The sequence below is a fragment of the Symphalangus syndactylus genome, chromosome 19, assembly GCF_028878055.3.
Source record: "Symphalangus syndactylus isolate Jambi chromosome 19, NHGRI_mSymSyn1-v2.1_pri, whole genome shotgun sequence".
Taxonomy (NCBI): Eukaryota; Metazoa; Chordata; class Mammalia; order Primates; family Hylobatidae; genus Symphalangus; species Symphalangus syndactylus.
In genome coordinates, this window is record NC_072434.2 from 40,040,746 (window position 1) to 40,329,103 (window position 288,358).

The window sequence follows — 288,358 nt, forward strand, 5'->3', positions numbered from 1 at the left end:
AGAGGATTCTCATGCTCCTTAAAGTCTGAGACGCACTGCACTAAGCCACGTTCCCGGTGGTCACCTATGATGAAAATTCATTTTGCCATTTTCATCTCAGTTCTCACCCACATTAACTTCTCTGCCGTATTTGACTCTTCTCAAGAGCTCATCTTTCCTGGCTCCTGTGACACTTCATTCCTCTGGTCCTCCTACTCTCTTTCTCTCAGATGATTTTTCTCAGTATCTTTGGTTGGCTCGTCTTTCTCTGCTCCTCCTGTAAATGTAGTCACTTCTCAAAGTCCTGCCCTCAGTCCCTCTTCTCTTGCTGTCCTTGAGTGATTCCATTTACTCCCCTCATCTCTTTTCTTCAGGTGGAGAGCTCCCAACTCCTGCCTCTCTGCTAAGATCCAATGCTGTATTTCCATCTCCTCTTCCGCTTCTGCCCTGGCCTATCAACAGAGCTCAGGCAAACACACGATTAGTTTTCATCTACAGGGCAAAGTCTGCTTTTCCTCCTAGGTCCCTTAGCCTTAAAAACTAGTTCTCAAATGGGATTGTAGAGTCATTCTCAGCTCCTTCCCATCCCCAAGCCCCCCACTCTGAGCTCACCCTATCCTTCACAGGGGATCTCGTCATGCTAATTCAGTCTCCCCAAATCTCTGTACTTTGTCCTTTCCTCTCAAGCCCTTTGTCTTTTTTTGGCTCTCATCTTCTCTCACCTAGGAATCTGTAACAAGTTTTGATGGGCTTCACTTGCCTCCAATCCCTCTCCACTTAGTATCTTCTCAAAACACAGATCTGATGATAAAAAAAAATTTGATCAACACTTCTTTGTTTAAAGTTTTTACCGTGTGGTCCCAATGGACCCTTTACATTGCATTCATCACTATGGCATCCTATCACACTCTACTTTTTTCTCCTGCCTCCCTAGAAAGAACACTCACTGTTTCCCAAACATACCAGGTACCTCTAGACTCCATGCCATTGCCCAGGCTGTTCCTCAGCCTTGCGTTCTCCAGCCCAGTCGACTCTGCTTGTCGACATCCACATGTAACCTTCAGGGTGCAGGTTGTGTCCAGAGGACGCCTCCTCTGAGGGGATTTCCCTGACTTCCCAGTTGGACTTAATCCCTCTTCCTCTGTGCTCCCCCAGCATTTCCGCAGAGCTCTGTGAGTGCTTAACTCACTTCTCCGTGCATTGGAGTCAGCTATTTAAATCTCTCTCTCCTCCACTGGGTCACCTAATACATGACAAGGAGGTCTTAGTCGTCACTGCATCCCCCACAGCACATACTAGGTTCCCAAGGGTTGTCTGCTGAATTGGCCTGATTTTGTTGAAATGGTGCAGCAGTGAAATGGTGACCTGTCCCCTGAGGGGTCATCTCTTGGGTCAGTGCTTGTCAGGACCCCTGGAGTCAGGCTTGACTGAGAATGCCCAGAGTGCAGCAGGGAAGGACAGTTCACAGGAGACCTGCAGCAGTCTTGTTCTGCCCTCCCTCTGCCTCCTGTTCCCTCCCTCCAGAGAAGGCCCTTGCTTGAGATTGCTCTTCCCATCATTAGCTGTGTTTGTGGAGAGTTCCCCAGCTGCAGCTTCCTTTGGTCTTCTCTGTCTTCCATGGTTTGTTGATTTACTTCCCTGTCAGCCTCTTTCTCTGGCTGTGGTTGGAAATAGAGCTGGTGACTGTAAGCTCCGGGCCTGTGCAGTGAACCTGCCTCGTGCATGGCAGGTCCAGGAGACTGTGGGATCCATGTGAAGGGTCACCTCTCCACTCCAAAGCTGCTCTGGGCTCTGGCCCAAACTGTCCAAGAGGTTTTGTCCTGACTCTCCAAATGGACCTTTAGAGACAGAAGCGTCACATTCTCCCCATTTCTCCATGATGCTTCCTCTTGCGCCTGTTCTTGCCACCACCACCCCCTGGCCACACAATGGGCAGGTGGTCGAGGGGACAGTCAGGCTTGTTTGCAGCAGAGGGTGACAAATGACACAGAACATTTCATGCATTACACTCTTTCATGCCTAATTTTTTTTTTTTTTTTTTGCCTCTTTGAGAAAGTTGGAGCTGTGCGTGATATAAATTGCCTTAGCCATTGCTGAAATCCTAAGCAAAAGTGGCCTTGTTGGTTATGAAAGGAGAGCGACAACCTTGAAGCCAGGCTAGGAATATGGGGCTGTATCTTTCCCCCTTCACCAACTCTCATAAAGCAACCACTTTCACCCTGGAATGTCTTGAGCAAAAGCAGGTTATCCTTTCTCCCACAAACCAGTTACCCCACTTCGCCTCCTTGTGTCCCAGGTGATCTCCTCCCTCCCTCACCTCCCCCTCTGCCGTCCCCTCTGAACTCTGCCTCTCCCTGAATTCTGGAGAGCCACCAGCCCCTCGGAGGCAGCTGCCCGTGAGCGAGCTGGCAGCGGGACAGCCACACAGGCAGTGCCATCCTGCTGGAGCCTGCGGTCCTCCCCCGACTCTGCGTGGCAGTGCGCATCATCTGTCAGAGTGCCCCTCTCCCCTCCCTCTGCTTCCCCACCCGCTCCCCTGCCGCTCACTTGCTCTTTCCCTTTTCATGAGATGCAGAGCCTGGAGAAGAGCGGAGCCGGCGGGAGCAGCATGTTGCAGCCGCTATTCTAGGGGCGCTGGGTGAAGTGGGCTGCCCTCTGCCACCCTCGCCCAGGTGCCAGGAGGAGGTGGCTGACTCTGTCACTCAGGGCCTCACCGAACCATGCCCAGCTGGGGCCCACACCAGCAACACCTTCCCAGCTGTGCTGCCCACCGCCAGGCAGGTAAGAAAGAGCAGCTGCTTCTATCAGGGCCTGAGTGGGTCCCTGGGCAGGTCAGCCCAGGCTGTAAGTCTTGCTGAGAGGTGCAGGACACTGCAGGGCCTCCTGTCATTGTCCCCATTTACTCTCTGACTCCTCAGAGCTATTAAGCCCGCCAACCCTGCCAGGAGCAAAGGTGTAGAAATATGCCTGTTCTTCCCAGTTAGCAGGTGCTAAGCCTCAAATGTCCTTTTTGTTCTCCATCCTCCTTCCTCAACCCCAACTCCTCAGGTCCCCTAAAACCTGCTTTCTGTTCAAAGGTGATCCTGTTTCTTCCCTCAGCTCCCTTAGGGGGCTCTGAAAATATTGTAGGTTGATATCTGGACGATAACACTGTCTCTTTATTTTTAGTTTCATTCATGTCTTTTTCTGCTGTTGTTTTAAATGGGTTGCTTGCACAGCAGTCTGGCAGCACACAGAATCTGTTTTGTTTCCAGTACATGTGCAGGTCTTTGGTGTTGCTGGTGACTGACGTTGGTGACACATTCCGATGCAGAAGGACTCACAATCACAATGAGTTGGAGGGAGATTAAAATTGGAGGTCACCAATTTCTAAGCAGTGAGTTGAGGGCACAGTTGCCTCCTACAGGGACTGAAGAGTCCGTGGCATCAGCTAAATGGGTCCTTCTCAGCACTGTCTAGTCAGTGACTTTTTTTTTTTTTTTTTGAGCACTGGGAAAAGGGTTGCTCTTCTCTTTCTGTGATAGAATGGTGACTCAATATCAACCTATTGTTGAACTACATACTGAGAACCTGGCTTGCAAGTGTTTGTAGGTCCTGACCTTGGGGTGCTTACAGTCTAATGAAATAATGAAGGAAAGCTTACCCCATCCTGAAGTCTGGGTTAATTCTGGATTATTTGTTCCTATAGATTTGAAGAACTTTAGAGTTTTCCTGGAAAATGGAGGAGGTGCTGGCAAGTGGGAGTGAGATAACTGTATTCATGAGATCATAGTAGTGCTTGGTTACAGTTAAAAGCTCTGAACATGCAACATGGTATTACGCTGATGATGGCTGTTATTATTTTGAGAATGAGAGTCCGGTGAGCAATCACTCCAGTAAACTAGTCTTTATTAACTGTTTGCTCCACCCATTCTTAGAGCAGGTTTCCTGAAAGAAGTGTGTGTTAGACTGGAAAGTTGATGAGTGAGTGGGGAGTAGAGTGTGTAGTGTGGCCCACATCTCACCATGGCCAGGTCAAGGTAAGCCTCCCCTGGGTATCACATCCTTCTAGCTTCTTTGTTTAAAAACTTTTTCCACATAGTGTCTAACACACAAAGGGATCTGAAAACTTGCTCTTATTCTTGTCCAGGTAAATGAAACATGCCAGTTAGGTGAAGGTCTTTCTCCTGTGGGCCAGTGAACTCTGACCTGGAAAACATGGTTCCTTAGTCACAACAGCCATGCCACTACGGCTAGGGGCTCTTAGAGGACAGAGCAAGAGTGTGGATGGATAGCTGAGCCAAACCCTCATATTTCTGTTAAGAAAACCCCTCCAAGTGTGGATCTCAGCCATGGGTCAGCAGCAGCATGAGCTGAATAGGCAGAGTTGGGGTGGAAAAAGTACTGGAGGTCTTGGGTTCAAGTCTTCCTAGGGCCATTAATTGAATTACCCTGGGCCCTCCACTCAGGGCCACTGACCAGCTTCATCTGTAAAATGAGAGTGATAACAAGTGTCTGGCTCACTTTCAAAGGAGCTTGTGAGGATAAGCTGAAAGGAATGATAGTTCCCAATGGTCAAGATGTGCTGAACAACTTTGCCAGGTACTTGCCCCACATGATGCTATTTAATTCTCCCAACTTCCTAGAACAAATTGAGACTCAAGGGGGGTAAAAAAACCAATGAAGTTCAGCCAGAGAAGTGAAAGCACCTGTCCTTGTATCATCATCCCCATTTACTCTCTAACAGACTCTTCAGAACCTTTAAGCCCACCACTCTTGCCAGGAGCAAGGGTGCAGAAATATGCCTGTTCTTCCTACTTAGCAGGTGCTAAGCCTCAAATGTCCTTTTTGTTCTCCATCTTCCTTTCTCAGTCCCAACTCCAACTTGTGATTTGTGATTATAAGTAACAAAACTCACATTTGTATAGCACAACTCAACTTGTGACTGCACTATACAAATGTAAGTTTTGTTACATATAATGACTTTATGGCTTAGAACAATTTTCCTGTCCATTCTATTCCAGGCTCTCTGTTTTGTGCTTTCTGGTTTCTTCTTTGTCCAAACACCTACATTTCTAGAGATGTCAGAAATGCTTCCTTGCTTCCCCTCTGTGCCTGGGGGTATTTTTCACTGTCCAAGAAACATCAGCAGCATCATCTGAACCTTTGCTAGTGTTCTCTATACGGAATTTGTCAATGTTCTCCGTATGGAATTTCCCAAAGGCTTTTAAATTCAGCAGTAAAAGGTTCTAGAAGGAAGAGGGTCTCAGAAAAGCTGAGTGGCTTAAGGTAGGTTCCTCCCAGGGCCTTGTCTCTCAAGGAAAAGTGTCAAGGGGAATTTGCTCAGCATCTCCATGCATCAGAGTGCACCCACACAGCCCTCGTCCCTCCTCCCGCCCCCAGCACAGACATTAACGTGCATCAGCACATGCCCGCAAGCAAGGCGTCTCACTGAGTGCTCAGTTCCCAATTCTCTGTGAATTTCGGAGCAGATACCAGTGGGAGAACTGTCCCCAGAGTCCCGGGCTCCACTCCACTATTCCCTGCTACTGTTGCTGTGGCTGAACCCCACTCCTGGGTCCGATGGCTGTGGATTCTCCTTGCTGTGTGATTCTAGGTGTCTGGCTAGAATGGAGCTAGGAGGGAGGACATGAAAGCCATTGCCTGAAGTCATTAAAAATGGAGGATTAGAAAGAGCTTATTTTATATTCAGAGGAGGGGGAGAGTGCTGAAGCTGCTCTCTGCCCACAGCTGTAGACTGTGATGGAAACGGTAAAGCTTTTGTTACTATCTGAGAAGGGGAAGAGATTGATAACCAGCACCCTGGCACTGAGAGATAGGAGGGAAATCCACATTTCAGTTGTGGCAGGGTTTCATGCTTGCCTCTCAGCTCCATGGCTTTGAAAACTACATCCCTCTGCTTCTCCACCTTTGGCCCTCCTGTCCCGTCCGTGCAGCCTCCACACCTCTCCCCACTGGGTGTGGGGCTTCTGCCTTCTCGGACTCTGATGTTCTCCCTGTGACTTAATGTTTTCATAAGCCTAAGTGATGTACATCCCATGTTTACTTATATATTTCACTGAATTCTTGCAGTAACACAGGAAGTGGGCATTGCCTTAGTAATTCTGATTTCAGAGAGGAGAAGGCAAGGTCCTAAGCCAAGGAGAGCCTGCCATAAAGGGGCAGAGTTGGAGCTTGAACCCTTGTTGCTGACCCTGGAGCCTGTGCCACTCTGTGACCCCACGCTGTCTCTGTTGGCCAGCATCCTACACCAAACATAGTTTCCTCACCTACCTGCTGGGGGGCTCATGTCAGCTCAACATACATTAACTGAGCCTCTTCCTGTTGCCGGGGACTGTGCTACATTTTGGAGGTGTAGAGATGAAAAACATACCTTTTACCTAGGCAATGTACATAGGGAATGTAATGTACCCATGCCTGGGACCTTGCTTGGCACATAGGAGACACTTAAATGTTAGTCAAATGACTGAATGAATGAATGAATGAACCCATGCTCCCTGCCCTTGATGAACTTAGGGTCTGGTTAGGAGAAAAGAGTTGCAGGTACCTAGCTATGCCAGGTGCTGACATACAGACGTGTGCCTGGAAGCCATAGGAGCACAGAGGGCACTTCCTGAACTTGGGTGTTCAGGTGAGGCTTTTGGAGAAGTCGTCCTGAAGTGCAGCTTAAGGATGAGCAGGACTCAGTCAGATCAAGGACATTCTGGGCAGAGGAAATGAAATAAAGGAGGCCCAAAGCCATGGAACCCTGTGATGTGTGCTCATGATTGTCGAAAGTGTAGAGTTATTGGGGCCTGAAGGACAAGCCAGGGAAGTGGTAGGTGACTCTCAAGGTAGCCAGACCTTGGGGAGTTTGTGTATCAGGATCCTTCTTAAGCTGGAACTTTATCCCTAGAATAGAAGGGCTTAAAGGTTTTGAGGAGAAGGAAATGCAGTCATGTTTGTGACTAACCAGGTGATTATGGCTGCAGATTGGAGCTGAATTTAAGAAAATAGGCTATCTCATGGAGACCAGAGACTGTAAGGACATGAACCAGGACCATGAGGACATGAGCCAGAGCAGTGGTAGCAAGGATGGAGGGGAGGAGACAGATTTGAAAACTATGAAAGATTTAATCAGTATGATTTGGTAATTGGTTGTCGACAGGAGATGAGAGAAAGGGAGTTGCCTGTAATTACTTTCCTATTTCTGGCTTGAGTTACTCAGTAGATGGTGGTGCCAGAAACTGAGATCAGCAATTCCAGAGGAAGCCAAGGTTTATATGTGTGTGTAGGGGGTGCGGGTCGGGTGGGAGGTGGGTGTGGTGAGGGTGGCAGATAAAATGGGCCAAGAAAAGATGGGAATATGATGTGTCCATTATTTAGATATATTTGCAGTTGTTGGGCCTGTAGGACATCTGAGGGGTATGTTCAGCAACTCAAGGGCTGTCGGAGTCTACATGATTGGGAGCTATTGGGGTCTACCTGTTGGGAGAGGGGCTAGAGTTGGAGAAAAATATTTAGAAATGCTCAATATACCCAATGTAGTTAGGACTATGGGCAAGGATGAGATTGCCCAAGTAGCATGCAAGGTGAGAGAGGCAGGAAGCTAAGATTGGAGAGGAAAGAAAATACCAGTGTTTATGGGGTGGACAGAGGAGGAGGAGCCAGCAAAGGAGACCAAGGGGAAGGGCAGCCAGGGGAGTGTAATGTTTGGAAGTCGAAGGAGAGAGATGCAAGAAATGAATGGTCACCATGGCAAAGGCAGCAAAGAGGTTCATAAAGACAAGTACTGAAACATTTGCACTTGGACCTCACAGTATGGAGGCTGTGTTTCGGGGGGAATAGTGGAAATGGAAGCCAAATGGCAAAGGGGTTAGGAAGGGATAGGAAGTGAGGAAGCAGAGGAGACTCTTTCAAGCAGTTTTGCTGATAAAAGGAGAAACACCCAAGGGGAATTTTTTTTTAAATAAAAGAGATGAACATTGTTTTTGTTAAGTGCAGAATAACATATGAGAAAGAGAAAATAAAGGTAGAGTTCATAAAGGAGGGTCCATGGGAAAGGATAGGTGGAAGGCCACAGGAGGAAGAATTCACCTTAAATAGACACATCTGAGAGCAGCTGGAAGGAGGTCAGGGTGTGTGTAACATGGACAGATTAGTAGGAGTTGTTAGTAAGTGAAAACAGGTCCAGGTATTTCATACCCGAGGCCTTGATGATCTTGATGGGACAGGAGATCAGGTTGTGAGGGTGTGAAGAGTTGTGTATGTTGCATGAGCTCTCTCTCTCCACTCTACCTTCCTGCCCTTCAGCTGCCCTCACAGAAACTAGTTGGCCACTGGAAAGGTCATTTATAAAACCTGAGTTCAGTGTTTAAGGCTGTGATCATAGTAGGAACAGAGAAGGGCTGGGGAGGTGAGCAAACAGGCCATCATTTGTCTCCTTGTCCAGTGTTAACGTATGGTCCTGGATTCTGCCTGTATAGATGGGCAGCTCAGCAGTGGGAACAAAGGATGTGGCTGGATTCCACCCAGGAACTCTGAGTTGGAGTCCTGGCTATGCCTCTAAGAAATGTGACATTGGACAAAGTCTTCAAAGTTTAGTTTCTGTAGGTGATGTCTAGGAGTTATACCCATTCTAAACCTCTGTGAATTTTAGCACCTGCTCCCTAGGCATAAAATAGTAGACTTTTCTTAAAATGGATGTATTCAAGGGGAGAAAAACTTACAATGAAAAACGTACAGAAAATCAGGTTCCATTCAAATAGTCTCCTACTTCTGTATTTCAGTTTTCTTGCACTTTGTTGGTTTATTTTACTGAAGCCACACATTGTAGGCACAATTTCAAATATACACAAGTCAAGAGAACAGAAGAATGAATGAGTCCCTGTGTACCTACCACCCAGCTTCCCACCCAGCATGATGTTGAAGCAGTTCATGATAGCATATCATTTCAACTATAAACACTTCAGAGTATACCTCTAAAAGATAAGGTCTCTTAAAAAAAGCCTCGATATCAAAATTGCACTATAAATTAACAATAATATCTTAATACCATTAAATATCCAATCAGTGTTTAGATTTTCTCAATTGCACTGTATTATTTTTAAAATTTTACATTTGAATCAGGATTCAACACGAAGTCCATGTATTACATTTGGCTGAGGTGTTTCTTAAGCTTTATTTTTAACCCCGATGGCCATTGTCTGCAAGGCAGCACTATGTAATCCTCTAACATCTCCTGATTTTGTTTCATTTCCCTTGCTGTTGCTATACCATTTCATTTTAGGAGACCTAAGGAAGAATTGCAGGCTTAGATACCAAAGCCTCCAAAATTTAACTTTGAAATTTCTTTCTAGACACACTTAGAAAGGGGAGTATAAAGATAGTGAATAAAGAAAAGAGGCTGGCAAGAGGAAAACCCTGCAGTGAGCGGTGAGGAGACAAATGAATGCTCAAGAGGAACAAAAGGAAATGAGAAAGGTAACAGAGACTTACATAACCCCCAGCCACTGAGCAGCTCGAGAATCGTTACAGATGTGCTATCTTATACATTTTTGTCTCACCTCGGTGAGCAGGTGGTAAAAATATGAATCTTTAAATAATGGCATTCTATTTATATAGCACCTTTCCCCAAACAGCTTATTAAATAGCTGAACAGACATCTAAGTAATCCTCTATGTAAAATGAGGAAGTAGTAGGAAATTTAATTCCCATTTTACAGATGATAAAATATAGCTGAAAAGACTACGAATAATGATAAAAGTGGCTCACACAGGACAGCTATTTGCCGTTTGTCAAGATTTGTGATGAAGACTGTGTTACATTATCTAATTCAATCCTTATAACAAGACTATGACGTTGCTATTGTTATTATCTTCATTTTATCCATGATGAAAATGATACTCAGACAGGGCGAGTAGCTTGCCCACAGTTCTGGATCTGCTCTTAATCTGGAAAATTACGGAGTTGGGGTTGAAGCTCAGGGCTGTCAAATCCACCACTTTCTTTTCCAGTCAGTCTAATCTCCACTAAATCAGGAATTTTTTTTCATCTCCTTGCTCACTGGCAAAATTCCATTTAAAGTGAAGCCAAGATCATATTCAAATATAATAATAGGGTGTGATGTACTGGAATTTACAGGACATTTCCCCCACAGACTTTCTCATTTCTTTGCATATAATCACCCTGAAAAATAGACCGGGCAGGTGTGTTAATTTGTGTTTTACAGATGAGGAAATTGAAGTTGAAATGTCTTGGTGATGTTAGTTGGTGATCACAGAGCTAGTAGAAGCAGTTAGTGTCATGGAGCTAGTTAACTGCAGAGTTAGTACCAAAGGCCCTTTCTTCTGATTCCAAATCCTGTGCTTCTTGGTTTTCTTTGCAAACCTCATGGACACACAGCTTTAGCTGCTGACTTTTCTCCACGTCCCCTCTGGTGTTCCTTATGAGGAGTTGAGTAGCATTATTACAAATTAAATATGTGGATGCTTGAACTGATGAACAGGAAATGAGGCTGCTAATGCTCAGAGGAATGAGATAGAGGTGCATTTTTTAAAGTAGAATTTTGGGCCAAGTGGCCTCCTTCTGTCCTGCCCTTCCCTGTGTCCTTCCGGTCTCCATGGAAACCCTAAATCAATGCAGCATATGTTGATTCATGTTTCTACTGTTACTAGGAAGCTACGAAGTGGAAATTGCTTTTAAAAGATTTACGGAAGAGCTTTAGCATGTTGACCAGAATTCAAATCTAATATCCAAATGACTGTTTTATTAAAAGCTTTAAATGTGGTATTATCCTAGGTGGTATGTTGATTAGATAAACACACAGGGGCATTTGGCAATAAACCTCCTCCTCCACTCTCATAGCTTTTTAAAATATTATATTGCGGACTTAAACTCCCTTTATCTTCAATTTAATTACATTCTCATTGCCTGTGTGACAATGCCAGGTGCTCCTTTTGCTCTTGATGAATTCCACCCTGCCCTCACCAGGCTGTTGGGTTAGTTTGCAAATGCCTTATGTACCTGTGCAGCTGACCCTGAGTGTCATTAGCATTCTGTTGACTTCAGTCTTGACCAGAAGGCTGCAGAAGTCTAACATGTTTCTGCCATAAAGAATCCTCGGCGATTTTTCAGATTTTTTTTTTCATGAACTCGAAATCAAATTTAGCCGACATTTACTCAACACCTGCTCTCTGCGAGGTAATGAGAATTAATAGTAAGGAGAGTAAGTAAAAGAGTCTGTCTTTTTGGAGCACACAGTCAGTTGAGAGGCTCAGAAAAGATAAATCTCAAGAATAAACTATGCCTGTGATGTGGGCTGTCAGAGGGCCTTACAGCAAGGTGGTGCTATTGGGATCAAGGGGGTTCGTTCCTTCTGATTGGGAGAATTCTGAAAAAGGTTTGGAAAGGAGAATTTTTAGCTTGAGGTAATGGGTTCAGGTAAGAAGCTGAGAGTTAACAGGCAGATCAAGGGTGGGGACATTCCGGGTGGAAGGGACAGCAGAGGAATCATGCATGTTTGTGGGATAGAAAACCTGGATAGGCAAATGGGACAAACTCATTGTCAGGCAGGACAAGGAGCTGCAATGGAGCCCATCAAAGATGATTGCACAGATGATCCACTTTATGGTATCTGTTCAGTGGTACTCTGGTGGTAGTGTAGTGTGCAAGAAGGTTTGTGGGTGGGCAGAGAAAGAAATGCGGGCAGGGAGATCAGTTATTTAAGAGAGGGCAGGGGGTTGTGCAGGTGCTGGGGGTTGAATAACTTCTCATATGGCAGCATCAATGGATGGGAGGGAATGAAGTTGAGAAATATTTCAAAAATATGACAAGATTTAAAAACCAATTTAGGAAGGGAATGGAGAAAAAGAAGCCAGAAATGTCTGTACTTGTTGGAGTTAGGATTAGGCTTAGGGTCCCTTGTGGGACTTGGGCCAAGTAATGTCACAAGTAAGCACAGGGAGCCCAGCAGGAATGGAGGATGGGGGAGAGTGATTGTTTAGAGACAGTACAGCATGCAGGGTCTGTTTAGAGACAGTATAGCGGGCAGGGTCTGAGATGTGAGGAGCTGTCCAGCAAACCCCTGGAAAAGCAGCCTGGAGCCGAAGAGGCAAGATTGAAGCACTGATTCTAGAGAGGAGTGGTGGGTGCCTGGAGAGGGCAGGGCTTCCCAAGGGGAGTGAGTATAGACTGGAAAGTTCAGAGTGGGGCAGGACAGCCCAGAGGCAGGAGCAGGGCTTGCAATCACTGTGTTCCTGTAAGAAACGTGAGTTGTGGCCAGTTGAGATGTCCTGTGCCAACTGCAGCTAGCAAGTCAGGAGCAGTAGCTGGAAAAGAACCCAGAGCTCTACATTCCTGGGCCAGGGCTCTAAGCCTGGGGAATGCAGAGTCCAAGGTGATAAATTCCTTTCTCACGAGCACTTAACTGTGCTTGCCTTTTCTGTTTATTTGTTTCAGGAAAGAAGACAATGCTAGAATGCTTTACTTTAGGTTCAGCTTAATTCTCCTCCCTGAAATTATGCCCTGGTCTCTTTGGAAGATTATGCTGGTGTCCTCTTGTGAGAGGGGCCTGCACTAGGTCTGTGCTTCTCAAACTATGGTCCTCTGTGATTACTTTTTGGCATTTAGGAGTGTTTTGATTAGAAAAAAAAAAAGCTTGGACTAGTTTTAATGTTCCGTTTCCTTGTGTTATTCATGTCCACACACTTTTGTCCCTCTGCTCTTTATATTCCTGTTCTTTCTTCTACATTTTTCTTGTTTACTATAGCTCTTTTTAGACATTGGACTTATTGACTTCCTGTGACTATATTATTTTTCCAAAGGCTAATTGAAGATTCTGATGCCTGCTTAATATTGATTAGCTTCCACTTGCGACGCAGGCCCATTTGAAGCTCTGCTCTCTTTCCTTGGGGCCTTTACCCCCTGGATACTGGCTGGGGCAGCATGAGATTTGGGGGAGGCCTTTGTTCCGCTGTTTTACTGCTGGTAGGAAGTGTCCTATGATGGCACTACCTTTGTGTTAAAGCGAGGAGCAGAGCAGAGGCTGGAAGCATCAGGTTTGGTGCTAGATACCAGCTCTGCCACTTTTAAATGATGCATCTCTGTGTCTCCATCTGTAAAAGGGAGATGATAAAGGTGTTGGCTTTGTAAATTTTTTCTGAAAATTAAACAGATAACTCAAATGCGATGTTTGGCATAGTGTCTGGCACATACTAACTGCTCATTTAACATTAGCTATGTGGATTCACCTTATTCTATAAACATATCTTGAATTAGGGGAGTGCTTATCAATGGGCTTTTATTCACCAGTTTATCTGTGTACCAGTTTCTTATGGTGCCGTGTACCAAGAAAATGTCCAGAAATGAAGGGTTCTCTTTCTGCTTAAATTCTGAACCCCAATTAGCAACAGGGTTCAAGAAAGGGGTAATAAGAAATGAGAAACTTTTCTTTTGCGTCTCATTTTATAACACAAAGTTCCCTTTCTTTAATAGAGGGGCACTGTGGACGATATCAGAAAGAGACAATGAGTCACTGTGGAGGCAGCATCGGAATTTTTATTTCATCTTATCATCAGGCAATGAGTAGTTGCAGCAGAATCATTTCACCGAGAGAATTCAGGTTTTGCACCAATAGATCTGGCCAGAAAGACTGGGTTCTGGTATGATATAGTAGAAAGAACTCTGCTGTTAAAGTCATAAGACTCAAATTCTGGTCCTTGTGCCTCCTCTGGCACGTTGGGTTGCTTTGATAAAGGTACATCACCTTTTCTGGCCTCAGTTTTGTCATCTGTAACATGGGAATAATAATACCCTCTCTGACGATGGCATAGGATTGCTGAGTGACAATACATGAAAATGCTTTATACATTTAAAAAGGTTTAAAAAATCGAATTCATTTCCATTATTATAAAGCCATCACTTTCTGTTGAGATTTCTGCTGCCTTCTGGGTTTCAGAAATGGTTTGCAGCAAAGGCTATGTGTCTTTGGAGCTAGTTCCTAAGTGGGAGTGTAGACTCAGCCTTAGCGACCTAGAGCATAATGAGAAGACAAGCTTTCTCCCAGGGCAGCGGTTTGCAAACTTTAGCATGCATCACAGTCACCTGGAAGGCTGATTACTGTCCCCAGAGTTTCTGATTCTGTAGGTCTAGGGGTGGGGCCTGAATATTTGCATTTCTGATACTTCTCAGGTGATGCTGACACTGCTGGTCCAGGGACCATGCTTGGAGAACCACTACACTAGGGCAAGCAGGAAGAGAGTCCTCCTTCTGGAACTGAAGCAGGCAGTGTGAAGACCCATGTGGGTAAGGGGGTTTGGAAGAAGAAAGAAATGGAAAAGACAGAAAAATAGGGATCATGTGCAGATCGGGCAGAACAAAAGGAAAAGTCTCACTCCATAACAAATGCAAGTAGGGGGAAGTTGCTAGGTGATGGATGAGGGAGAGAGGTGAGTTTCTACTGTAGGAAAAACCAGGTGAGAGGCAGGAGCATACGGTTGGAAATATGCATGTTTGGGAAGGCAGAGGAGGTGGAAATTTCTCATTAAGAAGTGGGGAGTGGTGTGGTTGGCACTGGTTAGGGTGGGAGTGGAGATGAGCTGGGGGAGAAATGCCTCTGTAGAGTAAGGGGCACAGCTGAGATGTGGCAGAGAGGGCTAATTTCAGGGCTGTGTGGCTTGGCTTGGTAGTGCAGCACAATAGAAATTGGGAGAAAGGGGGTGGAATTTAGATGTGTGACCTGCCCTGTAGCTTTCTTGCTCTCTGCATTTATCACATCACATCACACCCAGCAAGACAGCCCCCCTCCTCCTGGCTCATTAGGAGATTTGATTTGGAGTGGCTCCTGCTGTCAGCAGCTGTCTGGGGCAAGATCTTTACACTCCCCACTCCCGGTGCAGCAGCCAACCTTCAGCCAGCAGCAGGGCTCATTAGAAGAGGGCCCCCTGGACACTTGATTAACAGCTCACTGGTGACTGGAAAGAGTTAATACCTATTCTTTGCTGCCCCCTGCACAGCCTCTGGTGCAGAGGGAGGCAGCTGTGGGCTGTGGGGACTTCTCGCTGAGCTGCAGCCAGAGGAGCTTCAGGTTAGTGAGGCTGAGCTCAGCTCAGGGGCACCTTCTGCATCCTGCCAATGAGGATGGGCGTGCAGACTGTGCCCGGGAGCTGAGCCGCCGCCCGCTGGGTGTAGGCTGCTTCAGTATTTACTGGATGTGACAAGCAGAGAGAAGAGCTTTCAGCGGGGCTGCTTGCTGCCTGGCTCAAGTGGTGGGAGGTGTGTTGTGCATGCCTGTGTGTGTATATGTGTGTGTGTGTGCCTATGTGTTGATGCACACATGCCCTTCACTCGCCGAGGATTTGACTGCTAAAAGAAAGATCTACTTTTTCCCCAGAGCGCCTTAACCTGCAGCCTCTCTGACCATCCAGTTGGCAAAGACCCTCAGGCCATGAGGACTGGCCAAAGACAGTGAGTATTGCCTTTGCTTTTCTCTTTCTTCTCCGGGGTGTCTGTGTGCACCGATTGCATTATCCATATTTAATTAACTTGCCTCTTCATGCATATTGATTGCTTTCTTCCCTCGGAGGCTCTAGTTTCTCTCCCCCTCTTGGTAAATCTTTGCTCTTTGCTTTTAACGTTTGTTTTTTCTTTGAGTATCCTCTCTTCCCATTATGTCTCATCCTGTCTGCCCCAGACGCACCTGCGACTTGATGCCCACCTATGAGGGCACATGCACTGTGGGGGCAATCACACCTTTGAACTTCCTGGGCTTTGGGTAACTCCTAACTCTCAGAAGTCCAGGGCCAAATGGGATAAAAGCCCTGAGGTGGTGGGATGGGTAAGGCAGCTAGGTCAGAGTGTCCTGCTGATTCTTATTTATTGGCATCTGTGGCTGAGAGCATCAGATGGGTAGTGGAGGGTCTGAGTAGCAATTTGGGCAGCGCTGGATTTGAAGGAGAGAGACAGGCATCTGAACAGCATGGGCAAGCCAGTGTGGGCTGGCAGTGGGATGGGAAAAGAGACAAGGCAGGGACAGAAGGCTGGGTGATCCCCTGCCCCAAATGACCTTGCCTGAGATATAGGTGGGTAGTCATCTCTGGTTCCACTTGGCTCTAGGATAATAAAGGTCCCTGCATGGGTTTCCCCTTCCCCTGAGGCCATATCCCACAGCAAGAGGCCTAGGTGCCCCAAACATGACTTCTAGGGACCGTCACAACTACAAAAGCTTTGATTTCATGACTTCTGGGGAAGCAGGTGTAAGCCCGGTTAGAAGAAAGATTAAGGAAATGTCCCTGCAGCCAGGGAACACAATCCGTGACAATGGACCTTCATACATAGTCTAACTAATTTTTTTTCTAGTTTTAACAAAGCAATCTTTTAATTTTATTAATTATAGTATTATTAAAGAAGCTATTTTTAAAAAGTACTTGTGAAATAGTCGCGGTAATATAAAAATAATTTAAATGGTGTAGCTCACATAGCAGTCTTATCTATCTAAATTAGGTTCCTTTTAAAATGGGTTCTATGTTTGATGTCAGAGTTCCCCAGGGGAGCCCTTTATGGATAGGCTGCTCTCCTCACGTATTTCTTCCTATCAGAGGTCTTCTGTGGGAACAAAGGGTTTGAAGCACTGAGAATGGGACCCTCAGGAGAGGAAGACTGTAAGTCAATCAGCTTTCAACCTCAACGACCCCTGTCTTCCCACACTCATGTCCTTCTTGCTTCGCGTCAAGAATAGGCCAGTCCCCAGGCTGAGGAAGGTCATGTAGGCTCCATATGGGCGAGAAAGGGTGACTTGCATATTCATTTCTTCAGCCTGCACCTGTGATCCCTGCAGAGGAGCAAGCCTGTGTGGTGATGGTGCCTGACAAGCCTCTCTTGGAGTTCCTCCAACCTCCCTCCCACTCCCACTTTCCCGAGACTCCATGCACTCCCACCTGGGACAGGTGCCCTTGGAGGGAGGCGAGAAGCAGAGCAGCATCCAATCAGATTATTTTGGAGCAAGTGCCGACCCCCTCCTTCAACCCCGCTGGCTGGTCACTTGGGCCCCACTTTAGTAAGAGAAAGAGAGCAGTAATTTTTGGTTTGCTAGGCCCACGCCTCCCCTGAGGCACACGTCCCACTTTATATTTGATGGCCAGTGGTTGGGGAATCAGGAACTCCTAACCAATAATCAACAACATGAAGCCACCAACAATTTGTTCTTGTCCATCCTTGGTTTGTCGCCCCTGCTAAGGACAAGTGGACATTTGTGGGGCTGGGGGGATGTGTGTGGGGAGGTGTTCTGCTGGCGGAAACCTGTCTGAGAGGAAATGTAGTGCAGTCAGATGAGAGAGGGTGGCCCCTCTTACAGCAGATTCTTTGATTTTAGGTAAGAGGACGTGCAAGGGTAAATTCCTGAGCCCCGCAGTCTTATTTCCTGCCCTGACGTCCCTGCATACCAGCCCAAGGGTTAACCGTAAGCGGATGCCTGTATGGCGGCCTTACTGATGCCACGCAGGTAATGAATCAATGGCCTGTTTTCTTGCCCCTGACCCTTTCCTCTTTTCTCCACCTTGTCACCCCCTCTGTTATTTGAGTCTGGCCCAAGCCTTCTGAGCCTATGCGTGGTCTACTTGCATCTGTCCCCATAGGCCTCCTGTGTGAACTGCACGGTTTTTGTCTGTATGCCTCTTGCAAAGTTGTGGCCTTGCAAGCAGGACCTGCCTTAGCTGAAGCCCTCAGATTGACTGGTGAGACAGCTTGGCAGTGACTTATGGGGTGGGATGAGGGACTGTGCATGAGCTTGTATGGAACAATTTAGGGATCTCTGTGAGTTACTGGGATAGGGGCTGTAGAAAGGAGACAGTTGAGGGAAAGCCTCGTTATTTTTAAAAAAGTATCCTTAACCTTTGACTCCTACTTCCACCCTCATTATCTCAGACCTAGCTAAGAAGATTATAATTGAGGTCTTAGCTAGAAAGATGAAAAATAAAAACCATTTTGTCCCAAAGAATATTTTGTTGAAGATTTTTGCAAACTATTTGGGAGAATCACAGTTGTCTTGGTAACAAGCAGCATCCTTTACACTGGTCCCTGCTGAACCTTGTTAAATGGCTTGCGTGGATTTGCCATTTTTTGAAAGTCTTCTTGATTGCTCTTTGAGGGCAGTGACCTGAGTGTTTTATGATTGATGATCCTGAGGCACGAGGAATGAACCAACTCACTGAAAGTTGGGCTTTGGTCTGTGGGGCAGCCTGAGCAGAACCTTAACTTGAATTCATGGAATGTGATGACTCGAGGGCCCTTAATCAGCTTCTCCCAAGGCGTGCTGTCAGACACTCTGCGATTTTCAAGCGTGAGTGGACACATAAGATGCCCGCTGTCGCAGGAGAGAGAATAGCAGTAGCCAATGTTTGGAAATGCCATGAAATGGATGGCTTCACAATGCGGCCTGGCTGAGATTCAAGGTGGGAGCAGGGGACGTGCAGGCCCCAATTTTTTGCAGGAGAGAGGATATTTCTGGGAACTTGGATGTTCCAGCCCTAGGAGGCTCTTCAGAGATGTGCTGTGGAATACAAATGCTGTCCATCCCTGCCAAATATAATACCATCCCAGCAGACATTTCTTGGATAAGATTTCTGTGAACAAAGACAATTACCAGGGATGAAAATCCATTTGAAGTAAAAGAGATTGAATTGGATGACCTCTAAGGTCTCTTCCCACCCCCAGGAAAAAGAGGAAAGAAAGCTAGGCCAGAAGGACTCCTTTCAACATGCAGAATGGCATCTTCTAGGACTATTTCTGTGGCAAATTTTTGCAAATGTGCAAGTGGCACTTCCTTTTTCTAAGTCACTCTTAAGTCCTGATTTGATTATACTAAACATATCCCACTTACCTTTGCCCTCAACACAAGGAGTTGTCATAGTTAAAGGTCAGGGGTCAGCAAACTTATTCTGTCAAGGGCTAGAGAGTAAATATTTTTGGGTTTGTGGGCCATATTGTCTGTGTTGCAACTACCCAACTCTGCCCTTGTAGTTGAAAGCAGCTTTAGACAATTTGTAAACAAATGGTGTGGTTGTGTTGCAATAAAGTTTTATTTACACAGACAGGCACCTTTTCAGGGCTATAGTTTGTCAACCTCTGATTAAAGGTTAGCAGAGGCTAGCTGGGCATGGTGGCTTGGGCCTGTAATCCCAGCTACTCAGGAGGCTGAGGCAGGAAGATCACTTGAGGCCAGGAGCTTGAGACCAGCCTGGGTAATATAGCAAGACCGTGTCTCTAAAAAAAAAAATTAAACATATTTAAAAAATGTAAAGTGGTACACGGAGACTAATGTTGGGAGTCAGAAAGAGACATTAGAGTAACTTCTCACTGGATCTGTTATAAGAGATAACTATTTAAGTACCTGATGTCATTATATGGGTCCTTTGGAAAATAAAACATATGAGAAATGTAAACAAACATGTTAAAAATTTAATTATGCTTATTGAGATAAGCTGAAATGTAAATAGGAATACAGGACCTTAGTTTGGCAAGCATAAGAACTGACAAAGGGGACATTGGTTCTTAATTGCTGATTGTACCAATTACTCTTCTCCCCCTGCAGGCATCAGTCCTATGGGTTGACTATAGCTAGATTTGTGGGATGAGTGGGGAGAACTTGAGTTGGAACCGACCTGCCTTGAGGCCCCCTACTTTGTGCTTAAGACTCTGATATGCACCCTGCACCCTGCAAACATCCCTCTGCTCCTGGTGTGGGTACCCCTTCTGGGTCTTTGCAATCAGGAGCTGCTGCTGCTGCTGTTACTTTGCCCTCCTTGTGGAAAAGCAAAATGTGGATTGTTATTTTGTTATCACTGTATTTTCTTTCCTTACAGAGAATCCTAATTTAGAAATTCTTCCAAGCTAATGACCTTCATTGACTTACCACCAACTTGCTGTGTCAGCTTTAAAAAGCATTAATCCTCTAGGGGGTCGGGTAGGGTACCTATGACTGTTCAGGTAGTTATTGATTCTCTAGGTGGTCTCTTCCTGTTCATGAAGTCTTCAGAGACCACCTGGGGAAGGGTGGGGGCAGTGCTGGCTCCCGTAGCAGCAGCTCCAGGGGCCCTGTATAGAGCTGACAGCTGTGATCATGAGAGTTTCCCCGTCCTTCTGCCCCTGTGCTTGTTGCAGGAACAAAGGGATGAGGACTCGACTGGGATGCCTGTCTCACAAGTCAGACTCGTGTAGTGATTTCACAGCTATTCTTCCAGACAAACCCAACCGCGCTCTCAAGTGAGTAGTACGGCCACGTGCCATTCCCTGGGTAATACAGCAAGTCATATAGCTCACTTCTTTAGTGAGTTGCTGACCAGATGAGCCACCGGAAAAATCCTGTCTCTTGGCAGCTCCTTTTATATCCCTGGACGTGAGTGAAAGGAATGTTTATTTTCCTTTTCAAAATGTATAGCTTAGTGATCTCAGAATGGGAATCCTCTTTTTTTTTTTCCTAAGAAAGCCATATCATCCATCACTCATAAAACTGTGGGTGGCAAAGGATACTTCTTGGTTCTACTTAGTTGTCAAACTGAGCTCTCAATTTGGAAATAAATGTTCAAACTTACTCTAAAAATATGCTTAGATTCAAGTAACCTGAATTCAGTACCTCTTCTGTGCTGGTGCTGTATTAAATGTCATAGATGTTACCTTGTGTAACCCTCATACAACTGTGTAATGGGCATCATTATCCCCATTTCAGAAGTGCAGACATTTAGCTGACAGTAAGAATGGAGTCAGGAGCTGAGTCGAACTTTTCTGACTCTAAGACTGTTTCTTTCCATTGTGTTACCTCGATACCTTTAAATCATGTACTTACTTAGCTTTGTTCTTTAGACTAAAAGCCAACAGACAAAATTCACTGAATTCCAGTCTTGAGGTTTTTTTTCATCAGTTACTTAAGAATGTACAAATTTACAGTGACAGAATTGCAGGAATCCAGGTATAGTCTTCATCTGCTACCCGCACCCCTCCCCACATTTTTCCAATTTGTTTTCTTGAGCAAATCTTAGTGGTTGTTGAGGGCAAGGAGGTTATTTCAGAAACATTCAAGACAGATGTTTCTTTTTTTCTAGGAGATTATCCACAGAAGAAGCTACGAGGTGGGCAGATTCCTTTGATGTGCTTCTCTCTCATAAGTGTAAGTAGAATTCAGGTCATATCATGACATGGCAAATCATCCATTTAGTGAGAGATGTACCATAGGCCTGTGATGATTCAGGTATGTACTAGGTGTTCCAGACCTCTGTGGGCCCTGCTCTCACAGAGCCTCCTGCCTAGAGGAGCATATAGAAAAGAAAATGAATGATTTAAATGCAGTGAGATGAGGGCCTTCTTTTCTGTTTTCTGGGTTCAAAGTATGATCCCAAGAAGCCTTTGTATTCTCAGCAGTTTTAGCAAGAGAGAGTTTAGCTTAGGGGTTTGGAATGATGGGCTCACTTGGGAATGAGAGAAGCTAGGTTCCAGCCAGATCTTGCTTGTAGAATTGAATGGCCTCCCTGCAAATTATGGGAGAGTCTTGGGCTATGCATCAGTCAAATGAATATTTTGTGCATTTTATTATTCACTTGAGTTGACAGTTTTTCAGTTTTATTGTTGCTTTTTATTTTGAGGGTTTGCTATCCCAGCTGCATTTTACCCCTCAATTTCTTACTGAGTATACATTTTACTGGAATACAACTTCTGCTATCCTTTCTTTCCCATTTTTCTCTTCCTCATCTGTAATGCCTTTTGTTTCCCACAAAGGCAGAAATAGTTGTGCATATTGTGGTGTGAAAAGGGCAATTTGATGTCAGCCAAACTTTTCGTCTCTTGCTTTTTCTCATTATGTGCAAGTTCAAATTCAATGGGCTTTGAAACTGGTGGCATTTAATACCTGGGCATGGCAGAGCAGGAGTGAGGAAGAGGGAGGGGTTTTGTGAAGAGAAAGAAGGCTTCAAATAGACATTTCCTGCTCCTTTTAAATATGTCGCAGTGATATTAGAAGCCCTAACTGATCTGGGAACAGAGGGCTGCTTTTAGTCTGGAGTAGTGTTTCCACTTAATTGGAGAAAAATGGTTTGGTACAATTAAATGAAAGGCACTGGGTGGGAGTCAGACCTGCGTTCTTGATTTTGACTCAGCATTGTTACTAAGTAGTTGGGTGGTCTTGACAGAAAATCTCAGTCTTCAGATGTCTTTAGAAGTGATTTTGCTTTCAATTTGATGAGCAGTCCCCTCCAGCTATGCTGCTGATCTGGATAAACTAATCAATAAATACGTTTGAATAGATTTTAAAATGAAATGCAAAATCTAAGAATAAGTGCATATTGTAGCAAGCAGTTTTGTGAGACAGTCACTTTAGTTTTCTGTGGATTGCACTTAGGAAGGAAAATAAGACAGCATAGATATAGCATATGTAACATATGGCTACACCCCAAACAGCAAGCTTATGTGATGAATTTGCCAAGGTAATGACAAATGTATAATAATATTTAGGATTTGCAGTAATGCTATTTTTTTTAATGAGGCTATTCTGACTTTTTTCCTGGAGTCACATTAGGCTAAACAAGTGTCACTACCAATTTACGCCTTCTTTTCTGGCTGGGATTTCATTCAAGGTCATCTTGAAGTTTGGTTTCTATTTTAGCCTCACAACTGACTCAGTTCAAGTCCCTGAGGCTGTTTCCTCATTCTAAAATGGGGATGGAGATGCTTGCTACCTGTCACTGAATATGAGAAATTTAATAAGAGGACACCTTTCATTGATTTCGGGTTCTCTAATTAAAGGTTCTCTACTTAAAGGTATTTTGTAAGGATATGGTGGGTTTTTTTTTTAAATGATACTTTTATTTGTCAAATGCAAAATAAATGTGCCTTGAGAATAAGATTACAAATTTTGCTGCCAATTATTAATATTAAGCCATTATGGTCAGAGTTTATGGTGGTGAAATTAGTGATAGGAAGCTTAGGATATATTTAGATTGCTGCAGTAGCAAGACCTAGAAATGTAAGAGGTTTAATTTTATTTGTCTGATTTGATGACTTTTAAATCTGAAGACACTTGGTTCTGCTTCTGTCAGGGATGCTTTTGGTTTTCAGGAATGCAATGACACTTTTCTGAGATGGAGACTCTGATAAGGAGTTACAAGCTGACAGGTGCAGTGGCTAAGACCTATAATTCCAGCATTTTAGAGGCTGAGGCAGGAGGATCACTTGAGGCCAGGGGTTCAAGGCCAGCCTGGGCAACATGGCAAGACCCCATCTCTAAAAAAATAATAATTCTAACAAATTATCTGGATGTGGTGGCATGTGCCTGTAGTCCCAGCTACCTAGGAGGCTGAAGTGGCAGGATCACTTGAGCTTAGGAGTTCAGGGCTAGCTTGGGAAACAGTGAGACCCTGTCTGTACTAAAATAAAAAATTAGTGGAGTGTGATGTTGAATGCCTGCAGTCCTAGCTACTCGGGAGGCTGAGGCAGGAGGATTTTGCTAAAGCCCAGGAGGTTGAGGCTGCAGTGATCTGTGGTCACACCACTGTACTCCAGCCTGGGTGACAGAGTGAGACCCTGTTTCTTAAAAAACAAAACAACAAGCTGACACTAGATTGCTTCTTTATAAAACTACTGCAGAAATAGGCTTTTTGAACTTTGAAGTTTTGTGATCCTTCTTGGAGTCCGATATTCTGTTTATGTTTCTGTTTAGTATAGAAGTAAAAAGCCAGTGGAGTGAATGTCTTTGAAAAGAAGGGGTCTTTATTCAGGAGTCACTGGTAGAATTTCAAGCTTTTAGAATTTGAACATGTACTCCCCTGTGAAGGCTATGGAGCAGTCAGCCCGGGTTATCTTGAAGGATGTTGACAACTTTTTGAAAGTCTAATTAATTTGGGTTGGTATTGTGACTCAATTAGGGCTGATTAAGCTTTTCCAAAGGGATCGCACGTGTGCTGGTCTCTTAGGAGGGGCAGTGTTGATCAGAGGTTTGTGGAGCTTGCAATTAAGAAAATAACATGTCCTAAGAAGTGAAGAGTGAAGAATCCGTGAATGACTGGGCTCCAAAAAAAATGTACACGAGTCTCGAACCCACTCCCTGGTAATTCTCTACATGTAGGCAGCTGTCCCCCTTAAGATTTCTGTTTCAGAAAATACAGATGATTATTACCCTCCACCCCATTCTCAATCTATACGACATCTTTACCATCCCTGTTCTGTTGGGTGTTTTGGGCACTCATTTATGTTTAAAAAGATGTACTGAGTGCTCATGATGTGCAAAAACTATGGTAAGCAGCTGGAGGAGGGGAAGCACAAAGATGAACAAGGCACAGTCCATCTCTGGTGGAGAATGCAGCCTCTGAGCGAACAGGCATGCATACCAATAACACAGGAAACAATGCAGTGTGCTGACTACACGCTGGGTGGCTTCAAGATTCCAAATAGAATCCTGACATCAGTGCTTCTCTTCAATTCCGTCTTGTCAATATTAGAAGACCTAACTGATCTGGGGGCAGAGGCTGCTTTGGGTTTACAGCATGGTTTCCACTTAATTGGGGAACGTGCTTTTGGACAATTAAGCAAAGAGCATTGTCTGGTAGTCAGATCTGTGCTCTCGATTTTGACCCAGCTCTATCACTGGATATCTGGATGATCGGGATGGGATCTCTCAATCTCTTAGAGATTCTGTTTCTTCACCTATACAATGAAGGATCTGGAGTAGGAGGTGGTGTCAGAAGCTGGATCCAGGATGCTCTCTGTAGCAAAGAGAGAGGCTGGGCAATAACCAATCACCTTTGGCAGGTAGTTTGACTCAGCGCTGCCCGCAGGGTTATATAAAATACTGCTTCAGAGCTGAAATGGCTCCAGCACCAGAAGAGGGGCTATGGTGCCTGTGTTAAAGAGCTTCTCCTCTCCTTGGCTGAGCACCTCATAGGCTGAAATCTCAAGCCAAAGAAAGCAACTTTGCTATTTTTTAAACCTTAGAATTTAAATATCTGGAGGGCAAATGTTTGGAGCCATTTTATTTCCAATTATATTTGTTTACAAATGCCATACAAAGTGGAAGAAGCACCCATGGGGGTCCGGGAAGTAACCACTAGCTAAGGACTCTTAAAAACAAACAAACACTAACAAACAATGAAATTGAAATTGCTGATGGCTTCATTAAATACGGAAGGATTTCTAATGTGCATTAATTTGGCATCTTTTTCCTGTTCACCAGTAACAATTAGGCTCCATGTCTGTGAGTTGTGCTTGTAGTCTGGCCCCAAGAGTGTGTGTGTGTGTGTGTGTGTGAATGTGTGTACACTCAGGAGACTTTCTGCTCTGCAGCTTATACCCAAGAGAGCAAAGGTTCCTCATTTGTGGAAGATCTTTTCTGACAGGTCGCTGGGAAACAGGCACAAAATCATGTGTATTCTTCTTTATTCCTCACGAGATTCATGCAAACGTTTTTTATTTGTTTAGCTTTTAGTGGGACATTAAGTCCTGAACTCTGAGTTGGTGCTCCCTTCCTCCACTTCATTCTCTTTCTTTCCTTCCTCCCTTCCTCCCTCCCTTCCTTCCCTTATTTCTCCCTTCCTTCTTGCCTCCGTCTGTTCTTTGATACTTTTTGGACATAAAAAGTTAGATTTATTCCAGTTTTAAGGTGAAGGTGAAGGCAAGGTTCCCTCCCCTTTCCTCTCACTTCTTATGTGTGACCACACACCTGGGTGAATGAGCACCTCACCCCAGGCATTTATTTGGTGTTTAGCCTTGTTTCGCTGTTTGCACGGAGCATGGAGGGTCTCCCTGACCTATCCCACCAGGCCCAGGGGATGCTGGGTTAATGGATAGTACAGTTAAAAGCTCTTCTGCATTTGCAGAGCTGTTATCTATCTCTGAGAACAGGATACCCACAGAGAAACTTTTAGTTTTTAAAAATTAGCCCCTTTTGAGATAATGGTTGAGATATAAAAATATAATGACTGGAGCTGGTCACACAGCAACCGAGCAGAAGACCCCAAACAATCAAATAAACAAACATTAAAATTATCAATTCATGAAATTTCTTAAACTATTCATCTAAATGGCCTGTAGCTCTAGAACATACAGTTGAACAGTCAGGCTTCCATTCACTGCACAGTCCTCCCCACATCCCTCTCCAAGCCAAAAGGTTCTAGAACAGCGTTACTCCAAGTGGTGTCCAAGGGAGGCAGCACCAATATCTGCTGGGAGCTTGTGAGAAATAAAAATCTGGGGGTCCTCTCGGACCTACTGAATCAGGATCCCTGGGGCTGGAGCCTGGGGATCTTTTTCTCACAAACCCTCCAGGAAGGTTTATGCACATCTCAGCTTGAGACGCCCTGTTCTCAAAGGCACATAAGTAAAACCAGGAATCTGGAGCATCCTGGTGGGGCAGGTGGCCTGTGCTTTCCAAGAAACATACTAAAGACTGTATCTCATATGGAAGCTTTCCAAAGTGCTCAGGCAGCACATCCCTAGCAGTACATTGTGAATCCCAGTTTCCACATATGTAGGGAGGAGGGTTCCACAGTAAATAAACAAATATGGCAGGTGTGCTTTCTGGATATATTGAGGATAAGAGCTAGAAAAAGATGTGCAAAGTAGAGATGGGTGGAAAATAAACGTCTTTGCTTCCTTGCTGTCATCTTCACATTTGTTGTAGTTTGTACTTGGACCCAGAAATGTGGGTGCATTTGGTCTTTATTGAAGGAATGCCTGGAATATATTAGGCAACTACTAAAAGCCTGTTGAGAAAGGTATGAATGAAAGCAACTGGACAGGCTTCTAACCCATTCTGTCACTTACCAGTGATGTGACTGTATTCAGATTACTTAACCTCTGTGAACCTCACTTTCCTCATCTGTGGAAGGGGAATGATGAGGCTTACCTTGTACAGTTGTGAGAGTTCAGTGTGATCACGGTTCTGAAATGCTAAGCATGATGACTTCTCCATAGAGGCACTCAATAAAAAATAACTATTGTAGTTATTTTTGCTCTAACATAATATTAAATTCATTGAGAAAACATGCATTTCATGCCTCTTATATGCCAGAGATGGTGTCAGCTTCTTGATCCCACAGGCAGCTTGAGTCTGTGGATTGGAGGTAGTATTAGAATTGCCAATAGGGCTTCTTTGAATCCCATCATACTCGTCCCCTTTGCCTCATGAGCTTTTGGCAGCCCCTCTTCAAACCTCCCCATGCATGTGAGGGAATTCTATTGAGGATGTAGTTTTTAAAAGCCCAGAAGGTAAATTTGGTATATTCCCTTTTTTTTTTTTTTTTTTTGTGAGTCCCTGCGGTATTTCTACATCAAACTAACTAGACCAATATTTCTGGATACTTGATTTTCAAAATCTTTTAGGCTATGGACTGGTGTTCATGAGGGTTTCTTTTTTCAGGGGGGTGGGGTACGGAGTCTCACTCTGTTGCCCAAGCTGGAGTGCAGTGGCAGTATTTTGGCTCACTGCAACCTCCGCCTCCAGGGTTCAAGCGATTCTCCTGCCTCAGCCTCCTGAGTAGCTGGGATTACAAGCGCCTGCCACCGTGCCCGGTAATTTTTGCATTTTTAGTAGAGACGGGGTTTCACCATGTTGGTCAGGCTGGTCTCAAACTCCTGACCTCGCGATCTGCCCGCCTCAGCCTCCTAAAGTGCCGAGATTGTAGGCGTGAGCCACCGCGCCCGGCTACATGAAGTTTTATAATACTTCTCCTGTATTAAAGGATTCCATTGTGAATGCTAAACCTTCACCCTGTTAGGGGGACACTTCTTTTGTCTACCCCTTAATGGAAATTTCTTGCTGATTTCTTTTTTTTTTTATAAATAACATTTGTTTTATTCCAATTCCTAAAATACATACTTATTGAAGTTTAAAAATTAAGATATAAAAGAAAATATTTTGACGTTGTTGTAATCACATGCATTTTGTATATTTTGCATTTTGCTATTTTTAAGTTCAGCAGTACATGTGCAGGTTTGTTATATAGGTAAATTTGGGTCATGAGGATTTGTTGTACAGATTATTTCATCACCCGGGTATTTTTTTTTCTTTTTTTAAAAATTTTATTATTATTATACTTCAAGTTTTAGGGTACATGTGCACAATGTGCAGGTTTGTTACATATGTATACATGTGCCATGTTGGTGTGCTGCACCCATTAACTCGTCATTTAGCATTAGGTATATCTCCTAATGCTATCCCTCTCCCCTCCCCCGACCCCACTGATTTCTTATAATAGTTTCAGATACAGGCTCCACCTTGATTTTCTGGTTACCTGACTCAGCTTCTCCTTGATAAAATAGGAAAGAACATTGGAATAGGAGTTGTAAACCCAGGCTCTCCTTGCTCTTCTGCTATCACATCCTAGGAATAAGAAGCCATGCCACCTCAGAGTTCACCATTTTTGTGTCCAGTGTAGGGTTTGATCATAGGCTCTCTCATGTCCTTTCTGGTGCAAAGACTTTAACAATCTTCAAGTCCTAATACAACTATAATAAATCATCTTGCTACATATATACTAATGAAGTAGAGATCATGAAGAAAATTACGTTAATCACACTACTGAAGTATAATTAGCATATCAAATGGTTGCCAATAAAATGTCACAACTGGAAATAGTTTGTTCTCCACGTAATCTCTCTACATAAATCTTACTTAATCCCAGTTATTTTTAAAATTTTTTAGAGACAGGGTCTTGCTCTGTGGCCCGGGCTAGAGTGCAGTAGCATGGTCATAGCTCACTGCAGCCCTGAACTCCTGGGCTCAAGAGATCCTCCTGCCTTGGCCTCCTGAATATTTGGAATTACAGGTGCAAACCACTGTGGCCACCTCCAGTTATTTGTTTAAAAACAATTTATTTCACAGATTTCACAAAAGAAAAGCTGTGATCCTGATGCTATTCTCATCATGAATTTCAAAGCAGTGATTTGTCTCTGGATCAAAGAAGTTTTGGCATCACTATTAGTATATGTATCCTGGATTTTAGAAATGTAATTTCCATTCTTCTCCTCTATCTGGTCTTGGAACCCATTCACCAGCTTATTTTCTCCAGTTGTTCGGGGATACAAGAGGACTCTGGTTTTTAGGACAGCATTTTCATAAATAGAGAACTTAAAATAAATTGTTTTTGTTGTTGTGCTCTTGTATTTTTCCAAGCCTGGGAACTGAGCTAGGCTCAAGCCCACCCTGATGCCAGCTACATCAGGGCTCCTGGGCCTTGAACTGTCACCTAAGCTTCACTCCCTGCTGTACCAGCTGCACTGCTCATTCATAGTGACCCAGTTTCCTTTCTTATGTAAGCATCCTCCATCAAATAACTAGAGGGAGAAAGCCAGCTGCAAGCAGCATGCACAGCTGCGGTGCGTTCTTGGAGATTCTGTGGATGCTCAGGTAGATGCCAATATTCTGCTCACTGTTCCAAGAATTCTGGACACAAGTCTTTCCCTTCCTGTCACTAGATGTGTATCAATCTCAAAAAATTATAATTTTCTTAGCACTCTTGACTTCTTGAAGGGTCATACAAAGAAAACCAAAGTGAAATAAATATGAAATGACAAAACGGCAGGTCCTTCTGTCATTTCTCTTCCCATTTTCCCAAACTGTTCATCACCTCCTTGCCTTTCAGTTACTCAGGATTGTTTTGTATTGGGTATGTTATGTTCTGTATGATGACTCCTTAAGCCACTGAAGTGCAGGAATAATAGTCACTAACCTGGATTGAGCAATCACTGTCTATGTGTCAGGCCTGCATGTTGTTTACATGTATGAACTTACCACATCCCATAACCCTATGGAGCAGATGCTGTTAGGACCTGCATCTTACAAGTGAGACAACTGAGGCACAGAGAGGTTAAGTCTCTTGCCCAAGCTCACACTTAGCTGGTGTGGGTTAGAGCCAGGACAGAATCCCAGGCAGAACAGCTTCAGGGGTCAGAGAGTAGTCACTCTTTCCAACTACCTGAGATCTGTCGGGGGAAACTGGGGCAGGGGGACTTCAGTTGCCTGGGCTTGGGAAGGGAGCAGGGTCTGGGATACGTGGGGCCTCGGCAGAGGAAACACAGCTAATGCAAAGCATGTCACCCTGAGAGATGCTAGGAGACATGAATGGGCCTTTCAGAAATAAACCAGCATCCTGTATTTGGAACCAACTACAGTTCATGGACAAGCAGGAGAGTCCTGGTAGAGGGAAAGGGGAAAGATAGAGGAAGAGGACAAAAAGGAAAGAGAACAGGAGAAAAGGGAGAGGGGCAGGGAAAGATGCTGAGGAGTCAGGGAAAGATGCTGAGGAGTCAGGGAAAGAAGCAGATGAAAAGCTTGCTGGGAGGAGGTGGGAGGTGGATGGAAGGGGAGAAGCAGTGTGGAGCTGGCTCTATTCCACGCAATAGGCTAGGATTTTACGCAGTTGTGTTTGGATTTGTTTGCTTGGTCACATAAGCAGGAAAGGTGGGCCAGGTGGGTGGGTGGGGGAACAAGTGGTCTGTCCACAGAAGCCCACTGCTGCCATCTGCTCCAGGCAAGAGGAGGGGCTCCTGCAGCAGTGCCCTCTACCACCTTCTCCCTTCCATTGTTCAGACTAAAGTATCTCTTTGTTCAGTGCAGGCTCAGGGAATATAAAAAGGGTTGGGGGAGATTGGGGCTGAGAGGGGTAGGCATACAAAGTGGGTGAGCAGAGGAGGAGGGGTGAGGGCAGGTGCAGTCTGCACAAGCCTTTGTGATCTGTGTCTGTTGGGGTGTCTTTGCCACAATCTGTTCTCTGTTGCATCTCAGGTCCAGGCCCTCCCAGGAAGGGCCCATGAGGGAGGGCCATTCTCCCCTCCTTTCCCATCTCTCAGGCACTTCCCTTGAAATTCCAGGCAACTTTCAAGTTCTTTTGGTTTTCCTCTCACTCTTTCTGAGCCTGCCCTGCAAATGCAGGCCACCACATTTTGAGCTGAGGCTGCCTGAGAGAACATGGCATCTTTACAAGGCCACTCAGCTGTTCTTCGTTACAGCGTCCCCTGGCCATGGTTGGGAAAGATGCCTTTCTGCTCACACTTCAGCTCTTTTGACATGAAAAAGCCACCCCACCGGGCCATCAGTTCTGTGGGAGAGAAGAGACTTTAGGCAGGTTCCAAGTTATTGGTGGCACCTAATGGCCTCAGTTCTTACCACAGAGAAGGCGACAGCAGGTGTCCTTTTGGTGGAGAATCCCCAGGTCTGTGAGCCAAATGGTACACTTGCTGGGCTGTGGTATGTGTGTGGTGTGTTTGCCTGATTTGGGCTTACAGGCCATCTCTCCTTTGGAGGCCTGCCAGCTGTCACGAGAGGAGAGAGGAGGGTGGCTCTGAAGTCATGCAGACGTGTATGCAAATCCACTTCTCACCTTTTACTGGCCAAGTGACTACAAACTAACTCTCCATGTCTCACTTTCCTTATTTATAAAACACACTTTGCTAAGAGCTAACATTTATTGACTGCTTATAATGAACTACTAGGCACTTTTACGTGGCTTGCCTCATTTAATCCTTATAACAGCCCAATTCAGTAAGTCCTGACATTATTCATTATTCTCATTTTAGAGATGAGAACGCTTGGGCTTGGAGATGTTAAGGCACTTTTCCAAGGTCATGCCAGGCTGTGTGACTCCAGAGCCTCTGTCTGCTTAGGAGTGTTGATGTAAGGATTGAGTTATTGTATATAAACTGGGCAGCACAGAACTCGGTGATGACATTGACATTGACATTGACGAGGAGAAGGATGGAACTGTGGAGCTGTGAAAATCAATCAGCTAAGAGCTGTGTCTGACACAGGCTAATCTAAGTTGCCATGAGGACATGGAACAGGGAGCTAACTCTACCTGGGAAAGCTCATCATATCCAACCCCCTTAGTTTACAGATGAGGATGCTGGGGCCTAGTGAAGTTGAGTGTGTTGTCCAAAGTCACACAGTTAATGATGGGGCTGATTTTGGTCAGAACTGGTGGGCCCAGCTAAGACTTGTGGAGCTTCTGCCTCAGCAGGCTGCTAGATAATGAGAGCTGGCTATGAGTTCACCACACATCTCCAACTCCAAATCTGCATCCCTGCTGAGTCAGCCTTAACTGCTTGTGGTGTAACTTGGTTGAACTCTCCTGCCCATGTGCACCCTGTTTCTATGTTGACATATGCTCAGATACCCCTCTGCCTTTTGCAGTGACTTTTCTCATTTTCTCTACACCCCACCTGGAAATGTCACCATCTATGGTGTCACTTGTGGCCTCCTTGTCTTGCCCTACAGTGGGGGTCCTCTCCCTCCACTTCAGTGGTCACTGGCACAGGCATCCCTCAGGCTACTGTCACGCAGAGCTAGAGGCTAGTCCTTCTACATGCATGAGAATGCTGGCTTTGCAGTTTAGCATCCTTGCCACTTACGGACTGCGTGACCTTGGGGAAGTTATTTGGCTTCTCTAAGCTTTGTTTTTTTCTCCCAAAAAGTGGTGAAAATATCAGGACCTAAGCTATAGATGTGCCGTGAGAAGCCAGTACCATAAGATTCATAAACCACCAGGTGTGGTGCTGGGCCCAAAGTAAGTGTGCTATCAATGCTTGCTGATGTTACTTTAAAATTCTTTCTCTGGCTTCAACTTTTTTTTTTAACTTCCTGCTTATCTTTCTCCTCTTCCTCTATTGTTCCAATTGCCACTTGCTAAATCCTTGCTATTCTCCAGATTCAAGGATCATCTGCCAGCCTGGAACTGATGGATCCTCTCTTTGAATAGTAGATGCACCATCAAATTAAAAGTTCTTGCTCCCTTTTTGGTGCATTGTCACTCCGCCAGGAATCTAAGTTTAAGCCTTTACAATTGTTGGACTGTTTTTTATCACATTTTTATTTACTTTTCCAAGGTCGCTGTTCCAAACCCTTCCCATTCTTAGAGTTCCCCACTACAGCCCACTCTGCGTTTGTAATTACTCAATTGATTATTGTAAATTATCACTTAATGTCAGTTACACTAGACTAGCCTCTAAATTCTATGAGGTGGTGACTTTATCTCATGTGTTTGTGCCATAGCCCCAAAACCTAGCACGTGGGTGCAGCCCACATTCACAATGACCTTATCCCAAATTAATAACAAAGATTAAGGCTGTCTCACTTGACATTTCTCAAATATGTCCCTTTTCTGGCTGTTTTTCTCTATCTTCCTCTACCTCTCTCTTCTTTTTCTTTGCCTTTGTCCTTAAGGAAAAGAAGTTCTTTCACTTTTTCTTGGTCCCTCTACTCTAAAATTTGCCTTCACCAAATACTATTCTTTTGCTTCTTTTAATCTCCCATTTTCAGTGCCCTTTCCCGTCTGTCTGCACACACATCTGGAGAGACCTTGCTTTGGAGTCATATGGACCTGGCTGGGAATCTTGGCCCTGCTCTTGCTGGTTGTGTAATTGGGCCATGTATTCCACTTCTCTAAGCTTTAGTTTCTTCCTGTGGAAAGTGGAGTGATATTATCTATGGATCAGCATTGTGAAAATAAATTGAGCTAATGTTTTGTAAAGTCCTGAGCAAAAAGCTTGGTGTATAGTAAATAAGTAAAATTCCTTGCCCCAGATCCGAAATAAATAAGTAAAAACAACACCTTGCCTTTCCTAGGCCCTACCATCTTCTCCAGGTAACATCAGACAGACTTTCAAGTTCCTGCCTGAAATGAGAAAATTCCCTGCATTCATACATAGCTCCTCTTTTTGCTCCTCATCATATTTCTTCTACCTTCCTGGGTGCAACATTTTGTCAGTTAGATTCTTTTCTTGAACTTCAGCTTCTGCTGCTCAACTGGTCTTTTCTGATCAGATCAACATTTACACATACCCAAGTCTATCTCTTTACTTTTGTTAAATTTTTTTATTTTTGAGACAGAGTCTCACTCTGTTGCCCAGGCTGGAGTGCAGTGGTGCGATCTTGGCTCACTGCGACCTCCACCTCCCAGGTTCAAGCAATTCTCCTGCCTCAGCCTCCTGAGTAGCTGGGATTACAGGCGTATGCCACTGCATCTGGCTAATTTTTGTATTTTTAGTAGAGATGGGGTTTTACCATGTTGGTCAGGCTGGTCTCGAACTCCTGACCTCATAATCTGCTCTCCTCGGCCTCCCAGAGTGCTGAGGTTACAGGTGTGAGCAACTGCACCCGGCTCTACCCAAGTCTATCTTAAAAAAAAAAAAATCTCTTTCCTGACTTCATGTTTCCTTCAAGCTATGCTGTCTGATTTCTCTACTTTTTTCTCTACCAAATTTGTTGCAAGCATCATCTGAATGACTGTTTCCACTTCCTTCAGTCTCATTCACCACTGTACATACCATGGGACAGCTAGAGCCCCACCACACCATGAAAACTCTTCTTGCCAACATTTGCTGAATCTAGTGACTGCTTCTCAGACTGTATCTAGCTTGACCTCTGGGCAGCACTAGACACAGTGACCACTTCCTTCCTGAAATGTTCTCTTCTTGGCCTTTTGTAGTCCCGCAAAATTCTTCTGTCTCTCTGGCTCTTTCACAGGCCTCTTGGTGTATGCTATCCTATAAGCAGGCCTAGTCATTTTCAGCTGTATTATTATTAAATGCTAGTCTTAATGAACTACTTCCAATTACTCAAGTAAACTTTCTTAATTCTAGGCCTTCATTCCTGTGGTTCCCTTTTGCTGAAATTCTCTTCTTCCTCTCCTTCCTTCCCTTGCTTAGCTCCCCTCTCCCCTACCTCCCATGTCAGCTTAGAAGCCTCTTCCTCCCACAGGTCTTCCCTTCCCTCCTCAGGGCTGGCAAAGGCACCCCTCCTGGGTCCTTCATGACCCCTCTGCTTTCTCTATCATGTAACTTATCACACTACATCATAATCATCATCATTACGTTTTCTTGGCTCAAACTTCCCCTTGATGGCAAGTTCTGTGAAGTCATGATTATATTTGCTTTTAGCACATAGCATAGCCTGAGTCACATAACAAGTGAATGAATGAATGAAGATGACATTATTGTTATGTTGGATTGAAGGTGAGTGTACCTTATATGAAGTTTTCAATGCTACATATTGTTAGCTGTGTGAAATTGGGCAAGTCACTTTTCTTAGCATCGGTTTCCTCATCTGTAAGATGAGAAGTAAAGCCAGGCTCCTGGAGTACTTTGCAGAAGTTATCTCTATTCATCCACAAAAAGACCCAACAGAGCTGAAACCTGGATTTAAGGAGGTGATGCCTGTGCCTCATCTAGCACAGGGCCAGACAGTTTCCTTAGCAAGGCTATCTTTACCAGTACCATGAAGGAAGGCAGAAAGATAATATTCTTTCCTTGTTCATAACTGCATTCACCTTGCTCATAAGCACCTGTTGCTGTTTGGTTAAAAATTAAAATCTGACACAAACAACCTTAAACTCTCCCATTAGAAAAATGTAGTCTCTTCTGGTTTAAAACCAACAACAGGCTCTTCTGAGTTGCTTTTCCAAGTCACTTTCCAGTTACTCTTTTAGATAAATTCACAGTCTTTTAGGGCCCCCTCATTCTCCTCCTCATTCACTGAATACAGTGGAAAGTGTGGTAAGATGGAGGCAGAGAGGGAACCTCTGGCCTACGGTCCCTCGGGTCCTCCCTGTGTCCATTGATAATGAAATTGTGGACTGGTCACTGCTCAGAGTCCCCCTTTGCTAAACCAGCCCTTCACTTAGTTCTCAAGGGCACTGGGTCTCCTTCAAGGAGAAAACCTCCTCCAAGAGCACTGAGGCTTCCACAGCTCCAGCTGTTTTTCCCTCCAACCTCTGCCTGTAGCCTCTGCCTCAGGGGCCCCTCCTACAAGCAGTGGGGATCTCCTGGCAGGCAGGCTGGCTCTCTAATCCGAGTTCCCTCTAGAGCCTGTGGAGACTTCTGGATCTTCTCCATGGAGAGGACAGAGTGAGGGAGGGTTGACAGAGTTTCCTTGAGAGATTTCATGGGCAAGGATTTTATGATTTTGTTCTCTGACTTACTATGGTTCAACTTATGATTTTTTGACTTTAGGATGGTGTGAAAGTGATATATATATTCAGTGGAAACCATACTTCAAATTTTGCATTTGGATCTTTTCCCAGGCTAGCAATATGTGATGTGATACTCTCTTGCAATGCTGGGCCAAATAATCTAACACAGTGTCGGTTTTATAATAAAGTGCTGAATAGCTCATGCAATTTACTAAATACTGTACCGAAAGTGTTCTGAACACAATTAGGGTAGGCTCGGCTGAGCTGTGATGTGAACATGTAATGTTTTACACACATGTTGTACACATGTTTTACACACATCACATGTAGGTTAGGTTTATTAAGCCCATTTTTGACTCTTGGTATTTTCAATCTATGATGGGTTTTTCAGGACATACCCCCATCATAAGTTGAGAAGCATCTGTACTTTGTTATATTAGTAGTTGTTTTAAAAGACATTGCTGAATTGAATGAATGATTCTCAGTCCATCTCTGCCTAAACATTGCCGTGTCATTGTTTCATTTTGATTTTCAGTTTATCTCGGGTTTCTATTCCCTTCCTCCAGAGTTTTGAATCCAATGTAGGAATGGGAGCAGGAGGTGCCCTGAGCAGACCTCTCATTTGAGCCTAAAGTACGTTACTCTTCTCTTCTTTTTTTGGTACAGGAACAATTTTATTTTCCTCCTGCTTGACAGGAAGTAACCTTACATTATATTCTTTCTCTATGCTTTGTGGTTTAGAGTTAAGGTGATCGTGTGTCCTGGGTTTTGCCTGTGGTGGTCATGGTTTATAATTATTGTCTGCATGTAATTAACAGTAATGCAGCCTTCACTCTCAAAATGACCTGACTTGGATAAGTCTCAACCTCTAGGGTTCAGGTGATCCTCCCACCTCAACTTCCCGAATAGCTGGGCACACACCACCACAGCTGGCTAATTTTTGTATTTTTTGTAGAGACAGGGTTTTGCCATGTTGCCCAGGCTGGTCTCGAACTCCTGGGCTCAAGCAGTCTGTTCACCTTAGCCTCCCAAATGTTCAGACTACAGGTATGAGCAACTGCGCTCGGCCATTCCTACTTTTTAAAATGACTTTAAGCTCAGGCTTCCAAACTCAAATCTCCTTGTGACTTAAAGCTTAATGTTGGGAGTCACCCGGAAACCTTTCTCTTAAGTTCCTGGCTCTTGCAAGTAAAGGTGTGGCTTTTTTGATACTGTTCTAGTATAGACATTAAAATATGTATTTTGAAAGACAAAGATATACAATGACTTTTTTATTCAGAGAAATGAAAACATTTCAAGAAAGTAAAAGTAAGCATTGAATATATCAACAGCATGGCACCAGCCATCCATCAAATGACCCTGGCCAGTGCACGGTCCTGGTGGATAGTGGTGGAGGTCAGATGCCCAGGTCATCCTGTCACCTAGAATTAAGAGTTGTTGGCTGGGAGCGGTGGCTCACGCCTGTAATCCCAGCACTTTGGGAGGCCAAGGCAGGCAGATCACAAGGTCAAGAGATCAAGACCATCCTGGCCAACATGGTGAAACCTCGTCTCTATTGAAAGTACAAAAATTAGCTGGGCGTCGCGGCACACGCCTGTAATCCCAGCTATTCGGGAGGCTGAGGCAGGAGAATCACTTGAACCTGGGAGGCAGAGGTTGCAGTGAGCCGGGACTGTGCCACTGCACTCCAGCCTGGCAACAGAGCAAGACTCCATCTCAAAGAAAAAAAAAAAAAAAAAAAGAGTTGTTAACATGTTGTTCTTTGGGGAATTTTAGAAAAGGAAAGATTATTGCCAGGGTCTTTTATAACCAGTAGAACACTTCTTTATTCTAGGTTGTATGTGCCCTTCCCCTGAGGACAGTTTATAGAAAACTATAGCGTTATTTGATTAGAGGGGAATGTGTTGAGGTTGAAATAACTTATAAAAAAAATTTTAAATAAAAACATTAACTGGATGCATAAGCTATCAATAAATGTGATTTCTCTTTCTAACTCGACATGGTAACCCTGCTCATCTTGTGTTGGTTGGAAACACTGCTTGACAATATGTATGAAATTGATTAATCAAAATGAAAAGGCATATTAATTTGTTAAATCACTTGGCAGAAAAATCATGATCAATCTTAATTAAAACATAATTTGATAGGCAATATCTTTTAAAATAAAGGACACATGGAATAAAAGGTCAAAATACAGCACCTCAAAGGTTTTTTTTAAAAGAGGCTTGCAACCCCGTCCAGGTAACAGAATGACACTGCTGACTGCATTTCAGCAGGTAGTTTACTTTCAGATTTTTTTTGGTAGTAGCAAAGGATGAGACATTCACACTTCCCTCTAGTTCATCTTGTAACAAGTTGTGTGTTTCCTCAGGGTGGTTGACTTGGATTAGGTTAGAGAACAAATAATTTGACCAAATTATTAAATAGCAACATAGCTCACCAGTAGACCTAGGGGATAGAGACAACTGTGCCTCAAATATATTACTACAGCTTCCTAAATGTGGCTTTGTAATATCACTATGACTCTTTTTATTTTTTTTTTTATGAGACGTACTTTTGCTCTTGTCACCCAGGCTGGAGTGTAGTGGCGTGATCTCGGCTCACTGCAACCTCTGACCCCCGGGTTCAAGCAATTCTCCCATCTCAGCCTCCCAAGTAGCTGGAATTACAAGCATGCACCACCACGCCCAGCTAATTTTTTGTATTTAGTAAAGATGACGTTTCACCATGTTGGCCAGGCTGGTCTCGAACTCCTGACCTCAGATGATCCACCTGCCCCTGCCTCCCAAACTGCTGGGATTACAGGCATGAGACACTGCATCCGGCCCTGTGGCTCTTGAATACGAAGCATGGCTTGCCTCTGAGGACACTTGTGTGTCTAAGAGAATGGGGTCTTTTTTTTTTTTTTTTTTTTTGAGATGGAGTCTCGCTCTGTCGCCCAGGCTAGAGTGCAATATCATGATCTCAGCTCACTGCAACCTCTGCCTCCTGGGTTCAAGTGATTCTCCTGCCTCCCTGCCAAGTAGCTGGGATTATAGACATGTGCCACAATGCCCAGCTAATTTTTTTTTGTATTTTTAGTAGAGATTTTGGCCAGGCTGGTCTCACACTCCTGACCTCAGGTGATCCACCCACCTCGGCCTCCCAAAGTGCTGAGATCACAGGCGTGAGCCACTGCACCCAGATGAGAATGGGGTCTTCAAGAGGGTGTAGAAGAGCAGTGAGCTTGGACAATTAGGGGCACCCTCACACTATTCCTTTCTTTTGTCTACAGTTCTTAAACTTAAGTTGCTTCCTATCTCTCTTCTTTTCTTCCTCCCACATCCGCAGATGGGGTGGCTGCATTCCGTGCCTTCTTGAAGACGGAGTTCAGTGAGGAGAACCTGGAGTTCTGGTTGGCCTGTGAGGAGTTCAAGAAGACCAGGTCAACTGCAAAACTGGTCTCTAAGGCCCATAGGATCTTTGAGGAGTTTGTGGATGTGCAGGCTCCACGGGAGGTGTGTTGGCAGCGGCGAACATCCTGTCTATCCATGGCTCCTAGCTTGCATTTCTCTCCTCAGAGACGATCTGAGCCAGGCTTGATGGGGACTTAAACTAAACTGAGCCTCATCACTCTGGTGGCCCTTGATGAAAAAAGGATCATTTTTAAGAAACAGAAACCCAGGGCTTCCATCAAAGGAGCTCCATTAAGAGTGTTTTAGTTGTCTGTCAGTTAAACATGTGCTAGCAGGAACTGTGTTGCTACAGAGATTTTGCAAGAATAAATGCTATCGAGACTATGTTCATTTTCCTGATGGAAGGCAGCATAGCTTAATGAAATGTGGATCTGCTTTGAAATCTTGTTTCAATTTTAGCTCCACCACTTACTAGCTATGAGATCTTGGTCAAGTTACTAAACCTCTCTGGGTCTCAATTTCCCCAATGTAAAAGCGTACCTACCTTTCAGAGCATGAGAGATAAGGCACCTGTTCAGCATTTGCCACTGCTCGTTAATGGGTAATTACAATTATTTATATTATTTAATTATACTTATTTATAAGAATAGAATGAATTTCTATTATACTGCTGTTGTGAGTTATAATACAGAATTTTACTTGGGAGGGGAGGGTTTAAATGAAGAAAAATGTTTGCTACAAGTTTAGGTGCATTGCATTTTTAGATTCCTTCAATTATGCTTTGACTTGGGATGCGAGAAGTCTTTACCAGTTGGCTAGGATGACACAGGCCCTTTATAATACTGGTTGGAACAGAGATGTACATTCTAACCAGGGCCTCCCTCCACAGGGCATTTGTTTCCTTAGTAGACAAGAAAGGACAGGAGAGAAAGCTTACTTCAGGGGACTTGCATTAACAACTGGCTTGGATCTATGCCTTTGCCTGCCACGGTGAAGGTCCCTGGATTAGGGATTCAAGTAATTTGGGATTTTGCCTTGGCTCTGTTACTAACTTTCCATACTACTTTAAACAAGCTTTTTAGTCTCTTCTTTTCAGTATTGTTGTCTATCAATTGGGACTGAGAATATCTGGTCTTCAGACCCCACAGGATTCTTGCTGTGATCAAAGGGATGACCTCCATGGAAGCAATTTGAAAAGCAGAAATCACCTTAAACATGTAGATGCTGTCATTAATAATTACTGCATAGTTACGGCCAGCTACCAGAAACCTTGGCCCTTGAGGGCATGTGACCTTGCTCTCTGTTTGTATCTCTAGGTAAATATTGACTTCCAGACCCGAGAAGCCACGAGGAAGAACCTGCAGGAGCCGTCCCTGACTTGCTTTGACCAAGCCCAAGGAAAAGTACACAGCCTCATGGAGAAAGACTCTTACCCCAGGTTCCTGAGGTCCAAAATGTACTTAGATCTGCTGTCCCAAAGCCAGAGGAGGCTCAGTTAGACCTCAGAAGGAGACTCCTGGAAATCACCGGCTTTCCCCTCCCCTTGCTGCCAAGATCATATTCTAATGTGAAATGTCATAGGTGTTCAAAAGCGGTAGCATTGGGGGTGGGAGGTGGGGGTGAGGAGGGAATGAAGGGCCATTCCAAAGCATGACCCAGCTGCCGGAGCTTGGACTCTATTCCATTTACCCACGTTTGTGTTTTGGTTAGTGGTAGCGCCTTGCCGCTGTCACCCTTTTCTGGGTCAGCAACTTGCCCTTCATATAATGCCTTGGGTCACCTCTGCTGAGAGGGCAGATTTGCTGTGCTAGGCTAATCTGTAAATAATGCAAATGCAATTCCCACCACCTCCACACCCTCCTCAGTTAGGATTCCTGACTCTCCACTTGTTGTAAATCCCTGGGAGGAATAGCTGAAAGACTTGGGCTCAACTCTGTGATTTGTAGTGGCCAGCTCTGCTCACTGGGACCTCACAGCTTAGGAGAGAGGTTTCTGTGGAATTCCAGGTTTCTAGTTCTGTCATTGACAGGTGACCTCTTGGAGAAGGAGTGAAATCCATGAAGTGGTTTGTTTCTTCCATTTCCATTGGACCAGTGTGAAAAACTGATTACTTCCCATCTTGGCCTAGGAAATTCACAAGACTACCCTAACCTTACATTTCCAGAGTCTTGGGAGATGTCCTTCATGACTTCTGAAGTGGAACTGCCATTAAGAAAGATACAGCTTGCAAATCTTCCTCAATTCTATGAAGAACTTTTCCAGAAGTCAAGAGACGAGGATATGTAGCACCAGTAGACTTCTATTCAAAGGGGTACCATGTAACCTGTCTGTTGCTCAGTGTCTTCTCTGCCCTCACCTCTCTGCAGCATCATACATCACCGATCTCTTAGGATGACAGCTTGGCAAAGGGAGGTGAATTTCTATAGCATGGAGTGCTCCCATGGTGCCTAATACTTTCCCTGTATCTGCACCTCCCCCCTTCCATGCCGGTCATGTAATTATGATGGGGGAGAATGGGAATTTAGGCTGAAACTCTTTCCAGCATACTTCCTGGGAACATGCTTTCTTAGAAAGATCTCTCTCTCTTGGATACCATGAAGCAGCTTCTTTCTTGATCTTTGACCTTTTGGAATTGAGCATGAAATAGGAGGTGTGGCTAAGAAGATCACTGTGAACATCTGGACGTGAAGAACCTTCCTAAAATGCTTTCATGGTACCCTGCAGCTGCTCTTGGAAATCTGTCAGGCAATTCTTCCTTGGAGGATGAGTGAGCAGCCTGGAACCTACTCTAGCTACCCAGGAAAAAGCTGACTTTGGCACAAGACTAGTGCCAAGGAGATGAACCTTTAGCAGAGAGACCAGAAAATGAAAGAGGGGCATGTAAGAGGCTGGTTTCCAGGTGGAGAGGATAACAGAGTGGAGTTACTATTGGGATAATTCACGACCAATGGATTTGGATTCATTGCAGATCTACAAAACGTTCAGCTTGACTAAGTGGAACAGCACATGATTAGGCATAAGCTCTGGAGTGCAGGCGATTGAGAACTGGGCTGAACCATTCTCCTTTTAAGGGGTGAGGGGCCTTTTAAGGTTATGCTGGTGGTGTTCTAGTGCTTGTGTTCCTCTCTGGTAACTTTGAGAATCTCTTCCTTTTTTAGCTATAGCTAGACCAGGCCAAGAAGGCCCTTGAGTCCCACTAGTGCTAGGGCCACTGCACTGCTGCAGCACATTGTTATCTGTGAGTGAGGGTGGGCGTGACTGTGTGAACCTCAAGGGGAGAGAAGAACACATGTCTCTTAGCCCTCACACCGAAAAGACCTGTGGAATTTTGTGTTTGAGAACTCCAAAGCCTGAAATGGGTGTTCCTAGTTAGATTAGGTAGCATCCTCCCAACCGTGGTTAAAAAAGCAAATCATTCTTTCTTAGATAAAGCTGCCAGAATTAATTTAATGATTAAATTCTCTAACAGGGTATTTTAAACATTGTTTACATATGAAATGTGCATCTGCTGCCAACTCTACTGTCGAATATGAGGTGCATATAAATTGGAATTGCACAGAGTTATAGAAATGTGAAACATTCTAAAAGGGGCCTTTTCACCACTTCCACTATCCCAAGGAGAAAAACCTGAACAAGAATGTCGTGCGATGGCCTCATAGAGAGGCCTAGAGTTCTTGCCAACTATTGAGGAAATGAAGGCTGCAGATGGTGGTGTCATGGCGCCCTGGTGACTTCCTCCCACAATGGGGAGGTGTGAAAGACCCAGCTTGGGGATCCTGAATTTTGCAGCTAAGCAAGGGTATGTGGGCGTGTGTCCGTGTGTAGAGGAACGTGATAGCTAAATTTATGGTACTCCTGTGGAGCGTCTCTGTGTGTTTGTGTGTGTGTGACAATTGTGAGCATTAGACTAGTACACGGCAGACATGATCTTCCTGTGGGGTGGAGCTTTCCTCATACCTTGTATGCCCTGCTTCCCACAAGAGGCGCAGAGCTCTCCACTCTGATGCCTACTTTTAGGCACTCTGGTTGTGCCAACCCAGATTTTGGTCTGTGATAAAACAAAGAGAAATGTTTACAACATCTAGAGCAATATCCAAGCATACCTCATCCCTGAGCTTCCATGTTTCCCAGTTCTGCCCTCTCTCCCATTGCCTCTTCCACAAGCCCATGTCCTTGGGTATCACTTCCATTTATTTCCTGTCTTCCTTTGCTCCTCAAGCCGGGCCTGTACTGTGGACTTGCCTTCTGGACTTCAGGCTTGCTCAGTCCTGGGCCTGTGCAGGCTCCAGGCAAGCCAGGGCAGGGCAAGTCCAGGCAAGTCTAGGCAGAGCTGTGACTTCTAGAATTGCTCTCCATCCCTGAATGACCTTGCCCCACTGGAGGGCTAACTTGTTTGGGAGCTGGTGTGAGATTCGTCATTGCCCTTGGCAAACTAAATAGAATACTGTCAGTATCAACCATTCATGGCCTTGGGCACCTCTGGGGTGAGGAAGAATCCTCTGAGGCAGTCCTTCTCATTAAACTTGAGCATGCACAGGAACCACCTGGAAAGCCTGTGACAAATGCTAATTCCCAGGTGCACACCCAGAGATGCTGATCTGATAGACCTGAGATGGGGCCCAGAAATCTATATTTTTAATAAGTTCCTAGGTGGCTAGTGGCCTGTGGACTTGGAAAAAAGATGGTCTTAGACAGAGGCTCACGACCTTGGCTGCTCCTTAGAATCACCTAGGGAGTTCTTAAAACCCAGATGTCCAGGTCCCAACCCAGAAGAGCCAAATCAGAAGCTTCTGGTAGAGACCCAGGCATCAGTCATTTTTAATGCTCCACGGGTGATTCCAATGTGCAGCTGAACTTAGGAAGCATTGGTCTAAGGAGTGAGGAGGAACACAGCAGGGGGCTGGGGGAGGGGGGAGACACAGATGTGCGGGCCAAGGGGGCTGGCGCATCTCCACATGCAAGCACATAGATACCGAGGAACCTGGCCAGCCCTGCAGCCGGACTCGGGATGGCTGCCTCTATGCCCTCTGGGTCTGACTTGCTCCTTTGAGATAAAGGTGCGTGCATTGCTGGGCAGTGGCCATGCTGAAGGTGGTAGCTGAAGGGACCCTTGATTGAAAGACGCTCTGCCATACTTTCTGAGTCCTGTCTCCTCCAAGCTTGTCTCCTAGGCTGTTTCCCCTGTCTGTTTTCCTGTGCCCTTGTGTTTGGCCATTTTTGCATTAGGCTGTGTCTCTGTACCCAAGGCCACGTGACAAGGTAGCTGGAATCCCCACTCAAGTGGTGAGTGAAGAGGGTCATGGTAATAATAATAGTAGTAACACAACTTACAAATTTCTCAGTGGAGAGTGTCACATCCTGGGGATATCAAGATCTGTGAGGCCTTTCCAAGCCCTCACCATTCCCTCTTTGGTCCCAGGTTGGGTGGGCAGCTGGGAAGGTCCTAGTTGATTTTAATCTCCGGTGCTCTCCCCAGAACTGCTGCTCTGAATAAACCAAAGCTGTGAAAGAGCGTTCTGCGCAGGCTGTGGGCCCAGCCTCTGGGTGCAGGCCCTGGGCACTTGAGCTGAGCAGTTCAGCTGGCTCTGCTGTGAGGGAAAGCTGTGAACTTAACTGTGCTGAGAGCTGGATGAGGGTAGAATGTGGAAGACTGAAGAAGAAGGAGCAGGTGGGAGAGACCAGCCGCTAACATGGTGTCTACTTCTTCGTGGATCATAGGAGAAGGGTCGAGTAGCAAATGCGGAAGCAGGGCGGTCTCCCAGCAACAAGAGTGTCCAGAGTTCTCCTGACCCTGTCTGCGCCCACTTCCACGCAAGGCAGAGGCATCACAGTTTTCCATCGCAGGCCACCCTTCACTCTGCCAAGTGTCAGACCTCTTTAAATCTGCATCCCTCTGGGTTAGAAGCAAGAGAGGTGGCAAAGTCTCCCGGGCACTGAGAGCCTGTCCCACCATGCCACTCGGCATGAGATGATGGAGGAAGAAGCCAAGAGCAGAGATGCCTTCCTGTCCCCATGGCCTCTCAGGACTCCACAAGATGCTGTGGACCAAGATGAGAGATTTCAGGATGGGGCCACTGGCCTTCCTAGATTGGGCTCTGGGTCCTTTCAATAAACGGTTCCTTTCCTGATTCTTACTCCCTTTTAGGTCCTTCCACTCCCTTCCCTCTGCCAGGTATGGAAAAGGTGGCTGGGCTCGGTGTGCGCTCCAACCCCGGTAGCATTAGCTGAGTCACGCGGCGAGCACACAACAGATTTGTAGCAGCTCATCTGCCATATAAACCGCTCGGCTGATGGAGTCCTCATTGAGTTGTTTCATTACCGTGTGAAGTGGAATCATGTCATTCACCTTTACTATAAACAAGGCTGTGAGAACATAATAAACAGAACCTGAACAAGCTGCTCTCTGCTCTCTGCCCACATTTCTGCCCAGCTGACTCTTTCTGAGGAAACTGTCCACATCACACGTGGACTCGCTGGAGGGAGGGCACGTGGCCCCACCTGGCAGTGGCTGGCACAGGGCTGGCCATCAGGAGAAGCAGGGGTGTGGGTGGAAATGGATGGGCCTGGCTTGGGGATGAGCGTGGGGTGGAGAGTGACTATGGGTTAGGAAAGTGGCTTTGAAACTGTAAAGTGCTGGCCCAATTCGAGGTGGTGTTTTTATTACCACCACCTACTGCTTGAAAATGCAGAGAGAAAAAAAGGGTGGGGATGGTTTGTGTATTTGTTCAGTTGGAGCAATCTGGAAATGCAGTGGGTTGGTCCTGCTTAGGGCTGTACCTCACTTTATACAATCAGTGTGTCCCCGAAAATTGTGTATTAGTCATCAGATCTTTAAGTGCCTCTGGTGATCAGGTCCTGTGGAGGGGACAGAAGGAGAATAAGGCACTGTATCTGCTCACAAAAGCTCATTCTTAAAGTGGGGTGATAAGACAGAGATATGCAAAACCTTAACCATCCAAATAATTGAAAATGCTCTGGAAAAGGTCTGTCTTTAAAGGAAAGCTGATATTTCTTCAAAGGTGAATCCTTTGGGTTAAAAGTCCTTTTGTAAAGCAAATGATCACCCTCAATTCCAATTTTGTAGACTGGGCAAGGAGTAGTGGCAGGTTGGGCTGCTGCAGACAGGGGTCCACCACTGGGGAGGGAGTGTGGCTGGTTTCTGTCTTTCTGGCTTTGCTTTTCTACTCCTTCTACCCCTATTCCCACATGGGGCTCCTGACCCCTCCAGGAGAGAGTGGAAGGGGAAAGATAAGAGGTCAGGGATGAGGGGTGTGGGTGGGGGGTCAGGACTGATGTAGATGCCATCTGAGATAGGCTGTGGGCTCTCCAGCCTTGGAGGACTCTGTGGAGGGAAAGGGGAGTCCTTCCTGGTTCATTGGAGACTCTGTGTCTTGGGAATCTGCTCCCTGCAAATCTGCCAGTGAGGGTGAAGGATTCCCTCTGGCGGGTGGACTGGTCCTTCCTGACAGTGCCCCAGCTTCTCTCTGCTGCAGTCCGCTTGCCCAGTTGGACAGGTCCTAGGTTGAACTCATGCTAGTCTTCTCTCCAGAGGCCCACAGTGGGCCCATTGGCACCATTTGGATCTTATTTTTCTCTAGAATTAGAAGAAAGCAGCTGCTCTTCTTGCTCTGTAGCCAGAGCCACCAGCCAACCCGCTGCTAACATTTTTTATTTTCCCGGCTGGAATAGACACCTGTCGACTGGGTCCTCAAGCATCAGGGGGCACATGTCAGGCTCCAAGGACCCACAGAACCCACACTACCTTGGAGTGAGGTGAGACGTAGGCACCCTGCCCATCCTTCCAGGGGGCTGGGGCTCACAGCACACAAATAGTTCTCTCCAAAAACTTTCACAAGTTCTCTCCAGCCCCTGATCTTTTGCTAAGGGATGGGTTCTCAGTGCCACTCACTGGTTCTCCACTCCCTCCCTGGAGTGTTGGTTTGGTCTGCAACCAGCTTTGGTATCTGAGATCACTCTCCTAGGCCTTGACAGAGGCTCTTACACCTGTAAGACACTTAGCACTATGCCTGGCATCTCACTAACATGCAGCACATGTAGAACAACACAAGCCAAGTCCCTTCTGGTCCTAGGATCTACAAACAAAGCCATGGAGGGAGAGACAGACAGAAGAGGTCACTGAGATAGCTTCCTCTGGAGGATATGCTTCTTAGTTGGGGCCTGTCTTAATCTGTTTGGACTGCTGTAACAAAGTGCTGTAGGCTGGTGGTTTATAAGCAACGGATATTGTTCCTCACAGTTCTGGAGCCTGGAAGTCCGAGATCAGAGTGCCAGCATGGTCGGGCTCTGGGGAGGGCTCTCTTCCAGGTTGTGGACTGTCAAATTCTTGTTATATCTCCACATGGTGGAAGGAACGCTACCTAGCTCTCTGGTTTCTTATGAAAGTCGCTAATCCCATTCACAAGGGCTCCACCTTCATGGCCTAATCACCTCCCACAGGCTCCACTTTTAAATACCATCCCACTGGGCTCATGGTTTCAGTATATAAGTGTTGGGGTCTGGGCACAAATATTCAGTCCTTTTTAGAATCTGTCCTTGTCCCCTATCCAGAAAGGGGAGTAAAGCTGGAGGAGAAAAGTGGGGACATGCTACGCATGCTGCCTCCCATGTTCATGCCTCATTCCACAGCACAGAGGGACATCCCAGTCCACACCCCGGGTCACTGGCTGGATGCTCAGCCATGGAAACAGAAAAGCCACAAGCCTGAGAGCCTTTGACTAGGGTTACGTGAGCACGCTCTTCCTGATAGTTTGGGCTGTGATGCCAGATTAGGTTTCAATCTCAGCTTTAACTCTTACAAGTTGTGTGATCCTAGGGAATTTACTTCCCTGTGCCTCAGTTTTCCCATCTGTAAAACTAAAATAATAACAGAGTCAACTGCTTGGGGTCATTATGAACATTAAGCTAGGAAGAACGTGACACCTAGCAGGCGCACAGTGTGTGCTAAGTGGCATCATTCTCTCATATTGGAATCACTAGGGAGTCAAGCCAGCACCTTATTCATAGCTCACTTGCTTCTCAGATAAATCTAAAAGAAAAACACTCAAAGCAAATGATATTACAGAATCAACATCACATCCCTTCCCTACTAAACTCTAAAATTCCTGAAGGTAGAGAGAGATTGTAATTCCAGACCCAGACTCCCTGGGTCTCTTTGGTTTACTGCCCTAGTTCCTAAATATTTATTGAAAGAACATTACATCTACACATGTTTTTTGAGCACCTCTTTCTTTTCTTTTTTTTTTTTTTTTTTTGTGAGATGGAGTCTTGCTCTGTCGCCCAGGCTGGAGTGCAGCGGCACGATCTCGGCTCACTGCAAGCTCCGCCTCCCAGGTTCACACCATTCTCCTACCTCAGCCTCCCGAGTAGCTGGGACTACAGGTGCCCGCCACCATGCCCTGCTATTTTTTGTATTTTTAGTAGAGATGGGGTTTCACCGTGTTAGCCAGGGTGGTCTCGATCTCCTGACCTTGTGAGCCACCTGCCTCAGCCTCCCAAAGAACTGGGATTACAGGCATGAACCACCGCGCCCGGCCGAGCACCTCTTATAGATTAGTCACTTGGGTAGATTGGGGGTGGAGGCAAGAAATCTAAAACCTAGACCCTCATAGAACTTACTTGATTCTTAGAAAGACTTAACGCTTTGTAAGCCTTGGCACTTACCAAATGAGTGGTATAGAAAGTAACTGGCTGCATAATGAGAAGCTGCTTTGCTGATAGGAAACATTTAGGGGCCAGGTACTTTACCAGCAATTTAGATGGTTCATCTAGTTGAGTCCCTGCAACAGTTTATTATTACCATTATTATTATTTTAGAGATGGGTGTCATCTGTCACCTAGGCTGGAGTACAGTGGTGCTATCATAGCTCACTGCAGCCTCAAACTCCTGGACGCCACAATCCTTCCACCTCTGCCTCCTAAGTAGCTGGGATTGCAGGTGTGCACCACTATACCCAGCTAACTTAAAAAATTGTTTTGTAGAGACAGTGTCTCACTATGTTGCCCAGGCTGGTCTTGAATTGGGCTCAAGCATTCCTTCCACCTCAGACACCTGAGTAGCTGGAATTACAGGGACGAGCCACCAAGCCCAGCTGCTGCAACAACTATATGAGGCAATATATGAGTTTGCTCGGGCTACCAAAACAAAGTATCACACACAGAGTGGCTTAAACAAGAGTTTTATTGTCTCACAGTTCTGGAAGCTAGAAGTGCAAGATTAAGGTGATGGCAGGGTTGGTTTCTTCTGAGGTCTCTCCTCTTGGCTTGTAGATGGCTGCCTTCTTGCTGTGTCCTCACAATCTTTCTTCTGTATTCTAACCCCTGGTGTCTCTTCCTTTTCTTATAAGAACACCAGTCATATTAAAGCCCCATCCTAATTGCCTCATTTAACTTAATCACCTCGTACAAGCCCTATCCCTAAATACAGACATATTTTGAAGTACTAGGGTTAGGCTTCATCATAGGAATTTGGCGGACTCAGTTCAGCCCATCACAGATAGACACTATTATTAATCCCCACGTACAGGTGAGGAAACCGAAGCACAGAGAGGTACTTCAGTGATCTACCCAAGGCCGTACAGTGTGTGCGTGGCAGAAGTGGGATTTAAAGGCCTGGATTTAGAAATCCAGAGCTGGTGCTCTGAACCTCTACTGTGCTGTGGACTAGATGGAAATACGGGGAAGGGGTGGGAGTGGGGCAGGTGCCTAGGTGCCGGGGGGGCAAGGAAATGCGGGTGGCGGGGTGTTGTCAGCGGTGCTGGAGCTAAACTGCTCATAGGATGTCATGGATGAGTCCACACCAATGCTGGTCGGCTAGAGATGAAAGTAGGAGGAGAAATGGGAGGGTCAGTTCTCTCTGTCTTTTTCTCGCTCCGAAATCTGAGCTCCTGGAGAAGCTGGAGGCCTGGTGGGAAATGGTGGTGGCTAAAAGACATGCTGCAAAGCCCGCTGGAAATTGGACCAGCCAATTATCCGCCCAAGCTGTTCGTTTCCAGGCAGTGGGTACAGGCGCAGCCATGTGAGTTTGTCCCACATCCTCGGAGCATGTCATTCTTCCTGGGGAGGCGGAGTCCTAGTCCTGCCCACAACTCCGAAGACAAGTGTTGCTCCGTCCCCTGAATCTGCCGAAAGGAGAACACACCAGTGGGGTGCAGGCTGCAGGCATGCCCTTCTCAAGGAGAGAGAAGTAGCCCCCATCTCCTCTCACACTAATACCAGCTCACAGGCACCACGAGTGGCAGGGGGCTCTCCTCAGAGCCATGGGATGTGGGAATAGAGGTGAGATTTGGATGCAGACAGGCCTGAGTTCAAATCCTGATGCTGTTGCTTACTCAGTGTGTGTGAGATGCCGGGGATGGTACTTGGCCACTCATAGCCTCAGTTTTCTTATTAGAAAAAGGGGGATCACAAAACCCACATTTCCAGGCAGGTTGCTGCAAGGATGAGAGATGATGTGCAAAGCATCTGGAGCAGGACCTGGTATTGAGTAGTTGCTCAAAAATTAGAAGCTATGAGTATTGGAGATATCCTGGCTTATTGACATCTCAGCAGTAGGTCTCTAAATCTTTATTTTATTTATTTATTTTTTTATGAGGCGGAGTCTCACTCTGTCGCGAGGCTGGAGTGCAGTAGCATGATCTCGGCTCACTGCAACCTCTGCCTCCCAGGTTCAAGCGATTCTCCTGCCTCTGCCCAGGAGCGCACCACCACACCCAGCTAATTTTTGTATTTTTAGTAGAGACAGGGTTTCACCATGTTGGCCAGGATTGTTTCAATCTCTTGACCCCGTGATCCGCCTGCCTCTCCCTCCCAAAGTGCTGGGATTACAGGCGTGAGCCACCGCACCCGGCTAGTCTCTAAATCTTGTCTGGGGGACAGCGCATGTTGTGGAGCAGTTAGCAGCAGAGAGTCAATGGAGTTGGGTTGAATGTAAGTGTGCTTGCAGAAAAGGAGGTCCTCTGTCAGCTAGAAACAAAACAAAATGCCTTTCATTCAGAATTGTGCTCTGCCCCAACTAGGGTATTAGCAGTCCTCCTTAGGTGCCCTATGAGCTAAATATAACAGGGATGATGCACTAGTCACACAGGCTTTTCACTGCAACCCCCAAAATACAAGCAGATTAACTGGATATTTGAGTTGGCAGAGTTAAAAAAAAAACAAACAAACACAAAATCCCTGAGCCAAATCAACTGATCACGTACTTTCGATATGCTCTTATCTCATTTATCCTGGGATGAACAGAATTGTACTTTTTACTTAACTTTTGGGAAACACTGGAAACATAACTGATGTGGATATTCTCATTCAAGGTGTAGAGTTTGTAAGCGGCTCTGGAATAGATTAAAATGGAACCCATCTTGATAACAGAATAGCTGTGTGTAGGTTTGCTGGGGGGGTTATCTATTTATTTATTTATTTATTTATTTATTTATTTTTGAGACAGAGTCTCGCTCTGTCACCCAGGCTGGAGTGCAGTGGCATGATCTTGGCTCACTGCAACCTCCGCCTCCCAGGTTCAAGCAATTCTCCTGCCCCAGCCTCCTGAGTAGCTGGGATTACAGGCATGTGCTACCACATCTCAAACTCCTGACCTTGTGATCCACCCGCCTCGGCCTTCCAAAGTGCTGGGATTACAGGAGTGAGCCAACGTGCCCAGCCGGTTTGTTGGATATTAAAGGAAATGGTTTTAATTGTATGTTCTAAAAATGAAATTGTCAGGATTTTCCAGTAAGTGCTTTATTAGGTCAGTTTTTACCAATAAGCAAGATTGATTGAAACCTGCAACCCCTCAGAGCCTAGATCGGCAGCATCTCCCAGGAAATAGTGAGGAGGGGGTGAGGAGCTGGGAAGGGGTTGTGGGACCGTGTGTATCATAATCACATGCAAATCACAGCAGCCTAGGAGACAGTGGCATGCTGGGTCAGGGCAATCTTCCTCTCTCGTCTCCCTGCAACATGGGGAGAAGGAGAGTTGGCTTCTGGGGGATGAATATAGAGCAAGTGCTCATAAATAGTCTTGGCTTTCATTTTGGCCATGGCCTGGTTGAAATGGGGCAGGCCCGGTGAGGACTGATCCAAGACCAGAGGGAAAATAGGCTTGCATTCCAGACTCAGGGGCTGCGGTTGCTGTGATAAAGTGACTTGCAGAAGAAAAGGGAGCTATGGGACCCTCGCTCATCCCGCTGGCTAATGGTCCTTTGCAGGTGACTCTGTGGAGAGACTTGTTTCAGCTAAGAGGACACATCCTCATGCAGAGGGGCAGCATCTGGGCCTGCTCTGCAGCCATGGAGACAAACTTGCTCTGTCAAGGGAGCAGCTGCTGGCCACCTGCTCACAAGCCCAGGCTAAGCCCTTTTCTGAGCAGGAGTGTAGGAGCCTGATCCCTAGAATACAGGGCTAGAGGTACAGTGGTGAGCGAGCATGGTGTGTTTTTGCTAGCCTGGGCCATTAGTTTTCCAAGGTGGCCCGGGTGCCCACCGCACCTAAGATCCCATACACAGGGAGCCCTCAGCATGCTGAGGTTCCATGCATAGGAACCACTTAGCTGTCCTTGCCTGCTGACCTTTTTGTCTCAGTAACACCTAGACCTGCTCCCACTTCCTTGCACCAGAAGCAGCATCTGTTGCAGAGCTGGACTAGCTAGCAGGAGGCTGGGCAGAGGTTAGTAAAGCCAGGCCACTTTGGAGGAATTCTGGGGCTTCAGCCTACTCTCCTTTCTCCTCCACAAGGACACATGCAGCCTACCCTGCGGGCCCGATCAGAGCCAACAGTTGCCACACTGCCTCTCTAATGTTCATTCTCTCCCTTTTTACCCAGACTATAAACTCTCAGAGGGCAAGACTCAAATCTGATACCTCCTGGCCGGGACACTCATGGGATACATGATTAACATCTACATGCTCTGCGATGCATCAAGGTAACATGGGGCTGTCCTGTGCAAAGATGATATCCTGACCCTCTATATGTAGGGCTTTTTAGGTCATTTTTCCAGCTAGGATCCACATTCTCCCCTTATCTCCCTTAAAATCTTTAGCAAATTCCACCAGAAGAAGGCCAGGCTGAAGGAAGATCTGTAGTCTTGGGAAAGAGTGACACTCCTGTCCCTGAGCCTGAAGGGACTCCGAAGAGGAGTTTTATAGGCCCTACCACGACATAAATAGACACAGATCGGTGAACCCTGTAAGCCTGAGGGCAGCGAACAGCTGGTGTGCCAAGGGCATATTTGCCTGGTAATTTTAATTTTTATTTGAATGCCCATCTGCCCCATCGCTGACATCATAGTGCAGCTGCAGGTCTTGTTTTTCCTTCCTGTTTCATGCGCCTGCGGCATGGCCTTGCACTCAGGGATAATTAAATGGCTCTGTAGGTGGCCTCACCCTGGTTAGTGGATGTATGGGTTGGGGTTGGGGGCAGCCCAGGCCAGAGGGCCAGAAGTCTCCAACAAGGGAGCCTCAGGCTTTGTGTCAGTGTACTGTGGGGGAGGGTGGGGCCCGACTGGGGCAGAGCCTGGGAATACCTTATTTGATGCGAGAGAGTAAGTGTCTTGGGAACAGGTTTGTCCTGAAGCCCGGAAAGATTTGCCCCTTCCATAACAAATCCCTCAGTCCTGGAGATTAAAGGATTCTTGTTCAGAACCAGGGCCAGAAGTTTCCTAACTTCTGGGGCTTCCCAGCATAGGCCGAGGCACGCGAAAACAGGTATACAAGTGCCCAGAACCTTCAGTAAATAGAAATTCTTGTCTCAAGCTTGTATAGTTTCCTTATCGCTCTGATTTCCCCCTACATCCCCCATCTCCAATTTTTTCCTCAACTTCTGTTCTTTAGAGCAGTCCTGGATTCAAATCCTGATTCTGGTTATTTACTAGCTGTGTGATTTTGAACAGTCTCATTAACTTCTCTCAACCTCAGTTTCCTCATCTGTAAAATGGACCCAGCAACTCCACTCCTAAATATGTAAATCTCAGAAACATTTTTTATGTGAACACCAGAAAACATGTACAAGAATGCTCTTAGCAGCACTGTTAGCAATAGCAAAAGACTGGAGACCATACAAAGGGCTCTCATAGAAGAATGAGAAGGACAAACTGTGGTACATGTGCACAGTGGAATATCATAAAGCTGTGAAAATGAATGAACTCTAGGGACACTATAGTAACCATATAGATGAATCTTAGCAAAATAATATTAGAAAAAGGCAAGTTATTTTATTACAATTTAAAGATAATCAAAATAAGCAATCTATTTTAAGGTTTCCATATACATGGAATAAATCTAAAAGAGAGCAAGGAAATGACTGGGGATGGGGTTGGCTTGGGTAAGGGAAGGTGTAGCAGGAGGAGCCGCAGACAAAACTTCTCAGACACTGAGTTAAAGAAGGAAGTGGTTTATTCGGCAGGGAGCATCGGGCAAGACTCCTGTCTCAAGAGCTGAGCTCCCCGAGTGAGCAATTCCTGTCCCTTTTAAGGGCTCACAACTCTAAGGGGGTCCACGTGACAGGGTCATGATCGATTGAGCAAGCAGAGGGTACGTGACAGGGGTTGCATGCACTGGTGGTCAGAGTGAAACAGAACAGACCGGGAAGTTTCACAATGTCTTTTCTATACAATATCTGGAATCTATAGATAACATAACCAGTTAGGTTAGGGGTCGATCTTTAACTACCAGGCTTAGGTCAGGCAGGCCCAAGCCTGGTTTCGGGTCTGGTTCCTAGGCTTCGGGCTACCTGCCTTTAGTTTCGCTTTTCTTTTTTTTTATGCGTATAAAACAATATAAAACAATATGAAAAGGTCTGTCTCTCTTCTCTCATTTCCCCCCTAGTAAATAGAAATTCTTTTCTCAAGCTTGTATAGTTTCCTCATCACTCTAATTTCCCCCTACATCCCCTATCTCCAACTTCTTCCTCAACTTCTGTTCTTTAGAGCAGTCCTGGATTCAAATCCTGATTCTGGTTATTTACTAGCTGTGTGATTTTGAACAGTCTCATTAACTTCTCTCAGCCTCAGTTTCCTCATCTGTAAAATGGACCCAGCAACTCCACTCCTAAATATGTAAATCTCAGAAACATTTTTTATGTGAACACCAGAAAACATGTACAAGAATGCTCTTAGCAGCACTGTTCGCAATAGCAAAAGACTGGAGACCATACAAAGGGCTCTCATAGAAGAATGAGAAGGACAAACTGTGGTACATGTGCACAGTGGAATATCATAAAGCTGTGAAAATGAATGAACTCTAGGGACACTATAGTAACCATATAGATGAATCTTAGCAAAATAATATTAGAAAAAGGCAAGTTATTTTATTACAATTTAAAGATAATCAAAATAAGCAATCTATTTTAAGGTTTCCATATACATGGAAAAAATCTAAGAGAGAGCAAGGAAATGATTGGGGATGGGGTTGGCTTGGGGAAGGGAAGGGAGGGGAACAAGCAGATGAATAGATGTAAATTACCATCAGTGTAATTCCTGGGTTGGGTATAGGTTCAAGGCTATTCACCAAATCAATAAAATAAATGATTGAAAGAGAGAACAAATAAATATTTAAGACCCAAGCATGCACCAATAATTATAGCACGAAATGAATCAAGGATTATAAAGATTAATTCAATTTTGTGCACTGAAGTCTATTAACAAATATGATTGCAGGGATTGCAAGATCGTATTAAACGAGATAATGTACATCATGACCTACCAATGCACTAGCTGTCATCCAGTAGGTGTTCAAAAATAAAGTTGATCTCTCTATTCTCCTAGCCAAGCAGGGACCTTATCATGCTTCCAATAATTCAGGATTCTTAGTGCTTTGATCCTTTAGGGATGAATCCTAAATTGCCCACTAACTTCCTTCCATCTCTTCCCTCCCTTCCTCTACCCTCCTGCTTCACCCCAGAGTAAATAAATCCTCTCTGTCCTATGTTACAGAGTTGTGGGAACAGGATATATGAGAAGGCTTTGAGACTATTCGGTGCCCCCAGTACACTCTTGTTTTCCTGTGTGCCCTGCATCCCATCAGTGGATGAAAGAAGAAGACACAACTCTTGAGCCTAGGTAGCTTCCAGTCCTTTGTGAGGCTCACTTAGAGGTGGAAAGGACACATGGCCATGCTCTTCGTGTTCAGAGGGGAGAGAGGCTTGGCTGGAGAAAGTTACCTCTTTTTACCAAAAACGTGACTTAGCCCAAGTCCAGCAGCATGATTCAGTCTGTGAGACAGACAGGAAGCCTGGAGTGAATTCTGCCATTTATTTTCAAAACAGAGATATACTGAACACCCATTATGTGCTGGCCAGGGTGCTTAGCTTTTTATATACTTAAAAAAAGAAAATCTTCACAGTATCTAACCATTGAATATCTCCAAATATTCATTTTCTAGGTAAGAAAAAGACTTGCCACAGTTTCTTAGGTCAGATGGGGTTACCCAGAGATAAACAGTGAAAATGTGGGTGCAGACACCAGGAGTAGGGGTGGAGGTGACTGATGGTGGTGGGCGTTGCCCACTGCCACAGACAGGAAGTGAGGGCATCCTGTATCTTAGGTCACCCCTGCCTGTCTAACTCAGAGGCGGGGGTGGTGTCTGCGGATTTTGACCAGGGCACAGTTATGAGACTTCAGGGGGGAAGGTGGCTCTGGAGGTCCCCAGCTCAGTTAGAAATATCCCTCCCATTCATTACTGACCTTTCCACAGAGCCAATCCTGCCACACTATGTGGTAAATGGGGGGTGACTAATGTGTGCCCATCACAACAGCCACATTTGCATTTAGCTGAGACAAAAGCCTCAGTTACACCAAGCTGGGGATAACAGTTGGTGAGATTTTGAGCATCAGTCAGAATTTGGAGAGAAGGAAGAGTTTAATCACAAGGCCCTTTGGGTGCCCTGCTCACCATGCAAGAGGAGCTGAGTTTTGTCTTAGTTGAAAATGCAGCTTGCCTTCTCTCCCCTACCCTCCCATATATTTGAAACTCTGGGATATTTGCTTGTTTTTGTGTCTTTGTGAGTAGGGAAGATATTTGGGAGCTCTTTTTTGAGTTAAGGTATATGAAAGTGTTTTATAAATAGTAAAAGGTTACATAAGAGCAAGGCGATGCTTTTATTACTGCTTCCTATGGAGCCAGCTGCAGGAGAAGGCCTCTGATCTCACTCCCAATGGGAGCCTTTTTCCATTCACCGGAGCCCGACCCAGATTGGACACTCAGGAATATATCTTATGTAAGATTTGGCTAAATTGAACAGAGCCCATTTTTCCAGTCCACATTTGGGTTGATTTATTTCAATTAAAAGTTTCTATTGAGTGTTCACAATGTGCGCAGGCACTGTATATAGCTAAAGATATAAAGGAGAATAAAATATACATGATTCCTATCTTCAAGGAATTTACAGCTGAGTGGAGAGATTTTTAAAAATGTGGAAATCCTTTTGTTAAAGAAAACTTTAGTTAAAACTCCAGTACCTAAAATGAAAAGGGAGCTGCTTTGATTAAGGTGGAGGTAGAAGAAAGGAGAGGCAGAGAAGGTAGGGGAGGAGGAGGGAGGCCAGGGTGCTGTTGGCTGGACTTCACCATTGCCCCCAGAGGCCCTTCAAGGGTTTCTCAGAGGCCAGTTCAAGCAGCCACAATTTCCATAAGGCTTCTAGAAGAAAACAGGAGAATATTGTAATGGCTTGAGGAGAGGCAAAAATTTCTTAGGACATAAAAAACTCTAAGCATGAAAGGAAAAAAACTGATAAATTGGTTGGGTGCAGTGGCTCACGCCTGTAATCCCAGCACTTTGGGAGGCTGAGGCAGGTGGATCACCTGAGGTCAGGAGTTCAAGACTAGCCTGGCCAACATGGTGAAACCCTGTCTCTATTAAAAATACAAAAACTAGCCGGGTGTGGTGGTGAGCTCCTGTAATCCCAGCTACTCAGGAGGCTGAGGCAGGAGAATTGCTTGAACCCGGGAGGCAGAGGTTGCAATGAGCCAAGATCGCGCCACTGTACTCCAACCTGGGTGACAGAGCGAACTCCATCAAAAACAAAAACAAACAAACAAAAACTGATAAATTACACTACATCAAAAGTGAAAAATTCCACTTATCACATAATACTGTTCAAATAAATAGGGAAGCGAGATTGGGAGAAGATATTTGCAATACATATATCTGACAATAGACGTATGTCAAGAATATGTAAAGAATTCCTACAACTCAATATAAAACAAACAAAATACAATTTTCAAATTAATCAAAAGACTTAAACAGACACTTCACAAAATAATATACATGAATGCCAATAAACCAAATCAAAACCTGGTGAACACCATCACTTGTTAGGAGAATGCAAATCAGATAATTTGCCAACAGTTTGCTTTGTAAACAGTGGTGCCAGAATTGGAAACAGCCTGTGCCCTTCTCTGTTCCATGGATCTCCAAGTACATTTTCCTATTTTAGTTATAGAGTTTTTCATATCCCTTCTCTGCCTCCAAATTATTTTTATCTACAGTACTAAAGCCATGAGGAGACAGCTAGATTTCCATAGATGTCAATGGTTATGTAATTCTTCACTTACTGCCCTGGAGGCCTCTTTTCTAAGTTCGCAAATGACATATTAATATTTCTCTTTGCTAGGGAGCAATCTCCCAGTGAGCTGCAGTTACTGCCCTCTGTAAACATGAAACGCACATTACTATTAGTGTATTACCATAATGGCTCTCTCCTGCCCATAAAGAGCTGCACATGTGAAATATAAATGACAACCAAAAAGAGTACTAAGAGGCTCCTGCTCAGAGCTGTAAGAGGGTCTTCCAGGGACTAGGGACCATTAGGAAAAATAATGCCAAAACCCACAGTGAAGTTCCACTATGTATCCACTAGAATGTGTAAAATGAAAATCCAGATAACAAAAAGGGGTTGGTAAGGCTGTAGCATGACTGCAATTCTTATATAGTGCTGGTGTAAATGTAAAATGGTACAAAGCACTTTAGAAGGCAGCTTGATAGTTTCTTATAAAGCTAAGTATATACCTTCCATATGGCCCAGCTACTCCACTCACAGGTCTAAAAACGTATGTCTACAAAAAGACATATCTGCAAATATTCATCACAGCTTTATTCACAATAGGCAAAAACTTGAAACAACCCAAACAAGCAAGACAATGAATAAGAAATTGTGGTGTAGTCATACTGTGGAATTCTACTCAGCAATGGAAAAAGGCACACTACTGATAAATGCACCAACTCAGATGAATCTCAAAAACATGCAGCGTGCAAGCAGCCAGATGCAGAAAGACTACATTCTGTATCAAAGTCTAGAACAGGCAAACTAATCTATGTTTTAAAAAAATCAGGAAAGTAGATGCCTGGTTGGGGACAGAGTGGCAGTGGGAAATTGGAAGAGGGTACAAGGGAACTATCTGGGGTGATGGGAATGTTCCATGTATCAATATTGAGGTGGGTTACATGAATGAATGCATTTGTCAGAACTTCTTGAATTAAAACTGTTAAGATCCCAGCATTTTGCTTTCTGTAAATTACATCTCAATATGAAATGTTAGGCAATGACATTCAGGAAAATAAAACTGTAGATGGTAAAAAGATCAGTGATTGCCAGAGGCTTTGGAAGGCAGAATAGGCAGAGCACAGAGGATTTTTAGGGCAGAGAGATGACTCTGTGTGATACTGTGATGTGGATGCATGTCATTATATATTGTCCAAACTTGTAGAATGCAGGGCACCAAGAGTGAACTCTAACATAAACTGTGGACTCTGGGTGATAACGATGTGCCAATGCAGCTTCCTCCGTTGTAACAAATGTACCCCTCTGCTGGGGGATACTGATAACGAGGGATGCTGTGCATGCATAGAGGCTAGGAATCTATGGGAATCTCTGTACCTTCTCCTCAATTTTGCTGTGAACCTAAAACTGCTCTAAAAAATAAAGCCTAATTTTAAAGCATAATTAAGCAAATAAATCACTAGTTTCCTATTTCAAGAAGGCAGAGTTGAGTCCTTTCTGTGCCCTTCTTTCTTAAAAACAATGGGCAAACAATTAGAATAAGAAACGGCAAAATAAACTTTAGCCCAGTGAAACTAGAATAACATCTGTAACCCACATGAAGACAGACAGCAGAGGGAGGAATGACAAATGACTCACCAGAGACGATGGAAGCCAAACCTGAGCCCAGAGGGTGAGCAGGGAAGGGTGGGGTGGGGGTTAACTGACAAGGGGCAAGTTCTTCGCCTCAAGACACCCTGAAAGGCTCAGGTACTAGAGAAATCAGCAGGAAGGTGGGCAGCTGATGGAAGCAGGACTGTTTCAGAACCTGCTGAGAAGTGTTCACTTTACCCTTCCCTCCACTTCCCTAAGATACCATCTGTATAAACCCACAAATTCCTTCTCCTTTTCCTTTTCTGTAAACCTGAACCCTTCTAAAGGCTTTAGGTCTGGGAAATCCAAAGCCAGCAAGATGTGCACGCTACTTTTGTTTTTCTACTCTGTACAATACTTGCCTGACAAAATAAGGTGCAGAGTCAGCTATTTGCTTGAGTGAAGGGAAATAGGAAATTTTAGGTAGAAAAAACACACAGACACAGACAGGCGCACACACATTAATATTGCCAAATATCATCTAGCTACTGACACATAAATATTTTATGGCTTGTGCATTATCCATTTTTTAGTATAATACCTTATGCAGTATTTCCACCTTAAATAAATCTGGGGGGTAGGGCAGACACAATTATTCCCTACCATAGTGCAGAGAAGGGGAACTGAGGCACACAAAGGTTATATGACCTGTCCAAGGTCAAACAACATGTTGCTGTCTAACCAGAACCACAGTCCTGGACTCTGGGCTTCAAGATCAGTATTTCAGCATTCAGTGATGAGTGCTTATTGCTCTTCAAAAATATGGGCAGACAGACAAAAAAAAAAAAGAGAGAGAATATACTATATGATTCCATTTATATACAACTCTAAAAAGTGCAAACTAATCCATAGTGACAGAAAGCAGATCAGTGGTTGCCTGGGGCTAGGAGGGTGGGGAGGAGGGCAGCAGGGATTACACAGAGGCATGAGAGACTTTCGGGATAGTGGATGTGCCCACTCTTCTGACTGTGATGATTTCACTAGATGTTTGCCTATGTCAAAACTTGTCAAGTTGTCCACTTCAACTATGTTTACTGTATGTTGATTATCCTCACTGAAGCTATTTTAAAAAATATGGGCATAAATGACTCACTTGCTGGGCCTTCCTGCAATAATCATTTCCACCTTTTTAACATTTAGAGAACATCCAAGTACATGCTAGACATACAGAGGGGATATATGCAGAGGGGTACAATATCCCCCTGCCTTCATGGGCAAAATGCTTAAAAGAGAGGGTTTCAAACAGGGAAATAAAGAGAACAAACATTTACTGAACATCAAATATATTATCTTTTTCGATCTTCACTAAACTCTGCATGACGGATATTATCATCATTTCCATTTTCCTGGTAAGGAAATTCTCAAGCCAGTAATAGCTGGGGTTTGAGGGAGCCAATAACTAACACCTCTGCTTTTCACTCACTTCCTGAGTTCAGAACCCTTTGACACAGGAGTCAGACACCTGATGATGAAACGTCAGCTTTATTACAGAAAAAGCTGGTTTTGAGGGCTTGGCTAAGAGCCACATGCTGCCAGATAGGTCTGCCAATAGATTCTCCTGAATTGAACTTAATTCTCAAATTGCAGACTTCCTCTCAGGCTCCACTAAACTTTCCATAGAGTAGGAATTGCTGGTCTCCTGGGGACAGGCCACTCCTGAAGAGAAGTGGGTGTGTCTGGTTCCTTTTTCTAAATTCACCAAGCAATGAGTTGCTATTTCTATGGGTAGGGCTTACTAGATTTAGGGGGAAAGTTGGGGAGACAGGCCACAATTATAACTTTAGGGCAACCCCTTCTCATGAAAACACAGAATCAAAAAGAAGTGTTGCCCTGAAAGGCTAAGTGGGATTCAGACCCAGATTCATGTGCCAAAGTGTTTATTACATCCATGGTTTTCATTCTAAAAATTTTGTGCAAGCTAATTTATGTGCACCGAATCTTAAATTAAATGGACCAGGGGACATTGGATTTGAAGGAACACAGTGGTGAACTTTTTGCTAATGGGTAACTTTTTATATTCTTTCATTCATTTAAATAGTTTTTGTGCACCTATCCTGCAATAGGCCCTGAGCTCATCCCTAGGCAGGCCAGGATAAATGTCCTGACCTCTCCCTGTCCTCAGGGAGCTGGAGGACTCATCAGCCATCTCCAAGTTTCAGCTCTGGCCTCAGCTTTCTTTTTCAGCATATCTTCTGTTGACTGACTCCTTTTGTGCCTGCTATAACCAACAAACAGGATTTCTCCTTGAGGCCTCAACACATACACCCCATCCCTTTCTCATCCCTTGACTTTACTTATACTGTTTCCTATACCTGGAATCCAATTCAGTTAAGCAAACATTTTTGAGCATCTGCTGTGTTAGAACTGTGAGAGGTAGAGCTACAAAAAGGAATAATATCTAGCCACAGTATCCTGTAAAGCTTGGCCTTTAAATGTCTAAATCCTATCCATCCTTCAAGGTCCACGTCCTCCATGAAGTCTTCTTAGGTTCCTCAATCAGCTGTAATCACTGGTATTTGCCCCAATTGTAGCTTTGAACGATGCTTTCACCTGCTGACCAAGGACTCCTCAGCCACCTGTACCTAAGGGAGCACAATGGAAATACCCCATAGCTCCATGACTCACCTCTATAGCTGGGTCCCTGAAAATCGAATCTTTCATTCCTATGCCTAAAATGTTGCTGCCCAGCATACAATGGGCAGGAAAGGACACAATCAATGGATGGCAAAGACCACCACTTGGCCTCTCCCTATACCTTGCTTGGCTATCTCCCCTCGAGTTCACCTTTGCCTCAGTGGCAAAGGAAGACCCTCCTGTTGCCATGGCTATTGGTCCTCTCCCCATACCACTCTCCTGACCTCCCACCGCAGCCCCTGCACTTCAAGCTTGAATGCGCCTCAGCTGCAGATGCTCTCACCTCCCCCTCCAGTCCAGAACCTCAGCCTTTCCGGTCCTTCCTTTCATCCCTTCCCACAGTCCTAACCCTTCGCTAGGAAGCCAGAGCTGCTCTGTCCTGGGCCCAGAGCCAGGTTATATTTTGATGCAACCCTAGGGACTCTTTGGGGTTTTTTCCAGGTTTAGACTTATCAAACATCTTGCCAGACCAGGGAATATAATCAGATTTCTTTTTCTGCTGCCTATACAGGAGGGAGAAGTGGGGGAGTCCCCTTCTATTATTAGAGAATTTTGGTTTGCAACAGAAATTCAACTCAAACCAGCATGAATAAAAGGGAGTTTTGGTGAGAATACTGGAACACCCCATGGAATCTGTGAGCAAAAACAGTGAGCAGAACCCTAAGGAATGCAGAGGTCCTAACTTTCCTCCTCTTTTCAGTTTCTCTCTGTGCACTACCTTTCTCTTTTCTTGCAGACTGTTCTCTGTTTACCAGTTCACATGGCAAAAAATGGTCAATAGTTCCCACATTTACATCATCAGTCTTAACACAAAGACACAGCCGGGCACGGTGGCTCATGCCTGTAATACCAGCACTTTGGGAGGCCAAGGCAGGGCAGATCACGAGGTTAGGAGTTCGAGACCAGCCTGGCCAACATGATGAAACCCCGTCTCTACTAAAAACACAAAAAAATTAGCTGGGCGTGGTGGCGGGTGCCTGTAGTCCCAGCTACTTGGGAGGCTGAGGCAGGAGAATCACTTGAATCCGGGAGGTGGAGGTTGCAGTGAGCCGAGATCGCACCATTGCACTCCAGTCTGGGGGACAAGAGCCAGACTCTGTCTCAAAAAAAAAAAAAAAAAAAAAAAAGACACTGAGAGGGAATCCAATGTATCCTTCAGCCTGGGGTCCAAAATTCCCAGGTAAGAGATGGATTGGCCCAGGTTAATTTAAACATACTCACTCTGGTCAAGGAGGCAAGATCACATTATTAGAGCACAGCATTTCTGCTGCAACCACCTGGATGCAAGAGGGGAAGGGAAACTTTCTACAGAGGGGTACTGGGGCCAAAATCCAAAAGGTGTCTCCCAGACCCTCTCATGGAGCAAATTTTAACAGCCACCTCTCTAAGAAACTGGTCCGCCTCATTCTACATCTAGCCACCTAGATGATATTGCTGATAATATGCTATTTACAGTTGTATCTTCTGCACCACTCCCCACCCCTCCTTAATCTCCTGGAGGACAGGGGCATGCTTAGGGTTGTTTGTGCCCTCCAGTGCTTATCCAGTGCCTGCACTCAGCAGGTTCATCTCATGTCTGCTGAGAGAACATGATGTTTACATGTACAAAGAATTGTTCTGGGCCCTTGACACATTAACTCATCTAATCCTTGAAATAACCTTATGAGGTAGGAACATGTGAGGAGGGCACGGAGGGTATATAACTTGTCCAAAATCACACAGTTAGTCGGTGGCAGAGCCAGGATTCAAACCCAGGTGGTCTGGCACTCTGCTGTTAGTTCCTGGCCAGTAGACTTCACCGCCTCTCCATCCGTGTTTGGTGAGTTTCTACCTTGATCCTCAGGTTTTCTCAAGAGAGCCAAATCTGTAGATGCACATAGGCAGAGGTGTTTCTGCATAAGAAGGGAAAGTAGGAGTCAGGAGGTACTTGGCCCTTCCAAGATGGAATTGGCTACTCTCTCTTTCATGCCCATACCTTACCTGTGCACAGGTAGCACCTGGAACTTTTTCCTTCACTGATTTGTTTATGTGTCTGTATTACATACATGACCAGTAGTGTTTGTTTTTAAAATTTATTTAATATAGTTTTATTTGAAATAAAAGTATTGCTGGGCAAGTGGTTTTAAGTTGTATATGTAGAAAAAAATAATAAAATTAACTATCTCTTATTCACCTCTCCTCTGCCCCACCTCCCTTTCCCCAGTGAAAACCACTTTCAACTTTAAGGTATTCATCTGGTACTTCCCCTATATTTCTAACTCACAGAGTACGTGGCTGTCTCTTGAGTCATTAATTTCAGACATTAGTTATAGATTTCCTATTATGGTAATGAAGATATTAAAATCACATATATTTTCCTCTTTTCTGCTAGCTCCCTAGTCCTCCAATTTCTGGTTAACAAAGCTTTTGTTATTGTGATTGTATAAATATTGTTTACTATTAAGCCAAGTAATATATCTTAATTACCTGTACATTCTTGCATATTGTTTTTCTTTTTTCCTGGAGTTAGTAATTACCTCTAATTTTTATTTGTTTAGTTTTCTATCAGCACCCGACTAAGCCCTCCCATGTGCTCCTACAGCTCTGTGAAACATGGCTCAATAACATTTCCACATTGTCAAGTCTATCAGATTTTTTTTTTTTTTTTGCCTCTGAGACATCTTTCCTGGGCTCTTTGATGTCTTATTCAGGGTTGGCTGCTCTCATAGCCTGCTGTTGTCCTACCCTTCCTTTGCCTACTTCCTGAGAACTCCTTCCACCTTCCTTTTATCTCTTGAGTTCTGTCTTCCACTTCATCCTTTCTTGTTTTATGGACTTATATATTTTCTAGTGTAGCTTTCTACGGGTACATGGGAGATAATTTTTTTGAGAGTTTTCTGACTGAAAATCTTCATTCTCTGCTCACTCTGCTTGGCTATCTCCTTTGCCACTGAGGCAAAGGTGAACTCGGGGGGAGATAGCCAAGCAGAGTGAGCAGAGACATAGAATTTGACATAGAATTCCAGGTTGAAAATAATTTTCACCAGACGTGGTGGCATTCACCTGTAATCCCAGCTACTCAAGAGGCTGAGGCAGGAGAAACACTTGAACCTGATAGGCAAAGGTTGCAGTGAGCTGAGATCGTGCCACTGCACTCCAGCTCGGGCGACAGAGCAAGACTCTGTCTAAAAAAAAAAATTATTATTATATTATTAAAATATAATAATAATAATTATTAAAATATAATAATAATAATTATATTATTAAAATATAATAATAATTATTATATTATTAAAATATAATAATATAATAATTATATTATTAAAATATAATAATAATTATTATATTATTAAAATATAATAATATAATAATTATATTATTAAAACATAATAATAATAATTATTATATTATTAAAATATAATAATAATTATTATTATATTATTAAAATATAATAATAATAATAATATTAAAATATAATAATAATTATTATTCTATTATTATTACATAATAATAATTATTATTATATTATTAAAACATAATAATAATTATTATTATATATTAAAATATAATAATAATTATTATTATATTATTAAAATATAATAATAATTATTATTATATTATTAAAATATAATAATAATTATTATTATATTATTAAAACATAATAATTATTATTATTAAAACATAATAATAATTATTATATTATTAAAACATAATAATAATTATTATATTATTTAAAACATAATAATAATTATTATATTATTAAAAAAATAATAATTATTAAGCCGGGCGCGGTGGCTCACGCCTGTAATCCCAGCACTTTGGGAGGCTGAGGCGGGTGGATCACGAGGTCAGGAGATCCAGACCACGGTGAAACCCCGTCTCTACTAAAAATACAAAAAAAAAATTAGCCGGGCGTGGTGGCGGGCGCCTGTAGTCCCAGCTACTCGGAGAGGCTGAGGCAGGAGAATGGCGTGAACCCGGGAGGCGGAGCTTGCAGTGAGCCGAGATTGAGCCACTGCACTCCAGCCTGGGTGACAGAGCAAGACTCTGTCTCAAAAAAAATATATATATATAATAATTATTATATTATTAAAAATATAATTATTATTATATTATTAAAAATATAATAATAATTATTATATTATTAAAAATATAATAATAATTATTATATTTTTAATAATATTATTATTATAATAATAAAATATAATAATTATTATTTTATATTATAATATATAATAATTATTATATTATTAAAAATATAATACTCATTATATTATTAAAAATATAATAATGAGTATTATTTAAAATATAACTATTATTATATTATTTCAAATATAATGATAATTATTATTATATTATTTCAAATATAATGATAATTATTATATTATTTCAAATATAATGATAATTATTATATTATTTCAAATATAATGATAATTATTATATTATTTAAAATATAATGATAATTATTATATTATTTAAAATATAATGATAATTATTATATTATTTAAAATATAATAATTATTATATTATTTAAAATATAATGATAATTATTATATTATTTAAAATATAATGATAATTATTATATTATTTAAAATATAATGATAATTATTATATTATTTAAAATATAATAATTATATTATATTATTTAAAATATAATAATTATATTATTATATTATTCAAAATATAATAATAATTATTATATTATTCAAAATATAATAATTATTATATTATTCAAAATATAATAATTATTATATTATTCAAAATATAATAATTATTATATTATTCAAAATATAATAATTATTATATTATTCAAAATATAATTATTATATTATTCAAAATGTAATAATATATTATTTAAAATATAATAATATTATATTATTTAAAATATAAAATTCTTAATAATATAATAATTATATTATAAATAATATAATAATTATATTATATTATTAAAATATAATATAATTGTTATTATATTATTATATATTATATTATTAAAAATATAATAATTATTATTATTTTCACTTAGAACCTTGGAAGTGTTCAATGTTACTGTTAAGAAGACTGATGTTATTTCAATTCCTGTGTATTGTTTGTGGTCTGTTCCCCAATCCCCCTCAATCCCCCGGTCTCTAAGTTCTTAAGACCTCCTTTGTATCCTAGGGTTCTGAATTTATAATGATGTCTGAGTTTTTATATTCTATATGAGCTGTGCGCTTGGTAGCCTGGTCAGTGTGGACACTCACACTTTGGGGATTGTTTGCTTATAGCATTTCTTTGATAATTTCCTCGCCACTGTTTTTTTCTTGCATTCCTATTAGTTATAAATGAAATGTCTTGGCTTTATCCTTTAATTTTCTTTCTTTCTTTTTTTTTGTTTTTTGAGACGGAGTTTCACTCTTGTTGCCCAGGCTGGAGTGCAATGGTGCGATCTCGGCTCACTGCAACCTCCACCTCCCAGGTTCAAGTGATACTCCTGCCTCAGCCTTCTGAGTAGCTGGGATTAGAGGCATGAGCCACTGTGCCCAGCTAATTTTATACTTTTTAGTAGAGACGGGGTTTCTCCATGTTGGTCAGGCTGGTCTCGAACTCCGGACCTCAAGTGATCCACCCACTTCGGCCTCCCAAAATGCTGGGATTACAGGCATGAGCCACTGCGCCCACCTTTATCCTTTAATTTTCTAATTTATTATTTCCAATGTCCCTTTTTTTTCTGACTTTCTGAAAGATTTCCCCAACATTGTTTTTGAACACTTCTGTTGATTTTTTTGGTATCATATTTTTAATTCCCAAGAGGTTATAATTTTTCTCTGTTTCTTAGAAAACAAAATTCTGTTCTTGTTTTATAGATGCAATATTTTCTCTTATTTCCCTGAAGCTATGAATGATGGGTTTTGTTTTTTCCCTTCTATTCTGTTTCCTGAATTGTTTCTGCTTCTCTTGGGTTCCCTTTTATTGTTTAGTCTCTTTCTTTCAAGTTGAGGGCTTTGCTCTAAGGTCTGGTGATCCTTGATTGTTCACTCATATTTAAAACCAAGGCAATAAGAGTGTGACTGAGAGCTCTGTGTGTATGAGCAGGACTTTTACAGCAACTCACTGGTTTTTTCCATGGGGAAGCCCAAAGGTCAGCATCTGGTCTCTTCTCTGGAGTGGTTTGCTCTCTCCATTGGAAAGAGATTCTGCTGGGACTGGGACATGAAGGAATAAATAGCTTCTGGATTATTAAAGCAGAAGTGGCCTGGGTCTGTTTTCCAGGGCATCCCTGGGGACTCAGCGAGAAGCTAGAGAGGAATGGCTGAGAGGGCAAGGGGTCCATAAACAGCACTGCAAGAGGTTCATACAGACGAAGAGAAATAACGGAGCAGCAGAGAGCCATCAGACTCAAGCAACATGTAGATAGGGATTGGCTATCTCAGCAGAAACCTGAGTGGACATAAGACGTAACACCAGAGGATCACTCACACCCACTATTTGGTACCTTGGCATTGTATAAAGCCTCATAATCTTGGTACCACTCATGGAGAGGTACTTTGGGAAGGTCTGATTTCTTGTTTGTTTGTTTTGTTGCCTAACAGTCTGCATAAGGAAAACTCTGAGAAATAAAGTTAAGCTATAGGAAATAGAAAAAATAGTTTGTGGGCTGAGATTCATAACTGGTATGCACTATTTGCATATAAACAAATGCCAAGTGTATAAAATAACAATGACATTAAATAAATTCCTAGGCTCCAAATGCAGGAGTTCTGAATAGGCTTCTTAGGCTCCCTGGCTGCCCTCAGCCTCTGCATTCTGAGTCTATGTTGTATCTCTCATTGGAGGTGGCTGAAGAATGCTTCTACCTGCATCTCTGTAGTCATATATCATCTGGGAATCACCAACTCTACAATGGGAAAGCTAAATAAATGCAGCTGAAACTGTTGACATTTCTGGAGACAATTTCAATCTTTTAGTTTAGGAATCACACATGTGATATACATAGGCACGCACACATGAACTGGGTTCTTAACTCTAGCCATCACGGGAAAGATGGGGGAATCAAGCTCACTTTCTTCCCAATCCCTGCCCAGGGGTCTCTAGGCAGGGCCCCACTGCCTCTGGAGATGCAACCACAGTCCTAAACAGGAATCTAGGGCAGGAGTCTGACAGTTCCAGAAAGGCAGGGTGAAAAAGAGAGATGAATTCAGAGCACTGAGGCACACAGGAAGATGCTGAAAGGGACTGGACTCTCTCCTGAGCGCTGGTGAGCAGCAGCCCTCGCTCCCCTCCTCCATCTCCCTGAAAGCCCCAGCGCTGAGACAGTGTGTCACCATATTTTCAGCAATTCTGCTAAGTTGTGTTTCAGAGAAGGGAAAGAAAAATCTCCAGAGGTTTGCATGTTTGATTCACACCTAACACAGCAGCTGTCTGCTGCCAGGGGAAACACTTCTGTGTAGATTTCCAGCAGCTGCCGGAGACAATCCTAAACCTTATTGCCAGTTTGCCTGTCGTGTTTTCTCAGGTCTTGGGGAAAAGTGTGAATGATGTAATGCCACCCCCCACTACTTGCTAGAAATGACTCAGGCACTGGCACTTTGGGGAAAAATAGAAACCTGACCCAGGGGAGGGCACATAGCAAGAGGGGGCAGCAACCTCTCCACCACACCCAGAGGTGATATGTTTCTCTCTTCATAGGTGCACACAGATTGCAGTTCAATAATACTTTATGCTTATCTCAAAGGGGCTTAAACAGTGCCTCATTAAAATCTCATGGCAGCCTCATGATGTATACTAAAGACTCTGCTCCGGCCGGGCGCGGTGGCTCACGCTTGTAATCCCAGCACTTTGGGAGGCCGAGGTGGGCGGATCACGAGGTCAGGAGATCGAGACCACGGTGAAACCCCGTCTCTACTAAAAATACAAAAAATTAGCCGGGCGTGGTGGCGGGTGCCTGTAGTCCCAGCTACTCGGAGAGGCTGAGGCAGGAGAATGGCGTGAACCCGGGAGGCGGAGCTTGCAGTGAGCCGAGATTGCGCCACTGCACTCCAACCTGGGTGACAGAGCAAGACTCTGTCTCAAAAAAAAGACTCTGCTCCATATTGCAATGAGAGAAACCTAGTCCTGAAAGGTTGGCTGGGGTAGCCCACATTTAACCAGTAATAGAAAGGTCCAGAAATCCATATTTGTTTTTACTGCCTCTCTCCTCTTTTTCCTCATTCTTTTTGACCAGATTACCCCTTTTAAAGGATTGATTTATTACTACACCACTAAGTATATGCATGCAACCTAATTAATAAAAGCCAAGAAAAAAATCATATTCACAATACAAATGTCTTGGGGATGATCTTTCTTATCAAGCAGTAATTTTTTCACTTTATAAGATGATTCACCTGGGAATCCATTAATGGTGAACTTCCTTGGTATATTTAAATATTGATTTATAGATTGCTGCTTGCTAAGAAAAGTAAGGAAGTGGGGGCAATAAAACTTTAAGCTAAAGTGCCTGATTGTCAATGAGAGCTGAAGAGCAGGTGGAGATTAACAATGGTTTTTGAAATGATGATGTAATCCAATCAGTATAGAATCAATTCACAAACATTCAACTCACATATGTGTTTGTGTAAAATGAGCTCTACCTGTAGCAGTATAAACCCATAGGTGTAGAACCTCAGAGGACCTTTATGGAAGCTATGAGGGCTAAAGGTCAGCGGGGTGGAGGAGTCTGCCTTGACACAGGAGGAACCAAGTGGCCTCACAGAGCTCATCTACCTGGGAGGTTGGGACGGCTGCAGTGGTCAGGGTGTCAGGAGGGTCTGTAGGTGGTGGGCAGGGTCAGGGGCTGTAGAGCCCGTGGTCATAAATTCAGTTGGAGTGTCCCCTCTCCCCATGTGTCATGGCTGGGATTTTGGAGCAGGGATCACTTCTGTGCTGATAATTTTTTTGCCTTTCCCCTTAGGAGGCAGTGTGTGTTCCCCAGAGCATTACAAACCTGAGTTCAAATTTGGGATCCACCCCTTCTTACACCGGAGAACCTGGACAAGATTCCTAACCTCTCTAAGCCTTTAGATTATGCATTTGAAAATGGGGAGTAATTAACTACCTTGCAAGGGGTAGCCTCAGAAATGAAGGCTTATTTCTGTGGTAGATTTGCATATAAACAGGCACTCAAAATTAGTAGCTACTATTTTTTATTGGAAGAGAGGCTGAAATGCTATCAGGATGGGAGAGAAAAGGCTGCACCAGCCAAACTGGGTCGTGTGTGTTTGAGGGGCCTTCAATAGAGTGGATGAATTGTAAGTCCCCCTCCCCATCAAGCCCTCCCCCTCCGCTGTGCTCAGGTCTGCATGCTCAGCAGCACTGGGAGTGGTGCCAGAGGCTGCGCATTTGCCCAGTACAGCTTGGAATTTTGCATCAGAAGCAGCGGGGTGCCGATTAGGCACACTCAGGAGGTGGTGATGCAATGCAAAGAAATGGGGTGGTGGAGAATCCGCTGTGGGGTCAGCGGTGGCTGCCGCATCCGGTTTAGGGGCGGCAGAGCCAGCGGGGTGTCTGGGGAGTTCCAGCGTTGGTTGTGGAGTAGGATGTGGTGTCTAGCTTTCAGCAGTATCACCCGTTTGGTCCTCATCAAAGTGGTTTAGCGGAGGGACTTTTGGCTGCCGAGCCTCCCTTTGTTCTTGTCTGTATTCTGAGACATCCTGATAATTCTGTGGGTTACCCCAAACTCTTAACAAAGTTTTTTCTCTTTAAGTCAGAGAGAGTCCATTTCTGCCCTTATGAACAGAAACTCCATCCCAAACCATCTTACTGAAAGTAGTTCTTCCTTTTACTCACTTCCTTTATGGCATGCATCTCCACTGACAATTATTTTACCAATTTGAAATTTGTTCATGACCTTTCTTCGCTTCCAGAATGCAAGCTACTTGAGGGACCTCGTCTGCTGTCCTCACCATGCCTCGCCCTGCGAGGCTCCTAGGAGCTGCTTGGCGGCGGGTAGTAGTTAAGCCCACAGAGGCTGGAGCCAGACTGCCTGGCTTTGAATGGTGGCTCTGCCACTGTGAGATTAACAGCCCCTACTTACGGTTGTGGGAATTAAACCAGTTAATACACGTGAAGAGCGCCAGGCACGTAGTGTTTATGAATGAATGCACTTAGCAGAAATTCAGTTGAGAATAACGATTGTTTTTCAGGATTTTAAGATCTTTGTCCCATCACCTCCACCCCACACTCTGGGAGCGATCCTTTCCCGAAGGTCAGGCTGAAAGTTTGCCAGATTGGAATTTCGGGTCTGCTGGGTCACAGAGCCAAGGGCCCAGTCTTCAAGGTGATCTCCACTTCGGAGCACTTTATGCCGCCCACGTTTTGTTCTATAAGAATCCCAAACTGGCCCTCCGAGCCTGGGAAGTCGAGTTTCTCTGAAACCACTGAGTCCTGGTGAGCCCCGCGGCCTCCCGCCCTTTCTCCGCAGCCTGAGAGGGCCCGTGGGGCCGCCGCTGCTTCCTGGAAGAGCTTCGCCTTCCGGAGCCGCAGGCCGCGGAGCTCACAAGAGCTTCGGAGCAAAGCATCTCGCGCGGACAGGGCTGGCGATGGGCAGCCGACCAAAACGCCGCATTCCTGGTGACTGTTTTTCCCCGGCAGGCACGCGTTCGCTGCTCCGCAGCCGCGGCTCTTCCGGGGCCGAGGGCTGCGGCTAGTGAGCCGACGTGTGTGTCCTGCGCAAGCTGCTGATGGCGCCACAGAGCCCGGGGCGGCGAGCCGTGGATATTTGCTGCTCTATTTTAAGATTCTTTGTCCTGTCTGTTTCCGAGCAGTTGTCACTTGGTCAGAGGAAAGGGAAAGCGGGGGTGGAGACAGTGAGGCCCCAGGCTCGGGCGCTTATTACTTCCAGCTGGGTGGAAATTCCCATTCCCTCGGAGAAGACAAGCGTGGCCCCTCTCCTCCCACTCCTCCGCCCCCTCCCCCAAAACTGAGTGAGTCAATTCGTCGCCGGTCAGGGCAAAGTCTCGCTCATTTTAATAACAAAAATAAGGATAATGCCGCACTATTTGCATAGCATCTCAGACTTTTCAGAGCACTTAAGCACTTTTCAAACACTTTCCTTTTTTTTTTTTTTTTTTTGGAGACGGAGTCTCCGCTCTGTCGCCCAGGCTGGAGTGCGGTGGCGCGATCTCGGCTCACTGCAACTTCCGCCTCCCGGGTTCAAGCGATTCTCCTGCCTCAGCCTCCCGGGTAGCTGGGATTACAGGCGCACGCCACCACGCCCGGCTTTTTTTTTTTTTTTTTTTTTTGTATTTTACTAGAGACAGGGTTTCACCGTGTTGCCCAGGCTGGTGTTGAACTCTGGAGCTCAGGCAGTCCGCCCGCCTTGGCCTCCCAAAGTGCTAAGTTTACAGGCGTGAGCCACCGCGCCCGGCCTCAAAACACTTTTCTCCACTTACTGGCCAAGACACATTATTACTCCCTGTTTGCAAGTGAGAAAACAGAGGCACAGAGAGGTTAGTGTTTGGACATGGTCACACAGCCAGTTAATCCTAGGACCAATCAGAGGCTGGATCTCCTGAGTTTTAAACTGAGCTGTCATTCAGTCCCTAGCCATTTATTGTCTTTCCTCCCAGCCACGGCGCCTTTCCTGTGCTCATGAGCTTCTGTGTTATGAAGAATGAAGCATCAAAGGGTAGTGTATGGTTAACTCTGGCGTCTTCCCACTCCAGTGGCTTATTAATTCTCAAGGACAGCCTCATACGAGAGGACATTCAGGCATGCAAGCAGTTATTGCGCGCCTACGGTGTGCAGCTACTGTACTTTCACACAGTCTATGGGAGAAAGTTTCTTAGCACATAATTACAATGAAATGTGATAAAGTTGTTGATAAATGCACAATGTGAGGGAAATAGAGAAAGAGGTAATCCATATTGTCGCGGGGCAGCCTTTAAAGCTTTTCCCCCAACTTTTTATTATACAGATTTTCAGGCATGCAGAATAGTTGAAAGATTGTTATAATGACTACCACTTCGATTCAACCAGTATGGATATGTAGATAGATAGAGAGATAGATATAGGTACTGCCCCAGAGGCAAAAGTTTTTCTCTGACCTTCTCTTGCCCTCCTGTCTCAGTCTCATTCTCCCACAAGGCAAGCCACAGGAACTAGGAACTAGAATTCCCCTTCTCCAAGGCAGCCATATAAACCAGAACCCCTTTCCCCAAAGTCAGCCATGAAACCTAAAATCATTACTCTAATTTTCTCTTCATCTTTCTGTGTAAAAACTGACCACAAAGAAATGATCTGATCTATGTTGTTCCAGAGAGGGTCCTGCCCCACATCCAGAAGGAAGGTGTGAAAAGAAAATATCTTGGGCCCCTTCAAGCTGGGAACTGCTCAGGGCCTCCCATTCTATTCAGAGTCATCCCTCTGCTCACAGAGATAACAAAGATAGATGCATATTCTGATAGTCTCCTTTGGAAAGACTTATCAGAAACTCAAAAGAATGCAGCCATCTGTCTGTCACCTACCTGTGACCTGGAAGGTGGGAGGCTTGGTTTGAGTTGTCTCCATCTTTCTGGATAGAGCTAATGTACTTCATCTATTGATTGGTGTCTTATGTCTCCCTGAAATGTATAAAACCAAGCTGTGCCCCGGCCACCTTGGGCACATGTCATCAGGACTTCCTGAGGTTGTGTCACAGGCTCGCCCTCAAACTTGGCAAAATAAACTTTCTGGACTGAGAGCTGTCTCAGATTTTCTGGGTTCACAGAGGAATGCATGCTCAGAGAGGCCAAGAAGAATCCAGACAGGCAGGCCTTGCTTGGTTTCCCCACTCAGTCTATTAGCACTAGATCATAGCCTTTTTGTCCAATCATATTTCTACATGGCTGTCCATACTTTGTTGTACCCAACCATAAAAATGGACAATTTCCCGTGTCTTTGGGTCTTCATTCTGAAGGCTCACGTGTACTCACATTAAATAAATTTGTGTGACTTTTATCCTATTAATCAATCTGCCTTATGTCAGTGATTTTCAGTGAACCTCCAGGGAACCAAAGGCCTTGTCCTCCATAAGATGAAGAGAGTGGCCCCAAGGGTCAAAGGCTGCTGAGAGCCACAGTACCTAGACCCTCTTTAAACTGCACCCAGGCAGCTAAAGGTCCTTTCCTATAACCCCTCCCAAGATGTGAAGACTAGACTGAACTGTAAGAGAAGGTAAACGTTCATTTTATGAATCCTCTTGGAGCTGGGAATGTGAGCATTTCAGAACTCAAAGCGGGAAAGAACTTTTTGTAACTGTGGGAGCTGGGGATGGAGGAAGTCTGCAGAATGCATAGCTAACTGCATGGACATTGCAGTCAGATGACCCAGTACCAAATCATGGCACCATCCTTCTATCTCTTCCTCCATTAACCTCTCTATGCTTCAGTTTCCCCATCTGTAAACAATGGTCAGAGGACCTTCTTCAGAGGTTAATGTGAGGATTAAATGAGACGAGGACTATAAGAGCAATAAATGTAGAGCACAGTGGAAGTGTGCACACTGATTGTTAGTGACTGTCATTGTGTTTACTGCAGCCAGGGTGTTTGGGACGCCTGGGGGCTTGGATCCAGAAAGTTCCCCTGTGGTCACACTTGGAGCAGCACTACAACTAGATGGCTGGTGGAGAAGGCGTGACTCACCCAGGCTCAGTCACACAGCTCACCGCGTGTGCCCCCCTGCTCAAATGTGTGGGGCCTATTAGAGAGAGCTCATTTCTATCTCTGCAAAAACATCATGCACCCCCTGCTGTGCTCTTCCCTCTGTCCACCTGGGCCTGTTTCTAGGACAGCTGCTGTGTCAGCGGCCGAGGGCTTTGGAGCTTGTGAAAGGACCACCTGTTCCCATTGCTTTCTCCGGCCCTCCTCCCCCGCCGCCACTCTGCCAGCCCAGCCTCCCAGCTGCTCACACATCACACCACGTTTCTCCCTCTGCTCAGGTGTTGTGAGCACATTGTGAGAGGCACGATCCCTTCCAACTTGTCGCCGCATTACAGCTAGTGTTGGTGCTTTTGTTGAGTCTCCCCTGCTTTCCTATAAAATGGCTTTTCTTCTGTGCCCCTGCACCAGACTGCCCCACCCCCACCCCCTACTCTCCCTGTTGACATGGGGACTCGTGGAAGGTGACTCAAAGGAGGAGGAGGGACCCCACAGAAAGTAGGTCCTTAACTCCCAGGAGATGACAAAGCCTCTCCCATGCCTCTGACGTGACATCTCTGCACGTGTGTGTGGTATTCACATGTTGGGGCTTGCTGTTCCTGGGGTCCTTATGTCTCATCTGTGGCCTAGGTAAGCACCTAGAAATCTCTGACTAGAACAAGGAGGAGAAATGGCCTGAAGTAGCAGCCAAGGTACAGAGGGAGAGATGCTCAGAGGCTAGGGAACATGGAGACAAGGCATTGAATAGCCCTGGGGTTGGACCTTGTGGATAGAACTGGGTTTCCAGCCTGGCACTCCCATTTACTAGGTGTGGCACTATGGGGAGATTACTTACGCACCGATGTCTGTTTCCCCTTCTGTACAGGTGGTGTTTGTAAGGCCCTAAGTCCAGTGTTGGATCATGGAGGGCCCTAAAATTGGTAGTTTCCTTTTCTCTAAGACAGGGCCTGGAGGAAGACCAGACATCAACCTCCCAAGCTGGCTGAAATCGTCCTACTATCTGACACAGAGCTGGGTTCTCCCTAGTACATGCTGCTCTGGAATACCTAGGAGAGGAAGAGGAAGGAGGCAAGGTAAACAGGGGGCTTTTCACACTAGAGGCCTACAGAGGGATAGGTGGAGTCAGCATAGGTGCCATGTGTGTTTGGTGTCTTGCTTCCGACTCTAGCTGGGCTCTGGAGGCACTGATGTCTGCTTGAGCCTTCCCTGATTTTGCTCCAGTTTGCTCTGCACTGGGAGACTGCAAGCCACAGGGGGAGGGGAGCCTAAGAGGGCTGCAGAGTAGTAAGTTTCACTGCATAATTCAGCTCTCCTGGGACCCATTTCCAGAAAGTTGACTGGCTGAAGTTTAGCTGAGAATGCCTGCAATCTGGAGGATATGGGGCAGGCAGGGTTGATAGTTAATCTCCAAGGATATTCACCATGTTTGGAGTGGGATTCATTCACTCATTATTTAATGAGTGCTTCTATTGTGTTAGACATTGCACTAGGCACCGAGATTTGGGCTCCAGACCTCCCTGAGGCCATTTGAGACCTGTCCAAGTAAGCACCCACGTCTCAAAGGTAGCTTTGGAACGGAGGAGAGAACACCGAATGTCTCTGGAAACAGAGGTAGTCTGATATGTTGAGTTTTCCAAGAAATGAGGGTGGGTGGCCACTCATAGAGGTTTTCCTCTGCGAAGGTCTTTCAGTTCCCCACGCCTACACACACACACACACACACACACACACACACACACACACACTATTTGAGAGTAAAACAATGTTCTCTCCTCACCTGTTCTATATCCCTGTTCTTCTCCTGACACAACAGTTAGGCCAAAGAGCAGAATGCTTTCCTCTTGCCCACGATGTTACACATCAGCACTGGCTGTTGCCTTGGTTAGAGAATATGGTGTGGGAAGCGATGGTCAGAATCCCTCCTCTACTCCCAGATTAGAGGTGGCACCCGTTAGATTTCTTCTGATGCTTATTTCCTTCTAGAGATAGAGGCACCATCTGGGGTGCTGTGCCTGTCTGACTTTCCAGTTCTAAAATAAAAAAGTACTCCATCCTCAGTTTGCAAAGGACTAGGGGACAGGAAATATAAACATCACCTTTCAGTCATTTGCAAATCCCAGGCCTCACGTTTCCCCCCTCTAATCTTTCATTCTGACTGGCTTCGCAGGGCCTTGGAAAATTATTAGAGTAAAATGCAGATTCTAATAAGCCTTGTTTCTAAGTCTTAGTGAATGGAAATGAGATGCTGTCAGAAAAATGACTTTTGTGACAAAGGTGAAGAAGGCAAGGAGGAGGTATGGTGGGAAAAAGGAAGACATTTAGAAACTCAGGCTTCTTAGGTAACTCTCTTACTTCGGAAATGGAAGTGTTAAGGTGAGATGAGCCCATTTATTACTGATGACTTACTTGGTACTTTAGGGAATGCAGCAAGGTGATGGCAGGGGTGGGCAGGGGTTTGCAGAGTGGAGACAGCATGGGCTGGCAAGCACAGGGAGAGGTAGAGGAAGTTGGGTGCTGGCAGGCAGGGAGAGGTTGGGAGCCTGGAGGGAGGTAGACTATCCGGTTATGGGGTGGGGTGAAGTGGACCTTACAGTCAGGCAGATAAGCTCACGGGTTTCAGACCACAAAACACTAAGATCTGGGCCTGGGAAGGGCCAAGCCAGCATGTGAGAACCAAGAAAGCATAAACCTCAGAGGGCCAGGCACCATCCCCCAGCTCTCAGGTTCCCAGGAGGATGGAGAGGAACAAAGGTCTTGGGTTCTGACACATCCCAAAGACTTTGGGAGCTGCCCCTGGGCTGCCTCCCAGGTGGAAACCAGGCTTTTCCATGAGCAAAGGAAGATGGGACAGCATGGGCTAGAAAGTGTGGCAGGGGAACACAGAGCTGAATTCTGAGTTTTCCTGAAAAAGAGATATAAAAACCCACATGCTAACTGAGGGACTTAAGCAGAGAAAGGGACTCTCCACAGCCATACTCGGGAACTGTATACACAAGGGACTGGGAAGTGAAGCAGCAGAAAAATCCAGAGCCTGTGATGACATCACAGCTAAGGGCAAAGACAGGAAGTGGAAAATGTGAATGGGGAGGGAGGAATGGAGTGAGCAAAAAAGAGAGGATACAAGGAAACAAAAGCAGAAGACAGAAGGATGACCTGGAACATTGTGCCATGATTCCCCAAGGATGTGCTTCATTCTTCTCATAGCAAGCCAATTCTGAGTTCTAGAAAACACCACACGGCAAGCTGACGTAGTGTTTGCTTAGGAACCCAGGTCCTGGAGTTGGACTATCTGAAATCAAAACCCAACTCGACCACTTAATAGCTTTGTGGCCATAGGCAAGTTACTTAACCAATCTCTGTTTACTCAATGTAAACAGAGTTTACTCAAATGTAAAATGGGGAGAATATATTACTCATCTTAGGAGTGTAATTGTGAGCATTGAAAGAGATACTTCAAGTCAAAGCACGCGGAACAGAGCCTGGCACATAGTAAGTGTTCGATAAATGTTAGCTTTTATTATTTGTGTTGAAACAGAAGCCATCTACCCAGTCAACATTTATGGAACATATGCAGAACTGAGCCTGGTGATAGGGGCTGAAGATAAAAAAAGATGACCAAGGCAATAGTCCCTGCCCTTCAGGAGTGCACAGAGGAAACAGACTGTACATTGATTCTCTGAGCACAGGGCAACAGGGATGGCTCAGAGGAGGCCTGGCCAACTCTGCTTGCAAATGGGGGGAGGAGGGGGAATTAGGGATGGTATGAGAGAATAGAAGGCAGTTGAGCTACGTCTCAAAAATAGGTGGAAAAGTCAAGAAAAGTCAACACCAATGTATGGTTCTGGGACTTAGACTAGTGGTCACCTCTGTTTGGGGGAGAAATTTGCTGGAGCAGGCATGAGGAGTGATATAAGCCGTAGCTTGATTACATTATTGGTTACATGGGTGTATACATTTGTCAAAACTCATTGAATTGTACTCTTAAGATTTGTGCATTTTATTATATGTAAACTGTATCTCAATATATAAGTAAAATCAGTTTATTGAAAAATTTTTTTTAACTGAGTAGTACAGGAAGGCAAAGGACCTTCAGGCCAAGAGAATTTAATGCTCAAGGGTTTGTGGGTATAAGGCAGCATGATGCCCAGGGTAATGTGCCAATTGCTGAGTTTGGCTGGAATTTAGGGTGTATAAAGGATGTGAGACCAAGTGGTTAGAGCCTTAGATGCCTTACAGAGGAGTCTAGACATCATCTTCCAAGTCTAGGTTTGGGAGAAGTGGGGAGGGAGGGAAAAGAAGAAACCAGAGAGAACTAATATAGCAGCAAAGCAAGCTGCACTCAATACCCTAAACAGTAATCATTAATCATAGTAAAAGTCATTTCCTACAACCAGGCTGAACTTGGTCAACTTCTCCTAACCAGGAGGAGAGGGTGCCCAAAGTTTTTGTCATGAACCAGCAGGGAAATGTCCCCAAAGATTGCCTATTTCACTTCTGCTGGAGATGATCACCGCCTCCTCATTCAGCTGCCTCAGGATATGCTCTTAAATCTAAAAGTGGCATCCAATTGTGTCCCACAACCCTAAGTGCTTCTGCAGCATTTAATAAATTCCTTAGTCTTTCTGCACCTTTGCTGTACCTGCAAATGGTAAGAGCTTTTCCTGTTTCTTTCACTTTCATGCCTCCTCCTACTTCTTCTGCTTGTCACTGGCTACCATGGCTCCATCACTTCTTTTTCAATACTGTCAACCCTCTCTGATCAGCCTCTTCCCTTGACATCTGTTTCTGTGACAAACAATAGTTTCCTTTCACTTTCCCTGCTCCCCACCATGCAGTTCTATTTCCTTAGCTACATTATAAGGTCCTTGAATTCAGAGAAGAGCCTTAAAAGCTATTGTTTTCCCACCAACTTGGGAATATAGTAAATTCATAAGAAATATGTATTTGTAGATTGATGATTGAATTTGGAGGACCTAAACCACTGTGGGGATCATCTGAGCTGAATCAGAAAAATGGAGGAAGAGTTCTCATTTTCCCTTACCATTATCAGTAGACAAAGATCCCCACCTAGACTTCTGCCTCCATGGAAAGGGTAGTGCTGGGGGCTGGGAGCTGAAGGAGATGAAAGGCAATATGGCTGGGATGCTGTGGGACATTTAATCTTGACTACAGCTTTGCCCAGACCGCTGACCCCAGATGACCCAGGGTGCAGAGCCGTGCCCCCATGCAGCCATCCATTAAAGAGATCACAGCTGCTCTGGGAGTGCTGGGCAAAAATGAGGTCAGGTTTTGTCCAAGCCAGTGCAATTCATAAGCGAGCTCAACTTGCTGGATTTACAGCAACTGTCGAGTCATCCTGCATTACTGAAACTGCGGATATGAACCGACCTGCTGGGAAGAGAATTTGGGATAAATTGTGAACTTCAAAAAGTTTCTGCCTAGAAACTGAAGAGGTAACCATGGCAACAAAGAGGCAGGTTGAACTCGGAGAGGGCCGTTCATCTAGAGTAGGGAGCTTTGTGCTGTCAGATTTGCTGGTCTGTGCACCGTGCATCAATTCCTTTGCTTCTTTTGCAATGGCGTGATCTCGGCTTACTGCAACCTCTACCTTCTGGGTTGAAGAGATTCTCCTGCCTCAGCTTCCCAAGTAGCTGAGATTACAGGCACCCACCACCACGCCTGGGTATGTTTTTGTATTTTTAGTAGCGACTGGGTTTCGCCATGTTGGCCAGGCTGGTCTCGAACTCCTGACCTCAGGTGATCTGCCCGCCTCAGCCTCCCAATGTTCTGGGATTACAGGCGTGAGCCACTGCTCCTGGCACCGTTTATTTTGCTTTCTTTATCAGAGCGGGAGAAAGTACTAGCTCAGGAATTGGGAGACAGTGTCCAATTTCCAGCTATTTCCAGTTCCAGTACACTTAATTAAGAGTGCCTCAGGTATACTTAACTAAGAGTGCCTCAGTATACACTGCCTATACTGTATTCCAAGAGGCACAAAAAACTCATTTTTTATTTTTCCTTATTGCTAGCAATCCCAGTATCCCTATTAAGTAAAACTGAAAGCTATTATAACATTTATTGAGTGCTGACTGCATGTTGAGCACTGTCATATAAGCACCTTATATGTTGTCACGGATGCTCTGCTGTGCCACCCAGATCCCGTCTTGGGGACTGTGATCGTCATTTCCCAGGGTGTTAGTCTCTCTCCAGGAATTGCTCTTGACAAAGGGCACTGCCTTAAGATTAGGCTGTCTTCTTGGGCAGCTGTATGCAATGAATGGTATTTATGGGTTTACCAGGGCCTTGTCCTCTTGCTTCAGTGGACAGTTCCAAAGGGCCAGCTGAGCTTCAGGGCATTCCCTGGAACCAGCTGGGGTCTCTGTTGAAATGGCATGGCCTTCAACTCCTCCCTCTGCCCAGACCTGCTTCCTTCACTCCCTCTTAATTCTGATAACTCTCCCCAGTAAAGCTCCTGCATGCAAGCGTCTACCCGAGTCTAGTTCCTAGGAACTCAAACTAAGAATTAATTTATTCAGTTCTCACAACCACCTTATGAAATAAGTTGTTCTCTTCGTAGAGACAAGGAAATGGAAGCATAGAAAGGTTAAGCAGTTTGCCTAGTCTCCCATCAGTAGCCAGTTAACAGTCAATGTGGCCTTCCTGCAGCTGGGTCTTCAGCAGGTCACCTGGCAGGGCCATGACTTGAAACCTGAAAATCTAACTCTAGACCCTGTACTCTTAACCTCACATACAGCCTCTTAATAGCAATCCCAATGCCTTTATGGGAAGGTGAGGCGAGAGGCAGGGCATTTATTACCTTTATCTCAGAGATGGAGACAATAAGGTAGCAACTGCTTAAACCCAGGATCGTCCACAGGTATAGCCATGACCGGATACTAACCTTTGCGCGCTTGTGTGTGTGTGTGGAGGGGGGTAGGGGTGTGTGTGTGTGTGTGTGCAATGGAAAAAGAATGGTAAATTCACATTTGAATTTTGGAGCCAACACCTACTAGCTGCACGTCTTTGAGCAAATTATTTAATATGAGTCTTAGTTATGTGCCTAGCACATAGTAGGTGTTCAATAAACTACTCATCCCTATCCTACTTGTCTGTCATCTCCAACTGTGCTCTTGGGCAAGTTTATTTAGCTTTCTGATTCTCGGTTTCTTCAACTATAAAATGGAGATGATGATGATGAAGAAGAGCTTACTTAGCCCCGTGTCCATCAGGGTAGGAGCCTCGTAAAGGGTACTTATCAGTATAATCAGATGCTGTTTTGCCCAGGTTTGCACCCTGTGCGCCTGTCCTTCAGGACCCAGCAGGCTCAGACTTGCCTGCGATCAAAGCCCTGTGTGCCTCCCAGACCCACCGCCTCCGTGCAAACTCTCCCAACACGACACCGCTGCGTGAGTTTCTTGCTGTTACTAGAGGTCGGCAGGTATTTTTCCCTAGGAAACTGGGTGTGCACGTCTCATCCCCGTGCCAATTCTCTTGCCGCTTTTCCTACCACACGCGGCGTCCTACGGGCGGAGGGTGCAGCTCCGCGTGCTCCAGCTGCGGCGAAAGTTGCACCCGGCCCAGTCTGGCTGCGGGCCCCGCCTCCGCCTTCTCAGCGCCCAGCCCCGCCCTCCGATTGGTCAGCAGTGCCCAGCCCCGCCCCGCTCCTCCGAGGGGATTAAAGCAGCGGAGTCTGGGCGCTTGCAGGCTGCTAAACCCAACCCCGGTTGACTAGCACCTGCTACCGCGCATTTGCTTCCTGGAGCTCGCAGAGCCTCCTGGAGCCTGCCACCATCCTGCCCACTACGTGCTGCCCTGCGCTCGCAGCCATGTGCCGCACCCTGGCCGCCTTCCCCACCACCTGCCTGGAGAGGTAAGGGAAGCTTGTCCAACTGCTTGGGGGAAGTCCCACCAACTCATAGGAAGTGGAGCGGCAGGCCTGGGGACCTGAGTGGGCGCGGGGATGGGGCGCTAGAGGCTTGAGTAGAGAGATAGAGGCGAACTTGATGCCACGTGCTCAGATTCCAGGAGCAGGGAGAAAGCAAGGGGAAGGGAAGCAAGGGCCGGCTGCTTGCAGCCATCCCCATCCTCTGACAAACTGCAGTGGTGCTCAGGTGACCTCCTGAAGACCCGGCTCAGGAAGGCCACGTTGACATTTCCAGGCAGAACTGAGCCTGCCCATTTCTTAAGCATTTGTTTTTCATTCCTCAGACCAGAGCTAGGGGCATTGCCTCCTCTGCCCCTGGAAGACAGGGAGATTTTTTTTGTGTATGTGGGGTGTGTGGGGTTGGAGGATCCCACTGTTGAGGGTGTGTCCATATTCCAGAGAGCTACTCAACAGCTTCCAATCGTTACTGGCTGGGAAGGAAAAAGTAAAGATGAAGGCAGGAATCAGTTTCCCACACAGTTCAGAAATACTCCTGAAAAGAATGCTGAGTTCTTTTTTGAATCAACAGGCACGAAGAGAGATCAGTGTAACTTTAGGGAAAAGCCCATATATGCCGTGTGTGTATTACCCAGAAAGTGTAAGACCTACCACGGCATAGTTCAAACATTGCTTTTGTTGCTTTGGGGTTGATGATGCTGATAAGAGAAGCACAATTTGGGCCTGGAGACAGCCAAGAGTTTCCAGGAACTCTTTTTTTTTTTTTTTTTTTCTTTTTTTTTTTGAGACAGAGTCTCGCTCTGTCGCCCAGGCTGGAGTGCAGTGGCGCAATCTCGGCTCACTGCAAGCTCCGCCTCCCGGGTTCATGCCATTCTCCTGCCTCAGCCTCTCCGAGTAGCTGGGACTACAGGCGCCCGCCACCACGCCCGGCTAATTTTTTTTGTATTTTTAGTAGAGACGGGGTTTCACCGTGGTCTCGATCTCCTGACCTCGTGATCCACCCGCCTCGGCCTCCCAAAGTGCTGGGATTACTAGCGTGAGCCACCGCGCCCGGCATCCTTGAGGCTAAAGTTTGGGTGGCGCCACCCAGAGCTCTTCTGGGACCCATAAACCTCTCCACACTGGCTGAGCAAATGAGAGAATGCTTTCATGTTCCTGATTTGTTTTTCAGAGCCAAAGAGTTCAAGACACGTCTGGGGATCTTTCTTCACAAATCAGAGCTGGGCTGCGATACTGGGAGTACTGGCAAGTTTGAGTGGGGCAGTAAACACAGCAAAGAGAAGTAAGTGTTGCTGACCAGCTCAGGGCTCCGAGAAGGGAGGGAGCGGGAAGGGAGTCATGAGGAGGGAAATATAGGGAGAAGCCAGCACACGCTAGGTGGACCTTGGCAACACCTCCCTAGAGATTTTAGTGGGACTTGTTGCTGGTCTGTTATGACTACTTGGCTCATGCGTGAATGGGTAGGTGGCTCCAGGGCTCCAAGTCCATCCACAGATGAGGGCACACAGGGCATGAATGTCTAGTTACCAGACTCTCCCACCTGGGGATTCATTGCACATGCATCCAGGGCTAGGTCAGAATCCAAGACCACTTGAAGTTTTTATTAATGACTCTAGCATGCACCTTGCCTAGAAACTCTTTCATATTGGCTATCGACTGTACCAAACTCTGCAGTTATGTGTAGATGTAATCTCTATTTATGAGGCCCTTATTTCCTTGGGAAGGTGTACAAAACAAATCTTTGAGAGTCAGGGGAATTGAAATAATTTTTGGACAGAGAAGAGACAGGCTTAGAGATACTGACTGAGGACTGAAGGGTCCCTGGCTTTGATTTCTGGTTGCTGAATTGTCCTCTAGAAAACACTACTGCTTACTCTAAGTCCAACTAAGAGTTTGAGCGTCAGCTTCAACAATTACCAAGCAAGCCTTTCTGTGAATTTTACGCAATTTTCCATCAGAGTTCTGGCTAGAATTTGTACTATGCTTTGGTTTGTTGATTTTTTTTCTTACTTTTTTTTCTTTTTGTCTTTTAGTAGAAACTTCTCAGAAGATGTGCTGGGGTGGAGAGAGTCGTTCGACCTGCTGCTGAGCAGTAAAAGTGAGTAGGAGCCTTTTGTGTCTGTCTCTGGGTGGCACGTGTGTACTCATGTGCTTTGGAGCCAGCCCCGGGACTGCTGAGAGCCTGGGCAGAATAATAGTAGTAGTAGTAATAATAATGATCCCCTAGTGTGCCAGCCTCTGTTCAGCATACAAAGGCAGGTCCTTGTTCAAGAAGATTATGTTCTAAAAATAGAGCCATTAAGTGCAATTGCTTTCCTTTCTTCTTGTATTCCCTGCTGTCCCTCCGGCTGACCTGTTTCCTCCTCTTTCCTGCAACCCCAGATGGAGTGGCTGCCTTCCACGCTTTCCTGAAGACAGAGTTCAGTGAGGAGAACCTGGAGTTCTGGCTGGCCTGTGAAGAGTTCAAAAAGATCCGATCAGCTACCAAGCTGGCCTCCAGGGCACACCGGATCTTTGAGGAGTTCATTTGCAGTGAGGCCCCTAAAGAGGTTAGAGCCCCCGTATGCCCAGTGAATCCTCACGACCCTGCCTGCTCCTTCCCCTCTGCGAGTCAGGGCTAGTGGGGAGGAAGGGCTAGGTGTAGAAGTAGAAGGGCCTTACTTGGCACAGGGGTGAGTGGGCTTCTGTGACCAGAGACTAGGAAAGCCAGGCTCAGTGCCACTCCTGGGTGCTTAACCCTATGACTCACGATGGGGCAGGATGGGTTGGCAGGTTTTTCGGCTTCTGTCCATACCCACCTTTATAAACCCATCCGTTTTTAGAGGCTCAAAACACTTACCAACTGGGGAGACAAGGTCAGCACAGGGACCTTATATAACCTGGCTCAGTCCCCAGGCTGACCTGCCTGAGGCCTGCAGGTCTGTGGTCTGTGATTTTTTTGTCTACCTTTCCTCCTGGCCACTACGCGTGGCAGCTGCATTTGCTAAAGAGCACAGCGCCACCTGGTGGAGAGATAGGAGTAATGCCTTACTTTTGTACCTTATTTTTGTTTTCTGACCGCTGATTGATTCCACATAATTCTGTAAAGGTGTATTGAGCCCCAATTGTATTCAAGACACTGTTACAGTCACTGTGTATGTCACAGTGAACCAAACAAAGTCCTTTACCTGGTGAAACTTATAATTTGAGTGGGGGAAGATGCCAATAACCAACTAGACAAATATATGCCAGGTGATGAGCTATGCACTCATAAAAATACAGCAGGAAATGAGAGACAGGGAGTACCAGAGGTAGGGCCTGGGAGGAGATACGGTTTTCCATTCTATAAAGGGAAGTGAGGACATATGAACAGAGATATGAAAGAATTCAGGGAGGGAAGAATATTCCAACACAGGAAGCAGCAAATGCGATGGCCAGAGCCTTCCTGTCACAGTTGCGGATGAGCAAATAGACCTGTGTAGAGCAGGGCAAGAGCAGGAGATGAGGTCAGACATGAGGCGGATGGCCAGGTGTGGGCTCGGGGAGCCCCGTGGGCCCAGCAAGCCCTTTGGCTCTTCCTCTGAAAGACATGAGGAGACAACAGAGGTGCTACCGAACTGAGTTGGGTTTTTAAAGGCTCACTGTAGCAGCTGGGTAGAGAACAAACGGCAGGGATGGGGGGTGAGGTAGCAGAGAGACCAGGTAGGAGGCCTTGGTGCAAATCCCAGGAGAGCTGATAGTGACTTGAAGCAGGGTTGCCGTAGAAGAAAGGGTGAAAGGGGATTGCGTTTGTATACATTCCTGATAGATCCTCATGTTAATTCTGAGAGATTGGAGGACAGACACTGGATCAGATGTGGGTACAAGCCCAGAGCTGAAAAGCTAGTGATCAACTCAGGAGCCCCCACTTCCTGATGCAGCATCTGGTGCTCTTTCCAATGCCCAGCCTGCCGTTGGCCCTCCCTCAGCCATGCCCACCCTCTTCCCCAACTCACCCTGTGTGTGTCCTCCTTCCCACAGGTCAACATTGACCATGAGACCCGCGAGTTGACGAGGATGAACCTGCAGACCGCCACAGCCACATGCTTTGATGCGGCTCAGGGGAAGACACGTACCCTGATGGAGAAGGACTCCTACCCACGCTTCCTGAAGTCGCCCGCTTACCGGGACCTGGCTGCCCAAGCCTCAGCCGCCTCTGCCACTCCGTCCAGCTGCAGCCTGGCCGAGCCCTCACACACCTGAGTCTCCGCGGCAGTAAGGAAGCCAGCCGGGAAGAGAGGTGGAGTCACCCATCCCCGAGGTGGCTGTCCCTGTGTGGCAGGCAGGTTCTGCAAAGCAAGTGCAAGAGGACAAAAAAAAAAAAAAAAAAAAAAAGCGCTCCAGCAGCCTGTTTGGGAAGCAGCAGTCTCTCCTTCAGATACTGTGGGACTCATGCTGGAGAGGAGCCGCCCACTTCTAGGACCTGTGAATAAGGGCTAATGATGAGAGTTGGTGGGGCTCTCTGTGGGGGAAAAAGGTGGTACGGGGGTTAGCATGGGCTCTCGTTCTCACCGGAGAAGGAAGTGTTCTAGTGTGGTTTGGGAAACGTGGATAAAGGGAACCGTGAAAATGAGAGGAGGAAAGACATCCAGATCAGCTGTTTTGCCTGTTGCTCAGTTGATTCTGATCGCATCCTGTTTTCCTAATTCCCAGACTGTTCTGGGCATGGAAGGGACCCTAGATGTGGAGTCTTCCCCTTTGGCCCTCCTCACTGGCCTCTGGGCTAGCCCAGAGTCCCTTAGCTTGTACCTCATAACACTCCTGTGTGTCTGTCCAGCCTTGCAGTCATGTCAAGGCCAGCAAGCTGATGTGACTCTTGCCCCATGCGAGATATTTATACCTCAAACACTGGCCAAGTCAGTGGAGAGCCCTGAAAGGAGGCTCACTTGAATCCAGCTCAGTGCTCTGGGTGGCCCCCTGCAGGTGGCCCCTGACCCTGTGTTGCAGCAGGGTCCACCTGTGAGCAAGGCCCGCCCTGGGGCCTCTTCCTGGATGTGCCCTCTCTGAGTTCTATGCTGTCTCTTGGAGGCAGAGCCCAGGAGAAGAAAGTGTGGAGGCCTTGGGGAGTGGCTTTTCCAGCTCTCATGCCCCACAGTGTGGAACGAGGCAGAAAAGGATCCTAGGAAACAAATCTCTTGGCAGTCCCCGAGAGTCCTGCTGAAATCCAGCCAGTGTTTTTTGTGGTATGAGAACAGGCAAAAAGAGATGCCCGAGATAGAAGGGGAGCCTCGTGTTTCTTTCCTGTGGACATGAGATGAACCACTGGAGAGGGCAGAGGTGGCCCAGGACCATGGCGCTCTTAGAGTGCAGAAGCTAGGGGGAGAGGCTGCTTGGAAGGGCAGGACTGGGGATAATCAGAACCTGCTTGTCACCTCAGGGCATCACCAAACAAAATTTCCTGATGGGAATTCCTGCAGCAGAGCCCAGGCTGGGGAGGTGAATTACCCAGGGCAGCCCCTTTGCGGCCCAGGATAATCAACACTGTTCTCTCTGTACCATGAGCTCCTCCAGGAGATTATTTAAGTGTATTGTATCATTGGTTTTGTGTGATTGTCATAACATTGTTTTTGTTATTGTTGGTGCTGTTGTTATTTATTATTGTAATTTCAGTTTGCATCTACTGGAGAATCTCAGCAGGGGTTTCAGCCTGACTGTCTCCCTCTCTCCACCAGACTCTACCTCTGAATGTGCTGGGAACCTCTTGGAGCCTGTCAGGAACTCCTCACTGTTTAAATATTTATTTATTGTGACAAATGGAGCTGGTTTCCTAGATATGAATGATGTTTGCAATCCCCGTTTTCCTGTTTCAGCATGTTATATTCTTACAAAATAAAAGCAAAAGTCAAATATGACATCCTGTCTTCAAGTGCTGTGTGGGTCAGGGGAAAAGGGGAAGTGTTGTGGAGAGCTCTGGGGAGGAGCTGGCTTTTGGGAATTCCACAGGACAGGCGAGTAAGTTCCATGGCACAAGCAGAAGTACAGGGAGAGCTCGATGTTCACCTGGTACCTGCCATAGTCAAGAGAAGGGATAGGTTCTAACGAGGCTGCTATGATCAGTGACATTTTAAGCTCATGACAGCCACACTTGGGTTGGGCTGTTGTGTGGATTGGACTGGGCTCAGCCCACTGTCATTTCAGAGCCCATATCTTTTGCCCACCTGGCCAGGACTCAGCATGAGCCATTCCCAGTTCTGCCTATAACAGTGCAGGGGTCAGTACCCCTTGGTCAAGTAGCAAGACATCATCAGTTAGGTGGTGACTTTTGTAGGATTTTTACTTTTAAAAGTAATTTGTAATTAAATCTTTTGTAATTTATATTCAAGAAATTATTATTCTTTTTATAATTTCATAGAAGTATCTGCAATGAGGTATATGAAGCCACTCTGTACACGAGGCTGCTCCATTCCGTGGGCGGAGGGAATACGGGTTGAGCTGTGCTGGAAAGGATTTGGGGATAGGGAGACAGGCGCGGTGGCTCATGCCTGTGAGCACTGAGGGAGCGAGGCTGAGGAGGATGGATCACTTAAGCCCAGGAGCTCAAGACCAGCCTGGGCAACATGGCAAAACCCAGTTTCTACAAAAAGTCAAACATTAGCAGGGTGTGGTGGCACATGCCTGTAGTCCCAGCTACTCTGGAGACTGAGGTGGGAGGATGGCTTATGCTGGGAAGGTCGAGGCTGCCGTGAGCTGAGATCACTGTACTGCACTCCAGCCTGGGGGACACAGTGAGACCCTGGGGGTAGGTTTGCAAGGATCAAAATCTGTTCTTCCTCTGCCAATTGTCTGCTTGTTCTCCTTTTTCATCCTACTGAATCCCTCTCATTTTTTTCTGATTACCACTACTTAAAAAAATGTTTTCTTCTCTGTTGAATGATCTGTTTATACACAGATCTGGACCTTACATGGACCTTTATTTCTTCCCTATTGATAGTCTGAGTAAAGTGATCAGACTTCAGGAACATGGGGTAGAAAGCCCCATAAGCACAGATCTAAGGAGTGATTCTGTGGGTGACACCAGGGAGGATTCTGAAATTAAGGGCCTGGGAAGGAAGACGGGGACCAATACTGTGGCAGGCCCTGAGCTCCATTAGTCCTTACAACAGCTCTGTGGAGTGGGTCTGAACACTTTATCATCCAGAGAAGGAAACAAGCTCTGAGAGGGAGGGACATGCTTGGGGCAGCCAGCCAGTGAGTGGCAGAGTGGGGATCTGAACTCAGCTATGCCATGGGGGAGTCCAGTCTGTGAAAGATGGGTGGAGGAATGTGACTGATAAGGGAAGGAAGAGCGGAGGACCCAGGAAGACAGGGAGGTACTAACACTTGCCCTTTCCTACTGCTTTCCTTCCATCTTTATGCCTTTAACATGCATGTATTGTGCATCGAAATCCCTCAGACCCAAATGCGTTGGGTCCAGCTTCTCCACAGCCTCACCGAGGCTTCCTTAGAGGACTCCCTCATCCTCTCCAATCAGATACCACAATTTCCCGCTGGGTCTCCCTACCCCAGCCTCTCCCTGAGCTGGTTCATTTTCCACACTGTGCCAGTCTTCAGCTCTAAAGCACAGATCTGAGCACTTTGTGGCTATGTTAAAACCCTTCAGCAGTTCACTTTTGACTCTAAAATAAAGTCCAGCTTTAATCCTGACACACAAGGGGGTCTCTGACCTGACCCAAGTCCCTCTCCAGATGTATCTCCTGCCTGGACAGCCTTCACTCTCAGGCTTTTTCCTTCTCTCTTTTTTTTATATATTTTTTGGTGGCTACACATACTGTTCTGTCTGCTTAGAATGTCTCTTTCTTCTCTTTTTTAGAAAAAATTGGGGGTTGAGGTGTGAGGAGGAGAATGCCAACTTTCAAAATTCAGCAAAAACATCACCTCCTCAGTGAAGCCTTCCCAGATATTCCTGTACAGAGTTAATTGCTCCCAACTTGCATGATTCTAAGACACAGTGTTCTTACTTTGATTGTAGCACATATGGTATTCCTCCATAACTTCTTTCTTCATGGCTTTTGCTCTCCTATTAAACTGAGCTCTTCAAAGTCAGGGTCATATTATTCACCTTGGTGAGATGGGGCAGAACAGACTACAGCAAAGCAATTCTTTAGTTCCAGCTGTGGAGTTGGAATGTTGGGTTGGAATCCTGGCCATTCACCTTGGAAAATTGCTTTAGCCTCAGCTGTAAGACGAGGATAATAAGAGTAAGCGTCACAGGGAACACTGAATGAAATAAAAGTGTGCGGCACAGTGTTAATGCCTCACGACTATTGGCTATTATTATTATCTGATTCCCAGTACTTAGCACAGTGACTTGTATACAGTAGGCATTAGTCAAGTCAAAAAGTCTTTTGACTTCTTGAATAAAATGGCAGGATCAGAATTTGAACTCCGGATTCTAAATCTACTTTTTGTTTTAGCTGCTTCAATACCATATTTCGTCTGATGTTTACAGCATTCCAGAATTTCAGATAAAGAAATGGAAGGCTGGAGGCATTAAGTAAGCCAGGGTATTACAGGGACCATGGGATTCCTGGAAACCAGGTCAGCCAACGCTGTTTTCAAATATGTGCCCTGTGACTGTGCAAGGCTGCTTGTCTCTCACCCTCTACTGCCTCATTGTGGCCGTGCCAGGCAATGCAAGCTTTTAAAGGTTGACTTCTTCCTTTGGAATTATACATCCAATGGCTTTAATTTGTTTCACTGTAGTTTTATTTATTAATGCATTTTAATAAACGTGAAATTTTAATAGAAATGAGAATTATTAATATCGCTACTGAGACAGCACAGCAGGTATAGGAGTTAAAACGAGATTCTTTAGTTTATAGGGAGGAAATTGCCTTCAAAAATGGAAGCTGTAAGGTAGAGAGAAAAAAGGTGTCAGGGGGCCGGGCGCGGTGGCTCAGGCCTGTAATCCCAGCACTTTGGGAGGCTGAGGCAGAAAGATCACCTGAGGTCAGGAGTTCAAGACCAGACTGGCTAACATGGTGAAACCCCGTTTCTACTAAAAATACAAAAAATTAGCCGGGCTTGGTGGCGTGCACCTGTAATCCCAGCTACTCGGGAGGCTGAGGCAGGAGAATCACTCGAACCCAGGAGGCGGAGGTTGCAGTGAGCCGAGATTGCGCCATTGCACTCCAGCTTGGGCAACAAGAGCAAAACTCCAATTAAAAAGAAAAAAAAAGTGTCAGGGCCTATTGCCTTGCTGACTGCAAAGTAATTTGCTGTCATGAATCTTTCAAATTGGTCCAGTTATTCAAATTGCTTTAAGGAAGAAAAGAAAGATTTGAAATTTACATAACTGAGATGTGCTCCTAAGGGTAGGAGATATACGGTGGTTAGGTGCTGGATAATGGAGTTTGAGTCCCCATCATTTAGAAAAGATGTTTCTTGATTTACAGTGTTGGTGATTTTCAAGCTTTGATCTGTAACCTGGAGAATGATTTAATTTAATCTTTGAGAAAAGCAACAATGTGTGGATTAATCTTATATTTGTAATGGGATGACACTTAAGGGACAGTTCTGTGCTGGGGAGGAGAATTGCCTTAGCTCAGTTAATCTCACAGTTCCAAGGGGCAGCCTCACAGGCAGCGTGGTATAACCTAATCATGGAGTCAGCAGGCTTGGAAGTTAGGCAACTGAATTAAGTTCCACATCTGCTATTTATCAGCTGAGTAAACTGCAGCACATTACTCAATTTCTCAGAGCCTCACTTTTTCCTGTAAAATGTGAATAACAATAATATTGTCTTCATAGGACTTTTGTGATGACAATGAGAACATTTAGGAAAAATATTTATCATAGCACTTAAAAGTAAGTGTTCAAAAAATGGTAGCTGCTTGTATGTGGCAGGCACTGTTCTAAGTCCTTCCCATATGTTAATTTCTGTAATCCTCATGATACTCATGAGTTAGCTACTATTGTTATCATCCTCATTATATAGACACAGAAATCAAGGCCTAGAAAGTTTAAGTAAATTGCCCAAATTCAAAGAGCTAGCAAGTAACTATATCAGTTAGCCATTGCTACATAACATGAAACCATTCCAAACCATTCTCATATTACTGATGTGAGAACATCAGTGTAATCTTTCTTTCTTTCTTTTCTTTCTTTTTCTTTCTTTCTTTCTTTCTTTTTCTTTGTATCTTTTTTCTTTCTTCTTTGTTTCTTCTTTCTTTTTTCTTTTCATCTTTTTTCTTTCTTCTTTGTTTCTTCTTTCTTTCTTCTTTTTTCTTTCTTTTCTTTTCTCTCTTTCTTTCTTCTTTTTCTTTTTGAGACAGGGTCTCATTCTGTCACCCAGGCTGGAGTGCAGTGATCAATTCGACCCCATTGTCTTCTCACCAAGATCCAAGAAGGGCTTTTGGCAAGTAAAATGCAATTTATTCCTAAGCTTAGAGAAAATCTCTGCAGTCTCAGTGATCTTTCTTGTCAAAGGAAGGAAAGGTTAAGAACATTGCTTAATTCTAACATCTTGAGTGTGGGAAGGAGGGGGCCAGAGGGAAGGAGGGAGCCGGAGGGAAGGAGGGAGCCGGAGGGAAGGGGGAAGCTATCCTTACATTTCACCTTGGCCTTGGTTTCTCTCCCCAGGTTCCCAGCTTGGAATTCACATCCACTGCTGGGAGGGGTCTCTTCTGCTCTTGGTGATTCTGTCTTCAGAGTCTAGGCCTCTGAACCAGCAGCGACTGGGGTCTCTTTGTGGACAGACTGATCTCTCCTTCCGCCAGGACTGTTGTCAGACTCCACCTGTCTCTTGGGGCACCCACCTCCTTGATACTCCTGGCTCCCATGGAACAAAACAATTCTGCAGAATGCCAACAATAAGTGATGATGTTGTCCTATGACTACAGTGGAACAAGACAGAAATAAGGCCACTTCTTAATGAAGACTGAACACGAGGTGAAGAAAAGATGCCGTACCACCATAAAAGTAACCAACATCCCCTCTCCTGGGTAACATGAGCCACCTGTTTCTTGAGCAGTGACAGTGCTAGTTACACTTTGCTCCTCCTGATTCCTAGATGATCATAATGAAGGCAGCAAAGTGTTTCTGCTTCCTGACACCACCCAATTGAGAACAAACCTCTATTTCCTTAAACCCTTCCCCAAATCCCCTGACAAAAAGCTCAAACCCTAAAATGAGTATCCTGATTCCCTTTTAGAAGATATCCTGGGGCTGGGTGCAAGGGTTTACATCTATAATCTCAGTGCTTTGGGAGCACAAAGCTGGAGGATTGCTTGAAGCCAGGAGTTCAAAATCAGCCTGGGCAACACAGTGAGAACCCATCTCTACAAAAAATTTAAAAAATTAGCTGGGCATGGTGGTGCATGCCTCACAATGGGTCCTAGTTATTTGGGAGGCTGAGGCAAGAGGTTCACTTGAGCCCAGGAAGTTGAGGTTGCAATGAGCTATATGATCTATATGATTGTGCCACTGCACTCCAGCCTGGGTGGCACAGCAAGATCATGTCCTTAAAAAAAAAAAAAAAAAAAAAAAAAAAGCTGGGCGCAGTGGCTCATGCCCTTAATTCCAGCACTTTGGGAGGCTGAGGTGGGTGAATCACAAGGTCAGGAGTTCTAGACCAGCCTGGCCAACATGATGAAATCCTGTCTCTACTAAAAATACAAAAAGATTAGCTGAGTGTGGTGGCAGGCACCTGTAATCCTAGCTACTCGGGAGGCTGAGGCAGGAGAATCACTTGAACCCAGGAGGCAGCAGTTGCAGTGAGCCGAGATCACACTGCTGCACTCCAGCCCAGGTGACAGTGCAAGACTCCATCTGAAAAAAAAAAAAAAAAAAAATACTCTGCAGTTCCTGGGATGAGTCCTCCCTCGCTGTAGTTGCTAATACACTTGCCTTGGTTTCACTGCAGGTATGGTTCTGCTCACTAGACTTTAACATATGTCATTATGACCAGAAAGGTCAGCATTCTCCAGGAGTTTTTACCAAATCATCTGTTCGGGACAAACTAACATCCACTGTTACCTCTATGCTACTACCCTGCTCTAGGCCACCATTGACTGTCAGCTGAATTGTTGCAATAGTCTTCTAATGGGTTTTCCAACTTCTCCCTTTGCTTTCAATCCCCAGATTCTTCTCAGCACAGGACTGATAATGATCCTCTAAAAAAGAAGCAATGGAGATCATGTTACTCCTCTGCTCCAATACTCCAATGGCTACCATGTTGTTTAGTGTAGAAGCCAAAAGACTTACAACGGGCCCTAAGGTCACACCTGACCTGAACCTCTGCTTATCAACTCACCTCCCTCACTCTGCTCCAGCCTCACTGGCCTCCTTGCTGCTGCTTGTTCCCACCAGGCATGCTCCCGCCTCAGGACCTGTGTGCTTGCTGTTTTCTCTGTCTGCTGTGTTCTTGATGCAGACATCTGCATAGCCCGTTGCTGCATCTTCCTCAAGTCTTTGCTCATATGTCACCTTCTGAACAAGACCCTTCCCGACTACTTTGTTTAAAATCACCATCCCCATCCTGGCACTTTTAACCCTCCTTATTCTATCTTATTATTTTCTGTAGATTTGTCGCCTACAATACACTACATGATTTACTTATTTTGTTCATTATCTTGCTTCAGTAAGAATGGGGGCAGGGGCTGGGCATGGTGGGTCACACCTGTAATCCCAGAACTTTGGGAGGCCGAGGCGGGTCGATCACTTGAGGTCAGGAGTTCGAGACCAGCCTGGCCAACATGGTGAAACCCTGTTTCTACTAAAAATACAAAAATTAGCCAGGCATGGTGGCTCATGCTTGTAATTCCAGCTACTTGGGAGTCTGGGGCACGAGAATCACTTGAACCTGGGAGGTGGAGGTTGTGGTGAGCCAAGATCGCCCCACTGCACTCCAGCCTGGGTGACAGAGTAAGACTCCGTCTCAAAAAACTCACACCTATAATCCCAGCACTTTGGGAGGCTGAGGCGGGTGGATAATGAGGTCGGGAGTTCGAGACCAGCCTGATCAACATGGTGAAACCCCGTCTCTACTAAAAATACAAAAATTAGCTAGACGTGGTGGTGCGCGCCTGTCATCCCAGCTACTCAGGAGGCTGAGGCAGGAGAATCGCTTGAACCTGGAAGACAGAGGTTGCAGTGAGCCAAGATCGCCCCACTGCACTCCAGCCTGGGTGACAGAGCAAGACTCCGTCTCAAAAAAAAAAAAAAAAAGAAAAAGAAAAAAGAAAAGAATGGGGACAAGCTGTTTCTCTGTGATATTCAGTGATATAGATCAAATCCTTAGAGCAAGTTACTTAACCACTTTATGCTTCAGTTTTCTTATCTGCAAAATGGAGACAAAAATAGTACCTACATCATAAGGATAAGATTAAATAATTTAATACATATATAAAGTGTTCAGAACAGTTCCTGGACCATATTAAAGAGCTATGTAAATGTTTATCATTATTAACAGAATTATCCACATTTTCATCACTCTTACTACTATCATTAGTTCTGGTAGCAAGGCAGCATAGGCCAAGATATAGAGGTAGAAGCATATGACATAATGTGATGAGGAACTGGAGGCTAGTGCTGAGGATGCCCATGAGGAGTAGGGACAGGCAGGGACTGTATTATAACCTGAAATCATGATATGTTGAGTTTTTCAACTGTTTATGATATATTTCTGCCTGTTAAGATGCAATCTCCAAGAAGAACTCCATGAGGAACTGGTGTGGTAAATCACTCTATGCCAGACATACAGAATAGTCACTGGTAACATAATCAGTGCTCAGTTTTTTTTTTTTTTTTTGAGAGAGAGTCTTGCTCTGTCATCCAGGCTGGAGTGTAGTGGTACTATCTTGGCTCACTTCAACCTCCACCTCCCGGGTTCAAGCAATTCTCCTGCCTCAGCCTCCCGAGTAGCTGGTGCATGACACCACACCTGGCTACTTTTTGTATTTTTAGTAGAGACGCGGTTTCACTATGTTGGCCAGGCTGGTCTTGAACTCCTGAACTCAGGTGATCTGCCTGCCTCGGCCTCCCAAAGTGCTGGGATTACAGGTGTGAGCCACTGCGCCTGTCCAACAAGTATTAATTAAATGAATAATGGGTTAAGGATTTTTGAACTTTGTCCTGAAGATTATGGTGGGTCAATGGTGCAGGGTGGAGCAATGGATGAAGGGCTAGGAAGCAAGTCATCAGTTTCTTGCTATAAATGATGACAAGGACTCGACTGGTCATCTCTTTGCAGATGAAAGCAAGAGACTTGGTGTTGGGATGAGGATGAGGGGTGGCCTTCAGGTGATGGTGCCATTTGTGGAGATGGGATAAATGGGAGGAGGGGCAGATTTAGGAAAAGATGAGTATTTCCATTTGACACATATTCAAGATTTGTAGGTCTAAAGCTCAGCAGAGAGGCTGGGGTTAGAGAGTGAGGCCTGGAAATCCCTGGTGTATAAGGGGTGGTAGAGGCCCTGGGTCTGGATGGCGTGACACAGGTGGTCGTCAAGTGACCATGCACTACTTGCTGTTCACAAGTCTCAGGGCTTTGTCACCCCAGCAAGACTGGGTATTCTTTGGGGATGGAAATACTTTCCACTGCAACACTAAGTACACAGTACACAGCTCTTTGCTAGGAAGATAGTCAAGAGCAGAACTTGTAGAGCAGAAAGGAACCTTCAAAACCAAGTTATAGGAGAGAACTGAGGCCCTACACAGTTAAATCACATGCCCGAGGTCACTCAGCTAAGCAGCCACAGAGCTGGCTGTAGGATCAGGTCTCCAGACTGCCAGTCCAGTACCCTTCTGAGGAGGCCACACTGCTTCAGAGCTGTGAGTTGAGTGAGCTGAGACAGGTGACAGGGCTTGGGCTTTGGGCTTACTTAGCTTCTGTGAGCCTGAGTTTCATAATCAACAAGATTGTCAGGGGTTAACTGGGACCATGCTGCATGTAAAGCATTGTGTCTGGCACACAATAGGTGCTCAATATGTGTTTACTTTCCATTCCTTTCTTCCAAGAAGACCGGAATTTGCAATGACAAAGAAAGGATGCAAGAGTGATGGATGCAGTTGGCTGCTGCCACCTGAAATGCTGCAAGACTGAGATGTGAGTGACATGACCCGGGGCATCACATTTCTCATCAGCAGACAGAAAGTGGCCATTGCTTTCCTCCAGGAGGTGTGCAAGCAGAAGCTTGGCTCCTGGTGCCAGAGTGAGCCTGTGGCTGCTTTCCCTCCCACATTCCTCACTCCTTTCTTGGCTCCGCCCTGCTGGCTCAGTGACGCAGCAGGAGGAAACTGCTCAGGTTGCAAACAGTCTTCCAGGCTTAGCGGCTGCCAAAGGAATAACTGAGACGTCTGAGTTGAGCAGGTAAGGCAGGCAGAAGGAGGGAAGCTAGAAAACCTCTAGAAGTCGATCCTGAAGAATTCCTGGGCTTTGGAGACTGGAGAGGCCAGGGGCTGGAGGACTTGGGAAGTGGGAGGGGAGCTCCCAGCCCTTGGCTGCCTGGAGGGATCTTCCTCCAGTGCCCTTCCAGGGTTCTGTCACAGTCCACACGTCATTTATCCATGTCCTCAGTTTCTCAGGCATCTCTGGTCGCACAGAGAAAGTGAAACTGAAAGCAGGGTTGTCTGTTGCAGTGCTTCCACAGGCTCGTCTCCTCTCTGATGAGTCACTCAGGGCTTCCTTGATATTTTCTCTCCTTCTCGGCTCCTTTGTTTATACCAGCCCACCTCACATCTGATTGTAATGGGGACGGTCTACACAAACACTTTGGTTCAAAGATTTCATTGCCTGGTGATCGTGTTTGTGGTGCACAATTAATTAAACTTCTAAGAGGCTAATCAATTAACCTCTGAGGCTTTGAAACTGTCAGAGTGGTGAGATTGCTGAAAAAGGGTTGCTTCGTGAATTCTATAGCAGATGCAATTATTTAAATATTCAGGTAACAGTTTCGGGCTGTCTGATGATTGAACTGGATCTGTAATTCTCAGATCTGATTGACAGTTGGACGAAATTGATAGCTGCCAGTTGCCTGTTTGTGTAGTAGCTATATGCACATGTGCAGAGAGAATAGAATTCACTAAACAATTTATTTTTCATAAAGGGATATAATTAGCTCTAACATTCATTGAGTGGCTAATATTTGCAACACACCATACTTTAACGTACTTTACACACATGACTGTGTTTATTTTTGTCTCCATTTCAGGAAATAGAAAATTGAGATTCAACAATCCAAAGTTACAGGAAGTAATAGTAAAAAATTACACAGCCACAAGCTCAAACTTAGATCTCCCTAAGGTCAGAGTACAAGCTCTTTTCACTACTGCAGATACTCCTTGACTTATGATGGGGTTACATACAGATAAACCCATCCTAAATTGAAAATATTGTAAGTCAAAAGCACATTTAATACACCTAATCTACTGAACGTCATAGCTTATCCTAGCTTACCTTAAATGTGCTCAAAACACTTACGTTAGGCTACAATTGGGCAAAATCATCTAGCTCAAAGCTTATTTTATAATAAAGTGTTAAATATCTCATGTATTTATTGAATGCTAGGCTGAAATAAAAAACAGAATGGTTGTATGTGTACTTGAAGTGTGGTTTCTACTGAATGTTTATTGCTTTTCCATCATTGCAAAGTCAAAAAATCATAAGTTGAACCAACATAAGTCAGATATTGTCTGTACTTTAAATAGGGGCACAGGGTTGTACAAAGCGGACATGCACAGAGTCAGCAAACACAGTGATCAACCTTCCTGGTCACATAAGAAATGCAAAGGGGAAAAAAGCCAAGAAATATATTTTTCTTATTGAACGAGGGTTCTTCTTCTTTTATTGATAAATAATTGATGCGCATATTTTCAGGGTCTTTTTTTTTTTTAGGAAGCCACCTATCTCTGGTAAGAATATATTTATATGACATTGAAAGCAATTTGTTAATATAGGTTAAAAATCCTAAATACAATCATATCTTTTGAATAGTCATTAAATTCTTTGAACTGTATCATATGAAATCTATCATAAGATCTATCAAAAGAAAATAAACTAAAATAAGCTGAATTTGCTGCAACATTATTTAGAATTTTTAAATTTTTAATTTAAAAAAACCCTTTAAAACTTATTTTTGAAAATCACTCAGTAATAAAGAAATGAAACAACTGTATGATTTCATATTACATAGTCATGAAAAATGTTTTACAAGACTTTGCAATAACATAGGAAATGACTTACAGTATGGTATTAAATGAAAGGAAGTAGGATACAAAGTTACTTACAGAGTATAATTCCAAATGTCTTAAAAATATATAGAAATACACTAAAATATTAACATTGGCTGTTTCTGGGCATTGGGACTAGAGAAATAATTTTCTTATTTTGAATTTACATATATTTATAATATTCTGTAATTTAAAAGTTTTATAATAAATAAATATATATATTTAGAAAAAATGCTAATATAATTAATTTCTCTGATTCAAGTGTTTTCTCCCTATTGTAAAATTACAAAGCACCTCTCTTCATTGCCAGGTGGAATGTCAGAAGACTGAGAACATTGTTCCTTCCTCATACTGCAGCTCTGTTGCCAGAGAATCCCAATTTACCCTCAAAGCTTCTTTGATTAAGTGCAAGGAGATTCTTGCCTCAAAGCTTACCCTCAAAGCTTCTTTGATTAAGTGCAAGTTTGCATTTTCTCAAGGAAAAGGCAAAAAGTAGTAGCAGGTGGCATTTACCGTGATGGAGACCAGGGTTCATAACAACCCCCAGGAGGGACCCACGTCCTCCAGCAGTAGAAGGGCTACAGTGGAAGGCAATCACTTGCTGATTAAAGCTGTTCAAAACGAAGATGTTGACCTGGTCCAGCAATTGCTGGAAGGAGGAGCCAATGTTAATTTCCAGGAAAAGGAAGGGGGCTGGACACCTCTGCATAACGCAGTACAAATGAGCAGGGAGGACATTGTGGAAATTCTGCTTCGTCATGGTGCTGACCCTGTTCTGAGGAAGAAGAATGGGGCCACGCCCTTTATCCTCGCAGCGATTGTGGGGAACGTGAAGCTGCTGGAACTTTTCCTTTCTAAAGGAGCAGATGTCAATGAGTGTGATTTTTATGGCTTCACAGCCTTCATGGAAGCCGCTGTCTATGGTAAGGTCAAAGCCCTAAAATTCCTTTATGAGAGAGGAGCAAATGTGAATTTGAGGCGAAAGACAAAGGAGGATCAAGAGCGGCTGAGGAAAGGAGGGGCCACAGCTCTCATGGACGCTGCTGAAGAAGGACACGTAGAGGTCTTGAAGATTCTCCTTGATGAGATGGGGGCAGATGTCAATGCCTGTGACAATATGGGCAGAAATGCCTTGATCCATGCTCTCCTGAGCTCTCACAATAGGGATGTGGAGGCTATTACACATCTGCTGCTGGACCATGGGGCTGATGTCAATGTGAGGGGAGAAAGAGGGAAGACTCCCCTAATCCTGGCAGTGGAGAAGAAGCACTTGGGTTTGGTGCGGAGGCTTCTGGAGCAAGAGCACATAGAGATTAATGACACAGACAGTGACGGCAAAACAGCACTGCTGCTTGCTGTTGAACTCAAACTGAAGGAAATCGCCCAGTTGCTGTGCAATCATGGAGCCAGTACAGATTGTGGGGATCTTGTAATGATAGCGAGGCGGAATTATGACAGTTCCCTTGTGAAGTTTCTTCTCTCTCATGGAGCCAAAGAACATTTTCACCCTCCTGTCAAAGACTGGAAGCCTCAGAGCTCACACTGGGGGGCAGCCCTGAAGGATCTCCACAGAATATACCGCCCTATGATTGGCAAACTCAAGTTCTTTATTGATGAAAAATACAAAATTGCTGATACTTCGGAAGGAGGCATCTACCTGGGGTTCTATGAGAAGCAAGAAGTAGCTGTGAAGACGTTCTGTGAGGGCAGCCCACGTGCACAGCAGGAGGTCTCTTGTCTGCAAAGCAGCCGACAGAACAGTCACTTGGTGACATTCTATGGGAGTGAGAGCCACAGGGGCCACTTGTTTGTGTGTGTCACCCTCTGTGAGCAGACTCTGGAAGCATGTTTGGATGTGCACAGAGGGGAAGATGTGGAAAATGAGGAAGATGAGTTTGCCCGAAATGTCCTGTCATCTATATTTAAGGCTGTTCAAGAACTGCACTTGTCCTGTGGATACACCCACCAGGATCTGCAACCACAAAACATCTTAATAGGTGAGTCCCCAATCCCCAATTCTCTCTTAGAAATTGTGGGATCTTTGTTTACGAAACGAAAAGTTTTTCATTGCAGAGGAAAGGCCTAAGTAAATGTGGATGATTCACTTTGAGGATCATTGTTACAACAAATTCATAATTACAGTGCAGTGTCTCCTGCTACCAATTATATCTGGGTTCTGTTAGTCTACATGGAGGTTGGTAGATGCCAACAGAATACCAGGCTAGCCTTAGATTGCCATTGGCAAAATAAACAGATGAAGGCATGTCATGGATCACAGTAGCTCCAGAAATTTGAGAATCCTAGAGGTGAGTTCCTTCAGACAAGGTGGCGGTAACCATGAAACTTACTGAGAAAATTGAGGTCAAAGTTGAGGATGTCAGGACAAGATGTGACGTAGTGAAGACGCAGACTCCAAGGCAGAACAAGTCAGAATCCACTGGTCCAAGCCAAATAAAGGGAAGGAAAATAGCATTTTCTTTTAAATGTTAAAAGACAAGCAGAGCTGACCGTAAAGTCCCAGGAAGCAATATGGTGCAGGGGAGCAAGCCAGGGCTTCAGTGATGATTAGGGTGGCTTGAAGCCTAGTCTCACCAGTTTGTAGCTTTATAACCTCAGACAAGTCACTTGATACTGTGAGCCTCAGTTCCTCAGTTGAGGCTGATAATGCCTCCTGCATTAGTTTATTATGAGGTCTAAGTGCAATGATGAAGTAGTAAGTCATTTGGTACATCATAGGTACTCAGGAAAGGCTATTCTTGCCTAAAGGTCTAAGCAGACTACATACCTGATCCATAGACATGCACTGAGATTTAGGCTCAGTGTAAGGGAACAGCTCCTTTACAAATCTGTGCTTTCGGCCCCTGGAATTGCATGAACGAGGAGCTGGTTAAATTTGTCCTCATCCCTTCCTACCCCCTGGCCTGGAAAAAATAAAATGTAAGTGCTGCTCTTGGCAGATACCTAATAGATCAAATGAAACAGTGCACATGGCAGTGTTTTGAGGGGTGAATGGCAATACAGATATAAGGTTTATTATTGCCTTCCACAGAGATGATGATTTTTATAGCATGTTACATATTTATATAAATCAATTGACTCTCATTTTATGGAGAATGAGTATTTTCAATAGGCCTCTGCAAACTTTTCCTTAGATTCTAAGAAAGCTGCTCACCTGGCAGATTTTGATAAGAGCATCAAGTGGGCTGGAGATCCACAGGAAGTCAAGAGAGATCTAGAGGTAAATTCTACAATCCAGTTTACCTTTCTTCTTTCTGCTTCCTTATTCTTTCATGTAGTAGTCAGGGTTCTCTAGAGGGACAGAACTAGTAGGACGTATGTATATATGAAAGGGAGTTTATTAAGGAGAATTGACTCACACGGTCACAACATAAAGTCCCATAATAGGCCATCTGCAAGTTGAGGAACAAGGAAGCCAGTGGTGGGTCAGTCTGAGTACCAAAACCTCAAAAGTAGGGAAGCCGACAGTGCAGCCTGCAGTCTGTGGCCAAAGGCCTGAGAGCCCCTGGCAAACCACTGGTGTAAGTCCAAAACTCCATAAGCTGAAGAACTTGGATACTGATGTTTGACGGCAGGAAGCATCCAGCATGGAAGAAAGATGAAGGCCAGAAGTCTTAGCAAGTCATCTGCTCTTTCATTTTCTGCCTACTTTATTTTAGCCATGCTGGCAGCTGATTAAATGGTGCCCACCGAGACTGAAGGTGGGTCTGCCTCTCCCAGTCCACTGATTCAAATGTTGCTCTCCTTCGGCAACACCCTCACAGACACACCCAGGCACAATACTTTGCATCCTTCAACTCAATCAAGTTGACATTCAATATTAACTGTCACAGTTCATTACCTTATTTCCTATGGGCAATTGGAGGGCATTCTATTTTAACCAGGAAAAAGAGAACGTTCAAGGCTTTCCCCATCTTGCTCACTGTCCTGACTCCCCTGCAGGCCGCAGCATTTCCTTGGGCTTCTCCCACAGCAGAGCTTTCAAGATGACAACGGGAAGGTGCAACAGCTTGGGTTGGTGTGGAGTTGGCTGTCGCTGTGGCCCCTTACTGTATCTCTTTGAATCTCTCTTCCTCCACTACCTTAATAAGTAAATAAACTGAGCATGCCACATCTTCTCTCCAGGAGAGAATTTCAAATATCTCCAATATTCATTGAGGAGTTATTTTTCTACCTAAGAACAAAGTAAGTGAGGTTTCTTTCACCACAAACTCAAACTTGCGGGCTACGCTCTGCAGAAGGCCGGGTACTAAGGTTCTCTGAAAACTCCTGGGAGGAGTCAGGTCAATTCCCAGCTTGAAAGAACCTAAGCTTGGCCAAAAAGATGAAGACTCTGAAATAGCTGTTGCTCCTGAGAAGACATGGAGATTGGCCGCTGTAGACCGAAGCTCCTAGGCTGATTCTGACCCTGTCAGGGTAGGTCTTTCCTGGAGAGTTTTACAGGGTGCTGCACTTTCAACCCAATGGGCGAGACTCTCCATCCGTATGTCTGGCTTCCTGGTTTGGTGGCATCAGATTTCAGCTCCTTCCTTGACTGGTGGCTAGTGCAAAGAGTTCCTTTGGCGACCTTCTTCTTGGCCTTTCCTCCTGGTCTAATCCCTGGGGTCATCACTTTGCCTCTCCTGGCCTGGACTGAATTTTTATTTGCTGTGTGATACAGCCTCAGACCCAAAGTCCCAGTTCCCAGCCAGACTGCCAGTTCTCCCTGTGTTTAAAGCATTCTCCCTTTCCTCAGTTTATCTATATTCTGTCCATACATTTGAGGCCCAGCTCAAATCTCTCTTCCTAACAGTCTAAACTCTCGTCCTAAAGCAGTCTACCCTAACAACTGTGACTCATATGTTTCTTTTGCCCTTCATAAAACTAAGTGGTATGGGCGATATACTGCCTTGAAGAGGTCTCTATGCACAAATCTGTGTCTTCCCTCCCTAAAAAGCCTACAAATTCCTTGAGATTCCTCCCATCATCTTGTTTGCTAATAGCCTGCATCACTCCTTCCAGGGTTACCCAAATAATTAGTAAGCATCTTTGGCTTGATTTATGGCTTTTGTGCAGGACCTTGGACGGCTGGTCCTCTATGTGGTAAAGAAGGGAAGCATCTCATTTGAGGATCTGAAGGCTCAAAGTAATGTAGAGGTGGTTCAACTTTCTCCAGATGAGGAAACTAAGGACCTCATTCATCATCTTTTCCATCCTGGGGAACATGTGAGGGACTGTCTGAGTGACCTGCTGGGTCATCCCTTCTTTTGGACTTGGGAGAGGTAAGTAAAACTTTGAGCAGATGCCACAGGCCTCCAGGATGGAGAGGGTGAGGTGGTGCAGACAGAAGTCTGGGCTGCAAATCAGGAGACCCAGGCTTTTTTCTCAGCTTGGGATTTACTGGCTGTGTGTCCTTGGAGAGATGACTTAACCTCTCTGGAGTCTGCTTTTCATTTCTGAAGAATAAGGATGGGGGGGAAAGAGATGCTTGCCTCTCCCATCATGCAGAATTTTTGAAGACATTGTTGTATTACTTTTATTAAAAACCAAAATCTAGCCAAGCGCGGTGGCTCACGCCTGTAATCCCAGCACTTTGGGAGGCCGAGGCGGGCGGATCACGAGGTCAGGAGTTCCAGACCAGCCTGGTCAGGACGGTGAAACCCCATTTCTACTAAAAATACAAAAGTTAGCTGAGCATGGTGGCAGGTGCCTGTAATGCCAGCTACTTGGGAAGCTGAGGCAGGAGAATTGCTTGAACCTGGGAGGTGGAGGTTGCAGTGAGCCAAGATTGTGCTGGGGGACAGAGAAAGACTCCATCTCAAAAAAAAAAAAAAAAAAGCAAAACCAAGAAAGCACAAAAAACACCAAAATCTAACAGTTTTCTTTTTCTGGAAAAGGAAAGGGTGGGATGGGATGATCACGATCATTTAGATCATTTAGTCATCTTCAGCCGCTATAGGACGCTTCGGAATGTGGGAAATGAATCCGACATCAAAACACGAAAACCTGAAAGTGAGATCCTCAAACTACTGCAACCTGGGCCTTCTGAACATTCCAAAAGTTTTGACAAGTGGACGACTAAGGTATGAACAATTCCTATAGTGCAGGGGTTATTCCAGGAATAAGAATTTGTGTAACGTTTTATGTTAGTTTTTCTATCTTATTTTATACCAGTGGCAAACTAGAGGCTGAAAGAGGTGATTTTGCCTCCTGCCCTCCCCATCCCTATCTCCCTATGCTCCCCGCCGGGGTGTCTACTTCTACTTTCAGAAGCTGGCCCTCCCTCTCTCCCGTTCAGACCCATGCCCCTCTGATAGACTGTTATTCAGGCTCCCCCTGGATGGCCTTATCCCAGCCCATGAGCCTTTCCCTCACACTTAGCTGACAATCCTATTGCCATTATGGCAAGAGCAGCTGACTAAATAGAGCTTAATCCAAGGGAACTGCTTCACCATGAGTTGTTTCAGTCCAATTACAGCCTGGCTGCCTCCACTGCCTGTAAACAGCCCAGCTCTCAGGATCCACACACAGACCTACATTCTGCCTGAGAAAGTAGACTATGAAGAAAAGATGATCTTTCAAATTGCTCTCTTTAAGAAAAGTTCCACATAACTTGCATTAAGTATAGTGGAACTCTACAAAATTAGTCATTGTCTCAATCTAGTCAGTACTGTCAGAACTTTCATTATTAATTAACAAACATCTATATAATATCAATTATGTGCTAGGCCCATGCAAGGCCCTGAACATACAAAGCAGAATACAGTATGTCCCTGTGGGGCTGAGAAGCCCATGGAAATGATGCTGTGGGATGTGTGCTGGGCATCCCAGGGACATGTGCAAAGCACTGTGGGAGAACCCATAATCTTCAGGTCTTGGAAACCAACAGCTTCCTATCCTAGGTCTGACCTGGGACTCTGCTTCTCCTGATTCTTGTTTTGCTTTCCTTCCCTCACTGGTCTCTAGACTGCACATCACACTCATAATTACTGGCTTACCGTCCATTTTCCTTGCTAGACTGTAAGTTCCACGAAGGCAGAGACTACCCATTGTCTTGTCAGTTATTGTATCCCTGGCATGGAGTAGATGTGCCATGACTCTTTACTAAACGAATGTCTATCAAACTTTGGCTAAAGCTTTAACTTGTAGAAACAAAGAAATTTGAAAGCAGCTATGATAGTGAAAGCTAATGATTATGTAGTGCTTGATTATGTGGCAGCCATAGTTCTTGGGACTTTACATGAGTTACCACATTTAATCCTTAGCACAACTTCTGAGACAATCATCTATATTTTGCAGATGAGCAAGCTGAGGCACAGACAAATAATTTTTTCAACTACACAGAACCAGTAAGGGGTGCCCAGGATTTGAAACTGAGAAGGATGGCTGCAGAGGTCATGTGCTTAAGCCACACCACTACACAAAGCTATGATGGCATCAAGTCTACCAACTCACTCATTGAGGAAATTGAGGCTCAGAGACCACACTCAAATTACTCATGCCTGGACAGCCAGATATTGGCAGAGCTAGAAAGAGGAACTTGTTCTTTTATTTCCAATTTATTGGTTCTTTTCCCTATATTCCATGGGCTTATGTTGAATTTTGATAGCCTTCAAGTTTTAACATCAAGTTTTACCTTTTAATTCCCATTTTACACTTTGTTTTCCTGTTGACTTGCCCATTTTCATGGTCACACAATTAATTTTGTCAGCATAGGTCTGGAGCCCAAGTTTTCCAGCTTGTATGACTGTATTGGTTTTTGACTTGCCCCATCCTGCCACACATACCTGCTTGGCGTTTCTCACGGGTGTTCTGCACAGAGTGCGCCTGGCCAGTCTCAGCAGCATCCTCACTAGCATTGCTCTTTCATCAGTTACTCTTCCTAAGTGACCCACTGGATTCTTGACTGTTGCATCTTGATCTCGTAGCCCAAACTCTTTCTAAATATGACAGCCATCTATGGCTGTGTATCTATGAGGGTGACAAGCACAGAGAAAGAGGATGACATTACTATGATAGGAAAGGAGTTGCCCTGGGACACCTGCAGGTAAGGAGAAACAAGTAGCCTTGTTTAAAATATAAATTTTAGAGGGTACTAGTATAGTTTTGTTACATGGATATATTGTGTAGTGGTAAAGTTGGGCTTTTAGTGTAACCATTACCTGAATAACGTACATTGTACCCATTAAGTAATTTCTCATCCCTCTCCCTCCAACCCTCCCACCTTTCCAAGTCTCCAATTCTATTATTCCACTCTGTACATTCATGTGTATACATTATTGAGCTCCCACTTATAAGAGAGAACATGTGATATTTGACTTTCTGTTTGTGAGTCATTTCACTTAAGATAATGGCCTCCAGTTCCATCCATGTGGTCACAAAAGACATAATTTCATTCTTCTTTTTTATGGCTGAAATGGCCCAGACACATTTTCTTTATCCAATCATCTGTTGATGGACACTTAGGTGGATTCCATATCTTTGCTATTGTGAATAGTGCTGTAGTAAACATATGAGTGCAGGTATCTTTTTGATATAAGATTTCTTGGGCCGAGTACAGTGGCTCACACCTGTAATCCCAGCACTTTGGGAGGCCGAGATGGGTGGATCATTTGAGGTCAGGAGTTTGAGACCAGCCTGGCCAACATGGCGAAACCCTGCCTCTACTAAAAATACAAAACTTAGCCAAGCATTGTGGCACACGTCTGTAATCCCAGCTACTTGGGCGGCTGGGGCATGAGAATTGCTTCAGCCTGTGAAGCAGAGGTTGCAGTGAGCTGAGATGGTGCCACTGCACTCCAGCCTGGGCGATAGAGTGAGACTCTGTCTCAAAAAAAAAAAAAAAAAAAAGATTCTTTTGGCAGATACTCAGTACATTCTCTTTTCTCTGCATCCTCATCAACATCTGTTACTTTTTGACTTTTTAATAGTAGCCCTTAGTATAAGATGATATCTCATTGGTTTTAATTTGCGTTTCTCTGATGATTAGTGATGTTGAGCATTTTTTCATATGCTTTTTGGCCATTTGTATGTCTTCTTTTGAGAAATGTCTATTCATGTCATTTGCCCACTTTTTAATGGGGTTATTATTTTTTATTGTTAAGTTGTTTGAGTTCCTTGTAAATTCTGGATATCAGTCCTCCATTGGATGTATAGTTTGCAAGTATTTTTTTCCCATGCTGCAGGTTGTTTGTTCACTCTGTTTATTTATTTTGCTGTGCAGAAGTTTTTAGTTTAATTAAAGCCCATCTGTCTCTTTATTTTCGTTGCTTATGCTTTTGGGGTCTTAGTCATGAATTCTTTGCCTAGACCAATGTCCAGAAGGGTTTTTCCTAGGTTTTCTTTTAGTATTTTCATAGTTTCAGGACTTACATTTAAGTCCTTAATCCATCTTGATTTGACTTTTGTATACAGTGAGAGAGAGAGATCTAGTTTTAATCTTCTACATAGGGCAATCTAATTTTCCCAGCACCACTTACTGAATAGGGTGTCCTTTTCCCAGTGTATGTTTTTGCCGACTTTGTCAAAGATCAGTTGGTTGTAGATATGTGGCTTTATTTGTGGGTTCTCTATTCTGTTCCATTGATCTATGTATCTATTTTTATACCAGTACTGTGCTGTTTTGGTTATCTTAGCCTTGCAGAATAATTGAAGGTATATCATAATGTGATACCTCCAAGTGTTCTTTTTCCTTAAGATGCCTGTGGCTATTTGGGCTCTTTTTTGGCTTCATGTGAATTTTAGGATTGTTTTTTCTAATTCTGTGAAAAATGATGTTGGTATTTTGATAGGGATTGTGTTGAATCTGTAGATTGCTTTTGGCAGGGTGATCACTTTAACAATATTAGTTATTCCTTTTGGAAATATACCTAAAAAAACAAAAACAAACAAACAAACAAACAAACAAAACCGTTCACTTTGGCCATGGTTGCCAGGCCCAGTTTCAGTCTGAACAGCCCTTTTAAAGAAAGAAATGTAATCAAGTACGAATTTGAAAGGGAGGCCACAGGATAAAAATATTGTATAGTATAATGAACAAGTTTCCTAGTATAGTAGTCAAAGACTTTTTAACCATATTTTAACATATTTAATTTCTTATGAAAACAATTTACTTGGAAAATACAGACACACATTTGAACATACTTATAATCTCACATCCAGACACAATTATATATATAGTTTTAATTTTTAAAATTTTTTTTATTGTTTTACCAGGCATGGTGGCTCACACCTGTAATCCCAGCAGTTTGGGGGCCAAGGTGGGCGAATCACAAGGTCAGGAGTTTGAGACCAGCCTGGCCAACATGGTGAAACCCTGTCTCTACTAAAAATACAAAAAAAAAATTAGCTGGGCATAGTGGCGGGAGCCTGTAATCCCAGCTACTTGGGAGGCTGAGGCAGGAGAATTGCTTGAACCCGGGAGGCGGAGGTTGCAGTGAGCCGAGATAGCACCACTGCACTCCAGCCCTGGCGACAGAGTGAGACTCCGTCCCAAAAAAAAAAAAAAAAAATTATTTTTTTGAGATGGTGTCTTGCCCTGTTACTGAGACCGGAGTGCAGTGGTGTGATCTCAGCTCACTGCAGCCTCCACCTCCCAGGTTCAAGCGACTCTCCTGCCTCAGTCTCCCAAGTAGCTGGGATTACAGGCAGCGCCACCAAGCCAGGCTAATTTTTTAGTAGAAATTTTTAGTAGAAATGAGGTTTCACTATGTTGGCCAGGCTGGTCTCAAACTCCTGACCACAGGTGATCTGCCCATTTTGGCCTCTCAAAGTGCTGGGACTACAGATGTGAGCCACCGCGCCCAGCCCAGACACAATTATAGTTAGCATTTTGGTATACAGCATTTACTTCCATTTTTAAATTATTTTGCTTTATTAGTTGGTAATTATAGAATATATGAATATATTCAAATTTATATTTTGCCTTTTGGTATGAATATTCCATCAGGATTTATTTTGTGTTGCTGCCACATTTTTGTGTTATTTTTCGTTTTTTTAGATTAATGAATGTGTTATGAAAGAAATGAATAAGTTTTATAAAAAAAGTGGCAATTTCTATCAGAACACTGTGGGTGATCTGCTAAAGTTCATCCGGAATTTGGGAGAACACATTGATGAAGAAAAGCATAAAAAGTAAGTATTGTTTTCATTCCTACAAATTATATGTGAAATGAGAACAATTTAAGAAATCCAATTCTAAGTTCATATCTACGATGGAAAAAAGAAAATTTATTTTGATGAAAGAAAAGTAATTCCTTCCCTCTGTGTGTAAGAGGGCTATCACTGTGGCCTTACAATCAATGAGGGACATGTCCGGCAGGATTTCGTCTTCCTTGTCATTTTTTTGTTGGATAAATGGTAAAACAAATTGAACAGGAGCTAGTGACTCCCTTCTGTGAAGTAACACAGGAGACTGGACAGCTAGATAAAGTGAATGTAGAGTTATATACGTCTAAAAATAGCCCACATTAGTTAGATCAGCTTTTGCTGACAAAAATGTTAGCTGCAAACTCAGAAAAAAGCTTTGCAGTTCAGGGCTCTTCTGGATTTTGGAATTGTAGGTAGAGGATTGTGGCATTGCACTATTTCCATTTTATGAAAGAACAAATTAAAGTTCAGAAAGATTGTGGCCAAAGGTTGCACAATTAGTTGAAGAGTCAGGGGAGGAGTCTTGCTCTGTCAGATTGCAAAGTCCTTATTCATTCTGCAATAGAAATCAAGCGAGCAAAGAGATCTTCAGGGTCATATGCTGTGAAGTGGGGAATAATAATTTGGGGCAAGCATGCTGAACCATTTGTGTTTTATTTCAGGATGAAATTAAAAATTGGAGACCCTTCCCGGTATTTTCAGAAGACGTTTCCAGATCTGGTGATCTATGTCTATACAAAACTACAGAACACAGAATATAGAAAGCATTTCCCCCAAACCCACAGTCCAAACAAGCCTCAGTGTGATGGAGCTGGTGGGGCCAGTGGGTTGGCCAGCCCTGGGTGCTGATGGACTGATTTGCTGGAGTTCAGGAAACTACTTATTAGCTGTAGAGTCCTTGGCAAGTCACAATGTTCTGGGCCTTTTAACTCACCAGGTTGCTTGTGAGGGATGAGTTGCATAGCTGATACGTCAATCCCTGGCATTGTGTATTCCATATGTCTATAACAAAAGCAATATATGCCCAGACTACACTAGTCCATAAGATTTACCCACTAACTGGGAGGACATTCTCCTAAGATTCCTTTTGTCAATTGCACCAAAAGAATGAGTGCCTTGACCCCTAATGCTGCATATGTTACAATTCTCTCACTTAATTTTCCCAATGATCTTGCAAAACAGGGATTATCATCCCCATTTTAAGAACCGAGGAACCTGAGACTCAGAGAGTGTGAGCTACTGGCCCAAGATAATTCAATTTATACCTAGCACTTTATAAATTTATGTGGTGTTATTGGTACTTCTCATTTAGGCACCTTAAAACTTAACTATCCTTCCAGGGCTCTTCCAGATGAGGCCCAAAACATATATAGGGGCTCCAGGAATCTCATTCATTCATTCATTCAGTATTTATTGAGCATCTAGTATAAGTCTGGGCACGGGGTGCATGAATTCCACTCCTTCCAGAACCAACTGTATTGGTTTTCCGTAACCTTAAGGCAGTAGTTCTCAACTGGGGGGCAATTTTGCACTGAAGAGAGCATTTGGCAGTGTCTGAAGACGTTTTTGGTGTCACAGCTTTGTGGGGGGCATGCTATGGCATTTAGTGGGTAAAGACCAGGGATGCTGCCAAACCTACCTTGCATAGGACAGCCCCTGCAACAAAGAATTATCCAGACAAAAATATCAATGGTGCTGAGGTTGAGAAAACCTGCCTTAAGGGGCTGAGGTGCTTTTGAACTAGCTTAGGGCCCAGGACTGTGGAGTGTGTGGACCATCCCACAGAGGAGGGACTCAGATTTGTTTACTCTTGCTGGATCTGTAGTGATGGAGTTCCTTCCTGTGTCGGCCCCACAGGAGGCTGCTAGGCCTCCCTCACTTCCCATACCCAGTCTAGGAGCTCTTTCTGGCTCCCAAGCACCCAGAGCTTTCCTCCGCCTTTTAGTTTTGGTTCCTCCACTGGAATGTAGGCTCCTCACAGGCGATGGCTATCTTTTCTTGACTTTGTATCTTCCCTGCCAAGCAAAAAGTCTGCCAAGTGGGAATGTTCAATAAGTATTCATTGAATAATGAATGAACCATCTTCGTACAGGAATAATAATACTGTCTTACATTTTTCTGGTGCTTTATAATGTATACATGACATCTGCATATTTTATTTTATTTAATTTTCAAAACAATCCTTTAAGGTCAACATTGTTATCCTTATTTTGCTAATGAGGAAACTAAGGTTAGAAACATTTTGATTTCCTCTAGGACGTATAGCTAGGAAGTGTTACTATCTTGATTTGAACAAATTTTCTGGTGCTAAGTCTGATGTTCTTTCCATGAATCATTGTGGTGGTTGAGATGGAGCTTTGTAATGGGAATAAAACAGTACCTTAGGTTCTTTCTGAAAAGGAGGTATCTAGCAATAGATAAATAGATATCACCGAATGAAATTAAATGTTGATTAGGAACAAATTTAAGGCTTAAAAAATACTTTATGAGCAGCAAGATTGCTTTAACTTTTAAAGTGAAGCTTTGGTTGTCTGATTTGTAATGAGCACCTGGATATGTCAATTAAAATGCCCATTTGTGAAGCTTACTCAATAAAACTTTAAATTGTCTTATTTAGTCTGATTTTCTTTAAGTGACATTTCCACTTTAGGGAGTGGTTGATATCTACAATAGAAAATATTCACTAAGTAATTCCTGGGTAAGTTTTAAGAAAGGTCATCCTGCTGTCCGAAAATGGGAAAAGGAGCTGTTTTTCACTTTCTAGTAATTCTGGAACAATGTGGGCCTAGCATATAGCAAGAGAAGGGAGGAAATGATCATTTTTCCCTCTGCCTGAATTCTCTGAGAGTTTCTGTTGACATTCTGCAAACGTTTCTCGTTCAGTTGTCACCACAAACATTTCATTGAGCATGTGGTTCATATCAGGTCCTGTGTTAGGCAGGCTGATTCTGTACTCTTGCTCAGGGGTAAAAGCTCTATCCCCGTATGCTTTACTCAGCAGTTGGTGGCATTTACCTGTCTCTCCAATAGGCCTGGGAGGGCAGAGGTCATATCCCAGTTCCTCACATGGTGCCTGGTGTGTTATAAGTGTGTAGTGTGTTTAAGTTATAAGATACTCCTTGAATTCGCTGGTTGAGAATAACCTTTAACATTTGATTTTTGGTGGGTCTTTGCTGGAGCTGCAGCCTAGGAGAGAGGTAAGTCTTGGAGCTGACTCCTGGGGCAGCTCTTCCGTTCTCTACTCCATCAGCTTTAGGACACAGTGGGCTCTCAAGATGATTTGGGCAAAGAACAGCACAACCTTCCTCTGGAGGAGACCCTGGGAAATTCAGCATTCCTTTTTCTCTTCTGTGGAGATTTTCTCTCAGGCTTGCCTAAGTGCCTAGTACAGTGCCTGGCATATACTACACACCCAGTTTTACTTGTTGCTGTTCTTAATTATTGCTATAGAGTGAATTGTGTCCCTCCCAAGTTCATACATTGAAGCCCTAACCTCCCAATGTTTTAGTTTGAAGATGGGGGTCTTTGGGAAGTAATTAGTGTTGGATGAGGTCATGAGGATAGGGCCCTCATGTTGGGATTAATGACCTCAGAAGAAGACAGAAAGAGCTGTCCTTTCTCACTGCCTTATGAGCACACAGAAAGAAAGTGTCCGTCTGCAAGCCATAATGAGAGTCTTCACCAGGACCCCAGTGGACAAAAGTCACTAAGACAATCACCATAGGCTTGCAGCAAATGTTTATGCTCCTCCGGTCTTCTCCTATCACAGGAACAGAATTTTTTTTTTTTTTTTTTTTTTTTTTTTTTTTTTTTTTTTTTTTTTGAGATGGAATCTCGCTCTGTTGTCCAGGCTGGAGTGCAGTGGTGCGATCTCAGCTTACTGCAAGCTCCACCTCCCAGGTTCATGCCATTCTCCTGCCTCAGCCTCCCCAGCAGCTGGGACTACAGGTGCTTGCCACCAAGCCTGGCTAATTTTTTTGTATTTTTTAGTAGAGACAGGGTTTCATCATGTTAGCCAGGATGGTCTTGATCTCCTGACCTCGTGATCCACCCGCCTCGGCCTCCCAAAGTGCTGAGATTACAGGCATGAGCCACAGCACCCAGCCATATTTTTTTTTTAAAGGAATGTATTTTCATCACCTCCACGGTGTTTTTCATTTGTGTAAACTTTTCATTGCTTTATGGCCTATTTGCTTAGACTAAGACCAAAAGATGGGGCCAGGCGTGGTGGCTTACATCTGTAGTCCCTGCATTTTGGGAGGCTGAGGCAGGCAGATCACTTGAGGTCAGGAGTTCAAGACCAGCCTGGGCAACAAAGTGAAACCCTGTCTCCACTAAAAATGCAAAAAAAAAAAAAAAAAATTAGCCAGACCTGGCGGCATGTGCCTGTGGTCCCAGCTACTTGCGAGGCTGAGATGAGAGGATAGCTTGAACCTGGGAGGCAGAGGTTGCAGTGCGCAGAGATCAGGCCACTGCACTGCAGCCTGGGAAACAGAGCCAGACTGTCTCAAAAACAAACAAACAAAAGACCCTGCCGAGACGAGCTCGGTCGCGGAGACCCTAACCCAGTGGCACTAGAGGAATTAAAGACACACACACAGAAATATAGAGGTGTGGAGTGGGAAATTAGGGGTCTCACAGCCTGCAGAGCTGAGAGCCCTGAACAGAGATTTACCCATGTATTTATAAACAGCAAGCCAGTGATAAGCATTGTTTCTATAGATTATGGATTAACTAAAAGTATTCCTTATGGGAAATAAAGGGATGGGCTGAAATAAAGGGATGGGCTCTGGCTAGTTATCAGCAGCAGGAGCATGTCCTTAAGGCACAGATTGCTCATGGTATTGTTTGTGGTTTAAGAACACCTTTAAGCAGTTTTCCGCCCTGGGTGGGCCAGGTGTTCCTTGCCCTCATTCCGGTAAACCCACAACCTTCCAGTGTGGGCATCATGGCCACCATGAACATGTCACAGTGCTGCAGAGATTTTGTTTATGTCCAGTTTTGGGGTCAGTTCCCAACAAGACCCAAAGATGGTACTAACAAGAGGAGAGAAGTGGGTGGGGAAAAAGCAAAGGAATTAGATTTTTTGAGGCTCTAGAACACCATCAACAGGATTTTATGTTGCTAATATTTATATTTAATATTATTGATTAATAATATTTATTCAAAAATAATAACATAACATTACTATGTTAGCCACTAATATTGGCCTATAAAAACTTAGCCCACGAATCTTGAAGTGATTTGATGTCCACAGCAGGAGTGAACCCAAAGCAATGAGAAACATAAACAGAGAATTTCATTCTTTCTGCTCACTGAAAATTCTCTCTTCTTGAGAATCAAGTCTTTTAAAAAATACATTTTGTGAAACAATAATCAGCGAAGATTTTGTTTAGCTCTTTTAACAGGGACCAAATGACTGTGACTCAGACAAGGTAGAAGATTATGTGTCTTTCCTGTTAAAGCCTCAGCTGTTCAGCAGACCAGGAAGTAGGAAGTGATGCTCCATGAGTCAGTGAACAAATAAGACCAAAATCCCTGTCCTCATGAGGTGGGAGCAGGGTGGGGTGGGGAAGAAAACCAACATCCATCAGGACAGAGTATACTGGAGGGTAATAGTAAGCAGGAAGAAAGTTAAGCAAGGTAAGAGTAGTTAGGGAAAGTAGATTAAATTTAAAGACGGGGGTCAGGTGGACCGCATCAAGAGGGAGCCCACCAAGGGAAACCGCAAGGGAGCAAAAGAGCAAGCCGTGGAGGTATTTGAGGGAAAGCAAACAGAGGGAACAGATAGTTCAGAGGCCCTGGGGCCTGTTCATACCTGAGCTGTTTGAGGAGCACAAAAGCATGATTGCCACGCAGAGTGAGCAAAGACCAGCAAGAAGAAGAGAAGACAGAGGGGTCAGGGAACCAGGGAGGGAGGGCCCCAAAGCACATAGAAGGGTTTGGGTTTTTACTGAGATGGGAAGCCCTCAGTGGACTGTGGGCAGAGGAGTGGCATGATGTAGCTTAACACTTAAAAGAATCACTCTGCGTCCCCTGTGAACAGAAAGCAGAGGGCAAGAGTAAAAACAGGAAGATCAGTTAGGAGACTATTAAATAGTTTGTGCAAAGACTTTAGTAGCTGACGCTGGGTGATGGCAGTGAGGTTGACTTCAAGTGGGCAGGCAGACTGGGGATGTATTTTGTAGGTAGAGCCAACAGGATTTGCTGACAGAGTGAGATATGGTGTGAGAGAGAAGAGTCCAGGACAATTGTCAGCATTTTGGCTTGAGTGACTGGAGGAGTAGGGCTGCTATTAAATGGAGGTGGAAAGGCTTCCAGAGGAGCAGGTTTAGAGGGAAGACCAAGAGTTTCATTTGGGACATGCCAAAAGTGATGTTTCTAATAGACATTTAAGTGGAGATGTCATATAGGGTTAGATGTGCAGATCAGGAGTTCAGGGAGATTGGCTGGGGAGAAATTCATGAGTCATCTAATGATAGTATTAAAGGCCTTGCAATGAGAAATGATTATTGAGAGAATGAGTGTGGGAAGAAAATAACAGGGAGAAAGAGGAAGAGAGGTCAAATAGTTACTTCCATCACTTCTGCCTACATTCCTTTGGGTGGAATTCAGCTACATGTCTTTACCCAGCTGCAAGGGAGGTTGGGGAATGAAGTTTCTACTTGGGTAACCAGGGGCGCAGCTAAAATGTAGGGGGTTCTATTACTAAAAATAAGACGAGGAGAAGGGAAACAAGAAGAACAGTTAGCAGTGGCTTCCAACTTGGTGTTTTTATGATGCATCTAATGAAAAAAGAGAAGAGAAGGCAGAGACAACAGTGACAAGAATAGGAAGAACAAGAAGATGGGACTGGGGAGAGAAAGTTGAGGAAAAGGAGGGAAGGGGGGAATATAAAGGCGGGAATGCAGAGGAGTTTGAGTATATGAGGAAAAGAGAAGAAGTGAAGTAGGATAGAAAGAGGAGAAAAAAGGTTAGGGAGGCGTAGAGGAGGGAGAAAAAGGGGATGGAGAAGTGTGATGAAAAAATAAAAAGACAAGACATTAAAGTGGAAGCAAAGAGAAGGGGTAGCATATACATTCTAAAAAAGGGGCAACGTAGTGAAACCCCACCTAAAAAAAATAGCTGTGGTGGTGTGAGCCTGAGACTACAGTGAGCCATGATCATGCCATTGAACTCTGGCCTGGGCAACAGAGTGGGACCCTGTCTCAACAAACAAACAAACAAGCAAACAAATAAAAATTGAAAGGAGAAATTTGTCTTACAGGCATCTGCCAGTTACCCACGTCTGAGTGGAAATTGAGGCTTATGTTTTACCAGTTTTTATATTTGAATTAATCTCACTGATACGCAGTAAGTACTGGCTGTGTGCTGGGCCCTGAACACATAGAGATGAGGGAGCTTTTTTTCACTTCCCATAAAGAACAGAACAGCAAAATAGCACTTGTAGGGTGTTACTTTTTAAAAAAATTTTGGGTAAATGATGTGGGTTGAAAAAGATCAGAAGCAAAAAAAGTTGAACTTTAAGACATAAGCCAATTTAAAAATGAGTAATCAGATGTATTATAAGTTTAATAGTCGTGTCCTGTGAGAAACCCAATTATGTTATAATTCATATTATTTGATAAATAATACAATGAAAGTATCATAAATACTCACACTCTTTTTACACTAACAAGCTATTTTAATTTTTTGTATTTTATCTTGAACTCATTTACATGCATATGAGAGTTTCACATAATTGACACCCTAGTGTATTAGTTCATTCTGATGCTGCATTTTTACTTAGATAAAATTACTTATATTACAAATATAGCATCATATTGATTTATAGTAATTATTTAAATGAATATTTAAGACTCTATTAAAGTATCCAAGATTGTTTACACATTTTCCTTTTGCTGATTTCTAGTTTGCTTCCATTTTTAATATGACTAATACTCCAAAGATCTATGTCACACATATAATTTATTCCTTAAAAAATATATATGTAGTTATTTTCTTCCTTCTAAATATTGCTGTAAAAATGTATACGTAATTATTACTTGAAATATGTGAAATACTTGGGTGTGTATGTTTAATTTTAGTTCATTGTGGGAAAGTTAATTTTAGAAAAGAAGAAAGAATAAAATAAATAGCACTTTGTAATCTTGACACAGAGTAATCAGTGTTAAACTTCTGATTTTTTTTTTTTTTTTTTGAGACGGAGTTTCACTCCATCACCCAGGCTGGAGTGCAGTGGCGCAAACTGGGCTCACTGCAACTTCCACCTCCCGGGTTCAAGCAATTCTCCTGCCTCAGCCTCCCAACTTCTGGTATTTTTAATATGTATATACATTGTATTATTATGTTCCCAACAATATAGATTCATGTATCTGCATACTATTAGTCATAACTTGAGTCATAGCATAATGAAGCTTTTGTATCTGCATTGACTTCCATTCTGGATATTTTCTCATATTATTAAATATTTGTCTGCAACATGCACCATGATTTATCTAACTGCACCCCTCTTACTGGACAGTTAGCATTTTTATTTACTGCAATTAACAACAGTAAAATTAATTTGAGGTCAGCCTTTGCACACATCTCTGATTAATTCCTTAGAGTTAAATATCTAGAACTTCAATAACTGGTTTAAAAGTTTTCATATTTTTATGAGTTTGAAATATATTAGCATATTGTATTCTAGAAGGGCTGCATCAACTTACAATTTTCTTTTCTCTATATGAGAATGTCTGTTTTCCCTCACACTTAACAAGAGGCAGTCTCTTTATTTAAAAAGCAAACAAACAAAAAATAGCTCTATCAGTTTCATAGGTAAGAAATTAACTCTCCTGCTTCATTTTGGATTTTTTTGACTACTTCTGAAGCCAAATATTTACACCCTCTATTGGTAGATAATGATTTGTGTGACAACTCATGTTCTTTCTCCATTACAAAAAATTTGAGGTGTTCATTCTTTGTCATTTTTAAAGAGCTCTTTATATATTGAAATTATTCACTTTGTCAAGTATCTTCTATGTAGTCCTGTTTTTAAATTGTACTTTTAATTTTGTTTATGAGGAACTTTGAAGAATAGAAACTTTAGATCATTAAGTAGTACAATACATCAGTATTTTTCTTTCAGCTTTTTGCCTTTGTGTTATGCTTAGAAAGTCATTCCCTTTCCAAGATTATTTGCCTTCACTTTGAATTTTTAAAATTGTTCTACTTTTTCAATTTAACTGAAATACTTTTGGCATGTGGCCTTGCATCATTTTAAATTGTATGTATGGGTGGAGGGTGGCCAAGAATTTCTATGAAAATTTATTAATATTAGCTATGAAAAAGTGATTTGATATAAAAAATGGGTTTTTATTCAACTGTTAGCAAATTAAGCTGTTATCCAAAGCAAGACTTACCTGCAATGCTGATTTTAGTCTTAAGAATCTATAAGTCTCAATTTTACTATGTTAAATGGAAAGACATCCTATGTTCGTGGATTGGAAGACTTAGTACTGTTAAGATGACAATACACTCTAAGTTGAACTCCAGAGCCAATACAATCTTTATCAAATCCAGTTGACATTTGTTTATTTACCTATTTACTTATTTAGCAGAAATTAAGCTGATCCTAAAATATGGAAATACAACAGCCCCAACTTAGCCAAAACAATCTGGAAAAAGAAAAAACAGAACAAATTGGAGGACTCTCACTTCCTGATGTCAAAACTTATTACAAAGCTACAATAGTTAAACAGTGTGGTACTGGCATAGGAACAGACATGTAGATTAATGAAATAAAACTGAGAGTTCAGATATAAACCTTTATGTTGATCACAAGTTGATTCTTTGCCAGGAGTATGGAAGACAATTCTATGGGGGAAAGAATAGTCTTTTCCTCAAATGGAGGTGGGATAACTGGATATACACATGCAAAAGTATGAAATCGATACCCCTCCTCACACCATACACAAAAATTAACTCAAAATGAGTAATACACTTAAATGTAGGAGCTAAAACTATAAAACCTTCAGAAGAAAACATAGGAGTAAATTTTTGTGGTTTTCGGTTAAGCAATGGTTTTTTAGATGTAAGACCAAATGTACAACTTACAAAAGGAAAAATAAGGAAATTGACTATATCAAGGCTTGAAAGTTTATGCTGCAAATAACGCTAAGAAAGTGTAAAAACAACCTACAGAACGGGAGAAAATATTTGCAAATCACATATCTGATAAGAAACTTGTATCTAGAATATATAAAAAGCATTTACAACTTAAAAATGAAAAACTAAAAATAATCCAACTTAGAAATGGGCAAGGGATTTGAACAGACATTTGTCTAAAGAAGATGCACAAACAACCAGTATGCATACATAAAGACGTTCAACATCATTAGCCATTAAGGAAATGCAAATGACTACTACAATGAGGTTTCACATGGCACTCACTAGGATGGTTATAATAAAAAAGACAGACAATGACAAGTTTTGGTGAGGTTGTGGAGAAATTGAAACACTTGTACATTCCTGGTGGAAATGTGAAACTGTGCTTTGGAAAACATTCTGGTAGTTTCTCAAAGTGTTAAACAGACTTACCATATGACTCATCAGTTCTACCCCTAGATAGACACACAAAGAAAATAAAAACATAAATCCACACAAAAACATATACATGAATGTTTACAGCAGCACTATTCATAGTAGGCAAAAAGTGAAAAACAACTCAAATGTTCATAAACTGATAAATGGATGAATAAAGTGTGGTATATCCATATAATGGAATATTATTCAGTGATAAGAAGGAATGAGTATTTGTTATGACTTAGACGAATCTTGAAAACATTCTGTTAAGTGAAAGAAGCCAGTTAACAAAAGACTAAATGTTATATGATTCCATTTATGTAAAATGTCTAGAAAAGGCAAACCTATAGAGACAGAAAGTAGTTTAGTGGTAGCACAGAGATGGGGAGCATAGTGAGGAGAAATGGGGAGTGATGGCCAGTGGGTATGGGGTTTCATTTGGGGGCAACAAAAATGTTTTAGGATTAGATTGTATTGACTGTAAAAACCTGTGAATACATACAACCTAAAGGAGTGAATTGTATGGTGAATTGTATTTCAAAAAAGCTGTTAAATTTTTGAAAAATATATTTTTTAACTTTAGAGACAAGATCTCCCTCTGTTGCCCAGGCTGGAGTGCAGTGGTGGGATCAAAACTCACTGGAGCCTCAAAGTCCTGGGCTGAAGTGATCCTCTCACCTCCACCTCTTGAGTAGCTATGACTACAGGTGTGTGCCCCAACACCCAGCTAAAAAATCTTTTAAAAGATGCAAATAATGTGAAATTGCTGACCTATTTTAGATCCTGGAGTACCTACCTGCTACAACATTCTTTCTTTTTCTTTTTTTAAATAAAGGTTGAGGAAAGATGATGTCATAGAAAAACCTTTAAATTTGACAGTGATGCTATAATAATCCAAGTAAAATGCCACAGAGATTGGGCTAAATTGAGAGACTATGTAGGTGTGAGAAAAATTTACAAACATATTTCTTTGGGAGAAAGATATCATTATGTTTATTTTTAAGAAGTTGGTAAAGTACATTTGCTGTCACGCTCCTGGAGATAATCCCAGAGTCACTGCAGACTAAAGAGATTGAGGCAAACTGGCACTGTTCTTGAAGCCACAGAAATGTTGAGTTATCATCAGGAAGACAACTAAAGAAAAGTCTAAAGCTGTCGATGTCACGAATTCCTAGCATAAACACACAGAAATCATTGAGAATGGCAGGGCCGGGAGCAGAACAACAAATGCCACATGGATAACACTTCTTTTAGTAAGACCTACAGAACTGTAGCCAGTCCAGAGAAGGCTGACTGGACTGACCAAAGACCTTTGTCTCTGTGCCCTTTGTCCTCTGTGTCCATTCTGATTTCCTGTCTCTCATTTTTCAGCAATAAAGTGTATGTGATACAAATCAGTAGTTCTGAATTCTGGCTGCAAGTTAGAATCACTTGGGCTCAACCCTAGACCAGTTAAACCAGAACGTTGGGTGGGGCTTAGGCTCCAGCATTAAAAAATCTCGCAGGAACTTCCAGTGTCTCGTCTGGTCTGTTAGGAGCTTAGAAGTCATCACTCCATCTTAACAACAAGTAAATAGCGAAGTTACTGACAGATTTGAAGACAGTTACATACACTGTAGGATAAGAAGACACACAAAGATGTTGCTGTTCGCACAGTAGATTGTTTCTGCCAAATTTGTGGTCTTATATATGAATGCGTGCAGAATGGATTTATGAATACTCAAAGCAACATAGAAGCATTGCATAGAAGATGAGAAAATTTAATAGGAAGTACTCATGTCCATTTACATCAAATCATAGAAGAATTTCAAAATAAGTAGCGCCATATAGAAAATGAATGTGAACACATCCTCCAAGGAGAGACACACCCTAAAAGAAAAAAAAAAAAGCTATTCAAGATGCAAGACTTCAAAATATCATGATCATAAAAGTCAGTCCACTCTCACGGACTACTTCCGAGCAATTGCCCATAATACGTAATATACCTTTACATATGTTGAATTTTTTTAGTTTTTTAGTTTTGTTTTGTTCCCCTACTATTTTAAATTGTCTCCATTTTTTTTTGACAATTTGTTATGTATTCCATCTTTGCATCATTTCCAATACTGGCGGTATAAATCGTGTAAAGACTTTTAGAGAGTTCTAATTTGTTTTATGCATTTTTTGCAAATTTGACTCCTTCATTGACTTTGTCCATGTATGTAAAAACATTGAAACTTTCTCAGTAAATAAAGAGATGGTCCTTTTTGTACATCTGCTTTTATGACAGATAACATTTCTCAAGATCTCAGCTCTTTGGGCAACTGCATATGTGGTAGTAGTGGCCTAGTGTGGTTTTTGATTGATCTTGTCGAAATACGTAGGTTGTGTGTCATAATATTTCAGATGACTGCAGTTATAAAGCTGGGTGCACACAATTACCAAGCACAGTGATATGCATTATATATTTTGTTTTTGACTTACTTCCTTATGACTATGGTTCGTCTGCTCATACTGTTATGTTTGTGTGGCTGTCATTAGTATAGCTGAGTATTTACCTTACCAAAATGTTATCATTGTCTATTTTATCGTGTCAAGTGGCCTATGAAGAGTTCTGCTGTGTTTTCATGTCTTCCAAATACATCCCCTTTAAAAATGTAAATAAATGTTTTTAAAGAATTTTTAAAATTATTTTTTCCAGAATTGTGTTTTCAGGATTTTGATCTTTCAGGCTTGTGATTTTTTGAATTTTAGACTTTAGGGACTGTGAAATCTTTCAGGATTTCAGCCTTCAAGATTATAGTGTTTGGGATTGTGTCTTTCATGATTATGGCCCAACCCCCTGGCAAAGAGGTCTGATTTTCCAATTCTGTCCTTGGGTGGAGCTACCAGGTGCCCTACCCTCAGAGCCCAGGGTTGGTCCTGGAGCCCCTGTGTAACTAGCTCTGGGTACTGCACTTTCCCTCACAACCTCCCTGCACTCTCCTCTGCCTTTGTAAGTTGTCCCTTTACCAAACCACCTCAGATTACCCTAATTAGAGAGTGCCATCTCTCTTCTGCTGGGACCTTTCCTATGTTCTCCTGGGGCCTCTATCCTTCCTCACTATCCATGGCGCAACACCGGTCACTGGTCCCTAGTTCGCAGCATATGAATGGGTTTAATTTCCAAATTTCTTTGACAGACGGTAGCTGGAAGCACAATCATCATGTCTCACAGAAACAATACCATCATTGGCACTGAATTTGTCAGATGAGGCCATCAGTGCCCATTTAGACCAAGTATAATTGATGTTTTACACCCAGCCGTCTTCTCCCCTCCTGAAGGTGCCCAGAGGACTTGTGGGTCCCCTTCCCTCCCCGCTTTCTGTAGCCCTCTGGATTCTTCTCGCTCCTTCCTTCACCTGCAGGGACTCAGCACTCACAGCTCACTTTCACCCTCAGAAAGTTCAGGATGGGGCTTCGGGAGGCAGGACTGGAGAAGAGTAATTCCCCCACCAAAGCAGAAGCTCCTCTCATCCCTGCCGGGACCCTGCCCCAACCCCAGTCCCAGCCCCAGTGTTGAGTATTCAAACTCCCAGGCCCATCCCATTTTGGCTGGAGGTGGGGAACAGGGGGTGTTGCTAGATCAAACATAGGATGTTCAGTTAAATTTGAATTTTAAGTAAGCAACAGATAACTTTTTTAGTATCAGCTAAATATGTCCCATGCAATATTTGGGCATACTTAAGCTAAAAAAGTACTCATTGCTTATCTGAAATTCATATTTAACCTGGTGCCTGTATTTTTATCTGCTAAGTCTGGCAGTCCTACATCTCTTCAATCTTTTTTTTTTTGTTCTACTGTTCCCATTTCCACCTACCCAAACCCATATTTCGGCACAAATACAATTCTTGAAAAAAATGACTCGTATCGACTCTCTGATTTTCCTCTGACATTTAAGCAAATTGTCGAGTCTTTGTGTACAGAGTCTCCACGGGACACCAGGAAGCGTCACATATTTTGAAGCCACTGACAAGATGTGTAGTGCTGGCATCTTCCTGCCACCATTACTTTGCCTATAGAATGAAGCTTACAATTCCTAGCGCTGCTGTCACATAGTAAGTGTGCAATAAAGGCTCACTAATATTTTAAAAGTACATATCTGTCAGGAACTCAGCGTGTGCATGTAGAGGGCATGGAAAGAAGTCTTATTACTCCCTATTAATAATAAACATATAACACACAGATATCTTCCAAAGGACTACATATGTGTTAGGAATTAAACGGATCTTGTGGGGTTTTGTTGTTTTTTGTTTTGTTTTGTTTTGAGACAGGGTCTCACTTTGTCGCCCAGGCTGGAGTGCAGTGGTGTGATCTTGGTTCATGGCAGCTTCGACCTCCCAGGCTCAGGTGATCCTCCCACCTCAGCCTCCCATGTAGCTGGGACTTGTGATGCCCTTTTCATTCTGCCCCCAAGGACCATGTAACTTGTTGGAGAAAATATATTCAGAATTTTCCCAGGAATATTCACTATACCACTCCTGACCAACCACTTCCTTCATGTCCTGGGAAGTTTAAGGAAAAGACAGAAAGAGGGAAGGCAACTAAAGTCCCCCACCCTCCATCTGTTCCTGGCCTTATGCTGTGCTCTTGGACTACATTATATGCAGTCAGTCCTCAAACAACCCTATGAGGTAGACATAATCAGCTGCATTTCACATACAGTGTTGGGAGTCAGCGAGGGTAAGTAATTTGCTGATGATCACAAAGTTGCTAGGAGCAGAGATAGGATTTAAACAAGACTGTCTCATGGAAAACCATGAGCTCTGACAGAGGGTGCAGGGCCTTCTGGTCTGGACTCTGTTGGCTGGGGGAGGGCCCATGTGTCAAATGTGTCAAAGTCACTGGGTGGGGCTAGCTGGCTTGTGATCTTCATCCGGGAAAAGAAGTATTGTATCCACGAATCCTTTGGATTGGAAATGGCCTTGGGAGCCCTCTTGGGAGCAACTTATCATTTTCCCTGTGCCCTTTTACTTATGAAGAGGATGGCAGGCTCACAGATTGTGATTGTGGACACGCTTTATTCTGGCTAATGACCTGCAGCCCTGGAGGTGTATGCGTGAGGGCTGGCACCCTGAGGTCCTGCACACACGGGCCACCTCCTCCTCTGGATGACACTTGGATCAGTTGGAGGCTCTCAAAATGAGGGATAGATGTCTTTTCATACTTCTGTATAAAGAGGGGAGACTTCATGTCACTCTCTGACATGTATCAGAAAAGGCTTCTATGTAGATGAAGGCAAGTCTCAGTCACTCTTGCTCTTTCCGCTTTCCTCTGCCTCTTTCCATCACCCTTTAGTCTGAATGGGCTGTATGAGATTCCTAAAAAACAAAGAGTTCTTAAAGCATCAAGATTTATTGGAATATAGAAAAATTCATGAAGACAATAGCATTTGCTGTTTCTTCTTTATGGTGGTAGTCACAACTGTGATTGATAGTTGAATTGATTTTCTGTTAATAGCACAGTCTGACTATAAGGTCAGTGAAAGCATGAACTTCACATTCTGTTTTCTCCACTGCATTTCCAGCACCCAGCACAATTCATTTACTCATGCATTCAATATTTATGAGGCAACTATTATCTGCATGTCACTGTGCTCGGTAAGGTGAAAAATAGTTCTTGGTCTATTCTAGGTACAAATAAAAATAGGACTTGGTCTCTGCCCTACAAAGGCATGTAGTCTAGTAGGTGAGACACATACATGAATAAGTATCTCAAGGAGAGGAAAAAATGTGTCTCAGAAACTAAGAGGAGAGAGTTAAGAGGAGAAAGGAGAATCAGGAGGTATCACAGTGTGATGTCTGTGTGATGGAGAAGAAAGGGAAGGGGCCTTTTAGACAATCACCAAGTTGCTGGAGAATGGTGTGTATGAGACAGAGAGAGGAAAAAGATAAACCTGGAAACCTGGACTGAGGCCGTATTAGCAATGGCCTTGTACGTCCCACAAAGGAGTGAGACTTTTCCAACCAGGTGAAGGAGGGGAATAAAAGCTTTCATGCTGAGGAAATGAGCAGGTCAGATTTGTTCTCAGTGTGTGGGATGAAGCAGCGTGTGTTGGGTGTGTGTAGAGAGGGGAATGTGGTGACTTCACAGGGCCAGTGATGGGGACAAGGGCCTGAGAAAAGCAGTGCCAGTGGGATAGAGAGGAAGGTCCGGATAGCAGCGACATGCCCAAGGCAGAGTGGAAGAACTTCCCTTTCCTGCAGGTAAAATATGGTAGGGGAGGCAGAGGAATGAGTTGAGGATGATTCTGAGTTTTCTTTTTTTTTTTTTTTGAGATGGAGTCTCGCTCTGTCGCCCAGGCTAGAGTGTAGTGGCGCAATCTTGGCTCACTGCAAGCTTCGCCTCCCGGGTTCACGCCATTCTCCTGCCTCAGCCTCTCCAAGTAGCTGGGACTACAGGCGCCCGCCACCAAGCCTGGCTAATTTTTTTGTATTTTTAGTAGAGACAGGGTTTCACCGTGGTCTCGATCTCCTGACCTTGTGATCCACCCGCCTCGGCCTCCCAAAGTGCTGGGATTACAAGCCTGAGCCACCGCACCTGACCCGATTCTGAGTTTTCTAGCTTGGAAGATGGGGTTGATTGGAGAAAAGAAATAAAGGGGCCAAAATTGATTTGGGATACATTAAATTTGTGCTGTGGATCCTGTTAGAATGGATTAAATTTGCAGTGGATCCTATTAGAGGAGAAGCTAGTGGCTAGGGATCTCAAGCAAATGGGAGAGTGCATTGTAAGAAGGTAAGTTCAGCAGGAGAGCCACAGGAGGCACTGATATTTAAGGAAGAAACAGAAGAAATGTGAAGAAGAATCAGAAAGAATAGTCAGAGCTATGACAAGAGAAAGAAAAAAATGGTGTTCCCAAGTCTCTAGGAGGCAGTGATCACATCAGAGGCCCAGATTGTGAGTTCATACATTCTTTTCTAAGGAAGGTGGTCTAGAACTGTGGTCAGTAGAATTTCTGGTGACTACCCTAGGATATCTATGCTCTAATCTCTAGAATCTGTGAATGTGTGACCTTACATAGCAAAAGGAATTTGTTGGGTGGAATTAAGGCTAAGGACCTTAAAACAGAGACATTATTCTGGATTGTCTGGGTGGGCCCTTAAAAGGGAGTTGGGAGGCAGAAGAGGGAACCAGAGAGATGTGATGATAGAAGAAGAGGCAGGAGAAATTCAAAGAATGGGCAGGACTTGACCCACCATTCCTGGATTTAAAGACAGAGGAAGGAGGCCAAGAGCCAAGGGATGCAGGTGGCTTCTCAGAAACTGGGAACGGCTCTCAGCTGACAGCCAGGAAGGAAGTGAGACCTCCATCCTGTACCTACAAGGACTGAATTCTGCCAATAACCTGAATGAACCAGGAAACAGATCCTCCCCAACAGCCTCCAGAGGGGAACACAGCCTTCCTGACACCCTGATGTTAGCTTGAGTCCCAGGTCAGACTTCTGACCTACAGACTTGTAAAATAATAATTTGTGTTGTTTTAAGCCACTAAGTTTCTGGTAACTTGTTATGGTAGCAAAAGGAAACTAACACAGGAACTGAAGTGGGCCAGGTTCCTTACCTGGTTCCTCTTTCTTGGCCTTTTCCTTAGATGGTAGTGGCCCCTGGATCTAGTGTTGGGACTCCTTTTCCCCCCCTCCCATATTTTTTGTTCAAACTAGACCCAAGACCCAAATCTAATTTCAAGGGCAAAGAAAAATATTAAAGCAAGGAATGCAATTTGTTGGGCTGTGGGTCAGTGTTGTCCCTAACTAAGTTTTGTTTTAACTGTAATGTTACAGACATTTTTAATTTCTCACTTTTTTCCTTCCTTCCTTCCTTCCTTCCTTCCTTCCTTCCTTCCTTCCTTCCTTCTTTCCTTCTTTTTTTTCCTAAGTAGAAGCTCTGGCAACACTAGGTTGGCTGGCTTGAGCGGACTGTCTCTGACCCCTTGGGACACGTTCTCCAGTTCACCACAGTCTCTACCACTCCCTCTTATCTCTCATGGACTGCTTTACTCATTTATAAACCCTGCCTGTATTCTACAGGTGACTGACTTAGTGACACTAGACTAACTGGCATTAGAACATGGTAGATCTGGGATCTTTGAAGGGAGTATGTAAGAAACCAAAAGAAGCTATCAGCAAGACTTAATAAAAGAGAAGATTTTTTTTTCCAACTCAGGGGTGACCTAATAAGTATCATTAATCCTTTTAAGTAACATGTTTGTGTGTTTGCATACTTACACATGAGTATACCCATGGTGAATGTGGAGAGAAAGATAATTAAGAAATAGGAAGATGGGGCAAAGATCTAAGTTCAAATAGATTAGGAAAAGTACCTTTCTTTTCCTTAAGTGCGGCCCATCTATTGCCAACATGCAGGTTCAGCCATGTCCCACTCCAATGTGAGTGTATTTCAGTATGTGACCATGAGTTAGTATTTTGCTAGATCCTCGTCAGTCACCTTGTGGCTGGCCTAACATCCTCTCTAGTTTCATGCCTGGGGCATGTGACTTGTTCTTTTTTGATGAAGCACTTCCCTGTTACCTCAATTCCACTAACTGAGCTCTTCTTTATTCCTTACCTGGGGTCTTGCCTTAGTTTTTTGCCCGATTTTTAGGAACTGGGATTCTGTTTCATGCCCACTCTTCCTTCTATTAATTGCAGTCCTGTTCTAAAGCTCTAGCCCTGATAGGGAAGGGAAGCCTCATGCCCTTTTGTCTAGGCCTTTCTGTCTAACTGGGCCTTCTCCCGGCGGCCCAAGGGGCTCTCCACACCTGGCCTTTTTTCAGCCACCTCTAGAGTCATGCCTGCCTACAGTCTTCCTGGATCTCCTGCAATCACAGCCCCACCAAGTGACCTCAGAGTCTCAGGTGTTCATAAGCTCTGCTCCAACATCACCTTTTTCATCTTGTGAAAAGTCTGGGAAATAAAAAAACATCGGCACAGCAGGAAGCTTTGGCCAGAAATTTGAAAGGATTCTCCAAAAAGCTTTCCAGTCCTTTCCTGTTCTGTAACCCACAGAGATGACAAGCCAACCTGTCCTCAGTTACCTCAGGTAGAGGGCTTGTTCAGGAAATTCTGACTCATTTTACTTCTGATTTTTTTTCTCAAAGGAGAGAAAATATGCCTATTCATTTAAAATTATGACAATAGTTTAGGGCTTTAGGTAAAAAACCCTGAAATTTTTTTATCCACTAGTTGGCAAATGAACAGAACTCTCGGGAAGAACTATTCCTTTTGTGCATGAAAAGTTGCGTAAATGGTTGGCATAGAACAAGAACAGGACAAAAAATCAGAAATGGTGTGTTCTAGTCCAGATGCTGCCATTTACTGCCCAGTAATCTTGGGAAAGTCACTTACCTTCTCTGTGAGTCAGATTCTTTCACTGTTTAAAAATAAATGATTTCTGACCTGGGTGCTCACAGAGTTGTTGTGAGGACTTACTGAGACAATGGGTGTGAGTCATTGTCTAAATGAGAGATCCTACCATTAAAAGACACCATCTGTCCCTGCTGATTGCCTTCAGTGATCTCTACATCCATTTGTCATGGGATTCTTTAACAACCTGAGCCAGGATTTGCACACAGCCATGAAGCTGTGGAGCAAGACCTAGAGCCCAGATCTCCTGACCCAACTCACCGTGGTGGAAAGAAGCGCTTCCTCTCATGCTCTGCCCAAGACTTACCCACTGCAGTCTGGTCCTGCCACATCTGGGCTGTCAACCCATTGCCCTTCTTGATAGTTTCTGGGGAAGATGGCACCAGGGCCTTTCATTTTATTTATTTATTTATTTATTTATTTATTTATTTATTTATTTATTATTGTACTTTAAGTTTTAGGGTATATGTGCACAATGTGCAGGTTTGTTACATATGTATCCATGTGCCATGTTGGTGTGCTGCACCCATTAACTCGTCATTTAGCATTAGGTGTATCTCCTAATGCTATCCCTCCCCACTCCCCCCACCCCACAACAGTCCCCGGAGTGTGATGTTCCCCTTCCTGTGTCCATGTGTTCTCATTGTTCAAGTCCCACCTATGAGTGAGAACATGCGGTGTTTGGTTTTTTGTCCTTGTGATAGTTTACTGAGAATGATGATTTCCAGTTTCATCCATGTCCCTACAAAGGACATGAACTCATCATTTTTTATGGCTGCATAGTATTCCATGGTGTATATGTGCCACATTTTCTTAATCCAGTCTATCGTTGTTGGACATTTGGGTTGGTTCCAAGTCTTTGCTATTGTGAATAGTGCCACAATAAACATACGTGTGCATGTGTCTTTATAGCAGCATGATTTATAATCCTTTGGGTATATGCCCAGTAATAGGATGGCTGGGTCAAATGGTATTTCTAGTTCTAGATCCCTGAGGAATCGCCACACTGACTTCCACAATGGTTGAACTAGTTTACAGTCCCACCAACAGTATAAAAGTGTTCCTATTTCTCCACATCCTCTCCAGCACCTGTTGTTTCCTGACTTTTTAATGATGGCCATTCTAACTGATGTAAGATGGTATCTCACTGTGGTTTTGATTTGCATTTCTCTGATGGCCAGTGATGATGAGCATTTTTTCATGTGTTTTTTGGCTGCATAAATGTCTTCTTTTGAGAAGTGTCTGTTCATGTCCTTTGCCCACTTTTTGATGGGGTTGTTTGTTTTTTTCTTGTAAATTTGTTTGAGTTCATTGTAGATTCTAGATATTAGCCCTTTGTCAGATGAGTAGGTTGCGAAAATTTTCTCCCATTCTGTAGGTTGCCTGTTCACTCTGATGGTAGTTTCTTTTGCTGTGCAGAAGCTCTTTAGTTTAATTAGATCCCATTTGTCAATTTTGGCTTTTGTTGCCATTGCTTTTGGTGTTTTAGACATGAAGTCCTTGCCCATGCCTATGTCCTGAATGGTAATGCCTAGGTTTTCTTCTAGGGTTTTTATGGTTTTAGGTCTAACATGTAAGCCTTTAATCCATCTTGAATTAATTTTTGCATAAGGTGTAAGGAAGGGATCCAGTTTCAGCTTTCTACATATGGCTAGCCAGTTTTCCCAGCACCATGTATTAAATAGGGAATCCTTTCCCCATTTCTTGTTTTTGTCAGGTTTGTCAAAGATCAGATAGTTGTAGATATGTGGCATTATTTCTGAGGGCTCTGTTCTGTTCCATTGATCTATATCTCTGTTTTGGTACCAGTACCATGCTGTTTTGGTTACTGTAGCCTTGTAGTATAGTTTGAAGTCAGGTAGCGTGATGCCTCCAGCTTTGTTCTTTTGGCTTAGGATTGACTTGGTGATGCAGGCTCTTTTTTGGTGCCATGTGAACTTTAAAGTAGTTTTTTTCCAATTCTGTGAAGAAAGTCATTGGTAGCTTGATGGGGATGGCATTGAATCTATAAATTACCTTGCGCAGTATGGCCATTTTCATGATATTGATTCTTCCAACCCATGAGCATGGAATGTTCTTCCATTTGTTTTTATCCTCTTTTATTTCACTGAGCAATGGTTTGTAGTTCTCCTTGAAGAGGTCCTTCACGTCCCTGGTAAGTTGGATTCCTAGGTATTTTATTCTCTTTGAAGCAATTGTGAATGGGAGTTCCCTCATGATTTGGCTCTCTGTTTGTCTGTTATTGGTGTATAAGAATGCTTGTGATTTTTGTACACTGATTTTGTATCCTGAGACTTTGCTGAAGTTGCCTATCAGCTTAAGGAGATTTTGGGCTGAGACAATGGGGTTTTCTAGATATACAATCATGTCATCTGCAAACAGAGACAACTTGACTTCCTCTTTTCCTAATTGAATACCCTTTATTTCCTTCTCCTGCCTAATTACCCTGGCCAGAACTTCCAACACTATGTTGAATAGGAGCGGTGAGAGAGGGCATCCCTGTCTTGTGCCAGTTTCCAAAGGGAATGCTTCCAGTTTTTGCCCATTCAGTATGATATTGGCTGTGGGTTTGTCATAGATAGCTCTTATTATTTTGAGATACGTCCCATCAATACCTAATTTATTGAGAGTTTTTAGCATGAAGCATTGTTGAATTTTGTCAAAGGCCTTTTCTGCATCTATTGAGATAATCATGTGGTTTTTGTCTTTGGTTCTGTTTATATGCTGTATTACATTTATTGATTTGCGTATGTCGGACCAGCCTTGCATCCCAGGGATGAAGCCCACTTGATCATGGTGGATAAGCTTTTTGATGTGCTGCTGGATTTGGTTTGCCAGTATTTTATTGAGGATTTTTGCATCAATGTTCATCAAGGATATTGGTCTAAAATTCTCTTTTTTTGTTGTGTCTCTGCTCGGCTTTGGTATCAGGATGATGCTGGCCTCATAAAATGAGTTAGGGAGGATTCCCTCTTTTTCTATTGATTGGAATAGTTTCAGAAGGAATGGTACCAGTTCCTCCTTGTACCTCTGGTAGAATTTGGCTGTGAATCCATCTGGTCCTGGACTCTTTTTGGTTGGTAAGCTATTGCTTATTGCCACAATTTCAGAGCCTGTTATTGGTCTATTCAGAGATTCAACTTCTTCCTGATTTAGTCTTGGGAGGGTGTATGTGTCGAGGAATTTACCCATTTCTTCTAGATTTTCTAGTTTATTCGCATAGAGGTGTTTGTAGTATTCTCTGATGGTAGTTTGTATTTCTGTAGGATCGGTGGTGATATCCCCTTTATCATTTTTTATTGTGTCTATTTGATTCTTCTCTCTTTTCTTCTTTATTAGTCTTGCTAGCGGTCTATCAATTTTGTTGATCTTTTCAGAAAACCAGCTCCTGGATTCATTAATTTTTTGAAGGGTTTTTTGTGTCTCTATTTCCTTCAGTTCTGCTCTGATTTTAGTTATTTCTTGCCTTCTGCTAGCTTTTGAATGTGTTTGCTCTTGCTTTTCTAGTTCTTTTAATTGTGATGTTAGGGTGTCAGTTTTGGATCTTTCCTGCTTTCTCTTGTGGGCATTTAGTGCTATAAATTTCCCTCTACACACTGCTTTGAATGTGTCCCAGAGATTCTGGTATGTTGTGTCTTTGTTCTCATTGGTTTCAAAGAACATCTTTATTTCTGGCTTCATTTCATTATGTACCCAGCAGTCATTCAGGAGCAGGTTGTTCAGTTTCCATGTAGTTGAGCGGTTTTCGGTGAGTTTCTTAATCCTCAGTTCTAGTTTAATTGCACTGTGGTCTGAGAGACAGTTTGTTATAATTTCTGTTCTTTTACATTTGCCGAGGAGAGCTTTACTTCCAACTATATGGTCAATTTTGGAATAGGTGTGGTGCTGAAAAGAAGGTATATACTGTTGATTTGGGGTGGAGAGTTCTGTAGATGTCTATTAGGTCTGCTTGGTGCAGAGCTGAGTTCAATTCCTGGGTATCCTTGTTAACTTTCTGTCTCGTTGATCTGTCTAATGTTGACAGTGGGGTGTTAAAGTTGCCCATTATTATTGTGTGGGAGTCTAAGTCTCTTTGTAGGTCACTCAGGACTTGCTTTATGAATCTGGGTGCTCCTGTATTGGGTGCATATATATTTAGGATAGTTAGCTCTTCTTGGTGAATTGATCCCCTTACCATTATGTAATGGCCTTCTTTGTCTCTTTTGATCTTTGTTGGTTTAAAGTCTGTTTTATCAGAGACTAGGATTGCAACCCCTGCCTTTTTTTGTTTTCCATTTGCTTGGTAGATCTTCCTCCATCCATTTATTTTGAGCCTATGTGTTTACAATTTGGCATGATTTTGCAGTGGCTGGTACCGGTTGTTCCTTTCCATGTTTAGTGCTTCCTTCAGGAGCTCTTTTAAGGCAGGCCTGGTGGGGACAAAATCTCTCAGCATTTGCTTGTCTGTAAAGTACTTTATTTCGCCTTCACTTATGAAGCTTAGTTTGGCTGGATATGAAATTCTGGGTTGAAAATTCTTTTCTTTAAGAATGTTGAATATGGGCCCCCAATCTCTTCTGGCTTGTAGAGTTTCTGCTGAGAGATCCACTGTTAGTCTGATGGGCTTCCCTTTGTGGCTAACCCGACCTTTCTCTCTGGCTGCTCTTAACATTTTTTCCTTCATTTCAACTTTGGTGAATCTGACAATTGTGTGTCTTGGAGTTGCTCTTCTCGAGGAGTATCTTTGTGGTGTTCTCTGTATTTCCTGAATCTGAATGTTGGCCTGCCTTGCTAGATTGGGGAAGTTCTCCTGGATAATATCCTGCAGAGTGTTTTCCATCTTGGTTCCATTCTCTCCATCACTTTCAGGTACACCAATCAGATGTAGATTTGGTCTTTTCGCATAGTCCCATATTTCTTGGAGGCTTTGTTCATTTCTTTTTATTCTTTTTTCTCTAGACTTCCCTTCTCACTTCATTTCATTCATTTCATCTTCCATCGCTGATACCCTTTCTTCCAGTTGATCGCATCAGTTCCTGAGGCTTCTGCATTCTTCACGTAGTTCTCGAGCCTAGGCTTTCAGCTCCATCAGCTCCTTTAAGCACTTCTCTGTATTGGTTATTCTAGTTATACATTCGTCTAATTCTTTTTCAAAGTTTTTAAGTTCTTTGCCTTTGGCTTAAATTTCCTTCTGTAGCTCGGAGTAGTTTGATCGTCTGAAGCCTTCTTCTCTCAGCTCGTCAAAGTCATTCTCCGTCCAGCTTTGTTCCATTGCTGGTGAGGAACTGCATTCCTTTGGAGGAGGAGAGGCGCTCTGCTTTTTAGAGTTTCCAGTTTTTCTGCTCTGTTTTTTCTCCATCTTTGTGGTTTTATCTACTTTTGGTCTTTGATGATGGTGATATACAGATGGGTTTTTGGTGTGGATGTCCTTTCTGTTTGTTAGTTTTCCTTCTAACAGACAGGACCTTCAGCTGCAGGTCTGTTGGAGTTTGCTAGAGGTCCACTCCAGACTCTGTTGGCCTGGGTGTCAGCAGCGGTGGCTGCAGAACAGCCGATTTTTGTGAGCCGTGAATGTTGCTGCCTGATCGTTCCTCTGGAAGTTTTGTCTCAGAGGAGTACCTGGCCATGTGAGGTGTCAGTCTGCCCCTACTGGGGGGTGCCTCCCAGTTAGGCTGCTCGGGGGTCAGGGACCCACTTGAGGAGGCAGTCTGCCTGTTCTCACATCTCCAGCTGCGTGCTGGGAGAACCACTACTCTCTTCAAAGCTGTCAGACAGGGACATTTAAGTCTGCAAAGGTTACTGCTGTCTTTTCGTTTGTCTGTGCCCTGCCCCCAGAGGTGGGGCCTACAGAGGCAGGCAGGCCTCCTTGAGCTGTGGTGGGCTGCACCCAGTTGGAGCTTCCCAGCTGCTTTGTTTACCTAATCAAGCCTGGGCAATGGCGGGCTCCCCTCCCCCAGCCTCACTGCCACCTTGCAGTTTAATCTCAGACTGCTGTGCTAGAAATCAGCGAGACTCTGTGGGTGTAGGACCCTCCCAGCCAGATGCAGGATATAATCTCCTGGTGTGCCATTTTTTAAGCCTGTCGGAAAAGCGCAGTATTAGGGTGGGAGTGACCCGATTTTCCAGGTGCCGTCCGTCTGTCACCCCTTTCTTTGACTAGGAAAGGGAACTCCCTGACCCCTTGCACTTCCCGAGTGAGGCAATGCCTCGCAGGGCCTTTCATTTTTGACCAGAAAATGTTCTGTCAGTGTTAGGAGGCCTCTGAGAGATGATTTGCCTCTGCTGGGGGTCTGGCTTGATTACTTCTTCTCTTTTTTGGTGTAGGATAATTTTTGTCTGAAGGGAGAGAAAACAGCCAGTTATCACAACTATGATGCAGTAATTGAAGTTGCATTCTGTGTTGGTTTGTCACTGTCATTTCCTTTAGGAATGGCAATAGCCAAAAGTGAAACCTTCAGGCTTCAGAATAGGGCTTCTTACATTCTTAGTCTCACCTTCTTCCCCAAGGTCTTATAAACTCTGAAGCCATGCATTGCTTTTCCAGTGTAAAGAGGTTCAAAGTATCTGGTTTGTCTTCTGGGCACTGGAACAGGCAAATAATACCTGGGCAGCTCCAAGTCCCTGTTGGAAGGACAAGTCTGGAAACAGGCCTGAGAAATGACATGGCTGGCAAGGACACCAGGCCTGTCATTCAGAGGCTGCTGTCTACCACCTTGGCCTTCAAATAACTCTTTGGCTCTCCTCAGCTATGGTTTTCATGACCCCTGGGGATTCTCCCAGAGCCCTAACTTAGCATCAGTTTCACTTGGAAGCTTGTGCAAAAGTGAGTTAGGCTGAAGCAGATTTTAACAGACTCAAGTCCCTTCTATTCTTATTGCCAATATCCTGCCAAGCAGAAGAACAGATCTTCTTTCTTTCCCACCTTATGCACCCCGCCCTGAGCAGCCTGGAATATTTAGGAAGCTGGCAATAAAAGATCATCTGAATAAAGAGAACGTAGGATACGTATACACAATGTAATACTAATCAGTCATAAAAAGATAAAATCGTGTCTTTTGCAGCAATATGGATGGAACTGGAGACCATTATCTTAAGTGAAATAACTCAGAAATGGAAAGTCAAGTATTGCATGTTCTCAGTTACAAGTCAGAGCTAAATAATATGTACACCTGGACATAGACCGCAAAATAATAGACACTGGAGACTCGGAAGGGTGAGAGGTGGGAGGTGGGTAAGGGTGAGAAATTACCTAATGGGTACAATGTGTATTATTTGGATGATGACTACACTAAAACCCTAGACTTCACTACTTCCCAATATATCCATGTAACAAAACTGCACTTGTACTCCTTAAATCTATAAAAATTAAAAATAAAAATCAAAGATCATCTGGGACACTTCCACAGCAGTAGTGTTCTACTGAAAAGTGGGTCAGAGACTCCAACTTCTTAAAAGTTCCTGTCCTAGTTGGAGGTGAGAAAGGACTCCCACAGAGAAACACCTCCTTAACTTCTCACCAGAGGCAGCAAGCTCAGTTTCTAGGTTCTGCATGCCGAGGAAAGGCAGGGTATGAGGCTAGTCTCTGGAAAGTTTATACCAGCTCCCATTGCATGCTTGGACTTAGCAGCTCTGAACTGAAGAAGAGGATTTCCAGCTCATGCCTACCCGTGGACAGGATACAGCTGCATGGCAGATACCACGAGTCTTGGCTGAGTAAGGTTGCTTGATGAAGCTAAAGAGAAATACAGAGAAAAACTGCATCAGGACTCACGACACAGACGCAGTCACTGAAAGGCCTCCAGCCTGGAGGACCATGCCGGGTGGGCTTCCACGGACAACTCCAGGGTAGGGTTTGGAAAGTGAAGGTAAAGCAGGCCTGTTCCAGGGATATTCAGGAGACCTGGTTTCTATGCTGCAATTTGTGTGTTCGTGTGTGTCCCAGGAGACCTTTCATCCAGACATGAAGGCCATGATGTCAATCACATAGACCCAGGGAAGTAAAATAGGAGATTAGGGCAAGTGAACACTAGAATCGCAAGACTTTAGGGCTGTTTGGAGCCCATGGATCACAGGCAATGTTCCATAGCGGCCTCCCCCGTGAAGCAATGAGGAAACACGTACAAATGGGCAGGGCAGGTACGCTGGCATTTCATGCCTGTGAGAAGCAGAAAAGCAGTATTTCCAACTTCTTCCCCTAATAGAAGCTGGCAGTTGGGATAGAAAGGGAAGATTTGTTAGGAGAGACTATGTGGAAACAAAGGCAGGGTTAGTGTGTGGGAGTGGGGTTGACTCCTTGAGACTGAAGATGGGGAAGAAAAAGAATATAATATGGCCTCAGTATGTGAGGTTAGAACTGCAGGGCTTGTGACAGGAAAGACATTCGTAGCAGGAGCCTCCAGGAAGCAGGAGGTATGAAATGGTGTGTTCAAACCAGCAGTTGGTCTCAGTGTGAGGGGGAAGTAACAATTAGGACATTGTGATAGTCTCTTAATAAAGATCGTACGTCATGCCTGGAAATGAGAAGAGGAGTCAGCAGAGATATAGAGAAGCTTAAGGTACCTGCCTTCCCGGGGTTACAAAAACCAAGAAGACAGGATTATTTAGATGAGAGTCACTCACAGAGCCATGGAAGGAGGTCAGGAGACTAAATTTTCACCTCCTCTCTGCCACTCACAAGCTATGTGATCTTCATCAAGTTACTTCACATTTTGGGGATCTCAGTCTCCTTATGGTCAATAAGGGGATTGGCCAAGCTGGTTTTAAAGTCCCCCTCTGATTGAGTAGCAAACTGTCAGTGGGGATCCAATTCCAACTCACAATTTTGAACTGAACTTATTGCTTCCTGTTGAGGCTGCAACCACTCAATACCTCTGAGCAAGGTGAACCTTAAGATGGCATTGTCTCCTGGGGAAGGACAAAAACAAGCATTAAAAACACTTGCAACAACTACTGAAATAAATCTTTCTAAGTAAGCAATAAAGCTCTTGTTTAACATGCTTAGATTACAAAATGTTAATGATAAAACATTATCTAAATCTAAACCTTTGCATGTGAGATGCTATGGTTTGAATTTTGCCTCCAAAACTCATGTTGAAATTTAATTGCTACAGAGATGGTATTAAGAGGCAAGACCTTTAATAGGTGATGAGGCTGGCCGGGCACAGTGGCTCATGCCTGTAATCCCAGCACTTTGGGAGGCCGAGGCAAGTGGATCACCTGAGGTCAGGAGTTTGAGACCAGCCTGACCAACGTGGCGAAACCTCATTTCTACTAAAAATACAAAATTAGCTGGGCATGGTGGTGTGCACCTGTAATTCCAGCTACTTGAGAGGCCGAGGCAGGAGAATTGCTTGAACCCAGGAGATGGAGATTGTGGTGAGCCAAGATCATGCCATTGCACTCCATTGCCAGCCTGGGCAGCAAGAGTGAAACTGCATCTTGAAAAAAAAAAGGTGATGAAGCCACGAGGGGTCTGCCCTCATGAATGGATTATTGCCATTATCATGGGAGTGGGTTTGTTATAAAGGTGAGTTCAGCTGTCTCTTGTTCTCTCTCACACTCTCTTGCCCTTCTGCCTTCCACCATGAGGTGATCAGCATAAAGCCCTCTGCCAGATGTTAGTGTCATGCTCTTGGACTTCCCAGTCCCCTGAATCATGAGCCAAATACATTTCTTTCTTTATGAATTACCCAATATGAGGTATTTTGTTTTAGTAACACAAAATGGGCTGAGACATGAGATCAGGGATGTGAGGCTGAGAGAGAGGATCACCATGCTCAAGGTCTCTCAACTTGTACATTATGACTCTCTGATGCTGTTCCCACATTCACAGACCTGTTTTCTTTGGTTTTCAGAACTTTCCCCTGAAAGATACCTAGTCTTGTCCTCACCAGCCACTGCCCTGTTCACCAACCTCTTTCTTTTTAAAATTCCCTTTTGCACAGGGTGCAGTGGCTCACACCTGTAATCCCAGCACTTTGAGAGGCCGAGGCGGGCGGATCACGAGGTCAAGAGATCAAGACCATCCTGGCTAACATGGTGAAACCCCCATCTCTACTAAAAATACAAAAAATTAGCTGGGCTCAGTGGCAGGCGCCTGTAGTCCCAGCTACTCGGGAGGCTGAGGCAGGAGAATGGTGTGAACCCAGGAGGTGGAGCTTGCAGTGATCTGAGATCACACCCCTGCACTCCAGCCTGGGCAGCAGAGCGAGACTCCGTCTCAAAAAAAAAAAAAAATTTCCTTTTGCTCAAGTACCAATCACAGCTGTATGACAGAGATACATTCTGAGAAATGTGTCATTAGGTGATTTTGTGGCTGTGTGAATATCATAGAATGTACTTACACAAACCAAATGGCAGAGCCCACTACACATTCAGGCTTTATGGAATAGCCTATTGCTGCTAGGCTACAAACCTATACAGCATGCTACTGTACTGAATGCTCTTGCAATTATGACACCATGGTATCTGTGCATCTAAACATATCTAAACGTAGAAAAAGCGCAGTAAAAATACAGTGCTATAATTTTATGAGACTACCATTGTATATATTGTTTATTATTGACTGAAACATCATTATGTGGTGCATGGCTGTGTGTGTGTATATATATATATATGCATATTTACTTATTTTTTATGAATTTGTACATAAGTAAATATGTGTATGTTTTTATATATCTGCTTTTTTACATATATATGTCTGCTTTCCTAAAAATTATATATGCATAAAAACATATATATGCATAAAACAAATATATGCACATTTATCACATTAAAACTATATATGCAGTTTTTAATGTTGTCGCTTAATGCTATAAAATAAATGCTTTCTTAATGGGAGGGTTTAATGGAGATAGAGCAGGGGGCTTCTTAAGCAGCAGAGAAGCAGATCATCCTCTCCATGTACCCTCAACATAGACTGTGACTGGCATGCACAGAGGTGTCCTGGAGTTATTGCTGGGGAGAGGTACCCTCTGCTAGCACTGCTAGTGACAGATAATTCATGCTTTACCCTGAGTGCTCTGCCTCCCTGAGGGCCAAGTAAATGAGCTGTCCCAGCTCCAGCAAATACCCTCGAGGAAGTCTTGAATTTGGCCCCTTGGGCCCTTGCTTTCTCTTCGCAAGTCTTGGTTGCTAGAGAATGGGGCTGTGAGTTGTGGTGGAGCTTACCTCCACTCGAGAAAGGATACTTGTCCATAGATTTAGGAGGGCTTTTTCTGTCCTTGAACTTCTTCCCCTTATACTGTAAGTAAGAGCGGGTCACCTTCCAGAAACAAAACCTGTGGGAAGAATGGCTTCTGGTCATAGGAGGGAACCCCCAGTGGAGGGGGCTGGAGCACCAAGCACAGGAGAAACGGGGCCGGGCCAGTCCTCAGAGAATGTGGGTGTCCAACAGAGAAGAGGAGAGCATCCTGGCCTTGGGGTGCTACCTGCCAGTGGCCTTTGTTCTGAGGCCTCCTCTTTGTCCAGACCTGGCTCCAGCATGGGCCTGGCATGGGCAGTTTGTTGGGGCTTCTTTCTGGAACCATCAGTGAATGGAGCCTGTAAAGGGCCTGCTATCCTGAGGCCTGGGGTGAGGTTAACCTCTGGGGTGCACCTCAGCATCAGACTCTGACATCCCTATCTAACCCCACCTGGTATGGCCAGAGTGTCCGAAGGGCTTTTGCTCAGGTCCTAATCCTAGTTTCCACCCTGCCCCTTACTGACAGCCTTGACCACCTTACTCTATTCCCAGCGGGCCCTTCTCTGGAATAGACCTAGTTTCTCATGTGAACTCAGATTTATGTACTCTTTATGACCTTTATGTTCTCTAGAAGCCTGTGCAATACTCCCCATCATCTCTTCCTTCCTGGCCCCAAGCCCCTTGTTATCCCTACCTTCAACCAGTCCTTGGATTGGACCCCTTAGAGGTCAGTCTTGGCTAAGACTGAATTTATTTTCTATGGCACTTTGGATCTGGTGGTTTTGCCTGCTGCCCTCCTCCCTTCTCCTTGAGGGACAGTCTGTTCTATCCCAGTAGGCTTTTCCCATTTCACTTGCTGAACTGGGTCTCCTTCCCCTAATGGACCTCCCAGTATGCCGCACATGCATTATTTATAGTGATGAGAGACCAAGAGACCTGGTTTCTAATGCTGGTTTTACCACTTACCAAGTGATTCTAGGCAAGTCCCTCAACCACTCTGAACCTCAATCTCCTCATCTGTAAAGCAGGGATAATAATACTCCTCCCCACCTACTGCGTAGGGTTCTGGAGAGGTTCATTTAAGATAACATATGTAAACACAGTTTGCATAACATAAATTTCTTTATAAGTATGTAGGAAAGTAAGTAAAGAAACTGCAGGAGGAACAGGAATCCAAAGCCTCCCTAAAGCACGTCTCATTTTTCTAAGCACATGGGAGACAGCTAAACACTGGCCCATTCAAGAGAAGTATGTATTTCCCAGAGGTTCCTAATCCCTCCAAAAGTCTCTGGGTGAATGTCTATTTAGTCCTTGCTAGGAGAACTAGAATTAAGTTCTAGACAACATTTGATGTTCAAAAGGTTAAATTGCTTGTCTTGAACTTAGATTTTTGTACTTCTCTCGGTTCTGTATTAAATAATTTATTATCTTAAGGATTTTAAAATAAAGATTAGAGATCGGTAAGCATTTCACACTTCTATTTTAATAAAGTAACTTTTTTTTTTTTTGGTGGAAGATGGGAACTTCTAAGAGTCAAAGTCACATGATAATCTAAGTGTCCTGATTAGCTTTGTCTGGGAACATTTCAGCCAGGTGTCCTCTGGTCACTACCACCCAAGGCACTGCCATTCACCATGTGGAAGATATGAGCTGGAACTCTGGCAGACCACAGGAATAAATAATCACCTGGGAAGGCTCAGGCCAAATCTCCACAGGACAGGTTAGAAACCAGTGGGTCACAGATTGCATTTGGCCACAAAATATCTGCATATATTTTGCTTGTTTCATTTTTGGTTTTTGGCCTTCACAGTTTCTTCACTGTGTTTTAGTTTTGTTAGTTGCCATATTTGCCACTTTAACCTTGGGAGAGATGAAATACACATTTGAATGTCTAGCTCCTCTTGATAATTGGAGTATCTAGCAACTGTGCCCCCTCAGTGGTAATTATGGGGATTTGGGCATAACAGAGCAAAACACTCTGGGTTACTTTCTTCATGTAGCTTCTTAAGCACAAGCAGCTGTGTTAGTCTTGACAGAATTTCTCCCCAAGGGGCTGTGGTTCACTCTTACCTTCTTGTGAGAAACCCAGGCCTAAGAAAACCTCACATTCTTGCTCCAAGCAAGCATAGAAAGAGGAGGGGTGGGAAACTAGGCGTCTGGCTCTCAGTCTTACTCTGCTTTCCATCTGTAGATTCAGTGTTTGGTGTTCTGTGTGAGGGATGGAGTGAGGTGAATAGGATAAGAAAACAACATCTTAGTTCCCCTTAGAAACTGGAAACTATGAAACAGAGTGCTAGAGGAAGGCAGAAAACTCTCTCCAAACTAAGTGTGTTTTCCTGACCTAGCAGTCACTGAATAAGGAGAAACAGTTACCTTTTCCAGAAGTACATAACGACGGGGAAGACAGACATGATAGCCCCGTGGAAGATGCTCCGATCTAGGTAGCCGTCTGTGATGGCAGCAAGGATGGCATCCTTCTGGGACTCAGGGACATTCACCTACCCACAGAGTGGGAGCCTGTCACTGGCAGAGGCTCCACGGGAAGGCAGAAAACCTCTCCTGGCCCCCAGAACCCCATGACCACCCCCTCTCCAAAAGGCAGACGGTTTTCATGGAGTTGCTAGGTAAAGGATATTTAGTTGGCCAGGACTTATGAGGTGCCTGACAATTAGCTTTCTAATTGTCCTTGTGGGGGAAATGCTTCTTGGTGAAAGGCCAGAGTGGAGCGGGAGTCTTTCTTACCCTCAGCTTTGGAGGGATGTCAGAATTCAGGAAGAGTTTTTGGATAATGTTCATTTTGGACCGCATTAGGATCACATCATTCTCATTGTATGCCCGGTTGATCTGCAGCATGTGGGCTGAACTTACCAGATCATTAAATCTAAAAAAGAAATGTGAAGTATGAAATCAGGAGGAGAAGATGAAAACAGTGACTAACAAGGCACCCAGCCTAGACCCATTTCTGGCCCAAGAAAGGCAATGCCAGTTCTAGGCCAGGTTGTGACTTTATTCATTCAGTCATAATTCATCCATTGGCAAATACTGAGCACTTATCACAGGTCAGATAACATGTCAAGGGCCCCTTCAAGTGAATTTCTTCACCACAAACCCCCTTGTTTATCCCACCTTCCCTTCTTTACCCATTCGGACCCTGCAGCATCGCACCTCTAATGACTTCAAAGCCTAAGGACTATCTTGCTCTTCCCTCTCCTGTGCTGACCTGAGGCAAGCCCTGAGATGCAGGTCCCACTCCTGTAGAGCACTTTAGGCAATGAGAGGAGGTTTGGACTTAATTCCAGTGGTAATGGGAAGCCAGTAGAACATTTTTTTTTTTTTTGAGACGGAGTCTCACTCTGTATCCCAGGCTGGAGTGCAGTGGTGCGATATCGGCTCACTGCAAGCTCGGCCTCCCTGGTTCATGCCATTCTCCTGCCTCAGCCTCCTGAGTAGCTGGGACTACAGGCATCTGCCACCATGCTTGGCTAATTTTTCGTATTTTTAGTAGAGACGGGATTTCACTGTGTTACCCAGTATGGTCTCGATCTCTTGACCTCGTGATCCGCCCACCTCGGCCTCCCAAAGTGCTGGGACTACAGGCCTGAGCCACCGTGCCGTGCTGCCAGTAGAACATTTTAGGCAGGAGAATGATCTAGTCTGGTTTATGTTTTTATTAGGCTACGCTGGTGGCTATATAGAGAATAGTTTGTAGAGGTCAAGCGAGGAAGAAGACGTAATGTGGTGGGAATCAGAGCAGCAGCAGGTGAGGCTATTCACTCTGATTAGTATCTCCCTCTGCTCCTCCATTACCTTCCCCTACATCCTTTATTATCTGACTAACCCCTACTCTTCCTTCAAAATTTCGCTTAGATTACCCAAGAATTTTGGGTCTCCCAAGAAACCATACCTGAGGACTTACAGTTGTCTAAATACACTTCCTGTGCGTGATTCTCCCATAGCACCTATCATCCTGAGACACTTCCTAACTTTTGTTTGTGTCTTTTCTGCCATCCTTATTAGTTTGTGGGATCTTAGAAGTAGAGAGCACGTCATAGTTGTTTTTTGTATATCCAGTGTCAAACCCAGTGTTCAGTAAAGAGTGAGCAATCAACAAGCATCTGTGGAAATGAGCTAAATCCATCACTGGGGTGAGTAGAAGATCTCTAACCAACTCTTCTAACTGATGCATGAGTTATCAGGTGTCTACAGTTTTGAAAAACACACTGACTGATGCCCATGACATGCTGACTGCATAGATTAGTGGGACACCTTTAGTACACTCTCACCTTTCTCCAACTAGTAGAAGTGAATGTGTACCAGGAGTTGTGTTTCTTCCCAAGTATCTTTCCCTATTGTAAAGATAATTAGTAACTATAATTGCTATAATTAGTAACTTGTGAAAACTGATAAAATATGAACATTAAAGAAAAGTTATTATTTCTATGAAAACAAGTTAGAATGTTTTGGAAATTCTAATGAAGGCAAGTAGCTTTTTAAAAAAGTGTTGTTGGCTGGGTGCAGTGGCTCACACCTGTAATTCCAGGACTTTGAGAGGCTGAGGCAGGTGATCATGGTGTCAGGAGATCGAGACCATCCTGGCCAACATGGTGAAACCTCCATCCCTACTAAAAATACAAAAATTAGCTGGGCATGGTGGCATGCGCCTGTAGTCCCAGCTACTTGGGAGGCTGAGGCAGGAGAATCGCTTGAACCCAGGAGGTGGAGGTTGAAGTAAGCCAAGATGGTGCCACACTCCAGCCTGGCGACAGAGTGAGACTCTGTCTCATAAAAACAAAAACAAAAACAAAAACAAAATACTGTTGAGTTAGGTGTGGCCACGCAGTTTAAAACATAAAAAAAGGTATAAAAATCCAGAAGGATTAAATTGCTTCACAGTAATCTTTAAATTCTGTTCCACTTTAAAGAAATAAAAATTCAAATCAGTAGACAGACACTTTAGGTTCCAAAATGTTAGCATAGAAGCAAGTTGGCTTCATTCTCCCATATGGAAACTCAAAACAAACAAATAGTACTGAGATTATTACCAGCACTATCTCAGAACTCAAATATAATGAGACAGAGGAGAAAAAAGAATGAAAAGTAATGAAGACACCTACAAGATATACAAAATTACTTCAAAAGAGCAAATCTAAAAATTATTGGTGTTCAAGAGGGAGTTGAGCAAGAGCAAGGAAAAGAAAACTTATTCAAAACAATAACAGAAAACATCCTAAAACTTGACAAAGACATACATGTTTAGGTACAGGAAGGCCAGAGAACATTAAATAAATTCGACCCAAATAAGACTACTCCAAGTATTATAGTAATCAACTCTTAAAGGTCGAGGACAAAGAGAGAATCCTAAAAGCAGAAAAAGAAGAAAATAACATATAAAGAAGCTCCAATTCATCTGGAAACAGACTTCTCAATGGAAACCATAAAGGCCAGGAAAATTTGAGAAAACATTTTCAAAGTGAAAAAAAAAAACCCACCATCCAAGAGTACTGTATCCAGCAAAGCTATCCTTCAATCAGGAAGGACAGATAGCCTTTCCTAGACAAACAAAAGCTGAGAGAATTCATGCCCAACAGACATGTCTTACAAGAAATGCTAAAGAGAGTTCTTTATTCTGAAAGAAAATGACACTAACATGCAAGAAGGAAGCCTTTGAAGGTATAAAACTCATTGGTAAAAGTGAGTGCACAGACTAATCCAGAATATTCTAATATAGTAATTGTGGTGTGCAATTCACTCATAACTCTAGTATGAAGCCTAAAAGACAAATTTGTCAGAAGGAACAATAGCTAAAGCAATCTGATAAGAGACAAGCAATATAAAATATGCAAATTGAGAAAAAATGTCCAAATATTGAGAGGATGGAGTTAAAGTGTAGAGATTCATTTTAGTTTTTTCTTTGTTTCTATTCTTCTCTTTGTGATGTAAGATAAGCTGTCATCTCACCAAAATATTTTTGGTAAGCCTCATAGTAACCACAATGCAGAAACCTGTAATAGTTACACTAAAAATAAAAAGCAATGAATTAAAATACAGTACCAGAGAAAATTACTTAATCACAAAAGAAGACAGTAAGAAAGGAAGAGAGGAGTTCAAAAACAACCAGAAAACAAGCAACAAAATGGCAGTAGTAAGTTCTTACTTATTAATAAGAATGTTGACTGCAAATAGACTCAGTTCTCTAATTAAAAGACATATAGTGGCTGAATGGATAAAGAAACAAGACCCAACTACATGCTACCTACAAGAAACCCACTTCACCTATAAAAACACACATAGACTAAAAGTGAAGGGATGGAAAAAGATATTCTATGTGAGTAGAAACCAAAAAAAGAGTTAGGATAGCTATAGTTATATCAGATAAAATAGGCTACAAGTTGAAGACTCTAAAAAGAGACATAGTTATTATATAATGATAAAGGGGTCAATTCAGTAAGAGGATATAACAATTATAAATATCGACGCATCCAACATGAGAGCACCCAAGTATATAAAGCAAACATTAAAAGATCTAAAGGGAGAGAAAGGTTACAATACAATAATAGTAGGAAATTTCAATACCCCACTCTTAGTAATGGACAGATCATCCAGACAGAAAATCAACAACAACAAAAAATTGCAGTTAAACTACACACCACACCAAATAGGCCTAACTGACATTTACAGAATATTTCACCCAACTGCTACAGAATATACAATCTTTTCATCAGCACATGGAACATTCTTCAAAATAGACCACAAAACAAGTCTCAAAAAATTTCCAAAAGTAGAAACAAAATCATGCATCCTATCTGGCCATGATAGAAAAAAACTAGAAATCAATACCAAGCAGAACCTTGGAAACTGTTTCCTACAGTACATGGAAATTAAACAACATGCTCCTGAATGACCAATGGATCAGTGAAGAAATAAAGGAGAAAATTTAAAAATTCCTTGAAACAAATGAAGATGGAAATACAACATTCCAAAATCTATGGGATACAACAAAAGCAGTACTAAGAGGAAAATTTAGAAAATAAATACTTACATCAAAAAAGTAGAAAGACTTCAAATAAACAACCTAATGTTGCCCTCAAGGAACTAAAAAAACAAGAACAAACCAAACCCAAATTAGTAGAAAGAATAAAATATTAATAATAAATATCAGAGCAGAAATAAATGAAATTAAGACTAAAAAATACAGAAGATTAATGAAACAAAAAGTTGGTTTTTAAAAAATATAAACAAAATCATTAAGCCTTTAGCTAGACTGATAAAGGCAGAAAGAAGACCCAAATAAATAAAATCAGAAACAAAAAAGAGACGTAGTCATCAGAGATTATGATGTTCAACTATACACCAACAAATTGGAAATCCTAGAAGAAATGAATAAATTCTTGGACACATAAAAACTACGAGGTTGAATCATGAGGACATAGAAAACTCAGATGAACAGATAATGAGTAACAAGATTGAAGCCATAATAAGTTTCCAGTCAGAGAAAATGCCAGGACCTGATGGCATTAATTCTACCACAAATTTAAATAAAAACTAATATTAATTCTGCTCAAACTCTTAAAAAATTCAAAAGAGAGAATACTAAAAACTAATTCTACAAGGCAAACATTGACCCGATATCAAAACTAGAGAGGGATGCAGCAAAAAAAGAAAACTACAGGCCAATATCACTGATGAACACAGATGCAAAAAGCCTCAGCAAAATACTAGCAAACCAAATTCAACAACACATTAAAAAGATAATTCACCGTGATCTAATGGGATTCATCCCAGGAATACAAGGTTGATTCAACATATGCAAATCAATAAACGTGATATATCACATAACAGAATCAAGAATAAGAGCCATATGATCGTTTCACAGATGATGAAGCATTCAATAAAATTCAACATCTCTTTATGATAAAAACCATCAACAAATTGGGTATGGAAGAAATATACCTCAAAATAGTAAATGCAAATATATGATAAACCCACAGCTAACATGATATAGAATGGGGAAAAATTGAAAGTTTTTCCTCTAAGATCTGGAACAAGTCAAGGATGCCCACTCTCACTACTCTTATTCAATATAGAAGTGGAAATTCTAGCCAGAACAATTAGGCAAGAGAAAGAAATAAAGGACATCCAAACTGGAAAGGAAGAAGTCAAATTAGGCTTGTTCACAGCTGACATAATCTTATCTTTAGAAAAACCTAAAGACTTCACCAACAGCCTATTACAACTCAGACATTCAGTAAAGTTGCAGAATAAAAAATCAGCATGTGAAAATCAGAAGCATTTATCTACACCAACAATGAACAATCTGAAAAAGAAATCAAGAAAGCAATCTCATTGACAATAGCTACAAAAAGCATAAAATACCTAGGAATTAACTTAAACAAAGAACTTCAAAATATATACAAGGAAAATACTGATGAAAAAATTGAAGAATACACACACACACACACACACACACACAATTGAAGTATATTCTGTACTCATGGATTGGAAAACATAATATTATTAAAATGTCTACACTACCCAAAGAAATTTATAGATTCAGTGCAATCCCTATCAAAATACCAATGGCATTCTTCACAGAAATAGAAAAAAGCAATCCTAAAATTTACACGGAACCACAAAAGACCCTGAATAGTCAAAGCAATCCTGACCAAAAAGAACAAAGCTGGAGGCATCACTCTATCTGACTTCAAAATATACTACAAAGCTATAGTAATTAAATCAGCATGGTGCTGGCATAAAAGTAGACACATAGACCCGTGGAACAGAGTAGACAATTCAGATATAAATCCATGCCTTTGCAGCCAACACACTTTTGACACAGGTGCCAAGAGTGTACAGTGGGGGAAAGGACTGTCTCTGCAATAAATGGTGATAGGAAAACTGAATGTCCATACGCAGCAGAATGAAACCAGACACCTATCTCTCACCATATACAAAAATCAAATAAAAATGTACTAAAGGCTTAAATCTAAAACTCTGAAGCTACTGGAAGAAAACGTTGGAGAAACATGGCAGGACATTGGTTTGGGCAAAGGTTTTTGTGTAAGAAGCATAGGGAGCCAAAGCAGAGACACACAAATGGATCACATCAAGCTAAAAAGCTTCTGCACAGCAAAGGAAACAATCGACAAAGTAAAGAGACAACCCACAGAATGGGAGAAAATATTTGCAAACTATCCATCTGACAAGAGATTAATAACCAGAATACATATGGAGCTCAAACATCTCAATAACAAAAAACCCAAATAATCTGATTTTTTAAATGTGCAAAATATCTGAACAGACATTTCTCAAAAGAGGTACACAAATGCCCAAAAGGTATATGAAAAACTGCTAAGATCACAAATCATGAGAGAAATGCAAGTCAAAACCACAATGAGATATCATCTTACCCTAGTTAAAGTGGCTATTATCAAAAATACAGGGAATAACAGATGCTGGTGAGCATGTATAAAAAGGGGAAACCTTGTACCTGGTTGGTGGCAACGTAAATTAGCATAGCCACTGTGGAAAACAGTATGGAGCTTCCTCAAAAAGCTAAAAATAGAACTCCCATGTCATCCAGCAATCCTAATACTGGGTATATATCCAAAGGAAAGAAAATGAGTATGTTGAAGAGAGATTTGCACTCCCATGTTTATTGTAGCACTATTCACAATAGCTGGAATATGGAATCAACCTAAGTGCCCATCAGTGGATGAATGGTTAAAGAAAATGTGGTGTATACAGACACACAATAAAATAGTATTAAGCCACAGAAAAGAATGAAATCCTGTCATTTGCAGCAACATGGGTGGAGCTGTAGGTGATCATGTTAAGTGAAATAAGTCAAACACAGAAGGACAAATATCACGTTTTCACTCATATGTGGGAGCTAAAAAAGTGGATCTCAAGTCGTTACCAGAATCTGGGAAGGGTAGGGGGTAGGGGGATGAAGACAGTTTGATCAAGAGGTACAAATACACAGTTAGATAGAAGAAATAAGACCTAGTGTTCAATGGCTCAGTATGGTTTCTACAATTAATAATCATCTATCGTACATTTCAAAATATCTAGAAGAGAATAATTTGAATCTGTCTAGCATAAAGAAAAAATAAAGAAGATGATGGATATCTCAATTACTCTGATTGATCTTTACACATTATATGAGTATACCAAATATCACATACGTCTCCAAAATATGTAAATCTATTATGTACCAGTTAAAAAAATAATTAGTAGACAGCTTTCGGGGTATAGTCTATACAAGAAAAATTTACAGACCTTCCATTGTGGATTGACTTTGGCTTTACATAAAAAATTTGACAGGTAAAAAAAATTGAGAGGCGAATTAATATACACTAATATGTCTTAACTTAAAAATATCTGTTTAATGTCATACACACACACACACAATTTGTATTATTATAATTCCTGGCTTTGACTAAAGAATATTGGTCTCATGGTGTTATATAATAGGACTTTTTCACATTTGTAAATAATGGAGAAAAACATGCCCCTTTTCTGGGACTAAGTAACTGCATTTTAACAGTGGAATTTCTGGAATGCTGAAGAGCTTTTAGGACCCAAAGAAAAGAAAGATGGAAATCAATTGAGTGACAGCATTCAGTAAGATTTTCAGGAGAGACTCTTACTGGACAGGGCTGAAATCACTGTGTCTCTAACAGATCAAACTAGTTTCTGCTGGGCAGTTCTAAGGATGAAAAGTCATTTTCAGGGCACAAGAAGGAGAAGTGAAAACTTACTTCTCCATTTCAGAAAAGAAATATAGATCATTGATCGCAAAGTTGACAGTGATAATCCTGTGGCCAAATATACGACGCTTTACAAGGGTTATTTCTCCATTCTCTTGGTCTGCACTCCGGACATTTGTAGAGGGTGGAGCTGAACGTCCCGATGTGTTGTATGGTGTGGTGAAATCTGAGAGAGAAAGAAGAAGGAATTACAATCTTGTTTGATCAAGTCACTCTCACCCTCAACCTGGGCGTAACAAAAAGAAGAAAGGAGACTGTGGATCCATCCGTTTGGCCTATTGAAATAGTCACTTTCTGCCATTGGGTTCAACCTTTTACTTGGACTTGAAAAAGTCATCTACTCAGATAGTATGACAACACACATAAAACACAAGCCAACTGAGCACTGAAGGTGCTTATCTAATAGAAATAGAATCACACCACAGTTATGCTAATCCCTAAGGTTTCTGCAGAGACTGAAAATGAAACATGCGATGTGACCTTCCAAACAGAGTGTGTAGCACTGATGTGCTTATACTCAAGTTTTATCAGGAAGTAATTTAGGAGCAAATGAGGAAAGCAGCACAAAGAAAAAGTCAAAATATCAACAGTAAAGAAGTTTACTAAGGAAACCGAGGGTAGAAAGCTAGAGTACAGAAGACAGTAACGAGTAAAGGAGAGCACAAGAGCCACTAGAAGATTTGGATTGTGTGTCAGAAAAATAGAATGCTTCCTTTAGAAGTTTCTTGACTAGACTATATCCAAAGACATCTATTCATAGGGATTCAGGTATGAGAAAAGAACAGGTTTGGGCTGGATCTGACAAATAGACCCTGGTTAATTATCTGGCTGGGTTTCAAAAAAATGTCTAATCTGGCTCTAGAATTTACCATTCTGCCTGCAAATCCTTTATTCTGGAGTGCTGTTCAGGATTTATTGAAGTGGGTGTGGTGCTCCCTATGGTGTAGGTGGGGTTCCTTTTGGTTTAGTGTTGTATATAGAATGGGAGGGTAACTACGAGAGGCCATAAATACCTAGTACTTGTTATGTCTCAGACACTGTGCTTGACCCTAGGGTTACCATGCTGAGTAAGACATAAGATCCCTTTCCTACTATCTTTCAATCTTTCTCTCTTAGACTTGAGTTTGAAGGGAAAAAAAGTCTAGATAACAGTGGAAATTGATATGATGGTTAGGGATTCTAGGAAAAGAGGGTGATAAATTCACCAAATAAACCTGGAAGCCATGGGATGCTTGTAAACTGGCTCTGGTGGTAGAGGGGAAGACCTAATTTGTATTATTTGCCGATTTAGATAGTAAATATTCTCACAGCAATAGATTTTTAGCTACTGACATTTGTTGAGTAGTTCACAAAATTTCAGGATATTTAACAGCTGGCTCTTACCAACCAGTATGAGCAGCTCCAGCTCACTATTACCTGGGAATCATATCTGACTTCTTCCTCTTTCCACATCCAGTTAGTCACCAAATACTGTTGATTCTACTTTCTAAATATATTTCAAATGTATCTACTATTGGTCTTTCTTGCAGTGACATTTGTTTAAAGCATCATCATTTTTCATTTGTTCCAAAAGCCGCTTAAGTGTTCTTGGGGTCAGGACTAGGCCCTGACCTGCTAAGGTGAGGGAGGTGCCTAGGACACAGTTTAAGGAAGCATTCACTATCAACGTGTTACAAGTACGGGGTTGGCATCTACATGAGCCTGACAGTCAGTGCCTCCTTAATTTTTGTGTGTTATATGCCTCCCTTGCCTTACCCTAGTTCCAGCCCTGACTGTGCTTCCTACACTTAATTTTGCTTTTGTGTAGTATATTCCCTACATTACAGTCAGGATGATCATTCTAACTTGGCTACTGTTACTATTCTGCTGAAAAAAAATTTTTTCCTTTTTGAGAGGGAGTCTCACTCTGTTGTCCAGGCTGGAGTGCAGTGGCACAATCTCAGCTCCTTGCAAGCTCCACTTTCTGGGTTCAAGCAATTCTCCTTTCTGAGCCTCCTGAGTAGCTGGGATTGCAGGCGTGTGCTACCACACCTGGCTAATTTTTGTATTGTTAGTAGAGATGGGGTGTCACCATATTGGTCAGGCTGGTCTCGAACTCCTGACCTCTGGTGATACACCCGCCTTGGCCTCCTAAGTACTGGGATTACAGGCTTGAGCCACCACCCCCAGCCTGCTGAAACTTTTTTATTGGAACATCCACTTTTGTCCAAGATAGACTACCAAGAACTGGATTTATCTTCCCTTCCGAAATGATTTTTAAAAATCAGACAAAATATATTGAAATAGTTTTTAAGACACTGACTATCAGAGAATTAAGGACAGTGATCACTGAGACTTGGGAAAAATGAGTGAGCCCTACTCTTGCCCCACTTTACCACCTTGACATAGGATCCATTCCACAGTCAGGGAGGGAAAACCCAGGTCAAGTTCGGTGGACTCTCTGAATTAAGGAGATGGACCTGAGAGTCCAGTGAGACCAATGTGGCTAGAGTTTACAAGACAGAGTTCAAAGACGAGAGGGAGAACCTGGAAATCTGCAGAGGTTCCCTCAAGTACTCAGCAGAGTGCTGACCAGCTCAAGATATGAGGAAACTACCCAAAGCTTGAGGGTAGGGGATCTGAAAGCATTAAAGAACGGTCCTTGGTGCTCACACAGAAGCAGAAATAGTGCCTGTTTCCACTGAGAGACTAGAAAAACTCATAATTTATGAGGAATCTAGTAGAATACCAAGGAAGGTTTTACCTCAGTAGTGGAGAAGAGCCATACAAATAACATGGCTCTGGATTCACTTAACCAATCATAAAAGGAAGATCCAAAAGAATAAAACTATTTTCGAGTAACTTAACTGTATCCCAGAACAACGTTCAGGCATTTTTTATAGGAAGACAAAAATATCCAACACCTAAAAAGATAAAATTTACAACGTCTGGAAACCTATTTTAAGGTTCTTATACTATGGGTTGAATATACTTTACCTGAAATACTTGGGACCAGAAGTGTTTCAGATTTTGGATTTTTGGCATATCTGCATATACACAATGAGACATTTTGGGGATAGGCCCCAAATCTAAACACGAAATTCTTTATGTTTGTATACTCCTTATACATATAGCCTTAATTTTATTTTTTTCCTTGGGGACACTGAATAAATTTTGTATTGTGCCCCTCCCTGCATTTTGACTGCAACCTGTTACGTGAGGTTAGGTGTGAAATTTTCTATTTGTGGTGTCATATCAGTACTCAAAAAGTTTTGGATTTTGGAGGATTTCAGATTTTGGATCTTCAAAAGATACTACTTAAAAAATGAAAAAGCAAGCTGTCGACTGAGAGAATATATTTTCAAAATATGTCCATCAAAAATATATCCAGATTATATAAAGAATTCTTATAACCCAATAAAGGCCAAGACAACAAAGTTTTTTAAAAATGGGCAAGAGATACGGACAAACACTTCACTAAAAAACGCACTATATGTATCGTAAATTATATGGTTTGGCTGTGTCTTCACCCAAATCTCATCTTGAATTCCCATGTGTTGTGGGAGGAACCTGGTGGGAGATAATTGAATAATGGGGGCAGGTCTTTCCCGTGCTGTTCTCATGATAGTGAATAAGTCTCATGAGATCTGATGGTTTTAAAAAGGGCAGTTTCCCTACACAAGCTCCTCTCTGCCTGCCGCCATCCATGTAAGATGTGACTTGCTCTTCCTAGCCTTCTGCCATGATTGTGAGGCCTCCCCAGCCACATGGAACTGTGAGTCCATTAAAACCTCCTTTTCTTCCCTGTCTTGGCTATGTCTTTATTAGCAGTGTGAAAATGGACTAATATGGCAAGCAATCACATGAACACATACTCAACATCATTAGTCATCAGACAAAATAAAAATTAAACTAAAACAAGATACCATTGCATACCCTCTAGAATGGCTAAAATTAAAAAGACAGATTATACCAAAGGTTGGTGAGGATGGGGAACAATTGAAACTTTCATACATCAGTGGTGAATATGCAAAAATGGTACAATCACTTTGGAAAACAGCTTGGCAATTCCTTATAAAGTTAACATGCACTTACCACATAACCCAGCATTTCTACTTTCAGATATTTACCCAAAAGAAATAACATATATCCACGCAAATACTTGTACTTGAATATTCATAGCAGGGTAATTCATAATAGCCTCAAAATAGAATCAACCCAATATGTAACAACTGGTGAATGCATACACAAATTGTGCTATGGTACAATGGAATACCACCCAGCAATAAAAAGGAATGAGTTACTGATATATGCAATAACATAGATGAATCTCAAAAGCATCATGCTATGCAAAAGAAGCTGGTCACAAAAGACTACTGAATGCATGCATTAAGACTACTGCTTGATTCCATTTATATTAAATTCTTTAAAAGACTAAACTGTAGTAATAGAAAGCAGGTCAGTTGTTGCCAGACCAGAGAGTAGTAGTGGAAGGGGGAGGGTGTTGATTAAAAAGACACATAAAGGAATTTCTTGTGATGAAGCAAGTATTCTATATCATGACTGCAGAGATACTTACATTCATCAAATTGCACAATTAAAATTGGTGAATTTTACTGTATAAAATTGTAGCTTAAAAAGTGATTCTAAAAAGTAATTTAAAAATAAACGGGAAGAAAAGAAAACAAAGCAGCAAGAATGCATAACTCTTGAGGATTTTTGTTCAAAAGGGAAACAGACAAATGTGTCAGATAATTTGAGGGGAATGTAGAATCAGGGAGAAATTATTATTAATTTTTGGTTGAGAGGTACTATGCCATATTTGGTGCCGATCGAGTAATCCAGCAGAGAAAATAAAAATGATGCAGGAGAATAAGCAAAAATGGATGAATGCCCTTGAGTAGATGAGGGCCTGGATGCTTCCTTAGGAGAAACGACAGGCAGCCTACTCAGTGACCAGAGCCTGTGAATACAGAGGAGGCTGACCAGGTGATTCAGAGGAGGGAAGCTGTAAAACTCCTCTTTTGATTGTTTCTGTTTTCTCAGATAGCAAACACACACACACTCTGGCCTAAGAAAATCAGTAAGATTAATGGAGTGGAAGTTCCAATGCGAATCAAAGTTTGTTTTAGGCAGGAAACTATAGAAAGAGTATGAAAACACATGTACATTTTAAAAGGCAATAGTAAAATAAATGCTTGTGTTCAAGATAGGGGTTGCATCTGTGATGGGTAAAGAGGGAGTTCTATTGAAGAGGGGCACCAAGTGTCATCTGAGTTATGCCATTTTCTATTTCTTGGCTTGGGTGATGGGTATTCAGCTGCTCATATAGTCACTTATAAGTATGCTGTATTTCAAATAAAATAACTTAGACCAGTGGCAGGCTGAGTGTCACAAGCTCTTCCCTGCATCTAAGGGGAATTGGAAGTCAGGTAGACCTCCTATTGAATTGGATAAGTATAGGTCTTGGGTTCTCACATAATGTTAGGGAAGTGGGAAGTCAAAGAATGACAAAACAGGACTTCCTACCATTCTGGGGTATGAGGGCTTGAGCTGGTTTTATTTAAAAGAAGAAACAAAAGAACTAGAACTTTTTTTTTTTTTTTTCTTTTTTGAGATGGAGTCTCACTCTGTCGCCCAGGCTGGAGTGCAGTGGTGCAATCTCGGATCACTGCAACCTCTGCCTCCTGGGTTCAAGTGATTCTCCTGCCTCAGCCTCCCGAGTAGCGGGATTACAGGTGCACACCACCACGCTCAGCTAATTTTTGTATTTTAGTAGAAATGAAGTTTCACCATGTTGGTTAGGCTGGTCTCGAATTCCCGACCTCAAGTGATCCACCCGCCTCGGCCTACCAAAGTACTGAGATTACAGGCGTAAGCCACCGTGCCCAGCCTGCTAGAAATATTAGTGAAGCCAAAATATTTGATTGTGAAGCAGTTCATAAAAGATATATACAAACTTTTTTCAAATTAAAATAAATGATATTAAAATACCAATAGAAAAATAGACAAAGGGCATAAACAGTTCAAGAAAGAATACAAATGGCCAGTAAATAAAGATGCTCAACTACTAAAGAAATATAAATAAGAATAGACTATCTGGCACATGATTTTTCATTTACCAGGTTGGCAGCTTTTAAAATGTACAACACAGTGTGTTGATGAGAATGTGAGGAACCAGACACTAGTTTAGATGGTTGGCAAGAATTTAAATTAGTGCAATGTTTTTGGAGGGCCAAAATTTAACTGTTTTTAACCATTTACTCATCATTCCCATTTTAAGGAACTTGTTTCATAGAAACACACAATTGCAAAATATGTATGCTTTGTAGCATTGTTTAAGTGAAAGTTGGAACAACCCAAATATCAAGAGAGTCGTGATTTGTCACTGCCAATCCTTCCAGTCTCATCTCAAGCATTTGCCCCATCTCATTAATCTCTAGTCCAACTGGCCTGATTGCAGTTTCTGAATTGCACAGTCCTCTTTCTTATTTTATGATTCTGTGCATACCTAGAAATCACTCTCCTCCCATCCCACCTACCTAACTTGGTCATTTCTGAAAACTCAACTTTATGTCATTTTCTAGGAGACATTTTCTCTGGCCCTCCTGTCTTGACTAATAGGTTCTCCCTGCAATTATCTTTGAGAACACTCATCACAATTGTATAATAATAGCAGTAACACTAGCTAACCCTCTTATAGCATGTACTATTGCCAAGCATAGTTCTAATAACCCTGTGAAATAGAAACAATTCTCATTCCCATTCTACAGATGAGAAAACGGAGATACAAAGTAATTTTCCCAAGGTCCTTCAACTAGAAAGTGACAGATTCAAATCTAGGCACTCCAGCTCCAACATCTGTGGCTTGTATTTTCTGTTTGAAATCTGTAGGTGCCACAGGGCAGATCCTCTGCTGCAGGCTCACTACTGTTCACAACTGTATCTCCATCACCTGGCAAACTGCTTGCCACATAGTAGATTCTCAAAAAGTGTGTTAACATGGACACAGGAAGGGGAACATCACACTCCAGGGACTGTTGTGGGATGGGGGGAGGGGGGAGGGATGGCATTAGGAGATATACCTAATGCTAAATGACGAGTTAATGGGTGCAGCACACCAACATGGCACATGGATGCATATGTAACAAACCTGCACATTGTGCACATGTACCCTAAAACTTAAAGTATAATAATAAAAAAAGAAAAAAAAAGTGTGTTAAATGAATGAATGAATGAGTGAAGCTGTTGAATTAATCCATATAATGGACATTTTATGGCAGTCAAAAACAAGGCAGATATATGTGTAGTGACATAAAATGATGTCCAAGATACATTGTTGAGCAAAAAAAAAAAAAAAAAAAAAAAAGCAAGTTACGAATTAAATATGTGGCATCAATTTTGTGGGAAAAGTAAATATTAAGATACATATACAGAAAAATAATTAGGAGGTAGGTTTACAAGCATTAACAATGTTATCTCTTGAGGGACTTTCACTTCTATACTAAATATTGTATATTTCTGTAATTTTTATTCCCTCTTTATTAACAGCATGTATTAATTTATAAGCAGAAAAATTTTGAAAATAATTTTTAAAGAGTAAATTCAAAAACATAAGGAAATTATTTTGTAAAATGTGAGATTTTGCAGTGCCTTAGGTTAATTATTCCCTACCCTTGCTGGCTCCTTAAGCAGAGGCCTCTGGGCTTGCATCCTCTCTAGGAAGGCCTGGGCCTGGCTTTGCATTGCACACAGGATCTGGGGTTTTTTGCTAGACTCCAGGCTGCCACAGGCATGACACAAAGCAATAAGCTTCTTATGTGGGCTGACCCTGATGGCTAAAATATCAACAGGGTGTGGGGGTAAATACAGAAATGACTTACTTTCCTTGCTATTTTGCATTTCCTGGTGAAGATAGTCTTCAAATTCCTGGCGCTTACTAGGATTCAACATAAATCTGCGGTACTTGCAAAAACTCCTGATAAAGCTGATCATTCTCAGCCAGCCTTTCTTCTGGGGAAAGAAAGAGGAGTATAACATGTTCATTAGTATGGTCGCTGTTCACCGAGAGTCTACTGTGTGCCAAAACTTGGCATTCATTACATTTAATCCTCACCACACCTCTGTAAAGGAATAATTTTTAGCTCCAATTTAAAGATGAGGAAACTCAGGTTAGAGAGCTTGTATAATCTGCCCAAAATTAAGTAGCTGGTCGGTGAAGGATTCCAGACTGGAGCCATTTGCCCATGCTCCTTCTACCATAGGCTTTCAACAGTGAAGATGTGAGATGCCGTCATTGGGAGAGGGAGCACGAGAGCTAAAAACTGGAAGAAAAGAGGACACAAATGAAGAATCAAAGGCTCGGGCAAATTTGGAAACATTGAGGGAAGAAGGAAATGAGCAAAACCATTTCTAAGCACTTCAGAAAATATAATTATTTGCACCTACTCATACACCTACACACACACCCACACACACACACACAAACTTATTTCATAAGTTTCTTCATCTGTTTTTTAATAGGTACCCAGGAACCACTGGACATTTTATTTGTTCTTCAAGAAATTGATACTTAGAGCCAGAAAGACTCTTGTTGATTAACTAGTTCAGTTGTCTCAGTCTACAGAGAGGGAAACAACATAAGCAGGGCTTTAGACAGAAAGCAGTGAAGTACAGAAAGCACTGAATTTGGGATCAAAAAGTTTGAGTCTGGAGCTTAGCTTCTCAGAACTTAATTGTGTAATTTGGGTCAAATTACTTAACCTATGTCTCAACGTCTCCATGTGTAAGATAGAAACAATAGTCTTCAGGGTTGCAGTGAGACTTAGTGGTTATATACATAAACTTCAATGCAATGCTTGGCAAAGAGTAGGCATTAAGTACATGCTGGTTTCCTTTTATCTTATTTTCTAAGAACAACTGGAAGGTCTGAAATTAAACCAAGTGCACTGGTTCTGGGTACAGTATTCTTTTTAGTAGTCTATATGACTATTCATGGTGCCCTGACATGGAGTTTATTCATATATGGAGGAAATACAGAGGAGAAAAGGAAGAATAACACATTTTCATCCCTGAGTATTGGATCAATGGACTTAGGCATTATTTTCTGAGATATCTTAGAATGATCTTTGGAGTCAGATCGAGCTGGGCTAAAATTTTTCTGATACTGACCAACTCTAAAACACAGTGAGCAAGTGAATCTCTAAGGGGGCATGTATTTTTTTGTTATTGTTGTTCTCAAACCATATAGAGACTTTCCTGAGTAACATTCCTGTCTCCTCTTTCTTCCTTTTTTCTGTTCTCCCATAGGAGAAAGAATGAGCTAGATAGTTTGAAAGAAGGAAATGGTGTTCTCAGCCCTTTGCATTCTCTCTCTGGTTTGTTTGTCTGCAAGACACTTGTTACAAGCCCACCTTTTGTTATAGAGTAAGAGGCTCACCCTGGTAAGTGGAGGTCTAAGTTGTTCCGCGAGACCAGTGACTGGGTTTGTAAGTTTAATTTGGGTGCAGAGGACCAGCAAAACCACTTTGCTTCATTGCCAATCCATGTCCTCTACACTAACTTTCAACTAGAAGAACTCCATGTGTCCAACCCCTGTACCTATTACTCAGTTGATTCTAATCACAGGTAGAGAAGAGAGGGACTTGCTTAAATTCCTAGTATAGTAATTTATCTGAGTCTCAGATTCCTCCTTTGCAAAATGGGGATTTAAAAACCTACCCCCAAGACGATGGTTTTCTTGTCTCTAATGTCTTCTTTCACTTTCTTCTTCACTAACCTGGGATTCCTGTAGGTAAGTTGACACTATCTTTGAGGGCTTCCTAGACGACATTTGTACTTCACTTTGCACTTCCACCTCCTGAGGGCGAGGTGGGAACAGGTCTTGATAATCTTTAAACCTGCCAGAAGGACATCAGGAATATCAAACAGGGCAAAAACCTGGCACATAAAAGATAACAGTCCAGGCAAACCTACCTCAGCTTCTGGAGGAAGTCTCAGTGGTAATTGGGGAATAGTAAAATACTAAAAAATTCTCTTTTTACTCTATCAGACCTTTATTAATGTCAGTCTAACCTTCCTGATCAACACTGTATTGTTTCTTGTTAATGCAAACAAACAGAAATGTGTGTGTGTGTGTGTGTCAGGTAGATAGGTAGGAAAGTTCAAGATAAGTTTGACTTTTTATTTTGTAGAGAGGCTCTGGCAATGAGCTATGAAAATGGATTATGAAACCCTTGATGCATATGGCTTTTAGAAGCCAAGGAGAAACTCCGGGAAGAATCCTTTCCTTCATTGAGTATACTCACCACTTTTCTTCTATAGATTTCATAATATGTCCCTGGAGCGTTAACAGTGTGCTTGTGGTGACATGATGCATGGAAGCGATTTCTTTGATAATAGGGGCATCACACTGCAGTATTTCTTCTAGAAAATGCAAGAGAGAAAAGAAGCTGTAATCCTCATCTACCATTTCTGAGATAGCTGGTGTTTTTTTTTTTTTTTTTTTTACCTTAGAGTCTCACAGCCCCCATTTTCAATCTGGCTAGACTCTGATCCCACCATAGTTTGCTTGAAAATCTCCAAAGCATACTTGAAATGTTATGTACAAATGCATTTGTAAACCAAATACTTTTCTCATTTAGTTTCATTCAAATTTTGAGGACAAGTGCTTAAGGGGAAAGAAATTTTTAAAGGACTTATTTCTGCAGCTGGTTTGAAAAATTTGGATTTAGAGAGAGAGCAGAAGGGTAAGGGATTATAGTTAAATTGCTAGGCAGATGGGGAATCCAAGATTCCAGATAAGTATTGTAAGGGCAGTTTAGTTCTCCAGTTGTTCAGAAACTGCTGTGTTCATTAATGAGACTGGAAAATAATCAAAGATAGGATCTGGACACTCTTCCTCTTCTAGCTCATTCAAAATATTGTACAGATCTCAACATCCTGAGATTCAACAAATAAATATTGCTTACAAATAAAGATTTGTTAATTTGACCTATTTTTCTATATTTTCTATATTCATAAAAATTTATTTTCTTATCTTGGTTTACTACAAGCAAAAACCAAACACACAAAAATACCATCTGTGACAAAACAGGAGGCTCTATCTTCATTGCTTTGCATTACTTGCAACTTCTGCTTTTGGCTAAGATTTTATTTACCATATTTACCCTCCCACCTTAGGAAACAAAATAAGACACAACTTATGGAACAAAGATTTTCAGGCATACAGTTCTCCTTCCCAGTACAACTCTCTTCACAATTCATGGGTGGTGGATACTCCACCTTTGCAGGCAGCTAACTCTTGGTTTTTGTATCTAACTTCAGGCTAGTTGGTTTAATGGTCAAATGACTTGAATTTGAATTCAAGCTCTACCAAGTGTACAAGCTAGTTAACCTCTCTGTGTTTCCTTTTCTTCATTAGTAAAGTGAAGCTGCCTTTCCCTATATTACAGGGATTAAATAAAATTCTATTTTTAGAATTAAATAAAATTAAATGAGAGGATACATGTGAAAGTATCTTAGACTTTGCTCCTTTCACTAGTGATATAGTTTGGCTCTGTGTCCCCACCTAAATCTCACCTTGAATTGTAATAATCCCCACGTGTCAAGGGCAGGACCAGGTGGAGATAACTGAATCACGGGGGTGGTTTACCCCATGCTGTTCTTGTGATAATGGGTGAGTTCTCATGAGATCTGATGGTTTTACAAGGGCTTCCCCCTTCACTGGGCACTCATTATCTCTCTTGCCACCCTGTAGAGAGGTGCCTTCCACCATGACTGAAAGTTTCCTGAGGCCTCCCCAGCCATGTGGAACTGTGAGTCAATTAAATCTCTTTTATTCATAAATTACCCGGTCTCAGGTATTTCTTCACAGGTGTAGCAGTGTGAGGATGGACTAATACAGTAAATTGGTACTGGGAGTTGGGCTGTACCCTGTAAAGCCACAAGGGTGGAGCTTCCCAAGGCTGTGGGAGCTCACTTATTGTATCCGTGTGACCTAGATGCGAGACATGAAGTCAAAGGAAATCATTTTGGAACTTTAAGGTTTAATGACTGCCCTACTGGATTCTGGACTTGCATGGGAACTGAGCTCCTTTCTTCGGGCCAATTTCTCCCATTTGGAATGGGTGTATTAACCCAATGCCTGTATCTCCATTGTATCTAGGAAGTAACTAACTTGCTTTTGATTTTACAGGCTCATAGGCAGAAGGGACTTGCCTTATCTCAGATGAGACTTTGGACTTGGACTTAATGCTGGAATGAGTTAAGACTTTAGGGGAATGTTGGAAGGGCATGAATGTGTTTTGAAATGTGAGAGCATGAGATTTGGGAGGGGCCGGTGTGGAGTGATATGGTTTGGCTCTGTGTCCCCACCCAAATCTCACCTTGAATTGTAATAATCCCCATGTGTCATGGGCAGGACCAGGTGGAGATAATTGAATCATGGGGGTGGTTTCCCCCATGATGTTCTCATGATAGTGAGTGAGTTCTCATGAGATCTGATGATTTTACAAGGGGCTTCCCCCTTCATTTGGCACTCATTCTCTCTCTTGCTGCTCCATGAAGAGGTGCCTTCTGCTACGATTATAAGTTTCCTGAGGCCTCCCCAGCCATGTGGAACTGTAAGTCAATCAATCCTCTTTTCTTTATAAATTACCCAGTCTCAGGCATTTCTTCATAACAATGTGAGAACAGACTCATATAACTCGTATTAAGACTTTGGATTTATTCTTACTGTTCTCTGCTTTTGCCTTCCCTCTTAATCTGTCTCAATATTGCCCCATGTGGCTGCTGCTCTGTACCGCTCTCTCTGGGGGCTCACATGAGATAGGCTATTTCCCAGGCTATTCTCCTAAGACACTAAAGAGAGACAGAAAACAGGATCAGAAGAGGATACATACCAGGAGAGAGTCGGCCTTGGAAGAAAGTCTTGATTACAGTTTCTATGAGAGACTTGCAAATCTTTTCATTGGTCTCTATACTGATCTTCTGTACAGCTATGAGAAATTGCAGTGGGCTTTCAGCCTTCCGTTCCTTGAGGAACTCCCTGAAGAACTCCAAGTGCTGTGTATTTAAGAGGACTTCTATCAAGTTTCTGGAAAACAGGAAAGCATCTTTGGTAGAGAGAAAGGAATGATGATTCTGGATTCTGTTTCAATTAGGAAATGGGGAAGTGCATTGACCAGGCTATAGGGCCTTTAGCCATATGTGAAGAACATTGCGGATGGATTGGCTAAATCTGTCTATTTCTTTGGTGATTAACTTGAAATTTTATGTACTATTTCTAAGCTTGGTCCAATATCTTCCTTCCCAATGGAAGATGAAGGAAGATATTTTAATGGGGACAATTTTTTCAAGAGAATTCTCTTTTTATATTATGGGTTCAAAACAACTCCTAATTAGCAGCCATTTCTGTGAGGTGGAGCATGATTAGCAGTTTTTGATTAATGTTTCTAAATTTCCTTTGCTGATTTCTTCTTTCACTGCTCCTTGAATAAAGGTGCCCCTAATGTTTCATCCTTAACCCTCTATTCTTTTGCCTTATGGTTTTTCCTAGGTAATCTATGCCTCCTCTGTGATTTCAATTTTTATTGATATGAGGAAGTGATTTTAAATTTTATTGATATAGCAAAACTTTATCTCCAGTTCCCATGAGCTCCACTTCTACATTTCAACTGCCCACATCAGACCTCATCTTTATGTTATAGTTATTCAAACCTCTCTACACACACCCACATCTTGACCAAATTCTTCTTCCTTTATACACCTATTTCATTAAGTATAATGTTAGCCATAGATTTTTAATAGATGCCGTTTATCAGAATGAGATAGTTCCCGTCTATTCTAATTTCATTGAGAGTTTTAAAAATCACACATATGTGTTGGATTTTGTAAAAGCCTTTTTTTCTACATCAATTGAGATAATCATGTGAATTTCTCCCCCCTTATTTTATTAACATGGTGTATTAACTGGTTTTTGCATTCCTTGTATTCCTAGGATAAATTCCACTTGGTAACCCAGGCTGAAGTGCAGTGACATGAACACAGCTCACTGCAGCCTTGACCTACTAGGCTCAAGTGATCTCCCCGCTTAGCCCCCAAGTAGCTGTAACTATAGGCATGCACCACCACGCCCTGCTAATAATGTTTGTATTTTTTTTTTTTTTTGTAGAGATGGAGTTTCACCATGTTGCCCAGGCTTGTGTTAAACTCCTGAGCTCAAGCAATCTGCCTGCCTCGGCTTCCCATAGTGCTGAAATTATAGGCATGAGCCACCATGCCTGGCCACTGATCTTTTTTATATATTGCTGGATTTGATTTGCTAATATTGTATTGAAGGTTTTCATATCTAGAAACTAGAGGGAGTATTGGTCCGTGGTTTTCTTTTCTTATGATGTCTTCGGTCTGGCTTTGGGATCAGGAAAATACTGGCCTCATAGAATAAGTTGGCAAGTGTTCCTTCTTTCTCTGTTTCCTCAAAGAGTTCATGGAATATTGACATTATTTATCCTTTAAATATTTCATAGAATTCTCCAGTGAAGCTGTCTGTGCCTGAGCGTTTCTATGTGAGAAAATTTTAAGTTACCAATTCAATTTTTTTCTTATTATAGATTTATTCACGTTTTCTACTTTTCCTTGAAACGTAGCTAGCTTACTTCAATAATTTGGGTATTTCTAGAAATTTGTGTATTGCATCTAAGTTGCCTAGTTTGTTTCTTGCATTTCCTTACAATCTTATTAATTTCTGCAGGGCAGTGATTATATGCCCTCTTTAAATCCAATTTTGATTATCTGTGTCATCTTTTTTCCCCTGGTCAATATATCTTACAGTTTAACAATTTTATTAATCTCTACAAAAAACTAACTTATTTTCCTGGATTTTCTGTGTTTTTCTCTTTATTTTATGTATCTACACACTAATAGTTATTATTTATTTTCTTTGAGTTTAGTTTAAATATATAACCTCACTACCTTTGGTATCATTGTTTCTGATGTGAAATAAACTTTAATCTTGCTGTAGTTCCCTTGAATATATGTTCTTTTTCTCCTGCAGCACTCAACGTTTTTCTGTCTTTACATTTCAACAGTTTGATTGTGATGTGTCTATGCATGGATCTCTGTGATTCTTTTGTTAACTTAAATCTGTTATTGATTGCCTCTGGTAAATTTTTCATTTCAGTTATGTACTTTTCAACTCCAGATTTTTTCATCATATTTTATAATTTCTATCTCATTATTGATATTCTATATTTGGTTAATCAGTATCATCATACTTTCCTTTAATTCTTTAGACATGATTTTCTTTAGTTTGTTGAACCTATTGCTTGGAAGTCTTTAGTCTAACATCTGAATCACCCTAGAGAGAGTTTCTGTTGACTGCCTTTATTCTCCCTGTGGATGGATCATACTTTTCTGGGATTTTTGTTTGTGTGCGTGTCTTATAATTTTTTGTTTAAAGTTGAATTTGGGATAATATATTATCACAACCCTGGAGTCTGAATTTACACCCCATCCCTCATCCACCAGAGGTTGCTGCTGTTGATGGTTTTGTTTGCTTTTTATATTTTGTTTTTTGTTAAATGACTTATTGGGCTAGTTCTGTAGAGTATATCTCCCCCAAAGTGTGTGGCTACTAAAGTGTCTTCTCACTTTTTTCTCTTTTTAATTCTTATTTTTCTTTTTTATACTAGTTTTCAGGGCCTCATGATCACCCAATGATAAATAGATAACTGGGTTCCTCTTTGGTCTCTCTTGGGCGTCTGCACAGCATTTGCACAATCCCTTGGGAATATCTTGCTCCCAGATTTCCCTTTTTTACTTTTAAATGTTTTACTGCTTGCCCAACTAGTATCACTGCCTTAAGTGGCTGTGATAGTGGCCTCCCAATTTTTTGGCCACAAGGCTTACTATTGGTTTTGACAGTGCTCCTGGTCATTGGCTTTTTTGTGGAGCTTCAAACCATATCAGTGCCCTCTGCTGGCAGTAAGATGGCTGGTACTCATGGCTGTTAAGCTTGTTGGTGATGTGAGTGATTACAAATTAAAATGCCACAGATTACACTATTCTTACTGAGGTTTGGTAGTTTTCTTGGATAAGCAATTTTTTATTTGTTAAATGCCTTCAGTTAATTTACAGAGTTCTGAAATTCTTTTTGACAGCTTTTCCCAGTTTTACTTTTATGGAGAGACTACTTAGAAGGTTCTTGCTCTACCATTCCAGAAGTCTGATTTTCTCCCTTCATTGCTTTGTACATCTGTATTTTCCCTTCCACTTCCACTGTTTACCTCAGATCTTTATCATTTGCCTGAACAACTGCAAAGACCTTCCAACTATATTATCTCTGCCTTCAACCTCTGGATGTCTGACTCCTTATACTCTCATTTCTGTCAGACTAATATTTTAAAAATCCATATAGTAGATATTTCTGCCACCTAGTGCTCCAACAAACCCCAAAGAATCCCCTCATTGCCATTTAATCAATGCGAATTCCTTAATAATCTACCCAATACCTTTTTCTAATTATTTGGTCTCAATCTGGCTTTTTATGTTTTATGTCCCTTCACCGCATGCACTCTATACTTCAACATCACTGGACTATTTTTAAGTCTTTGAATATTACGTTTATATTCATGAGTTTATAGCTTTGTTTTGTATCTTCACCTTTGAGTAGGGTTTATCCCTACCTACAACGTACCGTAATTTCTTTGTAATTGAATTTGCACATGCTATTCTGAGCATCTTCTGATATTCTAACTTTTCCTGATCCTCACTCAAAATTTCTCTCTCCTTTCACTCCCATAGTAATTAGCTAATATTTTATCATAACATTTTAAGGTCAGCCTTGCATTTTCTTTAGTTACATAATTAGATTAAGGGCAAGGACTATGTCTTAGTTTTTGTAGCATTAGCACTCACAGAATGTCTAGAATACAGTATATAATCAATAGCCATTTACTTATTGAATAAGGGATAGGGAAAAGGTTTAAGAGAATTGCAGCTGTGGTATCCCTGAGCTATTCTGCTTGGTCTTAAGTCATGAAACTAGATGATATGACCCTGATATGTCTTCTAGGACTTAATGATCTTACAGATATGTGATTTAAGACTTCTGTGGTATTCATGCTTGAGTAAATTGGAAAATAAGTATTTCTATAGGCATAATGGAGACCAGTGACTAGGACAAATTGGAAAAGCAAAAGCAACAAATGATTGAACCTCAGAGAATAATTTCAGTTGCTGAAAGGGAGGAAGATCTATCTAGAGTAGTTAGAAGAGACAAAAGACTTATCACCCTCAATGAATGTCATCAATAAACAAAAATATTCTTGGCTGGGTACAAATGCCTGTAATCTCAGCACTTTGGAAGGCTGAGGTGGGAGAATCACTTGAGCCCAGGAGTTTGAGACCAACCTGGGCAACAGGGCAAGACCCAGTCTTTACAAAAAAAAAAAAAAAGCCAGGCATGGTGGCATGTGCCTCTAGTCCCACCTACTCAGGAGGCTGAAGCAGGTGGACACTTGAGCCTAGGGAGGTCGAGGCTACAGTGAGCTGTGATTGAGCCACTGCACTCCAGCTGGGACATAAAACGTGAGATTCTGTCTCAAGAAAAAAAAATTAATTAAGAAAAAGAAAATGTTTTGTGGGAGTTTTTTCTATGCAAAATATTCTGTAGGAGATTTTGACTAGCAAATGTGTATGTTCTACTATATCCTCAACATCTAGAAGAGGACCTTTTATATAGCTAGCCATTATAGACAGATAATAGATAGTAACTGAATAAAAATGAATACATGAGTAAGTGAATGCCATGGCCTACAAGAAAATTATACTCAAGTCAAGAAGTTGGAAAACATACCTAAAAAGTAAAGATCAGTAAAAAGTAGTACATATAAATGCTTGATATTGTACTTTAGATTTTTAGGGTTTCAGAAGAGAAGGAAGTTATAGCAAACATAATATTTGGAGAAATTTTTATGTATAGGTGGCACTTATGCTAAAGTACATGGAAAGAAAGGTGGGTGGGCACTCCTGAAAGAAAAGGCCACAGGGTATTTGCCTAGCTGTGGGACCTTACCGGAGTCTGATTCTCAGATTGATTATAAGTGGAGACAGACAAGAAGTAAGGAACCAGTTAGGAGGCTACTACAGCAGTACATAATCCAGAAGACACAAATAGGCAAAGAAACATGTACAAAGATGTTTATTGTGATGCCATTTATAGCAATTAAAAAATTAAAGACAATGTAAATGTCTATATAAGTTATACTGCACTCATGGAAGGAGGTAGATCTGCACATACTGACATGAGATGTCTATGATAGTTTAAGTTTGAAAAGTTATTGTATAATATATACATATATTGCATAGTGCTAATTTTAGAAAATAAATGATTTAAAATACTAAGAATGTCTGTACCGGTATGTACTGTATATGGAAAAGGGTCTGAAAACCTACACATAGAAAGATAAGTTTACCATTAGATATGTTGAGATTTTTCAAAAGCATGTACCTGAAGATGTTGCTGTAGCCAGATTCTATATCTTACCTGGGTCTCATTGATGGCTTCCTTACAAGGGTTCTTTTGAGCAAGGACATTTTCCTATTTGAGCGTGAAACTGTCTTTGGTTCCTTGATAATTTCCATTTTAAAATCTAAAAAAAAAAATCACTAAGTTGGAGAACACTATATTATAAGCAATGAAAAGGGAAAAAGTAGCAAGGACATTTTTCACACATTAAGTCCATGTGAAAAAATCACTGTCTCCACAACTGCTGCCATCTCAGGTTAAGTTCATCTAGTGTTAAGAACAGACTTAGGGATGACTGATACCCCTGACATGAACATCAGTCCAGGTTATGTTATCTAAGTATGTTGGCCTTTAGGTCTAGTGCCCACCTTCCTTACAGAGATTGCCTCTCTCTTCGTTACATTAGTTAATGCCAAATGTCAGGCCTCCTCCAATCAGCTGCTTTTACTAGACCATACTCCACATGACATTCCTTGACACTTCTATTGTCCTATCCTAAATCTTTCCACTTGTCCCCTGGAATCCCTGCTCTGTAATAAGCAAACTTTCACAGATGCTTGACTTCTTCTTTAAGAGTTCCCTCCATCTTCTTGTTTTAATAAAAACCATTTTCTTTCCCACGGACACTGCTTCCCCTGTAAGCTTCTCAAATGATATTCTAGCACACCATGCAAGTTCAGAATGGGTGTCTGTTTCCCTATTGCCATTTAGAAACCATTATTCAAACGTCATTATTGCCTGGGCACAGTCGCTCATGCCTATAATCCCAGCACTTTGGGAAGGCAAAGTGGGAGGATCGCTTGAGGCTGGGAGATTAAAATCAGTCTGGACAACACAGTGAGACCCCATCTCTACAAAAAAAATTTAAAAATTAACTGGATGTGGTGGTATGCACCTGTGGTCCTAGCTACCTGGAAGGCTGAGGCAAGAAGATCAGTTGAGCTCAGGAGTTTGAGGCTACAGTGAGCTATGATGACACCATTGCACTCCAGCCTGGTCAACAGAGTAAGACTCTGTCTATAAAAATAATTTTAAATAATAAAAACAAAACATTATTATTGAAGAACAATAGATTTCATGGATCTCAGTATTATAAGAGTCCTTTGAGGTTAATATTGCAGAAGAAAACATAGACTATGAACTCATCAAGGGCAGAGATGGTGTATTACTCATCTGACTTACAGAAATTAGAACATGACCTAGTTATATAGTCATTGTTTTAAAACAGTTTTTAAATAGAATGTACCAACCCAGGAAATTTGTGTGTAGTTTGGCAATACTTTCAGAAAGCATACAAAAAGTATTAAAAGCAATAGAAATATATGTTGGATCTAAATAAATGCAACTAAGTGAAAAAAGAAAATCTAGACTATGGAAGACCAGATATAAAATAAATAATAAATAAAACAAAACAAAACAAAAACCCTCCCAATACAAAACACCTAGAAATACTGCATAAAAATAATACACTTTCAAAATGAAAGTAAATTTATAAAAAATTAAGACAAAATCAATAAATAGAGGTTAGAAACAATGAGGATACTAAAAACCAGGAATGTCAGTTTATAACAATAGCCACCCTAAAGGCATTTGCAGTGTTAAAGTCACAATGGGACACAAGACAAAGCCATAGGTCTTTAGAAAATGGGCAAAACATTGGACATTGCTTTTATTCTTACATAATTTGACAATTATGTAAACAAATTGCTACTGCGGAATTTAGCAGAGCTTTTGGCAGATTCTCAGGGCAGAAGGGGGCAAAAGGAGAAGAGGCCCTGATAAACACCTCAAGCTTTCAGTTGGAACTCCAAAGACTAAAGAAAACAAAAAATAGCTCATCATCAAGGGAATGAGAACTAGCTTTGAAACAACTTAATCCCTGAATAAATTAAGGTTATCTGGATGCTACTAGTTTAGTGTATGTCAGATGTAAAAATCTTCTCTGGAGGAAAATAACTTCATCCAGAGGTTCAAATTGGCTCTACAAATTTTCACCAGTGATGTTCATAAACCAAGCAGAAATAACAAGATATTTTAAAAGACTTCACCAAAAACCAAGGAGGGGGGAAAATGGCACTTGAAATAAGCACAGAAAGTTCAAATATGAACTTTAAAGTGACTATTGTTAATATAGTTCAAGAAATTATAAGACAAAAAGGAAAATATCAAAATAGACAATATAAAAAAATGGAAATTCTAGAAATAAAAAGTTTAATGATTATAAGTAAGAAAAGTAATAACTAGCAGATGAGTTGAATGACAGATTATATACAACTAAAGAGAAAATTGTTGAACTAGGAGTTAGATGCAAAGGACATATCTAGACTGAAACACACAGAGAGGGAAAAATGAAATATACAGAAAAAAGTATATGAAATATACTTAAAATGTCAAAAATATGTATAATAAAATTATCAGAATAGATAGAATGGAGCAGGAAAAATACTTAAGGAGATAATAACTGAAAATTCCCTAAAACTGACAAAAGATATCTAGTCCGGAAGTTCCGAAACTACAAGCAGCATAAAACCTCAGGCATATTATAGTAAAGTTACACAAAAGCAAAGACAAAGATAAAACGTGAGTAAAAAAAACAAGGAAAAAAAAGAACTGTTTTCTTCTACTAAGCAATGTCAATGAAAACTGACAGGTGACTCCTCAAATTGAACCAAGGAAGCCAACAGACAATGGGATAACATTTTCAAAGTGTTAATAGAAAACAACTCCAAGAAGAATTTTACATCCACAAACTATATTCTTCAGAAATAAAAGCAAAATAAAGACATTTTTCAGATGAACACTAAAGGAAATATCAAAGGGCGTTCTTTAGACATAAAAAAATTTCTGGATGGCAGCTTGGCAGAACAAAAATCGATGAAAAAGAAAGAAACAGGTAAATATGTGAGTTAATCTAAATAAATATTGACTCATAAAACAATAATACATATGCAGTAGGAATACTGGTTTATATCAAACTTTAATACGTCAGGGATGCATTTGGAAATCTATATGGTAGTCACTAAAATAAGAAAACACATGACCAGAGAAAAAATATAGAAATTATTGACCTAACCCCCTCATTTTAATCTAAAAGAAAACTAAAACAAAAGAAAAAGAAGTACAGAACAGAAGGGACAAATAAAAAATAATAATATAGAGTACCAAAATGGCAGCATGGAAGGATGCTGGCTTCACTCCCCACCCACCACACCCCAGAAAAACAAAAACAAATCTACAATGCTGAGATTTTTGCCAGAAATATCCTGGAACTCAAATATAATATGAGACAGTTCCCAGAGATGCAGAGAAGTGAAAAAACTCTGAGCAGATGGTAAGAGAATTGTAATTCCACATCTGAGATACCCCTCCCCACATTATGCCCAGCAACAAGCATGGGGGAAAGTTTTCCCCCAACTTGCTATTTCTACAACAGAAAAAGTGAGATTGAGGTTTAAAAGCAGCTTCTCCACCATCTTGGGTTTTCTGGCAGGGGAAGTATCTTCACGGGAAGAATTCAGAGTGCCCGAAGGGAAATTTGTTCCTGAGGACAGGCAAAGCGGGTAGGTGGGACTACCATCCCCAGTTCTGGAAACTCTGCTCTATAAATCAGCCAAAGGAGCCATCAAATCAGAGTGACTGTTCAGCAACATCACACTGTAGGAGGTTTGTCCCACAGGTCCCGTAGGCACAAACCCCTAGCTAGCCTTCCCACACTGCCAGGATATTCCCTTTGGGATCTCCTCCATTTGGGAAGAGCAGTGCTCCAATCCTTTACTAGAACTGACGCAATTCTGAGGTTTAGGTACCTCCTAGAGCTGAAAAGGAGGCTGTGACCTAGCAGAACCAGCTTGGGCAACATGGTGAGACATCATCTCTATTAAAAAAAAAAAAATAGCTGGGTGTAGTGGTGCTTGCCTATAGTCCCAGCTACTTGGGAGGTAGAGGCAGGAGGATCACTTGAGCCCAGGAAGTTGAGACTGCAGTGAGCCATGTTTGTACCACTGCACTCCAGTCTGGGTGACAGAGCAAAACTCTGTATCAAAACAAACAAACAACAAAAAAACACCTCTAAGCAAATATATCCAATATAAAACAAAACAAGCCAGACAGAGAAGACTGGAATAAATAACCCTTTAATGCAAAGACACATATGTAGACCCACAAGAAACAAGAGCAAACAGAGAACCACAATCTTCCCAAATGGATCAAAACAAGGAACCTGAAAATAACACTAAGGAGATGGTGATATGTGAGCTCTCTGACCAAGAATTCAAAATAGTAGTTTTAAGAAAACTCAGTGATCTCCAAGATAACACAGAAAAACAATTCAGAAATCCATTGAAGAAATTTAACAAGGAAGTTGAAATAATAAAATAAATTAAACAGAAATCTTGGAACTTAGAAATACATTTGCTGAACTGAAAAATTCATTAGAGTCTCTCAACAGCAAAATGGATCAAGGAGAGGAAAGAACCAGTGAGCTTGAAGACAGTCTATTTTAAAATACACAGAGGAGAAAAAAGAAGAAAAAATATAAAAATCAACAAAGGTTGCCTACAAGATATAGAAAGTTATCTCAAAAGAGAAAATCGAATTACTGGTGTTTGAGAGGAAGTTGAGCAAGAGCAAGGGATAGAAGATTTATTAAAAAAACAATAGCAATTGAAAACTTTCCAAAACTTGAGAAAGAGATAAGTATCCAGGTACAGGAAGGTCAGAGAACACCAAACAGATTTGACCCAAATAAGACTACCCCAAGGACTATAATAATCAAACACCCAAAAGTCAAGGACAGAGAGAAAAATACAAAAAAAACAGAAATAGAAAAGAGGCAAATAGCATATAAAGGACCTCCAGTTCATCTAGTAACAGACTTCTCAATAGAAATCATACAGACCAGCAGGGAGTTGAACAACATTTTCGAAGTGCTGAAAGAAAAACACTGCCATGCAAGAATATTGTATCCAGAAAAGTTATCTTTCAAATATAAAGGAGAGATAAAGTCTTCTCTAGAGAAACAAAAGCTGAGAGAATTCACCAACACTAGACTCATTTTACAAGAAGCACTAAAGGGAATTCTTTGATCTGAAAGAAAAAATAACTTAAGCAAACAAATGAAAAAACATTCAAAGGTATGAAACCCACTGATAAAATTAAGTACACAGACAAACACAGAATACTCTAATACTATAATTATACTGTTCAACCCACTTATAACTTAGTATGAAGCCTAAAAGACAAAGCTATCAAAAATGATAATAGCTACAGAAACTGTTAAAACATTAGTAATACGTAAATTAAGATAACTGAAGTCAAACTGTGGGAGGGGTGGGGTTAAAGTGTAAAAACTTTTAAAAACTATTTTTCTTGTTTTTATTCTTTATGATCTAAGATAGATTAACTTCTTTATAAAATAACGTATCTATAAGATGTTTTTTGTAAGGCTTATGGTAACCACAATGCAAAAATCTATAATACATTCACTAAAAATGAAATGCAACAAATTAAAACATACTACAAGAGAAAACCACTTCACCACAAGGAAAGACAGTAGGAAAAAAGAAAGGAGTTATAAAACAACCAGATAATAAGCAACAAAATGGCAGTAGTAAGTCCTTACTTATCGATAACACTGAATGTAAATGAGCTCAATCCTGCAATTAAAAGGTGTAGGGTGGCTAAATGGATAAAGAAACAAGACCCAACTATATGCTACCTGCAAGAAATTCACTTCACCCATACAGATGATATGGACAGGTGATAGAGACAGGAAATACTGGGTAGAAGAGGGCAGTTCCCTGGCAAAGGGCCTACTCCCAAGCCTGGAAACCCACGACCCTAAATGGGAACAGGCATTTCTGCTTTTGTGCCTGAATGTTGCCTTCTGGCCTGCCACCTCTCTCTTTCCTGTGGGTAAAGGAATATCGGCTGTTTCCCTTCACGGAGGTCTACCCATCACATAGGACCGGAGTAAAGCCCTGGGGCAACGAAGGCATCATTTGTTGCTGGAAGACCCCAAGACTGAACTCCATCAGCCAAGATACCTGCACTTTGCTGTGCTATCTCTTTCACGCTTTGAAATGGCTCCTATCTCTTCTTTTATAATGTTAAGGATTTTGCTACAGACTGCGGCAATGACATTAAATAGAATGAGCATTTGGCCCAGCCATCAGAGGTGCAATTCAAGAACGATGTGGTTTCCGTTTGGTGCGACCCTGAATCCCACCCCATGGCCACAGGGGCTCCTCTCGTTATCCCCTCCCCTTCGGGCTAGGGCACCTGGGCGAGTCTGCAGCACGTACGAGCTGTGCCCAATGGCCACGCGGGGGTGGGAAAAAACCACGGCTGCTGCTGGCACCCTGCGTAGCCAGCTGGCCAGTGCCTCCCTTTTGCTGTGCCAGCGGAGCCATTCCCCCCATGGCTGAAGGATCCTCACTGGTCTAAACTGGTGGAAAGATACAATAATTAAAGGAATCCATTTGCTCAAAGCAAGAAGTTCTTCCCCCACCCCCCTCCTTTTTTTTTTTTTGTACTTTAGACTGTTTTCTTTTCTTTTCTTTCCTTCCCCCATGCACTCTGCTTATGATAGGGAGGAGAAACCCCTGCTGGCTGATAACTGCAAATTCGCCAGGGCCCATTTGAGACTTAATCTAAACAGATCCGTGCAGCCTCTGAAATACCTTTTTTGTCCCAAACTCGATTCCAGGCTCCAGGTTGCAGCCCTAGAAAGGAAAATCAGATCTGAAGGATTCAAAGCCAGGCAACAGGCACAATGTAAATGCGCAGGACTAATTCCTGTCGACTAAATCCCTGCTTCATGAAAGGAGGCCATGCTCCATGGCATAGATAATGCCCAGGGAACGCAAAGTTGCCAACAGTAGCGGGATGGAGGCATAGGTGAGTGCGAACAATTCCTATTCTCTAGGCCCTCCCTGCTTCACGGGTGTGGGCTGCAGTGACACCCGTGGGTGGCACCTGCCACGGTTGCTGGGACTCGGGGATGAAAAGATGGAAGAGAAAGGAGGACTGCCTGTTTTCTCTCTCCCTCACACCCTGAGTTTTCACTGAAAGAAGGAAGGCAAATGAGGGACACTTCTACTTTCCTGTCTTTCAAAATGGGCAACCAGCTCTCTTCACCACCCCCAGCTTATACTCCTCTGGAGTGTATCCTGAACCCTTGGGACGCTTTGACCCTCAGAATCTGGAGAAAAAAAAATGCCTCATATCCCTCTGCACAAAGGTTTCACCAAATTATGAAGGATTGGCTTGGCCTCAGGAAGGAATCATTCATTTCAATACCATCTGGCAGTTGTACCTTTTCTGTAGAAAAGGTCCTATCCAGCTTCAGTCTCATGCTTGCCCCCTCCTAGAAGTCCTCCCTGTAGACAAGCCCCAGTCTCACTCTTGCCTTCCAACAGATGCCTGGTGAATTTGGTTTTAGTAAGGTCCAGGTCCCCTTCTCTCTACAGGACTTGAAGCAAATTAACGGGGATCTTAGCAGGTTTCCAGATGACCCCGACAGATATATAGGGGTTTTCCAGAATTTAACCCAAGTATTTGCACTCTCCTGGACAGATGTGATGTTACTTTTGAATGGGACCCTGATGAACACTGAGAAGCAGTCCACTCTGCAAGCGGCAGAGAGATTTGGGGATGAGCTTTGTATCACATATGGCATCAGGGAAGGGGGCAAAATTTATCCAACTGGAATAGAAGCAGTACCAGTGAATGACCCTAAATGGGATCCCAATGATGAGATGGGAGACTGGAAGAGGGGACACTTTCAGGTATGCATAATGGAAGGCTTATGTAGGACGAGGACCAAGCCTCTCAATTACAGCAAGCTATCCATGATAGACCAGGGATTTAATGAAAATCCCACCGCAGGCTGGGCACCGTAGCTCACGCCTGTAATCCCAGCACTTTGAGAGGCTGAGGTTGGTGGATCACCTTAGGTCAGGAGTTCAAGACAAGCCTGGCTAACGTGGTGAAACCCCATCTCTACAAAAATACAAAAGTTAGCCAGGCATGATGGCAGGTGCCTGTAATCCCAGCTACTCAAGAGGCTGTGACAGGAGACTCGCTTGAACCCAGAAGATGGAGGTTGCAGTGAGCCAAGATCGCACCATTGCGCTCTCATCTGAGCAACAGAGCGAGACTCTGTCTCAAAAAGAGAGAGAGAGAGAGAGAAAAGAAAATCTCATTGCCTTCTTGGAGAGGTGAAGAGGGGCCTTGGTAAAGTACACCTATCTCCTGATTCTGTCAAGTGACAGCTAACCCCAAAGGATAAATTTATTATTCAGGCAGCCCCTGATATAAGGAAGAAGTTGCAGAAATAGGCCCTGGGACCAGATAGTACTTTGGATAACCTCCTGAAAGTGGCTGCCTTGATCTTTTACAATAAAGATAGGGAGACACAAGAAAGAGGCAGAAGCTTTAAGGGCCACCATGCAAGTCCACAAACCGCAGAATTCCCAGAATGCATCTGTTAACTGCTACAGATGTGGCAAAAACAGTTATCTCTCTTCTAAAGTTTAACTGCTCCCATACAAGGTTTAATTTCTTTCACTAGGGTAAAACAGCTTGGGGTGCAAGTTGTTAGTATATTTCACTTCTTGTTTCTGTAATCTTTGGCACTAGATTCTTTCCTTGTATAATACACGTTTAACCCATGCACACTTAACCTTATAAAACTTGTTTTTTTCTCTCTCACCTAGGCCATCAAACTCCAAATGGTCAGGCAACCAAAGCCTCGGGTGATGGCTTCGTTTTGCCAGAGACCCTTACATAGATCGGGGAGGAATCTGACTTCTGTTTTCCCTAAAACAATGCCCCCTGTCAGCAGGAGGTAACTAACATTGGTCATCGTCCATATTCTAATGGCAGTTAGATGTGCTTCTTCAGAGGGGGAAAATGATGTCAACAGAAGACAGAGAAATACTGGGTAGACAAGGACAGTTCCCTGGCAAAGGTCCCACCCCTAGGCCTGGAAACCCACAACCCTAAATGGGAACAGGCATTCCTGTTTTCGTGCCCAAATGTTGCCTTTTGGCCTGCCATGCCCCACCCCCGTCCTGTGCCCATATAAACCCCAAACCCCAGACTCCATGGACAGACAAACAGAAGAGCAGAGGAGCAGAAGAGTGGCATGGCAGAGAAGGAGAGGAGAGGAGGAGCATCAGAACGTTGAGAGGAGTTCAGCTGGGACAATCAGAAAGAAGATCAGCCATGGGGTAGCCAAACTCCAGGGGAAGATCATCTCCCCACTCCATCCCTTTTTCAGCTCCGCATCCATTCTGCTGAGAGCCACCTCCATCATCCAATAAAATCTCTGCATTCACCATCCTTCAAATCTGTATGTGATCTGATTCTTGCTGGACACCAGACAAGAACCCAGGTACAAAGAGGGCACTGAGCTGGTTAACACTTAAGCTGTCTGTGGATGGTAGAGCTAAACAGCACTGTGGCACACACACTGGGGCTTTGAGAATTGCAGGCACCCACCTGTAGAAGCTACCGTGGGGCCGGAGCCCAAAAGCGCTCGCCCTGGCTCCTGCACCTGCCTGTCTGCATGCACTTCCTCCTGTAAGGGGTTTGAGCACGCAGCAGCCGAACAGATGAGCCACACCCCTGTTGCACCTTCTGCATTGGAGGGGGGGGGGGTCAGAGAACTCTCCCATTTCACATATACAGACTGAAAGTGGTGGGATGGAAAAAGATATTCCATACAAGCAGAAATAAAGAGGCAAGAGTAGCTATACTTACATCAGATAAAATAGACAACATATCAAAGACGGTAAAATGAGACAAAGAGAGTCACTATATAGTAATAAAGAGGCCAACTTAGCAAGAGGATAAAACAATTATAAATATCTATGTGCCTAACACCACAGCATCAAAGTACATAAAACAAACATTAATAGATATAAAAGGAGACAAAGACCGCAATACAATAATAGCAGTGTTAGAACTGATAAATCCAGTAAGGTTTCAGGATAGAAAATCAATATACAAAAATTAGTAGCATTTATATACACCAATAGTGAACAACCTGGAAAATAAAAAGGAATCCCATTTATAATAGCTACAAAAATATAAAATATATAGGAATCAATTTAACCAAAGAAGTGAAAGATCTATACAAGAAAAATTACAAAACGCTGATGAAAGAAACAAAAAAGAAGATATACACAAATGAAAGCTTACTCCATGCTCACGACTGGAAGAATTAATACTGTTGAAATGACAATACTATCCAGAGTAATTTATAAATTCATCCTATTGAAACACCAGTGACATTCTTCAGAGAAATTTTTTTAATCCTGCAATTTATATGAAATCACAAAAGACCCCCAAATAGCCAAAGCAATCCTAAGCAAAAAGGACAAAGCTAGAAGCATCATACTACCTGGTTTCAAAAGTTACTACAAAGCTACAGTAACCAAACCAGCACCATGGAAACAGATACATAGACCAATGGGACAGAACATAGAGCCCAGATATAAATCCATGCCTTTACAGCCAACTCATCTTCAACAAATGTGCAAAGAAGACACAATGGGGAAATAACAGTCTCTTCAATAAATGGTGCTAAGAAAGCTGGATAACTGGACAGGCGCCGTGGCACACACCTGTAAACCTGTAATCCCAGCTCTTAGGGAGGCCGAGGCGGGCAGATCACCTGAGGTCAGAAGTTTGAGACCAGCCTGACCAACATAGAGAAACCCCGTCTCTACTAAAAATACAAAATTAGCCGGGCATGGTGGTGCATGCCTGTAATCCCAGCTACTTGGGAGGCTGAGGCAGGAGAATCTCTTGAACCTGGGAGGCAGAGATTGCGGTGAGCTGAGATTGCACCATTGCACTCCAGCCTGGGCAACAAAAGCGCATCTCTGTCTCAAACAAATAAAGAAAGCAAGCTGGATAACTATATGGAGGAGCATGAAACTAGACCTCTATCTCTTATCATATACAAAAATCAAATAAAAATGTATTAAAGACAAAAATCTAAGACCTGAAACTATAAAACTATTAGATGAAAGCATTGGGGAAATGCTCCAGGACATTGGTCTGGGCAAAGACGTTTCGTATAAGACCTCAAAAAAAAAAAAGCACCAGCAACCAAAATAAAAATATACAAATAGGATTACATCCTAAAATTTATTCACAGTAACAAAAACAATTATCAAAATAAACAGGCAACCCATAGACTGGGAGAAAATATTTGCAGACTATCCATCTGAAAAGGGATTCATAACCAGAATATATAAGAAGCTCAAACAACTCAATAGCAAACCAAATAATCCAATTTAAAAATGGGCAAAAGATCTGAATAGACGTTTCTCAAAAGAAAACATACAAGTAGTCAACAGGTATATGAAAAAAATGCTCAGCATCACTAATCATCAGAGAAATGCAAATCAAAACTATGAGAGCCAGGCGCAGTGGCTCACGCCTGCAATCCCAGCACTTTGGGAGGCTGAGGCAGGTGGATCACCAGAGGTCAGGAGTTCAAGACCAGCCTGACCAACATGGTGAAACCTCATCTCTACCAAAAATACAAAATTAGCTGGGTGTGGTGGCAGGCACCTATAATCCCAGCTACTCAGGAGGCTGAGGCAGGAGAATCACTTGAACCCGGGAGGCAGAGGTTGCAGTGGGCCGAAATCACGCTATTGCACTCCAGCCTGGGCAACAAGAGTGAAACTCCACCTCAAAAAAAAAAAAAAAACACCACCACCAACCACCACCACCAACAACAACAAAACTACAATGAGATATGATCTTGTCCTAGTTAAAATGGCTTTTTATCAAAAAGACGGAATAACAGATGCTGGTGAGGTTGTGTAAAAAGGAAAACACCCGCACATTGTTGGTTGGAATGTAAATTAGTACAGCCAGTATGAAAAATAGTATGGAGGTTTCTCGGAAAATTAAAAATAGAACTACCATACAACACAGCAATTCTATTACTGGGTATATAGTGTAAAGAAAGAAAATCAACATATCAAAAAAATATCTGGGCCGGGCCTGGCGGCTCACACTATCAGCACATTGAGAGGCTGAAGTGGGCGGATTGTTTGAGCCCGGGAGTTCGAGATCAGCCTGAGCAACATGCCAAAACCCCATCTCTAAAACAATAAAATAATTAGCTGGGTGTGGTGGCATGTGCCTGTGGTCCCAACTACTCGGGGAGGCTGAGGTGGGAGGATTGCTTGAGTCCAAGAGGTCAAGGCTACAGTGAGCCATGATTGCACCACTGAATTCCAACCTGAGGACAGAGACAGACCCTGTCCCAAAAAAGAAAAAAAAAAAATCTGCACTCCCATGTTCATTGTAGTACTATTCACAATAGCCAAGATATGAGATCAACCTAAGTAATCATCAAAAGATGAATGGATAAAGAAAACATGGTACATATACACAATGGAATATTATCCAGCCATAAAAAAGAATGAAATCTTGTCTTTTGCAGCAACATGAATGAAACTGGAGGTCATTATGTTATGTGAAATAAGCCAAGCACAGAAAGACAAACATCACATGTTCTTACTCATATGTGGGGGCTTAAAAAGGGATTTCATGAAGACAAGGAGTATGATTGGTGGTCACCAAAGGCTGCAAAGGTTAGGGGGAAGGAGGGAAGAAAGAAATTGATTAATGAGTATAAATATATGGTTTGATAGAAGAAATAAGACCTAGCGTTAGAAAGATGAGCAGGGTGAGGCCAGGCACGGTGGCTCATACCTGTAATCCCAGCACTTTGGGAGGCCGAGGCAGTCAGATCACCTGAGGTCGGGAGTTCGAGACCAGCCTGACCAACATGGAGAAACCCTGTCTCTACTAAAAATACAAAACTAGCCGGGCATGGTGGCACATGCTGTAATCTCAGCTACTTGGGAGGCTGAGGCAGGAGAATTGCTTGAACCCGGGAGGTGGAGTTTGCAGTGAGCCAAGATTGTGCCATTGCACTCCAGCCTGGGCAATAAAAGTGAAACTCGGTCTCAAAAAAAAAAAAAAAAAAAAAAGTGAGCAGGGTGAATATAGCAATATAGCTTACAACAATCTATTGTATATTTCAAGCTAGCTAGAAGAGAAGAATGTTAATGGTTCCAGTGCAAGCAAAAACAAATATTTAGGGTGATGGATATCCCAAGTATACTAATTTTATCTTTACAAATTATGTGAATGTGTTTGTCACATGTACCCTGAAACTATGTACATCTATTACAGCAGCAGTTAAAAAAAAAACTTAAAATGGTAAGGTAGCATTTTAAACCCAAGGTATAAGTAATCATATCAAATGTAAGTGGACTAAATATGCTTACTAAAAGGCAATTGTCAGATTGGATTTAAATGGAAACAAAAATATAAGAAATAAGATTAGGCTTAAAAGGGGCTTAGCTTAAATATAAGAACAAAGGGATATTAAAGAAAAAAGATGGGATAAAAGGTAATGACTATCAAAATGGAGACAAAGACTATAAAGCAGGAAGTGTTATTAGAGAAAAATAATTATTCTAGCAGGAATCTATAATTCCAAATTTGCTTGCATCTAACAATGTAGACTCAAATAAAGCAAAAATTGAAAGTGCTAAAAAGATAAATGAAAAAATCCAGAGCGGGAGATTAGTAATGTCTCTTCTAACTGATAGCAATGAAAACCAAAGTTATCAGTAAAAATACAGAAAGTGTGAATGTGCTTAGCCAAATACACCTAACTAACATATACAGAATACTGCACTCAACATTACATGTCTTATAGACATTTAAATATAATGAGAGTATCACAAACAACTTCATGTCAGTATATTTGAAATGTCAAATGAAATTGCCAAATTCATAAAATATACAACATACTAAAATGGCATAAAAAGAAATAGAAAATCTAAACAGTCCTATATATTTTGAAGCGATTAAATCTGTGATTAATTTGAGATTGAGATTGAGGCAAGGGTGTCTCAATGTAATGCCACATCCATCTAAAAAGGTAATGGAAGACCTAGTAAGAGCAATAAGGTAATAAAGGAAAATCAAATATATAAAAATCTTAAAAAATGAAACTCTTTATTCACAGAGGACATAATTGTGTGTATCAAAGGAATTTGCAAATAAACTTGTAGAATTAGCTACTTCAGTAAAGTTTTGAAATACTGGTCTATTACATAAAAATCAATTATATTTCTATATGCTAGACAAAGTTAAAAATAAAACTTTAAAAATTTACAAGTACATCAGAAAACATTTATAAGTGCATCAGAAAACATCAAAGGTCTAGAAATAAATATAATGGAGGTATATAATAATGTTAAGTGGAAAACTATAAAAATTATTAGTTTTAAATACAAATTAATGAATACATGAATAAATGGAGGAATATGCCAAATCCATCGATTAAAAGATATAATAGGAAATGATGTCACAGAAAATAGCAACGGAGGGAGCTCTCAGACTTCATCCTTTCACAAAAGCAACTAAGGGTACGACAAAAATGGTGAGAATCAGAGCTTTGGAGAATTCTTGAATCTAGTCAAGAACTTATGACAACCAGGGAAAGTCTTGGTGAAGAAAGATGAGGATGCATTGTGGTAAAGAAAGTGTGGCATTTTAAATTGTCCACATACCCCCCACCCCCAATCTCCACATCAGTGGTGGCCATGATGACAGCAGCCCATATTGTAATGCAGGTTGCTAGTGCCAGAAGGCGAAATATGAATCTTATTTTCAAAAAATTGTGGTTGTTTGTTTTGACCTAAAGTTATCTGGCTCCCTGAACAACTGACACAAGGACTAGCCTTTATTTTGCCATACTTGGAGTGTTTCCAAGGCTGGGGAGGCTTCCCAAGTGAAATTACTAAAAGAATTTAAGGGCACAAGTATTGACCACCATAGCTTGGGCCTAGGGACAACAGTTGGGATAGCATTTGACAGACCAAGAAGCTGGGAAAAGATGAAGTTGGGGAAGGGTACATATGGGGTAATAAGGGTTTTCAAAGCTTGTATGTATACCAGAGAATCAGGAAGTCCATATATATACCTAGAACTGGATGTATGCTCAGAAAAGGCATTAGAAGACCCAAAACTTTCACCTCTGGCTGAAATTTAGTTTCCAAGCAAGCGAGGAGTGAAGGCTAAAGAAGAGTTATATAAGTGGTCTAGCTAGCTAAGTGTTGAAAGAGCATCCCAACACAGAGCCAATCTACGAAGACCGGTAATTTATTTTTTTCTTCTTTTGTTTTCTTTTTTGGCTCCAAGAATTTAAGGAAATTCTCAAAACACTATATGACCATAGGCTAACAGAACTAAGACTTCAGTGGCCACGTATGACAAAGAATACAGACTTTACAAAAATAGTTGAGAAAAGTCACTAAATAAACAACACCAACCCCAAAGGCAGAACAACAAATCCTGGGGAGTTTCTAATTTCCTTGGGAGACTCTAATTTCCATAGCTGTTACATTATAATATTAAAAAGTCCAGTCTTCTACAAAAAAACTATGAGGTATGCAAAAAAAAGTATGGCCCATTCACAGGAAAAAAGGACCAATGGAAATTGTCCATGAGAAGTCCAGCCATTGTACTTATTAGTCTTTCAATCAATTGTCTCAGATACGCTCAAAGAACTAAAGGAAACCATGAGCAAAGTAAGTTACAAAAACCCGGGAGAATTATGTCTAACCAAAAGAGAGTACTAATAAAAAGAAACTGGCCGGGCGTGGTGACTCACACTTGTAATCCCAGCACTTTGGGAGGATGTAGGCTAGCGGATCACCTGAGGTCAGGAGTTTGAGACCATTCTGGCCAACATGGTGAAACCCCGTCTCTACTAAAAATACAAAAATTAGCTGCCCATGGTGGTGTGTACCTGTAGTCCCAGCTACTCAGGAGGCTGAGGCAGGGGAATCGCTTGAACCCGGGAGGCAGAGGTTGCAGTGAGCCAAGATTCCACCACTGCATTCCAGCCTGGGTGACAGAGTGAGGCTCTGTCTCAAAAAAAAAAAAAAAAAAAAAAAAAAAAAGAAAAGAAAAAAGAGAGAGAGAGAAATTACAAAAGGGACCAAATAAAAATTTGGGGGCTGAAAAGCATGATAACTTTGTTTTTTTAAAAAACTTTTAAGTTTTGTAGGTACTTAGGTGTGTATATTTATGGGATACATAAGATGTTTTGATACAGGCATGCAATATATAATTATTACATCATGAAAGATGGAGTATTCATCCACTCAAGCATTTATCCTTTGTGTTACAAACAATCCAATTATGTTCTTTTAGTTATTTAAAAATGTACAATTAAATTATTATTGACAATAGCCACTCCGCTGTGCTATCAAATACTAGGCTTTATTCATTCAAACTACTTTTTTGTACCCATTAACTATCCTTATCTCCTCCTCACCACCCTACACAACCCCCCCTCCCCCAACCCCACAACTACCCTTCCTAGCTGCTGGTAACCATCCTTCTACTCTCTATCTCCAGGGGTTCAATTGTTTTGATTTTTAGATCCCACAAATATATGAGAACATGCAATGTTTGTCTTTCTGTGCCTGGCTTATTTCACTTAACATAATGACCTCCAGTTCCATCCATGTTGTTGCACATGAATGAATCTCATTCTTTTTATGGCTGAATAGTATTCCATTGTGTATAGGAGCACATTTTCTTTATCAATTCATCTGGATCCATTTCTTTTTCTATGTCCATCTTGATGATGTTCATGATAGCCAAGATTTGGAAGCAACCTACACGTCCATCTTGATGGACGTGTAGGTTGCTTCCAAATCTTGGCTATCATGAACAGTGCTGCAACAAACATGGGAGTGCAGATAACTCTTTGATAATTGATTTCCTTTCTTTTGGGTATACCTAGCAGTGGGGTTGCTGGATCATATGATAGCTCTATTTTTAGTTTTTTGAAGAATCTCCAAATTGTTCTCCATAGTGGTTGTACTAATTTACATTCCCACCAACAGTGTGCAAGGGTTTCCTTTTCTCCACATCCTTGCCAGCATTTGTTATTGCCTGTCTTTTGGATATAAGCCATTTTCACTGGGGTGAGATGACATCACATTGTAGTTTCAATCTGCATTTCTCTGATCAATGATGTTGGGCACCTTGAAAAGTACATTAATTTTGAGCTAAAGGAAAATAAAAACATCACATGCCAAAACCTATGGGATGCAGTGAAAACACTGTTCAAAAAGGAACTTACAAATGCAGATATTAAAACATTAATTTCCTTTAGCTCAAAACATTAATTTTGAGCTAAAGGAAAATAAAAACATCACATGCCAAAACCTATGGGATGCAGTGAAAACACTGCTCAAAAAGAAACTTATAAATGCAGATATTAAAAAAGAGGATACCAAGTAAATAATCTAGCCTTGCAGGTTCAGGAACTTGATAAAGAAGAGCATGCTAAATCTGTTTTTGTTGTTGTTTTTTAGAGGTCTTACTCTGTTGCCTAGGCTGGAGCACTGTGGCGTGATCATAGCTCACTGCAACCTCAGCTTCCTAAGCTCAAGCAATCCTCCCACCCCAGCCTCACAAGTAGCTGGGACTACAGGCATGTGCCACTATGCCTGGTTAATTTTTTAATTTTTTGTAGAGACAGGGTGTCATTATGTGCTCAGACTGTTCTCAAACTCCTAGGTTCAAGGTATCCTTCTGCCTCGGCTTCCAAGTGCTGGGATTGCAGGTATGAGCCACTGCATCCGGCCAAGCTAAATCTAAAACCAGCAGAAGAAAGGAATAATAAAGACTAGAGTGGAAGTAGACAAAATAGAGAGTAGAAGCATCTACTCCCTGAGAGCAATAGAGACCATCAAAAAAAACAATAGCTTTTTCTTTTGAAAAAATAACAAAATTGACATTTAGCTAGACTTATCAAGAAAAAAAGGGAAAAGAATTAAATTACTAACATCAGAAATAAAAGTGAAGACATTACTACCAAACTTACAGAAATAAAAAGGATTACAAGAGACTGCTATAAACAATTTTATGGCAACAAATTAGGTAATCTAGATAAACAAAGTTCAAAAAAATGCACAAACGTCTAAAACTGACTCAAGAAAAAATAACTGTTTGAATGGGAGATTGAACCAATAATCAAGAACCACCCAACCAAGAAAAGCTCAGGACCTGATGACTTCACTGGTAAATTCTACATAACATTTCAAGAAGAATTAACATCAATTCTTCTTAAACTCTGCTAAAATATTGAAGAGGAGGAGATGCTTCCTAACTCATTCTGAGGTCAGCATGATCCTAATAATAAATCAGACAAAGACAATCCACAAAAGCTATGGACCAACATTCCTTATGGATATACATGCAAAAATCCTCAATACAAAGTGAACATATCAAATCCAGTAGAATATTAAGGAGGTTACACATCAAGGCTGGGTGTAGCGGCTCACGTCTGTAATCCCAGCACTCTGGGAAGCAGAGGAGGATCACTTGAGGCCAGGAGTTCAAGACCATCCTAGACAACATGGTGAAACCCCATCTCTACTAAAAATTCGAAAATTAGCCAGGTGTAATGGTACACACCTGTAATCCCAGCTACTCGGGAGGCTGAGGCAGGAGAATCACTTGAACCTGGGAGATGGAGGTTGCAGTGAGCCGAGATGCGCCACTGCATCCTGGGCGACAGAGCACTCCAGAAAGGGCAACAGAGCAAGACTCCAGCTCAAAAAAAGAAAAAAAAGAAAGAAAGAGAGAAAGAGAGAAAGGAAGGAAGGAAGAAAATCATCTCAATTGATGGAGAAAAAGCATTTGACAAAATCCAACAGTCTTTCATCATAAAAATCATCTAACAAACTAGAAATAGAAGAGAACATCCTCAACATGATAAAGGGCAAAGTCACAGGAAACATTATAGTAAATGGTGAAAGACTGAAATCTTTGCCCTTCAGCTCAGGAAGAAGATAAGCATGCCTTCTTTCACTGTTCTTATTTAGCATTATACTGGAAGTTCTAGACAGAGCACTTATGCAAGAAAATAAAATAAAAATGTCCACATTGGGAAGGAACAAGCAAAGCTATTTTATTCAGAGGTGACACGTGACACGATCCAATGTATAGAAAATTCTAAAGAATCCACAAAATACTATTAAACCTAGGAAACAAATTCAGCAAAATTTTAGCATACAAGTTCAATATGCAATAATCAGTTGTATTTCTATATACTCACAATGAACAATCTGAAATGAAATAAAAATAGTTCCACTTACAATAGCATCAGAATTAAATACTTATAAATGTAATCATGAAAATGTAAAACTTGTAAACTAAAAATTACAGAGTATTGCTGAAAGAAATTAAAGAAGACTTAGAGAAAAATATATCCTGTGTTCATAAATTGGAAGATTGAATATGGCAATGCTAGCCAAAATGATCTACAGATTCAGTACAATCTCAATCCAAACCCCAATGATTATTTTTTGAAAAAATGGAAAAGTTCATCCAAAAACTCACATAGAATTGCAGGCTATCCCAAATAGCAAAAACGACCTTGAAAAAATAAAATTGAAGGACTCACATCTCCTGATTTTAAAACTTACTATAAAACACAGTTATCAAAATAGCGTGGTACTAGCATAAAAATAAACTCAGAGATCAATGGAATTGAATTTTGATTCCAAAAATAAAAACATACATGTACAGTCAATTTATTTTTGACTAGCATGTCTACACCATTCAATGGGGGAAAAAAGAGTCTCTTCAACAAATGGTGCTGGATCAATTGGCTATTCATACACAAAAGAATGAAGTTAAACTCCTTCCTCACACCACACACAAAAAAATAACTCAAAATGAATAACAAACTTAAGTGTAGATGCTAATACTTTAAAGCTTTTGGATAAAACAAAGAGATAAATCTTCAAGACTGCAGATTTGGCAAAAGTTTTTAAATATGACACTAAAAGCACAAGCAAAAAAATGAAAGAAAACACAAATTGGACTTCACCAAAATTGAAAACTTTTGTGCATCAAAGAACATTATCAAGATAGTGAAAATACAGCCCACAGAATGGAAGTAAATATTTGCAAATCATATATCTGGTAAGAATCTAGTATTTAACTTTTCAGACAAGCAAATGCTAAGGGAATTTGTTGCCACCAGACCTGCCTTACAAGAGGTCCTTAAGGGAGTGCTAAATATGGAAATGAAAGACTGTTATTGACTACCACAAAAGCACACTTAAGTACATAGACCAGTGACACTATAAGCCAACTACAAAATCAAGTCTGCATAATAACCAGCTAATGAGGACAGAATCAAATCCACACCTATCAATATTAACCTTGAATGTAAATGGGCTAAATGTCCCAATTAAAAGGCACAGAGTGGCAGGCTGGTAAACAAGCAAGACCCAACTGTTTACTATCTTCAAGAGAATCATCTCACATGCAATGACACCCACAGGCTCAAAGTAAAGAGATGGAGAAAAATCTACCAAGCAAATGGAAAACAAACAAAAAAGGCAGAGGTTGCTATTCTAATTTCAGACAAAACAGTCTTTAAGTCAACAACAATCAAAAAAGAAAAATAAAGGCATTACATAATGGTAAAAGGAACTATCCTAAATATATAAGTATGCACCCAATACAGGAGCTCCCAGGATCATAAAACAAGTTCTTAGAGACCTGCAAAGAGACTTAGACAATCACACAATAACAGTGGGAGACTTCAACACCCCACTGATGGTATTAGATCTTTGAGGCAGAAAGCTAACAAAGGTATTCCAGACCTGAACACAACACTTGACCCAAATGGACCTAACTGGCATCTACAGAAATTTTCACCCCAAAACAACAGAACATACATTCTTCTCATCTGCACATGGCATGTACTCTAAAATTGGCCACATGAGAGCCAGGTGCCATGGCTCAAGCCTGTAATCCCAGCACTTTGGGAGGTGGAGGCAGGAAGATCACCTGAAGTCAGGAGTTCGAGACCAGCTGGGCCAACATGGTGAAACCCCATCTCTACTAAAAATACAAAAATTAGCCAAGTGTGATGGTGGGCGCCTGTAATCCCGGTTCTTCAGGAGGCTGAGGCATGAGAATTGCTTGAACCTAGGAGGTGGAGGTTGCAGTGAGCCAAGATGGTGCCATTGCACTCCAGGCTGGGCAACAAGAGCAAGACTCTGTCTCAAAAAACAAAAACCAACCACACTGTTGGCCCATGGCACAATAAAAATAGAAATCACTAAGAAAATCACTAAAAAGACCACTCAAAACCATACAATTACATGGAAACTAAACAATCTGCTCCTGAATGACTTCTGAGTAAACAATAAAACTGAGGCAGAAATCAAGAAATTCTTTGAAATCCATAAGAACAAAGATACAACATATCAGAATCTCTGGGACACACACATTCTTTAGCTGGATCCACTAAAAAGATCTGATTGCAGTGACAACTCCAATAGCAATGAGTTAATCTAGTTTCTTGATTTTGGCTTTTAAGCATCATTCTCTAAGAAAAGGAATGAGGCTCTTCAAATAAACGACTGATTCTAGAGCTGGAGCAGGGAAAGTAGAAAATGCACCTGGGAGGCATATACAAAAAAGCAAGAGCATGCTCAAGAGACATTTCTAAACGAGACATAAGCCAGCTTGAAATGGGTGCCACTTACCAAACTGGGGAAAATTTGAGCACCAAAATAATCACAGTAATGAATTATAACCCATTGAATAAAAAAAAAAAAGAGTTCATACAGATATAAATTAATGAATTAAGAGTGTAAGAATGAGATATTTACATAATTTTAAAGTACACCCCCCACAATACTTATTAACCATGAAAGGAAAAATAATAAATTTATAACAAAGAATCCTGGCAGGTACCACATTAACCAAATGATCAAAGGGAAGATCAATGCCTATAATCTCAGTGCTCTGGGAGGTCAAGGCAAGATCTCTTGAGGCCAGGAGTTCAAAAACAGCCAGGAGAATATAGTGAGACTCCATTTCTACAAAAAGAGGAGTGGGAACATCATCAGTAATGGAACAAAGCAAAATCGTGCAACACTTGCTGCAATGAAAAGAACTGCAATATTTCTGAATAACCTGAATGCATAACCTGAATCTAATCATGAGAAAACATCAAACAAAAATGAAGGGACCTCTGAAAAATAGACTTGGAATCTTCAAAAGTGTCAAAGATATAAAAGTCAAAGAAAATCTGAGTAAGATGACATTCAATAAATACTGAATTTGGTCTGAAAATTAAGTGGTAGTAATGCATCAGTGTTAATTTCCCTATTCTGATCATTGTATTGTGGATTTGTGGGAGAATGTCCTTGTTTGTGGAAAGTATACACTGAATTATTTGAGGACGATGGGGCATTAGGTTGACAGCTACTGTCAAGTGGTTCAATAAAGGATTTTTTTCCTGTACTTTTTTTTCTATAAGTTAATTGTTATTTTCAAGAGAAAATAGCAACTTTTTTCAGATATATATATTTATCTGTCTCCTGAAAAAAAATACATATCTCCTGACACGTATATATATATATATTTTTATATCAGGAGATATAAAAAAATATATATATAAATATGTATCTCCTGAAAAAGATACACAGACACACACACACGCACACACACACACATACACATACACACAGTCTATTATCTTTCTATCTATCTCTTTTTCATTCCTATCATAAAGAAGGACAAGAAGCAGTTCACATTGATGTAGGATGGACAGCATATATATTTACTGTCTTGCCATTATTATATTAACTTTTCTATCCTCTGACATAATGTAATTCAATGGGCAGCACTGGTCTAGACCTACAGAACCTAAAGGTATAAAGATGACAAATTTCTCTAAGTAAGTCTCTGATACTGATGGTAAATGGAACCCTTCTTTCATTCCTTGGTACCTGGGCCCATTTATTCTACTACTGAAGACACACCTTAAAATGGTCTTTGAATTATCCTGGAAGATGATGCCTCATTTTCCCAAGGTATCGTCATTCTCCCCCAACATTCTGGTAGCTCCAAGCTGCTTTCACAGCTGTGCCTTCAAAAAGTGGATCCATCACTCTATCAAGCCAGCAGCTCTCAAAGGAAATAGAACTAGTAGATCTCATCTTCATGAGACCCATTGGCCATTGCCACACCTTCTTTGCTATGAAGTGTATCCCTTGGTCAGAGGCAATGTTATGTGAGATCCCATTGAGGGATCAATCACTTATAAGCCCCGAGGTGGTGATGCTGTCTGAGACCTTGCAGCTAAGATACATATCAGTTCCTGTCAAAATGAATTGCTGCTCTTTCCAGAATAGAACGTGTTCAGTGTAATCAGTTTGTCACTAAGTGGCTGGTTTTTATTAGGGATGTTACTATACTGTGGGCTCTGCATTTGTTTCTGTTGCCAGCAACTTGAGTGTTTGGCACTCAAACATGGGGCACATGCTGTTGGTCTGTACATAGCCTCCATCCCTGCCACCTAGAACTCTGTCCATGAGCTCACTGTGCCAGCACTAGAGTGGCTTATGACAGAGACTTGCTGGCATCAACTGGCAGAGTGTCATTCTGTCTGCTTGGTTGTTTAGTGCCTCTTTCATGGTAGTTGTTTTTTGGTGGGCTTTAAGATACAATACAAAGACCTCCACATGTCATGTTTATTCTCATAGATCCATCCACATGTGTATATTCTCAGACCATTTTATCTCCAGTATTCTAATCTTTCTCCTTCTAAGCCCCTGGCTTACCAGCCAAGCCATTCATCACTGCCCATGAGTATGTATATATTCTTATCCTGGGCTACTTCTCTTTCCACACAAACGAATGCACAGGTTCACTGCCAAAGTTCTGCTCATGGGGTTGCAGGGGATTTTTCTCTACCCATCATCTTTCAGGATCACCACTGATAGGAGCTTCAGCTGTTTATTTTCACCAATATATTGAGATGATCCATTCATGAAACAGGTTCAGCTTTTTTCCTCTTCTGTCAGCTGGTCATCAATGTGACCAGCCATAGATGTGATGACAGTGAAGTGGCAGTGCCACAGTGGTAATGACATGGGTGTCTGGGTCACCTGCTTAGGTAGTTTCTTGTACCTTCTGACCTGCCTCATACCTGATTCCAGATGTACCATTTCCATTTTGTGATGAATTACTGTTGAGCCACCTATGACTGGGTGATCTTGAGTAACCCAGTTTGTGACGGTATAGTAATCTATTCTCACACTGCTATAAAGAAATACCTGAGGTTGAGTAATTTGTCATCTTTATACCTTTAGGTTCTGTAGGCCTAGACCAGTGCTGTCCAAATAAAAACATAATGTGAGCCATGTATATAATTTAAAATTTTCTAGTAGTCACATTGAAAAAGCTAAAAAGAAAAGGGTGAAATTAATTTTAACAATGTATTTTATTTACCCACACGTACCAGTCACATTTCAAGTGCTCAATGGCCACATGGGGCTAGTGGCTCCTATAATGGACAGTGTGAGTCTAGAGATCTTAGTTCCTGGAGGCAGAATGCTTCTACTAGAGGAAATAGTAGGCGTTCAATTGCATTAACCTCCTTATGCCAAGAAGTCAGCAGGCAAGCAAAGGAGTCACTGTACTGATAGGGTAATTGATCCTAATCATTAAGATCATGTTACATAGCAGATACTGGACAATTCACTTGCCACTCTTGGTATTCCCTGGCCCAATTTGTATGATAGGTTGACAAGTGAATCAGCCACAGCCTGAGAAGTCGTGATGACCAGGGGCTCAGGTACCCCAGAGATGAGAGTCTAGTAAGACCCCAAGACCAGCAGAGGTGCTAGCTGAGCATGAGAGGAATCTAGGATGGGGAGCAGGAGAGGAAGAAGAGGAATATTAGCAATGGTCTTCAGATAAGGTAGAGTAATATGAGCCTGCCTTTCTCAAATACATTTCCCAGGACAAGAAACTATCAGATTCCTGGAGGAGCTACTCCAAGATGAGGTGAAATTTCTATACAAAGCAAATGGACAGTAGTGGGTGGTATTGGGTACTACCTAGAACCTCCCTTCAGGGCCAAAACGCTCATTCCCCTAGATGCCTGAGTGTTGGCTGCTGATGGCCCAGAGAGGAGGCCCCTTCTGGAAGTTGCTTCAGCCAAAGGAAACTGCCTGGCTATAAACCCTAGGTTATATCCTCCCCAGGGGCATTCACATATCCAGTGGATCAAAGTGGAAGAACTAAAGCCCAAATTAAACTTCTTACCTCATTGAGGGACAACTCTGAAGGGCCACCCTGGCATCAGAGTTTCTTATGGCATCTGCTGAGGCCTGTTGTGATTGCTTCACAGTTGAGCATCTACCTCTCCCCAATCCTGCCTTCCTCACTCTCTTACAGGTATTATTCCCAAGAGCACTCCTTAACAAACATCCCCTCACAAATCTCAGCCTCCAGGTAACTTGACAGAAGAAGAATTCACATTAATTAAAACCCCAGAGTGATAACTAGATAAGAAAGTAGAAATGAACAATCTTAACCATCATCACTTCATTCATTTATGATTACATCTGATTTTCATGATGTGTTTCTATGGTTTCGTAGGAGAAAAAAGACATAGTCATTACCCCCTAACCACCTCTCCATTTCCGACAAAACATGGTTCCTCTTTTGGCTTATGTTCCTTAAGGAACATAAGATTACAGATTTTCTCTTAGATTTGAAAAAACCTAGTTGCCTCGTCTATCCCTGATTTTAAACACTTGCCTATTTTAGGTGCTTTCTCACAGTATATTTTGTAGTCATCACTGATCTTCTGTATGGCCATCTTTGGATTCTTGTAGCAAAGCTCCTCAAAGGACATTTTAGTTATGTCTGTGAAGTAAGGAAAAACAGAGATAGAGTTTAGTTGTCCAAAGTCTGGGTTCAAAGATTCATATACTTTTGTTGAAGGTATTGCCTTTAAAATGCTGGGAGTGGTGGCTCATGTCTGTAATCCCAGCACTTTGAGAGGCTTAGATGGGCGGATCACGAGGTCAGGAGATCGAGACCATCCTGACTAACATGGTGAAACCCTGTCTCTACTAAAAATACAAAAAAATTAACCAGGTGTGGTGGCGGGCACCTGTGGTCCCAGCTACTTGGGAGGCTGAGGCAGGAGAATGGTGTGAACCCGGGAGGCGGAGCTTGTAGTGAGCCGAGATTGGGCCACTGCACTCCATCCAGTCTGGGCCACAGAGGGAGACTCCATCTCAAAAAAAAAAAAAGTTATTTAAAGAGGCCAATAGTGTTTTCATGGGATGTTTACAGAAATAATACAAGTTCCCTAAGCTAAATTATAAGCAAGGAAATAAGCCTCCTCTCCCCTCCAGAATGAGAAGATCCTCTCCTTCTTAGGGAAAACTGACCAATGGAGATTATTTGCCTGAGGGATGCTAGGGTAACCAATATATGACTTGAAAGAGCACTATTTTTTAATCCATATATGAGAAGTAACTCATACAAATGAATGGCAACTCCTTCAAAGCATCCACCTGTTGAAGGATTGAGTAGCAAATGTATTTGTTCTTTTGCAGAGACAGGTTTTCGCCATGTTGCCCAGGCTGGTCTTGAACTCCTGGGTTCTAGCGATACTCCCCCCTTGGCCTCCCGAAGTGCGGGGATGAGACCACAACTACAAATGCATTTCAAACATTCTACTATTGCTTAAAAAAAAGTTGAAGCCCCTAAGAATAACAAATGGCAATGAACATGCTATGCTATGTTTTCCCTTTCTCAGCTCTGACTTTGGGAATTACTTTCAGAATTAACTTACATATCTGAATATTATCAATAGTTGCAAATCATTGTCCTTTGGAATGGATTTTTTTTTTCTAGAAAGAGCCATATATCATCTTAAGTTATGCATGATGAATTGAGAGGGAATACCTTTTTGTATCCAAAATGTGGTGAGACAATGAAGCTGAGATAGTAAGAGACGTTTTAACAATGATCTGGGTAACAGAAGCAGAATAGTAGCACCTTACTTCCTACTGATGAGAAATATTCATTTCGATTGTGAGTTCTGGGATTTAGAGTATATCTAAATGCACAGAGTTCTCCTGGAACTCTCTAGGCAGTTCAGTACTTTCTGAAGCTATACTATTTGAGTCTATAAACAGCACTGGGGTGTGGACCCGTGAATGTGAGCCATCATCATCATCATGATGTGTAATCAAGGAGCATCTTGACCATAAGTGTTAAAAGCAGTGGATTATTTCCGCAGTGGATCCAGGTTTCTAGTCCTGTATCAATTCCTTCTTTGCTGAGCAACCTTGGGCAAGTCTTTTCACCATTCTGGAAGTCATGTTTCCCTGTATAAAAGATGATAGTGGTCAGGTGTGGTGGCTCACACCTGTAATCCCAGCACTTTGGGAGGCTGAGACAGGCGAATCACTTGAGGTCAGGAGTTCGAAACCAGCCTGGCCAAGATAGTGAAACCCTGTCTCTACTAAAATACAAAAATTAGCAGGGCATGGTGGTGGGTGCCTGTAATCCCAGCTACTTTGGAGGCTGAGGCAGGAGAATCGCATGAACCTGGGAGGTGGAGGCTGCAGTGAGGCAAGATAGTGCCACAGCACTCCAGCCTGGGAGACAAAGGGAGATTCCATCTCAAATAATAGTAATAATAATAATTTTTTAAAAGTACCATACATAGGCTAGGCGTGGTCGCTCACACCTTTAATCCCAGCATTTTGGGAAGCCAAGACAGGAGGATGGCTTCAGCCCACGAGTTCAAGCCTAGACTGGGCAACATGGCAAGCCCCCGTCTCTACAAAAAATAAAAAATTAGCTGGGTGTGGTGGTGTATGCCTGTAGTCCCACCAACTTAGGAGGCTGAGGTGGGAGCTTTGCTTGAGTCTGGGAAGTCATGGCTGCAGTGAGCTGTGATTGTTCCACCACACTCCATCTCAAAAAAAAAAAAAAAAAGATAATATTCTAGCTCTGGTACTCTGTGAGTTTAGGGTACAGCTTGAGACACCAACCTACCTGAGATTCAAGACTCTGACTCGGCCAAATGCAAAGAAGGCCCTTTATTAGGCCAGACTTGTGCTCCAAAAAAGCAGTGATAGAGGAAGTAATGATATGTGCTTTGGAGAGGGACAAAGAGCTTCCATGGAGGGTGGTTCACATTCTTACTGGCTATCCCTGGTGTCCCATAGCCACCAAAGTAATGCCCATTGCCCAACATATGTGTGGTGAAACTTACCAGCCATCTTTTCTTCTACTTTGGTCTTGATTCCTGGGAAAGAATCTAAGATCCTTGGTATTTAGAGAGAGAGTGGAATCTCTATGGTTAAAAAAGAGGGCCTATTCATGCTAGATTTAAATAATTTATGCCCAAGCATGGCTCTGAGGGGCAGGCATCCAGGGCATCTTGGTTTGTATATAGAGTGCATATTAAAGTTTTAAAAAAGAGCCGATGTTACATTCTTTTGGTAATCTAACAAGTACCATTTGCTTAGCACCTGCTTGCTATGTAAATACATCACCTCTAATCCTAAACAAATTAGGAGCCATTATCTCCACTGCATAGAAGAAGAAATTAGGTTCAGAGAGATGGAGTAACTTGCCCAGGCTCACAGAGCATATGAATGGTACAACTGAATTTTCAAAGCTTTTGCTTACTCTTTATCCATGTTTTTCAAAGTATAGGTCATGACTCACTAGTATGCCAAAAATTAAATGGTGACATTGTTAGCTTTCATATGACATGAAACATAATAGAATAAAGAGTGTTGGAGTACAGCATCTTATGTAATAAGGGCAAGTATTGCTTTGGAAAGTTTTCTTCATATATATGTGCACATGTATACACAGGTATGTTTAAGGAATTATGAAGTCAAACATTTATTGTGGATCAAAGTTTGAGAAATATGCAGTATTCCAGCTGCCTCAACATAGATAATTAAAGCAGTATGCTCAATTTGAATAATAATGAATAACATTTACAGTATTGAACTCTTAAGTGATTGTGAAACATTGTACTAATAGCTTTCATAGATGATCTCAGGTCACCTGCACAGTAAGTTTGTTATTATTCCCATTTTACAGATGAGAAAACTGGGGCTCAAAGAGAGGTTAAATACATTGCTCAAGCATACAAGTGAATAGGAGAGCACGGGTGTAACCCCAGACTTCTGGGACAGCAAAGCCTTTTGCTCCTAACGACGTCTCTCCACTGCCTGGGTGGGCTGGTGTGTTATGTTAGGGAAGTGGGTAACTGTAAAATATGTACACAGAAATGCACTTGGACCCTATTCTGGAGGAAATGTGGTGAGGTGGAACATGCTTATCAGATGCATGAAATGAAGTATTCAGCATCAACTGTGGTGATGCTTTCGTGGGCAAGAGTCTAGCTACACTTGAGCACTCTGGCTCCCTCAGATCCAGCAGGGAGCTCTACGGTCAGTCTGTCTGGATTCAAATCCTGACTGCAACTTACTCTGACCCTGGGGAGGTCACATCATCTCTGTGCCTCAGTTACTTAGTACTTACCTCATAGGCTGTTTTGATGACCAAATTAGGTAATCTCTGCATTGCATAGTGCTGATGCTTAGTAAATAATTAGTAAATGTTAAATATTATTTTCCAGTTGCCCATATGTAAAGGTCAAAAAAATTACAGTGACTGCTCTGACCTGTTAGAAACACTGGAGATGTCAGCTCTACCTGGAGAGAGCCTCCTTGTTTCAGGTCCTCAGTAGCTATCTTTCGCCACTGCATATAGTCCATTTCCTTCATGTCAGCCAAAGCCTGGCTTAACTCTAGAGACTGCTGAATCCTCTTATAAAGAAGAATATTCTCTTCTTTGCCTATAAATTCTCTTGTACGCTGTCTGGAGCTGATGAACCTGTTCTGTGTCTAAGAGAAGAGGGTGAGGGGAAGACTGCATTTGTTACAGGAACTAAACCAGAAGCAATAATTTTATAATAGCTCAGTGCTCCATGCCTCCCTGTCACATGGTCTTACGCAGGCTGTTTTCAATTGTTAAGAACCATTGCTCCTTTACATGCCAACCCCCACCCTTTTCTAATCAAACTCATTTTCTATAAGGGAGAAATTTTCTGTGGTTGTGAATTTTTCAAGTCATCTTATGCACTGAGTCCTTTTCCTTGAGAGGTTTAGCTTTAGAACAACAGGGACCATGCCAATCTTTGGTTGACTCTAGGAAAAATAACAATTTCATTTATTTTAACACATAACCCTTTTAAAACAGTAATTACTCTCTCTTCTTCCCTCATCCTCATGATTCCTTCCTAACCCAAAGTCCTCCCTACCGTAAAAAGGAGAAACCAGTAGTCCTCTTCATCCAGAAACTCATCATACCAGGGACTGAGCATCTGAAAACCAAACACAGCATATGAATTATGAGGTGGATGGTCAGCTTGCTGCATCTTTCCTGCATATGTTCACCTGGGAGCAGAGTTGGCTGAAGATTCTGGGTTCTGTAATTTGGAGATCTAATGGAACAGCAAACATTAGCTATGACCAACTAGGAGGCATTCTTTTATCTCTGAATAGAGCAGCTAACACAGCCTCTCTCTAAGTCTCAGAGAAGAGTACTAAATATTTACTTAAGAAGAGAGATGACAAATAATTTACAGAAACATTACTTAACATCTGCATATTATTTCATTCTGTTCCAAAGTAATATCTCATTTTTTCTCAAAATGGCCCTGAAAACCAAGTGTCTTTCTTTGGTGTATCTACTCATATCTCCCACTTGAAGACCTTACCCTTTTGTGAAGAACATTTTATTACATTAAAACAAACAAACACACAACAACAAAACCTATGAGTTAGCGCTTAGCTAGATATGTTAACCCATACTCTCAGTTTCATTCATTCATTCATTTGAGAAATGCTTTATGAATGCCTCCTATGTGTCAGGCACTTTACAAATTGCTGGGAATATAGAGATCAACATGCTGCAAGTGTCACTACAAGGAGGTCAACTTCCAGCGTGAACAGCAGCATAACACATGCTCTAACAGAGGTATTAACAAAACTTCTGATTCAGTCAGGGAAATCCAGGAAGAATTCATAAAGGTAAGGAGGTTTAATCTAATGTGCACCTTGCAGGATAAGTAGGGCTCACCACAGGGAAGTTGAGTAAAGATCATGCCAGGCAGTAGAAAGAGCTTAAGCAAAGGCATGGGGATAGGAAAGAACATGTTTGGGAATCATGAGTACTCCAGTGTGGGCTGAAACGTAGCATTCATGTGAAGAGCCCAGGGATGGGAAAGTGGCAAGAGAGGAAGCAGGGATGCATTGGAATTATATATGAGGGACTTGAATGCCTTGCTGAGTAATCTGGGGATTATCTTGTAGGCAATGAATTGTTGATAGTAATTTTTAAGAATGTAAGATTATCTCCGCCAACTGCCTCAATCATGCAGTGAAAAGGTGAGTTTAGGGATATAAATTTTAGTAGCTTTAACAACTCTCCTTGGCCCTGGGAAACTTGAGTGAAGTATATTCCTGAGACAATTCAGTTCAGTGATTGAATCCGAGCAATATGTAATGTGATATAATGTTACTCATTAATAAATAAACTGTAAATATATATTAAATATGAATAATAAAAAAGCATGTGTGAAATGAGCACCCTATTAACATCCCTTTTGGTTTAAAAGGTTTATGACTAGGCCGGGCGCGGTGGCTCACGCCTGTAATCCTAGCACTTTGGAAAGCCGAGGCGGGCGGATCACCTGAGGTTGGGAGTTCAAGACCAGCCTGACCAACATGGAGAAACCCCGTCTCTACTAAAGATACAAAATTAGCTCATCATGGTGGCACATGCCTGTAATCACAGCTACTTGGGAGGCTGAGGCAGGAGAATTGCTTGAACCCGGGAGGCAGAGGTTGCAGTGAGCCAAGATCACGCCATTGCACTCCAGCCTGGGCAACAAGAAAGAAACTCCGTCTCAAAAAATAAATAATTAAGTAAAAAAGATTTATGACTCAGGCTGGGTACAGTGGCTCACGCCTCACGCCTGTAATCCTAGCACTTTTGGAGACCAAGGTGGGCAGATCACTTGAGACAAGGAGTTTGAGACCAGCCTGGGCAACATGGTGAAACCTCAGCTCTACCAAAAAATAAAAAATAAGAAAATAACTGGGCATGGTGGTGTGCACCTATGGGAGGCGCATGCCACCCAAAAGGAGTACCACAAATTAGCTACTGGGGAGTTCAGGTGGAAGAATCACCTGAACCTGGGAGGTGGAGGTTGCAGTGAACCAAGATCATGCTACTGCATTTCAGCCTGGGCAACAGAGGGAGATTTTGTCTCAAAAAAAAAAAAAAATTATGACTCTACCTAATAATTAATAGATAAATAAATTTATTTCTTAAGAAACAATGCTTAATAGAGCATTTTTGATTAAAAGAAACAACCAGATATACATTAAAATAATAGTCATAAATAATAAATATGATAAAACATCATCAAAAACCCTATAATAGTTTTTTGTTAGAATGTATTAGGATTTTCTTTAGAATTGAGCTTGTCCATCACTTGATAAACCCTCCCGGCCCCTTCTCAGAGCAGTGTGTGATGCAATAGATCAAGGTTCTGCAAACATTTTTTTTTTTTTTTTAAATGATAATAACTCAATCCTCTATTTGACAAAGAAGAAGGAGAAGGGAGAGGAAGAAAAAGAAAGTGGGATAAAGGATCAGAAAGGGAGGTAAATAGAAAAAATTAGAGTATGACTCCAGGGTAGACCTGTTTTGTTGTCGCTGGGTTGGTTGGTTGGTTGGTTGGTTTGTCTGTTGTATTTTTCATATGTTTTGCCATGTTGGCCAGGCTGGTCTTGAACTCCTAGCCTCAAGTGATCAACCCGCCTCGGCCTCCCAGAGTCCTGGGACTACAGGCGTAAGCCACCACGTCCAGCCCCCACATTGCTTCTGGCCTCCGTGGTAGACCTCCCAGACGGGGCAGCCAGGCAAAGGCGCTCCCCACATCCCAGACGGGGTGGCCGGGCAGAGGCGCTCCTCACTTCCCAGATGGGGTGGCCGGGCAGAGACGCTCCTCACTTCCTAGGCAGGGTGGCGGCCGGGCAGAGGGGCTCCTCACTTCCCGGACGGGGCGGCCGGGCAGAAGCGCTCCTCACATCTCAGGCGATGGGTGGCCGGGCAGAGGCGCTCCTCACTTCTTCCCAGACTGGGCTGCCGGGCAAAGGCGCTCCTCACTTCCCAGACGGGGCGGCCGGGCAGAGGCACTCCTCACATCCCAGACGATGGGCGGCCTGGCAGAGACGCTCCTCACTTCTTCCCAGATGGGGCGGCCGGGCAGAGGCGCTCCTCACTTCCTAGACTGGGTGGCGGCTGGGCAGAGGCGCTCCTCACCTCCCAGACGGGGAGGCCGGGCAGAGGCGCTCCTCACATCCCAGACGATGGGCGGCCAGGCAGAGACGCTCCCCATCTCGCAGACGGGGCGGTGGCCGGGCAGAGGCTGCAATCCCAGCACCCTGGGAAGCCAAGGCAGGCGGCTGGGAGGCGGAGGCTGCAGCGAGCCAAGACCACGCCACCGCACTCCAGCCCGGGCAACACCGAGCACCGAGTGAGCGAGACTCCGTCTGCAGTCCCAGCACCTGGGGAGGCCAAGGCGGGCAGACCACTCGAGGTCAGGAGCTGGAGACCAGCCTGGCCAGCTTGGCGAAACCGCGCCTCCAGCCAAAGGAGAAAAAGCAGGCAGGGGTGGTGGCGCGCGCCGGCAATCCCAGGCAGCCCGCAGGCCGGGGCAGGAGAATCACGGGAGCCGGAGGGAGGGAGTCTGCAGCGAGCCGACTGTACTCCGGCCTAGGCCACAGAGGGAAGAAAAAGAAACGAACGAAAAGAAGGAAGGAAGGAAGGAAGGAAGGAAGGAAGGAAGGAAGGAAGGAAGGAAGGAAGGAAGGAGAGAGAGAGAGAAAGAAAGAAAAGAAAGAAAGAAAGAAAGAAAGAAAGAAAGAAAGAAAGAAAGAAAGAAAGAAAGAAAAAGAAAGAAAGAAAGAAAGAAAGAAAGAAAAAGAAAGAAAGAAAGAAAGAAAGAAGAAAGAAAGAAAAGGAAGGAAGGGAAGGAAGGGAAGGGAAGGGAAGGGAAGGAAGGAAGGAAGGAAGGAAGGAAGGAAGGAAGGAAGGAAGGAAAGGAAAGGAAGGAAGGGAGGAAGGCAGGCTCTGCAAACGTTTTCTATAAAGTGCCAGATGGTTAATATTTTATGATATATGGCCTACATAGTCTATTGCAAGTACTCAACTATGTAGTTGTAGGACGTGATAGCACGTAAACAAAAGAGCACAGTTTTGTTGCAATAAAATTTCATTTATGGACACTAAAATTTGAATTGCATGTATTATCCATGTGCCCTAATATGTTCTTCTTTTGATTTTTTTTCCTACTATAAAGAAATGTTAAATCATCCCTAGCTTGGTGGCCACACAAATACATGTGGGAAGCTGAATTTGGTTCCCAGACTGTAGTTTGCTAACCTTGCAATAGACTGAGCAGGAATCTGGACACTGGCTCTGCACTTGTCATTAAATAGCAGTGAGACCTGAGAATTTGGCCCATCAGCTGTACAATGAGAGAAGGGATGACAGAATCTCTAATGACCTATTCTAAGGTTATATGTGTCTGATAAAAGGTCAGAAGAGGATGAACACGTATTTACCTACTCACTACCAGGCGCTGCATATAGAGTGTCTTTGAGGTAGCCATTATGATCCCCAATGTACTGATGAGAAAACCAAGGATCAAGATAAGTGATGTCAGGAAGATGGCTGACTAGAAGCCCCTAGCACTTGCCCCTGCCTCCATAAACACAGCTGAAACAATACATGAATAACTACATTCTAATAAAAGTTAAAATAACAAAAGGAAAGTGTACATTGAAGGAGTAACAGAAACCCTGATGAACACAGAAACTCAGGATAGCCACAGAGAGAATGAAAGGAAACATTAGGCCTCCACCACCCACCCCCCGAGCCTGGATCAGCTGGGGACCGGGAGGAACTTCTTCCTATTGTGAAAAGCTAGGCTAGAAGATCTCAGCAGCCCTCATTGAAACATTAGACACCTACAGTCCTCACCACTGGGGTCCCCTGCAGTCCTCACAGGCACTAAGCCCAGCTGAGGGAGCGGCCTAAGGGCCAGACAGCTATGCTCCCGCCAGAGAAGGAGTTGACACTGTGCCCTGCCTCTTGTGGCCTGCAAGACTACTGTGCTGTACCATCTTGGAACTGATATTACTGCTGGAATGTGTCTTGCTCCAGGGGCAAGCAGCCACAGCTTCCCTTCATCCCTGAGGGTAAACTGCTGCCAAACCACCCCCACCCGATGGCCTGACATCCCCAACCCAAGATGCAGGCAGCTGTCACACTCTTCCCCTTGGGGCCAACCACAAGTGGAACTGCTCTGCCCACTTCTCCCTAACCCCTTCAGGCTGAACATTAAGCTCTACACTCCCTCTTGGGGAAATAGCACTTTGGTAGAATTGCTTCATCTACCACTCTCAGCTGCAGCTGTACCCTGCCCCTAGGGGCCTGAACTGAAATGGCACACTGCCTCCTGAGGAAACCGTGCCTTGTTGGAGCTGCCCCATATTTCTCTCCCAGTCACTGCTGAGCCCTGAACCTGTGAACTGAAGCCAAAGCTTCACACACCCTCCTGGGAAAATGATGCGTTGGTGGAACTGCTCCATCTATCCCACCCAGTTGCTGCTGTACCCTGGCCCCTGGGAAAACAGAACCTTGGCTGTTCAGAGCAGTCACATCTTCTCAGTGCCTGATTTAAAGCAGTGTCCTGCCTCCCAGAAGAGTGGTCATGTACACCAATACCTAAGCTGAGTGGCATCTTACATCCCAGGGAAATAGTGCCTGGGCTACCTGGAATAGTCACACCCCTGGGCCTAAGCTGAAGTGGCACTGAGCAGCTGTGCATTCCAGGACTAAGACGACATAGTACCCCGGGTCCCAGGGAAACAGAACAGTGGCTGAGCTGAGGCACCCCACACTAGAGGCCAAAAGAATTATAGTACCCTGCTTCCCTGGAGCTGAACTAGCCCTCTAGAGTCCTAGCTGCTAAGACATCCCTTTCCCTGTATCCCAAGTATTCTAGGATACTTGGTGCCACTGCACCTGGCTTCAGAGTCTGGGATACTTCTGAGCCCCACCGTCCCACGGTCTAGAGTCACCACTACTTGGTGCCTCATCCCTAGGGACCTGAGTTGCCACTGAGCCCTATTGGCTCAAGTTCCCAAACCCACTCTGTGGGCCCAAACCTCCAGAGTACCCCTTCTTCCCCAAAGCTGGACCAGAGCTGTGCTCTGTCCCTCAGGGTAGAATTACAGTTACAATCGAACCCCTGGGCTTGAGCTACCAGGGGCTGCTGCAGAGTCACATATCCTGGCTCTGTGGGTAGCCTACATCCAACCATTCCACATAAAGTGAACGTGCACCCCAAGACCCAAGTGCTACTAATATGTACAACAAACTCCTGTGAGACAAGTTTACCTATATAACAAACCTGCACATGTACCCCCGAATCTAAAATGAAAGTTAAAAAAAGAAAATAAGCAAAATAATAGAAATATATGTCTATAAATATTACATATACATATTATGTCTCATTTTAAATATAATACAAGTATATTTTATGTGTACATAATAGATGTACATTATATGCACATATGTATTCATATACATTATGAGAATTATATATTTATTATATATACACACAGATATTATGTATGTATTTTAAAAATTATTTTTAAGCCCTTTATTAAGTGTGATTGACATACAAAAACCTGTAGAAATTTAATGTATACAACTTGATGTCTTTGGAGATAAGTATACACTCATTAAACTGTCATCACAATCAATACTACAAACCTATCCTCCAAAAGTTTCCTCCTGTTCCCTTTGGTTTTGTTTGCTTTTTTTTTCTTTTGTGGTAAAAACACTTAACACAAGACCTATTCTCTCAGTGAATTTTAAGTATACAATATAGAATTGTTAAATGATATTTCATATGTTGTACAGTAAGTTTATCTCTCATGACTGAAACATGGTACACTTTGATCAACACCTCCGTGAAGCCTCTGGCAACTGCCATTCTATTTTCTGCTTCTGAGTTTATCTGATTTAGACTCAACACATAAGTGAGATTATGCAGTATTTATCTTTCTGTGTCTCACTTATTTTAATTAGCATGATGTCCTCTGGGTCTCATCTATGTTGTTGCAAATGGCGGGACTTCCTTCTTTTTAAAGACTGAATAATACTGCATCATATATGCCACATTTTCTTTATCCATTCATCTTTGGATGCTCATTTCAGTTGTTTTCATATCTTGGCTATTGTAAATAATTCTGCAATGAACACGGTAGTGCAGATATCTCTTCAAGATCCATATTTTAATTCCTTTGCATATATCCCCAGAAGTGGGATTGCTGGATCAAAAGGTGATCCTATTTTTCATTTTTTGAGAAACCTACATACTGTTTTCCATACTGGTCACACCAATTTACACTCCCACAAACAGGAATGTAAATTTGGGCATCCAGTGTGAAAAATAGTATGCAGGTTTAGTGTCAGTGTATAGAATCATAACAATTTTTGAATATTGATTTTATCCTGCAACTTTACTGAATTTACTTATTAGTTTTAATAGTTTTTTGTGGTAATTTTAGGGTTATATACATATAAGATCATGTCATCTGCAAACAGAGGCATGATAGTTTTACTTTTTCTATATAGTTTCACTTCTTCCTTTTCTGTTTGGATGCCTTTTATTTTTTATTTTTTGTTTTTCTTGTCTACTTGCTCTGGCTAGGACTTCCAGTATTTTGTTGACCAGGAGGGGCAAGGATGAGGATCCTTAGCTTGTTCTGGATGTTAGAGGAAATGATTTCAGCTTTTTGCCATTGAGTATGATGTTGCAGCAAGCTTTTCATAAATGGCCTTTATTGTGTGGGAGTACCTTCCTTCTATGTGTAATTTTTGAGAGTTTTTGTCATGAAAATATTTTGAATTTTGTCAAGTAATTTTTCTGCATCTATTGAGCTGATCATGTGATTTTTACCTTTAATCTGTTAATGTATTGCATCACAGTGATTGATTTGCATAGGTCAAGCCATCCTTATAACCCAGGGATAAATCTTACCTGGTAATTGTGTATAATTCTTTTAATAGGCTGTTGTATCTGGTTTGCTAGTATTTTTTTCTTTTCTTTTTAAAGACAGCATCTTGCCTGTCACCAGGCTGGCATGCAGTGTCATGAACATGGCTCACTGCAGCTTCAAATTCTTCCAGAAATCCTCCCTTCTCAGCATCCCAAGTAGCTAGGACCACAGGCACATATCACCATGCCCAGATAATATTTTTATCTTTTATAAAGACAGGGTTTTGTCATGTTGCCCAGGCTGGTCTCGAACTCCTGGGCTCAAGCAGTCCTCCCACTTCAGCCTCCCAAAGTGCTGGGGTCACAGGCATGAACCACTGCACCTGGCCATGCTAGTATTTTCTTGTGAATATTTGCATCTGTTTTTCTCAGGGATATTGACCCATGGTTTACTTTTCTTCTTGTGTCTTTGTCTGGCTTTGGTGTCAGAGTTCTAGCCTCATAAATTACTTTGAAAGTGTTCTCTCTCCTTAAATTTTTGGTAAGAGTTTAAGAAGGATTGGTATTAATTATTAAAATATTTGATAGAATTCACCAGTGATGCCATCTTGTCCCTGGTTTTTCTTTTTTGGGAAGTTTATTATTAATTCTTCAGTCTCTTTAACTGTTATTGGTCTGTTCAGGCTTTCAATTTCTTCTCAACTTAGTCATGGTAAGTTGTATGTTTCTAGAAATTTGTTTCTTGTAGGTTGTCCAATTTGTTGGTGTATAAATATTAATAATAGTCTCTTATTATCCTTTTTATTTCTGTGAGAATAAATTGTAACAGCTCTTCTTTCATTTATAAATTTTATTTATTTGAAACTTCTCTCTCTCTTTTTAGGCCTAGCTAACGATTTGTTGGCTTCATTTATTGCTTAAGAAAACAAACTTAGTTTTATGTTTTTAAAAATTGATTTTCTATTCTCCATTTCATTTATTTCTTCTCTAATCTTTATCTTCTTCCTTCTGATAAGTTTAGGTTTAGTTCTTCTTTTTCTGGTTCTGTGAGGTGTAAAGTTATGTGGTTTATTTGAGATTTTTCTTTTTTAATGTAGGCATTTATTGCTATAAACATCCATCTTAGTACTGCTTTTGCTGCATCCCATAAGTTTTGGTATGTTGTTTTTATTTTCATTTGTCTCAAGTATTTTCAAATGCCCTTTTTGACTTTTTTTTTTGAGCTACTAGTTGTTTAAAAGTGTGTTGTTTAATTCTGTGTATTTATAAATTTTCCCATTTTCTATTCTTGATTTCTAGTTTCACTCCATTGCACTTGATAAGAAAAAAACTCGTGGCTAAGTGTGGTGGCTCATGCCTGTAATCCCAGCACTTTGGGAGGCTGAGGGGGTGGATCGCCTGAAGTCAGGAGTTTGAGACCAGCTTGGCCAATGTGGTGAAACCCCGTCTCTAAGAAAAATGCAAAAATTAGGTGGGCATGGTGGCGGGTGCCTGTAATTCCAGCTACTCGGGAGGCTGAGGTAGGAGAATTGCTAGAACCCAGGAGACGGAGGTTGCAGTGAGCCAAGATTGTGCCACTGCAGTCCAGCCTGGGTGACAGAGCGTGACTCTGTCAAAAAAAAAACAAACAAAACACAAACTTGTAATGTTATTTCATTTTATTATTTTAGAGACAGGGTTTCATTCTTTCACCCAGGCTGGAGTGAAGTGGTGTGATCACAGGTCACTGTAACCTTGAATTCCTGGGCTTAAGTGATCCTCCCACCTCAGCCTCCCAAGCAGTTAGGACTACAAACATGTGCCACCACATCTGGCTATGGAATATTTTTAATCTTAAATTTGTTAAGACCTTTTTGTGACTTAGCACATGATCTATTCTGAAGAATATTCATGTGCACCTGGGAAAAATAATTATTCTGTCGCTGTTGAGTAGAAAGTTGTGTATATGACTGTTAGGTCCAGTTGGTTTATGAGGTTGTTCAGTTCTGCTCTTTCTTTGTTCATTTTCTGTCTGTATAATGTATCCATTATGAAAAGTGGGGTGTTGAAGTCTTCTATTAAAGCAACACAATAATAATAGAATATTAAGTTCTTCCTTCTGATCTGTCAATGTTTGCTTTATATATTTAGGTGATGATGTTGGGTGCATATGTATTTATAATTGTTACATCTTCCTATTAAATTGACCCTTTTATCATTATATAATTACCTCCATTGGCTTTTGTGACAGCTTTTGACTTAAATTCTATCTTATCTGATTTAGTATAGCCAAATATGCTTTTTGGGTTACCACTTGCATAAAATATCTTTCTTCAACCTTTCACTTTCAGCCTATCTGTGTTCTTAAATCTATCATGAGTCTTTTGTATCTTTGGATCTTGTGTTTTTATACATTCATCTACTCAATGTCTTTTGATTGCAGAATTAAGATGATTTACATTTAAAGTAATTATTGTTGGGTAAAGACTTACTGTTGCCATTCTGTTAATTGTTTTCTGTTTTGTAGTTCTCCTCTTCCCTCTCTTTCTCTATTACTGTCCTTCCTTTGTGATTTGATTTTTTTTTTGTACTGATATACTTTATTTTCTTTTCATCTGTTAGGTATCTACTATACATTTTTTGTGGTTACCATGAACCTTGCATTAAACATTTTATAGTCATAAATCTGTTTTAAGCTGATAACAACTTAACTTCAATTTCTTTAAGCTGATAACTTCAATTGCATACAAAATTCTACACTTTTCTCCCTACTTGCCATAGTTTACATATTTGATGTCAGCTTTTATTTTTTCTATATTGTGTTTTCATTAACTAATTTCTGTGGTTATAATTATTCTTATGACTTTGTCTTAATTTACATACTAGTGTTCAAAGTGATTTATATACCTTCATCACAATATTACAATATTATGTGTTTGTCCTTATATTTACCTTTAGCAGTGAGATTTATACTTTCATATGATTTTGTATTGTTATTTAGCACCTTTTCATTTCACCTTATTCTTGAAGTTCCTTTAGCACTTTTTGTAAGGCAGGTCTAGTGGTGACAAACTCCTATTTTGTTTGGGAAAGATTTTTTTTAAACACTTCTTCACTCTCAAAGGATAATTTTTCTGGGTAAAGAATTCTTAATTGCCAGTTTTCCTTTTCTTTCTTTCAGCATATTGAATATATCATCCCACTCTCTCCTGGACTACAGGGTTTCTGTTGAGAAATCTGCTGATAGTCTTTTCAAGGCTCCCTTGTATATTACAAGTCACTTTTCCCATTCTTCTTTCAAAATTCTTTGTCTTTGACTTTTAATAATGTATTTATCATATGTCTGAGTATGAACTCTTTAGGTTCAGCTTACTTGGAGATCTTTGAGTTTCAGAAATCTAGGTATCCATTTGCCTCCCTAGATTTGTGAAGTTTCCAGCCATTACTTCTTTAAATAAGCTTTCTTTCCCTTTCTCTCTTGCTTCTCCTTCTGAGACTTCTATGTGTATAATATACACGTAGGTTCACTTGATGGTGTCCCGTAAGTCCTTTAGGTTTTCTTTGCTCTTTTTCATCTTTTTATTTCTGAAATGATCTGTCTTTGATTCATTTCTTTCTTCTGCTTAAAATATAAATCTGTTTTAAGCTGATAACAACTTCAATTACTTTAAGCCTTTGAAGCCTAATCAAGCCTGCTGTTGAAGCTCTTTATTGAATTTTTCAGTTTAGTCATTATATTTGTCAGCTCCAGGATTTCTGTTTGGCTCTTTTATTATGCTTTTTATTTTTTATTAAACTTCTAATTTTATTGATGCATTTTTTTCTGATTTTGTTCATGTTTATCTGTGTTTTCTTAGCACTCATTGAGCTTCTTTAAGATGATTATTTTGGCTGGGCATGGTGGCTCACCCCTGTAATCCCAGCACTTTGGGAAGCCAAGGTGGGAGAATGGCTTAGGACCAGGAGTTGGAGGCTACAGTGAGCTATGATCATGCCATTCCATTTCACTTCAGCCTGGGTGACAGAGTGAGACCCTGTCTCTTAAAAAAAAGGATTATTTTGTTAAACAGTTTAGAAATTCTTTATAAAAAGTACAAGAAAAAAATTTTTAGGATGTTATTTTGAATTATTTGGTCAAGCAGTTTATGGATCTCCATTTCTTTAGGGTCAGGTAGTGAAATGTTATTAATTTCCTTTGGTAACATTACATGTACCTGATTTTTCATGACCCTTGTATCCTTGCACTGGTGTGTGTATACTTGATGGAGCAGTCACCTCTTCTGGTCGTCACAGACTGGTTTTGCCACACACATAAAGGCCTTTGCAATTAGCCAGTTGGAGATTCTGGGCTGGTTAGCTGGCAATGTTTATAGGCAGGCCTACTGTTGGGTTCCGTGAGTAAGGTCATTATGTCTATGGGTGGGTGAAGCTGGAGCTGTACCTGCGGGCAGATGGAGTTAGAGCCTGGTTCAAAGGCAGTTGGGGCAGTCTCAAGGTCTGCAGGTGGTTTGGGTTACAGCTGAGTCCACAGGTGGTCAGGGATAAAGCTGAGGATGCTAGCAGTCTGGAAAAGCCATTGAATGTGGCTGTCTCTCGGTCCGTGGGTGGACAGGGCTGCCTCAGCGTCTTTCATCAGGACTGGGGTTCACAAGCCTGTTATCAGGGTGTGGTTCCTGCTGGATCTCAGGGCAGATGATATTTCCTCTGTGACTGCAGTTGAGTAATGTGGAGCTGGGTCACAGGGCTGCTTCCATGTCTAATGAGATGCAAAGGCATTGGGCCGTTAACAGGGTGTTAGGCAGGCATAGTTTCTGCTAAGACCATGGGAGGGTGAGTCTGGTGGCAAAATTATGGACAAATGATGCTGGAGCTGAGTCCACAGGAGATGAGGCTGATTCTGGATCTGCAGCCAGGATCCTGATTGACAGGCCTGCTACTGGAGGCATGAGACTGCCTTTTCAAAGCAGCTTTCCTTGGTCTTGAACTCCACTGGGGTGGTGGAACCTCTGACATGGGTCCCGAAGCTCATCAAGAGGCACTTTTGTCTGTGGATTGTTGGAAAGTCCATGTTTCTATGGGTGAACAAAAGCTGGGGACCTCCTATTTCACCATATTGCTGATGTCACTCTGAGTATGTATGTATTTAGTGATACGTGCTAAGGAGAAAAATAAAATGGGGATCTGGTTGAAATTTTATATCAAATGGCCAAGGAAGTCCTCACTGAAAAGGTGACTCTTTAATGGAGACCTGAGAGAGTGAGAGACTAAGCCATACAGGTATCTGTATGTTACAGAGCACAGCCAAGCTGGTAGTGTGCCTGGCACAGTTGATGATGAACATGGGGTGGGGGTGGAATAGTAGATAAAGCCAGAGAGGAGAGGTGCCATGCAGATCATGTAGGGCCTTGCTAGATTTATTAGGGACTTTGGATTTTACTGAAAGTAAAATTTTTACTGAAAGTAAAAATCTTCATTGAGACAGCCATCTGTTTTCAAGGTCCTCACTCATTTCCTTTTATTTATTTTCAGTTAAATTACACTATGTTTTGACAGAATCACTGTGGTTGGCATGTAAATGCGTTGATGAGGGGCAAGGGTAGACACCGAGGCATCAGTTAGAAGACAATGGCAATATTATAGGTAAGAGGACAGGGCTTGGGTGAGAGTGGTTGTAACAACGGTGGAAAGGAGTGGTCACTTCTGGATTTCTTAAGGTAGTGCCAACAGGGTTTGCCAATAGACTAGACATGGGTGTAAGACAAAGAGGTGAGTCAAGAATTATATAAAAATGTTTAGTCTGAGTAACTGTGATAGGCCAGTCTTCTCCACATACAAATATCTTCAGTATCTTTGCACCAAGCCCCAAGCAGAAGTATTTGCTGTGAGAATCTGCTGATCCAGAAAGCACAGTCCCAGTCTGAATCTCTGTCCTAAAATGCCTCCACAAAATGCAGAAAGACCACTGTGCTTTAATTAATCAAAAATTGAGCAAAGGAGCACTTTGGCTGTGGATCCATTAGACTGATCTATTCTGAAATTACCTCACTGTACAACCCTGGATAATTATGATATACTGGAAATCATGCCAGACTTAGAGCCAAAAACTCCAGGATTCTGATCCTGGATTATCTACTAGCTAGCTGCATGGCTTTGGGCTAATTCACTTACTCTCTGTGTGACTCACTTCCCTTATCTATACAAGAGAAGCAACAAGACTACTCTGTCTCTTGGGAGTGATAAGAAGCGTAAAGGAGACAATGTGTGTGAACATGCTTTACAAGGTAAATACGTTACAATGCACTAAATAATTTGATTATTTTTATCTATTTGCTCCTCCAGATCTACTTTCTACTATTCTTCACCCTGTTTGTGCCTTGGAAGATTAACCTGTATGAGCCACATCAATCAGTCCCCTTGTCCTCTGTTTGGGTTTATCAGAAGAGGTGTCCTGGTAGGAGGTGGGAAATCAGGAGCAGAGTGAGCTTAGGGTATCTATTTCTCCAATCCCTCCAACCTAGATCACTGTGAACTAGTTATATCCCTCAACTGATGATAACAGCTTCTGCCAAGTAAGTGTCCCACTCCATACAGCTATTTCTCTCCTGGTTCTAGTAATTGCTTCCTGTCCTCAGTTTTTCATACCTAGGAATGACAAAGGTGCCCTGCCCTTACTGACCATATGGTATGACACTATCTCTGTGGTTTCCCCACTGCACCACCCATTCCTTTATGAGTAGTCCCTCTTATTTGTCTCTCATCTGTTACCCAACTTGACTTTACCATTTGCTTTCTGCTAAGAACTTGATAATACAATAGCTATATGATGGGCATCACTCCCTGTGAGTCTTAAGAGTATTCTCTTGCTTTTATCTAATGTTTTGAGATAAAAATAAACTCATTCTAATTGAACATTTCCTTGATGGCTAGTCTAGTAAAAGGAGACCTTGCTTTTCAATACATAATGTTTATAACAGAAATTTAAAAGTTTCCTCATAGAACACTCTGAGGTTCATGGTTTGGGGAGGCTTCATATAACAAGAAAGTGAAGAAGGAATGGACATCAACCACTCCCCACCTCCATTGTACTTTAGAGTTTTTGGCTGATTTGGGAGACGTTGCGAAATTTGTGCCTTAAGACAGCGGTCACCAACCTTTTTGGCACAGGGACCAGTTTTGTGCAAGACAGTTTTTTCCATGAACTTGGGGCTGGGGGGATAATTTCAGAATGAAACTGTTCCACCTCAGATAATCAGGCATTAGATTCTCATAAGAAGGGTGCAACCCAGATCCCTCATATTCACAGTTCACAATACCGTTTGCACTCTAATGCTGCCACTGATCTGACAGAAGATGGAGCTCAGGCAGTAATGCTTCCTTACCCGCTGCTCACTTTCTGCTGTGCGGCGCAGTTCCTAACAGGCCATGGACTGATACAGATTTGTGGCCCAGGGGCTGGGGACCCCTGCCTTAACAGATCAACCAACTTTTCAATATGTAAAGGTTTATGTGGGTAATTATATAGTCACTTAGCCAGTATAGGTGACCAGATGGGATTTTTAGTCAGTTTTGACCTAATTTGCCAGATACTAACTCATTTCTGTGAGGCATGGCCTACCTTGCAAATCTCCTTCTGGGCTTTGGGAATCCAGGGGATCACATCTCCAGAAGGCAATAGTTTCTTCAGGCCCTGAATGGTTTGGGATTTGAGTGGTAAGCATGGACCAATCTGCTCATTTAGGTAGAGCTCGCAGATTCTGTCACCCAGCAAGTGACGAAAGATTGCATTCCCATTCTTTTTGTTATTCACAAGAACACTGAGGAAATGCTGCAGGTCCTGCCAGAGGTCAAGAAGTTGGATCTCCACTTTCAAATTCAGCTTCTTCAGGTAGTTCCGGAAAGGGTTCCCTGCACAGGCATCAGCACACAAGGCCAAGTGGATGTATCCTAAGGAGAAGCTTTGCCTGATGGCCTTCTGAATTGTCATCTTGGAGGAGTGATTGACGATGGGGGTGACAGTCCTCAGGTGGGTAGAGATCTTTGTCTCAAAGAGGCCTTCCATGTGGAGGTGGCTCTTGGCTTTATTCTTCATGCTGGATTTTTTTGCATAATGCATCTCCTTTTCCAGGGAACTGATTCTTGTTTCCTTTGAAGAAGCCATTTTCAGGGAAGGCATTTGTATAACCACCTTCTCTTGAGGGCATGTCTCCTGTAGGGGCATACCAATAGCATCTGGCTTGAGGTCCATTTCCAGAGACCAAGAGTCAGGATCTACCAACTGCCACATCTTCCTCTTGGCTTTCCTGCTTGAGTACCGTTTCTGAAAGTGGTGGCACTTCTTGATGCTCATGTTCAGAGGGAGCCCTCCTACGTGGGTGTAGCACATGCTGTATAAGCGAGTCTCGTACTCTTCCATCAGACTATGGCATGATTCCTCCTTGTCCACGGTCGTCTTGGTGTGGGTGTAAAAGTTGGGAAGCCAGTAGCTCTGGAGTTTGAACAGAGCCACTTTCTGCATGTGGCTCAGGATCTCCCTCCTAGTGGTTGACTGGTTGGGATGCCAGATGGAGATGTTCAGGAGGGACTCTGGAAATAAAACAGAGAAATGATGGGTGAAAATGATGTGATGATGGCAGTGATGATGGTGTTAGAGAGGTTTTTAAATTTTTTCAAATGTCTTTGAGTATAGCATTTTATTAGTTCCTCACACAATCCTGGAGTATGAATAGTTTAAATATAGAGTTGACATATTTTTATGGTTTTCTCAGCACACAGTGATCCCTTTATCTTATTCTCCATAGAAATAAGCCATGTTATGGGATTCCTCTAGTTACTTTTTAGATTATTAAATGTTATTTTAAAGAAAAGCAAAAGCACAAGAAAAACGATTAAGAACAAGAGACATCTACGTCTGAACAGGATTTTTGATGAAGAGGTTTGGACTGGATAAGTAGAACTAGCCCTGATTTTAATGTCGTTAATTCTCAACTACCTATGTGAGTAGAGAGGAGTGTGACTAATCCCAAACAGCACATCTTTTGGAGCACATTTGTATTTGAGTTAGGAATGCCTCATCATCTAATCAATGAACAAACAAATATAAATAAATCTTACGTTCTAGAGAAGAAGTTGGCAAGTTTTTATGTAAAGGGCCAGATGGTAAATATTTTGGCTTTGTAAATCACATAAAATTAGCCCTATGAAAATGTAAAAATGGTCTTAGCTCACAGGCCACACATAGTGCATTTGGCTGGTGGGCTGCAGTTTGTTCTAGAGAATTCCAATTAAAAAAATAAAATTACAAAAGTACATATACTTAAATGTTACAGGTGCCTTTCAAGTATCCTGCCCCAATTCCTCCTCCCTCCTTCCAGCCAGACTTCATGGGCAGGTAGTATCTCAGAGAGAGGCAAGTGCCAGCTTAAGGACAACTGTGTCTTTCAATACTTTCCTGGTTATGGGTTGGGGTTGCTACTAGCCTCTCTGATACATAGAAGATGGAAAGAAGGTGGGGTTTCCTGCAAAGAAGGAGACTGGGGATTATCAGACACTGGATTTACTTTTTTGTTGCATCCCCCCAAAAATATGCTTTATAATTCTTACTGATGTTCATGTTACAGAGGGTTACCACCCTGGAGCCCTCCTGCAGATGAGTGGCCCTCAGCATGAGGAGGAGGGACAGGTAGTAGTCTCTCACTTCCAGGTCCATCTCATCTATGCTCAGGATCTTCTCAGCAAGGATCCAGAAATCCACCAATTCTTCACCTACGGGTGAGACAGAAGAGGCACAGAGCTATACCCTAGTTTTGCCCCTTTGGTGGTTGCAGCTGGGTGAATCAGCTGACATCCCCCACCAGCCTGTTCCACTGCATCAATCATCATTCCTGGTGATTGGTTCAAGGTATCATCTCTAGAAAAGTTCTACTGTGGGGGAGAATTGGAGGCATGGGGAGAAGAGGCTTAATGCATGGGAATCCTTTGACTTTTTGTTGCTGGTGTTAGATAAACCATCACTGTAGGGAAAACTGCAAAACTCTCGGGGTGGATTATGAAATAATTAAATTTTGTCCAAAAAAATGAAGATTGGGGGAAAAACCACATGGACTGAGAATGATCATGGACTGAGAATGTCCTGCAGAAGGACACTGGAGCCAAAAGATGCCAAAGACTACATTCCCTTTTGTTAAAACTTGGCCAAGCCTGAACTCTGAGTGGCAAGGTGAAAGATGTAGTCCATCTAGTTCTTCCCTACCTGCTCCCTGGAGATCCAGGATTTCACCCTTAAAATTAGGGCTAGGGCCTGGGTGAAACTTAATGTTGTTGAGCTGGAGTGTCAGCCAGGGCCAGCTACCAGCCTCCCAGAACCCAGTAACTATGGACCCAATAGAACAGAAGCCAGTGTTCCCATCACTCCCACTACAGGGATTTGTTTACATGTTCCTTGTCTGTCTCCCCACCAAAATGGCAGCTTTGTGAAGCAGGGACTTATGGCTCTTGTTCACCTTTGTAACCCAACCTACCAGCACAGTGGCTGCCACATAGTGGTGCTCAATGACATTGTTGAATGAATGAATAAATTAGTAAAAGGGACTCTGACTACTTTTCCCTTAACCTACGCTATGGACCTCAGTTTTCAAAGATTTTTATCCAAATCTCATTATTAAACATTTTTATATGCACCACAGACACACATAACTGTTAACTGGGGCTTAGGGCAAACTGAAAACCATTAGGAACTTGCAAAAGCCCCAGGAACAACCCCAAGAACCCACCTGCACTGCCTGTGAGGTAGGAATAGAAGCGCCACATCCCTCTGACCCCACCAATGCATTTCTGGAGTAGCCACTGGTCTGCCTTTTTCCATCTCATCATCTTGGCTGCCAGGAAAATTCCACCGTAAGAGAGAGAAAATGAACTTTTCCCCGGCCCCTCTCCCAACCTTGCACACTGCCAGACCCCCATTTGTTTAGTGTGGTGAGGACAAATTGTGACCAGTTAGATGAGCAGGGTCCGGATTATGTGGTACTTTTGAAGCTAGGCACCATCTGGTGACATGTGTTAAGGTTCATGGGAGGGACCCACAAGCATGCACACAATTCACATAAACACCCTCCAACCAAAGCCCCTTCCTTTCTACAGTCTCAACCTGACAGGGACTTTGCCCTTAGTGTGCATTTTAATCCAACTTTACCTATATATATATATTGAAGGGCGTTAGTTGAATATAGCAGGTGATTTCTTACAACATTTTGCTCTGTGAATGCTCCTGGGTGAAACATATTCAGTTTGCCTGGGGTGAAACATATTCAGTTTCCTTTGGCTAGTGAGCCAAAAGTTACTAATTCAACTTTAGATAAAAATTTTATTCATTCATTCTTTCAATACATGTTTATTAAATGCCTACCAAGTATCAGGTACCAATATAGGTACTTGATATACATCAGCAAACAGAACAAAAAATCCCTGCCTCCAAGGAGTCTATATTCTTGTGAAGGAGACAGGCACACAATAAGCATAATAAATAAGTACATTATCTAGTGAGGTTGAAGGTTATAATCAGAATAGAAAAAAAAGTGGAGCAAGATAAAATAAACTGATAGTGCTTCAAAGAGGAGACAAGATTTGTACAAAGAGTTGAGGAGGTGAGAGAGGGAGCCATGTGAGTATCTAGGGAAAGAGCATTCCTGGTAGAGGAAAAAGCCAGTGCAAAGCCTTTAAGTGGAAATGTGTCCAGCATGTTTGAGGAACTGCAAGGAGGCCAATGTGACTGGAATGGAATGAGTGAGGGGAGGGAAGTAGAAGGAGACGAGGTAAGAGAGGAAGTGGGGCCAGTTCTCTAGGATCTTGAAGGTCACTGTAGGGGTATTGAATTTCTCACTGACACAGGAGTCATTGGTAGTATTGGGGGTGTTGAGAAGCAGTGCAGACAGTGAGAAAAGGAGTAATATGATCTGAAATACATTTTTTCCAATATTTTCATTGTGGGAGAGTACATATAACATAATGTTTACCATCTTAACTATTTTTAAATGTATGGTTTAGTGGCATTAAATGTATTAATAATTTTGTACAACCATCATGATCATCCACCTCCAAAATTCTTTTCATCTTGCAAAACTGAAACTCTTTATTCATTAAACAGTAACTCCCTATTTCCCCGCTCCTCCCACCTCTTGACAACCACCATTCTACTTCCTTTCTCTATGACTTTGACTATCCTAAGTACCTCATATAAGTGAAATCATATGGTATTTGTCTTTCTGTGACTGGCTTACTTCAATTTGCATGTCTTCAGGTTTTATTCATGTGGAAGTCTGTCATAATTTCCTTTTTATGGCTGAATAATATTCCATTGCATATATATATATATCTATATATATCTCACATTTTGCTTATCCGTTCATCCATTGATGGTTTCTTGGACTGTTTCCACACTTAACTATTGCAAATAATGCTCCTATGGAAATGGATGTACAAATATCTCTCCAGACCCTGCTTTCAATTCTTTTGAGTATATACTCAGAAGTTAAATTGCTGGACCATATGGTAATTCTATTTTTAGTTTTTGAGAAACCTCCATGCTATTTTCCAGTTTGTACCATTTTACAGTCCCACCAACAAATGCAAAAGAGTTCCAATTTCTCCACATCCTCACCAGTGCTTCTTATCTTGTTTTTTTTGGTACAAAATGGGTGTGTGATGGTATCTCATTATAGTTTTATTTGTGTTTCCCTAATGATTAGTCATGTAGAGCATCTTTTCATGTTCTATTGGCTATCTGTATATTTTCTTTGGAGGAATGTTTTGTTTAATTTTTTCCCTATTTTTGAATCATGTTGCTCTTTGTTGTTGTTGTTGAGTTTTAGGTGTTCTCCATATATTCTGGATATCAATCCTTTCTCAGATATATGATTTTGAAGTATTTTCTTCCATTCTTTAGGCTGCCTTTTTACTTTTGATAGTATCTTTTGATGCACAAATTTTTTAATTTTTTTGAAGCCCAATTCTTTGTTGTTGCTTCTTCCTTTCCTGTCATATCCAAGACATCACTGCCAAATCCAATGTTGTGAAGATTTTGCCCTCCGTATGTTTTTTCATGAGTTTTACAGTTTTATGCCTTAAATTTAGGTCTTCAATCCATTTTGAGTAAATTTTCATATATGGTGATATGTAAGGGTCCAATTTCATTATTTCACATGTGGACATCCAGTTACCCAGGACCGTTTGTTGAAAAGATGGTCCTTTCCCCATTGAATGGTCTTGGCACTCTTGTCAAAAATCATTTTACCATATATGTAAGGGTTTATTTCTGGGCTTTTTATTCTATTCCATCTTTCCATATGTCTGCATTTGTGCCACCACACTGTTTTGATTGCAATAAACTTGTAGTTAAGTTTTGAAATCAGAAGGTGAGTCCTCCAGCTTTTTTGAAATTTTTTTCAAAATTGTTACGGCTGTTTGGAGTTCCTTGGAAATTTTAGGATTGACGTTTCTATTTCTGCAAAAGATGTCATTGGGATTTTGATAGAGATTGCATGAATCTGTAGATTGTTTTGGGTTGTATTGGCATGTTAACAACATTTTTTCCAATCCATAAACAAACATGGGAGGCGTTTATGTCTTCTTTAATTTTTTTCGGCAATGTTTTGTAGTTTTTATTGTGAAAGTCTTTCACCTCCTTAAGTGAATTCCTAAGTATTTTATTCTTTTTAATGCTATTGTTTAATGAAATCGTTCCTATAATTTTCCTTTCAGATTGTTCATTGTAAGTGTATGGAAGTGCAACTGATTTTTTTTTTTTTTTGTCGACTTTGTATCCAGCTACTTTGCTGGATTGATTTCTTAGTTCTAACAGTTTTTTTATGTGTGGAATCTTTGGATTTTTCTACAAAATACTACATTATCTGCAAATGAAGATCATTTGACCTTTTCCTTTCCAATTAAGATGTCTCTTATTTTTCCTTCTTGTTTTGGCCGAATTGCTCTGGTGAGAGTTTCCAGTATGGTGTGAAATAGAAGTAGTGAAATCAGGCATTTCCTATTCCTGATCTTAGAGGAAAAGCTTTCAGTTTTTTGTCATTGAGTATGATGTTCACTGCGGGTTTTTCTTATGTAGCTTTTATTATATTTAGATAGTTTCTTCTTAATCCTAGTTTGTTGGATTTTTTTTTTTCATCAAATGGTGTTGTATTTTGTTAAATGCTTTTTCTGCATCTATTGAGATGATTATGTAGTTTTCTTCTTTCATTCTGTTAATGTGGCATATTACATTCATTCATTTTTGTATATTGAGGCATCCTTGCATTCCAGGAAAAAAAAAATCCCTTTTGGTCATGGTGTTTAATCCTTTTAATATATTGTTGAATGTGGTTTGCTAGTATTTCATTGCAGACTTTTGCATCAATGTTCATCAGGAATATTGGCCTATACCTTTATTTTCTTATAGTGCTTTGTTTGGCTTTAGTATCAGGGTAATGCTGGCCTCAAAGAAGGAGTGAGAAAGTGATCCTGCCTCTTCAATCTTTTGCAAAAGTTTAAGAGGAATTAGTATTAATTCATCTTTAAGTGTTTGGGGTATAACTCACCAGTAAAACCATCAGGTCCAGGACTTTTCTTTGTCAGGAGATTTTAGATTACTGTTTTAATCTCTTTGCTAGTTATAGGTCTACTCAGATTTTCTTTTTTATTATTATATTTTAAGTTCTAGGGTACATGTGCACAACATGCAGGTTTGTTACATATGTATACATGTGCCATGTTAGTGTGCTGCACCTGTTAACTCGTCATTTACATTAGGTATATCTCCTAATGCTATCCTTCCCCTCTCCCCCCACCCCATGACAGGCCCTGGTGTGTGATGTTCCCCTTCCCGTGTCCAAGTATTCTCATTGTTCAATTCCCACCCATGAGTGAGAACATGTGGTGTTTGGTTTTTTTGTCCTTGCAATAGTTTGCTGAGAATGATGGTTTCCAGCTTTATCCATGTCCCTACAAAGGACATGAACTCATCCTTTTTATGGCTGCATAGTATTCCATTCTACTCAAATTTTCTATATCTTTTAATTTAGCATTGGTAGATTTTGTGTTTCTAGGAATCCTTCTATTTCATCTAGGCTACCAAAGTTGTTGGTGTACAATTGTTCAGCGTACTCTTCTATAATCCTTCTTATTTCTGTAGAATTGATAGTAATGTCCCCACTTTCATTTTATTATTATTATTATTTTAAGATAGGGTCTTGCTCTGTTACCTAGGCTGGAGCGCAGTGGCATATCAAACTCCTCATTACAGCCTTAAACTTCTGGGCTAGAGCAATCCCCCTGCCTCAGCTTCCCAATTAGCTAGAACTCATTACAGCCTCATTACATTACATTAATGTAATTAATGTAATTACTTTACAGCCTCAAACTCCTGGGCTCAAGCAATCCTCCTGCCTCTGCTTCCCAATTAGCTAGAACTACAGGTGCATGACACCTGTATGGACTTTTTATTTTTATTTTTTGTGGATACTGGGTCTCATTATGTTGCCCAGGCTGGTCTTGAACTTGTGACCTTAAGCAATCCTCTCATCCTGGCTTTGTAGAGTTCTGGGATCACAGGCATGAACCATCATGCCCAGACTCATTTTGAATTTAGTGATTTATAGTCTTTTTTAGTAATTATTAAGTCTTCTCTTTTTCTTTTCTTTTTTTTCTTCTGAGACAGAGTCTTGCTCTGTCACCTAGGCTAGAGTGCAGTGGCATGATCACAGCTCACTGCAACCTCCGCCTCCCAGGTTCAAGTGATTCTCCTGCCTCAGCCTCTCGAGTAGCTGGGATTACAGGAGTGAGCCACTGCACCCAGCCAGTCTTCTTATTTCTTAATCCACTTAACTAAAGGTTTATTTTGCTGACTTTTTCAAAGGACCAATTTGTGATCTCATTGATTTTCTCTATTTCATTGTTATTTGCTGTAATCTTTATTATTTATTTTCTTCTGCTAGCTCTGGGTTTGATTTGCTGTTCTTTTTCTAGAGCCTTAAGTTGTAAAGTTTGTTATTTGAGATTTTTCTTTTTAAAATGTAAACATTTGTAGCTATAAATTTTCCCATTAGCACTGCTTTTATTTTATCACATAAGTTTTGTTATGTTTTCATTTCCATTTATCTCTAAGTATTTTCTAATTTCCCTTGTAATTTTTTCTTTGATCCATTGTTTAATACTGTGTTAATTTCCACAATTTTGTGAATTTTCTACTTTAACTTCTGTTATTTATTTCTAATTTCATCCTTTTGTGGTCAGAGAAGATACTTTGTATGCTATCTTTTAAAATCTGTTGAGAATTTCTGGCCTAATATACAATCTATCCTGGAAAATGTTCCATGTGCACTTGAGAAGAATGTGTATGCTACTGGTGTTGAGTAGAGTGTCCTGTATATGTCTTTTAGATCTAGCTAGTTTAATGTATTGTTTAAGTCTCTATTTCCTTACCTATCTTCTGTCTTACTATTCTATTTATTATTAAGAGTGGGGTATTGAAGTCTCCAATGATTATTTTAGGATTGTCTATTTTCTCTTTCAGTTCTGTCCATTTTTGCTTCATACATTTTGAGGGCCTATCATTAGGTGTGTGGATGTTTATAGTTGTTACATCTTGATATGTTGAACCTTGCATTAAAAAGTAATATCCTTCTTTGTCTCTTGTAAACTTTTTTTAAAATTTAAAGTCTATTTTGGAAGGAGAGGGAAGTCTATTTTTTGTAGGATAAAAATAAATTAATTAAATAAAGTCTATTTTGTCTGATATCATTATAGGCAACCCTGCTCTCTTTTGGTTACTATTTACAGGGAATATTTTTTCCATCCATTCACTTTCAGTCTATGTCTTTGACTCTAAAGTGAATCTCTTACAGACAGCATGTAATTGGATCTTGCTTTAAAATTTATTCTGCCAATTTCTGTCTTTTTATTGGAGAGTTTAATCCATTTACAGTTAAAGTAATTTACTATTAAGAAGAAACTAATGTCATTCTGCTGTTTGCTTTCTATACACTTTATAGCTCTTTTGTTCTGCATTACCATGATTATTGTCTTCTTTTGTGTTTAACTGATTTTTTGGTAAAACATTTAAATTCCTTTGTCATTTCCTTTTGTGTAAATTCTGTAGCTATTTTCCTTGCAATTATCATGAAGATTACATTTAACATTGTAAGTTTATAACACTCTAAGTTGATTTATACCACCTTAATTTCAGTCACATACAAAAACTTTGCTTCTTTGACAGCTCTGTCTCCCCCTTTTGCTTGTTGATGTCACAGAATTACATTGTGTTCCCCAAAATATAAACTAATAATTAATTAACATGCATTAATATCTTAAATTATGTGGAAAACAAAATTTAATGTGGAGTTACCAACCAAAGTTACAATAATACTATCTTTTAGACTAGTATTCTTGTAAAACATATATTAATTTCTTAAATCTTAAAAAAGTGCAGTTATAAATCATTACAATGATGATAGCTTTTAAATATTATTTTTATTATTATTTTATGACGTTAGAATTATATTTATTTTTGTTGAGATCTTTACTACATATGGCTTCAAGTTACTGTCTAGTGTTCTCTTATTTCACCCTGCAGGACTCTCTTGAGCATTTCTTGCAGGAAAGCTCCCTCAGCTTTTGTTTATCTGGAAATATCTTAATTTCATCCTTGCTTTAGAAGGACAGTTTTATTGAATATAGGATTCTTGGTTATTTTTTTTCTTTTAGAACATTGAATATATCAAACTACTGCCTGCTGGACTCCACAGTTTCTGATGAGAAATCTGCTTATAATCTTATGAAGATCCCTTGTAAAGTGATGAATGATTTCTCTCTCTCTCTTACGGTTTTCAACATTCTTTCTCTGTCTTTGGCATTCAAGAGTATAATATGTCTTGGTGTGGATCTCTTTGAGTTCATCTTACTTGGAGTTCATTGGGCCCTTTGTTGTCTATATTCATGTATTCCATCAGTTTGAGAGGTTTTTAGCCATTATATATTGAAATATTCTCTTTGCACCTTTCTTTCTCTACTCTTTTTCTAGACTTCCATAATGTGTGTGTGTGTTGGCCTGCTTAATGGTGCCCCACAAGTCCCATCAAGGGGCTCTGTTCAGTTTTCTTTAAACTTCTTTCTTTCTGTTCCTCAGATTAAATAGTTTCTACTGTGCTATCTTCAGGTTTATGGATTCTTTCTTTTGCCTGCTGTAATCTGCCTTTAAATCTTTCTAGTAGATTTTTCATTTTAGTTTTGCTTTTCAGCTACAGAATCACTTTTGTTTTTTTAAGGTTTTTCTCTGTATTAATATTTCCATTTTGTTCATTTATCACTTTCCTGACTTTCTCTACATCTTTCTTTAGTTCTTTGACCATATTTAAGGCAGTTGTTTTAAAGTCTTTATCTAGTAGATCTGCCCTCAGAACTCTCTCAAGGACAGCTTCTTTAGGTTTATCTTTATTTTCTTAAATTCGACATGCTTTCCTCTTTGTGTGCCTTCTGAATTTTTTGTTGTTGTTGTTGTTAAAAACTGAATATTTAAACCTAATGATGTGTTAACTCTGGAAATCAGATTCCCTCATTTTCACAGAGTTTGCTGGTGTTTTTTTTGTTGTTATTATTTTTGGTTTTTTTTAAATTGCTATTGTAGGATATCTCTGTGCCAAGAATTGGCCTGAGGTGTAAACTTGTCTTCCTATATCTTTTCTGAGCCTGCAACTTTCTTTAAGCATAGGCAGTTACTTTCTAATTTTCTCCATATATGCAGTTGTTTTTGAATGTCCTAATCCTTAAGATCTGCCTCCCAAAAGGAAAAAAAAGAAAATGAAGAAGGGGGAAGATGTCAGCTCTGTAAATCCCCTAAAAGTCGCTTCAGCTAGAGGGAGAGGGGCTTACAACAATGGGAAGGTACAACAACAATGACTGCCCACGTCTGTCTGTACTTCTGTGATCAGAAGCAGCAATCAGAGCACAGATCCTTAATATTTGGAAGACAAGGTTCTTTTTGCCCACCCTGGCTCCTGTAAGCTGCCCCAGGAACATGTGCACAACTGTGTGCCATGGGGCTGGGGTTGAGGGTGAGTAGCTGCTACTGTGCAAAGAGCTGAAACTGAAGGAGATCAACTACAATTTACTGTCTAAACTTTCCCCTGAATGTTGCAAGCTTCAGTAGATTCTAGAGTTTCAAAATATTTACATCATATAGATTCTGCCAGTGCAATTGTTGCCTGGATGAGGAAACAGATTCCTAGTGCTTTCTATTTCATCATCTTCCTAGGAGTCCCTCCAGCACCACCACCAATTACTTTTTAAGAGTCTCACTCTGGCTTCTATGAGCAAGAGAGCAAGAGTAAAAGCAAGTAGACAAATTAAGAGATGATTTCATTAACTAGGTAAAAAATTCTGCTGGCTTAAACCAGATGGTAGTAATGAAGGTGGTGAAATCTGTTGGTTCTAGATTAGGCAATTTTACCATGTTCTGCAGCCATCATTAATTTTCTCATTTCTGGCTACAGTGAGATAAACAGCCCAGTCTGTCAGACTCCTGCATATTTCTCTTGATAACCAATATTTCAGGCTAAGAGTTTACCTATTGCCATAACATGGGCTGGGCTATGCACATATCTATAAATTCAGCCAATATTTATACCTTACTATAGTACTGACCTGCATAAGATCATTATGAAATGTGACTTCCTATATTTCTGCACACACACACACACACACACACGCACACCAATGCTTACCTCCTTCTGGGGACTTAATGAAACTGATGAGCTCCTGACAGAGAATGTAATGGAAACACAAATTTGTTTTACAGAAGAAAGGTAATCGGTATTTTTCCAACCAGGTCAATAACCCTTTGTATTTGGCAATCTAGAGTCAAAGCAAAATAGAAACAAAAATGCTAAATGAAACTGAACTGCTAAAAAAAATACAACTTAGTAAAGGGCAACTAATCGCCTCACACTTGCAGTGTCTGGCCAGAAGGAGAGGTGTGTTGATTAAAAATAATTTCTATAAACCTGGAACCTGGACTTAAAAAAAAGAAGTATCAAAGAGGAGCAGAGGCTTGCAAAGAAGTAAGTGGATCGGTAGAAAATAAAAAGCTTGATCTTTCATGAAAAAATTCTTTCTTATCCCTGAGTGAAGTTGTTAAAGAAAACATCTAAGTCTTGCTTGACAGAAGAAAAGCAGAAAAGATTTGGGTCTGTGATGTCAGATCATAACTCTATTCAACTTGCTTCTTTGTAAACACACTCGTAATTTCTAACAAACTCCTAACCCCTATCAATTACACTACATGTACAAAAACAAAGATTCACATATAACATCATTTAGAATACAGGATATATTCCTGAAGGATCAAGGCACAGAGAAAGGAGGTAATGTTTTTCAGCTTTCAGGGTTATCCTTAGGAAATCAAATGTAAGCATTAGAATAGAATGTCTCTTCTCAACTCTCCAGAACTCATGGAAAGAAAAACCTTGCTGTTATCAGGGTTTAGAGTGGTCTTTCTGATCCTATATGCCCCCTTGTAGGGGATGTGGAAGCCATTAGTAAGTCTAAGGTCTACATAGTGGAAAAGGAAAACAGGCGTGGGGACAAGGGGAAAAATAAGAAAAAAGAAAAAGAGCATAAAGAAAAAATTGGGAGAAAAACATCCCTCTGGAGAATAGTCGAGTAGTCATTAGAAATGGCAGAGAAGCATCTTATTTTGATCTACATCTGATAATGCATACTGACAATAATTATGTGGCCCATGGGCTGCCACTTCCCATCCCACACCCATCGCAGACATTGCCAGTCAATTCCCACACTCTTTCTTGCTCAGATGTGCCCTTAAAGTTCTTCTCAGCACAGTTTCCCAAGTGTCTAACCTATCACGGTAGATGTGAGAATCCCATTTCCTAACTATGGACTGGAATATAATGGAAAGAATTCACCAGCAATTGCTTGGGATAAGAGGTAAAAAATGTAAAAAGGAGAAATGTAGACCTGGATTGATGCTGTCTGTTCTACTCACCTGCTTTACAGTTTCTCCTATAGTTACCCTCTGGACCTCCTCTTTTTCTCCCTCTCCCAATTCACATTTCAAATAGTTCCCTCAGGCCAGGCACGGTGGCTCAGGCTTGTAATCCCAGCAATTTGGGAGGCCGAGGCAGGTGGATTGCTAGAGCTCAGTAGCTCAAGATCAGCCTGGGCAACATGGTGAAACTCCGTCTCTACCAAAAATACAAAAAATTAGCCGGGCATGGTGGCATATGCCTGTATGATCCCAGCTACTTGGGAGGCTTAGGTGGGAGGATTGCTTGAGCCAGAGAGGCAAAGGTTGCAGTGAGCCAAGATCGCACCACTGCACTACAGCCTGGGTGACAGAATGAGACCCCATCTCAAAAACAAAAACAAATTAACAACAAAAAACAATTATAGTTCCCTCATTCTCCCACCCTAAACTCTCTACCGCTGAAGAATTTTACTCACCAAGTTACAAGGTATTTCTGGCCACAAGCTCCACTGTGAATTTTCAACAGTATAAAATGGTGTCTGACCAAAAACCTGCAAAAGAAAGCTAGGAAACAGTCAAGGGAGTTGAGCTTCTCTTCATATATATGACACAGTCCATCTACAGCCACAGAGGAAGGGAGGTTCCATGGCTCTTTTATTTCAAGGGACATTAATTCTTAAATTTATTCTACTGCATCAACTTGCCCTGCACACATGCAAACAAGCTCTAAACAGACTGAATTGCAAGATTCATTTATCTTTTGGCTCCACCATGCCCCAACCTGGGAGCTATCTTTCCTGTGGAGCCTGAGCCGACCTGAGAGCTATTTGCTTGTGTGCAAAGGCCAAGGCCCATGATATTAGAACGTATTTACTTTGTGTATTCAGTATTCACTTTTCTCCCTGGACTTAGCAAATGTCTAAAACGTTTTCCCAGTGAAAAATAGCTTTGGGTTTACCTAAACTGGAGAAGACAGAGAGGACCAAAGATGCGGAGACTGGGGATACAAATTACATAGGGAGGCATTGACAGTGTCCAAAATTGATAATGTAATTCTAGGATACCATCCCCTTTTGTCATGGAAAAGAGACTGTCACCTGGGCAACCACCTTTGAAATGGATGGGAAAGGACTTCTATGTTTACAGGTATGTAAACTTAAGCAGTCTCACCATGGGCAACAAAATGTCTTCAAAGTGTCCCAGAAGTATTTGCAGAAAACTAGAGGGGCTGAAGCTCCAATTCTTGGCTGAACTCTCAGCACTTCACGTCAGTCTGACCATCTCCCCAAGATGAACAGCCTCACACTTTTGTTAGTCTATGGCCCTCTTCCCTCAATCCCATTTGTCCCTTGTCACACTGGCTGTGAGGTGCTGAAGGAAGGTGATGTTGCTGTCTGCATGTTACAATTATAAGTCTGTAAAGGAGACTCAGTCCTTAGGGATCTCTCTCTGCTCTGCACTCAGTGTGTAACACAACACACCCTGAGTGGTGTGTTAAGCTACCTTTAAGGAGTGGCAGTAGGACTGTGAAGTTGTGAGATTATGTGGGAGTGGGATTTGGAAGCAGTTTCACTACCCGACATTTATACCATAGAGGGCACAGGCTAATGTGGAAAACACATCAGGCCTGGAGCCAGCAGACCTGGTCAGCTCCTAGAACTGCCCGAGATTCACTGTGTGATCTTAGGCGTATCATTTAACTTTTGTTTTTGTTTTTGTTTTTGAGATGGAGTCTGGCTCTGTCACCTTTGCTGGAGTGCAGTGGCAGGATCTTGGCTCACTGCAACCTCCACCTCCCGTGTTCAAGCGATTCTCCTACCTCAGCCTCCCTAGTAGCTGGGATTACAGGCATGTGCCACCACGCCTAGCTAATTTTTATATTTTCGGTAGAGACAGGGTTTCACCAAGTTGGCCAGGCTGGTCTTGAACTCTTGACCTCAAGTGATCCGCCTGCCTCGCCCTCCCAAAGTGCTGGGATTACAGCAAATCATTTAACTTCTGAGATCCGTTGGTAAAAAGGGAAAATACTTCCTACTGCACACGGTGACTATGAGAATTAAGTGGTAGAAATTTGTAAACTTAAGGAGTATTCAACATGAACTACTACTGCTGTCTTTCTTTATAGGCCACAGCTGCCTAAGTGGCCAGGACTTTCTTATACTCTTGGCTGGAACTCCCCTCCCCACATCACTCTCTGTTTCTAGAACATTATTGTGAATTGTTTTAATTGTGTTGGTGAATTGACTGATTAACGGGTCTTATGATTACTTCTTGGTCGGGCGTGGAGGCTTACGCCTGTAATCCCAGCACTTTGGGAGGCTGAGGCAGGCAGATCATCTGAGGTCTGGAGTTTGAGATCAGACTGACCAACATGGAGAAACTCCGTCTCTACTAAAAATACAAAAAATTAGCTGGGCGTGGTGGTGCATGCCTGTAGTCCCAGCTACTTGGGAGGCTGAGGCGGGAGAATCACTTGAACCCAGAAGGTGGAGGTTGCAATGAGCTGAGATTGTGCCACTGCACTCCAGCCTGGGCAACAAGAGCAAAATCTGTCTCAAAAAAAAAAAGATTACTTCTGAAACCTTTATTAAGACAGTGGCAGAGACAATAGTAAGAGTGAGAAACACATAAAAGACCCACTCTCAGAGAGGCCTTTTCCTTATCCTCGTTTTAATCCTGTTGCCTGACACCACCATCCATCCAAGCACCCAAGCCTGTTACCCTTGCTTCCTTTCTTCCTGTTACCACCTTGCCTAACATTTAAACAGTGACATGGTTCTATATTTTGTTTTGTTAACAGTCTCCTCTACTTATCCCATCCTCCTCTCCCCTTTCCCTTTAGACCCTCATTACTTCCCACCTAGATGATTGAAACAACCTCCTAACCCCTTTCCCTTCCTCCATTAAGGTCTCCTGCCCACCCATTGGCCAGACCTCTGCAGAGTAGTTTTCTCAGATGAAAGCCTGAACATGTTACTCTTTTACTTCAAATCCTTCGATGGCTCTCTAACGCCTTAGGGTAATGTCCAAACTCCTAGGCATAGTTTGCCTGATCTCCAGGGCTTGGCACAGCCTGCCTGTGCAGCTTATCTCTTGTGGCGTCTCACCCTCACAACCGTTCTTCAGCCTTCCTGAGTTACTTACAATTTGCCCCAAAGTGTCAAAAGATTGTATTCTTTGGTGCCTTTACTTTCTCTGTTCTGTCTATAATGCTTTTGCTTTTCTTGCTACTCACTCCCTAGACTTTTCCTCCTATTTTTATTCTTTTTTTTTTTTTTTGAGGTGGAGTCTCGCTCTGTCACTTAGGCTGGAGTGCAGCGGTGCAATCTCAGCTCACTGCAACCTCTGCCTCCTGGGCTCAAGTGATTCTCGTGCCTCAGCCTCCCAAGTGGCTGGGACTACAGGCTCCCGCCACCACGCCCGGCTAATTTTTGTATTTTTAGTAGAGACAGGGTTTCACCATGTTGGCCAGGCTGGTCTCAAACTCCCAAATTCAGGTGATCCCCCCACCTTGGCCTCCCAAATTGCTGGGATTATAGGCATGAGCCACCGTGCCCGGCCTCCTCCTATTTCTTTATGTATCCTTTCCTCCTCACCTTCTGCTTCCAGTTAGCTGTCAAGTACCTCCTTGTCTTTTAATATTTGTCTTGTGTCAGCTTTTCCTGAATTTCCAGGTAGGGATGATCTCTCTCTCTCTCGTGAGTACTGTACCCCCACTGCCTCCTAAAAACTTCCGTCATGTCACCCAGAACTTCAATAAATATCTCTCACACTAGACGGGGAATTCCATGAGGATAGGGATGCCGGGATGGTGTCATTAATATGTGCATCCCCAATATTAAGCCCAGCCCAGGGGCTGGCACAAAGTAACCACCCAATAACCATGTGTGGGATATAGAGGGTGCTTTTCCCACTTGACTGAAATTTCGCCTTTTAGTATATACCATCTTATGGGAAAGGGTGCATCAAGATGAGCCACAATTCATAAGGCACCAGTGTTAAAATGTCACCAAGGATTTAAACCAAAAAAGATTCAGGATAAGTCCAGGTTTGAGTTTAAGAATACTTTGATGTTTGAGGTTTGTTTTAGTTGCATAGATTAGGGAAATAGTTTTGTTCCAGTCAACAACAATTTCTATGCACTAAACATCTGGTAAAGGGAGTAGAGCAGAGTAAATAATCCTCAGTCCTTGTCCTGCAGAAATTCACTGTCTCATAATCTACTGGGGGCCACACACACACACACACACACACACACACACACATACAACTCAAGAGAGTTGCAAAGTGCCAAGGGGCTCAGAAGCAGAGAAGTTCCCATCAGGAGGTTCCAATGCTGAGGACCTAGGAATTCCTTAAGGAGAATGGAATTTAAGCAGAGATTTGAAGAGTATTTAAGATTTTCATAGGTGGAACTACGGGAAAGGTATTCCTGGCAGAAAACAAACACAGCCGAAGGAGAGGTTCAGAGGTGGGGGAATGCCAGGGGTACCCAGTGAGGGTAGACCTCTGTCAACAGAGCACTGGCAATCAGCAGAGGGTATGATCAGAAGTAACTTTGGACAGGTAAAGGCAAGTAAGGAGGCTGGGGATTTAGGATCTGATGACATCAACAATGGGAAGTTTTTGGAGATTTTAAAGGTAGCTCTGATTCACGTTTATTTGCTCAAATTAAAAGAGTTTTTTATTTAAGAAGAAATTTAGTAAAACCCCAAATAACAACAAACAAAGAAAAAAAGTTGCTCAGCTCTGTGAGTTTCACTATTTAGCTGCTAATGAAATATTTGTATTTAAATCTGAGAATGCTTACCGGGAGGGAAAGAAATGTGTTGAAAAAATCGGCAAAGATTTCATCCTCTAGCAGAATTATAAGATTTGTAGAACCAATTATCTCTATATGGAGAGAGAGAAATAAAAAAACAAAACATGAACCAGAATTGCATTCAGGTTCAGAAAATGAAGCAATCGAATGGATCATTTCACATTGCCAAATCTCAGCATGATGACAGCCTTTAGAGTCATCCAATTCAATTTCTCTCCTTCTCCAGGACTCTCTTTTTCAATAATCGTTCTGCTTAAACACTCCCAGCTGTGGGGAGCTCACTGACTCAGGTATGCCCATTCCGTTTATGAAGAAGGTGAAGTGGTAGATTTCTTTTTTCCTACTATGACTGTCTTCCTTTACCTTCTATATGTAAAAATTATGCCCTCTGAAGCTTGACAGAATTCACTTAAGTCCCTTTAAAAGGGACAGTGCTTCCAGTATTTATAAAGACATCACAGACGTCTGCTTACCTCCAACCCTGCTAGCTAGTCACCAAGCAATTCTTCAACCCATTCCTCACATGGCCTTCTCTCCATCTGGCTCTCTCATTGGCTGGAGTGGTACTCACAACTGAAACACTTCAAATGCTTCCCAGAGCAGAACATAAGAGAACTCTTGCCTAGGTCGCATCTGATGCTAGTGTAATGGGGCCTGAAATGGGGTTAGCTTCGGGGGCTCTCATATTACACTATTAACTCCATTATGCTTTTACTTATGCAGTCACATTTCAGAAACCAAGGGCAGGAATGTACATTTATTCCAGTCAAATTTCAACTTGGTAGGTTTGGTCCAACATTACTGCCTGACAAGAGCTTTCTTGAATATTAATTTGATCATGCAACATACTTATTACTTCGCTCAGGTGTGATCATGGTGCTGCCCAAGTTAATTCAAGAAGATAAATATTGAATGTCATAAAGCCAAACACGGAGACCCCAGTGAATGAAGCAACTAACTCCTTTAGTAAATTAGAGTTTCCTCTAATTTACTGTCTATGCTCCTTAGAGCACAATGTTCAGCTAGTGAATAATAAACTAATTGTTTTATCAATGGCCCACCATCACTCAGTCATACCCAAAGTTCATAATGAAAGACTGAAAAATGGGTCCGAATACTATGCCCTAAGCTCATCTCTCAACCTAAGCATCTGATGAGGACAGTAAGTGCCATGCACAGTCACAAACACGTAATTATGATATAAGAAAACTAAACAATCATTTTTCCTGATGACACTGGTGGTTGTTGGCTTTATATAATAGAAATAGAATTAGAAACTCCTGGCCAAACACGGTGGCTCATGCCTATAATCCCAACACTTTGGGAGGCTGAGGCTTGTAGTTTGCTTGAGGCCAGGAGTTCAAGACCAGGCTGAACAACATGAAGAAACCCTGTCTCTACTAAAAATACAAAAATTAGCCAGGCATAGTGGCGGGAGCCTGTAATCCCAACTACTTGGGAGGCTGAGGCAGGAGAATCACTTGAAGCCAGGAGGTAGAGGTTGCAGTGAGCCGAGATCACACCACTGCACTCCAGCCTGAGCGAAAGAGTGAGACTCTGTCTCAAAAAAACAAAAAAAGAAACCCAGATAAACACTATTGTGAGTGACACAGCTGGTATCAGCACTTGCCCTCTGTTCACATACATCTTTTTTCTTGCTGTCAAGTGTTACGTGTGTTTTATCTGTACCCCTCCCAAGCCCTCCGCTCTTCTATTTATAAGCAGTCCTTGATTTATTTAATCTATTCCATATGGGTGATTCCAAAATCTGTGTTTTCAGTCCAGGATTCTCTTCTTGACTCTGGTTTTAAATATACATGAGCTATGGGCCAGCTCTACGCGCATATGCATCAGGCACTTTCATCTCAACGTGTTCAGTGTATCCAAGCCTCCCAACCTGCTCCTTTTCCTACATTCCCAGTCCCAGTTACTGGAATCATCATTCAATAAATTATCTAATCCTGAAAACTGAGACTCTTCTCTCTGTCTCTGTCCCTGTCTCTCACTCTCACCCTCACTCTCAATCTCTCTCACTCTTGCTCTTACTCTCTTGTTCTCTCTCTCTCCCCTCCACGCCACCACATGCAATGGGGGATCATGCTATATGGTTTCTCTTTGTACCTATCTCTGGAATCTGTCTTCTCCTTTCCATCCATAAAATTACTCTTCCATTATAGGCCTCTATGCTCTCTCAACTAGACTTCTGCATCAGCTTCTTAAATGGTCTCCCTAGCTCCCACCTCTTGCCCTTCCAACCACACTCCACGTACTGCCACCATAATCTGTTGATATTATTATTGTTAAAGTCTTTCAAAATCTCCTCGATGTCCTAGAAGGTAAAGTCCAAACTCTCTAGTATAGTATCTGAGGCTTTACCCCATCTGGCTTTTGAGTTTCCTCCCAGCCTCATTTCCTACCTCTCCGCACACTCTGCCTCCTGTTTGTAAGCTAAGCCAAGGCATTGCTGTTTACTGCATATGCTAGGTAGTCTTACTTGAAACCTCCATGTCTTTGTTCCCATATTCCCATTGCTTAAAATGTTTTCTCAAGCACAGTCAGCTCACAAATTAATAGTCATCCATTAAGAACTGGTTTACATATAATCTTCTTGGTGAACCAAGAATGGTAGAATCTACCGCAATGGTAGAATTCATCACTATCTCCCTATACCATCACGTATATCCTCCATTATTACAATTAACAAGTCTTACTGTTTTTATCCATTGATATATCTATCTTCCTCATCAGACTGAGCGTGTGAGAGGAGGGATTTTCTTTTTTCACCTTTCTTCCTCTAGGCTCTAAAAGTGTTTGCACAATGTCTAAGTTCTATAAATGTGGAATAAATTGTTCTTTCAAAAGACAATCTTCAATCTTTTTTTTTTTGCCAAAGTCTCACTCTGTCACCCAGGCTGGAATGCGGTGGCATGATCTCAACTCACTGCAACCTCTGCCTCCCAGATTCAAGTGATTCTTGTGTCTCAACCTCTCGAGTAGCTGGGATTACAGGTGCATGCCACCACACCTGGCTAATTTCTGTATTTTCAGTAGAGATGGGGTTTCACCATGTTGGCCAGGCTGGTCTTGAACTCCTGACCTCAGGTAATCACCTGCCTCGGCCTCCCAAAGTGCTGGGATTACAAGGGTGAGCCAACGCTCCCAGCTGATTATTTTCAATCTTTTGGACTTTTGTTTGTTTATCATTCATAGAGTCTAACATGGATTTGTTGAATGAGTACATTACTGAGCCCATCTGAATACAGAAAAGTGGGGTTTGCCAGAAATTCCCTAGTGATTGTTTTTCATAGCTACACACACTGCTGGTGGCAAGAGGCTTGACTATGCTAGGGCTTGCCATTGACAAAACAGTCTTAAGGAGATATAGAGACAAGGCTCTGTACATCCTTCCCTTCCTCATCCTCTCATTTCTCCATTCTTGTTTTTCCTTCTTACCTGTTCTGCCTTCAAACTTCCTAATAATTTGAGAAGGCTTTTAGCACACCATAATAAGGCTTTCCACACCATAATAATATTGATTTGGCAACAAATGAAATCACTGCATAATCTCAAACCCCATACCAGTCTTCTCTCTGGAGGAGAGGTGGCCAAATCCACATTTTACTTCCTCCCTCGTGCCTTAGTTGTCTTATGAATAAGGCTCTGTACTATCCTCAAAGATCTGGTGGCAGAAGGTAGAAGGAAGGGGAAGAAGGAGAAAGAGAAGGAAAACAAAGGCATGAATAACATAAAAGTCACCCATGGTGCCCCTGAATGACTCAGATCTATTAACAACTGGGAAGATGAATGGTTTGCCTTATTTGAGAGACTCAAGGCCTTAGAGACCTCCCTCGCAGAGACTCACCAGCACTGCTCATGTTGCCATGCTCTTCCTGACACAGTAATTTGTTAGGGGCGGAATTACCCCCCAGTGAACAGAACTTTATCCATTGTGAACACGTAATGACACCTTCTCTAAGGGGTTCCAGATTCTATCTGACAGTGACCTACTTACCTCTGGTGTAGGCCTTAATATGAAGATAAGTCTTTGTCTTACCTAATCTGCTGAATCCCCTTGGACATGCAAGACTCCTCCTATACTTAAGCCTTTAGTTCATACTATTTTATTTGACAAGTTCTTTATAATTGTGCCCAAGATCTCTTGTCTGTCCAACCTCTCCCATGCTTGGGTGACTTTTGCATTGCTAAACTCAGCTCCTAAGGGTCTTGTAAACAATTACATTTGATGTAATTTTAATAAGCAGTATCTCCTGGATAGTCTGCCCATTTAAAACATCAACCTCCATTGCTTCAGCCCAGGAGTTCAAGGCTGCTGTGAGCTATGATCACACCACTGAACTTCAGCTTGGGCAACAGAGTGAAACCTCATCTTTAAAAAATTAAAATGAAAACATCAGCTTCCAAGAGGCTTAAACTCCTTTTCTCTGAAGGCTCTTCAGGCACTTGGTTTTCTCATTAAACAACTCTTCATTTCTCCTGTTCTTCCCTAATAGGAAGTAAATATTAAGATGAAAGACCAAAAGCCCTATAACCCTTCAAAATTTAGCCAAGAATTACTGAGAATAGAATTCTTCAGTGTCACACCCAGAGAGGGTTTTTAAGTCTTGGGATTGTAGGGAAGCTTATATAATGCCCAAAAGGCTTTCATATGGGGGGTGGAGGGAAAACTGAAAACTGGAAGGATTATTGTTAATAATGAATCGTCAATAAAATATCACTTACATTTGAAAAAGTGCTGTACTTTCTTTAGAATATATAAAGACCAAACACTGCATTTTAAAGTGATTTTAGTGAGAAGAGATTCTTGCTTTACATCTTGATGTTTTATGTATTGCAAGATGAGTTTGTAGCTTACCATACTTCTTCAATCTGTTATCAATTACCTTATTCACCTTATTAATTAGTCAGTTTAACATGCATACATCTTCCTTTCCCTTTCCCTTTCCCTTTCCCTTTCCCTTTCCTTTTTCCTTTTTCCTTTCCTTTCTTTCCTCTGTGGCCCAGGCTGGAGTACTCTCGGCTCGCTGCAGGCTCCCTGCGTCCGGCTCCCGTGATTCTCCTGCCCTGGCCTGCGGGCTGCCTGGGATTGCCGGCGCGCGCCACCACTCCTCCCTGGTTTTTCTCCTTTGGCTGGAGGCGCGGTTTCGCCATGTCGGCCAGGCTGGTCTCCAGCTCCTGACCTCCGGTGGTCTGCCCGCCTTGGCCTCTAGAGGTGCTGGGACTGCAGACGGAGGCTCGCTCACTCGGTGCTCGGTATTGCCCGGGTTGGAGTGCGGTGGCGTGGTCTTGGCTCGCTGCAGCCTCCGCCTCCCAGCCGCCTGCCTTGGCCTCCCAGGGTGCTGGGATTGCAGCCTCTGCCCGGCCGCCGCCCGGTCTGGGAGGTGAGGAGCGCCTCTGCCCGGCCGCTACCCCGTCTGGGAAGTGAGGAGCGCCTCTGCCCGGCCGCCCCGTCTGGGAAGTGAGGAGCGCCTCTGCCCGGCCGCCACCCCGTCTAGGAAGTGAGGAACCTCTCTGCCCGGCCGCCCCGTCTGGGAAGTGAGGAGCACCTCTGCCTGGCCGCCCCGTCTGGGATGTGGGGAGCGCCTCTGCCCGGCCGCCCCGTCTGGGAGGTCTACCACAGAGGCAAGAAGCAATGTAGGGGCTGGACGTGGTGGCTCACTCCTGTAGTCCCAGTACTCTGGGAGGCCGAGGCGGGTTGATCACTTGAGGCTATGAGTTCGAGACCAGCCTGGCCAACATGGCAAAACATGAAAAATACAACTGACAAACCAACCAACCAACCAAGCGACAACAAAACAGGTCTACCCTGGAGTCATACTCTAATTTTTTCTACTTTCCTCCCTTTCTGATCCTTTATCCCACTTTCTTTTTCTTCCTCTTCCTTCTCCTTCTTCTTTGTCAAATAGAGGATTGAGTTATTATCATTGATCCATACAAAGTCCCTCTCTCATTTATTTTCTTTAATTCCCACCCCCCATTTCTATTCCCCGTCTTCCCATGTGCAACCTTCCTAATATGTTTGATATGCATTTTTTGTTTGTATGTACTTTCAGAAAATGTTTATTGTTTTGTGTGCAAAAAAAAAAAACATGCATACATCTTAAGAGAGTTCAATGTGAATCATTGCATGATTCTACAATATCGTATTATTGCTTGAATTATCACCTCTTTTGCAAAATAAATAGAGTGGTGGTCTCCTCCTAAAATAATGGCATATACAGTAGTAATATATGCTCACATTCCTTAAGATGGAATGCTTTCAGACTGTTTTCAATCAAGCTGTGTGCACCTACCCTTGAGTCCTAATTGCTGCCCCACCGTCTTTCCCACAGCTCAAAAAGGCTGACTATTGGAGCCATTAACAACCAAATGGGGTCACTCTAAAAACGGTAAAGATGAAAAGCCAGTATCACTGGCTAAATCTTGAAATGCATAATGGTTAGATCCCTGACCCTTTCATGACCTTCTAGTTCCCAAAAGAAAAGGGCACCAGATGTCTCCCAAATGTGTGGTAATAAGAATTACCTTATTGACAGGGTTGTTGTTAAAAACCTAAATTGTCAGACCGTCCCCTGGCAATTCTGATTTAGAAGGGGTGGGGCTCAGGAGTCTGTATATTTTCCAAGTGCCCCCAGATAATTATTATCATCAGGCAAATATAGAAAATATTGGGGCCAGATGCAGTGGCTCACGTCTATAATCACAGCACTTTGGGAGGACAAGGTGGGTGGATCACTTGAGGACAGGAGTTCGAGACCTGACTGGCCAACATGGGGAAACCCCTTCTCTACTAAAAATACAAAAAAATTAGCCAGATGTGGTGGTGTGCACCTGTAATCCCAGCTACTCAAAAGTCTGAGGCACAAGAATTGCTTGAATCTGGGAGGCCGATTTTGCAGTGAGCTGAGATCGTGCCATTGCACCCCAGCCAGGGCAATGGAACGAGACTCTGTCTCAAAAACAAACAAAAAACCAAAAAAAATGGTTTCTAAATGAAATAGAGCTGCATTCACATCTCAAATCTGACATTTACTAGATCTGATCCTGTTTGCAAAACTCTGGGCATCTCCTTTTCCCAAGTGCACAGTTACTCTGGAAATGACAGCAGGTCTCATTGGCAAAGATTAAGAAGAATATTCACGGTAAATACTTGCAAAATATTGCAAGATTCTTCCTAACTGGTAAAATGCTTTTTTTTTTTTTTTTTTTTTCGGAGCTTCTAGGTCTGACTCGGGGCTGAAAATTGGATGGGGGCCTGATTCTCTACCACGATGGCTCATTTTAGGCTCCTGTTCATTCACTCAACAAATATTTATTGGGCAGGTCTATGTGACACAAACTGTTCTAGGTGTTTGGGATGCATCACTGAATAAACAGTCTAAAATCCTTGCCATCAGAGAGCTTATACTCTCCAGTAGAATCTTATTGAATGAACACACACTTTTTTTTTTTTTTTTTTTTTTTTTTTGAGACGGAGTCTCGCTCTGTCGCCCAGGCTGGAGTGCAGTGGCGTGATCTCGGCTCACTGCAAGCTCTGCCTCCTGGGTTCACGCCATTCTCCTGCCTCAGCCTCTCCGAGTAGCTGGGACTACAGGCACCCGCCACCACGCCCGGCTAATTTTTTTTGTATTTTTAGTAGAGACGGGGTTTCACAGTGGTCTTGATCTCCTGACCTCGTGATCCGCCCGCCTCGGCCTCCCAAAGTACTGGGATTACAAGCGTGAGCCACCGCGCCCAGCCTGAACACACATTTTTTAAGGACTCCATGATCAATAACCACTACAAAGAATCTGTGGGTTAGATCATTCAGATATCCACACGGGCTCAACTGCCTATTAAGATAACTACACTTATTTTGTTTTTGATGGTTAACACGACCTCCAGTAGAAATAAGAACCAATTTTAACTACAACACATCTTTTTCAGCATTTGTGGTTGTCCCCATTGTGCCACTACTGCCAGCACCACCACTATTGAGTGTTTGTTGTCATAGGCACTGCCATGCATAACCTCTCATTGCTCCTGAGCTTCTGAGTCTTCCTTCAAGATGAAAAGTTTTGGGCTGGTCACGGTAACTCACGCCTGTAATCCCGGCATTTTGGGAGGCTGCAGCAGGTGGATCGCTTGAGTCCAGGAGTTTGAGACCAGCCTGGGCAACATAGTAAGACCCCCCCCATTAAAAAATGATTTTTAAAATTAAATGTGTTTGTATTCTATATTTAATTATATATTATATATTTAATTTTAAAAATTAAATGTATATATTATATATTTAATTTTAAAAATTAAATGTATATATTATATATTTAATTTTAAAAATTAAATGTATATATTATATATTTAATTTTAAAAATTAAATGTATATATTATATATTTAATTTTAAAAATTAAATGTATATATTATATATTTAATTTTAAAAATTAAATGTATAGGTGGAGCCAAGATGGCCGAATAGGAACAGCTCCGGTCTCCAGCTCCCAGCCCCAGCGACACAGAAGACGGGTGATTTCTGCATTTCTGCTTGAGGTACCGGTTTCATCTCACAAGGGAGTGCCTAACAGTGGGTTCAGGACAGTCGGTGAAGCGCACTGTGCGCGAGCCGAAGCAGGGCGAGGCATTGCCTCACTCGGGAAGCGCAAGGGGTCAGGGAGTTCCCTTTCCTAGTCAAAGAAAGGGGAAACAGATGGCACCTGGAATATCGGGTCAGTCCCGTCCTAATACTGTGCTTTTCCAACGGGCCTGGAAAACGACACACTAGGAGATTGTGTCCCGCACCTGGCTCGGAGGGTCCTATGCCCACAGAGTCTTGCTGATTGCTAGCACAGCAGTCTGAGATCATGCTGCAAGGTGGCAACGAGGCTGGGGGAGGGGCGCCCGCCATTGCCCAGGCTTGCTTAGGTAAACAAAGCAGCCAGGAAGCTCGAACTGGGTGGAGCCCACCACAGCTCAAGGAGGCCTGCCTGCCTCTGTAGGCTCCACCTCTGGGGGCAGGGCACAGACAACCAAAAACTCAGCGAAACCTCCACAGCCTTAAATGTCCCTGTCTGACTGACAGCTTTGAAGAGAGCAGTGGTTCTCCCAGCACGCAGCTGGAGATCTGAGAACGGACAGACTGCCTCCTAAAGTGGGTCCCTCACCCCTGAGCAGCCTAACTGGGAGGCATCCCCCCAGTAGGGACAGACTGACACCTCATTCAACCGGGTACTCCTCTGAGACAAAACTTTCAGAGGAACTATCAGACAGCTGAATTTGTGGTCTCACGAAAATCCGCTGTTCTGCAGCCACCGGTGCTGACACCCAGCCAAACAGGGTCTGGAGTGGACCGCTAGTAAACTCCAACAGACCTGCAGCTGAGGGTCTTGTCTGGTAGAAGGAAAATTAACAAACAGAAAGGACATCCACACCAAAAACCCATCTGTACATCACCATCATCGAAGACAAAAAGTAGACAAAACCACAAAGATGGGGAAAAAACAGACCAAAAAAACTGGAAACTCTAAAAAACAGAGCACCTCTCCTCCTCCAAAGGAACGCAGTTCCTCACCAGCAATGGAACAAAGCTGGATGGAGGATGACTTTGATGAGTTGAGAGAAGAAGGCTTCAGACAATCAAACTACTCTGAGCTACGAGAGGAAATTCAAAACAATAGCAAAGAAGTTAAAAAATTTGAAAAAAAATTAGAAGAATGGATAACTAGAATAACCAATGGAGAGAAGGGCTTAAAGGAGATGATGGAGCTGAAAGCCAAGTTTCGAGAACTACGCGAAGAATGCAGAAGCCTCAGTAGCAGATGCGATCAACTGGAAGAAAGGGTATCGCTGATAGAAGATGAAATGAATGAAATGAAGAGAGAAGGGAAGTTTAGAGAAAAAAGAATAAAAAGAAATGAACAAAGCCTCCAAGAAATTTGGGACTATGTGAAAAGACCAAACCTACGTCTGATTGGTGTACCTGAAAATGATGCGGAGAATGGAACCAAGTTGGAAAACACTCCGCAAGATATTATCCAGGAGAACTTCCCCAATCTAGCAAGGCAGGCCAGCATTCAGATTCAGGAAATACAGAGAACACCACAAAGATACTCCTCGAGAAGGGCAACTCCAAGACACATAATTGTCAGATTCACCAAAGTTGAAATGAAGGAAAAAATGTTAAGGGCAGCCAGAGAGAAAGGTCGGGTTACCCACAAAGGGAAGCCCATCAGACTAACAGCTGATCTCTCGGCAGAAACTCTACAAGCCAGAAGAGAGTGGGGGCCGATATTCAACATTCTTAAAGAAAAGAATTTTCAACCCAGAATTTCCTATCCCGCCAAACTAAGCTTCATAAGTGAAGGAGAAATAAAATACTTTACAGACAAGCAAACACTGAGTGATTTTGTCACCACCAGGCCTGCCCTAAAAGAGCTCCTGAAGGAAGCACTAAACATGGAAAGGAACAACCGGTACCAGCCCCTGCCAAAACATGCCAAATTGTAAAGACCATCGAGGCTAGGAAGAAACTATAGCAACTAACGAGCAAAATAACCAACTAACATCATAATGACAGGATCAGATTCGCACATAACAATATTCACATTAAATGTAAATGGGCTAAATGCTCCAATCAAAAGACACAGACTGGCAAACTGGATAAGGAGTCAGGACCCATCAGTGTGCTGTACTCAGGAAACCCATCTCACGTGCAGAGACACACATAGACTCAAAATAAAGGGATGGAGGAAGATCTATCAAGCAACTGGAAAACAAAAAAAGGCAGGGGTTGCAATCCTAGTCTCTGATAAAATAGACTTTAAACCAACAAAGATCAAAAGAGACAAAGAAGGCCATTACATAATGGTAAAGGGATCAATTCAACAAGAAGAGCTAACTATTCTAAATATATATGCACCCAACACAGGAGCACCCAGATTCATAAAGCAAGTCCTCAGTGACCTACAAAGGGACTTAAACTCCCACACAATAATAATGGGAGATTTTAACACCCCACTGTCAGCATTAGACAGATCAACGAGACAGAAAGTTAACAAGGATATCCAGGAATTGAACTCAGCTCTACATAAAGTGGACCTAATAGACATCTACAGAACTCTCCACCCCAAATCAACAGAATATACATTTTTTTCAGCACCACACCACACCTATTCCAAAATTGACCACATAGTTGGAAGTAAAGCTCTTCTCAGCAAATGTAAAAGGACAGAGATTATAACAAACTGTCTCTCAGACCACAGTGCAATCAAACTAGAACTCAGGATTAAGAAACTCAGTCAAAACCGCTCAACTACATGGAAACTGAACAACCTGCTCCTGAATGACTATTGGGTACATAATGAAATGAAGGCAGAAATAAAGATGTTCTTTGAAACCAACGAGAACAAAGACACAACATACCAGAATCTCTGGGACACGTTCAAAGCAGTGTGTAGAGGGAAATTTATAGCACTAAATGCCCACAAGAGAAAGCAGGAAAGATCCAAAATTGACACCCTAACATCACAATTAAAAGAACTAGAAAAGCAAGAGCAAACACATTCAAAAGCTAGCAGAAGGCTAGAAATAACTAAAATCAGAGCAGAACTGAAGGAAATAGAGACACAAAAAACCCTTCAAAAAATTAATGAATCCAGGAGCTGGTTTTTTGAAAAGATCAACAAAATTGATGGACCGCTAGCAAGACTAATAAAGAAGAAAAGAGAGAAGAATCAAATAGATGCAATAAAAAACGAAAAAGGGGATATCACCACCGATCCCACAGAAATACAATCTACCATCAGAGAATACTACAAACACCTCTATGCAAATAAACTAGAAAATCTGGAAGAAATGGATAAATTCCTCGACAAATACACCCTCCCAAGACTAAACCAGGAAGAAGTTGAATCTCTGAATAGACCAATAACAGGCTCTGAAATTGTGGCAATAATCAATAGCTTACCAACCAAAAAGAGTCCAGGACCTGATGGATTCACAGCTGAATTCTACCAGAGGTACAAGGAGGAACTGGTACCATTCCTTCTGAAACTATTCCAATCGATAGAAAAAGAGGGAATCCTCCCTAACACATTTTACGAAGCCAGCATCATCCTGATACCAAAACCTGGCAGAGACATAACCAAAAAAGAGAATTTCAGACCAATATCCTTGATGAACATTGATGCAAAAATCCTCAATAAAATACTGGCAAACCGAATCTAGCAGCACATCAAAAAGCTTATCCACCATGATCAAGTGGGCTTCATCCCTGGGATGCAAGGCTGGTTCAACATACGCAAATCAATAAATGTAATCCAGCATATAAACAGAACCAAAGACAAAAACCACATGATTATCTCAATAGATGCAGAAAAGGCCTTTGACAAAATTCAACAACCCTTCATGCTAAAAACTCTCAATAAATTAGGTATTGATGGGACGTATCTCAAAATAATAAGAGCTATCTACAACAAACCCACAGCCAATATCATACTGAATGGGCAAAAACTGGAAGCATTCCCTCTGAAAACTGGCACAAGACAGGGATGCCCTCTCTCACCGCTCCTATTCAACATAGTGCTGGAAGTTCTGGCCAGAGCAATCAGGCAGGAGAAGGAAATAAAGGGTATTCAATTAGGAAAAGAGGAAGTCAAATTGTCCCTGTTTGCAGATGACATGATTGTATATCTAGAAAACCCCATTGTCTCAGCCCAAAATCTCCTTAAGCTGATTAGCAACTTCAGCAAAGTCTCAGGATACAAAATTAATGTACAAAAATCACAAGCATTCTTGTACACCAATCACAGACAAACAGAGAGCCAAATCATGAGTGAACTCCCATTCACAATTGCTTCAAAGAGAATAAAATACATAGGAATCCAACTTACAAGGGATGTGAAGGACCTTTTCAAGGAGAACTACAAACCACTGCTCAATGAAATAAAAGAGGATACAAACAAATGGAAGAACATTCCATGCTCATGGGTTGGAAGAATCAGTATCGTGAAAATGGCCATACTGCCCAAGGTAATTTATAGATTCAATGCCATCCCCATCAAGCTACCAATGACTTTCTTCACAGAATTGGAAAAAACTACTTTAAAGTTCATATGGAACCAAAAAAGAGCCCGCATCGCCAAGTCAATCCTAAGCCAAAAGAACAAAGCTGGAGGCATCACGCTACCTGACTTTAAACTATACTACAAGGCTACAGTAACCAAAACAGCATGGTACTGGTACCACAACAGAGACATAGATCAATGGAACAGAACAGAGCCCTCAGAAATGATGCCGCATAGCTACAACTATCTGATCTTTGACAAACCTGACAAAAACAAGAAATGGGGAAAGGATTCCCTATTTAATAAATGGTGCTGGGAAAACTGGCTAGCCATATGTAGAAAGCTGCAACTGGATCCCTTCCTTACACCTTATACAAAAATTAATTCAAGATGGATTAAAGACTTATATGTTAGACCTAAAACCATTAAAATCCTACAAGAAAACCTAGGCAATACCATTCAGGACATAGGCGTGGGCAAGGACTTCATGTCTAAAACACCAAAAGCAATGGCAACAAAAGCCAAAATCGACAAATGGGATCTCATTAAACTAAAGAGCTTCTGCATAGCAAAAGAAACTATCATCAGAGTGAACAGGCAACCTACACAATGGGAGAAAATTTTTGCAACCTACTCATCTGACAAAGGGCTAATATCCAGAATCTACAATGAACTCAAACAAATTTACAAGAAAAAAACAAACAACCCCATCAAAAAGTGGGCAGAGGACATGAACAGACACTTCTCAAAAGAAGACATTTATGCAGCCAAAAAACACATGAAGAAATGCTCCTCATCACTGGCCATCAGAGAAATGCAAATCAAAACCACAGTGAGATACCATCTCACACCAGTTAGAATGGCCATCATTAAAAAATCAGGAAACAACAGGTGCTGGAGAGGATGTGGAGAAATAGGAACACTTTTACACTGTTGGTGGGACTGTAAACTAGTTCAACCATTGTGGAAGTCAGTGTGGCGATTCCTCAGGGATCTAGAACTAGAAATACCATTTGACCCAGCCATCCCATTACTGGGTATATACCCAAAGGACTATAAATCATGCTGCTATAAAGACACATGCACACGTATGTTTATTGCGGCACTATTCACAATAGCAAAGAGTTGGAACCAACCCCAATGTCCAACAACGATAGACTGGATTAAGAAAATGTGGCACATATACACCATGGAATACTATGCAGCCATAAAAAATGATGAGTTTGTGTCCTTTGTAGGGACATGGATGAAACTGGAAAACGTCATTCTCAGTAAACTATCGCAAGGTCAAAAAACCAAACACCGCATGTTCTCACTCATAGGTGGGAATTGAACAATGAGAACTCATGGACACAGGAAGGGGAACATCACGCTCTGGGGACTGTTGTGGGGTGGGGGGAGGGGGGAGGGACAGCATTGGGAGATGCACCTAATGCTAAATGACGAGTTAATGGGTGCAGGAAATCAACATGGCACATGGATACATATGTAACAAACCTGCACATTGTGCACATGTACCCTAAAACCCTAAAGTATAATTAAAAAAAAAAAAAAAAAATTTGTTTTAAAAATTTCACTTATTTCTTTCTTCCTTTCCTTCTTTCCCACAATAAGAATAAAAGTAATAATATTCTGCAAAAAAAAAAAAAATTAAATGTATATATCATATATTTAATTTATATTTAATTTTAAAAATTAAATGTCTATATCATATATTTAATTTTAAAAATTAAATGTCTATATCATATATTTAATTTTAAAAATTAAATGTCTATATCATATTTAAATTTTAAAAGTGAATGTATATATCATATATGTAATTTTAAAATTAAATATGCACTATACATAATTAAATATAAATTTATAAATATAAATATATATACATAAAAGTTCTGGGTGGAGTATCTGATTGCTGAGTGTAGGGCAGGATTTCCATGTCCTTACTGCCAGGGCCAGAAGAGGGACGGTTTGGTCCCCTCTGGCATCCATAGTGGGAGATAGTCCCTCCAAGACTCACACAATAAATTTTTACTCTAAATAAAAAAGAAGGTCAGAGAGTGAGTGACCAAAAGTTTTTTGAGATACACATATCTCTATGTTAACTGGATTCTGTGCTTAGTCATATGCATCTAAGTTTAACAGGAAGAAGAACTACATGATGTTTACTGGGCGCTTGGACAATACTTGCTTATATACTTTTCCTGCTCTTCTCTCTATCCCTCTGTCACTTCGTTTAAATGGGTCATTCAATACGAAATGGGGAGCAAGTGCCCTTTCCAGGCTCATGTAAATATGGTGCCCTCTGGTGCACAGTGTTGAACATTACACTTTTCTTTTCAAAACTCCACTCTGTAAGTTGAAGGTTTTGTTTTTGTTTTTCCCCAAACATAATCTTCAGTTCGTTTTACTTTCCAAAGTAATTAGGATCACTATCAGAGTGCTCACACCTGCTGTGACATGAGAAGTACAGAAAGGCCCTTATCAACCAAATAGTAAGTCTGTTTTAATACATAATTAAATATAAATTTATAAATATAAATATATATATACATAAAAGTTCTGGGTGGAGGATCTGATTGCTGAGTCTAGGACAGGATATCCATGTCCTTACTGCCAGGGCCAGGAGAGGGACTTACAAAACAGTAAGTCTGCCTATTCCACCATCGTATGTGGCCTTAACTATAATTCTTTGTAGCTTTGTAGGCGCCTGCTAATATTATTTTACCTGGAAGATACATGTTGTGAGATATAATATTTGGAGGCAATCATTTACTACAAGAGATGAATTTATTAGTGTCAGGCCTTTGAGCCCAAGCTAAGCCATCATATCCCTGTGAACTGCACGTACACATCCAGATGGCCGGTTCCTGCCTTAACTGATGACATTCCGCCACAAAAGAAGTGAAAATGGCCTGTTCCTGCCTTAACTGATGACATTACCTTGTGAAATTCCTTTTCCTGGCTCATCCTGGCTCAAAAGCTCCCCCACTGAGCACCTTGTGACCCCCACCCCTGCCCGCCAGAGAACACCCCCCTTTGACTGTAATTTTCCTTTACCTACCCAAATCTTATAAAACGGCCCCACCCCCTATCTCCCTTCACTGACTCTCTTTTTGGACTCAGCCCGCCTGCACCCGGGTGAAATAAACAGCCTTGCTGCTCACACAAAGCCTGTTTGGTGGTCTCTTCACATGGACGCAAGTGAAAATTAGTATTTAACAAGGCTTCAAAAGTACTCAAAATGAAACGGGTCTAAGGGTTAACACGTGATTTTGGTATTTCTTCAACTTTCATCTTTGTGGAGAAATAATATCTTGAAATACTAATACTTGGGTTTTGCTTCCCAACCCTTGCAGATGACTTTTCCTCTATTAGTCAAAGATCTTGCATCAAGATGAGGTGAGATTATCATAGCAAAAAACAAAAAGTCAATTTTAGGTTAAAAAAAATCTAAAATATGCTCTTAATATCAAAAAGGGGAGGTGTCTCCAGGGATGGTGGCTCACAGCACTTTGGGAGGCCAAGGCTGGAAGATCACTTGAGCCCAGGAGTTTGAGACCAGCTTGGGCAACATGACAAGACCCAGTCTTTACAAAAATCAAACAACAAAAAAAATTAGCTGGGTGTGGTGGTGCAACCTGTAATCTCAGCTCTAGGGGGTGGGTTGTGGGGAAGCTAAGGCGGGAGAACTGCTTGAGCCAGGGAGGTGGAAGCTACAGTGAGCTGAGATGGTGCCACTGCATTTCAGCCTGGGTGATAGAGCAAAACCCTGTCTCAAAAAAAAAAAAAAAAAAAAAAAAAAAATCAGGAGGAGGCCTGAGTGAAGTAGAAAACAACTTTACCATATCAATGGGAAAGCTTGTACAGGGGAGCAGATTCCCTGCCCCCTCAACTTCAAGGGTACTAGAGGAGGTTCAACAAAGCTAGAGGAAGGAGGAGCTGCAAGGCTTGGCCAAGGCAAATATATCCAACATTGTTGGGGAGAAACAAGGGGTTGGGTGCCAGAGGTGACAACCAGGAAAAGGGCAGAACCTACAGGGGGTGCTGCAGAGCTCCACTGGTCTCCAGGACCAGAGAGAAGCACGGAATCTGAACTGCACCTAGGTATATTTTACTTCCACGCAAGGGACCCCTGTTTATCTCTAGTGGGGAGCAGCATTGTTGCCTGATCATTCCAACAATGCAGGTGTCAGCTTTCTGTGGCAGCTGCCTGCTGGTCACATGCCGAACATCCAGCACACGCATGCCATCCCATATTCTGAGACGTGGCTGAGCCCCCACCTCTCAATGACATTGGGAAGCACCCTCCAACCCCACAATAACTCAGAATGCCCACCAACCCCCAAAACCAGGGGGTGAAGGTCCCTGGCAACCAAACAACTCATTCCTGCTGCACTTTCGCTTTTGACTGAGAAAATTAAAAAGGAAGAGTAGAGCCAGAACCAAAGGATGCATTTGCTCTAGGAACTAGAAAAAAAAAGGAAACAAGAAAGATGATAACCCTCTAGAGTCTCTCATCCCGCCCTCCTCTATCCTAACTGGATGCTTTAGTCTTGTCAGGAGTGAGGAAAGCTTGACAGATTCTTCATGTCCTGAAGAAAGCAGGGGAGTGGCCGGGCGCGGTGGTTCACGCCTGTAATCCCAGCACTTTAGGAGGCCAAGGCAGGTGGATCATGAGGTCAGGAGTTCAAGACCAGCATGACCAACATGGTGAAACCCCATCTCTACTAAAAATACAAAAATCAGCCGGGTGTGGTGGCATGTATCTGTAATCCCCACTACTTGGGAGGCTGAGGCAGGAGAATCGCTTGAATCCAGGAGGCAGAGGTTGCAGTGATCCGAGACCACGCCAGTGCACTACAGCCTGGCAACAGAGCGAGACTGTGTCTCAAAAAAAAAAAAAAAAGCAGGGGAGCAGCAGAATGGGAGGCATGAAGGGGCACTCTTTGCAAGTCCCCAGTAATTTGACTCTACTTGGCGTTCTACCCTCCTTGACACCCAGCTATAGCATTATGTGACATAGCTAAATATCTAGCTACCTTAAGCCACTTTCTTAACCCTTTTGAGTTTTAGATTACTCACCTCTAAACCTCCCTGATAAGACATTTGTGAGGATTAAAAAGAAAAATACAGAGAGCATAAATAAGCCATTGAACTTTATTATACATGAGAACCACAAAGGAGTGGTTCCAGATGAGTTTACTGCTTGGAAATCAATAAGATATGTACAGAGCAGTGAGCTGAAAGGCCTGGAAGAAGAATTTTCTAGACTCTACACTTGGGGAGACAGGGCTGAAGAAAGTCTGGAAGCAGACAAGCCTCTGAGCTCTCACTACATGCAGGGTGTTGCTTTGTTCTATTAAACCCTGCAGAGGGCTGGGCATGGTGGCTCACATCTGTAATCCCAGCATTTTGGGAGGCAGAGGCAGGTAGATCACTTGAGCCCAGGAGTTTGAGACCAGCCAGGGCAACATAGGGAAAACTCATCTCTACAAAAATAAAAAATTAGCTGGGCATGGCATGATGGCTTGCACCTGCAGACCCGTTTGGGAGGCTGAGATGGGACGATTGCTTGAGCCCAGGAGATTGAGGCTGCAGTGAGTGGTGATTGCATCACTGCACTCCAACTGGGCAATTGAGTGAGACCCTGTCTAAAACAAACAAACAAACAAACAAAAAATCCTGCAGAAGAAGTTACCTTCAAAAGTCCCATGTTTCATTTGATAAATCACAAAGTAATCAAAGGAAAGACCTCAAGAACATTCTAGGAGATCTGTAGAGTCAAAAACAGTCTCTTCAATATGAGCATTGAAGAGGTCCAGAACAAGAAAGAATGAGTAGGTGGTTATTGTAATGGGTAGATTATTATGTACTAAATATGACTAGCGGTAGGAATTCTATGTGCTGGGTGAAGGATATTTATAAAAAGGCCCAAAGCCAGGATATCATGAATTTATTTTAATATCCTCATGGAAGGAGAATGAGGGATGCAGAGACATGCAGGGCACACAGATTACTATTGCTGGAATTGAGGAGAGAGGGAAGGAGAGGGAAATACTTGGGGAGCTAAGAGTGAGGGCCATAGTTGCATGTCTTGTTTCATTCTCCTGTCCTCTGCACACTGCTCAGGAAATGAGACTGAGAGAAACCAGAAGGGGAAGGAGGGTATGCCTGTCCCTGAGAAGTCTGATGCCTCAGCATGAGACACCTCTGAAAGAAGGATGCAGGATTATCCTCTCTGGCAGCTCCACCTCCCACAACTTCTCATCCAGATGTCCTGGAGTATGCAGGCAATAGAGAACCAATTGTGGCACATCCAGGTTCAGGCCTTAACAAAAATGTCGCAATACCACCAAAAGGAGAAGCCATAGATCCAGATCATCAAAATGGCACTGAAGATCACATGCCAGCAGAAGAAGGTGGTGACAAACATAATGTCATTTCTGTCATCATCCATCCATTGATAGCCAGAGATTGGTTTGAACAGCATAAAGCCTATGTGCATCAACCAAGAGCCTGTGATCATATACAAAAAGGCCTTCATGATCCAGATCAGTGGCATGTTGGGAGCCCACAGCTCTGCGGTCACCACCAGAGTCAGCAGGAACATGGCCTGGGTGAGCAGCACGTGAGACTGAAGCTCCACTCCTTCTGTGTCCTGCAGGTGAGACACCATCAGGGGCAGAAATATGAACATGCCCAGAGCTTGGGCACCTTGCTCCAGAGCAGCACATCTCTTGGGCAGCAGGTTCTGGCTCACCAGGTCTACACACCCACTCAGCAAGAAAGTCATATAGAGAGTGAGATGCTGCCACTGTTTGTGGAACATAAAGTTTCTCTGATGATACATCTTGCTGATAAGTACAAACTGTCTAGGAATGCTGTGCAACTCTTGGGCTACTAAAATGCAGGCACTCAATATCTTCAGCAACCCAATGTAGTATATTTGCCATAGCCTCACCCATCTTCCTTTGCTCCAGGGATGGCGTGGTGGATACTGGACAGGGGCATTGCATATCAAGGCTCTGGAGACAAGTTGTGCATGATAAAGTCCATAGAAGAAGAAAGACAGCCCTGGGTACAGATGACCCTCGAAGCCTCCCATTGAACTGAAACTAGGTCTGATCAAAGGCAGAAGCAAAAGGCTCAGGAATGACCATTCACTCAGGGCCACCTCAGGTGCTAGAGTGTGGAGGGGGCCTCCTGAGGCTTACTTATATTCTCTATCCAGCCCACTGAATCCACATACAGAAAGGAAATGGTTTTGGAGGAGGCCCAAACCTATGGTTGGGTGGGTGTCATGGTTTCCGTCTGGTCTTCTGCTCTGGTTCATTGGTAATCAGCTAACCGTTGACAAACAATGAAATAAGCATATTCTCCAGCATAATCCTTGGGCATCTGCCATTCTCAGAGACTATGCTAGAGGTCCCCCTTTTTCCTCTCCTCCCACTAACCCTCGACCCCATCACTACCTTCCTTACCTTACTCCTGTACTAGTCTGTTCAGGCTGCTATAACAAAATACCATAAACTTGTGGCTTATAAACACCAGAAATTTGGCTAGACACAGTGACTCATGCCTGTAATTCCAGCATTTTGGGAGGCTGAGATGGGAGGATTGCTTGAGCCCCAGAGTTCAAGACCAGCCTGGGCAACATGGTGAGACCTCATTTCTACCAATAAAAAAAACAAAAAAATTCTTTTAAAATTAGCTGGGTGCAGTGGTGTGCACCTGTAGCCTCAGCTATTCTGGAGGCTGAGGCAGGAAGATCCCTTTAGCCCAGGAGGTCAAGGCTGCAGAGAGCCATGATCACCTAATCTTGTGGCCTTTCATTAGTCTTACAAAGGTAGTTTCAGGCTGGGCATGGTGGCTCACGCCTGTAATCTCAACACTTTGGGAGGCCGTGGTGGGTGGATCACTTAAGATCCAGACTCCAAGACAAGCCCGGCCAACATGGTGAAACCCTGTCTCTATTAAAAATACAAAAATTAGCTGAGCATGGTGGTGCGTGCTTGTAATCCCAGCTACTCAGGAGGCTGAGGCAGGAGAATCACCTGAACCCAGGAGGTGGAGGTTGCAGTGAGCAGAGATTGCACCACCGCAGTCTAGCCTGGGCTACAGAGTGAGACTCTGTCTCAAAAAACAAAAAAACAAGAAAAACAAAGGTAGTTTCAGTCTCCAAACAAGGAGGGAGTCAGTTTTAGGGAGGGACTATTATCTTTCTTGCTTCAAAGTTAAACTATAAACTAAATTCCTCCCACGGTTAGCTTGGCCTATGCTCAGAAATGAGCAAGGACAGTCAGCCTGTGAGTCTAGATGCAAGATGGAGTCAGTTAGGTTAGATTTCTCTCACTGTTATAATTTTTTCTTTTTTTTTTTTTTGAGATGGAGTCTCACTCTGTCGCCCAGGCTGGAGTGCAGTGGCGCAGTCTCGGCTCACTGCAAGCTCCGCCTCCCGGGTTCACGCCATTCTCCTGCCTCAGCCTCTCCGAGTAGCTGGGGCTACAGGCGCCCGCCACCACGCCCGGCTAAGTTTTTGTATTTTTAGTAGAGACGGGGTTTCACCATGGTCTCGATCTCCTGACCTCGTGATCCACCCGCCTCGGCCTCCCAAAGTGCTAGGATTACAAGCGTGAGCCACCGCGCCTGGCCTGTTATAATTTTTTCAAAGGCAGTTTTGCTGTGATTTGAATACCCACTCCAAAACTCACGTTGGAATGTAATATTGCCACAGTGACAGTATTAAGAGGTGGGACCTTTAAGAGGTAATTAGGTAATGAGGGCTCTGCTCTCAAGAATGGATTAATTCCATTATCACAGGAATGGATACTTAGTGAGTCCCTCATAAACAGAATGAGTTCTGTCCAATTTCCTCTGTCTGCCCAATTTCCTCTCTCTCTCTCTCATGCACTCACTTGCCATGTGATGCCTTCTGCGATGCCACTCACTCACCAGATATTGGTGCCGTGCTCTTGGACTTCCCAGCCTCCAGAGCTGTGAGTCAAATAAGCTTTTCTTCTTTATAAATTACCCAGCCTGTGATACTCTATTATAGCAACAGAAAACAGAATAAATAATTAAATAAATAAGTAAGTACTTTAAGTTTGCAACAAGTAAACTTTCCAGGCAGTTCTTTCCACTCCATCCCCACCCACTGCCCTTGTTCAGGTATCACCAACTCTGAGTTATTGAAACATGTCTAATCAAGTTCCAGTACTCATCTGTTCCTTTCCAAATAACAGATAGATGAGCTTTGGGAATTGAGAGCTAATTATAATATTGACTAATTTAAGTTATCCAGTGGAATCTCACAGCCTTGTAGATAAAATCCATGCCTTTAGAATAAGCTTCAAGGATCCTTATGCTTTGGCCTGGTCTCATTTCCAGTCCCTTCCCACATGTGCCATTGCCCCAGGCTTATCAGAAGCTTCTAGTTCAACCTGGAATCATCTTTCTGGCCCCTACGCCATCTCTATCTGGAGAACTCCTCTTCTTCCTTTTTCCTTCAAGTTTCAGCTTAAGCACTGCGTCCTCCCAGCTGGGGAGAATACTTCTCTATGCAACTTGTACATATCTGTATCATTGCGCTGGTTACACCATTTCATAACTGTTTATTTACGGAGATGTCTGTAAAGTCAGAGACTATGTCTCGTCATCTTTGCCTCTTTAGTATCTAGCCCCATGCCTGGAGGTGCTGAATAAATGTTTTATGGATGAATAAGTACATAAACTATCAAATGATCATGTAGTCTCTACCGTAAAAGGCTTTATAATCTAGTTATGAAGACAGAACAGATACATACAAACAATGCCAGGTCACTGTTTGCTAAGTGCTAAGTGCCAAATGAGTGGAAAAAATGACCAGAGCTATGCAATTAAAGAAGAGAGCTCACTCCAACTGCAGAATCAGAGCATATGTGATCATTCTTACTTAACAAGATGAAGAGACTATGATAAGAGAGTTCAAACCTTGACTCCTTTGTCTTTGGGCACAGAGATGCAAAATGAAAAGATGTGGAACACTTGGTGTAATTATAACTTCTCAGCCAGAGACACAGACCCTTTTGCATAAACCAGTGTTTTCTAACACTTTTTTTTCATATCTGTGTCCCTAAGAAGCCTTTTTCAACATGTTTCTACTCACCACCTTCTCCCTATGAAGACTTAACGTCACTCTGCGTGTCCAAAGGTAGCAGGAGCAGGGAGTTGTTGCTATTGAGCCAGATGTACCACTGACACCTAGGATGGGGAAGGAGCAAGTGGTCAAACTTACCAACTGATGTTCCACAACCTTCACACATGGCCTCTACCTGAGACAACCCTGCAGGTAAGCCTGTGGATACTTGGTTGCTCTCTGGCTTACCCCTCAGGGATAGTCTCTAGGGGGCATAAGTCCCAACAGTGAAGTGGGGACATTGCTACACATCAGAGTCATCTTGGGGAACTTTTTAAAAACACAGATTACCAAGTTTCACCCCGACCCTAATGGGCTGGATCCCAGGAATCTGCATTATAAATCATACCCCTCTCCCACCACTGGTGACTCCAGTACAGGCCATCCTTCACCGGTGCTTGGAAACCACCAACCTGGTCATTAGGCCACACCTGGACACCATCTCCCCACCCTCATTGACCCACAGATTCACTCAGGAGTGTGTGGCAACATCTTTATAACGGCAGAAGCCAGCGATGTTTACCAGGAGAGGCTGGCACTCAGCTGGGGACAGGGAGGGCAGGGGAGAGAGAAGGCCAAGAGAGGGAGGCATAGGAGAAGGAGAAAAAGAGAGATAGAGAAGGCTGAGAGAGAACACGGAGAAGTCAGAAAGAACTCAAAGAGGTTGAAAGCAGTCCAGATTCTGAGAAGGCAGAAGTGAGGAAGGGGGTTTAAGGAAGCCGGAAAGCTGCACTTTCTCTCTCAAGGGTGTGGGTGAAGTTAGAATTCCTCCTGGTCCAGGCCCCTGGAGACATTATGGGTTAGTGATTAAGAAAATGAGGAGCCTGACTGTGTTTGAGACCTGGTTTGGCCATTTTCTAGGTGGATGTTTTATTATTATTTTTTTTTTTATTATACTTTAGGGTTTTAGGGTACATGTGCACAATGTGCAGGTTTGTTACATATGTATCCATGTGCCATGTTGATTTCCTGCACCCATTAACTCGTCATTTAGCATCAGGTGTATCTCCTAATGCTGTCCCTCCCCCCTCCCCCCACCCCACAACAGTCCCCGGAGTGTGATGTTCCCCTTCCTGTGTCCATGAGTTCTCATTGTTCAATTCCCACCTATGAGTGAGAACATGCGGTGTTTGGTTTTTTGTCCTTGTGATAGTTTACTGAGAATGATGTTTTCCAGTTTCATCCATGTCCCTACAGAGGACACGAACTCATCATTTTTTATGGCTGCATAGTATTCCATGGTGTATATGTGCCACATTTTCTTAATCCAGTCTATCGTTGTTGGACATTTGGGTTGGTTCCAACTCTTTGCTATTGTGAATAGTGCCGCAATAAACATACGTGTGCATGTGTCTTTATAGCAGCATGATTTATAGTCCTTTGGGTATATACCCAGTAATGGGATGGCTGGGTCAAATGGTATTTCTAGTTCTAGATCCCTGAGGAATCGCCACACTGACTTCCACAATGGTTGAACTAGTTTACAGTCCCATCTAGGTGGATGTTTTAAAACAAGTTATTAGGCCAGGTGCAGTGGCTCACACCTGTAATCCCAGCACTTTGGGAGGCCGAGGTGGGCAGATCACTTAAGGTCAGGAGTTTGAGACCAGCCTGGCCAACATGGTGAAACTCCATCTCTACTAAAAATACAAAAATTAGCCTGCTGTGGTGTTATGCACTTGTAATCCCAGCTACTCAGGAGGCTGAGGCAGGAGAATCACTTGAACCCAGGAGGTGGAGGTTGCAGTGAGCTGAGATCACACCACTGCACTCCAGCATGGGCAACTAAGCAAGATTCCATCTCAAAACAACAACAATAACGAGTTGTTTATCTTCTCTAAGACTCAATCTCCTCATACGTAAATAAGGAATTATGGGGATTCCACGAAATATTGTATTTTAAAGCAAGTTGTAAATATAAATACCTAGCCAGGCTTGGTGGTGTGCGCCTGTAGTCCCAGCTACTCAAGAGGCTGAGGTGGAAGGATTATTTGAGTTCAAGACTGCAGTGAACTATGATTATGTAACTGCACTCCAGCCTGGGTGACAGAGCAAGACCCTATCTCAAAAACAAAACAAAACAAAACAAAACACCAAAATATATAAATAAATAAATCCTTTTATATTAAATCTATGTATTGTATTATATTACATTATATGCTAAATATATTAAATGTATAATAAGTATATATAAAATAAATATATTAAATAAATAAATACCTTGTTAGTCTTAGGACTGGATGAGACCAGTAAAGCTAATTTCTTCCAAATTTCTCTTTTTCTTTTATAGATGAAGAAGCTGAAGCCCACAGAAAAGTGACTTACTGGATGTCACATGGTTAGTGGGTTAGTTGGTAATAAAATATATGCTGAGATGCTCAGTCACAAGGCAACTGTCAGCAAGAAACACAAGAACACCCCACCCAGCTCAGCACAAGGCACAAATGTTAAGTGGGCCAAGGCTGTCACTGCAGTCTTTTGAGAGCCCTTCTTCCCAGGAAGCCCACAAACTCACGGGAGAGCCGAGCACTCAGGCAGGTCTATGAGCTGGATCTTGATCTTCGGTCCCACACTGTCTAACCTCTCAGTGATATTGTCAGGATTAGAGACCAGAACTGGGGGACAAGGAAAGTCAGCACCAAAGAACAGCAACCATCTCTGCAGAAGTGTCTTACACTAAGAGATACCCAGTGCCATCCACATGCCTACCATTCAAATGCCCGCTTGTATAAATCCTGAAGTCTAGAACACAATTGATAAAAGCTCTAAGCAAATCTCCAGCTATTTTGAAGGCAGAAGGGAAGAGGCTGGTCAACATGGAGTCCAGAAACACAGATATTTAAAAGTAAGAATTTATCTGACTTTATCCAGTATTGCCCAAAGAGAAAGATGTTATTCGGGAGAAAAAAAGTAATTATTACGGAAGTGAAATCATTTTGGAGAAGGAACAATTTGTCTAGCTTTTCCTTTACCTGCTGTATTTTTCCTATGCATGTACCCAGTTATCTATATGCTGAGTCAATGATCACCAGGAGGTACTAATTAAGTTGTCCCTAGGAACCCTAATCCCAGGGCATGAGAAGAGGAAAGTGTGGGTGGTATGTGTGCATGTGTGGGTGGTGTGAATGGGGGATGGAGGGTCTTCTAAGCAGGCATGAGTATTTCAGTCATGGAAAGATAGCTCCTTTAATGTTAATGAATAAGTAGGCCTTCTGGTTTATATATTAGTGTCAGTCAGTCCTTCAGAAGCCTAATCAAATGATAAAATTGAGTTTCTGGATTTGTAAAGCTGAGGTTTTGGTCCTGCTCAGAATTTATCCTGCCTTCTGTGATCCCCACATTCCCCCCTCTTTCTGCAATTTCAGCTACAACAGTATCTAATACTGTTCAGATCACATACATGAAAAACATGTGGAAACGTGTGAGGCAGTCTGGCAGATGCAGCTGCAGACAGAATTGGAACCTCTGGCTTAAGTGTGGTCATGTTTTTCCATATTACCTTAATGAGCAGGGAGATTGGGTCTATATGCCGAAGAAATTTGACCCTATGGGACAACAAACTTGCTCAGCTCATCCTTATTGTTTTGTTTTATTTTTTTACTTGGAAGTCCAAAATCATGCTCAACCCATTCTGCTGGATTCTCCCCAGGTGACAAATACTCGTGACACTGAAGCACCATTAAGAAATGCCTCTGCTGGGCACGGTGGCTCATGCCTGTAATCCCAGTACCCTGGGAGGCTGAGGTGAGTGGATCACCTGAGGTCAGGAGTTCAAGACCAGCCTGGCCAACATGGCAAAACTCCGTCTCTACTAAAAATACAAAAGTTAGCTGGGTGTGGTGGCGCACACCTGTAATCCCAGCTACTCGAGAGGCTGAGGTAGGAGAATTGCTCCAACCCAGGAGGCAGAGGTTGCAGTGAGCCAAGATCACACCACTACACTCCAGCCCAGGCGACTCCGTCTCAAAAAAAAAAAAAAAGAAAGAAAAGAAAAAGAAATGCTTCAAGGTGCTCCTGACCTAATAATTGTGACCTATTCTCTGAGGATCTCTTAAATTTCCTGTCTCTTCTGCTGCCTGCTACCCCTCAGAGACTCTGTAACCAAAGTCTTCAATCTGTGAGCCATGAAGCCTTTTTACCAGCCATGCCCTTTGGAATTCAGTCTTATCAAGTTCTTTGATTATGCTTGTGTGAGGCAATCATGGTAGAATCTCCCATAAAGTGAAAGAGTTTGACTCTTTTCTTCATATTTTAAATTACTACCAGGTTATTAAAGATAAAATGGGTCTGGTGCAGTGGCTCATGCCTGTAATCCCAGCACTTTGGGAGTGTGAAGTGGGAGGATTGCTCGAAGCCAGTAGTTTGAGATCAGCCTGGACAAAAAAGCAAAACTCCATCTCTACAAAAAAAAAATTAAAAATTAGCCAGGCATGGTTACACTAGCCTGTAGTCCTGGGAGGCTGAGGTAGGAGGATCCCTTAAGTCTAGGAGTTCAAGGCTGCAGTGAGCCATGATCCTGCCACTGCACTTCAGCCTGGGTGACACCGAAACCCAGTCTCAATAAATAAATAAATAATAAAGATAAAGGTAAAATAATCTGAAAGAAAAGAAATTACATATTTGTGTATAAAAGGAACACCCCAGAAATCTTAACCTACTAGCCACCGCAATTCAATGAATATTTCTTAACCAACTATAATCTGCCAGATCCTGTGCTAAAAGCTGGCATTACAAAGATACATAAAATATGTTACCTAGCCTTAAGAAATTCAAAAACAGTACCTTTTGAATTCTTTAAGGCTAGGTAACATATTTTATGTATCTTTGTAATAGCAGCTTTCAAAGGCTACCAGTATCGCCTGGGAACTTGTTAGAAATGTAGACTCCCAGGCCCCATCCCAGACCTACAGATTCTGAATTTGCATTTTACCAAATCCCTAGTTGATTTATAGGCATATAAAGTTTGAAAAGGACTGATTAGCAGAAAAGACTGAACTAAAATCATCTTTAAATTTTATACTGGTGGTATTTTTAAAAAGTGTAATGGGAACATAGAGGAGGATATGGTTAATTTTGGTGGGGGAAAGTTAGGGAAATCCTTATGGAACAGTAGACATTTGCATTGAAATTTAAGTGGAACAGGCCAAGAACTTGGGGGTGGGGAGCGGGTGAGCGTAGGAGCATTCTGGTTGGGAGGCGGGAGGTAGGCCCCCTGAAAAGCCAGCCTAGGACAGCGGGAGCAAGATCTCACCCAGGAATGGATGGTCGCACCCAGCCTGTCAGTGCCACGCTCCCCTTAGCACTGATACAGATGAAGCTGTGGAGTCTCTCATGATCCTTGTCACCAGACCTCCACACTAGGAGCTGATCAGTGTGTGGACAGGGAGAGGGTTCTTCCCAGCTCCTCACCCTCAGTGACCCCTCAGGCATGAGGGGCTGATGTTTGCACTCAACAAAGGATGCCGAATCTCAGATCTCATGCCAGGCCATCTGGCCCCTGGCTGTAGCTCTGCAGAGCGACCTTGGTAAGAAGTAGATGCACGGATTCCCACGGATTCCTGGCAGCCCAAACAGACTCTGGGGAGAGGACTTCCCTTTCATTCGGATTGTGAGGAACGTTGACTCTGGAGAAATTAGAGAAGTTATGAAAAATAATGAAAAGGGTTTGGGTTAGGAGTCCCAGCCTGACATCTTGCTGTGCCTTTCAGGAAGTCTTTGGGCCTCCACCATAAAATGAGGACGGACCAAATGATTCCCAAATCCTTTCTAGCCTGTGACTGTGATTCTGGCAGCTTCCAGTTCAAGAAAGGTCTGCCATTTTCCCCTTTTTAAAACTACTTTGATTCTCTTGGAATTCACCTCTCCGTGGCAAAATAAAACATTCGTGGGGACACAATAAAAAAAATTAGCCGGACATGGTGGTGAGAGCCTGTAGTCCCAGCTACTCAGGAGGCTGCTCAGGAGGCTGAGGCAGGAGAAGGGCGTGAACCCAGGAGCCAGAGCTTGCAGTGAGCCGAGATCGCGCCTCCGCACTCCAGCCTGGGTGACAGAGTGAGACTCCATCTCAAAAAAAAAAAAAAAAAAAAAAAAAGGCAGCGTCTGGGTTGGATTGTCCATCAGGGTTATATTTAGGGAAAATATATATGTAGTGATTAATGATGAAATAAATATTAAACATCAACTATGCATTTTGCTTGTCTGCTGATTGGGATATCAAAGAAGAAGCAGCTTGGGTTCTGGCCAAAAATAATCTCACATATATCTGGAGAAATAGGATACATATTAGTGTAGGAGCCAAGGAATATGTTCCTTACGGCCCTCTGAAGGTTCGCGGAAAAACCACAGACAAGATGCAGATTAATAGAAGGGCATACAAATGTATTCACCGTGTATACATGGGGAGAATCACAGAGCGACTGTCCACCTCCCAGCGGGGTTCAGAAGCCTGTATACCATCCTGGCAAAACAGGTTATGGGAGCAGAGAGAAGAGTGATCTGTTGAGAAGATTACTAAGGTGAATGAATGGATCAGTGAACAAAGATTAACTTGCTCATTATCTTGTGAAAAAGCCTGTTCAGGTGTGGTTACATTCTTGGTCTTACAGGGAGCGGAAGAAGAAACAATTGTTTCTCTTGGGTCTGGATCTCAGGTAGTAAAGGTTTTGGGAAAGACAGCGGGGTGGGGAGGAGAACAGAGAGACCTTGAGGCTTCTTCAGTTCAGCATGTCAAAGTGCCATATTGTAGGATATCAGCTTCCTAGCCCCAACATTAGTAAAGAAGAAAGCAGTATATAATTTCATAATAAAATACTATATTAGTGATAATTGTTAACATTTCACAGTGCTGAACACTTTATAGGGATTACTTCATTTACTCCCTACAGATATATGAGGTAAATCATTTAGGATGTTTTTGGCTATAAATAATAGAGGACCCTAAGCAGTAAAACATTTATTTTCTCACGTAGCAACAACTCTAGAGCTAGTACAGAGCCTGAGCTGCTAAATTCAGTGGCTGAACAAAGTCATCAGGGATTCAGGTTACTTTGAGTCTTTCTCTCTGTCATTCTCATTGACCTTATCTTCAGCCATCAGCAACCAATGTGGTTTCAAGATGGCTGCAACACTTCCGGTTACCTTATCCTCACAGATGTCCAGGGCAGAAAGAGAGCTTTATTCTATAAATACATATCTGTATCTATATACTAGATAGTATATTTCTTTATAGTCTTCACATTAATGACAAGGGAGGACTTTATCCAGAGACCCTGCAGCAGAATCCTTCTCACATCTCCCTAACTAGACCTGGATTTCCCATCCACACCTCAGTGTATCACCACGGGAGGAAAGGGGAGTCCCTATGATTGACTGGGCTCCATCTGCTTCAGTCTCTGCAGCCATGCAGGCATCCAGGCCACCTCCTCTGATGCACAGGAGAGGAAGGAGAATAGATACCAAAAAAAAAAAAAAAAAAAAAAGGCAGGCACCGTGTAATCCCTGCATTTTGGGATCCCAAGACAAGAGGATAGCTTGAGGCCAGGGGTTTCAGACAAGCCTGGGCAACAGAATGAGACCCCATCTCTAAAAAATTTTTTTTTAAAATAGTGAACCATGGTGGCACACACTTGTAGTTCCAGCTACTTGAGAGGCTGAGGTGGGAGGATCGCTTGAGCCTAGGAGTTCAAGGCTGCAGTGAGCCAAGATTGTTCTACTGCACTCTAGTGTGGGTAACCCTGTCTCAAAACAAAACAAAAAACCAAAATGGGGGTTCTATAGGAAGAAAGAAGAGGCACATGGCTATTAAGAAGGCAAATAATTATTTTCATTTTACAGTGCAAGAAACTGAGGTTTTGAGAATTTAAGTAACTTGTTCAGGGTCGTACAACTTGTAAGCAGTAGAGTTTGGATTCAAAACAAGCCCATATCATGGAATATTCCAGATCAGGTCCAACATCACCTCATCCTGAAGCTCTTCTGACCCGCACCTCCAAGCCATTCTTCATTCCAGGGTCACAAGGCTTGCCTGCCCCCTTGAGCACTCATGCACATCTACTGTTTGCCCTCCAGAGCAGGGACTGGGTCTCATTCATCGTTCTCTTTCTCTTTGCCCCGTGTCCCCAACATCATATTTATTTGCTTTTTAAATAAGTCTCCATTTACCCTCCTCACTGGATATTCCTTCTCAGGATAGAGTACGCTGCCTTTCTTTTGCCTCTTCCTCACCCTGGCCACTGCCTAAAACTTAGCCTTAACACCTGGGAAAGATTCAGAATAAAGAAGGGCTCAGACTTTGGACCCTGACAGGCCAAAGTTTCCATTCTAGCCCTGACACTGACTAGCCATATGGCTTCAGGCAAATGACTTAATTTATCTAAACTGTAATCTTGTTATGCACAAAATGAAGATATTTACCACACAGGGTTATGGGTGAGAATTGAATGAGATAACGTGAGTTTAGCATAGCCCTGAATAAATAAGAGTTATTACAGTGTCTTTAATTAACTAATGTAATAAAAATGAAAACTAATATTAGCATAGTATGTTGCAGTGTGCAAGGTGCTTGCACATACGCTATCTAGTCTGATCCTTATAAAAGCCGTGTTAGATGAAGGATGCTCTCTACCTGTGACTACTGGGGCAACTGAGCCTGAGTGAGTTTCAGAGCTTTGCTCCTTTCAGACTGTTCTGTCACTTCCTGGGGTGCTACTCTCCTACCGTGTTTGTGTGTCGCTGACCCTCCTTGTTGGGATTGCTTCTGTTATGGGTTCAATTGTGTTCCTCCCCAAATCCACATGTTGAACCCTCTAGTACCTCAGAATATAACCCTATTTGGAAAAAGTATCATTGCAGATGTAATTACCTAAGTTAAGATGAGGGCATACTGAAGTAGGTGGGCCTCAAATCCAATGCGACTGGTATCTTTATAAAAAGGGAAAATTAGAATGTAGACATAACACAGGTGGATTGCTTTAGATATAACACAGGTTATAGCTATAACACAGGTTATATGGAATGAAGGCAGAGATGTGGATAATGCTTATAAGCCAAGGAATGTCAAAGATTGCCCACAAAGCACTAGAAGAGGAGGAAGAGGCCTGGAACAGATTCTCCCTCACAGCCTTCAGAAGGAACCAATTCCGCTGCCACCTTGACCTCAGAATCCTAGCTTCTAGAACATGAGACGATAACTTTCTGCTGTTTAAGCCACTCCATTTGAAGTGCTTTGTGACAGCAGCCCCGGCAAGCTAATATAGTCTCCTTAGGCAGGGGGCTCTAAATGCAGTTCTGAACGCACTTCAGTCAGGATTGCTTTTTCCTTTGGGAGCCTCATCTGCTTGTGCTGGACACCACTGGATTTTACTAATCCAGTACCAGATTTTACATTAATATCTTAGTTTGGCATGTAAGCACTCCCTGTACATGGAGTGTGAATTTGGAGAGGTTTCAGATTCTCATGGGAGCTTTGTTTTATTTTCCACCTGGAGCTCTTAGCAGAGAGCAGTTTCTTTTCTATCTCTTGAGCTGGTTGGAGAAGTTCATCCAGACTCCCTTACGAAGATGGGGCCCCATTTCCAAATTTCCTAATCCAGCTGTTATGTAGGAATCTGAGCTTTAGTTCCTTAAGATCATATCTCCTGTCCCCATTTTTGCATGGGAACCCCAGCTATTAGGACTTATATGTGGGGCCAGTCTTACCCTGCCAGCCACAGGATCAACTCATGAATTTGTCTTCTAGCTATGAGTCACATATTATGGCTCATCACCTGGGGATTTTGTTTTTCTTCTTTAGATCTTGACTAAAAACAATTATTTTTTTTAATGCTCTATCTTATTTATTTTATCCAGCATGTTTTTTCCTGCAGGGTTGGGAGGTGGGGAATTAAATCAGCCAGCCATGTTGCCAAAAATGGAAGTCCTTGGAGTAGGTATTAGAGAAAAGTCTGTTTTCTAGAGAAAGTAAGGGCGTTTGAGTTGGGGCAGTTCTCACATCCAGGTGAGTGCTTTGTTTCTTCTTGGGGCATGGTTCAGCCAAGCCATTGTAAGCATGTGGTGGGGAGGGAGTGTTCCACAACATGGAAAGAGCTGCTCCTGGAGGCTAAGGTTCCTCCCACAGGAGGGTCCTTAGTGTGACTTTCTCTCCTCCTCTCCATTCTCATCAGGAACCTTTAATACTCAGGAAAAATCAGAGAACATTGCTGGACTGGAATGGAGTCCTGGGCCACCTGAAAAGGATTTCCATTTCTCCTCTCCTTGGAAGGAGAGACATAAGAGAGCGAAGTACAGAAAATCCAAACTACTGAATTCAAGGTTAGAGCATGACAAATCACCCATTAAACCCTTTTCAGTGTAAGGTTTAGCCTGCTAAAGCCTTTTCAGATCATAAGTAAGAGTACCTGCCCACTCTCATTAGCATTATTTCCACCATGGACTCACACCCAGCCCAGTTTCTCAGATGAGGGAAACAGATGAGGGTCTGCTACTTTAAGGCCTCTGAGAACATGAAGTCCCTCCTAGGTGGTTACCAGTCCCACTGCATCAACAAGATTTGGTACTGTGGTGCTTTAGACAAGTATTAATAGTTACCCAGCCCAAGATGTTCCAGAACAGCCTTGTGCCACACCACATTGAAAATCAGGCCTGGGCCCTGAATATGCTACTGCGAGAGGAAACTTGCTTGAGTTTCCCATCAAGAGAAGTGAGAACTTCCATATTACCCAGAGCAACAATGTGTAGTTATTGGGGTCATTCTGAAAGTTGACTCAGGTGCATCAAAATAACTCTCATCATTTGAATGGTCATAAGAATCAACAGCTTGGCTATGTGAACATCAGACAAGAGAGGACATAGCTGTTTTTCCTGATTTTCTGCCTATGCAGATGTAAAAATTATACATAAACATTTTCACACTCTCTGAGCAGAAGTAATGTCACTCACATTTTTTTTTTTTTTTTTCAGGTGGAGTCTCACTCTGTCACCAAGGCTGGAATGCAGTGGCACAATCTCAGCTTACTGTAACCTCTGCCTCTCGAGTTCTCATGCCTCAGCCCCCTGAGTAACTGGGATTACAGGTGTCTGCCACCCATGCCTGGCTAATTTTTTGTATTTTTGGTGGAGATGGGGTTTCACCATGTTGGCCAAGCTCAGCCACCCAAAGTGCTGAGATTACAGGCGTGAGCCATGGTGTCTGGCCATGTCACTCATTTCTGAAATGAAAAAACTGGCTTTAGCCCCCAAGACTGTCAGGAAATGGACCCTTCATCATCCACCTCGATTTCCCCTTTTCTCTAAGAACCCCACGGCTAATACAGTCTCAAAATCTGTTGAATAGCCAGCCATTCTCAGAAAAGGGAGAGGCATGAATAGTGCTCTTGTTGTTGCTATGGTAACAAGCCCCTACCCTTCTTACCCTCCACCTCTCACCCTCATCAACCATGGGGAACTGACTTCGTAACTCCCTACTGCTGTAGCCCACTGAAATAAAGGGACTGCCACAGCTTGGTCCCTGCTCAAGCCAGCAGGGGCTTTTGAAGGAGGACAGCTCTCTGAGCGACCACATTCACCCTGAGCCACCTCCAACACCAGTGCTCCTTGCATGGGCCTCAGAGCCTTCTGTCCCACTGGATCCAATCAGCTCTTGCTGTTTCCTCTGAGGTCTTGCTCAGAATGAGTGATTGCATCTACTGCCAGCCAAACCCATAGTCTTGTGCCCTTTCCAGTCTCTGGGATTTCTTGCAGGGTGGACTCCTGCTTGCTTTTTAATCTCCTAAAACCCAAAAGGTCCACTCTGACCCTTCTTCAATAGTTTGAGTACTGTACCACCAGAAGGGGCTTGCATTTTAGGGAAAAAACAAAACAAAACAAAACAAAACAAAAGAAACAAAAAAACTGTCTTCTGTCCTGGGTGACTAGAAGGATCCAGACTTCAGGAACGCAAATGCCTATTTGCCACCCTTTTGGTAGACCCAGGACAAGACCTTTCATCCCTTCTTTCTTTTTCTTTTTCAGTTTTCCAGTTTTTCTAAATTAATTTTTTGGCCAGGCACAGTAGCTCATGCCTGTAATCCCAGCACTGTGGGGGGTCAAGGCAGGCGGATCACCTGAGGTCAGGAGTTCAAGACCAGCCTGGCCAATATGGTGAAAACCTGTCTCTACTAAAAATACAAAAATTAGCCCAGCATGGTGGCGGGCACCTGTAATCCCAGCTACGTGGGAGGCTGACGCAGGAGAATTGCTTGAACCTGGGAGGCGGAGGTTGCAGTGAGGCAAGATAGTGGCATTGCACTCCAGCCTAGGTGACTGAGGGAGCCTCTGTCTCAAAAAAGAAAAAAATAATAATTTTTAAAAAGTGTCATACATAGACCAAGCGTGATTGCTCACACCTTTACTCCCAGCACTTTGGGAAGCCAAGACAGGAGGATGGCTTCAGCCCAGGAGTTCAAGACTAGCCTGGGCAACATGACAAGACCCCATCTCTACAAAAAATAAAAAATTAGCTGGGTGTGATGGTGCATGCCTGTAGTCCCACCAGCTTACATGGGAGCATCACTTGAGTCTGGGAAGTCATGGCTGCAGTGAGCTGTGATTGTTCCACTGCACTCCAGCCTGGCCGATAGCACAAGAGCCTGTCTCAAAAAAAATTTCATATATAATATACTGTGCCACTTATACGTTGATGGCATAATAGCCATTTCTGCTCAATTTTTATTTATTTTTGAAATATCTTATTGATTTAAAGTTGTGTTTTTGTTGATTTACTTTATTACACCAGAAAATGAGGTGTGATGACTTTGAGATTTGAAGCTTTTGCTAGTCCTCTGAGCTTAATAATTGTTAGGCACACGAATCACTTTTTAGTGATAATGAAACCTCAGTTTATCTGCCATCAAATTGTTTAGGAAACTGGAATGAAAATAGTTTTTGGTTTTTTAGTCTTAAAACCATTTTAGACATTAATACTGTTAAAGTGTGTTGAGCCATCTCTGCCATCTTTGATAAAGTATGTTGAATGTACTTAACTTTTAATTGTTTATGGCTCACTTACTTGTCCTGTCCCACATCATACAGGAGCACCACGAGCAGTGGGAGGAGGATGCAGGGTGAGTGCTGTGATTATTTACACTTAGCCCCAAACTGTTAAGATCTTTTAGGATTTTGTTCTGCTTGTCAGAGTTTATTCTCTTGTCAGACTGCTGTCTCGTTCTTTCCACTGTCAATGCCAATTTTCTGCTTCAATTAGTATGTTTCTTATAATCTCCTATTATGTAGGGAATGAGTCAGTTAGGCAAACTGGTTAACATTGTGTCTAAAGAAAGTAAATGGCTCTGAGTAAAGTGGCTCTCTGCATAATTTTCAGTGACTGAAACTTTAGAACATTGATTGTAGCTGAAGTTTTTTAAGGGTAATCTTTTGGTTGTTTTTTTTTTTTTTTTTTTTTTTGAGACAGAGTCTTGCTCTGTCGCCTAGGCTGGAGTGCAGTGGTGCAATCCCGGCAAACTGCAACCTCTGCCTCCCAGGTTCAGCGATTCTCCTGCCTCAGCCTCCTTAGTAGCTGCGATTACAGGTGCACACCACCACACCCAGCTAATTTAGTCGAGATGGAGTTTCACCATGTTGGCCAGGCTGGTCTCCATTCCTGACCTCAGGTGATCCGCCTGCCTCAGCCTCCCAAAGTGCTGGGATTACAGGCGTGAACCACTCTGCCTGGCCTGTTCTTTCTTGAACATTCTCTATATTTTGGATACTTAAAGTTTCTTATATATGATTTTTTAAAAGATAGTGGAGTGCAACTGAATGTGGACTCTCAATGATTCCACGATTACACCTAATTCCATGCACAAAAGTGTCAATCTGGGCACCCTTTCACATTTCCTTCTTGTGTGACATCGAATATTGCCCTGTCCTCTCCTCTCTAAGCATTCATGCTGGCAGCACATTGCAATGAAAAAAATTGGCTTTCAGAGTTGGGCCATCCAGTTGAATTCCTAATTTTTCTCCCTACATAAACTTGGAAAGTCACATAGCTACTCTGAACCTCAAAAATCATCATCTATTTTAAAAGACTGATAATTCTACTTAGTCACTAGGAGGTTGTCAAAATTGAAAATAATAATGCTAGTAAGAATATTTTCTATATTATCATTATCCAAGGCAACATTTTCACATGTCCATGTTTTATCTATTTTATTATTTCTTTTTTATCTATTTATCTATTTTATTCTTTAAGCTTTTAGTGCTACTTTGCCAAGGTTTATTATGAGTTACTCTGTGACAGATGCTAAGTTAGGTTTTATATGTTTTTTTATCATTTAATCTTACAAAAAATCCTAATTTGTGTTAATAATAATGTCAATTAGTATCTTCATTTTGAGAATGAGGAAACTAAAGCTTAGAAAGCCTAGTAATTAACCCAAAGTTCATGCAGTTAATACACGTTACAGTCAGGGTTTAAGTTCGGGCAGACCAATTCCAGACCCCAGCCCCAAGTCTCCACATAATGACAGAATTCAGATGTCTTGGCTGGGGGTGTTGGGGCTGGGGATCAGGGAAAGAGAAAAGGTGATTTAGGGGATGAAATTTGCATAGGCCCCTCAGATCACACCCCAGAGGCAGTCCTGGCTGCTGGTTCCCATAGTCACCCTTCAGAGTTCCACTTTGAAGGAATTCAAACTCCCTTCTAGAAGGAGGTGTCAGACTTTCTTCTCTCATAGGGCACCGTGGGCTTCTACGCCTGCCCATATGTAGCTGACACTGCAGTTTCTCCATGGCAAAATGAAACAAGCAAGGCCATAGCACTCAGGGAAATATATCTGATGTCTAGATAATGCCATCCAGGGCCTAAGACCTCTTCACAGCCCAGCTACTAAAAAGCCTTCAGATTTTTTATTTGCAATGAGAATTTGTAGCTTTAGATATTTCATTCCAAGTCAAACAGGTTTATTTGAAAAGAAAAGTAAAAAACAGTGAATAATCCAATAGAAAGCTATAGTTTTGAGCTGCTGATAGAGCCAAAACTCACCATTTTACAAATATTGTCTTTGCCTACTTGTTCCCTCTGCCCATTCACCTGCCCAGCCTCTCAGTATCAAAAGCCCCAAGATCAATGTAGGCTTTATTCCTGGAATGCAAGATTGGTTAAACACAAAAATCAATAAATGTGATTCACCACATAACGAGAATTAAAAACAAAATCCATATGATCATCTCAATAGACGCACAAAAAGCTTTCAATAAAATCCAACATTACTTCATGATTAAAAAGCCTTAACAAAGTAGGCATTGAAGGAACAAATCTCAAAATAATAAGAGCTGTATATGACAAACCCACAGCCAACATCATACTGAATGGGCAAAAGCTGGAAGCATTCCCTTTGAGAAGAGGAACAAGACAACAATGCCCACTCTCATTGCTCCTATTCAACATAGTACTGGAAGTCCCAGCCAGAGCAATCAGGCAAGAGACAGAAATAAAAGACATTCAAATAGGTAAAGAAGAAGTCAAATTATGTCTCTTCACTGACGATATGAATCTATACCCAGAAAACACTAAAGGCTTTGCCAAAAGGCTCCTAGAACTAATCAAGTTAGTAAAATTTCAAGGTATAAAATTAGTGTAAAAAATCAGTAGCATTTCTACATACCAATAATAATCAAGCTGATAGTCAAATCAAGAAAACAATTCCATTTACAATATCTACATACACAAAAAATACCTAGGAATACATCTAACCAAGGAGGTGAAAGATCTCTACAAGGAGAACTACAAAACACTGCTGAAAGAAATCATACATGACACAAACAAATGGAAAAACATTCCATGCTCATGAATTGGAATAATCAATATTATTAAGAAGGTCATAGCAATCTACAGATTCCAATGCTATTTCTATCAAACTACCAATGTCATTTTCCACAGAATTAGAAAAAAATTCAGCCAGGCACAGTGGCTCATGCCTGTAATCCCAGCACTTTCAGAGGCTGAGGCAAGAGGGTCGCTTGAGCCCAGGAGTTCAAGACCAGTGTGGGCAACATAGTGAGACTTCATCTCTATTAAAAAAAAAAATTTTTTTTTTTGAGACAAAGTTTCACTCTTGTTGTCCAAGCTGGAGTGCAATGGTGTGATCTCGGCTCACTGCAACCTCTGCCTCCTGGGTTCAAGTGATTCTTCTGCCTCAGCCTCCCGACTAGCTGGGATTACAGGCACCCACCACCACGCCCAGCTAATTTTTTGTATTTTTAGTAGAGGCGGGGGTTCATCATGTTAGTCAGGCTGGTCTTGAACTCCTGACCTCAGATGATCTACCTGCCTCAGCCTCTCAAAGTGCTGGGATTACAGGCTTACAGGCGTGAGGCACCGCACATGGCTATTTAAATTTTTAAAAATGAAAAAGGTATTCTAAAACCATATGTAACCAAAAAGAAAAATAGCCAAAGCAAAATGAACAAAGCTGGAGGTATCACATTACCTGACTTAAAGTTATACTATAAGGCTACAGTAACCAAAACAGACACATAGACCAATGGAACAGAATAGAGAACCGAGGAATAAAGCCACACAGCTGCAATCATCTGACCTTTAACAAAGTTGGCAAAAATAAGCAATGGGAAAAGGACTTCTTATTTAATAAATGGTGCTGGGATAGCTGGCTAGCTATACGCAGATGAATGAGACTGGACCCCTACCTTTCACCATATACAAAAATTAACTCAAGATGGATTAAAGATTTAGATGTAAGACCTCAAACTATAAAAGTCCCAGAAAAAAACCTAGGAAATACAATTCTGGATATTGGCCTTGGCAAAGAATTCCTGACTGAGTCCTCGAAAGCAATGGCAACAAAATCAAAAATTGATAAATGAGACCTAATTAAAGAGCTCTGCACAGCAAAATAAACTATCAACAGAGTAAACAGGCAACCTAAAGGATGGGAGAAAATATTTATAAACTATGCATCCAACAAAGGTCTAATATCCAGAATCTATGAGGGAGTTGAACAATTCAACAAGCAGGCTGGGCATGGTGGCTTACGCCTGTAATCCCAGCATTTTGGGAGGCCGAGGTGGGCGGATCACTTGAGGCCAGGAGTTTGAGACCAGCCTGACCAACATGGTGAAACCTTGTCTCTACTAAAAATACAAAAATATTAGCTGGGCGCGGTGGTTCACTCCTGTAATCCCAGCTACTCAGGAAGCAGAGGCAGGAGAATTGCTTGAACCTGGGAGGCGGAGATTGTGGTGAGCTGAGATTGCACCACCGCACTCCAGCCTGGGTGACAGAGTGAGACCTCTGTCTCAAAAAGAAAAAAAAAAAATTTGACAAGCAAAAATATAACCCTATTAAAATGTGAACAAAGGACATGAACAGACACTTCCCAAAAGAAAACATACATGAGCCAAGAAACGTTTAAAAAAATGCTCAATGTCACTAATCATCAGAGAAATGCAAATCAAAATCACAATGAGATACCATCTCACACCAGTCAGAATGGCTATTGATGAAAACTAAAAAAATAACAGAAGCTGCAGATGCTGTAGAGAAAAGGGAACACTTATACACTGTTGGGAATGTAAATGAGTTCAGCCACTGTGGAAAGCAGTTTGGAGATTTCTCAAAGAACTTAAAACAGAGCTACCATTTGACCCAGCAATCCCATTACTGGGTATATACCCGAAAGAAAATAAATCATTTTGCCAAAAAGACACATGCACTTGTATTTTCATCACAGCACTATTTGCAATAGCAGAAATGGAATGAACTTAGGTGCCCATCAGTGTGGGGTGGAAAAAGAAAATGTGGTACATATACACCATGGAATACTACACAGCCATAAAAAAGAATGAAATTATGTCCTTTGTAGCAACATGGGTTTATCTGGAAGCCATTATCCTAAGCTAATTCATGCAGGAAGAGAAAACTAAATACCGCATATTCTCACTTTTAAGTAGGAGCTAAACATAGGGAATTCATGGACATAAAGATGGAAACAACAGACAGTGGGGACTACTAGAAGGGGGAGGAAGATAGGGAGACAAAGGCTGAAAAACTACCTATTGGGTACTATGCCCATTCCCTGGGTGACAGGATCATTCATACCCTAAACCTCAGTGTCACACAATATACCCATGTAATAAACCTGCACATGTACCCCAGAATCTAAAAGTTCAAACAGAATCCCCAAGATCAAAAAGAATATTGAGTCATAGTCTGAAGAATTCCGAAATGATGGCATCCTCCTGTTAGAGCTTTCCTGATAACCTGGACCGTATGAACAAAATAGGACTGTCAAAGAGTAGACTATCATCAGCAGCTGACTGGACTTCACCAGGCAGAATTGTCAAGTTTAGGCCAGAAAAACATCAGTGCTTCTGCAGTTGTCCACTTGCTCCGTCATTTACCAACTGGCCAGAACAGGATGATATTTTTAAAAATTCGCACTGACGAGAAACATTCTTCTTATGCAGCAAACACTGTAGATAGCTAATCCTCATAATCAGCATCATTCTTACTTGACATGTAAAGTAATCGAGGCTCAAGAACTTGTCAAAGGCCATGCAGCCAGGAGACAGAATCAGGATTCAAAGCCAGGTCCAGATGGGGCCAAAGCCTGGTTTGCTTGTGGCTGTGCCATACTCACTGCCTCTCGGACCCATCCTCACCACTCTATCCTCTGGGTAAATGGACTTCACCAACATGCCTGGCCAATCTCAATACCATATGTGACAAGATGAATTACTGTGCCTCTAAGGTACTCAGTTAGGTCTGAGTTTTCACTGTTTTATCACCTGGATCCATGGAAATGGGGGAGGGCCCATTAAGGCATACATGCCCCTGTCTGAGAAATCAGAGCTTGCTGCTGACAGCCAGATGAAAGGACGGTGCCTGGCTTTCTGCACAGTATGTTGTAAAGCCAGCATCCAATGCACTCATTCAGGAGGACCCTTTCTCCCCAGCCCACCCTTAAATGCCTGAAGCAAGTTTCTATTTCCTATTACTCTTTATCCTCAGGATTTTACTCCCAAGATTGCCCTAACTCAGAGAAGAAACTGAAGGTTGGAGTTAGCTTAGCATAAAAACAGGTACTTCTCATTAGATCATCCAGAGCCTGAGTTGTAACCTGCCCCATTTCAACACTTGGAACAGAAGCACAGCACAGAAAAATAGAAATACTGCTACATTCCCATTATGTCCCTGACTGCTCGAGACCTCTGGCTTGTTTGTTATTGATCAGACCCAACATAAACGCCACAATCAGGCCTTCAAGATCTTTTGTCAGCTGTCACTCCAGGTCCCTCTATTCAAGCCTTCTGGTCCTCCCACCCCTTCACCTCCCCTTATACCGACCCCCCTTCCCCCTGCAACTTTGGCAGGCAAGCTGCTCCTCCCCAAACCCCTCTCCCTCCCATATTTGTGCCTTGGCTTATACTTAAAACACCCTTTCACCTCTATGTTCTTCCTCTAACAGCATAATTTCTTTTAAAACTCAAATAAAACGATGCTCCTATCCCTGCAGTCCTTTTTACTAACACTTCTTCAGTAGGCCCCCAGTTACTGGGCACCTCCTATGGGTCATGGAGCTCCTTTTTGGACAACATTTATTGAGCCTTTTTTATGTCCTAGGCACCAACTGCCTTGCATACCACCTTATTTCTCTGCTCCTCTTTACAGGAAATCTCAGATATGCCATTTATAGTCATTTCTCAATTCCTGTCTTCCCCTGCTGTTTGAACCAACTTCAAACAGAATCTTGACCCCACCTCTCCACTGAAATTGTTCAAAGTCGGTAATGATTTCTACACTGCTAATCCCAGTGGTCAATTTTTAATCCTCTTCTTCATTAACCTCTCAACAATATTTGATACAAGCATCTGACAACATGTTATTTTAATGAAGAAGTATTATTTAAGAGAAGATAATGTTCCAGAAAATATTTTTCTTCATATTTCACCTTATGAACTAAAGGCCGAATAAGTATATTTTTATATATAAGCAAAATCACTATTATATCAGCTATAATTGGAGTCTGAAACAAGTGTGGTGATTCAAACAACTGGTGTTGCTGCTAGCAATGTATTTTTCCCCCAATGTTGAATAACTTTTAATAGAATTCTGAACAAAACAAAGTACGTTTCTTTTATTTAAATGATTTAATTTTAAGTGTATATTAAGCTGTACTAAGAATACTTTGTAGAGTGGAGACAGGATGTAGGCTCAGAAATTATCGGTGTTTTGCCTGTAAACCCAGCATGTTGGCAGGCCAAGGAGGGTGGATCACTTGAGGTCAGGTATTCAAGACCAGCCTGGCCAATATGGTGAAACCCAGTTTCTACCAAAAAATACACAAAGTAGCCAGGCACGATGGTGCGCACCTGTAGTACCAGCTACTAGGAAGGCTGAGGTGGGAGGATCGCTTGAACCCGGGAGGCGGAGGTTGCAGTGAACTGAGATCGTGACACTGCACTCCAGCCTGGGCAACTGAGTGAGACCTTGTCTCAAAAAAAAAAAAAAAAAAAATTTAAAAAATTGTAGAGTTTTTGTTTTCCCCACTTAAGTAAATGCTTACCAGAACATTCAAAACTTGTGTGGGGCATGAGATAATTCATTTTGCTTGATACTCTCTCATACATTGTGGAATATCTAATATACCTGGCCCTGGCCCATGAAACGACAGTGGCACTGTCAGTCATTGTGAAAATCAAAACTGCCCTTTAAAATTTCCACAGTGCTCCTTAGGAAGGTGATACTTTGTTGACAGACAATTTCCCATGGATCTGTCTCATTTCTGCATGGCTCATGAGCGGGGCCACTGACTGGCTTTATTCTGGACTGTCTTTTCAAGGATAATCGTATAGCAAAAAGCTTTGGGATATGGAAAGAGTGGATCCATTGGAGCAAAAGGTAGGTATGTTTCTTGCACATTAGAAAAGGTTCAGGCCTCCTAAGCCTGGGTTGCTTTCCTCTAATGCGACTTACTGCATGTGCAGGCATCTTCTGCACTCTTCATGCGGCTTGAGGAATTGAGACCTGGGATCTGGGGTAGCAAACTGCAGATATTCTGGCTCCTGCTATTGCAGCAGTAAAGCCCTCTGTCTGTGAGCTGAGAGTCTTGTATCTTCTGCAGCATCTGTGAACCTGTGGCAGGCTAACTTGTTAGCCTGTAAATTGGAGAAAAATCTCACTTTCTTCATAGTTCCTCATACTTACTCCACTGAAAATCACCAGAACTATATGCTAACTCCCAAATCTATCTATACTCTCCTCCTGACCTTTCCTTGAACTCCAGACTTTTATAACCAGCAACGGCCATCAATACTTAAACATCATTCAGGCATCTCAAGTTTTTTATTTTATTTTATTTTTATCACTCCTACTATTCTGAACATTTCAAACTTTAAATGCCCCCAAGTAAACTCCTAGTCTTTTCCCAAAATTCTTTTCTCCCCAAGAGTGTGCTTTTTATTAAAGTTGTCACTGTTCTCTACCAGCTCCTAAATTGCAGGTATCGGGTCTTGTCTGTGTGGCTCAGACAGCTCCTAATGGTATGGTAGATGACACAAGCTGTGGCTAACAAAATGAGCTCAACCCATCCCAGTGCAAGCTGGAAGCAGTTTATCTTTCTTACCGCAGCCCCTTATAAACCTGCCCTGTGGAACTAATTTTCTTTGCTCTTGGACAAAAACCTCAGTCACTCAGATAACAAAGGTCCAGTCCAGTATAGTCATCAAATAAGTCATCCCAATTCAAGGTAATATCTAAACTATAAACATCTTTCCAACTTAAAACTCCCCTCCACCTTGCTGGGCCGCTTCAGGCTGAGGAGCCTGCAGAGGTTGGAGGTGGCTGTGGCAGGGCCTTGGTCAGCTTCTCTCTTCCTGGCTTCACCTCCTACCCACTCTGTAACTGCCCTCTGTTATTCTGCTTCCCTGGGGCCCAGGGAGGACAGACTGGGGGAAGAGCACTGTCTTCTGTGGCTGATGCATTTGCTCATGTCCTCAGAGTCATCTCTCTCCAGAGGTGTCTCTGTGGCTGCTGCAGAGATCCTGAGATCAAGCACTGAGGCATCCTTGATGTCTACGATGCCCCTCTTCCAGACAGTGAAATAGAAGGAGGAGCCTTCTACTCCTCCTCTAACTCCAAAGGTCTCTTTTATCCCTCCAGGGTGTCTTCTAGGGGAAGAACCCATGAAGAAAATCCCAATGCTGCTGGCTTCCCTGGGGTTCATATGTACACCCTACAGACAACTGCCACTGCCCTTCTCCCATCAGTGGGTGTGCGCCCAGCTCCCACTCTGAGCCCCTCCTCCCTCTGACCAGGCAGGCCCAGCCCCACATGAGGGTCAGACACAGCCTCTTTGTCCCTCAGACCCCGAAGAACACATGCCTGCTCTCCACATAGCATCCTTGAAGCCTTTCTCATGTGGTTGAAGGGCAGGGGTGGGTACCCCTCATCTTTCCCACTACCAGGGGAAGGGTGGGCTGCAGAGAGTGCACAGGACACTGGCAGTTCTCTGCAGAGAAATCTCCCTTGTCAACCTCTTGCCAACCTCTATTCCTTACATGGGCTAAAGCTGGGGATGACCAAAGACTGATGGCGGCACTGTATTTCAAACTCCTGCGTGGGCGCTCCAGCACCACACCTTGGAACGACAGTGGGACTTCCCACCAACACTTTTATTACTAGCTTCTGCTGAAACTCAGAGAAAAGAGGATTGATTACTGTGAAGATCTTGTTTCAAATGTTGGTTGAAATGAATTCCAAAAATGGAAAATGACAAGATATGGCTCCAAAGGAGGTCTACTGCTCCCGAGCCATGCCCAGAAGACCAGTGCTGCCCAGAACAGAGCATCTGATGAATTCTTAAGCACCTTGCCAGGAACATCTTCAGACTGGGGAGGCAGGGAAAGAAATGTCTTTGAAAAAAGACTTCTTTGGGGATGTGAATGTGGCAGGACACTGGGAATAAAAGATCACACCACTGGGGAAGTAGTAACAAGGAGGGGAACAGCGGGGGCATTCAGTCTGGAGGTTCCAAGCCAGAACTCATTCTCCCCAGGATGCTGAGGTCCTTTTATGACAGAAGGGAACTGCCCCTGCTGGGGGCTGCCTTTGGCAATCCCAAACCTCCATATTTAAATATCAGTACTTCTCAACCTCTGTCTGAAAGTGTATTATTTAAAAATGAATAAATAAATATCAGTGTTGATCTCCACTCTCCTTTTTGCCCCAAAACTCCATAACCCAGTAGAAAGTCTTGGAGATCTGCTTCTTACCAGCTTAAGGACTAGAATAAAGAAGGAGAAACAGAAATAGATGTGAGAGACACTAACCACCATTATTTGAGCACATACAATGATCTACCTCCCTAGCCTATAACAATACAAATCATTTGACCTTTACAATTCTGAGGAGTGGATGGAACTAGCTTTATTTAACTTATAGGGAAAATGAGGCTCAAATTGATTGAGAGATTTTCCCATGAAAACACAGATGGAAGAAACAGGGTGGGTACAACTTGCTTCTCCCAGAACACTCCCTGGACTTTCCTGCCAGTGCTCACATTGTGTGTTCCACCTAAAGGGCCACTTTTTTTTTTTTTTTTTTTTTTTTTTTTTTTGACATAGGGTCTCGCTCCGTTGCTCAGGCTGGTGTGCAGTGATGTGATCACAGCTCAATCTCAACTTCCTGGGCTCAAATGATCCTCCTAATTCAGCCTTCCAGGTAGCTGGGACTACAGGCATGCATCACCACGCTCACCTGGCTAATTTTTTATTTATTTTTTGTAGAGTAGGGTCTCACTATGTTGCCCCGTTGGTCTCAAACTCCTGGGTTCAAGTGATCCTCCTGCCCCAGCCTCCCAAAATGTCGAGATTACAGGTGTCAGCCACTGCACCCAACCCCCATTATTCTTAAAAGGGCAACTCTCATCTAACGCTTGCATCTGGCCATCTCAGATGACTCCAAGGTGGAAGCAAGCGTATCTTTCTCTATCAGATGGGACTTTTACCTCTTTTATGACATGTCACAGTCTTCTCCTAATGTGGCCACCTATGTACATCTTATTTCCTCTCCTAGAATGTGAAATCCTTAAGAAGAGTAACGTGTCTCATTCAACTAGGTATGACCCAAAGAATTTCATAGGAGCATTAGAGAAGTTTCTTGCTCACAGTAGGTGTTTGACACATGTTGGTTGCATGAGAAACAAAGAGGCATTGCAAAAGATGAAATCTCAGGTATGCTGGTACCACAGCCCCTTGTTTGCAGCTCAGATGAACTAGATCTGAGGGTTCGCTGTCATCAAAAGCAAACGCTGGCCAGTTGCCAGAGGGCATCTACCCCATCCTGGCTTCTGCTTCAAAGTTTCTCCTAAGCCCCAGCCGCAGCTCTCTTGATCTTTCCCTATTTGCTCATTAAAGTTAATTTGGGACATGAAAAGATCCAGAACCAAATATTTCATTAAGGCCAGGTCTTAATGCAGCAACTGCAGACAAAACAGGTAAAAATAGGGCAGAGGTTCTGAGTATGAGGCCAGCAAATGTGGCACCTGTTTAAACCTCAGGCCCTCTGTTCATGGGCTGATATCTTCAGTCAGCTTGGGGGATGCTAAGAATATCAAGGAAAGCCAATTATGTCTCTTTATAGAGATATTTAAAGTATTCAAGGAGCTCCTCAGTTCTGCTTCTTGGGGTATTAAAGAAATAACTGGCCGGGCGCAGTGGCTCACACCTGTAATCCCAGCACTTTGGGAGGCTGAAACGGGCTGACCACTTCAGGTCAGGAGTTCGAGACCCGCCTTGACAGCATGGTGAAACCCCATCTCTAGCAAAAATACAAAAATTAGCCAGGCGTGGTGATGCACCCTTGTAGTCCCAGCCACTCGGGAGGCTGAGGCAGGAGAATCACTTGAACCCAGGAGGCAGAGGTTGCAGTGAGCTGAGATTGTGCCACTGAACTCCAGCCTGGGTGACAGAGTGAGAATCTGTCTCAAAAAAAAAAAAAAAAAGAAAAGAAAGAAATGACAATTTTTGTAAAAAGTCTCGTCTAGAGTCCTGGAAAAGGACTAAGACATCAATTATTAATAATTATTAACATCAGCTACCATTTTCTGAGTTACTACAAGGATTGTGCTGAGTATTTTTACATAAATTATGTCTTCTAATCCATACAATAACAGTAACCCTCTGAAGTGAGAGAAGTTAAGCTATTGGCCTGAGCTCTTATAACTACTGAATGGCAGAAAACATGACAAAGGTGAGGCTCCAACCACGGCAGGAGTAGTCCTAGAGTCCGTACCACTAAACGCCTCACTGTGTTGCTTGTTAGGGTATCTCAAAATGTCCTTGTCTTTTTTTCTTTTTTTTTTCTTTTGAGACAGAGTCTCACTCTGCCGCCCAGGCTGGAGTACAGTGGCACGGCCTCCGCTCACTGCAAGCTCTGCCTCCCAGGTTCACACCATTCTTCTGCTTCAGCCTCCTGAGTAGCTGGGACTACAGGCTAATCTTTTATATTTTTAGTAGAGGCGGGGTTTCACTGTGTTAGCCAGGATGGTCTTGATCTCCTGACCTCGTGATCCGCCCGCCTTGGCCTCCCAAAGTGCTGGGATTGCACCTTGTCCTTCTTAACAGGAAGAAAAGACATCAGCCAATAACTGCTGCATTAGATGGTGCTGCTCTGAGTGAGGTACCAGTGAGGTGAGGCCTTGATGTTAATTAAATCTCATATATAAAATTCATTTATTTAAGGAACAAGAAAGTAGGGGCTTCACACAAACTATTGGTGCTATGAGAAACCAAGGACATCTTTGCCTGTGACATGCCTCTATGGCATGTCAAGATTCTTAAGATCCAATGGATTGTTTGTAAAGTTTGACAAAGCTGGAGCTGGAGGAGTGAGGAAAGCTGGAGAACACAGAGACATGGTAAATTGTCCTCAATCTCAGACTTCTCTAATCTTCCATTCTAACATACTTATCTTTGTTTTAGGGGAAATTTTAATTCTAGTAAGTGTAAGTTACTCATTCCTATGGAATTCTTTTTAAAGGAAGAACTGGGGTCCAAAATATATTAGTAAGTCTAAATACATGAATGATCACAATAAATTTAAGTATCTTAAATTCCTTTGTCAAAGTAACACAGATTTTCTGAATACTCTAAACTATAGTGTTAAATTATATAATATTTAAAAATATTGAAAAGACATATTCTTAAACTAAGGGGGTACAGAAAGGCTGAAAAATAGGCATTAAAGTATATTAGATAAATAATAAAAGAAAGCACATGCTATAATGCTAATATCTGACAAAAGAAAATGAAATGAGAAGCATTAACAATTAAGAGGAACAAAGATATTTTTCTTTCAATTGTATTCAATTCACCAAGAATATATAACAGTTATGAATCTTAATGCATTGACAATGTGGCATTATATTTTTGTATATATAAATATATGCATTAATAAATGCTGATGGAAATAAAGAGAAATAATACAGAGCCATGGTCAAAGAACATAATACATTCATTTCAGAAATAATCATATCATATATAAAATTAATAAAATTATTTTTGAATTAATTTTGAAGATTTGAATTATTTTGAAGATTTGAATACTGCACAAGGAACATTTATTAAGAAAAAAATACATCCCCTTGCTCCCCCCCACCCTGCTCAAAACAGAAATAACATCAACATAAAAAGAATGGTAAAAAGGAAACAAAACAATTTATTTGGAAATTAAGACATTCTTCTAGGTAACTTTTGTGTTAATGAGAAAATAAAAATAAAAATGGAAAAACTAGTAAGAAGTGAATGGTAACTCCATGTATCAGAGACTCTAGACTGCAGCCAGAGTAGCATCAGAAGAAAAAGGAAGTCTCCTCCAAACCATCCAGTGATTATGATTAAGGGGTGGCTGAGCTAGTTGCCCCTTATAGGTTCATCCCACATTGCCAATTCCCCTGAGCCTTCAGACTTCTTAAACTAGAGTGGCACTATCCAATACAGTAGCCGCTAGCCCCAAGTGCTAAATTTAAATTAATCAAAGTAACAATAAAATTTAAAATTCAGTGTTTTAGCTGTTCTGGCCACATTTTAAGTACTCAATAGCCACAGGTGGCTGGAAGTTATTGTGCTGGACAGCACAAGCTACAGAACATTCCATCATAGAAATAGAAAGTTCTGTTTGGCAGTGCTTCTCTAATGTTTGCCAGGGACATTCCAAAATGTCAATTCCACTGACTGTAGGCCACCACCGAGTCCAGGTTTCAACTGGCCAACCTAGCAGATTGTATGTACTACTTCTATTTGCTCAAGCCAATATATTAAATTCAGAATCTCAGGGAAGTAAACTCATATCAAGAAATGTGGTTGTCAGCTCTTCAATTTTACTTTAGATGGTCAAATAGCTTTAGGATTCATTCATAGCCATGCTCCCCAAACTCTGGCCAAAACTGATTGGTAAAGTCTCATAATTATTGTAGTGTGTCAGTTTCCTCTCCCATCTCAGACCAGGTCTTGTACATCGTTACCTTGGACCTACTCTTGTTATGGTCCTGGAGGTACTTAGAGAAGTGGGAGTGGATCCTACAGAGTTCAGCATCCCGCGGGGATGGCATTCTCCCAGGTGCAGTCATTGAAAGGTGTTTATACAGAGAAAGGTGCCCTCTCTGGTGGGAAGAGGGGTTTCCTCAATCAAAAAAGGAGGTCATGTGGAATTGGGGAGTTCAAAGTTTTCAGCCTGCCCAGGCGCAGTGGCTCACACCTATAATCCTAGCATTTTGGGAGGCTGAGGCAGGCAGATTGCTTGAGGTCAGGAGTTCGAGACCAGCCTGGCCAACATGGTGAAACCCCGTCTCTACTAAAAATACAAAAATTAGCTAGGCGTGGTGCTGTGGGCCTGTAGTCCCAGCTACTCGGGAGGCTGAGGTGGGAG

General features: G+C 42.3%; 5 protein-coding genes across 20 annotated transcripts; 3 read left to right on the top strand and 2 right to left on the bottom strand.

Moving 5' to 3' along the window:
- The first annotated feature begins 2,524 nt into the window (after positions 1–2,524).
- Positions 2,525–45,684, top strand: RGS8 (regulator of G protein signaling 8). Of its 4 annotated transcripts, none has more exons than XM_055234401.2 (8): positions 2,544–2,760; positions 9,318–9,441; positions 14,149–14,262; positions 15,350–15,423; positions 20,113–20,214; positions 21,051–21,115; positions 39,225–39,391; positions 40,606–45,684. In XM_055234401.2, the coding sequence occupies exons 3-8, from the start codon at positions 14,257–14,259 to the stop codon at positions 40,786–40,788; spliced, it is 597 nt and encodes a 198-aa protein (XP_055090376.1). In that variant the 5' UTR covers positions 2,544–2,760; positions 9,318–9,441; positions 14,149–14,256; the 3' UTR covers positions 40,789–45,684. The 4 variants fall into 4 exon arrangements, with proteins under 4 accessions (XP_055090375.1, XP_055090376.1, XP_063469882.1 ...); XM_063613812.1 differs by lacking the exon at positions 9,318–9,441 and adding an exon at positions 17,327–17,455 and having other exon boundaries at positions 14,149–14,258; XM_055234400.2 differs by lacking the exon at positions 9,318–9,441 and having other exon boundaries at positions 2,525–2,760.
- Positions 45,685–84,345: 38,661 nt separating this feature from the next.
- Positions 84,346–90,440, top strand: RGS16 (regulator of G protein signaling 16). 2 transcript variants are annotated; one of them, XM_055234342.2, is made up of 5 exons: positions 84,346–84,558; positions 85,742–85,852; positions 86,604–86,668; positions 86,953–87,119; positions 88,570–90,440. In XM_055234342.2, exons 1-5 carry the CDS (start codon positions 84,515–84,517, stop codon positions 88,789–88,791), a joined length of 609 nt encoding a protein of 202 aa, XP_055090317.1. In that variant the 5' UTR covers positions 84,346–84,514; the 3' UTR covers positions 88,792–90,440. The 2 variants fall into 2 exon arrangements, with proteins under 2 accessions (XP_055090317.1, XP_055090318.1); XM_055234343.2 differs by having other exon boundaries at positions 84,354–84,558; positions 86,607–86,668.
- Positions 90,441–99,579: 9,139 nt separating this feature from the next.
- Positions 99,580–115,513, top strand: RNASEL (ribonuclease L). 3 transcript variants are annotated; one of them, XM_055234358.2, is made up of 7 exons: positions 99,580–99,898; positions 102,068–103,754; positions 104,910–104,995; positions 106,831–107,036; positions 107,705–107,837; positions 112,754–112,887; positions 113,565–115,513. In XM_055234358.2, exons 2-7 carry the CDS (start codon positions 102,275–102,277, stop codon positions 113,749–113,751), a joined length of 2,226 nt encoding a protein of 741 aa, XP_055090333.1. In that variant the 5' UTR covers positions 99,580–99,898; positions 102,068–102,274; the 3' UTR covers positions 113,752–115,513. The 3 variants fall into 3 exon arrangements, with proteins under 3 accessions (XP_055090333.1, XP_055090334.1, XP_055090335.1); XM_055234359.2 differs by having other exon boundaries at positions 99,580–99,634; XM_055234360.2 differs by having other exon boundaries at positions 99,767–99,898; positions 107,714–107,837.
- RGSL1 (regulator of G protein signaling like 1) lies at positions 109,584–241,109 on the bottom strand. Of its 10 annotated transcripts, none has more exons than XM_055234349.2 (23): positions 241,072–241,109; positions 237,198–237,280; positions 232,864–232,938; positions 231,126–231,255; positions 222,135–222,239; positions 220,966–221,127; positions 218,981–219,948; positions 203,560–203,622; positions 202,921–203,143; positions 199,008–199,115; positions 179,969–180,010; positions 173,307–173,412; positions 167,662–167,855; positions 165,067–165,184; positions 164,538–164,658; positions 162,643–162,772; positions 154,772–154,946; positions 146,754–146,892; positions 146,385–146,509; positions 143,999–144,108; positions 141,647–141,733; positions 140,495–140,561; positions 109,584–109,725 (listed from the first exon to the last, which is right to left on the bottom strand). In XM_055234349.2, the coding sequence occupies exons 1-23, from the start codon at positions 241,082–241,084 to the stop codon at positions 109,695–109,697; spliced, it is 3,375 nt and encodes a 1,124-aa protein (XP_055090324.1). In that variant the 5' UTR covers positions 241,085–241,109; the 3' UTR covers positions 109,584–109,694. The 10 variants fall into 10 exon arrangements, with proteins under 10 accessions (XP_055090324.1, XP_055090325.1, XP_055090326.1 ...); XM_055234350.2 differs by lacking the exon at positions 109,584–109,725 and adding an exon at positions 124,568–124,639; XM_055234351.2 differs by lacking the exon at positions 109,584–109,725 and adding an exon at positions 125,247–125,337 and having other exon boundaries at positions 231,126–231,159.
- A 15,478-nt stretch (positions 241,110–256,587) lies between these two features.
- Positions 256,588–257,370, bottom strand: LOC129458248 (transmembrane epididymal protein 1-like). The gene has a single exon (XM_055233975.1). It carries the CDS (start codon positions 257,368–257,370, stop codon positions 256,588–256,590), a length of 783 nt encoding a protein of 260 aa, XP_055089950.1.
- Positions 257,371–288,358: the final 30,988 nt, after the last annotated feature.

Coding starts and splice junctions, on each gene's coding strand:
- RGS8 (XM_055234400.2), top strand. Junction 20,215..21,050: donor AAACCCAACCGCGCTCTCAA/GTGAGTAGTACG, acceptor CTTTTTTTCTAG/GAGATTATCCACAGAAGAAG. Junction 21,116..39,224: donor TGTGCTTCTCTCTCATAAGT/GTAAGTAGAATT, acceptor CCACATCCGCAG/ATGGGGTGGCTGCATTCCGT.
- RGS16 (XM_055234342.2), top strand. CDS start 84,515: ATGTGCCGCACCCTGGCCGCCTTCCCCACCACCTGCCTGGAGAG. Junction 86,669..86,952: donor CCTGCTGCTGAGCAGTAAAA/GTGAGTAGGAGC, acceptor CTGCAACCCCAG/ATGGAGTGGCTGCCTTCCAC. Junction 87,120..88,569: donor GCAGTGAGGCCCCTAAAGAG/GTTAGAGCCCCC, acceptor TCCTTCCCACAG/GTCAACATTGACCATGAGAC.
- RNASEL (XM_055234358.2), top strand. CDS start 102,275: ATGGAGACCAGGGTTCATAACAACCCCCAGGAGGGACCCACGTCCTCC. Junction 104,996..106,830: donor AAGTCAAGAGAGATCTAGAG/GTAAATTCTACA, acceptor GCTTTTGTGCAG/GACCTTGGACGGCTGGTCCT. Junction 112,888..113,564: donor GATGAAGAAAAGCATAAAAA/GTAAGTATTGTT, acceptor GTTTTATTTCAG/GATGAAATTAAAAATTGGAG.
- RGSL1 (XM_055234347.2), bottom strand. Junction 221,128..222,134: donor CTACCTCACAGGCAGTGCAG/GTGGGTTCTTGG, acceptor TCTCACCCGTAG/GTGAAGAATTGGTGGATTTC. Junction 162,773..164,537: donor CTTACCTACAGGAATCCCAG/GTTAGTGAAGAA, acceptor TTCTTTCCCCAG/AAGAAAGGCTGGCTGAGAAT.
- LOC129458248 (XM_055233975.1), bottom strand. CDS start 257,370: ATGGGAGGCTTCGAGGGTCATCTGTACCCAGGGCTGTCTTTCTTCTTC.